Source organism: Anolis carolinensis, unplaced genomic scaffold (assembly GCF_035594765.1).
Source record: "Anolis carolinensis isolate JA03-04 unplaced genomic scaffold, rAnoCar3.1.pri scaffold_11, whole genome shotgun sequence".
NCBI lineage: Eukaryota > Metazoa > Chordata > Lepidosauria > Squamata > Dactyloidae > Anolis > Anolis carolinensis.
In genome coordinates, this window is record NW_026943822.1 from 23,753,307 (window position 1) to 24,041,664 (window position 288,358).

A 288,358-nucleotide genomic window follows, 5' to 3' on the forward strand; every position below is an offset into this window, starting at 1 on the left:
GAAGGGAAACAAGATAAAAACACAAACACACTTTTAGATATATAAAACTAAAAGAAATATGCAATTATATGGTATCTACTACTGCAAGGCTACAACTAAATTATTTTGAAATAACAAAACAAGGAGACAAAAAATGAAACAGACCTGTCCACACAGAAACAAAACATGTACGTATCAACTTCCCACTTGCTACCTGATGGGTTTTATCCCTTATTTCTCTATTGCCTTTAAATGCTAACACATATACAGTAGAGTCTCACTTATCCAAGCTGAACGGGCCGGCAGAAGCTTGGATAAGTGAATATCTTGGATAATAAGGAGGGATTAAGGAAAAGCCTATTAAACATCAAACTAGGTTATGATTTTACAAATTAAGCACCAAAACATGTTATACAACAAATTTGACAGAAAAAGTAGTTCAATATGCAGTATTGCTATGTAGTAATTACTGTATTTACGAATTTAGCACCAAAATATCATGATATATTGAAAACATTGACTACAAAAATGGTTTGGATAATCCAGAACATTGGATAAGCGGGTCTTGGATAAGTGAGACTCTACCGTATTCTTGCTTCTACTTTTAGAATCACTATACTAACTTATGATTTCCAGTTGCCAAAGCCTTTAAAATTAAATCAAACGTACCAAAAATAAAATTATACTGAGCCAGCTGAGCATTTCTTATCTTCTTATTCAAAGTGCAGCTCTGATCTAGATCAACGTCCGCCATGAATCCAGCCTCAAAGAAGTCACTGCACACCTAAAAGGGCAAAAAATGGCTGATATTATCACTTAAGACTATTATCTCTGGGCCAAAACTGTACATGATATTCAAACGGTAAGCGTGTTCTTGTGTAATAAGTGGAACAACTACAAGGTGCTGTATGGATCTCAAGGCCTTTACACCTACAGAGTTCAAGAAGTTGTAATAATAAACAAATATGCACGAATAGCACCAAACAATTCGGTTTAAACTACAAGTTAGGCTCTTTCTTCTAAACAAAAATTACGTTGAAATATTACAGTATAGTTACACAATGCTATTAGTACATAAAGGGAAAGGCCGAACGGAAACAATCCTGAGAGAGGAATACAAAGATAAAAACCTAATGTAAATCTGGTGTCAATTCTGTCAATTTTCTGCAAACGCTGAGGCCTTACCTGCTGAGCATATTCTTCGCAGGCTGGGCCAACAGGAACTACCATCACCTGCCGGGGAGAGAGCCAGAAAGGCCTGGCCAAAATAAGGATGGCAGTGAGCAAACCTTAACAACACTGAGCCAAAATCAATTTAAATTCAATGTATTTAACCTCATTGAGTTTAATGGTTCAGACTCCTGCAGTTTGCACTCCGGTCACAGGGAGCCTTCTGCTCTGTGCTGCTCTGAAAACTCTTCCTAATTACTATACATCATCTTACGTACCATTTTCCACCATAGTTTTCTGCCAGAATAGCGATCATTCGCTCCACCGACCCCAGAATAGCTCTATGGATTATAACAGGCCTTTTCTTGTCATCTCTGTCTTTCCTGTGAAAGAAATGTCAAAAAAGGGAATACATGAAATACTACAGTTTTTGTCTTCTCCCTGCTACACAAACACTGCAGTTTTCTCTTCCTCCAGCTTTCAATATTGCAACAGGAAATTTGCAATACATGACTACTCGTAGCTTCCCCTTTTGCAAACTTACCCTACATATGTGAGATTAAACCTGAGGGGCAGCTGGAAGTCAAGCTGGATCGTAGCACACTGATGGTAGCGCCCAATGGCATCCCTGATGTTAATATCAATCTGCAAAGGACCACATTGACCATCATTAGAGTATTTTTCACAACTGAAAGCTTCAGTAAGAACATAGTTTCAGGTCCAGTTTTACTAACCTTGGGACCATAAAATGCTCCATCTCCAGGATTTAGCTTCCAAGGCTCCCCAAAATCATCTAGGCTGTTTTGAAGTTGCTAAGAAGAAGAAAAACGTTGAAGTACCAGTAACATAAGTGCCAGTTATGAAGGATTTGCCCTCCAGAGTTATGCTTTTATAGCCAATTGGTCCTCTGCTATCAGCTGCGTAACATAGCGTGAATAAAACTTATATAATAGCAGTAACATGTGTGTTCAATACTGAATAAAGTATGAGGGAGGCCGAAAACTTCGTTCAGGAACAGAACAGAACAACATTTGAGTATTAAATGAGTATTAAATCTCTATCTGTCTCACCTTCTCTGCCTGATCCCAAACTTCCTTCTCCCCTAAGAAGTTATCTGGTCTTGTGGAAAGATATAGTTGAAAAGTAAAACCAAACACAGCATATACAGACTGTAAGAAGTCCAGGCAGCCTTTCATCTCCTCTTCGATCTAAAATTTAAAAAGTAAACATTTTACAATTATGCGAAATTCCAAAATTAAAGGCAGGTCTTACATAAAAGCTATCACATTTTAGCATGAGGGTGAGGTAACGCTCCCAACGTAGATTCTCACCTGCTCCATTGTGCAAAAAATATGGGCATCATCCTGCTGGAAGCGGCGAACCCGAGTCAAACCACTCAGAGTCCCTGAAAGTTCATTCCGGTGAAGAACCCCAAAGTCAGCAAGTCTTAAAGGCAGCTCCCTCCAGGAACGAGGGCGATGGGCAAACATCAGGCTAAAAGAGATGTTGTTAAAACAGTTTGTTAGGTCAAACAACCATATTTGGCTCCACTTTATGTACATGTCCCCGTTGGATCTTGCTTTTCTTCCTAAATATTTTTTTTTTGCATTTTTACAATTACTAAACATAACCAAGAGCAATAATGAGAAGAATCACAAACCAGTGTCCAGGACAGTTCATTGGTTTCAGGGCAAACGTTTCTTTCTCTGCCTCGAAAGAAAACATATTTTCATTGTAGTGCTGCCAATGACCAGATGTTTCCCAGAGCTTAATGTTATAGACATTTGGAGACACAACTTCTGTGAAGTTACGCCGGTTATATTCTTCCTGCGAGTAAAAAAGAAAAGCTGTGAATCTAATTCTTTCATAAGTGATGGATAAGCTCCTTCTAGTCAACAAAGTAACCATCCCTTGCATTAAAAAAGTTTTGTATAACAATATTAAACTATTGACTCACTTTGATAAATTTGATGAGTGTATTATAGATAAAAGCACCTCTGGGGAGAAAGAAACAGCTTCCAGGACTCAGTTCATGAAAGAAGAAGAGCTCTTGTTCCTATGGCATACAAACAATCGTAAGAGATGAAAAGGAAGTAAACAGGGATGCAAGCAATCTCTCATTTTTCTACAGATAAATCAAGCAGGAATGGAAATAGAATTGCTAAGCAGTGAGTGACAATATAACAGTTGCAGAGAGGAAAAAACCCACAAAATGCAACAAGGACAGTTGGATGTTGCTAGCCAGTGTCCAACCCTTCTATGGTTCAAGTCCTTCAGGAATTATGGGAGACTCATTTCTGTTTATTGCTAATGTAACTTAAAAGTCAAATTTCTACCTTTCCAATTTTTCTGTGATCCCGGTTTTTTGCCTCCTCCTGGAATTTTTCCCACTCCTTCATCATTTTGTTGTCTGGGAAAGATATGCCGTAAATTCTCTGCAGTGTTTCCATGTCGGCTTTGCCCTCCCAATAGGTGGATGAATTCTGTTGCATAAAACATGATCTCAAATTGGGGTTAAACGTAAACGGCGCTCAAGAAAAAAAAAACTTGATCTTGCCATCTGATCAGCTGAGCCCTTTGTAGTGACATTAAGTGCCTTTGATCACTTTGCAAACCAAAGCATGCAATCCTACATGCATTTAATGAGGGATAAGATCTGCATACAGTCTTTGTTCTGTGAGCTACATCATCTTCCATTATCTGAATGTATCCTGCTCTCTTAAATGCCCCTCGTCTTCCTCCCATCTGTTGTAATTAGCCATGAAACTAAGCTCAAAAGTCTAATTAAATATAACTGGAATGGTCACATTTGTTCCACATTTATCATCACTTTTATTTTATTTCACATCTATCTTCACTATCTCAGACCATTTCCCTAAGGTAGAGACTTCCCCATTTGTATTCCCATAATGAACACCAGCAATGCTATCCATATAACAATGGCTCAAAGATCCTAATTTCCCAGCAAACATTCACATGATAGAACTGAAAAAACTTACTTAATCAAGAGCTGCATTTCAGTGGAAATGCACCGCAATGTTTAGAGATAACCTACTCTGAATATTAGATGCTGCAGGGACAAACAAAGCAAGGATGGCTGTGCCCAGCTTCACCAGCTCCCAAAGGCACCTGGCTGACTGCTGTCAAAAGAAGAAATCTCGGTCTGACCCACCAAAGAATACATAAAGCCAGGCTGACGTTACATGAAATATCGTTCTGGGAAAACATCTGACCATCCCAATTTTCAGCACTGCCACCTCCTGCTCCCACTTCTTTTAAGACTTGCCTTTTTTGTCACCTTAAATTATGAACCAGGGCTGTAACACAGCAAGGGAAACATCTGGAAGCTGATCCGCTAAGACAGAAGGATTGCGCCCTATCTTCCCACAGCCAAACACTGCTATCGGCTTGGTAGTTCAGATTCCGGAACTCACAAATAAAATGTAAATCAAACAACAGTGCAATCTTCTTTGCAAAAAAGCACCAGGAGCTATAAAGAGGGCGGAAAGCCTGTCTGCCTGAACAGATTAGCGGTTCCCCTCTGAGTAGAGGACGGATGTTTCCCTTACAGACGTTAATTCTTTTGATATTTCCTGAGTCACTTTTTAAAATAAACATACATTAGAAGAAACTTTCAATAGCAGCCTTCCTAGGGTGTGGAGTGCACGTGACAATATGGGGGCTGTTTCCAGACCTAAGGAAGACCACTCAGAAAGATCACAGGCCTTTCTTTAGTTAATAAAAATTTTAAAAGTCCCCTCACCTTAAAAATCTTTAAGGCTTTGATTTTCCCTGTGTGTCTCACATGAGGGCCTCTGCATAAGTCGATCAACGGACCACATCTATTGAAAGATATAGTTCAAACAGAATTTGCTTCAGGTATATTAATACAAATATGACATCTATTATGCTCAGATTAATAAGATGATCAAAAGATAATATATGTGGTCGCACATGTAATTGCTTTATACTGAATGTCTTCAATTACTATTCTTGCAGTGAAAACAGACATTCAGGCATCATACAAAAGTAAAGTTTATCCTTTCACATAGGCAGTAAATAATCCATAGTTAAGAACTGTGCTTGTTTAAACCTCCCCTTCTTATAGCTCTCAACTTTGTTAATTAACATGCATTTCCATGAGTTCAGGAAATTGGAATACTATAATTTCTCAATTTAGACATCATCCTTGAATATATAATAAAAACTTAAATTGTATATATATCTTTACCTATACACTGTTGTTGTTGGCGTGTCAACTTTCTCATTCAGGATTCGACATTTGAATGTGTTGTACTATACAGACAGGGGAGGGTAGGAAAGAAGAGAGAAAACAAAGTGATTTTATTTTCACATATGCAAAAATTTAATGTTTTGTACCAAGTCAGGATCTTGTCCTCTTGCCCCTTTATCAAAAATTATTTATTTATTTATTCCCATCATTTCTATCCTGCCCTTCTCACTCAAAGGGACTCAGAGCGGCTTACAAAACTGGCAGAATTCGATGCCAATACACAACAATACAAAAGAATAAAACATAAGCAGTTAAAAACAGTTAAACAAATTAGCAATATGTAATATACAGATTTAAAACAATACAAAATACTTGAGCCATTTATCCACAAAACCTTGTACATAAACCTTAATCCAGACCGAATCGAAGACAACAAAACTTATTCTTTGAACGCTTCCTCGCATAGCCAGGTCTTCACTTTCTTTCTAAAACTCAAAAGGGATGGAGCCTGCCGGATGTCACTAGGGAGGGAATTGAAAAGGTTCTACAGCAGCTCCCTGGATTTGTATTGTTGTGTGTCTTTAAGTTATCTCCAATTTCTAGCAACCCTAAGGCAAGCTTGTCGTGAGATTTCTTGGCTTTCCCCTTTGGCTGAGAGAATTTAACTTGCCCAAGGCCACCCAGTAGGCTTCCAAGGCTAAATGGGGATTTGAACTGTGGTCCACAAAGCCATAATCCAACACTTAGACCACTAGACTAGCTATTAGGAATTGTGAGAGTTGAAATCCAAGTTTGCCCATGGCTGCACTACAGTTCTGGCTCTCCACAGATTCTCCAGCAAGAGCCTTTCCATGTCCATTACTTGAGATCCTTCTAACTGGAGATGCTGGGATTGTGCCTAGGACCTTCTATATGGAAATGTGGCCCCTCCCCTCCAATGCTATTTAAATAGAGCAGCAGTCTTCCAGTCTAGTCTCTGCAAAACCTTCAGATGAATCAACAAATATCTTCTTGGGTAATTCATTCAGACATAACCCTGGAGTCTGAAATTCCTACCAGCAAAATTATATGTTATGAAATATGCCAGGGAAGCTTGGCAGAGATGGGTCGGCAGTGTATTAAGTTATATTAAGCACAGTGTCTCTCAGAAAACAGCTTCATCATACATAAAGGCGGAGGTCACCGGGGCCAATGCTACTGTAGGCAAAACCAGTCTCCTGCTCTCAGCACAAGCAGGATGAATTGCACCCCAAGAAGAAACTAATTATAGGAGCAAGGAACACATGTTCATTTCTTGCTAACACAAGTTTTCACCAGGTTCCGGTCCCTCTGGAGATTCATTTTATGTAAAGGCAGTAAGCAGGTACCGACAAGTATATAAATAGAGGTTTGCAAATAGAGGGGTACCTGCCTTCCAATTATAACATTCAGAACAATGTTTCCATCAGGTAATTTCCAGCCTTAGAAAAAAAACAGACTCACTTTAAACATATCCAGCAGGACCTCCTTGCGGACTTCTAGCCTCTCAAAAACCTGCTTCTCCTTTATGATGTTTTTACATATATTCTCCAGAGTTGGAAATTCTGTGCTAGATACACATCTACACAAAAGAAGGGCCAAAAATCATAAATCAAACTGTGCACAGAGCAGGAAATAAAAGTACGTGAAAGAGAGGAGAATGTATTCTTCTTGCGATGTAGGAGCAGTACCTGTTTTCCATGTGCATATCATAATAAAAACCATTCTCAATGGGAGGTCCATAGCACAAGCATCCACCGTAATAGTTTTCCATGGCTTCTCCAAGGATGTGAGCACTAGAATGCCAATAAACCTACATTAAAGGAGGGAAAAGATGGCCTTACAGTACCATTTTCTCTGATTAGAGCCAAGTTAAGCAAATGTTTTTGTCCTTTATTACAAAACTACAGAACTCATAGCCATATTATAGCATTCATAAAGAGAGTTAGTGCTTCTTTTAGGTCCTCCTGGGGATGGAGTAAGCTCTTGTTTGTTGCCTCTCTATTCAGAGAAGGGGATGGTTCCTTTTTGGAGTTAAGGCACAGGACTTACACTGGCACACTGAATCAGTTTTTAACTAATTTTTTTTAGATTTATATATGCGTGTTTAGGATAAATTGTTTTACAAAGTGGTTGAGGGAGGGGAGAAAAGTGGTACATACTGCTTGAGCTTCTTCACTATCAAAGGGAAGCAGCTCCAGAATGGCATCTCCTTCCATTGGCCGGTCTAGATCCCATAATTCTCCATTCACTTTGGCAATGACAGTGTTATCAGCAAGTCCTCGGCTAAAGATAATAAAGACATGCAAAAAAAAAAAAAACTCTTGCCATCATGTGCAGAGACGCAAACAAAACCTTTGTAAAATGTGTTTTCCTTTGACACCCACAAAATTTGTAATTCTACATTTGCAGAGAGTTAGACTGTGGACACGACTGGTAGAAGAGTAAAAAACTTAATGCATGTAAAATTAATAGTTCTGCATACATTGGAGTCTTAGGGTACATCAAAGGCTATATTTCTCCAATTTCATTTCCCTTTTGCCCCAGTTCTTATATTTTGCTCTTCATCATTCACAGACACACACAATTGCCTTTGACATCTAAAGATGCCACTTGATGCATCTGCTTAATCTGATTCCAACTCACCATAGCTCATGTGGTCATTTGTTCTTGTAAACTTACCTGATTCCTAATGCTATTTGATATGGTGTTGTTTTCCAGGATTCCCCTTCGACTTGCTTCCCATCAGCCAGAGTGATTTTGATCAGTCTGCTTTGGGTGGATGCTCTGGAAGCAAGGAGTGCATCGTGCTCCTTCTTCAAAGTTTCATACAGCTTCAACCGATCTTTGATGAAACTTAGCTCCTTTTCTGGCTGCAACAAATGGCAAAGCAGTATGATCTCACTAGTCCATTCAAACTTACGGGCCTCATTTCATCTCATACGCCATTCCTATTATAATGAATTGAGGGTGTATAAGTTCATGGTGCACCCCCATTTTGCTACCCATCAACCTATTTCACAGTTTATTCTATGGCCCCTTCTACACTGCCATATAATCCAGTCAATCCACATTATCTGCTTGGAACTGGGTTATATGAATCTACACTGCCATGTAATTCAGTTCCAAGATGATATGGGTTTTATATGGCAGTGTAGAAGGGTCCTAGCTTTCATCCACTATAGCTGAATAGACATGGACCAAAACAGAAAACTACTGGACTTAACATTAATCAGAACAGCATTTAATGTCTTGATTCTGGTGTTTTTTTTTAAATACTGGTAGCCAGATTGTGTTCATTTTCATGGTTTCCTCCTTTCTGTTGAAACTGTCCACCAGCTTCTTGTGGATTTCAATGGCTTCTCTGCGTCGTCTAACATCGTGGTTGTGAGAGTGGTCCAGCATTTCTGTGTTCTCCAACAATATGCTGTGTCCAGGTTGGTTCATCAAGTGCTCTGCTATGGCTGATTTCTCTGGCTGATTTAGTCTGCAGTGCCTTTCATGTCCCTTGATTCATGTCTGGCCAATGCTGTGTTTGGTGGACCATATGTAGACTTGGCCACAGCTGTACAGTATACGGTAGGCTCCTGCAGAAGTGAGAGGATCCTTCCTGTTTTGTCCTTTGCTGAACGTAGCATTTATTGGATTTTCTTGGTGGGTCTGTAGATAGTTTGTAGGTTGTGTCTTTTCATCAGCTTCCCTAAGTGGTCAGTGGTTCCCTTTATTATTATTATTATTATTATTATTAGAAACACAACAAGATGAGTCCATAACAGACACTCTGCTGGCTGTTGTATTGGATCACACATCGGACACTTCCCAAGTGTCTAGGACTGTGTGATGTATCGGCGAATAACGCGTGCAGATCCCAGTAAGGTGGCCTTCTGCAGCTGGCAGATGGTAATTGTGTTTAAGTGCAGGCCCAGGCCTTTAGGCACTGCACCCAGTGTGCCGATCACCACTGGGACCAACTTGAATGGCTTGTGCCAGAGTCTTTGCAGTTCGATCTTTAAATCCTCATATTGTGTCAGCTTTTCCAGTTGTTTTTCTTCAATCTTGCCGTCATCTGAGATTGCGACATCGACAATCCATACTTTGTTTTTTAATACGATCATGAGGTCTAGAGTATTGTGCTCCAAAACTCTGTCTGTCTGAATTCGGAAGTCCCAGAGCAGCTTGACATGGTCATTCTCTGTAACCTTTTTCCGACTTGTGATCCCACCAGTTCTTATTATTATCATCATTATTATGATTATTATTATTTCTAGCATGTATTATTAAGATTATTATTTCTAGCATTTATTATTATTATTATTATTATGAGTTTCTTCCCCTTCCTGCACTAATAATAGTAGTAACGATGGATATAATACTCTCTCCCTCTGGAGTTAGGTGGTTCAGATTCATTGCATGGCGACCTACCTGGGGGCCTGCCTTTCCTTTGGCGCATGCGCGTTCGGCGCTGAGGCTCCTCCGGAGGTGGGCCAGGCGGTAGCGGAGCTTCTCGTTCTCGGCCCGCAGCGCTTCCAGCTCCGGGGAGGAGGAGAAGGAAGAAGCCAACGGAGCGCTGAAGGCCAGGCCCGGCTCCTTGAGGCGCTCAATCTCGGCCGCCAAGCAGCGGATCTCCCGCTCCTGGCGCTCTAACCGGGAGGCGATTAGGCCCTCAGCCGCCATTTCCCCAATGCCTGGAGGCCCCGCCCCCTCCTGCCTTCTCAGCCAATAGCGCGGCGCCATTTCGGCTTCCCTCGGAGACAGGCAGCTGAGGGAGAGGGAGGAGCCTATTTGTGCTCCGCCTATAAAAGCCTGTGTGGATTTGAACTCAGGCCCATTCTGCAGTGTCCTATGTAATGCAGTTCAAAGCAGGTTTTATGTCACAGTGTAAAGCAATGCATGGCTATCAGCCTCCTCCCAGTAGACTTAAATCAATGAGAACTAACACTCCTCTCAATGTTACCCCAGCAACAGCAAGAATATCCCAGCTTGTCAACATCTCCTTTCAACCCTTTCACATTACAGTAGAGTCTCGCTTATCCAATTTTCTGGATTATCCAACGTAGTCTGCCTTTTAGTAGTCAGTGTTTTTGTAGTCAATGTTTTCAATACTTTGCAATGTTTTGGTGCTGCATTTGTAAATACAGTAGAGTCTCACTTATCCAACACTCGCTTATCCAACGTTCTGGATTATCCAACGCATTTTTGTAGTCAATGTTTTCAATACATTTTGGTGCTAAATTCATAAATACAGTAATTACTACATAGCATTACTGCGTATTGAACTACTTTTTCTGTCAAATCTTTTCTATAACATGATGTTTTGGTGCTTAATTTGTAAAATCATAACCTAATTTGATGTTTAGTAGGCTTTTCCTTAATCCCTCCTTATTATCCAACATTTTCGCTTATCCAACATATACTATGTTGGATAAGTGAGACTCTACTGTACAGTAATTACTACATAACATTACCGTGTATTAAACTGCTTGTTTCTGTCAATTTGTTGTAAAAAAAACCATGGTTTTGGTGCTTAATTTGTAAAATCATAGTGCAATTTGACGTTTCATAGGCTTTTCCTTAATCCCTCCTTATTATCCAAAATTTTCGCTTATCCAACATTCTGCCGGCCCGTTTATGTTGGATAAGTGAGACTCTCCTGTATTTCAATTTATGTCAAATTCGCTTTATGAGGAGGCGCCATTTCTAACGCCTTCACTTCGAAATGCCTCCACGCTGAATTAACTCATTTTCCTCTTTATTTTATGCCTTTTTAATTAATATACAATAGAGTCTCACTTATCCAACACTCGCTTATCCAACATTCTGGATTATCCAATGCATTTTTGTAGTCAATGTTTTCAATATATCATGATATTTTGGTGCTAAATTCATAAATACAGTAATTACTATATAGCGTTACTGCCTATTGAACTACTTTTTCTGCCAAATTTGTTGTATAACATGATGTTTTGATGCTTCATTTGTAAAATCATAACCTAATTTGATGTTTAATAGGCTTTTCCTTAATGCCTCCTTATTATCCAACATATTCGCTTATCCAACATTCTGCCAGCCCGTTTATGTTGGATAAGTGAGACTCTATTGTATATTACTTTAGCGTTTTCCGTGTCATATTAATTCAGTCTTATTTTACTTTTAATGTCTCTTTTAGTTTAAATTACTCCGTGGTCAGGCCTTTCCCGGCTGAGGAAGAAAGAGGCGCCATTTTGTTACCTCAGAAGCTGAAATTCCAGCTTTTCCCTTATTCATTTGCTTTCATTTTCTTTTTAGTTCGTTACATTGTAATTAAGAATGAAACATTTCCTTGTGTTTTGTTTTATTTTGATTCCCACCTTTCCCCCAGAAGAGGCAAAAGCTGGCCTTTTCCTAGTGGTTTCATTTGATTTTCCTTTAACTTGTTACATTGTATTTTGAATAAACAAAAACGTTTCCTTTTTTGTTTCTTTTCCATTCCCGTCCCCTTGCTTCAGGATACTGACTTTGCCATTGATCTGAGTCCATTTCTGGTTCATTTTAAATCTTTAATTTTGGAAAAATGCTTCTGTATTTCACTTTCGAGGCTTCTTTCATGTTCATAATTTACCTCAGGAAAAAAAACGAGGAGGAGCCGCCATTGCTATTCCTGCCTCAAACTGCCAGCCTTTTCTAATTCCTGTGATTCCATTTCTCCTTCTTTTATGTCATTCTAATATACATATATATTATATATATATTTTTCTTCTTTTATATTATTTTATCCTTATTTCACTTTCAATGTCTTCCTGGTTTTAATTTATCTCATGCTCAACCTTCTCCCTGTTTAGGCGGGAAAGTGGAGGAGGATGAGGCGCCATGTTTATTTATTCTCTCCTCACATTTTCCTCATTGTTTTGTCCTTTATTTTCCTTTATTTTATCTGATTTTAATCCATTTTTAAACATATTTTTAATTTCAAATCATTTCATTCTTATCTCACTTTGAAAGACTCCCTTCATTTCAATTTATCTCATGGTCGTCGGCCATTTGCCTGATTGAAGCGGGAACGAAGAGAAGGAAGCCACATCTTTATTTAGTCTCTCCTCAAATTGCTACCATTTTCCTCATTGTTTTGTCCATTTTCCTTTATTTTTATATCATTTTAACCAATTTTTAAACATTTATTTCATTTTTATCTCACTTTCAATGCTACCTTCATTTCAATTTATCTCATGGTCGTCGGCCATTTGCCTGCTTGAGGCGGGAAGGAGAAGGAGATGCCATCTTTGTTCCCGCCTCAAAAATACTACCTTTTCCCAATTGTTTTGACTAATTCCTCCTTATTTTATGTAATTCCGACATTTATTTCTTTGGTTTATTTCACATTATCTCAATTTTATTTCACTTTCAATGTTTCTTTCATGTCAGTTTGCCTCATAGCTGAGCCAGGAAAGTGGAGGAGGAGGAGGAGGAGCCGCCATCTTTATTCTCGCCTCAAAAGGCTCCTTTCCTCCATTGTTTTGACTCATTTCCTCTTATTTTATATTATTTTAAAACACATTCTCCATTTCACATTATTCCATTTTTTATTTCATCTTTATTTCCCATAATTTCATCGTATTTTCCCCCTAAATGCTTCAAGTTCATTCACGGCCAGCCTTTTCCCTGTTTAGGCAGGAAAGTGGAGAAGAAGGAGACGCCATCTTGGTTCTCACCTCAAAAGGCTCCTTTCCTCCATTGTTTTGACTCATTTCCTCTTATTTTATATCATTTTAAAACACATTCTCCATTTCACATTATTCCATTTTTTATTTCATCTTTATTTCCCATAATTTCATCGTATTTTCCCCCTAAATGCTTCAAGTCAATTCACGGCCAGCCTTTTCCCTGTTTAGGCGGGAAAATGGAGAAGAAGGAGACGCCATCTTGGTTCTCGCCTTAAAGTGCTTCCTTTCTCCCATTGTTTTGATTCACTTTCCTCTTACTTTGTGTCACTGATACATTTTTAACATTTTTTTCATCCCAAGCTGTTTCATTCTTACATCAGTGTAGTCCTAACATGCTGTTATTTTTATTATTTCATTCTTATTTCTAATATTATTAGTAGTGTATTGTGTATTGTTAATATTACTAATCATATTTATATCAATATATTATTAATATTAATATGTTAATATCACTATTATTCATATTATTAATACTGTGATATTAATAGTATTAATATACTATTAATTAATAATGAATTAGTATTACTATATTATTACTATTAATACTGTAATATTACTAGTATTAATATATTATTTATTAATTAATAATGTATTACTAATAGTATATTATTAATATTAGTAATAGTGTAATATTACTAGTATTAATTAATATACTATTAATTAATAATGTATTAGTAATAATATATTATTAATATTAGTAATAGTGTAATATTAATAGTATTAATTAATATACTATTAATTAATGTATTAGTAATATTATTATTAATATTAGTTATAGTGTAATATTAATAGTATTAATGAATATACTATTAATTAATAATGTATTAGGAATAATATATTATTAATATCAGTAATAATGTAATATTAATAGTATTAATGAATATACTATTAATTAATTAATAATGTATTAGGAATAATATATTATTATTAATAGTGCAATATTAATAGTATTAATTAATATACTATTAATTAATAATGTATTAGGAATAATATATTATTAATAATAATAGTGTAATATTAATATTATTCATTAATATACTATTAATTAATAATGAATGTATTCGTATTAATATATTATTAATATTATTAGTGTAATATAATAGTATCAATTAATATACTATTAATTAATTAATAATATATTTATATTAATATTAACAGTGTAATATAATAATATCAATTAATATACTATTAATTAATTAATAATATATTAATATTAATATATTATTGGTATTATTAATAGTGTAATATTAATAGTAGGGGCCTCCGGTGGCTGTGTGGAAGGGCCCCCAAAAAGTGACACTAGTGGGCAATGCTAACAGAAGGACAGGACAATGAACACATAGCTTGGCTGTTTTACGCCTTCACACAAAACCTTCCAAAAGTGCCCTGAAGTGAAAATGTACTACAGACTTTTGCATTTGCCCAAACCTTTCAATTGAGGCAACCTACAAATGGACAAAGGTATTGTATGGCAGAAGGTCCGCATAATCACAAATTGTACCCTAACATATCAATATCATTTTAAGGTTCTCATGAAGTTCTTCCAAGTTAACAGACTTTGGTCCAGATAGAAGATTGCCATATCTGCAGACAAGCACAAGATGGCAGTATCTCAGAGAATTTGCTTCAGAAACAGACTTTAGGCACTGTTTATTTTTCTCCAAAAACACAAGGTATGTATACATGTATGCTTCACATGTGGTGATGCACCCTATAGTGTTTAAATGTTTAAATAATATGTCACAGTTTACCACTTCAAAAACAAATATTTGACTAGATGATGGCCACTTCAAGTGCCTCTGGTGTGGCTTAAGAAGATCCTCCATTGTGCATATATCAGGGTTGAGACTGCATTGTAGTAAGTGGTCTGTGGTTTGCTCTTCTCCACACTCGCATGTCATTGGCTTGCTGGCTGATATCCGAACAGAGGATGGGCCGGAGATGTCACTGCATTGGTCCTTTCATTACTGGATGCTACTTCCCAGCGGATGTGAGGTGGTGCAATAACAGCTAAATAGTATAATTTCTCCAATGGTGTAAGGCGTAGACATCCTGTGATAATGCAGCATGTCTCATTAAGAGCCACATCCACTGTTTTAACGTGGTGAGATGTATTTCATACTGGGCATGCATACTCAGCAGCAGAGTAGCAATGCGCAAAGGCAAGAGCTGGATAGTAACACATCCGTTCATCCCCTGGGGAACGTCTTTTTAGATGGCTGATTCTCTCACACCAGAAGCAACTTGCAGTATGCAACCAAACAAACAAGAAGATTAGAACAAAGAGTTGCACTGGAGTGTTCTGAAATGGTGCCCATTATTGAATGTATTTGTTTTTTTGAGATTTATTAAAGATTGAAAACATGTCAAGAAACACAGTAAACATTGGGGAAAATAAAGTATCAAATTGACTAAAACTACCAGTAAATCAATTATAATGAGTAAGACAGGGTACAAACAGAAGTCATTTTATGAGAGGTTGAGGTCCTCAGCCTGAGTACATAATTTCAGGGGGTCTAGGAGCCAATTTTTGTTTGTGTATACAGTAGAGTCTCACTTATCCAACACTCGCTTATCCAACATTCTGGATTATCCAACGCATTTTTGTAGTCAATGTTTTCAATATATCGTGATATTTTGGTGCTAAATTCATAAATACAGTAATTACTACATAGCATTACTGCGTATTGAACTACTTTTTCTGCCAAATTTGTTGTCTAACATGATGTTTTAGTGCTACATTTGTAAAATCATAACCTAATTTGATGTTTAATAGGCATTTCCTTAATGCCTCCTTATTATCCAACATATTCGCTTATCCAAAATTCTGCTGGCCCGTTTATGTTGGATAAGTGAGACTCTACTGTACTTCGGTATATCTGTTTGTATATCTGGAACCTTAAGTTTAGCTTCTGTGTAAATCCAGTTTTTGTGCAAATATGAAGTTGAAAGACAGTAGAAGAAAACACCAGTGGAAAAACCTCTCCAGTCAGTAAGCTGTAATATGTAACCAATAAACAAAACCCTCGTAAGTCAGAAAAGAGTTTGAAGGCACAATACATCAACAACATATGCATATATATCTACATTTTATTTTCTTTCTCTTTAGAAGACTTCATGTGAAATTATGAAAGTATCAACAGGATGTTTGTCACTTTTGTACAGCATTCTTTTTCTTTCATTGCACATGTATTGAAAACAAGTCATGCTTTAATTTATTAATATAAGCAACTCCCCTATTTACTCAAATCTCATGCACATCTTTTTTCCCCTAAACTACCTTGCGAAATTAGCGTGTGCATTAGATTTGGGTAATATGGTATTCTTACTGCTAAGCCAAATCGAGAAGGGGAAGCTTTTTCAGGAGCCTCTGGAGCTGCTCTTTGAGGGATGTTGCCTTTGATTTAATGACCATTGCTCAGTGCTATGCAATCCTGGAATTTGTACTTGGTGAGGCATCAGCATTCTTTGGCAGAGAAGGCTCAAGACCATGCAAAACTACAGCTCCCATGATTCCATAGCATTAAACCAAGGCAATTAGTGGATTCATTTCACAGCATAGATGCATCCAAGGTTTTTTTTTCCACCGTTGCTGGAAGCTTTTGTGTCTTAATACTTTTGCTTTTGAAGAAATAAACCTAAACAGGCAGCAATAGTAATGCACACCTTTTGGGCCATATTCCAAAGAGTGTACTTTTTGCTACTGTCCATTACATTTGGCAGCAAATACTGTTTTGGTTTCAGGGTTTTGAAAATGGAGGTGCACATTAGATTTGATGTGTATGAGATGTGAGTCCATGCGGTAGTTCACTATAACAAAAATTCAGACAGTAACCAATATGGAACAAAGTTACCCACTACCGCCATTCCCATTTCACCAAGGGCCCTTCTACACAGCCCTATATCCCAGAATATCAAGGCAGAAAATCCCACATTATCTGAGTGTGGACTCAGATAATCCAATTCAAAGCAAATATTGTGGGATGTTCTGCCTTGATATTCTGGGATATAGGGCTGTGTGGAAGGGCCCCCAAAAAGTGACATTAGTGGGCAATTCTAACAGAAGGACAGGACAATGTTTTAGCATTAGCAGATGGGGAAATCTGCATTAATTCTCCATATACAGGATTTCAGAAGACTCCTTCCCTCTGTCCCCAATTTGGACTGTCTTTCACATTTCCCTGTTCTGCTCTAAAGTTCACATGATCATTTTGTGGGCAAGGATAAGGAATCTTGGAAAGGTAATTGAAAGAGACAAAAATACAAACTGTTGAAATACTAATAACAACAGCAGAAGCAATAAAATTCTTTTTCATTCTAATGAAGAAACCAAATGCAGCAGCAGCTGCAACAACAACAATAATCACCCTGTTGTAGATTGCAGCATTTACCATATTTACTCGAACCGAACACACAATTTTTGGCTTAATGACCTCATTTCTAATTTAATGTCCATGGCTCAATGCTATGCGATTCTGGGATTTGTACTTTGGTGAGGCACCAGCATTCTTTGGCAGAGAAGGCTTAAAACCTTGTCAAACTACAACCCCCACGATTCCATAGCATTGAACGAGACTTGAAACTCTGGTGTTCTATCACTTTTGTTTATGACAAAGGAATCCTAACCAGGACGCAACAATAATGATTACCCTTTTTAGCTAAGTGACCTTGCCTAAATTGTGGCGCACATTAGATTCGCATCTTAGAATAATCTTAGTGCTGGGCCAAAGCAAAAGGAAAAAGTGCTTGAGAGTCTGTACCTGGAGCTCCTCTTTGAGAGATCTCATTTCTAGTTTAATGGCCATGGCTCAATGAATTGCAATTCTGGGATTTGTACTTTGGTGAGGCACCAGCATTCTTTGGCAGAGAAGGCTTACAACCTTGTCAAACTACAACCCTCATGATTCCATAGCATTGAAACAGAATTAGAAGCTTTGGTGTTCTATCACTTTTGTTTATGTCAAAGGAATCCTAACCAGGTAGCAACAATAATGATTACCCTTTTTAGCTAAGTGACCTTGCCTAAATTGGCATGCACATTAGATTCACATCTTAGAATAATCTTAGTGCTGGGCCAAAGCAAAAGGAAAAAGTGCTTGAGAGTCTGTACCTGGAGCTCCTCTTTGAGGGACCTCATTTCTAGTTTAATGGCCATGGCTCAATGCTATGCGATTCTGGGATTTGTACTTTGGTGAGGCACCAGCATTCTTTGGCAGAGAAGGCGTAAAACCTTGTCAAACTACAACCCCCACGATTCCATAGCATTGAACGAAGACTGGAAGCTTTGGTGTTCTATCACTTTTGTTTATAATGAAGGAATCGTAACCGGGCAGCAACAATCATGCACACAATCATGTAATTTTTTGGCCAAATTACAAAAAGCGCATCACATTTGGCAGAAAATCCTTTTTTTGGTTTCAGTATTTTGAAAATTAAGTCGATGGCACATTCAACTCGAGTAAATACTGGTATATGTGAAGCAGGGTTGTTATGCAAGTTTGATCCTCAGTGAATAATTACTACTGGCAGTACACCTACATCGAAGCTGTCAGAATCTCTCCCCTTAATCCTAATTCATTAAGTAGATGCTATTTATGAGAGTTTTTAAAAATCATCCAATACTTCCAGAATCACAAAAGATAAATCAGTGTTAAACATTATAAATACAAATTTCCAGAAAGAATTAGACTATTTTCCCACTCCTCACATATGCCTCTCCCCAACAGCACACACCAATGAATAACATGTCCTATGCCTTCTGCTTATGAACACGAGAACAAATATATCACCTATGCAATTCTGCTTAAAAGGAACCATCTCTATCCCATCATAGTATTATTTGGGAGGCCATCCCAACAAAACAAATCTATCCACCTAAAATTGTGTCCTTGTTTCTTGTTTTAATATTTGCCTGGAATGGATAACTGCTTTGATATCCCGTCTTCTTCACTGTAACTTTCTACAATAGACTTGTTTTGTTTTTGAGAAGCAGTTTATAGAATTAAAAAGTGAACAGTAGCCCAGCTATTCTCCTATCTGCCTTTTTGTGGTTGTACAGATGCCTATTAATGCTTGTAAAAGGCTAATTAGTGTGAAGTAATCCTCTTAGGGAGCTGGAAGCACTGTGCGTGGCAGTTTCTTTTGCTTTTTGTGCTTTTATAATTCGAACCTAGGCCTCTTTTCCAGTCAATTTGCCCTATCTATAGGCAGGTGATATACCCTTGCCTTCTCATTGAATTCCTATAGACTTCTGAAGGTTGCAAGCGTCTGACAGAGAGCTGGAATATCTTCTTTTTATTTATTTTTAGCTTTAAATGCAAACATGTTTAGATGGCCGGTCCGGTCTTGGTTTTATAACTGTGCAAAACCAACCAAAAAAGAAAGCACAGATAGGAACCAGTGGCTTGCTGATATCCTAAGCAACCACAGGGAGAGAATCGTGAGAGAGCTGGATGTGCAGAAAGTGCTGTCATATCTGGTTTATGAGAGAGTATTTTCCTTGGAGGAGTACAAAGACATTTTGTCCCGGGAGTGCTGCGAGAAGCAAGCTGCCTATTTTTTAGAGAAACTCGTTTGCAAAGGGCCCGGTGCCCTGTCTGCGTTCTGCTCGGTGCTGGAGGAGGTCTGTCCCCACTCGTTCATTTCCGTTCTTCTTGGCTACCAAGGTAAGGTCATAGGTCCTGCTGTCTGAAATGTTCCAAGTGTGTTATCGGCAGTGCCTTCGAATCCTTCCACACAAATGGTCTATAATTAGAAGATACTTTCTCTTGTGCTCCTCCGCTTGCTCTCATTATAGCTACTCTGTTGAAAGAAACAGAAGAAGGAAAAAAGAAGGGGACAGAAATAATTGTGGGGGGATAAAGAAAATGCTTTTAATCTCTCTGTAGAAGCCATGGTAATAAAACAGAAATGAGGTAATACCATCAATTTGGGATTATCAATGATGCAGAGGAACCATCTGATTTATAATAAATATTCTCGAGTAGGGGAAAATGTTAATTTAATTATGTAGTGGCCACTTTATTCTTAATACTTCAATGGACTATTCAATGTACACTTGCAGATATGTTGCCTTAGCAGTTTTAAAGAGAGATGATAGATAAGCATATAGCAATACACTTTGCATTGCAGAATGTATTGTTCTGTGAAATCATGCTAGGATTATTTGATAAAAATTGTGACTGAAGAAATATATGGTCAGCAGACGACTGAAAAACACATTGATAGAAGTGGGTTGTGACATGCAAGTGAATGTGGCATACTTCAGAGACTGCAATATTACATACCCTTCAGGGGAAATAATCATAGGTCAGATGACAATATATAAACCAACTGGATTTAAGGACAGATGTGAATAGGACTGCAGCCTTAATCCCAGTGATTTCGGAGATCAGTTTAATACAATTCTATGCATCTTTACTCAGAGACAAGCTTCCCTGATTCAATAGTTTATTTGCCCAGGTGTACCTTAGTTTGCAGCCTTAAGCCAACTGCCCTGACTCAAGCAGGATGAGGACTGATGTGCGTATGTTAGCTCTACAGATTCTCGTGTTGCTGTGGGAGAGAGGCTAATTAATCTAAAGGTAGTTTGCACCTTAATTATGCACATCAAGTTAAAACAAAAAATCTAAGGATCCAACAGGTTTTATAATAATCTATTTTAAATGTAACAGCTACTAAGGTTTGTTGGTTAAAAATAAGTGTCTGAAGGTAATTTGATCTCTGAAATACATGCCTCTTACACCTCCATTATTTTACACTTGTAAACTTAATTACCTTTAAAACTGAGTTACAAGTCCTATGATGCAATAATGTGATGGACCATTTGCCACAATTTACTGATCAACAGATGACCATGTATCTCTCTATTTCCTACCCTTATGATTTACTGGACAGGTTTATGATCCTGGGAAGGGTAAAAAAGAGTGACAAGGAAGGTATTTCAAAATATAAATGAGTTGTGCCATGTGCTGATACAGTGTATTCTCTTTGCAAGTGGGTATCAAATAGAAAATCACACTAAAGTCAAAAATATCAGGCAGGAGGTGAGAGGACTCTCCAAAAAGCACAGCTTCTTATAATGATTTTCAGTCTTCATCCAGTGTTTCACTCTTACATGTTTGAAAACAAAGGAACAAAGCATGAAATAATGTAATTTTTTCATGAATGTAAACATAAAATATTATGGACCATTACAGTAGCTTAGTTGGGAGCAACAGTCATTTGTTCCTTTTTCTCCAGACATATCTCCACCAGTAACCATTTCATTGTGTAATTACGATTATACAAATGCAATGCAAGAATTGGTGCCTGAGGTTTGTTGTTGTGAATCCATTCTCCACACTTCATTTCCCTTTGGTGCTGCATATTGTAAACATAGTGAATGGGGCTGATAAAAAAAGAGCGGACAGAAAATTGGTTACTTTATAAAGTTAGAATCAGAATAACTGCTAACAAGCCTTTCTGATGGTGGCACCACACTTTACAATAAAGTTCCAAGCAATCTGTGACAAACTCAAAATGTTGTTTCTTGTTAATCTGGTTTATTTTAATTATTTGTATCTTACTGGGTATTGGCACCTGGTCTCATTATGCTTTTGTGCTTGTAATTTTATTTATATTGTTAAAATCTTTTAATTATATTCTGCTAGGGAATATGACAGGGTTAAAAAAAACATGCTGAAAAGTAAAGCAAAAGCCCCCCAAAATGCCAGATTTTCAATTTAGCTAAAGTGACTTTGAACACTTAATACCAACTAATACAAGCCTGTTTTGATTCTTACTCAGGTGTATTAATCAGAAGCTTCACAGATGAAAATTCTGAGACTTCCAAGCTAAGAATAGAATCAGAGATGGACTTCCATGAGCACAGTGAAACCAGCGACATGGAAGGAAACTCTTTGGCTGATGACCAGATCAATCATTCATTCAACAAATACAGGTTAAATATTTGACAGTATTTAAGATAATTTCTGCTTATATTCATCAGAGATGCCTTTTTTGTGGTGTGTGTGCCCTAGATGTTCAATAGATAGGATGGATCCCTTATTCTTTATGTTTTTATCATGTCTACATAGAAAAAGAAGTACAGTAGAGTCTCACTTATCCAACGTTCTGGATTATCCAATGCATTTTTGTAGTCAATGTTTTCAATATATCGTGATATTTTGGTGCTAAATTCGTAAATACAGTAATTACTACATAGCATTACTGCGTATTGAACTACTTTTTCTGTCAAATTTGTTGTATAACATGATGTTTGGGTGCTTAATTTGTAAAATCATAACCTATTTTGATGTTTAATAGGCTTTTTCTTAATCTCTCCTTATTATCCAACATTTTCGCTTATCCAACGTTCTGCTGGCCCGTTTACGTTGGATAAGTGAGACTCTACTGTAGTGGGAAATGCCTTTGCACCCACAGCATAGCCATATTACCCAGAAGGGTATAGCAGTGGCAAGGTCATAGAGCTAAGGAGATGCAGTGCTATTTTTGGAGTGCTGAAGGGGTTAGGGGTGTTTTTGCAGTTTGGGCTGTTGTCAGTAATGAACTGATAACAAATACATACATATATTTTGCATATACCTATATTCTAAATGGTAGGCACATAGACAAATGGAGTTTTTAAAATAACCTGCGTTCAAAATGAAAGTATTTTGTTAGGAAGAGCGTTTTATATCATCTGTAACCAAGACCAATTCCCTAAATGAATGATTGATCTGAATAGTCTCTCCTGAAGCAAAACTCCAGAGACAAACGTCATTGCTCTGACCTCTTGCCCACTCTAAGTTTAGAATTCATGTTCCTCATATCATGACTCCTGGCAGTGGGGCTGCAAACTCATTTGCTACAGAGCTATGGTTATTAAACTACAGGGAAGGTTGCTTATAGAAATAAACTAATTAAAAATGTGCCTCAATCTTTTCTTAAGCATTGCATCAGAAAAGGAGTGGATAAATAGAGGGACAGCTCTCAAACCCACACTCATTGGAAATGCTACTTAATGACATTGAAATAAATAAATTAGATTAATCCCAGAAAAGATACATTAAGCTGTCATCTTGCTCTTTTCTTGGGCTACCCCTGCTGATTTTAACCAGACTTGCATGGGGATTTGATATAAATGGGTCCTAGAACAAATCAAACATGAGCTCTCCCTAGAAGCCAAGATGACTAAATTGAAAATGCTGTGCTTTGGCCATATCATGAGAGGAGATGACTCATTAGAAAAGACAATAATGCTTGGAAAGTCAGAAGACTGCAACCCAGATGGTAAGATTCAAGCAAGCAAGTCATGATTGAACCTGGAAGACCAGAACAGACTGCTGAGGATGTGAGGACCAGTGTAAGGTATGGCTTCTGACTCTACTTGGAGCTGTCCATGGTGCTGACTCTCCTGTCTTGTCACATAAAAAGGAGAAAGGAAGAGGAAGGAAAGAGAAAAGATATAAATTGTGGCTGCAACCTTAGGACCAACTGGCTTTTATATACAGTATTTTATATACTGGCACATTTATTTCTTTTATTCCTCTTTCTTCTTCCTTTCTTTTTTTATGCTGCAATAGACTAACACAGCTATTTCTTTAAAAACAATCTCCTGTCTTTATTAGTTCTCTGTAAATGTTAAACTAGGTTGCTGTGAGTTTTCCTGGCTATATGGCCATGTTCCAAAAGCATTCTCTCCTGATGTTTTACCCACATCTATGGCAGGCATCCTGTTAGAAACTAGAGAAGTTATATGTTGCATAAACAAATACATTCTTTTTTCTGGACCAGATCTACTTTCAGTTTAATTTCATGAAATCCAGGTTATGGAATATTGATAAGGGAGAGGAAAGATTAAAGTTGAACTTGGAGACTGCCTGCTGGCCAGGTTTTCTAAAGCAGAAATGGGTTGGTTCTTTCATTCAAAGCACAGAAATGCCATGCATATAATTCTGTGTTTATATATTTTATTTTGTAACAATGTTCTAAGGTATGTGACAGCAACAAGCATTCCTTCCTAAGTCAGTTACAGACATGCTGAAGGTGTGTTTAATAAGAATTCTGTTCCTTTTGTTATGGAAAAAAGTAGCCTGCTTATAATACAGAAACTTGAGTGAGATCTCCAGGAATGTCTATAAAAGTGTCAAAAGAATACAGCATAATTCAGAGCCAAGCAAATATGCCACCCACACAGCCCTGCATAAATTCCCACACAGCTGAAAACCAAGGTAACGGTTTCGCTTATCAACCAGGCACTCAACCGGAAGGGACTAGTTTTGTCTATAAATAAAAGTATATACTGTAGTGAATATGGAACCAAAAGGAATTGTGAAGAAATTCCCAAAGAAAAGGCATCTCTGACAAACCAGCTGTTACTATTTTCCCCTTTTTATGGGAATGCCTTGTAAAATGTCAGTGTATGTTGAGAGGAATGTCATTTTTCAGAGTTCCAATTTCTCCACATGCTCTCTAAAAATTAAATCCCTACATTGGACTATTGCATAAGGGGAGGGTGCACCTTACCTCCATAATGATAATCTGATCCCTACTAGATCTCCAACCTCCCTTGTCCCCATCCAACATGACCACTGGAATGAGCCAGGCAATACTCTGATTGAGTGATAATGCCCATGAAGAATCATTTGTCTAGGTCCTGGTTCAGTCACAGTTACCCTCTCTGTCCTTTTCCTCATAACTGAGAGTGCAGGATAGGTAACACATGAAGCCTCATGGTCTTGAGTACCCTTCAAAGATTTGCACCTTGATCATCCGCTCTTCCTGGTTTAGGGGGTGGTGGTGGCTGGCAGAATTACTTTGGGAGAACCCGTGGGCAGGATTGGGGGATCTTCTAGATTAGATGTTATCAACATTCTGGAGGTTGTCTTCTATGGTCTTAGATTACTGTCAGGTCATTACCATGATCCCTCTCAAGGCAGTATTGACAGACTTCAATACTGGCAAGCTAATCAGTTCCTGTACTTAATTGGGTTGTTGGGAACACAAAGGTGAAAATCCAAAACTTTAGTGGGAACTGAAGAGAAGAAACCTTGAAAGATCTTTCCCCCTATTTTGTTTTTTAACACTATGTATAAACACATCACTATGGAAACTTATGCAATTTACATAACTTCCATTTAGTTATGTTCTTCCTGACTGAGAACAACACGTTAGCTGTGGTACTGTTATTTCTGTTGCTTTTTATTAGAGACAGTTGGTGAATGACTCATACTTGAATGAAATGGGAGATGCCCCCTTGAAAACTCCAGCTCAACCTTCCTATGTGGGGGACACTATTGTTATTTAGAGTGTTTAAGGAGTGTGGCAAGTTATGAATAATCAGTCCAAATTCTTCTGCTTGATTTATGTAGGCAGATTTGAGAAGGATCATGTATTGTGGTAGTTCTAATGTCTTTGACAGGGAGGTCCTTGCTTCAAAGTAAACAGCCATTAAAGTGCATTTTTATGTTTATGGTTTTGATTGCTTAAACTGAAAGTTGCTTTCCAGTACCTCAATAAAAATGGGTTGTTTTGAAACATTCCCTCTAAGTGTCATACAGCTATTAAAAGCAGAGGCAGTCCCTTCCCAGCAAGCTTACTTTTAATATAACAAACACAGTACAAGCAATACTCTTTGGTTGCCAATGAAAGTGGGCTGCTTGGTCTCTTCCTTGCTCTCTTGTTTTGCAAGAGGAGTGAATTCAGAGTGACTTCAAGTTCACAATCATAGCATAATTGATCATTGGAACCCAATACTCTTTATACCAAAGAACAGGGAAGGAATTGGTGTCTTACAACTACAGTATTCTTTCTCCACCTTATAGACAGGTCCAGGTTGACCTTCCCTTTGCCATGACATTCTTTCTTAAGGTCATGTCTTTTTAATGCTGTTCAAGAAGAATGGCCACATGATTAACAGTTTCTCTTCTTAAGAAGCTTATTAGTTGACCTTGATCCAAAGACTTCTTGGTTTTGTTATATCTGGCCACTAGATGGTACTCTATTAAAGTAATTAAATTATGGGAGTAATAGTCACTTCAGGCATATCTCTGGTATTCCTTTTTTGAAGGCAGCAAATGTGATATTCATTACTAATGTAATCTTTCATTTTGCCTTATTAGTCAGAAGGCCAAGCAATCTTAATACAGTCTGAAGACTTTCATGTATGAGACTGGGGAAGAAAAAAAGCTGAAATAACCTCCGACAGGGCATATGAGACAAAGATAGTATTATTATGGTGGGAAATACCTGTGTAGCACTGATCCACATTTATAATCTAAACATCCATATTTCCTATGCCCACTTAAATGAAAGATGCTAAAGTGCTTCTTCAAACTGATCTTTGTTGTGTTGGGTGCCTTCAACTCATTTTTGCCTTATGGAAACTCTAAAGTTAATCTATCATCGGGTTTTCTTGATAGAACTAGTCCAAATGGGATGCCATTGTCCTCCTCTAAGTTTGAGAAATTAGGATTTGCCCAAGTTCACCCAGTAAGGTTCCATAATCAAACAAGGATATGAACCATGTTCTTCCTAACCTTTTGATCAGGTTCCATCATCTGCAAGGAACACTAAATTTGGCTCTATCATCTTGGCCTATTAAGACAAAAGGATGAGTTATCCTATATTCAGATGGCTCTGGAAGTCGCTAGACAAGATCTTGTCAAATCAAGTGCATGGAAATAATTTCCATTAAAAATCAGAATGTCTTTGTAATAGCAATCACTGGGCAACTAGACAACCCTCAATCCATAACATTGTATTCAGCCTCTTGCCACTTTCTGCATTATTTGAGTGGTATGATGTATGTGAATCAGGTTACAGGATAGATATTATTATTGTTGTTGTTGTTATTTATACCCCACTTTATCTTCCCTGAAGGGATATGTGGCACTGTCCAGCCAAAAAGTATGGAGGATTTGAACTAAGAGCTTTAGGTCATAGATTAGGGCAGTTCAGTTCACAAGTCTTTTTCAGGATCAGAAAGAAGTGTGTAATGTTGTATACAAACATCCCCTTTTAGAGACAATATAAGTCCTCAGTGGAAAAAAACAAATCAGGATTTTTCCAATTTGGAGAAATAAGCCAGTAATAACAGCCGAGCCTTCCACCCATCCTAAGGGTCATTCTGTATTCCAGGATTTAATAAACCATGGAATCTTAAAGTTGGAAGTGATCACAAGAGCCATTTAGTCCAACACTATGTAGATTTTTTTTTGCACTGGATTTTTTTGGCTTCTGCCAAATAATGTTCATTGACGATATTTGTCTAGTACTGTTACTCATATTCAAACTGTATGCCATCTTTCTGGATGGTACAGTCCTGAAAAGCCATCTTTGCTGTTCTTGTGTGATCATTAGAACAGGACACTCTCCAGGCAGAATGTACTGTTTTGATGACCAGGCTAAAGCAGCAGGGACAAGTCTGCACTATTTATACCAGGCCTGTTCCACGTCAAGCTTTAGTCTTCTGTAGCTGTGATCAGATGCCCAGCATGTGACACCACACACTCCACTTGGGATTTTGGGCATAATTCTGACAAGCTAGGCTTTGTTTGACAAAGTTTAAGTATCCCATGGTAGATTTGCTCAATTAGGGAATTCTGCAGGGATCCACTCAAGCCATGCTCTTCATGTATTACTTTGATCACAACTAGGCTTTTAGATGACATTGGGGAAACATGAAGCCCCTAATGCATGTTTGTGTAAAATACTAAGAAAGATGCCTCTCTCATGTTCTTGTTGTAAACCCATGGCTGGATTTCAGTGAGAAAATCACACAGCAAATTCCTCACCATGATTTCTTTTAATGAAATTCCTTTTCCTCTTCTGGCTATTGTCTAAGCTATTGTATTAAGATTCAAAGAAGGTAAGAAAGATTTCTTTTCTGCCAGAAGTTAAGAAAAAACTTATTTTCTTTTTACTGAAACAATATCAACTTGTCATCAGAGCATGTATTGTTCACTTGGCATTGTCCTTGATCTGTGCTGTTATTTTGTATGTAAACATTGTATACTTTCCAGTGAAAAACACCATGTACGTTGGGCAGCAAGTCTGTAAGTAGGCTTTAGGAAAACAAGCATGGCAGCATTAGTTCTGTCAGTGTGACTACTATACAATGAACTGCAAAGCCCAAAACATAGTACAGCAATATTGTCAAAGGCTTTCATGGCCAAAATCACTGGGTTGGTGTGAGCCTTTTGGGCTGTATGGCCATGTTCCAGAATCTTTCTCTCCTGATGTTTCACCCACATCTATGGCAGGCATATCTCACAACCTCTGAGGATGCCTGCCATAGATGTGGGTGAAACATCAGGAGAAAAAGTTTCTGGAACATGGCCAAACAGCCCAAAAGACTCACAGTAGCCCATAATACAGCTGTTTTGTTTTGTAGTCTCAGCTATACGATGAGGTAGCAGCAACCATGAAGGCTGGCCTTGCATTACCGAGTATAAATGTTGCCCTGGGGAAAGTTCTGGCTTCTGGTTTCACAATCATCAAGTCAAGGTGAAGTTTTGAAGAAAAAAAGGCATTTGTCTCAGTTTGCTACCTTAAAGGGCTATGCCAAGATTGTACTCAGCAGCACTCCAAAGCCAAAGAGGAAACAAGAGTCAGTGAAGGTCTTTGCACCAAACCTTTTTTCTTTCCTACTTTTAAGTATTTTCACATTTCTGGTCTGTCCACGCTGAGAATATATAGGAAATTTAACTAATTTTGTGTTGTCCTTATTAATATATTATATGGAATTATATGTATATTTTAGCGTAGCCCCTGGGGAATGCCACATTGGACTTTTCAAAGCAGATAAAACAAGTGACATTCTGTTAGCATGTGGAGCTTTGTCTCCTAATTTGCCTTGACTTTTAATACTCTGTAAGCCACCTTGAGTTCTAAGACTGGTATTGAATAAATAAATAAATTAGAATAATGAGAGCAATAATAATAATCATCACTACCAACTTCTTGGGAGCAAAGACATGTCTCTTATGCTCTCTAAAATGATGTGCACACTAAGGACACAACATAAATAAAGATATTCAATATTTACAAATCTACCAATAGGTTATACAAGGTACTGTATTTGAAATGCTAAAGAATTCTGTTAAACATAATGTTTTAATCTCACTAAACAGGATAAATTAACTGCCTCTTTCCCTTCTCCCCAGACTTTTTTCTAGACACTAAATTTAAGTAGAAGGTTAAGAGAGAAAGATGAGAGGCTTACGTTCCACATTATTTCATCCTTCCAGGGCTTTTCCAGGGCTGGGAGAAGGGGTGGAGAGAGAAGCAGATGAATGAATATATAACTAGTTCATTTCAGAAGTGAGATATTGGGAGAATGGTGGGTGGGCAGGGAAGTTAACATTCTTAAATTAATGGTAATGCCTGTCAGTTCCTAAGACAAATGTAAAATTCTTAAGCAAACCTGACATTGTTCCACATCAGAAATGCAATGCTATTCATGAGTGCCCTACATAAATTTCTATCAACGGAGCTCAGATACTACTGTCCCAGGCTCACATGTTTCCTTTATCTACCATTTTGTCACAGATGGTGAATGTCAAGGTTCAAGGAAAAATTTCTTTCAAAATACTCATGAGGGGAGGGCAGATGGGGGGGAGAGTTGCGGTTTACACCTCAATGCAGGTGCAGAATGTATCCTGGAGAAGAAGTTACACTCTAGGACTAACACTTCTTTTAAAAGGATTCCTTTTTAAAAGGAAGAACAACACTCAGAAAACAGGGAAATTCCAGACAATCAGGGCCAGCTAACACCTCCCACCAAAGAATTCCTTCAAGCAGGAAGCAGCCAGGCTTTGAAGTTGCAAGGCAATTCAATGCTAATCAAGCTGGCCAATTCCAACATTCACATTTGCCTTAAACAGACAAGAGTTCTTTCTCCCACCCTGGACTTTCCACAAATATATAAACCTCACTTGCCTCGTTTCCAACAGACCTCTAAACAAACCTCTGAGGATGCCTGCCATAGATGTGGGCAAAACGTCAGGAGAGAATGTTTCTGGAACATGGCCGTACAGCCCGGAAAACTCACAGCAGCCCAGGAACTGGGTTGATTCCACTGATTAAGTTTATCCATCCATAATATGGTCTTCCCTTTTTCCTACCACTTTCCACTTGGGTAAGCATTATAATCTTTTTCAATTGGACACATCATTGTTTAAAGTACAACAGGCCTCAGCTTTTAGTTATTTTGCCTTCTAGTGAGAGTTCAGGCATGACTTTTCTCTCAGACCCATTTACATGTCTTCTTTGTACCCTGTGATGTCTTTTTTGGTGATGCCTTTATTTGTAGTACTCTCCTTCAGTAACACATTTCAAACGAGATCCTGTCATCTTTCTTCATTGTCTAAATTTCACAGAAGTCAGAAAGTAGGTTCAGCATATTAGATAACTCCTTTTAAACTCTGTAATGAAACACAGACCTCATTCGCCACACTTCCAACATGGAATCAACTTACTTCCACTCAACTTGAATATAAGATTCCAACCATAGGTTTTTTTTTTCTACCCTCCTTCACAAAGAAGCCATTTCTCTATTTGGTACCTACTGTCCGTTTTGTTTTTTTCCCCCTGGTTTGTATTCTCTTTTTTTAAAAGATATCAACAGTCTTCAATTTACTTATGTTATAGGTATGAAAAACACAGAGCCTGCTGCTGTAAATGTTCGAGTCAAAACTTCAGTTTGTGTAAACTATATGATGGTTTCTCAATTCTCAAATCTTTACGATATAGTCATTCAGGGTTCAAATTGACCCTCCCCCTTACCTTAACATTACTGAATAATAGATTTCATGATGATTTAAATACCACAGAATATATTAAATATGTTTTCTGATAGATCTAGGGCAGTAAATCCCTTCTGGATATCTATCTCCAAAATTACATTGAGAGGAATAAACAGCTGTCGGGAATATAAACGCTAAATCATCAGAATGCTGACTCAGTGCCGTGGAAATCACAATATGTTCGTACAGTGCGGAGGTAACATGTCAGATAGCAGCTACTCAAATTTCCCTTCTTTGGACAGCTCTAAACCCCAAATAAAAAGCTAGAACCAGAGCAGGGAGTTCAAAACAGTGAGGAAGATAAGCTTTTAGAAACCTCTGGGTTTTCCAAATGCAAACATAAACGGCTGACACGAATCATCTACCCAGGACGGGCAGATTTCAGTTATGTGGGATATGCTTTTTTTAAAAAAGAGTTTATCTACTAATAAGAACTAGGGGCAAAATACCAGTTGTGGAAGAATAGGGTCAATTGCCTATTGTTTCCCAATGAAGCTAACTTCAGTTATAATACAACCTCCATATCCATGGTGGATATGTTCCTGAGCTTCCAGTGAAAACAGGAAACTGAATAATATTGATATGAACAACCTCCACCAAAGGTTACTATAGAGTCACCCTGGAGGACCGAGAAAATTCCAAGGGTTTCTGAACATCTTAAAAGCAATGTAAAGTACAATCCAGGAATATAGGGTACAAGACAGTTTCCTAAACTGGGTTGCAGCCAAGGCATTTGTTACCATGGCCAGATCTGATTTCACTGGGAATAGACAATCTCAATTGGCACACTAGTTTTAATTGTGCAAATGCTCACTACAGAAATCAGGGCTGAATCCAGGAGTACACTCAAATTTGCAAGATTTGACCAAGTTCATACTGCACACATACATAATGGAGTGGTGTATTCTCCCTTCTGCATTGCATATTGCTTAATACAGGGTGTTTGAAAAAGAACTCCCTAGTTTTAATGTATTTATACTTAAAACTAGGAAGTCCTTTTTCAAAAACCCTGTATAGATCAGTAGTTCTCAGCCTGGGGTCCCCAAATGTTTTTGACACGCAACACCCAGAAATCCCAACCAGTTTACCAGAAGTTGTAAGTTGAAGCAGAAGTTGAACTGGGGAATTGCAGCCAGGGATCTGGACTTGAGACCCAGGATGTTTCTGGACTGAAGATCCTAGCAAGCATTAGCATTCAAAATACTTTCTTCAAATATTCCATTAATGTCCAGCCTACACCCCAGTAACTGAAAGCAGAATGAGTGGTGAGGAAACCAAAAGATTATGAACCAAAAAAAGACCTATAGATCCCTGAGTCTTGTTGTTCTAGTGTAATTTTTTGTAGAGAAAGTTAAAGGTGAAGCGTTTGCAGATGGTTTGAAGGGTAGTCTGAAAGGTTGCTTGTGATGTGCCTATTCACCCCACTGTCTCCACTAGTAAAATTGGTCTGGTATACCTTTGATACGTTATATGGATTCAGCTCCCATTCCTGTGGCTTTAATAGAAGCATTGGACAATGTCCTGATGTGACTTTCAAGTTTAACCAGAGTTAGTGAAGGGGAAAAAAGCCACCCAGAAAGTAAAAGCAAAATTTGTGAACCAAATTTGCTTTCTTTTAAGTAAAACAAATATTCTAAAGTGTGCTTTTGCCTCCTCAGAATTGTTTTTGTAAATAAAAGTGCTGATCTCTCCCTTCTGCCCATCTCCTCTCTGGTCTCGGAGGCAATTCTTTATGTAATTTGACTCCCTTGGGGCAGCAGTCTAAGATTTATCAGGGGCATGCTCACTAGACCTTCAAGCCATGCAATGCTGCCTTGTACCCTTGGCTCTTCGGCTTAGCCAAAAGGAGAAAGTCTATTTTCAAAACATTTCGCTTTGGGCATGAATTGAGTAAAGATGGACATGCAAAAGAGAATGAAACATAGATTTGCAAGAGAACATTTGGGACTCTGCCCTTTTGAATTTGAAATGTGACATGGTGGGACATTTCTGCAAACTGGAATAAGTGAAGAAATAAAAATGGCAGAAGAAATTAAAAATGACAGAATATAGCAGGGCGAAGCAGCATGAAAAGAGGTATTTTAACTAATCAGAGAAGTCCATTGAAAAGAGCTTATTTTGAAACTGGTTTCTCCAAGTGCAAGCCTTTTTGTCACTGGAACTCTTATAGAGATCAGTCTTGTCCTCTGAAGGCCCACTGTATCTTTCCTGTTGTTTTTTGTTGATCTTGTAGTACCTTTGGCATGGGTAAGCTACCCTGGAGTTCCACAGAAATGTTGGGAGTTCTTCAAAATTTAATCTGGGGGCAATGTGTGACTTATTCCAAGCAGGGTCATCTCCTTTTGCTAACTGTCAGAAATTGTGTTTGCCGTGGTATACCAGAAACTCCCAACTAGTAGCCATAGAGCCATTATTAATGCATGATGTTGTTCTATTTCTGTGGCCAGTTAACCCCTATGTGATTCTCCCTGCCATTTTTTAAAAGAATAAAATGAAATGGATACTAAATAATGAATGATATATGAATACAACAAACTGGATTCCTTCCCAGCATGGAATCTTGGAACCTATAGTTTTGTGAACATAGATGATGAATTCTGTTTAGCATGCTTACCCAACCACATGTCTGATAATTGTTTTGGGAGAGATCCACGATGAATAAGCTAGCATAAAACCAATATATTTGTGGTGCAAGTTGTACGTTTTAAGAACAGCGGTATAGTTATGGTAGTTGACTTTATTTTACATCTTGAAATTATATAACCTGAACATTTTATTCATCATAAAATCAAGGTGATTTGTTCTGGCAGTGAGATTTCTTTGCATGGTTGATCTGTCAAAAAAGGGATAGGATCTGGGCATATTTCAGAATATAGTGATGAGTGAATATTTTCTAGGGTCTGTGTGATGTAGCAGTTACAATGTTGGGATGAGACTTCATTGAGCCAAGTTCTGATCTTCATGTATGTGTGTACCTTCTAGCTGGATTTAATATGCAGAGGTGGTTTTGTCAGTTCCTTTCTCTGAAATAGAGCTCCTGGCACCTTATTTGGTTGGCAGTCTTCCATCCAAGTATTAACCAGGGCTGACCCTGCTTAGCTTACATGATCAGACAGGATCTGGTGATAATATTAAGAAATGCATATGGATGCAAGATTCTGTGCAGTTTCTCATTGGAAAGCAACCTTGCTGCTGGCCTCCAGCATTCTAGACCAGTCAGCACAAAGGCACTGAAATTGACAAGAAATATGGTGGGGGGTTTTAATTAATGAAGTTAATGCATTAATGTTACTGCAGTTAAATAGCATGAACAGAAGGTTAAATCGTCTTTAGTCTCTTGCTGTTTTAACTAGTTTCTATCTGAACATGCTTAGAAGCTGGGATGTGAAATGAGTGTTAAAGACCATTTTAAATACTTGGGGAATATGTTTTATCAGAGGAAATAGTTGGGATTCCAAATTAACTAGTAAGCAAATCAAGCTCTACCAAAACAAAAATGTCTTCACCAGCCTATGAAAGGATAGAGACACATTTTGGGGGCAGCCACTAAGAAGGCCCTTTCCCGTGTTCCCATCCGATATACATATGAAGGTGATGAGACAGAGAGAAGGATCTCCTCAGACAATCTCAAAATTGGGGTAGGATCCGATGGGAGAATGCAGTCCTTCAGCAAACCTAGACTTATTACTCCATGTAGCTCTTCATACAGGCATAGTTGCATTCTACTTCTCTTTCCCTGGATATACTTGTACCCTTTTGCCCCAACACATTTACACACAGCTTTTGCTTACAGAGTTGCCTGCCTAGATTAATATCTTATTTTACCCTGTATGTGTTTGTGTGTTAGTATCTTTCCTTGCATGCTGGTCAGCAGGTGGAATTGTATTCAGGTAACCCTGCCAAGTAGGATGCCTTCTCTCTTGATTTATCCTTGCTCCTCTCCTGTGCCTTTGCCCTTGGCTGCTAATTCTGCAGGTCAGCCTTCTTGTGTGTCATTAACAATAAGCTCAGGATTTATTACACCTCTCAACAACTGTGTTCCAGTGTGCTCTCTCTTGTGGCCAATTGCCGGTTTCACATTTGGCTCCTGTGCTTCTGCATCATAATCTCTGCTTCATTTGCCTCATGGGAGGACATTTTGATCCTTTCCCAGAAGAAGACTATTTCCTTAGGGTTCCAGTTTACTACTGTCTCCTGGATGCCACAAACTCCTACTCTTTCTCTTGCAAGTTCAGGAGAAAAAAAATTAAAAAATGACCACAATATTAGCTATAATATGATTCCTGAATCCACAGGTGATACATCCTGAACTTATTGTAGAAACAGGGAGCCATGGATAATAACAAACCCTATTGAAATAAGGTAAAATGGTTAAAGTTATAGTGTTTTAAAAGCTGTCAAAATTATAGATGATAAAAGCTCCATAAAGATAGCATTAGAAATAGGAATTCTAAATTCCATTACAAATACTTCTTACTTAAAACATTTTTATTTTTATTTTTTTGCTTAACTACTCTCCTAATCTGCTTGTGTGTTTGAGAGAGGTCAGTTTGGCAATCTTCCTAAAGATAAGATTCTAGTAAAAGTTTGGTTGGGATAAGTTCACTTCCTTAAATTTAAAAAATTTGAAGGACAGCAAATCTAAAGCAGAGTCTTCAGTCAATTGCCACTGAGTTGGTTTCATGCAAGAGCACCAGTGTGGGTGGTAGATGGCAGGATGTTGGTGTGTAGTCAAAGGAAGCACACTGCCCTCTGCAGCATGGAAAGTGCATTTATATTAGACATGCAGTTCAGGTGGAAATTCAGAGAAGGAGTAGTTTAGAAACACCCCTAAGCATTTCAGAACTGTGTCCTATCAAAGGCTCTGTTCTCTACTAAGGTCATGATAGGAATAAAAGTAGTATTTAAGTACAAAGAGCTCAAGGTGCTCTTTTTAACTCATACAAGCATTAAAAAACTTTGGAATGCAAGTGCTGTATCATTTTAATAAACTGGAATAGAGGCATATGATATTGTAGAGGAATTGTAGCCCATCACTTTAACTGATGCAGAACTCCCAACATTTCACAGATGAAAAATGGGACATATGTGATCAAAATGTGTTCAATGTGGCAAAAGTTATTAATGAGAAAGAATATACAAGCCGGGTAAGGCTGCAAGAGTTTACTTCCTTCAGGCTTGGAACTTAGTCCTTATCAGAGAGCCTAAAAGTAACACTGTTCTTTCTGCCACTAACGAAAAGCCCCCAAAGAGCCATCACCATTGTTTTCAAACAGGCATTAGGAAGAACCCGGAAGTAGTGCTGCAGAGGACAGAAGTACAATATTGACTTCTGTATACGTTGATCCAAACATTTTGGTCCAGTTTTTGGACAAAACCTTTTCAATGTGTATATATATGCAGAGGTGGTCTGTACAACTTTGCTGGACAGTTTTAGAATTTTTCATTACAATCCCTATCCAGAAACCTCAGGTTCTGTTTGAAAAAAGTCTTCTCACTCCTGAAGATGTGCCATAATGTCTGTACTTACTCCTCTTACTGCAAATCATGGAAGGGATTGTGCACTTCATCTAGTAAAAGCAGCATGGCTCTTGTTTATCTGCTCTTTGTTCCCGGAGGTGTTTCCCAGGGATCCCACCCTCAGCTGTCTGTTGCTAATATTAAGGCAATTCTACTCTTGCTACTGATTATAGCAAATCCTATTACATTAACGTTCATTGTAATTTTAATCTGATTAACAGTGGGGCTCTTAACAGTGTACTGTTCTTAATGGAAGTGCTTTTCCATGCAATTTTTCAAAAGGGTTTTCATTATGTACTAAGTATAGAAATACAGAGTGGGACCTCTCTGGAGTCTAAAATAGGACATGGCTGCCATTCTGTCTGTATGTTCAAGTAATTTTGTGAAAAGTTTTGACAGAGAATCAGGGTGTAGATCTCCATTCTGTTAGAATTCCATCTGTAATGTTGATGGAACTAAGGATGCATCTATATTGTAGAACTAATGTAGACTGACCCCACTTGAACTGCCATGGCTCAATGCGGTGGAATTCTAGGAGTGGTAGTTTTATAAGTTTTCTCTACCAAAGTGTGTGGGTGCCCCACCAAACTACAAAGTGCAAATACAATGACAGGGACAGGGAGAAAAATCTTCTCTGCCTCCCACACCGCCCAGCTTTCAACAGAGGTGAATCTGTGGAATAGGATGAAATAGTTATGCTGCTATGTTGTCTCCACAGTCTGATTATAGCCTGTAACGCACAAGCAACGGTGGCAGGATTAAAACAATGCGGGGCTATTCTGGGCCCTAACGAGATTAGCATGTTGAGGACAGAGGGCACCTCGAGGCCTCAAAGGATGGCAGTGGCAAAAGCAGCCATTCCCTCCGGGTCCTGGCACTGCTGTGGAACGGTGCGCTGCCATGGATGGGACAGAGCTGCAGCATGGCTCTCCGCTGGCAGTGGGGTGAGGAAGAGGAGGGCCCCGTCCCCATGGGGCAGGGCCAACAGGAAAGGAGCTCAGCAGCCCCCCACTGAGACGGGGCAAAGCAGGACAGGCCCTAGGTAACCACAAGCAGGTGGCTGCTCAAAGGGGAGGGGAGCGGATATGGGCGAGTCATGGACCCGAATAGAGTGATGCTGGTTCTGTGTGGGAGGATTAGATCTCACCAAGAAAACCCTGTAATGCCTTAGGATTGGAAATAACTTGAAGGTAAACAGCAACAAAAGGGGGAGGAGGAAGCAGTTCCATGTAGCTAAAGGGGGAAGTAATAAGCTGAATTGTAGGCACGGGTCATGTGGAAGATCCGTCTTTGAGAAGCAGTTAGATGAATGTAGTTACCTATGAGTTAGTGGAAGAAAGAGAGAAGATGTGTAAGGCATAACAGAAACAGAGTTTAAGAGACTTGCATGAAATGACAAGCATGTTTGTATGTGGTTATAAGTGAGGCCTCACTCACATGTGGAGGAAAGATGTTTTGTGGGAAGCAACTTGTTTGTGGATAGCCAAATTAGATCCATCAGGAGGTAGGGGTAGAAAGGGGAGAGTTTTATTTTATGTTGCTGGTGTTTATGACTAAGTGGTTAGACACACCTGAATCAGACAGAAAAACCCTTTCCTTCTATGTACTGTTTCCAGTGTTGACTGTCTGTTTGTTATGTGAGAATTTATTTCATTCCTCTGTGTGTGAGAGTAGGAAAGTAGGTAGTACATCAGAATGTATAGTATTATTTTCCTGTGTAACCCCACTCAAAGCAGCGAAGGGAAAATGAACATCGGGTAGACATCATGTGATTTTTGTTATATCATATAAGTCTGTGTTTGGACCTGTGTAAAGAGAGAATGTAGAAAATGTTCATAATACAAAGTCTGAGCATTGCACCACCCACCTTAGCTCCAGTTCTCCAGATGTTTTTGTGTAATGGCTATCGCCTTCCCTAATAGTTGGCCATGCTGACTGCGCCTGGTGGGATTTGGAGGGCCACACCTCCCACCTCCTGCTTGACAGGGTCATCAGGTAGCATTTTTCCAAGGCTTTTAGGAGGAAGTCCACCTTGGAGGGGTCAAGACAAGTGTGTGTGACAGGAAGGACTTGGTAGCAGATATCCAAAAAAAGGACTCTTGAAGTATCCATACAAAAATTGGTCAATGTTATAATATTTCTGTCCTGCCATTTATAAAGGTATATGAAATGGCTTTCAGAACATCAAAATGCAGTTAGGCACCCTTTGTTCAAAATTCTGACATCTGAAATACTCCACAATCCAAGTTTGTCCTTTGGGTGGTTGAGATGGTAATGCCTTTGCTGCCTGATGGTTCAATGTACACAAATGTTGTTTAATATGCAAAATTATTAAAACATTGCATACAATTACCTAATAATTTTGTGCATGAAAGAATTCAACACTCTTCTGCCCATGGGGACCATTTTGGATTTTTGGAGCATTTTTGGATTTTCAGATAAGGGCTACTCAACTTCAGTTAAACAATCTAAGCTGGTGACATGGTTTGAATGTTGGGCTTCTACTGTGGAGAAGTAGAATTTCTCATCCCCATGATAGATTCTGTACCGGTGACCATCTTCTATTTGTTGCACTTTACCCCATGCTCTATCAGTTCGATATAGCCACCGGATCCACCCCATCCCAAGTTGCTCTCTCATTAACTTTGCACTTTAGCCAATTACTTTATCCCTTCTGTTTACAAAACTCATTCGATGCACTCTACCCAGTTTGTTACCCTGGTGTCTAAACCATGTTTTACTATGGTCACCATTTTAATTTTAATTTTATGATGTTAACTGTGTAAATTTTATATTGTGTTGTATTTCTTTTTTGATATGTTTTATCTTGCTTATTCTATTACCTGGGCCTGGCTCCATGTAAGCCGCCCTGTGTCCCTTCGGGGAGATGGAGGCAGGTTATAAAAATAAAGTTATGGTTATTATAATATTATTATTATATTATAAGAGCATGGACCACCTGCTTTCCATGTGGGAGCTCCAGTGCTGGGGTGGAGGCCGTGAGAGCTAGTCCGGCGGTGTACCTGCCTTCTCCTGGAACTAGGGATGGCTTGTTCCTTCCCAGGTGCGGCGTGGCTTGGCCAATAGGCCAACCCCTGTCCCGTTAACCCTTCCACGCGTGGCAGGCAGCTCCAAAATTGTGCTGGAGGCAACGGGAGGGGGAGGGGGAGGCTGGGGACGCGGGACAGCGCCGCTTTGGGGAGAGTCTGCGCCTGGGTGCGCGCCCGCACGTGCGGATGGGTCCTGAGCGAGAACAAAGAGGAAGAGGAGCAGGAGGAGGAGGAAAGCCGGGCAGGCACAGATAGCCAAGGTGGGCAGGAGGGAGGGAGGGAGGGAGGGAGTTTGTGTGACAGCAGGCGAGGAGGAGGAGGAGAAGCAGCAAAGAGGGAGTGCCTATCCTCTGCGAAGAGAGGGAGTGTGGGGAGGAGGAGAAAGAGAGGGGGAGTGCGGCAGGAGGAGAGGAGGAGGAGGCGAGCGTGTGCTGGAAGGGGGGGCCTACACAGCCAGAGAGAAAAAGAGGGAGAGAGAAAGAGGGAGAGAGAAAGAGGGAGCGCGGCAGGAGGAGGAGAAGGAGGAGGAGGAGGAGGAGGAAAGGAGGAGGAGGAGGAGGGGAAGAAGCGCGACGCAGGACGGCAGATGCCTGGAAATAAAAATTTGATGATTGCATGCAGCGGCTGGAGAGACTCTGTCGGTGGCGGCGGCGGGGACGCAGCAGGGACCGGGGGGGCGACGGCAAAATGAAGTATCAGAAATACCTGACTGTCTTGCAGATGGCCATCGGGGTGACCGCCTCCAACCGGGGCAGCCTCCTGCCCTTAAAGAGGAAGCTCTGGTGAGTAGACAGACCTGGCTTTGCGGTCCCCGCCGCCGCCGCCAATGCTGCTCCTGCTCCTGCTGCTCTTGCTCTTCCTCCTCTGGCTCTTGCCATGGCACGGCATTGCGCCTGGTGCGCGGCTCTGGGGGCTTTGTGGCGGGGGCACACACACACACACACTCACAGGCAAAGCCCAGCCACCCCGACTATGCACTGCTCTCGCCTGCCTGCCACGCATCCGGGGCCAGACGTGCTGCATTCATTTCAAAAAATCCCCCATCAGAATCATCCTTCATCAAAAACCATCATAATCCCATTTCTTTGCTATGGGATCTTTCTATTTCAAATCCTGGATGCTGTGGAAGAGCAGCCACGGGGAAAGGGTATTCCAGTCGTTTGCAATCAAAATGATTTAATGGCTCTCTCCCCCACCCCCCACTCCAGTGTTTCTTCTTTTTTGCACCCTCCCTCCAGTAAAGCCAGCCCTTGTTACCGTTTAGGAGGCCCTTTGTTGCAAAAAAAGAAGAAAAGGCATGTCAAGGCCCTTCCACACAGCTGTATATCCCAGTATATCAAAGCAGAAAATCCCACAATATCTGCCTTGAATTGGGTTATCTTAGTCTACACTGCCATAGATTCCGCTCCAAAGCAGATATTGTGGGATTTTACGCCTATTCTGGGCTATCGGGCTGTGTGGAAGGGCCTTCAGTTTCATCTCTGGTAGGTGGGGGGAAAGAGGCATAGAAAGGCCTTTTATTGTCTCAAGCTACCCATTGGACACTGCTCTGGAGTTTAGAGGTGTCATACTTGGCATCTATTTATTTACCAAGTCTTTTTTGAAATCTGGAATGTTGGTCAATTTGTGAACTGGGTTGATGGAGGCCTTTCCAGGCAAACCTCTCTAGAAGGCCCTATCTGGCTACTAGAATATGGCCCACATTTTTTTGAGTTGAAACAAAGCATGGCAGGAAATTGGCCTTTGTGATGCTGGTTGAGTAGCAATGTTTAAATATATTTGCTTTTAGATGCATTGTGAGAACATGACCTTTCAGGTTATAGAGATGCTGTCCTTCTTCATGGCCACTGCTGATAGTTGATTAGAGCTCAGTGCTCTGTTGTGAACTCAGGGCCCTTCCACACAGCCATATAATCCAGAATATCAAGGCAGAAAATCCCACAATATCTGCTTTGAACTGGGTTATCTGAGTCCACACTGCCATATATCCCAGTTCAAAGCAGATAACGTGGGATTTTATTCAGCAGTGTGGAAGAGGCCTCGGTTGTGAGTATGCATATGCATATGGGGTGTCATATTATCATGCTGTAATTGTATAGTAAGACTGAGTAGAGCCTAAGGATGCTTATGAATTTCATTTTGACTTGAAGAAATAGGACATTGTGGTTTTTAGAAAAATCCAAGCACATGTTCAATATGGTCTTGGCAAGGAGGGAGCAAGATAAAGGAACACAATTGAAGATAACAGTAGTACACACGTAAGTTTCCACTTTTTAAAATACACAAAAGCAGCAAATGCTAGATCTGGAGAGTGCAGCTTAGATGCGATTCTTCATCTTTAGTACGCTTGATTTGAGTTTTAATGTGCAAAGGCAGTTCAGGCACTTGCTATAACCCCCCACATTTTAAAAAGCTAATAAAGGAATAGCATCTATTCTGGGTGTTAAATTGCATCTTCACATTAAGAGTTTGAGTCAGATAGACATGAACGGAAGCACCACATCTGATTTGTTCTTGCTGTGACCTGAGATTGCAGTGAGAGAGTGTAAAATGTCAGAAGGCGAAAGGTGCTGATAATACAGAACATAGCTAAAACTGCTACTAAAAAGTCTGTTCCTATTTCCGGTGCTTGGTACGTTCCATTTTTTCCTTCCCTCACATCCTCCATCCATCAATACAGACTTGAAATGAAAAAGTGAATTAAAGTATTGTACCCCAGTTACCATTTTGCTCAGTGAAAGCTTTTTCAAGATATCCTGCTATACCTGTGTTTGGAAATGCACTTTATTCTTTTTCCATAGTTTGTTCTTCAGTACTCTCAGTGTTTTGAAAAGCTTTCTTTTATCTTGTTAAAATAAATGTTAACTGTTTTCTTAAGGCACTACAATAGGTGTGGATAGTATTCACAAGTAAACTATTTACAGTATCAATAAGCTCTGTATATTTTCTTTATAAAAGAAAGACTGTTGCACTTTGAAAAATAATTGCAACACGTCTTAATGTTGCAGTATAAGAATTTGGATCTTCTCAATTTTTACTTCATTTTTTCTTGCAAAGACTGCTATGGTTGAGGTTTCAGTTACAAGAGACACATGGTTAATGCTGGCTCACTCTCAGTAGTACCTCTCTCTAGCACATGTGGCACTCTGGGGACTGTCTGTGGGCTTTAATGAGAAAAGTTTAAGAAACAAGGACAAAACAGAGCATTAAGTGGCTTCTGTTTGATATCCTTTGATTTCTCTCATGAGCTCATGGCTCATTGGTTCATGAAACTTTTGTGCATTGGAACCTCTTGCTATACAGATTGAAAAATGCATTCAGAACAACACCCATCAGGTAGTCATGTATCAGTGTCATTGAATCATAAAGTTGGAAGGGGCTATAAGGGCCATCTAGTCCAGTGTCCAGCTGTGTAGGAAGACACAGCACTCCTGACTGATGTCCGTTCAACCTCTGTTAGAAGACATCAAAAGAAGGAAATACCACCTTTTCCCAACTCATTTTACTGTTGGCCACTTCTTATATTGAGGTGGAATCCCTTTTTTTGTACAGTGGGCCATTGGTTTCCACTGGAATTTTGTTCTAGAACTCCCCATGGATAACAAAATCAGTGGATGGTCAAGTCCCATTATATACAATAGCATAGTAAAATGGCATCCCTTATATTACCCTTAATATTGTTGTTTTGTGAGAAATCTTTTTTATAAGGATTTCAAGCCATGGATGAATCCATGGATGCATAATTCATAGCTGTGGAGGGCCAACTGTGATTTTGAGACCATTGGTCCCATGACCTGGTCTCTGGAGTAGCAGAACACATAAGCATTGAATTGTTGCCATCACTGTGAACCGCCTGGAGTCCCCTTTGGGGTTGAGAAGGGCTCTATATAAATACCGCAAATAAATAAACAAACAAACAAATAAATAAGTTTGCCCCATTTTCTACATAAATCCTTTGACTGATTTAACATGTTTATAGATGGCTATTATGTCACCTCTAAGTTTTCTCCTCTCCAGGCTAAACTTACTTAGCTCCATGGTCTGTATTCATGTACTTGGAAGGAAGACCCACTGAATTTAATGAGACTTGCTTATGGTTAGACTGTGTGTATAGGACTGCATGGTTAGGGGATCACTCTGTCCTCAAGACTGGCCTGGGGTTTTAGTGTCACTCTTTTTGCAATATAGAATGTTACTTTGTAAACACACCATTAACCCAAAAAGTAATAGCATCCCAGTTGCACAAGTAGCAAGACTGTTGTTTTAGTCATGGCAATATGGGAGGATATAGTAAGAGTTCATCAATGTCAAAGTCCAGTCCTTAGATTAAAATAATTATAGTACTGCTTTTTGTCTGCTCATTATACAATTAACAGGAAAACGGGTGCTTCTCTCCTTATGTCAGGAAAAGTAAATGTGCAAAATGTGTAAAATGTTTTTTAAAATGGTTACACATCAAAGTCAATAAATCAACATAATTATAAATATTTTATTTTATTAAATTCAGGGTAAAATTGTAACCAAAAATACATACATTAATGTATCAATGTTGTGGTTTTCCCTAAAGTCCATATGTTGTCTGGTACATTAGTACACATTATTAGTGAAGCAAAATAGACCATTTAATAAGAAAGGTTTCAAATACTTATCTTTTGTTGGGGAAGATAATCCACCTGAATCCCACTGAATGAAAAATGGAAAGGTAGTAGTCTTTGTTTGGTTCCTTTACAGAACATCTGCCACTTTAATTTCTCCTGTAATAAAAAGGTCTTGTGCTGTGGATCAGTAAAAGCACAACATCATTACGGTATGGTTTGTTTTTGCCTTGTGTTTCATCTTCACACAATATTAGGGAAATCTAATTTATATGTGACTAATTCAATTTTGAGGGCTGCAAGTGTCAAAAGAGCAACTGCACAGAAGCCATTTAGAGTCATTAAGAAAATGAATTGGGGGGGGGGGGTCTGTGAGACTGACTCTGGGGGACAGTAGTCCATATCATCAAATCACTCTCACACTTGGCACTAGTTTATCAGAGAGGCCACTGAGTGACTCAGTTCTGCCCTAATAAGCTCTTTCAGCCCATAGGAGTTACTATGCTTTGCCTACCTGCCAGGTTCTGAAAAATGGAAATGAAAAGTATAGGTTCCAACCCAGACCTACTCACAGGTTCAACTAACACAATCCTATAGAAATTTCCACCCCTTGAGTCATTCAAATTCCACAGATAATCCAGGAATTTTAGCCAACATAGTTTGATATTTATGTTCAGCAACATCAATCTCATAGTGAGGTGAGAATAGAAAGTGCCAGATTTGATTCCTTACGTTTTTTGAAGCAGGGCTATCTATGAAGTGTTGAAGAACCACTGAAAAATCAGAGTAGACTATAAGGAGCTAGATGGGCAAATGATCTGATTAAAAATGTATGTTATGAAAACTCCATCCAACAAAGCTCTGCTTGTTTAGTTCTTTGGAATTTGCATCGGAGCCAATTGAGAAAACTCTCATGTGTCACATAGGACTTTTGTGGTATTTTCATAGTCTGGAACTCCTTATACATACTCAGAAATTGACTTTTTTCTGTCATTGATGGTCTTAGGTCCACAGTTAAAATCTTTTTTTTTTTTTGTTCTTCAGGGGACATCAAGTCACACAAGAGGGCTTCAAACATGGTCTTAGTAGGCAGGGAAGCTTATCCACCAAAAGCATTCTTCAGAAATGTTTGTGTATAGCTTCAAGTTTCTCATCAACTTATGGCAACCTCACAAATTTCATATAGTAACCAGCTTTAAAGGCTAAGAACTAACTTACCTGAAAAATTATCTCATCCCATCTCTGTTGTTGTTGCCGTTCTTGTTGTTTGTTTTCAAGTCATTTCAAACTTTATGGCAACCCTATTGTAGGCTTTTCTTGGCAAGATTTGTTTAGAGGGGGTTGGCTTCCTACCCACCTACCTTTATTTTCAAATTCTTCTCAAAGTTCTTTTTCCAGGTGTCTTGCAACAAATAAGACCCAAGTAAGATTTTATGTGTTATTAAAGAGAGGAACACTTTCCTTTTTAGTGTCTGGCAAAGTCTCCTCTTTGGCCAGGATATTTTGGGGGATAGGGGACATGGGAATCCCTTGGACCATGTGCTGGATTATGTGGTTTAATCATGTTAATACTTGTTTTTGTTACATGTGTGTTTTCAGTTGTGATTGTCTTTTTAGTGTGTATGTGGTGTGGATTGCCCAGATGAGAATTGCCTTTAGAACTTGGGTTATGTGGTGGCATAGAAATCTCTTAAATTGCTAGTCATTGAATTACAGTCAGAAACGAATCAGAGGCTGGTTTAACCATATACAGACTCCACACATTGAGACTTTAACAGCCTGGCCATTGGATTATGGAGCTTTCATGTAGTCCTATGCAGAACACATTGGGATAATCTAGACCAGATGAAACTAAGAGGTTTGCCACTGTGGTCAAACCTGCTGTTCTGAAGGAATGGGACATTTCAGGTGCTTTTGAAGAGGGGTACAGAAAATCTGGAAACAAACAAGAATGCACCTTATATATCCTACTTTCAGGTTCCACATTTGCCCTCATTTGGAAAGAGAGAAGAGCACTATTTAGAAGTAATTATCTTATTTTTATCCACACACTGGAAAATAAATTCTGTCAGTTGATTTTGCCTAGAACAAAAAAAATCAAAGCCCAGGATAGGGAGGGAAGCAGAAACTGGTACATTAATTACTTGGAAAATAAATGATTAACCTTGGGAATCCTAAAACTCTATATATCACCTCTGGTATTTACTGAAAACCCAATACGAGAAAGCTAAATGTGCCATAAAGGGAAGGTGTGATCAGTTGGAAGTGTGTTTTCAGAATATATTGCCTCATTGAAGCAAGACATATGTTTTTATTTGCTGACAGATAATTGGCATTCTAAGCAAAAATATCCACATGGTATGTGTGTTTATTTATGGACATTCAACATGAGTATGTGTTTTGCCAAGCACAGAATAATACTGAATGCATAGGATTTTATGGCTGGTGTACAACATGTTAATGCTTCTCCTGAAAGGCAGAACTCTTGGGTTCGATTGATAGCAACTATTCCTTCATTTTGTGGTTGACTAAGTATGTACAGGTAGTCCCCAGTTTACAAACATCTTAAAAATGACGCATAGTTAAGAACGGGCGTGAGACAACAGGAAGTGAGAGAAATCTACCCCTAGGAAGGAAAATTCACTCCTGAAAGAGTTATCTTGAGGAAAAGATGTATCCACTGACGCTTTCTCACCAACCAATTTTTGAAAAACCCATTCTCACAGGTACAGAAAATGAGGTGAAATCTTCTGAACAAGGTCACAGACAGCAAAACAAACCCCACAGGGGTGCTATCCAAAGGCATGCATATATATCGTTACATTGAAATGTACCTGTTTCAACTTACATACATATTCAACTGAAGAACAAACCTACAGAACTTATTTTGTTCATAAATTGGGGACTGCCTGCAATCCTAAGGAACCATTACTCCCTGTTGCAGGTTTTGTTCGTGGAAATTGTATGATTTAGTGGTTTGAGCACTGGACTATGTTTGCGGTGACCAGAGTTTGAATCCCAACTCAATCAAGGAAACACACCGGGTGACCTTGAACAAGTCCCACTCTCTCAGCCTCAGAGGAAGAGAATGGAGGCAAATGCTTCTAAACAAATCTTGTCAGGAAAACCTCATGATAGATCCACCTAAGGGTTGCCATAAGTCAGAAATGACTGGAAGGGACACAACAACAAGCAATATTGTTTTGGTAAAGGTTGCTATGTTGGTCGGTTATAGGCAGTCAAATGTTGATGATGTGTATGTCTTTAAGTGTGATGAGATACACTATGAAACAAAGAAGGTTAATATAAAGCAATAGATGCCTTTGAAAACTTTATTTTTAAAAACAATTATTCTTTCTCTCGATATATACGAAGCCTTATCTGTGTATGTATGTTCAAGTTATCTGGTAGTTTAGCGTGAAGCCATGACTATAGTGTTTTCTGAGGCAAGGAATAGTCGGGTGTATTTTGCTATTGCCTTACCTAACATTCTAATAAAAATACAGCATAAAATGGTTTTAATTCGTTGTTTTTCAATAATAGTTCACTGATTTTAGGCATGAGCATAAAAATTGTGCTAAATGAACCTTCCTTTTTTCTTGTTCTACTAAAGTTGATGTGGCCTGACCTGATCAGACAATGGACTAAACCAATGAACTTGACATTGTTAAAGAAAGCAGTAGATATAGAACCTAGTTCCATGGTCTTGTTATGAGACTCTTCTGCTTAAGGAAGACCAGGCTTTGTCTTCTATCTAGCCTTGCCAAACTAGCTGTGACCTGCAGACCTAAAATGCTGCTATATAAAATTGCCATGTTGCTGCATTATGGCTGATTTCCAGGGTCTTCAAACTCTTCCAGGTTGGGCTTCTCCCACCTGCCAAAGAAAGGAATCTATGAAAATCAGAAGCTGTCCTGTTGTGACACCAACCCTAAAGCTTGCTGTTGAAGGGGTTTTAGGAAAATAAAATATCTTTCAAAGCCTCCCTTTAGCTTCTGATTTTGCTTCAGTTATTGTCCCTCTTTCTTTCCAGAAACAGGTCCAATAACTGCATGTCTTCCTCCACATTTCTGCACTCTAAACTAAACGTAAAGAAATAACCCACACACAAGTTTCTATGATTTGGATGACATGCTGCACTTCACCCTCATTAATACCGTTCTCCCTATCTTCAAACGCTTCTTGCCATAGGAAAAATGTGGAACAGGGATGGGTACGTGGGATGTATTTTGTCATTTTTGCTTAGAATCTTGCAAAGCAACAACCAGCGCCTGATGCAAAAGACATATATATTTCATTAAATACTTCTGTGTCCGTTATTTCATTCTGAGATAAGAATTCTTATCTTTTTGCACAAAAACCCATGGTTGCTCCGTTTCAGTATAATTTGGGATTGGGGTTATAGAGGGAGTTCCTTTGTTACCTTTAAACAAGTGAAAGACAGGGATCTTTGCTGATCTAATGCAAATGAGATCTGCTCATTCTACCCTTATTCTAGAAAAGCCATAAATCACCCATGCATCAATAGGAGGCATGTTATCCTTATGCATAGCTGAGCAATGGACCATCACAAGCCACAGTATTTCTTCATGCTGACTTTTTTCTCTCTGTCTCACAGCTCATTTCTGAGATGGTGTCCTTTTGTAATGACAGTCTGCACCTGATCACATTTTCAGTGCCACAGTTTGTCTTTGACCAGTTTTGCTTGCCATTATTTTAATGAGCATCACCGTGTTCTCATTATAGATATGAAAAAAAAGAATGAAAACAAATAGGGAAATTGTTCTTAGGTCAATCAGTCAGAGAGGATGTCATCTATTTCTCCATCTTGTGGGTGTATGGGAGGTGTACTGATCATGTTCAGCTGAGTCCTATTGACCTCATCACTTTTTGCCTCAGCAGCAGGAAAAAAAATTACCTGGCATTTGACGGGAAGTGATTTGGGCATAGGTGGGAACAAAGCAGGGAGACAGTTTAATAAAGCTCTGAGAGCTGATATTGTGGTCTGGTTTTTTTTATAACAATGTGCGTCTTTTTGAGAAACATTAATACCTAGCATGGTGCAAGTAGTAAGTCCAGAACATTAATTCTGACTTCACAGCAATTAACAATAGAAACATTTGTTGACACTGAAATCTAGTTTTTGCTGCTTCCTGAAACACTTTTTTTCCTCCTCAAGTGGGTTCAACGCAAATCTTACTCAGATTGCATGATTGTAGCTGAATAAGGAGGACGTATGATGACTACAACCTGGCTTGTATTATCCAATGATGTTATGTGTGTTTATAAGCCAGATATACCGTAAATGTAATTTCTTCATCATCAACATTACCACCACCATCATTGTCAATCTGGAGATTTTATCCAAAGCCCTTTTACTTTGGTGCTCAGGAACATGTACTTCCATCCTAGAGAACTTCAAAGCCTTTTAATCTGGCCTAGCTATAACCGTGTAAGGGATGTTAAGAAGGTAACATCCATACTTAGGTCAGGCCAGTGGGATACATATTAGAGCAGCCTTGTGCCCCCAATTATAGCTAATAATAGGTGCTGCAGAGGAAGTGTACAAGATGTCAAAGGGTGAATACAATGTGCGATTCCATCTGATTCAATTATGCACTCTCTCTTACAGTCTATAGGTAGCTTGGGCATGAGAATCTAGCAACCTAAGAGTGATTTCACCACACCCAAAGCATTTTTCTCTGAAGAATAATTTTTCTATAGCATTTTGGAGCGTTCAGATATCAAGAGAAAATTGTGCCAAAATGTCACTTTTCTGTTACACTGTGTAAAAAAATTATTTTCTGTTATTTCCTGTTTAATTGTGCAGTATTTACTATGAAAGTAGTTGTTATACTGCAGAAACTTCATTTTTCTGGTTGCCATTTTTAACCTTTTATATGTCATTTCTAATCTTTTGTGTTTAATAAACTTTTTTCACGTTTTTATGATAGAACCAATTAGAAAATGACATGTATAACCCAGGAACAAACCCAGGTACCCTAGACTTGGCTATTTTAAAAGAAAGGTGAAGTGGTGATGGGATGAAGAAATGGGAGCTCCATAACGGACTTTGTGCTTGGCCTTTATGAAAACTAAAACCCACAACCCTAAACTGCAGCAATTTTTCTCCAACAGGGTAACACCATCTTCTGAAAATCCCAATGGTTCTAATTGTAGTATAAGCCAAGGAAAGCCTTCTTTAAGAAGAATAAAAGGGAGAATACACAGAAGCAAAAGCCTCGATAGCCTTGATTTCTGCGAGTTCAATGTAAGTATGCATTTCTTTCTGCCATATTTTAAGTCCTTACTTTGCTTGTGCCTTGAATATCTGTTCTGATATATTGTAATTGATGTAAAGCTGAATGAGACACAAGTGTGGGTCTGTACTGTATATACATGGCAATGCAATTAACTAAAAATGGAAGGCGAAGAACTGATACTGTTTCTGCAACAATACTGATGGGGAATCATAAACCAAAACTTTCCCTTCATGGGAGAAAAAGAGATGTCTATCTGATTTCTAGTTGGCTGTTGGGGAAACACTGCTGGACTAAAGATTTCTAGAGAGAACACACCTCTATAAATACCTAGATCCTCCAGCACAACTCTATAGTCAACTTCCAGCAGCCCTAACCCCAGCAAATATAGAAGTCTGGCTGTATTGTTTATTTTTAAATTGTAAGCTCCTTTGAGTCCCAAATTGGGTGGGAAAGGCAGGGTATAAATAAATATAACAATAATGAAATATAATCCAGAAACTGTATGACAGCCTCCTCTTCTGTCCGAGTGGAAAGAAGTCTGTGCAAGTAGGTATATTTTTGCACTACATGAGCAAAGCACCTAAATTTGAGGATCATGAGGGCGGGGCTTCTATTAATCTGAAATTCTTCATCTGAAATTCTTCAAGTTGCTTATTATACTCCGAGACCTTTATTCTGACTACATAATCAAGTTGATTTTTATATGCAATATTTTGTTGCGGTGTGCAGTAACTTCTGCTTTGTGAAAACTTAAATTTATCCCTTTTCTCAATCTAGAGCACTTTACTGGTTATAATTTGGTATTTGGTTTGATTGAAGAAACTTGAAGAATCAAGGAATTAATACCATTTTTTGTTCAAGGAGACAATCAACACTACATATTCTTGACAATACTTGGAAGGCTTTTAGCAAGTAGTGCTCAGAAAATTCAATAATGCAGAAAGAAGTGAAGGTGAAACATGTCTTAACTTTTGTACAAGAAGGTTTAGAAAAATGTTTACATCCCAATGCACTCAAAAGACAGGTATCTTCAATAATATTAGCTTCTGGGTTAACTTTATCTTTGCACCCATGTGAAGAATTCTTCATTAATATTCTAGGGTCGCCAATGAATGTGTACTATGGTATTTATCTATGGTTTTATGTCTTGTAATTTAAACAGCTCTTTTACCAGCTGTCACAATAATGAGAATTGCTACAGGTGTGGCTCAGATGGTATACTTTGTTTTATAAAGTATAGACAAATTGACTCAACTCTCCCTCTCTGTAACATCATAAAACCACTGAGGGCTAAGCTAGTGATGGAAAACAGCAATGACTAAATTTCTGGTTTCTTTAATTTTGGGGGGAAAGCAATTTGTATGGGAAGGTTAGCTCCATCAGTCCTAGTGGTTGGCAAGCAGTATGAAGCTTCTCACTTGATTAGGCTTGGTATAAATACTCAGAAAGTGGCCTTCTGCTCTTGAAGAGAGCTTGCTACACTTCATGCTCTGGTGCCAGCTGCTGACTCAGGGACCTTGGAATTCTCCAGCATCCCTCTAGCTGTGGGTTTAAGTATTGTCCTTGAGAATAAGGGGTGGGGGAAGCACACATAGACATTTTCATGAAGGGGAGGAAGAGATTAAACAATCAGGTATGGCTGTGGGTGAGGGCGGGTTACTTTTTAAAAGAAAAAAATAAATTTCCTGCCATAGCTTGTTAATTGCCAAGTTTTAAGGAGGTGAAAAATCCAATCATTGCTAATATCCATAATTTTGTCTCCAACATCCTGGAGAGAAGCCTCGAAGAAAACAGCATAAATTAAGAGCCAACAAGAATTTAATTTGTAGTTAACAGTTCTTTCAGGACTTGTGTTTGGGTAAGAAAATAGGGTGAAAGCGTTAACCTCTCTGTGCTAATCTGGATCACACATCTCTGTGTCTGCTTTTTGTTAAGAAACAGTATATTGAGGCCTGTGCATGCTAATTAAGAAATGCAATTAATGTAATGTGTAATTTGATCCTTGTTCTCAATGTATTGAAAGTCCAATACAATGTTGTTCTGGGATCTAAGCAACAAACACCTCACAGAAAGAGGTACCATTTAACGATAGTATAGAATGAAACAGTTAAATATAAATGCAAAGGCATTGGATTTGAATTTCTGCAGAGGCAATTTTACTTCTTTCTATGGATGTAAAAATATCTTTTTAAAAAAAGGGCTCAAAGATAAAGCTTATGTCCCCCCTCAGCTCTCCTGAGATGAAGGAGGCCTTTCATTTGTGTGAATTGAAAAGAGAGTTGCAAATATGATTCAAACTCAAACTTTTGTCTCAAGTGAATTGCAGCTCTGCCATAAAAAAGGTCTCTCACAACACAAGGGAGGGGATATTGGCTTGCAGGTGCCTTGAAATGAAATGATGATCCAATGATTTGAGCATATGGAGGGAAAGGAGGACAAGAGCAGAATTTACATGCTCATGTACCAAGGAAACGGGCAACTTGCTAGAGGCAGGGGGCTGTGTGCACTTGACATCCTATATACCTGGAGGATGTCAACATGCTTAATGTGTGCACATTTAAACAGATGTGCATTCGCATATGGGCACTTACAGTCTGGTGCATTTTGCATAAGAGTCCTCACTTTACAGCTACATACAGCATCTTCACTTCATGTGTCTGTGGAAGTTGAATTATGCCTACCAAAGCTTATGCTTTCTACTTCTTTCTCAGAAACCATAGAGACAAACTTCTGGGGAAAATATATCAGCTATGTTGATGTAAGGCTCTAAGTGTGTGTTAATCCAGCACACCTGAAAAAAATGTCTCCTACACTCTTGGTGGTCTGTTTTCCCTGCAAACGCAGTCAACTAAGTTCTGCTTTTTGAGGGCCTCATCTATCTTTCAACACCAACCTGCCCAATTGTTCCCTCAGCAGCTCAGTGGGCAGTATGCAACCTGCCAGGCCCCATAGAGACCCAGCCAACCTGTCTCTGGTCAGAGGATGCAAAACTCTTGCGTCTTTCCCCCAAGTAGTACCATTATTTCGCAAACAATATTCTTTGACTTAACAGCTCTATCCAGCCACTCTCGTCCTCAGAGGAAGTAGGCACTATGCTATGTGGAGATCCTGGCTTGAAAAATACAATCCCTCATTCTGTTCTTTCAAGAGAAAGAGAACAGGTCATGGCATGGACAGTGTAGTCTATGTTGAACATGGATTGCAATATAATAAGAAAACTTTATTTGTACCTCGGCCCATCTCCCCGAGGAGACTCGGAGCAGCTTATAGCAGTGTTACAGTGCAAACAATATGAACAGTAATAAACATATAACTAATATTAAAATTCAGTAAAAGAAATAGAGAGTGGGTTGATTTGACAACCATTGTGGAACATATATTGACTGTCATTCCTCCATATCCTTCCAACTGCACTGCACTCTTTCTTAGCAAGTCGAAGTGATTTGGAAGAAATAACACCGTTGTGTACAGTTGCTCATTCTCCACTCCCTCAAACAGCGAGAAGTTCCACAGGCAGTGCTACTGGGTTTAGTTTGCTTTGGATGAGAGAACACTGGAGCTTTAGCAGTGCCTTTGCAATATCTGTTTCATTTATAAGTGAACAAGTAGAGCATCGGGGGAAGTGGAAAAAGTCCTACAGCCGGCAGAATGGTTATAGATGAATCATGAGTTTTCCAGAAAAGAACAGTTTGTACTGCAGACCCTCTCATACTTCTTTAAAACAGCTGAACTACAGCTAACTTTTCTTTCTTAGCAATTCCTTAACACTGCCACTGTTTATCTTATTGCTTGAGTTTGTATTTCCAAGTTTTTTTAATAGTCTGGTTGAGAAACTGTTCTTTATCTGATTATTTTAACTGATGAAGATTAGGATTAGATTGCTTTTGCCTTTGTTGTGAATTGTATATTGTTAGCTGCTTTCAGATGACCCTCTGGAGTGGAAATCAGGATATAAATCCACCCCTAACCCTTTCTAAAAACATACCAAGTGATTAATGAAGGGAATATTTTACCAAGACTTAATAGAGCATAGAGGAATAGAGTTGAAAATAGGTATTTGCTTAAAATACATTTCATGTCAGTGCAAAGTGATATCAAGTGAGCATGTGGTATTCTTTGGGCTGGAGATGTCACTGCCTTGGTCCTTTCATTGCTGGCTGCTACTGCCCGACGTATGTCAGGTGGTGCGATACCAGCTAAACAGTATAATTTCTTCAGTGGTGTAGGGCGTAGACATCCTGTGATAATGCGGCATGTCTCATTAAGAGCCACATCCACTGTTTTAATGTGGTGAGATGTATTCCACAATGGGCATGGTTCAATGAAAGGGGCCCTTTGCTTTACAGTTAGGTGTAGCAGGAGGGCATTTGTTTTAAACATTTAGCCGAACATTATTATTTCTATTTTGGGATTTCCTTATAGAAATAAAAGTTTCAAAGTAGAGCTGCAGCCTTTAACTGAATTGAGTGAACTTAAAATGTTTAAATCTGCTAAAGAGGCATCATGGATCAATTGTGGGACATATATATTTTAATGAAAGTTCTTATGAAAACTACAGTTGACAGCATACAAGAACCTCCCACTTTTAAAAATAGGAGGTTCCAAGAACACCTAAAACTAAAGAATTATCTTTTCCTGCACTATTATTAATATAATGGGGCTTAGTTCTTAGCAGCTGAAATGAAGTGCCTTGTTCAGTGGAGAGCTTAAAAAGTGAATGAACAACTGATCTGACCTCTTCTGCTTCGCAATGAAACTTGTTCTAACAGCCAGCCATGTGTAATTGTCGTTTTCAGCTCAGCAGGGATCAGGTGACTATTTGTATGTGTGTGTGTGTGTGCACAGTCAAGTTCCATGTACTCTTATGTAATGATTCTGGCATGGCTTTTCAGTCTGAGGACAGCTTGTCAGTCGATACTACTTGAAATTGCCTGGAAACCCTACTGAACCATTAGCTTGCTTCCCAGCTGTTGGTCACATCAGTGAACTGGATTCTGTAAGCATTTGATAGTTGATGGAGCAGGTATTGCTCAAAGCCTGAAAAAAAAAAGAAAAACATGTTGGACTGTAGTTCTCCAAATCCATCTAAGTCAGTATGGACATTATATGAGTTATTCTGAGAACTGTAATTTAAAAACCCCAACCCTTAATGTATCTAAGTTCTCTTTAATGGCTGCAAGTTTTCAGTCCACTTTAGAATCGGAGAATCTGGGTGTTCATCCTGATATAAACCAAGACACCATCGGCTTAGTTCAGTAACAGTTTAGTCCTCTTTAAAGCGGCTCTTGACAAAGTTCCACTGTCAACATGAGCATTATTCCTCCCTATATAGTGCTAATTTTTATAAGCTTTACCACTAATGCTTCTCAGTATAAACCTATTATGGGCAGTTAATTCTTAGCACTCCACCCTTCCATTAAACTTGTTCTTGTTGACTCTTGGCTAGTTCTCAATTATCAAAAAAACCTACAGTGAGCCCTCAGTATCCAGTGGGATCTGGTTCCTGAGTCCCTGTGGATACTAAAATCCATGGATGCTCAGGTCCCTTTATATCCAATGGCATAGGTTTGCTTTTTGAAGTTGTAATTTTTTTAAAAAAAAATTCAGGGTGTGTATGACAGATTCCCCATATCCATGGATATAGAATCCATGGGTATGGAGTTCAAGGCCATAGTTTGCCATTTTTATCTCATGCAACAAACTCTGGATTATGTTCTTGTAGAAACCATAACCATAAACCAGGGTGGAAGAAATTGCCATGTAGGAGGGGAAGTGTGAGGGCAGGCTTCCAGAAGAATGCGACCAGATCCCACGAGCCTTCACTATTACACATGTTACTTGGGAATGATGGGACCTCCACTCTCAAATATCTGAAGGACATCAACTTGGAATGGCTGAGTTAAGGCATAGGGAAGGGAGAATTTGCAACTAGGCAACTCTGCATGTGACATGTTCCATTGAATTAGAAGAACTAAAATAAGAGGAAGGAGATTATTTTCTCTCTCTCTCATAGCTACAAAAATGAGGTATGTGCATGAGTTGTCCAAGGCCTTAAGTAGTCTGTAAAAGCATTTTTGTTTTGATTTGTTTCTTGTTTTGTTAAAGCTGAACTGCTTCTATTCCCGCCACCATTTGTTTCGGTGACAGCATCGCTTTCTCCTGCTCCCTCTCTCAAGCTCATGTTAAAAGATCAATAAATCAAATTACAGTTTTCATGACCAGGCTGCTAAAAATACAACTTAATCTCTTTTATGTAGAGCTAGAATGCTGATTCATACATTACTTGGGATAATACAGCAAATGTTATTTAAGAGAATGGGTTGTTATCGGACTTGCCTGGCATTACAGAGAAAGTGCTTATCTTTAATTTATGTGTTGAAATCCCCTTTAATGTTTTCTAGGTTTCATCGTATTTAATCGATTCTTCCTAAAATTTGCCCACTTTGCATTAAATACTTTATTTCACAGATAAATTGCATGGCTTCAGTATAGCGTGTGATGCCCCTTCCTTCAGAAATGTGAAACCAAAGAGTGGAGAGAGAGGATGTAAAAATGTTGTTTTCTGAAGTGCTGTGTTGGCCACTTTGAGCCTTTTTTTTTCAAATTCCACATAAAAGAAACAGTTTCCTGAAATATTTCTGGTAGAGCTGCAACCTTTAGGCTGGAATTCTATACACAATTACCTGGCAGTAAAAATCGAAGAAAGAGACATGGTCTACTTTTTAGTAAAGATGGATCTATAGTCTTTTTACACATTATTCTGAATACATTTACTCACTTAGACATAAGCCTCACCCATTTTGGTGGGATTAACTCCCGGTTTAACCCTGCATGAGGTTGAGGCCTCAGGGCCTTCCATTTCCCCCTCAGCCACTTAGGAATTGTGGGAGTTGAAGTCCAAAACATCTGGATTGTGAAAGGAGACAAAGTTAATTGAGAAATACAATAAGTTCACTTACTATACGAGCTTGTTGAATGTGGTTTCCATTATACACAAAGAAGTTTGAATACCATAGAATGGCAGTAAGTCATTGCAGTAGAGGACTTTCAAGCAGATGTTGACCATAGAATCCTGCTAGATGCCTGGTGAGAGCACTTTTCATGTCATCTGTAGGTTCTAAACTGCAGATTTATAGTATTCAAAACCCTTTAGACAGAGAAAGTGTATTGAGATACTGTGAATATTCTGTCTGAGGCAATGTATCTGTGGTGACCCACACACCATGCTTATTATATTAAATCGTGTCACACTTGGATCTGTATAGCCTTGTCACCAACGATGCAGGCACAAAAAAGACACAAAGATGCAGGATAGTAAAGGTGAGGCTGGGGGGAAATTTGGGGAAGGAAGTCAGCTGAAATCTTTTTAATGGATAGTGTCAAGGATTGTGAATTGGCATTATACAAAAGTGAGGAGAAAACAGGTGACAGAGACAAAATGAGGAGAGAACATTTTTCAGCGGTTTGGTGGCTCTGGGATATTTTTATGTGTGTGCCTGTATAATCCAAGGAAGACATATTTTGTTAAACATGGATAAATGAAATTGAATTCTTGTCCTGCCGATATGTGGGTTGTACTCTGTGTGTGTGTGTGTGTGTGCATACATGATATATATGGGGAAAAAAACCAAAAAAATCCCCCTGTTTCTGGTCATGAAGAATTTCAAAGAGATCTATCTGGTTCCACAAGGGCAGCCCCAAAACTTGGGGATTGCCATCTTAAAAGTGTGAAAGCAAGTGAAACGATAAACCCCACCCACTGCACCCTCGACTTTGTGAGGATTCTGAATGGACAAAAGAGAACCCTGCAAATAATAATTATTTTTAAATGAAGATTATTGTGTCACAAGGATTGCCGCGCCATGTTCAGACATCATTATTAATGCTATCTTGATGCTTTTAAAATGGCTTTCACTTAAATCCTTTAATACTGCAAATGGGATTAGTTTAGTCTTTATTTATTTATTTAAGGTGCCCCAAGCATTTACAGGAAATCTGCTGAGGTTGGCCTTCTTGAGCAGCTGACAGGTTTTTTTTTCCACTTATTCAGCGCCTTATTGTGCCCTCCCTGAAGAGAGAAGCCTCAGCCGGCCCAGCCAATAGTGGTCCCAGGCGCTGCCAGCTGGCTTGGGCTGAGCTCAAATCCACCAGCATCCAGCTGAAATATGGTCACCCAACATCTCTCCAAATGACTCTGGTGCACCAGGATCCAATGCCAACTGCAAAAATGATGCATATAAAATAAGTCAAGGTTGAATTTCCAATTATGTTCTCTTCTGGTCAGTATTGTAAATAGAATAAGGGTGAAGACAGCCATGTGCTTTGATAGGGGTAGGTTTAATGGGCATGTATTAATATCTGATAACGTTACTAGAATCTTCCCCTCCCATCATCACTACATTTGTATGTTGTGTACAGATAGTCAGAAAATAGATTTCTTTAAAAATGATGGTGAGATGAAAGATGGACATATGAATGAAAATGTATGCATAAGCCTTGTGTAATTGTTAAAATTAAGTTCCAATGATTTGGGCAAATCCGAGATTTGTTCTAGTATTACATGGTGATGTTAGAAAATTAGGGTCACTCTGAAGAGAACATATAGTGGCTGCTGTTAAGCATATCATGTGTGATATTCTCAAACCACTTTGAAGATATTGCTGGTCTGGCAGACGTACCATTCCTCCTTTAGCCATATTGTTGAGCCCCAATCCCTGCCACTCTGTGTTATGTGAATTGTTGCATAATCAAAAACAGCGCCTCTGAGCACGTACACAATGTTTGCCATTCTACACTGATCAGCATCAGCTGGTCTCCAAACAGATTATTAAGATGGCATGGTTCTCCCATAAACTTCTTTTCTTGGCATCTCTTGTTTTAAAATGAAACATTCCCCAATAGCGGCACTTGCCATGAATCCAAATGCTTGGACCTTACTCTGTATAACAGAAGACTCTCCATGAGGACAAAGCACAGGCTACTTCCTCAGCAAATAAATTGCCCATGATGCATTTGATGCCCTCCTAGCAAGCTTCAGATCTCTTGGTGTTGCCTTCAACTCACTATCCTCACAGAAGTCAGATGGCAAAATCAGGTGACAACTCTTTGATAACCCACCTGTCTTCTCCAGGAAGGTATAGCTAACCGCATTACGGGTCCTATGAATATACATAAGACTCCAGCAGGCTCCTTCCTTGCTGATACAACATCTTTTGATAGGTTCCGCGATAGGAAAGATTCTTATCGGCTCACTGTTGTGTATGTCTGCTTGGAGGTTAAAGCTAGTGTGTTCATCTGGGTTTACTATGAGATAAGTATGGTTAGCCTTACAGCATTAGTGAGTCTCAGTTGCAGCTGTCCAAGGTTCTGAATGTTGGATTAAACCAAGTGTGAGGCGCCTGTTTCAAACTAAAGGCGCCTGTTTGATTTCAAATAAGGGAGGTGTTTTTGTGGGGATTCCAGTGGTGGGTGAGACCAAATGGAAAAAGACCAAACTTAACAGAACATTTTAGCATACAGATCTTACTTTCAATAATTAAACCTTTGAAGGTGGCATTTTAATTTTTAGAATTCAGGGCTGGGGGAGGGGGAGACTATACAAAACTGGAGAAGCTACCAAGTCATCATATAATGGAAAGAATATGTAGTCTTTTTGAAAAGTCCAGGCTGTTCTTCCAGGATGGTTGTATTTAGCCCCATAGCCTCAGGCTCGTTGCCTGTGGCTTAAAACCAGCACATATGAATACATATAGTGCTAAGGTTCTTCAGAGAGTCAAGAGTGTATCATCATTTGCAGTTCTGACTCTGCCAAAATCCTCATAATAGCCTTCATAAAGTCTTTGACATGGTCTAGTTCCTCTTCTTGTTTCCTCTATATGTTAAAGTTGGCAATTATCTCCTCCTCTTCCAAAGTCCAATGTGCAAAGCATTACACCATGTTTGCTCTAACTTTCCTATAAAAAAAAAGCTGGTTTTTTAAAAAGTCTTTGATTTATCCCTGGTTACTGCAACCTTTTTGACCAGAAAGTGTTCATCAGATGGAAGAACAAGTTAGACTATACTGTAATCTCTCAAATATATCTTGTCTTGATACTCTTAAAGAAGAAAACAAGAGAGAAACTACAGTATGCCTTCAGAAATGTTCAGTATATTTATTGAGTTTGTGCATTCAGAACAGGGTTATCTTTCCTGGGAGCTTCTCTTGCATTCTTAGCATTATTATGTGCTAATCTGCATAACTGGAAAGATGAATTTAGTGAATTATCAAGCCTTTCTTCCTGTCCTCCCTCCTATATCTCTCCAGCTTTTTGGAGAATGATCATGTCAGCAGTATTTTCAAACTTGCCTTGTGGTGGAGTTTACAGTGTACAGTGTAAAGTCTTGCAAAATTCAATTGTTTATTATTGCCCAGAGGTACCCCACTAAGGCATCACTCACTAGCTTGGACTAGGAATCTCTTTGGAAATATTTGGAAGCAGGGCTTTAGCTTCAAACCTGGATCTAGGATTCCTTATTTTGTCCTTTTAAATTGGTGCTAAAATATGGTGACTCAAATCCCAGGAGCAAGATTTATTCTGAAGAGATTTGTGTCCTCTTTGGCTGAAAAAGTGGGACTTGCCCAAGGGATTTTTCCATAATAAAACAGGGATTTTAATCCTGATCTTCTGGTGTTCTAGACCAATTGGAACATGCTGTGATATTTCTTTCAGTAGATCAGCATGGACTACTGACTTCCAGGATTTTATAATCAATAGCAACACAAAAAAGATCACCACTACCTGGAGAGGATGTTTATATGGAAAGACTAGATTGTGTTCAGCTCTGGGATTCAGAACAAATTGCTGACCTCAAAATGATTTAATTCCAAGCATGTGTCTCTTGCAACAGATTCAAGCATCTGAATTATGCAATTCTGAGCAGGAAGATGTAGATGTCTCTGTATATCAGCTGCTAGGGAACATGAGCAGCAAGTTGCTTTTATAGTCTCATACCACTCCAGGGCTTCCAAGTAAGCAGCTGGTAGCAACTGTTTGAACACAATGCATGTCTTTGGCCTGATCCTAAAGGGATCTTTTGATGTTCTTGAACCTGCTTTCAATGCGAGATTATATAGCTATTTTTGGCCAGATTGTTTGTGGATGATGGGAACTGTAGTCAAATGCACCTGGACAGTCTGGACTGAGGATAGCTGTTGTATAAGGATCTTCAAAATCTGAGGAGAAATAAGCCAGTGTGGCATAATAGTTTGAATGTTGGGCTGCAGCTTTGGAGATCAGATTTTAAATCCCCACTCGGCAATGGAAACCTACTGGGCGAGCCTGGCCAAGTCAGACACTCTCGGCCCCAGAAAACTCTATGATAGGTTCACCTTAGAATCACCTTAAGTTGGAAAGTGCTTAAAGGCACACAACAACAATAAAAGCATGATAAGCCAACAGAATAACAATTACAAATAAATTCAACAACGTCATTTCCCTTATGGCACTGAGTATTCTTGTGAGGGATAAGCAGCCAATGCTTTGCCTCTAGATAGAATGTGTTTTTCTCCATCCATCCATCCTGCTCCACCACCCCCGTGTCATGACTCTTGTGCTCTTTTTGTAGTTGATGTTGATTCTTCCTGATCTTTGTCCCTCCAAAGAGAAATGCCTGTCAAACTTTATGATACTGTCAACTGTCATGAAATCCACAGACTTGAGCTTGTCATTGATGGGGAAGTGATTAGGTCATTCACCTCCTCTTTTGTTCCTCCCCCAGCATATTTCCCATGGAGCTTGCTATGCCAGGACTAGCTGAGGGCACCCCCTCCCCATAAAAACCCAGTGGCTGTCATGCCGCCTACAGGGCTGCCATATTCTTTTTCAACTTTGACCCAGCAGCAATCAAAATCATGATGAATTGCTGATGTGGGCAATGAGGATGGCCGCAGTATCTCATCTCCAAAAGGCATGAATGAATGCTGGCAAAACAAGGAGAAATATCCACCAGCGATATCCAGAAGGGCAGGATGACTGAACAGACTTAGCTTGCTATTTCTGGACTGGCGGACACTTCTTGCCAAGAAGCTGGACATCAATGACTAAATCTCTTGGTTCAATGTAACCACAATTGTGTTTTCTAGTTAATAATACTTATGGGGTGATAGTGTGGTAGGGTGGAAATTGAGTTAACAGATTCCCTCCCTTCTGTCCTTTAGAAAGAGAGTTAAAACCTGGCTATGGAATCAATTTTGATGTATAATGCATTTTGTATTGTATGTTTATGTTTATTGTGGCATTGAATTATTGTCAATTTGGAAGCCGCTGAGTCCCCTTTGGGGTTGAGATAGAGCAGGTTAAAAATACAGTAAATAATTAAATAAATATTTTAAGGGAAGAACGAAGAGACAACTAAAATGTTAAAGTGGACTTAGTGTGGCCATAATTGGCTTTTCACAGTTCATTAACAAAACGATTGCATGAATGTCCACTGATTTTATTGGTCCTTCATTACCTAATTCTAGCTTCAGGAGAGATTTTAAACTCCTAACTCATTTCTTCATCTTCAGTTTATGAAAACTTATATCCTCAAACAGGCTGCTCTTTTTTATTTTACCAGGCAAGATGGAAAGCTGCCAGTCAATTATGCAAGACAAATAACTAATTTCTCAAAGGGTGATAAATTACATGAAACCCTATGAAATATAGATGGATTAAAATTTAAGTTTTAATTTTAATTTTAATTCAAGTGTACTTACCTTCCAGTGGCTACCACAAATCATGCAATAATTTTGTTCTAAGTACCCTTTTGCAATGAGGACATTAACAATACAGTGAACTTTGATTCCAGTTTTGCACTTCTTTGCTATGTTTTAAATTAAGCTATGCTGAGGTCATATTGTAGAGGCAGGGGACTTTGCTTTACTATGTGAAGGCAGAAAGTTCTCTGTGTGACTCTGTGGTCAACCTGAGCTGGCCTGGAGGATCTAGAGCAGTGTTTCTCAATCTGTGGGTCCCAGATGTTTGGCCTTCAACTCCCAGAAATCCTAACAGCTGGTAAACTGGCGAGATTTCTGGGAGTTGTAGACCAAAACACCTGGGAACCACTGATCTAGAAGTTTTTGATGCATTTAGAGGTTTTTCCTCTATAGCAGAAAAATTCAAAGGGGCAAAATGTATTGTGATATCCTGTTTTACGTGGATGTAGGTTTCCTTATGTATCCTGTTGGATATTCTTTTGGTCATACAGAGTTCTGCAAGTATTGTACTTCAGTTGTGTATTCTCTGATGATGTGTCTTCAGTACGTACCCCTTGCATCAGTGGGATTATGGGAACAGCTAGCACATTTGTAGATATGCAGTTGGTTACACAAGTTTTCAACAGAAAGGTGATGTAACATAACCATCAGTTAATTATGTGAGAGTGGATTTACATGGCTGAAGTACAGTATAGGATCTCTGTTGACATTTTGGATCTCTGTTGACGTGTTAATCCATTTATTTCTCGGACTCTTCGGGAATGGGACAGATCCGTTTATTTTTGGCCTCTGTCAGTTTCATAACCATGAATTTGTAATTCTTCTCTGTCCTGTTTCTTCATAAGTCTGGCTGTTAATTTTTGTATGAGTTTTACTTTAAACATTATCACACTTTGGAGTGTCTTAGGATGCCTAGAACTATGCCGCAGCATTATTCTGCTGGGTCTATGTTTTGACTGCTTCAAAATGTGTAGACTCAACAAAATCCCTTAGCAGTTGTACTGTGTGGTTCTTAAATGGAATGAATAACATCAGGGAAAATGGGATGTAATTACTTTTGTTTTCCTAGCATTGTTCATTCAGACCTGTAGTGACAGCATCTGTGAGAGAAGTCATGAGGCGGAACAAGTTTTCAGAAGGCATTGGACATGTGGTACTTAAGGGGGTGGACAAACCTGGGAGAATTACAGTGGCAGTATCTATTAGCAATCCATATAACACCCCACTATTCCTTCCTGTATTTAGCAAAGCTTAGAAGCTCTAACCCTAATATTAACTTAATAAGTACATCACAACAGTGAATCATTTAACTTGTTTGAGCATAATAGAGTTAATTCTTGAAAAGGGACCTCCAGAGGAGTATTTTAATAATAATCCATTGATGCTACTTGAAAAGAATCCTTCAAAGTCTTGCTCAGAGGAAGCGAGTTTATGGCTCTAAATGTAGACATTTTGGGTCTTCTGTGGCCTTGTTGGAAGATCCTTGAGGTGTCTTTGATACATCCAGTTTGAGCTGTTGCATGTTAATTAAAAGGTGGCATTGAATTCCAAACTGTAACATCCTTTCTTCAAACTGTGAAATAATCATCAAGATCTTAAATGTGTTAAATTTAATGACACAAACACACTGAACAGAGCAATACATTGTTAACATTGGTTAGATGACATCAAGAGAAGATACAAGGGTTACAGGAGAAAATGATATTTTGGCCATGCACGATGGGGGTTTCTGGTAGTTATGTACCATATGCTTACTTTCAAATCAACTGGCAACTTATGGTGACCCCATGAATTTCATAGAGTTTTCTTAGGCAAGTAGTAGTCTGGGAGCTGCAGTTTATAAAAGAAAACTTTTCATGCTCTGGACTAAATCCATAGCTGAGCAAACAAATTGTAGACTGGGAAGTGTTCCTGGGCTTCTTTTTGTTTTAGCCTGGCGTACGCTAATTGTGTCCAGTATTGTGGCATCCCTTGTTCAGCCTTGCTGGCATTTCATGGATTTTCCCACTCCTCTCTATTCTCCAAAGGTCTTGAGATTCCCTCTGCTCTAACTCCCCCACCCCCCATACACGCACACCTTTCCTCTCCTTCTGTTCTCTGCTCTCCTGCCGATCCTTTCCAGCTGGGGGGGCTGGGGGCACCCCCCTTCAGTACCTTGCCAGCTGTTCAGGCCTAGCAGGTAAGTTCCTGTGGCCCTTCCCACTCTCTGCTGCGACTGGCCAGAGGCTGCTTGGCTCCTTCCATGCGCTGGTCCCACTGGCCCTGTCACATCTAATTAAAGCTTTAATGAGAGAGGACGCCACGGAGAGAGCCTTTGTGCAATGTAGTGAGATGTTAGACAGAGAGACAAATCTGTTGCCTCTACCAGACCTTCTTGCCTTTCACTCTCTCGCGCTCTGCATTTTAGTCTTGCCTTACTTTATGGACATTGAGAAACCCCCTTTGTGCTTTCTTTCCTGCTTTGACATATCTCCTATGTAGTCTGCATAGAAAGAGAGTATGTAGATGCTTTTTTATTGCTCATCGTTGCCTACTTTCATCAGAACCATAGAGGAAAGAGATGGCTTTGCGGGAGGAAATGCCATAGGATAAATGGCATCGGCTTTATTGCATCAGCAACTTCTTGGCTCCTTGCATTCAAATGACCAAGAGAAAATTATGTCAGCCTACTATGATGACTAAAGAGACAATAATAGAAATCAGAGCTGACTACATAACTGAGGAATCCTTTAAAAAAAAAAAAACCTCTACTCAATATGTGCTGTTGTGTTGCTCATAAAAGCATCCAAAGCGTTCAGGCTACACACATGGCAGTAGCAATCTCTACTTGGAAGGGCAGTTCCCTTTTCCAAGGTTTCATTAGAATCCAAGAAACCTTTATTTGGATCCAACAAGGATGCCAGACCTTCAAGATTTCTTGGTAATATAAAATAGTAATACCTCCTGGTGTTTTGGACTTCAGATCCCAGAATCTCTCACTGGCTGCTGGAAGTGGTTGAGACTGTTTGGAGATGAAGTACAAAACTAATGGAAACTGATAGTTTGTGGATCACTGCAGTAGACTTTTTCAGGGTCTGAGTCACTGTAGACCCTTTGCTATCCTCCCTCAAATTTAGATAAGAAAATACTGAAAAAATCTAATTGGGACTACATGGCACTTGAAGGCTGCTGTTTCGTGCCCTTGTTTATAGAGCTGAGCACAGCCATAAAACAAGAGATCAACATTATGTGATTGTCTGTGATTGTGCGTGTCTCGCAACTCCACTGTCCTTTGGTTTCACACGAGTTTCACACAGCTTGGTGCGTGGCCAATAGCTAATTATTGAAGTTATTTGGAAGAGCGCTTTGATGACCAGAGGGCATATTGATTGAACAAGTGTGTTGACAGACACAGAGAGGCTGCTATTCAAAGAATGGAGGTTTTTTGGCATTCCCCGAAAAAAAAAGAGCACCACAAAAATGTAATGAAGATCACTTTGGGCCATTCCTTCCAAGAACTTGGAAAACGATGTTGGCCACATTCCAGCCAATGGAGCTTAATGTGTTTAGTAAAACTGGCAGGGCATAACAATGTTTCACTTTTATTGTTTGTCAAATACCATATTCTTTTGACCACCAAGTCTGGATTTGAAGGGTCAGAAATGAGAACCGTGCCTCTTGCCTTCCTCTCCTCCTGTCTGCTTTGACACATATATTATCTTCTGATTAGATTGAAGAACTCACTCAAATGGGAAAACCTTGGGTTGGGTCAATTTTTTAGACCAGGATTATAAATCCTCGTTTGCCAGAGTGTGGCAAATTAGAATGTGTTTAAACCACAAAATGACAGCAGTGAGTAATGACATTATTATAAAGGTGTTTCTTCCAAACTCTGGAAAAAATATATTAAGTTGCATGTGTGAAGGATGAATGAATTGTAGAATTCCTTCCCAATCTTACGGCCCACCATTTGAAGGAGCTGATGTGTGACATCTTAGTGCTTGGGCTCTGTTGTTAATCATTCCCATTTTGACTCATTTACAACCTTCATTAAGGAAGCAGGCTTAGCCTATGAAAGCTTATGCTACCAGCTTCATTGTCTCAGTTAGACTCAAATACGCTACTAGGTCCCTTTACATACTGATATTCCAGACTAACATCATCCATGGCTTTAAGTTCTTTTATTGCTTGGCAGAGAAATTCAGCATTCAGCCACTAGATGGACATACAGTACAGGAATCCTGTTTGCGCCTTAGGGGTTAAAGCTTTTCCTCTTTTTCTCACAGAGTTAACTTTAACATGTAACCTGAGTATATGCAGAGTCATTGGATTGTCATTGGAGGTGACCACCCATAGTTATTTTATCTTTTATTATAATGAGTTTTCTATAAGTTGGTGAACTTGTGGAGGGCTTTATCCCTTTTCTCTGTGTCTTAGTAGGAGTGATTTGACTCTGTACCTACACTCATTGCAAGTTTATATTGCCAGAGCTTGAGGAAATTCATCTTTTTTTGAATTACAACTCCCAGCATAGATCTTGGGAATTGTAATCCAAAAAGAAGCAAACCAAAACAGGAGTGTTCTCTTCCAAGTCTTTCCCTCTCTCTCCCTTCTCCCTCATTCTCTTTCTCTTTCTCTCTCTCATACACAAATACATTGTTTATTGCTTTTGGTATGAGGTTGTTACATTTTACAATAGATTTCTACCTTAAAATAAGCCTGTAGTTCTGAACAGACACAACATAATGCATTCCACACAACATAGTCGGACTTATTTCAGATTAAACATGCCCAGGTGTTCACTGTAAGGAGCTTACATTTTCTCTAGTACTTCAGCTAAGTCGTCTTTCCATCTTGTTATATTTCAGGGATGGAGGGAAAGTTAAATCCTCCCTTCTTTAAGTGATGCGGTAGGGACTTTTCACAGTACTGGGTCATAGCAAACAGAACCAAGGTTACCAGAAAAGTCATAATATCTTGTAAAAAAAAAAACCTCCCACAAAATGCTCTGTTCACCCATGTTTTAGCTTTTATCCTCATGGATTATATTAAAGGCCTCTCTCAGCAGCCAGCACAGCAATAAATTTTAAACTGCTCTTTGTGCTTGACTACTTTTTTTAGATGGCAAAAAGCCTATGTAAGTAGTTAAGCGCATTTGATCAATAGGGGAATATGGTCATCTTGATCTTGCTGGATGGGTTCATTGATTAACTCAGCTCAACATAAATGCCCAGATCTTGGCTGGGACTTTTGTGGTGGTAAGCAGGAAGCCGTGTGTCACTTAAACCTGCAAAACATGCAACCTGCCAAGCATAACTCAAGGCGGCCAGCAACGCATGGCTGGAGAAAAAACCCTTTCCACCAGCCTGAAACTACATCCCCAGGAGAGGGATTGATATGAGATGAACAAACCAAGACTCATGGGCTCTCTGGGATTTCCCAGATAACCCAAAGCTCTTTTTGCACAACACCAGCATTTGGGGGGGGGGGGGTGCAGCTTTTCTAAGGGTTTCCCCCTCTAACACAAGGTTGATAAGTCTCTCCTAGGACTTATCTATTAGTTGTAAAAGCTTGCCCAGGGTCACCCAATGGATTTCACATCTGAGTTGAGGTTCAAATTCTAGTCTACAGACTTGTTTTGGATTGTAAACTGCAAAAGTTACTCTTCCATGATGGTGTGCATTGGCTTCCCTATGACGTGGAAACAAAATGATGGAAATGTTTCCTTGTCTTTCTGGGGCTGTCGGTGGGTTTACATATCATGTCATCTTCTTCCAGCTGATGCCAGAAGGTGCTTCCATTTCGTTACCTACATCGATTGCCTGCAAAGGGAGAAATGACACAAAGGAGCTCTTTGGGCTATTGCCACACTTTGCTACTGGCTCTGGTTTTGCTGGGATAGGGATCTCTCCTACACATCCTTTCTTTATTTTAAAATGGCATTGTTGCATATATTATAAGTTTAAAAGCTATGATGGGAAGAGCTTTGTAACCATTTCTGTTCATATTTTAGAAGATGGTTTTGTTTGGCCAGCATTATTGAAGTTCTGAGGCTTTTTTCCTTTCCCTGCACTAGTTTGTTGGTTGTTTCATTTTAAAAAAATAGTTGATTTGTTAGATTTGTAGTCTACCTTTTTATCAAAGATGAGATATAAGGCTGTTCATGTTAATATTGAAAAACAAAGCTATTGAAATATAAAGCAAAGGCCTAAAAGCTCAGTTAAATCATAACCATTTTAAAATACCCCACAGTTCCCAACTGATAAGTCCTGCCCTCAATAGATAATCAGTTGTCAAAAAACTACTTTTCACACGATTTTTAAAGCAAGTTAATTTGTATCCCTCCTTTCCCTCCACAATTAAGAGAAATGTGGTATGACCTCTGCAGCCATGGAACTGGTATCTGCAGGGAAGGAACCAATTTCTCAGTAAAAATAAAAATGTTCTGTGATTCTGTTTTATGGGAGCCTGGGTGGACAAGCTGCTCAACTTCTACGCTTCTGCAATCCTCCAGCCAACAGAGATTCTTCAGTAAATAACACATTCTGTTTTGTCTGAGAAGGACAATCGGAGCTTCTGGGATGATCCTAAGGCATTTCCTTGTTTGCGTATCCCTCTTCTAAATTATTCAAAGGCTGGAATGCATGTAGAGGTGGTGGTGGTGTTGGTGTTGGGGAACTAACATGGCATAATAGTCTTTGGCATTCCGAATTTGTTCCTGTAAAATCTGGAGCTGCATCTGCAGATGTGTTGTGGCCGAGCACCTGCTTTGTATGCAGGAGGTCCCAGGTTAAGTTGTTTGCATCTCTACGCCAAGTTATGAGTGATGGGAATGATTTATCTCTGCCCAAGGCTGTGGGGAGAAGGAGCAGGGGAGCTTTTCCTCTTTTTTCTTTGAACTGGGGACCCCAGTTTTGTAGCTGGTGGTGGTATCCTGTCCTGGCCATTCTATGATCCCAAGGGCTGTCAATCCAAACATGGGCAAAATGTCATATTTGTTGTTGTTGTGTGCCTTCAATTTGTTTCTGATTTAAGGCAAACCTGTCATGGGGTTTTCTGAGGCTGCAGGAGTGTGATTTGCCTGAGGTCACTCAATAGGTTTCCATAGCTGAGTGAGGAATAAATTCTGGTCTCCTGAGTTGTAGTCCAACACTCAAAGCACTGCCACACTGACTCTCAAATATCTTGTAGGTCTCCAGAATAAAATTGGGTAATACAGGAGCAAATCTCAGGACTTTGGGATTTTTTCCTTGTTTGGAGATGCTTTCTGAATGCCTGGCTTTTAGGATCTCCTTTCTAGAAAATGGCACAGGAGAAAATGGCAGCCAGCGTCGTTCCTTCCCTCTGATGTTGACACCTGCATCTTTCTTCTTTGGTTCTCACTGCTCCATCTTGTGTTCCACCACATTTTCTTTATTTTTTATAGGGACTCAGCGCAGCTTGGACATATCCAGTCCAATAGTAGCCATCCACCTTGTAATTGGCAGTTAAAGGCAGCCTCCGTTCATCGATATGTTCCTTATTTATTATTTCTGCACCTCCTTTTTGCTACAGAGCTTCAAGGCATTTCACATTTTATTGAAACAATGTTTCCAAACTGTGGAAACACGAACACAATAACAAAACATTTCAAAACGAAAAAGAAAAACCACAGTACTGTTACCCGCAACATTGTTCCATGGAAATTGTTAATTTGTAAATGAGGATTTCCTAATATAGAGAATGTGAAAAATTGGCACAGTGGATGAAAGAAGTCTCCGCCTTGTCAAGAAGCTGTAAAGCATCATGGTATGGAAAGACAGAAAGCTCCCAATGTCGATGTGTGGAAGCTCTCTGTCCTAACAACCGATATGAACTCCGCTGTATGAAAAAAGCAACCATGGCTAGGAGAAGTTTAATGAGGTCTCTGCTAAAGTGTATAAATCCCCAAATGCTGCTGTCCTCCCAGCTCATAAAACCCAAGAGAGTTGAAGCCACTTGAGACTTCCAGCTGTTATGCTGTGTTGCAATTTTCAAAGGGTGATAAATTGGGATTTGCTAGGAAAGAGAGAGAGATTTCCTCATCCTCTTTACAAATGTGACAGGAAGATCAAGGTAGAGAAGAGTCCTGTCGGAAGACATTTCCTGGCTCCAGACCCTCAGTGGCCTTCACTTTTTGAATACAATGGCAAAGCAGACAGGCAGGTCTCAGAGTTTCAGGAAAGGACATTTAAAGGAATTTCCTCCAGATGGCAGAATGGCTGTTTAAATGCACAAGATGCAAAGGAGGGAAGAGTGTGTGTGAGAGAAGAGAGCGCAGTCCCCCCTCCCCATTCCCACACCATGGATTATCACTGCTGTACCACTTGGTGCTTTGAAGTCTTTCTTTCTAAACCGACTGTTGACACAGAGACTCCCGGGGAAGAGGGCCTTTTTTGCACAGTTAATGCCTATAATATTCAGGGATCATCAGGCAATCTCAGCAAAGTCTATTAGCTTCGCTTTTCTTTCTTTTTGAAATGTCCAATTCAAGAGAAGGAGTGGAGGCAATATTTTGCAACCCCAGGTTGCCACGATTGGAACACATTGCAAAACTTACAGAGTCTGCAAACATTCTTTTACTCACTTGACCAGATAAAATAATTTAGCTTTCAGGAAGGGGAATCTACTGAGGTGGAATGAGGTTGTTTTTGTTTTTAGGGAGAAAGATACATTCTCTAGCATGCATACTTCTCATGTAACATTCTTTTACAAAATGAACGTAAAAGAATACAAAGAGGACAAATCACTGCCCCAAGGGGCTTATAGCCTAATATCTGACCTGCTCCACACATTAGATAACATCACCGAGATTGTCTTCTGTAAACTCAGCACTGAAGCTAATTCACCAGTTTTGCTAATATAAGGATGACCACATTTTATTTAATATCTGCTACAGCAGTAGGCAGATTAACTGGGTGCTCTCCCTTTGGGTCAGGAGGACTGCCTAGGTTGCCAAATAATTTTAAAAAACGGACAAAAGTGAATTGAAATTCCACAAAGGATCATCTTGAAATATATCAGTTAAGTCCATAAAGGTAGTGCTAAATTCCATTCACCCATTTCCTTTTTATGGGTACGTTTTAATGCCGCACAGCACAGCCCAACTCACCCCCATAATCTATTGAAAATGACAATCTGTTCCTTAAGGTTTCTAGGGTAAGTTATTTTTCCATGAGGTGAGAAAAGATGGTCTGAGAATCTGGTGAATCTGGACTTTGTGGCAGTTTGCATCTCCAGGATCATGCTTTGCCCAACCTTGCTTTAAGATAGAACATTATTTCAGAATTCCTTTTCATAGACGAGAAGAATCCATGCTGCAGACCTTGTTAGGAGCCCTGAACCTTACTGTGTAGCTCCCAAGACCTGTGCAGAGCCTGCAAAATCAGCTTCAAATCTATAACATTTTGTCATTTGTGTTTTGTGTGATTTCAAATCATTTGTAACTTATGGCAACCCTATCACAAGGTTTTCTTGGCAAGGTTTGCTCATAGAAGGTTTGTCCTTGCTTTCCTCAGAGGCTGAGAGAGTATAGGTTTCATGGCCATGCTTCCCTCTTTAAAAAGACATTTTAGATAAATAAGATCCAGGGAGATGGACATGATGGCTCAAAGTCCCGTCCTGTCAGAATGCCTTGCTTGCTTAGAGAAGAAGAAGCTATTCACACACATCCCAACAATGAGGGGAACTGACTAAGCCACCCCTGGAGCTGTAGGCAAACAAAGACTGCAGCAATGAGGCACTTGAGGGCTGTGCTGCCTCAGCATCCCAGAGGCTGGCACTAAGACTGCTGACACTGCATTGCAAGCGCCACTCCCAGGTGATTGCTGCATCAACTGTGTGGCATGACAAGTCAGGTGAATGGCGAGATGGGAAGTCAGGCATGCCAATTGAGGAAAGGGCATGGAGGCAACTCTGGCTCCTTCACAGTGGACTGGTCCTCCATATCCATCCTGTGTCCTTTTCTTTGATTCCTGATGGACAGGAAGGGCCAAAGGATGCTCAGAAAAGAACAAGCTGGTAAGCCTAGCCAGGGTTCATGTTTTAACATCTACCTGGCCCACAAGTACTGTATCTCCTAAACATCTGTTTCTCTGCTCATAGTGTGAGACAGAACAGAAAGATTGGGCCACTGTTGTCAATATCTAATTGGGCAGTGTAATTTGTTCCTCACCTAGGAAAAAATTACCCGGGACAAGAGCTCTCTGTGTCCACTGATTCTGCATTAATGAATTTCACTATCCACAGCTTGACAATATTCAAAACAATTCCAGAAAGCAAGCCTTGATTTTGCCATTTTATATAAGGGACACCATTTTACTATGGCACTGTATGTAATAAATTTAGCTCCGATGCTAAACCAGACATGGCAGACATCTGGATGTACCTCCAAGAATGGGAAAACTTCTCTTTTCTCTAGAGCAGTCATAGTTAAACTCAGCAAGAAGCACCTAACTACAGGCTTGAGAATGCCATCTTTCAAGAGAGAAATATGCTGCTTTAGGTTTGGTTTCTCTTTTCTGCCATGGGGTTCCCCCCTTTACTTCCTACTTATTTCTGCTGATTCAAGAAGAAATTCCCCGCTCTTCACCTATATTAATTGTCTGGGAAGGCAGAGGTGGCTGGGCCTGCCATCTGGCTGGGAGCCACTGTTCATCAGTTTCCATCATCAGACCACCCAAACCGTCAGGCTTCTTCTCTGCAGTGTGAGACAGAATCACTGAGCAGCTTAAGCCTCACTATCAACAGAATTGGGATTTTGCACCAGGGCATGCAAGCCCTATGAAAGCTGTGATTAGTTTTAATAGGCAATCAGATCTCTTTTTCATTTTGCAGCTGTCCTGAGTATTTTATACACCGTCTCTTTGGTCAGAGGCAAAGTAGATAGGCCTCCACTTGAGCCCCAGGGATTTTCTCCAGGAACTTTTTTTGGTTTGATGGGAAACAGATCCTATTTATGTGTATATCTAGGGCTTAAAAGTGGAAGCACCCAAAAAGGAGGCAATTCATCCACTTGAGAGCATTGTAATATGTTCACCTTAGGGTTGGCATAAGTTAGAAACAACTTGGAAAAGAACACAACAACAACAACAACATAGTCAGCTGGGCAATGGCACAAAGGAGGCTGAATTTGGCGAAACTGCACTTAGGGGCCACCAGGCAGCTCTCATTCAAACTGACAGAACCATTGCCTAAGGAGGTACCATATGCCTCTCTATCCAATGTCAGGGGGACAGGGGAGGACACTTGCATTGGTGCAAGCCCCAGGTACATCAGGGTATCAACAAGAAGAGTCTAGCCCACATTGTTATCTTAGAGGAATAGGAATGAATAAATTAAGATGTCCAACATCAACAAAGTGAGCATACTTTAATCCCCACGGAATACTTTCTTGCTATGTTTTCTTTTAAAACGGCCAAAGGGAACATAAATTTGAGTAGAGAATGGGAGGTTCTGGACCTCCAAGTTTCGATTAACTTATTACTCTCATCATTTATCAGTATTGACCAAGCTAGAATAGATGACGACGACGACGACGATGACAACAACTTTATTCTTATAACCTGCCTCCATCTCCCCGAAGGGACTCAGGGTGGCTTACATGGGGACCAGGCCCAGCATAAACAGAGAGTTCAAAGTACAAAATTAAATACTGTTTTTCTATTATTCTTCCTGTATATTTGTCAGCCTGCCTTCTGCATTTATGACTAAATGTTCATGCAGAGCTATTTAGAGAATTTTCACTTCATGCTTCATTGAACCAATAATAAATCCATTGTGGTTTACTTGGGTCAACACAGGGAAGTTCTGGCTGCTCCCTCCTCCCATCTCTATAGAATCATTGGTGCCTTCTCCTATAACAATCATAATTTTCCATGTTTTTAACCAGCCATTTCCAGTTTTCTTTTCCACACCAGGCCCATGAAGCCCAGATAGAAAGCAATGTTGAGCTGAGAATACATTAATACACAGAAATTGTTTGCAATGGTTTAATGCCCTGGATAGCTGCTATCCTTGTAAACATGTGAGAGAAAGCATATTTTGGCCCAGGGTGACATGTGACCCTATGTTAGAAATGTTGGATGGCAGCTCGTTTTAACGGATGACATATACATGACTCCTGAAATTAGCATTTTTATGGAAATATTGTCAGAGTATTATCAGTAGTGAATTTTGTACCCCAAGTATAAAAGCAATCCACTTTATTGGCATCCCTGAGCAGTTAAATATTTTGCATACACATGCAAAAGTATGGTGCTGATTAGCATTACATTAGCTTAAATGTGCATTTGGTTATGGTTCTGTGGCAAATAAACTGAAACACTTTCTGTAGTGCCTCTCCATGCTCTTTGGACTATTATTGCTATTCTTGTGTTTCTTCGTTCTCAATTGACGATGGCGCTAAAGCTGTTGTCTTGACAAGATTTGTTTTTGGGTTTTTTTGGGGGGGGGGGTCGTCCCTTTGCCTCCCTCTAAGGCTGAAAGAATGTGACCTGCCCAAGATTAACCAGTGGGTTTCTATAGCTGAGCAGGGATTCAAACTCTGGACTCCCAGAATCCTAGCCTAACACTCCACAACCATCTGCCATGCTGTGGATGTTGGAAGCTCTAGTCTATATACATATTGACAGCACCACCTTACCTATAGATGCAGTAATTTATTAGAGAAAAGTGCTTTGTTGGTGAGATCTGGGTGGTATAAATGGTTAGAATATTGCACACATGGTACATTCCATATAGGATGGCAACTCCAGACCAAGGAGACTTGAATTCACAAGCTGACCTTTCACTTGTCACATTTTTCAGTCTAACCTCTACAGGGCATAGCTATGAGGATGAGGGCCCCTCCACAGGGCTACACTTTTAGGCCAAAATTCTCAATCTCTCTGCTGCATGTCTGGTGTCTGTGCTAGCTGGGGGATTCTGGGAGATATAGTCTCAAAAGTAACATTCCAAGACTCTGGACTCCCCCAGGCATATTTGGAGACCATAGGTAGGGAGAGAGATCTGCATTGGGAAAAAGCATGGACAAAGATGAAATGCTAAAAGAAGCATTTGAAGAAGCATTTTAGGAGTGTTAGGGGAGAACGGGGGGCTGACAGTTCAAAGCTAAGCCCAGCAGCACCTGCAACAGCTTTTAAAGGCATTGAGTTGATTTTGTTATTTCCGAGCTGTGCTGTGAACATATCGAAAGGGTCATTTGTTTGTATGGGCCCTCTTTCAGAAAAAAGGTGGAGAAGAATCCAGCAAAAAATGTAAAACAAACAAACAAAAGTGAACAAATATTTGGAAAGCTGAGAAGTATCGAGGAGTGGCAGATCAGTGCAGGAAGGTTCGGCCGTATGTGTTTTAGCATCATGCCAAGCCCTTTTGGAAAGTGTTCAAGAACTGCGGTTTGGGCTTGGGTGGGGGAGATAGGCAAGAATGCAGCTCTGTTTCACTTGCTATGGAAAGCAGAGTGCCTGGCGTTTGCTGGGGCCTAATGGAAGAAGCGAGGCTGGTCAAGTCGCTGTTTCTGTTTTGTTTTTAACTTTCTGTGCAATTGATATCTCTCTGGGAATTTGCCATGTCCTCCAAAGTGACTTTATGGTATGCTTCCACTTGAAATTGTTCATTCAAAAGAATTCACAATTATCCACAGTTTCCCGTTTCCATCCTCATCCCCCTAAATGTGGTTATTTATTTATTTATTTATTTCTCATGTCGGAAGCAAACTAAAGGTACAAGTTGTAATGGATTTGCAAACACAGAGATTTTTTAAAGGAAAAAACTTGGCATTATACTAAATGTCTTTTGCCCAGTAGCTGCCCACTTGGAGTGTCTCCACTGTGCATGTAGCAGGGCTCAGAACCGGAACGTGGTAATAATGATAAAAACAACAACTGATACTACTGTGAAAACTACAAGTACTTTGGATCTTATTGATTCCGTCACGTTGGCATTGTGTAGAGCAGGGGTCCCCAAACTACGGCCCATGGGCCACATGCAGCCCATAGAAGCCATTTATCCGGCCCCCATGGCACAAAGGCAGAAGGGGGTTGGGCTAAATGGCCCAACAGGTCTCTTCCAACCCTATTATTATTATTATTATTATTATTATTATTATTATTATTATTATTATTAACATTGAGGCTGGGAGGCCATCTGTCATGGGTGCTTTGCTTGCTTGTGCTTTTGGTGCACAAATGTAGAAGGGGGTTGGGCTAAATTTATTATTGTTGTTGTTGTTGTTGTTGTTGTTGTTGTTGTTATTGCTCGGTGGCCAACTATAGTCCAGCCCTCCAATGGTCTGAGGAATCTAAACTGGCCCCCAGTTTTAAAAGTTTGGGGACCCCTGGTGTAGAGCGTAAAAAGTTCACAGTTGCTTCCTGGAGGTCTTGTAAGCCATTTTAAAAGGAAGACAAAATCACTGTAGACAACTGACCTGGCCAAGTCCTAAAGAGCATGACAGGAGAAAAATTGTGATTCAGGAAAGGTTTGGCTGGTGTGTAAAGTTTTTACAAGATCTTCAATCTCAGTTTCATGGTGGTTTGTTTTTTGAGCAGGTTTTTGAACCTTGACTACCCCCATATATAACTCCTCTTAAAGGGCACCCCAGGCACCCCCATGCTGAACCCTCTTTAACATGGTCATCCCTTTCTGTGGGAATGCTGAACAGCAATCGATAAAGAAATACAGCCAAAACTTCTGCAGCATTGGGAGCTGTCATCTCCTGTTTACATGGAGAAAACTCTGGATTTGACAGGTTTTGCCGTTCAGCAAATTTAGGAGAAATTTACAAATCATGGGTTGCTCTGGTACCTTTCTCCCCCATATACGCAGGATGTTTAAAATGTGTCTTTTTACATAGGGTTGTCTGCCTACCTGTGTGTTGTTCTGTTTGTCTATATGTTGAAAGAAAAACATCTCGAGAACCAAATGTTGACTACTTCTACCCTACATTTTATTTATTGGCAGTAATAGCTTTAAGCTAAAATGCTTGGTTTTTCTCATCATACCTTTTTGTCCCACCTGTCATTTCAGTGTAGCCCTGAGAATCTCTTTGATATTCAGCTGTAATTATACTTAAAGGGGCATCAAATGGCTTCAGCTGTGTGGTGTGGGCACACCTTGGGTGCAAAGTGCCTGGTGCCAATCCTAATAGCATTAAGACTCATGTTCCTGCAGAGCATCTCTTTGCCTGGGCTGCCGTTTTGCTTCCACTCGGTGGCGTGGTGGTGATATCAACCTGAGAGGAAAATCAAATTCTGCTCACTTGTTGCTGCCCCCGCTAATAGGATAAGTGTTTTTAGAATATGAGTCCAGGGAGAACTGTAAATAATGGCAGGAACAGCTTTGGAGGATGGCTCATTTGAGGGCAATCAGCCTGAGTAAAAGTGTCAGCTGGTTGTACGGAAAAAGGAGCCACACAAAAGATTGCAGGGAGAGTTCTGAAAGACAACGGCTAATACCAAACCGCCAGGAAAGCAGGGCAACTCAAGTAGCCAGAAAGCCAGGCAAATTAGCCAGCAATTATCAGGGGGTGGGGAGGGGGAGAGGTAACCTTGGCTAGTACATTTGATGAGCTACTACATATTTTCTGGGTCGCTGGAGACTTACGAGTTGGAGTGAAAGTGGCTGGAGGTGGAATCTCACTGTCAGGTGTAATTGTAGCTGAAAGTATCTCTGTACATGATAAGCTTTTAATTGCTTTGAAAAAAATAGCTGGCCCAGTGACAAGGGAAGAAGGTGAAGGCATGGCTGGCTTCTTTGCAAATAAACAATGCAGGTGCATGACTTAGTTCCCTTAAAGTAGGAAGGAGAAGAGAAGGCCAAGAGATGGAGGAGGCAAAGCATTGGGAAGGCAGTGGGCCAAAGAAAGCAGGGCTGGGGCTGGAGATTTGGATGGAACCTGAGCAGTCTGGGGATGGGAAGAAAGCAAGGAGGAGGAGAGGAGAGAGAGTCAGAAAGGGGAATCTACAACAGGAATCATGATTGGATGGCTATCTGTCGAGAGTGCCTGAATTGTGTATCCCTGCATGGCATAAGGGGTTGGACTAGATGACTCCGAGAACCCATTCCAACTCTGTGATTCTACAACAGACTCTTGCTCCACCTTTAGATTGAAGTGACGGGCTGCTGACACTTCATTCTGTGTCAACCAGAAGGAAAGAGGATGGACAGAGAGACGAGTTCAGTCCCAATTACCTTTGGAGAACAGTTTTACTGACTGGACAAATGTTGGCTCAGTTAGGTGGGCATAAAATGCAGTAAAATGTCTGACAGGAACTTACAATTCTTGGCTACTTTAACTTCCCATTCTCACTCTCCCTGAGCCCCCTTCCCCAACCCGCTGGCATCCCTCACCATCAGCCAAGGCTATGATTCTCCTCCTAGCCCGGCTGCTGAAAACTACCCTTGTTCCATCAGTCTTGCAGGGAGAAAATGCAGTGTCGGCCCCTCTCTAATTCATCTCAGTGGGTTGCCATTTCCAAATCAGCTCTGCCCAGTGTTTTATGGTACCGCACTGCTGTGCTTCCATTAAAGCTGTTATTACGCTGAAATAACTGCAATAATAATGTCAGAGGACTTTTCCTGTTGCCTCCCACACCAACCCATGAACAAAGGAAGCGCAGCCATACAGAAGGATGCACCTGCATGATCTAGCATAGGGAAGACCAGCTGCCAGATGTTTCTGGATTGGCTCCACCAGTTGTTTTAAACAGCATGGCTTATGATAAGTTACAGAACAACAACATCTGAAGGGCCACACAATTCCCATCCTGATGGAGGACATGGTATCCTCTGGCCACTAAATCCATGCCAACGATCCTGGGATTACATTAGATATTTTTTGTCTGGGTTGCCCTCTGAAAGCCACTATTTTAGCTTCCTACGGTGCTGTATTGTTTGGAAAATCACAAGTCTAGCTCCTTGATGCCTACATCAGTTGGAACAGTATTGCCTTTTCCTGTTTTCTGCTCTTTTCTGGTAGCTAGTTGAAGCTTCCCTATGCATATCTCAGCAACCCAACCCAGCATAGCCAATGTGGAGGAAAAAATTAAGCCAGAAATACAGTATCTGGAGAGCTGCTTGGTTTTCATCCCTGCAGTCAAGTGTGAGGGTGCTGAAAGATAAATGAATGTAACAAAGGCCTAAAAGTTCTGGAAAAGATAATAGTCCTCAACCAGACTTATCTTTTTCTCTAAATCTCAGGCAGCAAAGCTTTCAGCCTTTCTCCTGTAGAAACTCAGCACACGTATGGAGGCAAAGCCAAGTGGCAGTGCCATGGGCAAGAGTTGCTTTTTCCCTTAATGGCTTAGGAGGTGCTGGATGAAGCACATCATTGAATAGGCTTTCATTTCATCCCACACCCAACCCGTGGAGGCTATTGCCTTTTCCTGCTGCACCCTTTTCCGCCCACTTGGCCTATAAAATGCTTATCGGATGGAGAGGGGCTGCAGTTGGCCACAGCTGGAGATTTGTGTTTGTAGAGATCCCTTTTCTTTCTCCTCAGGCTTCCTTCCGTTTTGCTTCTGTCAACATCAGCAAAAACAATAGCAATAGAAAGCAGCTATTCCAGGACTGGCTGTGCTTTGGAACACGGCTGCCTCACTGAGATGTCTTCTTTAGAAATGGGGTTAGGTTAAAAGGGGGAATGGTGAAGTTATTGGGAACTGGTGTGGATTGTGTTACTCCTTGAAACTTTTCTACATCTAGGCACACTTTTTCTTCTCCATTTTTCATCTCCTTTTTTCTATGTCTTCTCCTTTACCCTTTTTAATCTCTCTGTCTCTTTCCCTTATTGGTAGTGGCACTTCTCTTTCCTTCTCTTTTAGGTTGGGCAGGAGGACAAGTTGTGATTCAATGGTCATGCGTATGCTTTATTTACAAAGAAAAGTCCAAGGGTTCTTCTTGATTTATGGTTCTGGCTTGTTTTGACTGATACAGGCTAGGAATACCAGTTTAGGTGTGACTTTAAAAAATCATAATCAGAGAGGCCACAAATTTTCTTCCCATTGAATTTTAATTACTGAAACAAAATGAAGATTGCTTTTAAAAAGTTTAGTTACTTACATGAAGACAAATCCACACACTATATTCCTCTCTTGTTGTTTTTGTTATTATCTGAAGGACAGAAATAAATTAAGTCTGTGATTCTAAAGACAAATGAAGGATGCAATTAGAGATGTCTCAAGCACAGCTCCCGGTCAAGAAGCCTTTTCTTTTTGACTGATTCAGTCTTCTCTGGTTTTTCAGCTGCTCTGCTCATTGGATATTAAGACTTGAAATCAGCCTGTTTTGATTGCTTGATGGGAATATTTACCCATCGGCAAAGACAAAAACAATCTCAGACTTGAATGATTCTCTCTGGGGTTTAAAAATATTATTTGTTTGTTTATTTATTAGGAAAATCCATATGAACACCAAAATTGAAATGCAGTGAAAACCCACAAACTTCCATGAAACATTCTGGCCTGCAGACCATAGATGCAATAAATCATGGATTTGCTGAAACTGCACAGCGGTTTACTAATAGGTTGCAGCACCCTCTTTGGTGTTGACACCCCATTAATCTTAGTCTGGTTCCTTGAGATAAAAGGCTTCTTTTCCAACATCAAGCCAACCGGTATCCAAGTCCAGCAGCCAGTGTGGCTTTTGGATTGATTGTCTTTCCAATGGTTAGATTGTCCATGGCTTCTGGACCAGCTGATGCCCACTTCTGTCATCCCTCTGGATACCTTGTGACTGACCTGTACTGAATTTACTCCTGTACAGTTCTGACTCTTCAACAACCTGGTTCATGGAACACCAGACATTGACTGGGATGGGGCCATGCTTGACCGAGGTTGTCTATTGCCTCTCTTCCAAAAACAAAGGGCTTCCTGCTGAGCTCAGTAACTCATGCTGGACAGCTGTCCCACAGCAATTTGGATGACTCTGAGTGACCAGACTCAAGCGTCCTCTGATTGAGACTCTCTGCCCAAGGCAAACTAGGTTAGCCGATTGATTCCTTAATTGTCTAACTGTCACTTGCCATAGTATTGTAGACATTTCGGATTAAGGCCAAGCCGTAAATGGCCTTGGTACTGATAAGTCCTATTACTCTCAATGGAATTATCCTTCAGTCTGGAAGGTCCCATTGTATCCCTGCTATAAACAGCCGCGAGGTGTCACCCAATCCCTCAGGGATGGAGTAATTAATGATGGCAGGCCCATTGACTTTCTAGAGGAGAAGGGGTGGTGGTGGCTGCCTTCCAGGTGGAAAACAGTGCTATTGGCAAAGTACCTGCAAAGAAGAGATGCCGCCAGAAGGCTACTAGGAAAACCTTTTAAGTGGCCATCCACTACTGAAGAATGCAACATCTACAAAAAAGTCCATAAATCTCTTGGGAACAATGTTTGCCTCTATGGGTTGCTGACAGATAAGTTATACCGTTAGCCTAGCCTTCAGTTGTTTTAAGAATGATCAATCTTCCTGGTAAGATTTTGTTCCATCCTTCCTACCTTTCTCTCTCTCACTCTTTCCGAACAAGTCATCAGATTCTCTGATACTCTGCTTAAGGCTAACCTTTTCATGGTATATTTTATATTCTTTTTTTCATGGTGTGCCCCCCTCCTTTTAGTCAAAACCCAAGTGTTACTTTTATTTCTGTATCTTTCAAAGCCTGCCTGTTGTGTTTGAAATCCAAGCTGCTATTTTTAGCCAATTCCACATAGCTGTTAGCGGAGCTACGAGCATTCGGTGAGAAACGTGGTTCTTGTGCATTCTTTTTCTTTGTGGGTGACTCGGAGTATTAACGCAAGACATTGCAAAGTATCTCCAGAGCCTAGGAGAAAGCGAAAAATAGAAAATGCCTGAGAGTGGTCTCTGCGGGTGTTCTGGTTTGCATGGCCCCTCCTCCCCTACACAAAACAATCTGAAGCATTGCTGTTTGCTCTTTTTCAAACTTTGACTGCCTTTTGCACCAGGCACCATTGTGGGATTCGCTGTGGGTTTAACCACAGGAAATGCCATTCCGCTGGGTGCTTGCAAATGCATCTCCCAGCCCTATCCTTCGCAGGGGGTATTCTGTTTTTTGTAGAAACTTCTTGAAGTTATTGTTTGGGTTCTCTGGAGCACTTTATTCTCCAAACCTTGTTGTAAAGCAAAGTAACAGTGCTTTTTGGGGGTGGGCTTTAAACGGGGCACAGCTGTCTCTGCTTCGTTTGCCGCCATGCCTACCGCCACAGCTTTGTCAGGCTTCAGCCAAAGTTTGGGCCGGGGGCTGTCTTATTCTAGGAGCCAGAAAAGGCGTCTGTCAGTCTAAGAGGGGCAAAAGCAGCAGGAGGTCAGATTCTAGGGAAGCAGATGCAAATTGAGAGGGTCTGGAGGCATGCACTGTCAAAACCAGGCAGGGGTCAAGTTTGAAAACAGTGGTCAAGGAGAGAGATGAGGCCTTTGAGTCATTGCCATGACAGAGTGAGGAGCAATATTGAGGCTGTGGGTTTTTAAAGATGTAGTGAGCTTGTAAGGCAAATTATCTCAAAAAGGAGTTCTGGCATAGGAGGCAATCAGACAGAAAATCTAGTCTCGTGAGAATACAAAAGCAACGTTCATTTTCACCATAGCTATGAGAAATGCAAAACAGCCCTACACACCAAAGGCCTGTACTTGCAAATGGCTGCTGTGAAGCGTGGCGCAGTAAACAAAGAATATATATCTTGGCTTATCTAAACTTGACCAATTACTGAGGGTCTTCTTCACCTCCACACCTCTTTGGCACAAGTGGTGTCTGTTACCTCACTTGTTGATCTCAAGCTAGCATTTGGCCTTGGAACTTTCTAGAGAAAGGTACCAGCTCTCAAAGCAAGGGAGGGGCACAGGTCCTTTGTTACTTTGGCTCATACAAAGAGCTTATTGTCTATATAAAAGCTAATATGATATATGCAGAGGCAAAGCTATATATGCAAAAGTCTACTATTTTCTGGTTTCTGGTCCCTTCAAGCTATGATTAGTTCTTAAGGGGTCAGCTGACAGTATGCCCAGACTAGGAGGCACTGCAGTCCACAGGATACTCTCCACAGCTGCAAAAGTTCCATTAATGGTGAAAACTTGGGACGGCCACACTTGTTTGTTTGAAAATTCAAGGCCATTTTGTTTCTCCAGTTCATTTTACAGTTGTCACAAAGTTTTCCTCTTGCTGTCCCAGTGATCTCTTCTCTATTCTCCTCACGTTGAAATAGCTGTGTAAGCTTTTTTTACTAGAGGGTACGTCTTTAATATTTGTGTTATCCGTGCATAATCTGAGTTGACAGGATCTATATTCAAGGAGGGCCAGTCACATGGAGCCCAAATCCAAGGGTGGTTGCTTTTTGTCAGGCAGAGGACAGGTTGGCAGGGTGGTGGAAGGAAGCGTCGGAAGTTTCCACTGATTCAGAAGCAGCCAGTCACTGGGGGGGGGGGGGGGGGGCAGTGTTTCATATCCAATATTTTAGGAAACACTTCCCATTAGCTTTAGCCAGCATGATCAGTGTTAGAGATGTTGGAAGCTATAGTTCAAAAATCTGGGTTTCCTAGCTGGGGGAAGGCTAATGTGAGGCCTTTGTTGTTTTCCCTTGGTCTTCTGTCTTTTCATGGTTACAGGGATCAAATGATCCTCTTTTTCTAAAGCTTAACAATGTCTTCATTTTCCTTCTGGATGCTATTCACCACCTTGACCTTAATGACATCTTTCCTGATGCCTGCAGAATGGTTAAGCTGGCTAGACAGAGATCTTAAGGACTGTTGTTTCTGCTCTTCCTTTTTGTGGGCCAAGCTTTCATCTTCCTCACAGATCTGGGTTCAAAGCTACTTTCAGGTATGAAATGAATATGCAGTATCCCAAACTTCTTCATGTAATTGTGTGGCTTCAGATCTGCCAGAACACATCATCTTTTCTCTTTTCTCTCAGCCTCCCTCACACATTTTCTTGGATAATTGTAGTCTTTTAAAGGCTCTCTTTCTAGCCACTGTGGATGCAGAAAAATTGCAGGTTTAGCAGGATTTGACCAGCCTCACCTACCCCCAAATCAGGCCCGGTTGAGGTCAGAACACACCACTGTGTGTTTAGCATATGGCTCTTTGCCCTTTTGTTTGTGTCTTTCCATCAAGTCCATCTGCTCTGTCAAAGAGCATCTAAAAGAAACATAGAAGAGGAGGCAATTATATTTTTTCGATATTTAGTGTCTTCTTAGTATTTCTATCAGTTTCTTTCTTGATTTTATCACTGGATTGTTATGCCTTAGGAAAACTTTCTTGAAGAACATGAAAAGCTCCAGCACTTCAGAAGCAGTGTCGGTTTGTCACGTGGGGCAAGTTTTTCATCTTGCCTTGAGTACGTTTCCATTCCCTGCAGGGGTAGGATAGCAGCCTGGATTGGAAAGTCACTGGACTGTTAGATTATTGCTTAGATAAAGCTGGCTAGAGGGGAAGGACTAAACTTTGTTCTCGGTACCTGGTTAGCCAAACACCTGAAGGTATTTAGCCAACAAACTTGGATGAAGGAAACGTATGAACAAAGTGGAATGTAAAGGATATTAGAAATGAGATACCAAGACAATCATTGCTAGACATCCATCTTCCTTTATCTCTTTTTGGAAATTTAGCTGCATCTAGAACCTATGTTTACAATTTCTTTGCAACATAGGTTGGAAATTGCAGGGATGATGGTTGTGTTGTGAAGGTGAAGGAAGAAAGGAAGCATCCTCCCTGCCTTGTTCTCCAACAAGGCAGGGAGTTTTAGCAGCTTGAAAGCGCCAAACACTTTCAAAGAATGGCAGCATATTAAATTCTGCTCTGACATTTGACTTCCAGCCTGTTTACTTCTTATCTCCCCTCCCCTTTCTCTTATATTCATTCCCATATTGTGCCAGGGTGGCAGTTTAGTAAATAGGTTTCCCACACAAATTCCTCATAATGGGCCATGTGGGAGGTTCACATAATCAAAGAGGAATGTTGCTGTTTCGGCTCTGTGAAGAAGATGCGTACATAAAGAAAAAGGTCTTATCTCTAAAAAAGCTGAGAAATGTTCAGGACATCTTTGGCTTTTGTAATCCAAACTAACTCCTTGGGAAGAAATAATAAATCCTATTAACACAAATCCTAAAATGTGGAATCACCTCAAAAGTCAGGCCATGGTTTTATAGCATGGCTGCTATGTTGCTTACATTTTAACTAGAGGATATTGGTGACTCTGATGCCATTAAAGTGACAAATCCATCCTTTGTTTTAGTTTAGATTTTAAAAGAGTTGTCCACAGTGCTGAACCTATGTTGGAGTTGGGCTTCAGCAATGTATGATGTATTGAGGGATAGTTTGTGCTTGAGTAGGCAGTTAAGAGACATCTTTAGAAAAGGCACAATTTCAATTGAGGCGAATGGTGTTGAAAGTGGTTTTTCACACAAATCAGCCCAACTGATTGCTTTGTGGGGCTGCCCTGGGGTATGTGTGATGGGAGCCCATCAGAATGTACAACACTGTTGCTCGTGAACGGGAGGGAAGAGCTTGAAAACTTGCCCTGCTTGAACTCAAATGGCTGGACCGCTGGAGCACTTTCCGGAGCATCTCCACTGTACCTTGGAGGTTTCATTTTACGTTTTTGAATCAATCAGCCTGACTTAAAATCGTTTTGAGGTTGTTGTGAATTATATATGATGGTTATCCTACTTCTGGGAGCCTCCTGGTTCCAAGGGAGCAGAGGACTTCTCTAAACCAGCTGTAGGCATGGCCCCAATCCCTGCTCACACATCAGGGAGGGGGAAGCTTTTTAGTGAAGTGTTGTTTTAGCACAATCCCGATATATTGGACTAGAACTCTTATCATCCCTTGCCAGCAGACCACTAGCTGTACTGTTAAGATACTTAAGATGGAGACAAGAAATCATGGATAATAGTGAACCCTATTGAAACTATTGCCTTCTAATAGAGGTCACCATAGAGTTGCCCTGGAGTATCTAGAAAGTTCCTAGAGGGGTATCCTCTCTATGAATTTGCTATATCTTCCAACACGTGTCTGTGATAACATCTGGTGGAAGCATTCCATACACTGTCGCATATGTTTTATCAGCAAAACCAAGGGACTCTCAAGATGGCACCATACATGACTCATGGGCCACTTTCAATTCAGTTATGGAGCCCTAGCTTATTTTTTAAAATCCAGAAAGGTTTTGTTTTCTGTCTTTCAAGACTTGAATTGAAAAATCTGGTAGGAATGTGTTTTGGGAAGGAGACTCCAGGTGGGCTTCTCTTTCCTGCCAAAAACATTAACTCCACCTGTAACCTTGGTGCCCAAATTCCACAGCTAAACACTGAATAAAAACACCAGGCTCTGTATTTCTTTTCCTTCCTTTCTTTTGAGCAAAAGAAAAACATCAGGCCATTGGTGCAATTGCAAGTACACAGTGTTCCCTCCCCTCAAAGGAACGCTTTTGAAACTTGAATGTGTCTACATACGCACACATGCACCCTGCTGCTTCCAGTCTTTCCACAGGCTAAAATAAAAGGACTGCTAATGCCCTCATTCTCCAAGATTAGCCCCTTAAACTCTTTGTTTATTCATTTTGTTGTCAAAAACTCTCTTCCACCTGCTGAGTGCAATGTAATCAATTCTGTAATAGCTTGTCCTGCCCTTTTCAAAAATCAAAATAAATATTTCTTCTTTGGTTTTAAGAAAAGTGTGGGTGGCAAAAGGTAGACTGGGATCTGCTGATAGATCTCTGAGTGTGGATTCAAACACACTGACCATCAGGGACATGCTTCCAGAGCAAGGCAACCAAAGCCTTCTCTGCACCATATTCAATCCAATGTCATTGTGGAATCCATGTCCCTGATATTGTCTCTGTAAACCAAAATGGTAGAGGTTTATTTTTCTTTTGTTTTCTGAGGATTTATGCAATTTCCCTGGAGTGAGCATGGACCCACAACCGTGAGGCTATAGTCCCCCACAAGAGACTAAGAAATGGTGGGACCAGAAAAGATGGTGATGGACATTTCCTTCATCGATGTAGGCTCCGCATTGTGTACTCTGCATTATATAAGGCGTGGGCCTGCATAAACATTTGCGTGCGCCGGGAAGCTGATGTTAATTGTTGAGACAACTTGTAATCTCTCCTTACATTTTGTCTGTGTATGACAGCACATTGCAAGTGGCATGTCAATAGAAAACAGATCCTATCTTGTCATTGGTAGGGGGGGGGGGACAAGAGCCATGGAGGGGCATGCGCTTCCAGCAAGTTCCTTTTCCCAGCAGAACTTGGAACTGGTGCAGCTGCAGGGCCATTGGGCTAAATCAGTGTTTTCCCCAGGCCTTCTGAATGGTAAATTCTGTTCATGTGAGGACACAGCTAAATATGTGCGTCTGTGTGTGTGTTGCTGTCTCACTCTAATATATATTACAGTGACTAAGAAAACAGAAGTACAAGTTGAGACTCCCTCATCTGCAGTGCTTGGGACTGGAAGTGTTTTGGATTTTATTTGGATTTTGCACTATGAGGTATCTTTTTTCAGACACGAGCCAAGAAGCCTCAAAGCTGTGGAATACTCCAGAGTTTCCAACAAGTTCCTGAATATCTCTTGACTTTGCCTAAGTGAAGCCTAGCTGGTTCCAAGCTAAAACTTCCTTAGCAGATGTCACTGTGGATCGTGAAGACATCCAGCCTTCCATTCGGGTTTTTGGCCCTTAAGCCTTGATTCAGGGTGGGGGCCCCTCAGAGCCCACACTGCCCCAACTTTATCCTTATCCTTTTCCAACACCAGCATCTGCTTCCTGTAGAACAGCATTCCTGTCTGTAGTTTTGCCATTGGTGAGAGATGGGGCAGTGTGCCTGACACTTTCTGTCCCTTTTTCTTTCTTTCTGCAGCCATCAAAACAATTGCATTCTCAGATTGCCTGATCTTGTGGGTGGCAGCACTTTTTACTCTTCTTTGGCTCAGAGCTGTAAACAACCTTCAATAATATGGATAGTCAGAAAACATGTCAAATTTGTGCAGCTGCCCTGAAGGAGAAATTACTCAGTAAAGCTCCCTGTAGCCGCTTGGTTGTACATGAGGAAGAGAGCAGAGTCACTTGCTACCATTACAGGGTTCCTCATATGTCCTACACATATGTGTAGTAGTACTGTGTGTGTATGCATGCAGTGTAATATAGTGGTTAGAGCAGAGTTGCTTCACATCTAGCCCTTAGGAGTCAATAAAGCAGGCGCAAAACTCTGATTTTCTTCTTAACTTACTTTCCTTTTGCAAGCTGGTCTGGAGAGGCAGTGGGGCCTGTTTGCATGTCCTGTTTTCTTCAGTGTTTATCTGATCTGCTGCCACCTCCACCTTTGCTTTTGTTTGAGTCCTTCTGGTCTAAAGTGCTCAGCACGTTTGCTTTTCCTTTAACAATGGGGGACGACAATTATGATAGGACAAGATATGATGCCTAGATGGCAAGATAAGAGGCCCGGTTAGTTTGTCTGTTGGAGGAAACCACAACATATTATGTGGATTCAAGGCTTTTATGTTAAGAAGCGTCTGCCACAAAACACAATCTGTTTGATCAGATCAGACTTCCTTGTAAAGGCAAACACTGTAAGACATTAGCGGTAATAAGTACAGATAAAAAGAAAGATTTAGAAGAATTCTAGCATTTACATATTGCTTGTCTATATATATAAAAGAGTGATGGCATCACGGCAATTCACAAAACAACAAAACTACAGGCCCCCCAACCTCAAAATTTGACAACACAACCCATCATCCACGCCTCAAGGTTGATACAACAAAAAGAAAAGAAAAAGAAAGTCCTAATTAGAGGGAGAGCAATAATTTTTTTATCCAATTGCTGCCAGTTTAGAGGGCTAATCTCTGCCCACTTGGTTGCCTAGCAACCAAGGGACAGCCAGGTTTCAGTTAGGGGACAGGCAGATTTAGGCCTCACTTAAACTTCTTCCACAGATTATCTAATTTGCACTGGATTATATGGCAGTGTAGACTCAAGGCCCTTCCACACAGCTATATAACCCATTTATAATCTTATATTATCTGCTTTGCACTGGATTATCTTGACTCCACACTACCATATAATCCGCTTCAGTGTGCATTTTATACAGCTGTGAAGAAGGAGCCTCATATAATCCAGTTCTGAGCAGATAATATAAGATTAGAAATATACAGTAGAGTCTCACTTATCCAACGTAAACAGGCCGGCAGGATAAGTGAATATGTTGGATAATAAGAAGGGATTCAGGAAAAGCCAATTAAACATCAAATTAGGTAATCGTTATACAAATTAAGCACCAAAATATCATATTATACAACAAATTTGACAGAAAAAGTAGTTCCATGCGCAGTAATGCTATGTAGTATTTACAGTAGAGTCTCACTTATCCAACGTTCTGGATTATCCAACGCATTTTTGTAGTCAATGCTTTCAATATATCGTGATATTTTGGTGCTAAATTCATAAATACAGTAATTACTATATAGCATTACTGTGTACTGAACTACTTTTTCTGACAAATTTGTTGTCTAACATGATGTTTTGGTGCTTAATTTGTAAAATCATAACTTAATTTGATGTTTAATAGGGTTATCCTTAATTCCTCATTATCCAACATATTCGCTTATCCAACGTTCTGCCGGCCTGTTTATGTTGGATAAGTGAGACTCTACTGTACTGTATTTACAAATTTACCACTAAAATATCACAATGAATTTAAAACACTGACTACAAAAACATTGATTATGAAAAGGCAGACTGCGTTGGATAATCCAGAACATTGTATAAGCGAATGTTGGATAAGTGAGATTCTTCTTTAATATGAAATAATTACTGGGATAGAATAATGCAGAACAATATAATCTCTAAAACCAGGACAGTAAATAAACAGGGGAATTCCACACAGGAAACAATCAGGGCCAGCTAACACCTCCCAACAAAGTATTCCTATCATCAAAGTCTGGAAAATCCTCTGTTTTCTCAGGGCCACAGACAGTAGAAGCACATAAAATATCGCAAACAACACCATTCTGAAAACAAGGGAATTCCAGACAGGAAACAATCAGGGCCAGCTAACACCTCCCAACAAAAAATTCAGTCAGGGAGGAAACAGCCAGGCTTTAAAGCTGCAAGGCCATTACATCCTAATCGTTTTTCCTAATTGCAGCATTCATACTTGCCTCCAACAAACAAAAAAAAAACAATCAGAAATATTGTATATTCACAACCTTTAGGAAATAATATCCCCTGATGGCGCAGCGTGTTAAAGCGCTGAGCTGCTGAACTTCTGGACCGAAAGGTCACAGGTTTGAACTGGGGGAGCGGAGAGAGCCCCCACTGTTAGCCCCAGCTTCTGCCAACCCAGAAGTTCAAAAACATGCAAATGTGAGTGCATCAATAGGTACTGCTCCGGCGGGAAGGTAACGCCACTCCATGCAGTCATCCCACATGACTTTGGAGGAGTCTACGGACAACGCCGGCTCTTCGGCTTAGAAATGGAGATGAGCACCAACCTCCAGAGTCAGACACGACTGGACTTAATGTCTGGGGAAAACCTTTACCCTTGACCTTAACTACCACCAATTCCTCAATACTTTATTTCCCATACCACCAGACTTCGCCACAGCAACGCGTGGCCGGGCACAGCTAGTCTTTTTATACAATTAGGATAATTGGAGGACTGAAAATATTCAAACACATGTAGAAGTCAGCTTGATATGGTTAGAATATAAGGCAAGGTCTAGATTGGTTGGCGAAGACCCCAGTCTTCTCTTCCCCAGGTTGAACATGTCTGACTCCTTTAACCTTTCCTCATGTTTGGCTCTCTGTACATCTTCTCTGTTATCCTTCTCTGAACCTGCTCCAGCTTGTCTATGCTCTTCTGAAAGTAAGATATCCAGATCTAAATTACAGGTGACATATTGCTCACTTGATTGGGCATATGCTTGATTGTTGGTGCGTGTGCCCCGTTTCCTATCAAATAATATCTGCCAAGGTGAGTTATTGGAAAGGTTAATGAGCTGCCATTTTGCCTTGATGTGCTGGAGATAAATATTCCTTCGGTGTTGGAAAAGTCTCAGGGCATCTTCTCTAATAAGCAGGAGGAGGGATGCCAACCGAAACCTCAGTAACATTTGAGTTCTCTTGTCCACGAAGCTCAAACACAATATTTGCCTTTCTCCTTTCATGTTCTCCTCCCTGCTCAGGGGCAGATCGCTCACTCTTGCTCAAGCATAATGAATAGTTCAGTGAATTGAAATCTCAGTCCATGCTTTAGCAATTTGTTTTCATTATGCAACTGGATGCTGAATATTAGATATCAAGGGCTGGCTGGAGTGGCGGGCGGGCGGGCGGGCGGGCAGGCGGGGGGGGGGGGGGAATGAACTTACACCAAAAGGCAGGAACCAATTTGAGAAAATGGATGGGACCTCCAGTGGGGCCTTGTTTAGGGGGCCAGTGCATCTGCCACAGGTTTTAAAGTTGTTCAAGGGGCTGAATCTTATCCTCAAAGTCAGTTGTGCATTTGCACCATCCATACATTTTTGAAGAAAGAAAAGGAAACAGAAAGCAAAAGTCTCCTGGATATCAGAGAACATCTCAGTGTCTCGCATAGCACTTGCTCTTCATCAACAATTTCACACATGAAGTAACAGTTTAGCTGACTCTGGGAGAGAGAACAAAAAGCATGCTGACTGACAACACTGGTTCTTCTCAGTGTGCTGAATTCCAGAGCAGGGAGATATTTAACAAGTAGAGAAGTGAGAGTCGCTGCGGGAGGGCAGTGGAGTGGGCAGGCAAATTTTTTTTGAATGGGGACAGGCATGGAAGACTTCTGCACTGTAGAATTAATGCAGCTTGACACCACTCTTGGGAGTTGTAGTCTGGTGAGGCACTACCACTCTTTCGTTCATGGATCAGAAGTTAGAAAAATTAAACCTCGTATACCTTGTTGTTAATTGCTATAAATCAGCTTCAATTTATAGTGACTCTATGAATGAGAGGCCTCCTGGTATGAATAGCTCTTTTCGGATCTTGCAAACACAGGGTATTCATGGCCTTCGTGATTGAGCCTTTCCCTCTGTAATGCAACCTTAAACTAACTTTCCAGAGTGCTCCTCATATTAAATAAAACACAAGCCAATCACCATCATTTGACAAAATGTTGTTTTGCAAAAACATAAAGCTGGGTGTTCTCATTTTGCTGTCTATTCCTTCTCTGAAAACTGCTGGGCCGAATGAGAAAAGGTTAGAATAACGATCAGGTTCTAGTGTTCTAGTTTCCAGTTCTCTCTTTAATAATTCAGGTGAAACCTGGGGACTAGAAACTCTGTTAATGTTGTGCAAGTAGAACAGTTGGTTCATTTTGTTCCAGCGAGGCAGCCAGTGACTGGATTGGCCATCAGATTCTGGTTTCATGTCAGAAGTGCAGTTTTGTTTTGAGTTTCAATCCAAACTTTAAGGGAGCTAACCAAAGTTCTGGAACTGTTTTGGAAGTGGGGTAATTTCAAGTTCAGGCTAAAACCGGGAACTGAGGTCATCTTCTTTCCTAAAGTCACACTGTATGTCCTTTCACCATGTCCACATTGGATTTGAGGTGAGGGTGCGTTGGCACTGTGGCACATTGTACAGCGTGCAAAGTATGTTCCAAACAGTCTGGCGTCAGGGAAACCACGCCCTGGGAAAATAGTTTTATCTGCCTGGATTTAAAGAGAAAACAAAGCAGGGTTTTTGCTAGTTCTCAACACAGTCGTTTGCGTAGTATGTAGCCAGTGTGTTTAATCTGCATTGTCAGGGGTTGATTGGGTTGCAAGCATACTCTGGATGGTTTTTCTCATTTCAGATTTTTTTGAAAAGTTGTCTCTATTTCTCTGTAACGCTGCATGTGATAAATAAATGAGACTGGCAGAATGATTCATATCCTGCAGTCTCAAGCCTGTTGGTAGTGATCCAGAAGCATCTTGCTGCACCTGGGATGTTAATACTATCTCTTAGTCAATCCCCCTTTCTCTGTTTTTCATCCTCTGGAGTTGTCTATGGAATTCAAGAAAATGGCTTGCTTTTCAGGGGAGTGGGTGGTCTTTTGAGTCGGGACGCCCATAGGCAAAACTTGGGAAGTGTTAAAAGGACTTTGCTAAACTGTTATCTTAACTTGTGAGAGAGACACCTTGCACTCTCATTGCCTCCATATTCCAGAATGCGGGAGTTATAGTCTGACACAAGTGGAAAGCATGGGTATTTGTATATATGTGTGCCTTTTAAGTGGCCTGTCACTCATGGCGCCTCCATGAATCAGTAGGGTTTTCTTACGCAAGGAATACTCAGAAGTGGTTTTGCCATTCCTTCCTATGAAACAGAGTCTACAGCACCAAATATTTGTTAGGCAGTCTGCACTAACACCCAGCCCTAAATCATCATCTACATGCTTCTGTTAGCCACAGAATGGGAAAAAATTGGGCTCCTGTTTTGTGGGACCAGCTTGGATCACTCGTTTTGACATTTCCTCCATCTGCGTTGCAATCCGGTACCATTTCCCCTTTTGGAAATGCTTTTGCGAGGACAATGGTTTTGGGAATTTCTCTTGTGAAATTCAATATACCGTAAGTTGCACCTTTGGGGGAGACCCTCTTCTGCAGGTCTGTATTATTTAGGAATGTTGCCAGGAACCTGTAGAAATTCCTGCTAATATGTTGGTTGTTTCAGGGTTCAAGAGAGAACACATAGTACTTCCTAAACAGTCCTGATCCGAGACGATTCAGGACTGAAATCTTTTAAGGAACATGTTTTTTAGAATCAACCTTTACTTGGTCCAAGAGGTGATATATATTGACAGGGAAGATATGCAGTATAGAGATAAGGACTACTCTGTGTGTGAGCCAAAACTAAACACAAATGCAAGACGGATGCTTGGATTCCTTCATGTGCACCATTTTCTCTTAAACCTTTTAAGCTTCTGACTTACCATAATGCATTCTTGACATATTTTGGGCTAAAAAATGACCACAGGATTCCAGCATGTATCCAGACCCGTTTGAGTGTGGGAGCCATAGCAGTTAAAGCTGTTTCAAATTGCAATGTAGATGCATCCATAATTTGACAAACCGCTACATTATGCTGTGTCTCTGCATCTGTGTGTGTATATATATTTGTGAGTGTGTATCTGTGGATTATAATAGGATGAGTGTAGGCACCTGAAGCACACACACAACCTCCCAAAAGCAGCACACACTCTTGCTTCCTCAGCCTTCTCAGAACCACACTTGGACAAAACAGGATAGTGTGTAAATATGAGATAAAAATATCCAAGACCTGCTCTGCAGCAGGAGAGGGGCCATGCAGCTGAGCCAATTTTCTTTTTCCATCCATCACTCTCTTCAATATATTCCATCATCCTCTGGTGTGTGTGTGCATGTACGTAGATAGATAGATAGACATATTGGCTCTGATGCAGATGGATGCTTGAGGTATTAAGAGAGCAAAATCAAGCTTTTGGCTGATAATTCAACCTCAGCCGTTCTTTCCAATGAACAAGAGAGGGGGGAGGGGAGGGAGACTGAGAAGCTTCTTGGAAGAGTACACACGTTTTGCCCACTCATCATATTTTCCTCCTTTCTGCAGTGCCTATGGAGAGAGGGAAGAAGGTGGGGTGAAGGAAGAGGCAATATGCACATGGTCTTTATCAGAAAGATGGGATCTGGAAGGAGATGCATAGATCTTGAGAGCTACCTACCAACTTACTTTCTTTCTTTTTTCCTCACTGGGTACAACTGAATGAGCAATCTGACAGTGGATCAGTTTAAAATCTCTTCAACTGCCATGACTCAGTGCTATGGAATCCTGGGCGTTGTAGTTTGATAAGGTCTGTAGCCTTCTCTGCCAAAGAGGGTTGGTGCCTCACTGAACTGCCTGCAAGAAAAGAGAATCTGGAAAACCCATGGGGAAATAACGGAGAAAGATATGAACTAAGAAAAGTGGTGGAGTTATTCTACCTTTCTGCTGCCTAACTTCCCATTCAGTCCCCCTTCATCCTTAGGCGGTTGTGGGTCTTAAAAACACAAAGTGTGGGGTGTAAAAATAACTATGAAAAGTTAGTGGCTTTCTAGTTCACAGAGATAGAGCAACCACAGGAAATTGTCTATTTGGTCATTGTGGTTGTTTAGTTTCCTCCCCTCCCCGCCCTTCAACGATCAAAAAGAAGTTAAATCCTTGAACACTGCAAATGGGGCTTCCTGTTTTTTTCAGCCTTGGGTGCAGGCGTACTTTCAAGCTGAACACCAAAGGATTTGAATGTTGTGGTGCAGTAGTTGGCTACTCGTAATTGTCTCATACAACAGGAAACCACAAGTTCTAGAAAATCTTCTCTGTCAGTGGTCGTTGGCAGCTTCCGTGGCAGTGTTGGGCTTTGGTTTGAACTTTATGGGAGTTCTCCAAGGTACTGAACCCTATTCCCTCCCTCCCCAAATAGGTCTAGTAGCACCCTGGCTGTCCCACTTTAACATTCGCACTAAAGCCTGGAGCAGACTGCCCACTGCATGGCCATGCCGATCAACATTGCTTTTCATGAATTGCACACTTGTGCATGAAGCCTATTGGCTCCTTTGATCAACAGAAAAAGCTGGTCAAGCCAGAAACAGAGAACATAGCCTTAACTGGGACTCCTGACTTGTTGAGTAGTTTTGTAAGCTGGGTTCACAAACCAGGATTTCTTCTTGGTTTACGATTCTTGGATCATTTGGCAGTGGTTAAGCCAGCAGCCTTGGTTTAGATTAGGTGCCAAGTTGGTTTAGCTGATCAGATTGGTGGAAAGTAGAGGCAAAGAATCTGTGGACGTAAGCACAGGACTGGTGGAACAGTAAACAAAGACTCTCTCCAACTGTGGTGCACTGAAGCTAACAATAGCAGAACCTGGAACAATTACTTCGGGGGATTACAACCCACAGAGCGCTCCCAGTGGCCCCATGGAATGGAAAATGCCCCTCTCCTCACAACATACCTTTCCCAAATTTTGTCTGTTTAAAATGGTGGCATTTTAAATTATCATTTGGTTGTTTGGACTGTTTCTTTTTTAACAGTGAGCCCACCTTGCAACACATTTCATTATTTAAAAGAGGAACTTAATACAGGTTGGATATTAATTGTCTGAAATGCCTGAGACTGGAAGTGTTTTGGATTTTAGACTATCTGTATTAGTTTATATGTACATCATGAGACGTCTTGAAGATGGGACCCAAGTCTAAACACCACATTCATTGATGTTTCATAGATACCTCCTATGTATACCCCAATTTTATATGATATTTTAATAACTTTGTGTATGAGTACAATTGTCCTAGCACTAAGAGTGTGGAATGCCTTCCATGCAGGAATTTTTCTGACTTTATTACTCCTAGCCTTGCAGCAAAGGCATGTTTCCCTTCTTACTCCCAGCCACCCGCATAGACTATCTAGGCTGGGGATGGCTTGCCTGGGACAGAATCCATGCAAGGCTTGTTATCTTGGCTGGCTTAGGAGGGCTTTTCTGCTGAGCTGTATTCCGTGCTGATTTTTTGCTTGAGCTGTGCTTTAATAGCCTTGCTCTTTTAAAGGAGAATAGTCATTTTAGAGAGGCATGTAAGGAGTCTGCATGGTAGAAAAATGGTTTATAAATGTTTAAACAAGGAGAGCAAGAGAGAGAGAATGAGATGGATTCGGTGGGACTGGGAAGCAAAGTGGGTGACAAGTCATCGCCTCTTCCTGATTCCTGCAACATGAAGAACAAACCAGGCCTGCAAGAGAATTTTGCAGCATTGACATGCTCCTGCCAAATTTCCAGGCCGCCTTCTCCATAGAGACTCCATCCTATTCTGCCACCTCTTCCTCAGCTTTTTGCTCCACTGAATTAGATAGTCCTTGAACAGCAATCTCTCATCCAAGGAAAAACCAGGACTACTTGGCTTTAATTTCCAAGATCAGACGGGATTTGTGCCTTTAGGGTATTATTGTGATGCATTCTGTATAAGGAAGCATCTATTGTTCATATGTGATACCATTTATGAGTTTATAAGGCTTGGGTATTGTGAAAAGAAGAGATGTGTATCATTCTGCCTAGTCTTGCCAATTGTATGGAACCCTGAAGAACTCAGTTTCGGAGATTACATGTTGGCTGGGGGCATTCCAGAAGCTGTAATTTTAAAAAGTAACATTTCAAAGCTCCATAGAAGTATCAGTGTGAGGTGTTGTATTAACACGGAATATTTAGACCTGAATTCTATTGAAAGAAACTAGAATAGAATCACCGAATCCATTGTGCAGTGGTGAACTTGACCACAATTTTGGCAGCAATGCTCTTTGTTCAGATATACACACTCCACCCTCACAATTGGTTGCAACAATTACAGGCACTATTAATATTTGCAGTGGTTTGCATATTCAATTGTATTGTGCTGTGTCTGCAATCTATCTATCTGTCTATCTATAGATTGAGAGCGAGAGGAAAGTAAAGCAAGCACGCCAACAATGAAGCTATAATGGGATTTCCTCCTTCCCAGAGCAGCTGAAACAATCAGTAAAAGATGCCAGCGCTCTTCCAAATGACTGGGTTCCTTTCTGTGCAGTGGCCCAGTAGTCTCCTGATGCATCCTCTTCGGCAAGGAGCAGACCTTTTGGGCAGAGTTTTGCAAACTATTTCAAAAAAAGAGTGTGTGCAGGCAAAGGAAGGCTTTCGGTGGCTCCCCTCTTCCTGGCCTTGTTCAGATGTAACAGCAAACCATGGTTATATGGATGACTTGTGAGGAGGAAATATTTAACTTTTCTGTAAGGTTAAAGCATGTCTAAACCACAGATTTTTAAAAGTCAAATAATTGAAACCCGGTTTTTAATATCTTCTTTAGTTAGCAAACTGGTTTGGACAAGGGATCAATTTGCTTTTGCTTATGCTGGTTATTGTGATATTATGTGATTTTGTTTTGCCCTAAATAGTGGTATAAAGCCAGAAGATTAATACATTAATAAACATGTAGAACACGTAGAAAGTGGATTTTTGCACTACAGCTCCCAGAATCCCCCTAAACTGAACGGCTACTGATTACATCAGTTGAGGGTTCTAGGTGTTGTAGTCTTAAAAAACCTTTTTTCTGGGCTCTGATACATAGGAAAATGTATTGTTTTTATTGAATTTGTATCACATTGTTCTCCCAGTTTGAGACTCAAAGCAGCTTACAATGTAAGTTAAACAGAATGGGTTTTCCTTTCCATCTCAGCTTGGCTTTATCAAAGTCTCTGTTTCCTATGTCTTCAGTTAAAGCCCCAGGAGGGAAAGAGACCCAGCTTCTTTTGTGGCTGCAAAAGTTCTACACATGAGCTGTGTGTGCTTCCATGCTGAGCAAGGATATTTGCAAACTCAAAGCAGCAGAAATGTTTGGTTGAGCTTTCTTTTCTTTCTTTCTTTCTGGATTCTTCCACGCTCACTTATCTCCGTTGTGAATTCTCTGTGGAATGCCATCCACTGTTCTTTTTGTGAAGCTACCATATCGAAGCTCAAAAAATGGGAACATAACCCTGGCAATTCAATATGATCCGATTGCGCTCTGGTGAGCGATGGGAGCTGTTTATTAATACAAGAGCTTAGTGTGGTACCGGCCATAAAGTCATTGTGGTGGTTAAAAAAAGGAGGAGTTGGGTAAAGAGAGGCCTCTAATGTATTGAGTGGCTCATGAAATATGCACTAAAGTTCAAATTTGTGAAGAAAGGTCAATAGAAGATAATTACAGAACAAGAACAGCGGCAGAAGGCAGCCTTGGGATCTATAAGCCTCCCTGAAAAACTGCACTCTGCATTTTCATTTATATTTTTAAACAGCCAATAATGTTTAAAGCGTCATTCATTTCACACTGATAGAACAGCTTTGCTCAGACAAATTCAGTGTAATTGGCGGAAGGAAATAAAAGGAAAATACCTTTGGTATCTGTTGAGGTTTGGTTCTACCGTAGGACCTCTGTGGATATCAAGTCCATGAATGCTTAAGTCCCATTATACAGAATGGTGTAGAAAAATTGGAATTTCTTTTCTTTTCTTTTTTTTGAGTGAATACAGTATTTCCGAGCCATGCATAGTTGCATGCATCAATCTGGCAGGCTGACTATATATAAGTCCACACCATATTTTTTTTCTTTTTACATGGTGGCAAATTGTGATTTTCCAGAAAATACAAACTGTTCCAAAATAATTGAGTGTTGCTACCTGGCATTTATATGAATATAAGAATTGTGCTGTTTTTTTTTTTAAGAGAAGGGGGAAATGCTCTTTTTAGGCAGAAAAAAGTCTTGGAAAACAAGTAATTTCTGGAAACCCTTTTTAGCACATGACCTCATGCATTTTCTCTGCTCAGAAGCAGATTTCCTGTTGTGGTCCCAGCCTTTTCCTTCCTTTCCTGCACGGCTGGAGAATGAAAACGATAGAAACAGAGAAAGGTTGCTGTGATTTTGGAATACTGTGGTATTCTCGGGGAAACGGCTTTAGTGTTAACTATTTGTAGGTTTTCAAAGAGATGGCCATGTAAAAAGGAGGAAGGAGGGAAAGAAATGTGGCGGCACTTTTCAGGCAATTTGTGGAGGGAAGGTAAATTGGGCTTTATTTTTACCATGGTTGGCTCCAAAAGTGGTTGGGCCAGATCTAAGCCAGCTACCTCAACACAAGGCACACAAAGCAACACCCTCCCCCCAACTGCCTGGACTTAAGAAGGCTTCTTCCCCCTCCCTGTATCTCTTGGTACTATCCTATGCTTTCTCAGAGCTAAGATTCCTAAGGGCTGTTTCTAAGGTCTTGTTGCTGCCCAGGTAGGCCAATTTACCCCAAACCCCCTTTCTCAGGAAAAACAGCCAAAGAGCTGAAGAAATACTTTGAACTGAACCTTTTTGCAAGGCTGAGCCAAGATTCTGTTTCAAATATAAACAGGGGGGCTTAGAATCGGTGCCAAAATAAACCCATTCTTGGTGGGATTAGGAAGCCTCACGCTGAACTGCTGGATTCCTCCACTCCAAATTAAATTCAGGCCTCATAGTCAAACTGCTGGAAGTGTTCTTTTAAAGCTGAATAAATGATGAAAGTGGTTAGAGCCCCAATGCAGAAAACCAAGACCAAGGGCCAATTCACTCCCCATTTCTATTGGTTCATCAGTAACGGGGAGTGCTAAATTTGGCCCCTTTTCTACCAAATGCTACGAGGGGCGGAGCTTTCCAGGATACCAAACCATGGCGGGGTTATGTGCCCCAATGTTTCCCAGCTGGAGTGTGCAGTTCCCTTCTAAAATAGAAGTTAAGCTTCAATTCCTGGGACCTAAATCATGGGATTTAAATGCCTGCATTGAGTCCCCCCCCCCCCCCATAAATGTATTTGACTGCAATCTGCACACAGTGATGAACACAGGAAGTGGGGTGCAGTGTTTTTCCTGCTTTTCTGAAATCGACAATTCCAGGAATCCAGAGAAAAGCCTCTTCTGGCTTGCCTCCAGGACAGAAAAGGGTCGGGTTCCAACTCTTGCCATCTTTGGCCTTGCCCCGAAATCCCAGAGACCAGGAGGGCCCGTTTCTCTGTATCTACTCTGGGTTTGCAGCAGGGCACGAGCGATGCTCGTGGCTCACTTAGAATGCAGCAGTGCAGCCGTGGGCTGCTCCAGGCCGCGGGAAGTGATCAAATTCTGCCGGCCTTGCATTCTTGGTTCTGGCTCGGAAAGACTCAAGCAGCTTATTTGGACTTAAGGGAACGCTGCTGCTTTGGCAGACCCCAAGCTTCCCATATTAGAAGGGAAAAAAACATGAAATGCTTGGGGACAAATGTATTTGGGCCTTTCAGATTTTGGAATATTTCTATATAACATGGTACAAAATGATGTATTTTGGCGATAGGATACAAAAATTAGTATTTCATATATACCACTATACTTTTGTGCATTAAATGAAGTATGTGTAACTCTGATCCACCGAAAGTCAAGGTGTCACTATCTGAGTCACCCAAGTGACAATTCTGGAGGATTTAGGGCATCGGGAATGCCATTCATTCATTTCTTTAAATGAGGTTGGTTGCAGACATCCATTAGCATTCTACTTTATGTGAATGAGCTGGGATTTGCACAGGGCTGGGTTGCTACTCTGTGTAAGGTTTGGCTGGCAGCCTGTGAACATTTCCTCAGAAGTTAATCCTACTGAATTTACTGGCCCTGACGCCCAGGCAAACATTGCGCTTAATGACTATTGTGCCACTGGGCCCGATACAGATGTATTATTTATAAATCTTACTGATTTTCGTTGAGCAGGGAAGAGGGGCTTGACTCCAGTAAGGCTTGCATTGTGTTGGCGAAGGCTCTCATGGCCGGAATCACTGGATTACTGTGAGTTTTCTGGGCTGTCTGGTTATGCTCCAGAAGCATTCTGGCCTGACATTTTGCCCACATCGTGGCAGGCACCACCAGAGGCTGTGAGGCCTATTGGAAACTACTAGGCAAGAGAGGTTTATGTATCTGTGGAAAGTCCAGGGTGGGAGAAAGAACTCTTGTGTGTGAATGTTGCAACTGATCAGCAGTGAATAGCCTTGTACCTTCAAAGCTTGGCTGCTTCCTGCCTGGGGGAATCCTTTGTTGGGAGGTGATTAGCTGGCCCTGATTGTTTCTTGTCCGGAATTCCCGTTTTTAGAGTTCCTGATTTTAGTTTTTAAATACTGTACTGGCAACCAGATTTTGTTCATGTGCATGTGCTTCCTCTTGTGGCTTCCTCTTGATCAGGGGTCCCCAAACTAAGGCCTGGGGGCCAGATGCGGCCCTCCAAGGTCATTTACCTGGCCCCCGCCCTCAGTTTTATAATATAATATTTTAATATCATTTTAATAATATAATATATTGTATATACATATAATATTGATAATAATATTATAATATTATATAATATAATAGTAATAATACCATATAATAATATGAATTATGTGTTATATATTACATATAATATTACAGTATAGTGGTATAGTTCAATATAGTAATATATAATGCTAATATTGTGCTATGCTAATAATATAATATATTGTATGTACATACAGCTGCTCTGAGTCCCCTTCAGGGTGAGAAGGGTGGGATATAAATGTAATAAATAAATGTAGTAAATGAATAAGTAAATAATTTTAGACTTAGGTTCACCCAAAGTCTGAAATGACTTGAAGGCACACAACAACAACAACAATCCTAATTAACCTGACTATCTCATTGGCCAGAAGCAGGCCCAAATTTCCCATTGAAATCCTGATAGGTTTATGTTGGTTACAATTGTTTTCATTTTTAAATATTGTATTGTTCTTTCATTGTTGTTGTTGTTTTGCACTACAAATAAGAGATGTGCAGTGTGCATAGGAAATTGTTTATTTGTTGTTGTTTTTTTCAAAACGATAATTCGGCCCCTCCACAGTCTGAAGGATTGTGGACCGGCCCTCAGCTTTAAAAGTTTGAGGAGCCCTGCTCTTGATCTTGCATGCCTGGTGATGATTGTGCATGGCTTGGTTTTGTGGCTCTTTTGCGTGTTATCCCTCTAATGTGCTGTGGTCTTTCCTATCTGGTCCTAAGCTGCCTTTGGGAGAAAGAGAGCGGCGTTAAGTGCTGGGAAACAACCCAGTAACTCCAGGAGACTTTCATCCAAGGCTCCTGTTTTGTGCTGCAGCAGCTGTCAGTCAAGCAAGTTCCCGTTAGGTGTGGCCCCTCCCTGCCCTGCCCCCGTCCTCCTCCTGCCTCTGCATCTGCCTCCATCCTTGTGCGTGTCTCTCTTTCCTCCTTTCCTTCCTTCCTTCCTTCCTTCCTCCCTCCTCTCCCCCGGCGGCGCTCTGCCTGGCAGCAGGACCAACGCCGCGCGCGCTCCGTCCCGCCTCCCGGGCTCCCCCTCGGCCGCTGATAGGCTCGCCTCATCCCGGAAGCTGGGCGGCCCGTCACCGCCAGGCCCCGCCGGCCGAACCATCGCGCGCCTGGAAAAAGGGGGAGCCCGGCCGGGCAGCAGAGGCCACGCCACATGGCCATCCCTATATCCCGGTGGGGGAGAGAGAAGGCAACCCATGCAAAAGAAGGAAGGGGAAGCAAGCCTCATCTCTGGAGGCTTTTTAAAAAACCTATAGTCCTGTTTTGTTCTCATACATTGATCAGTTGGGTTGCTGCTATCATGCCATGGAGGCTTCCTCTGGGACAGGAATGGGGTTGGACTAGATGGCCCTTGGGGCCTCCCCCAACCCTAGGATTGCTCTGCTCAACTATTGGAAAGGATGCTAGAAGGCAGATGGAGGCAGCTTCCTTTCTGCTGCTCCAGAGACTGGGACGCCACAGGGCCAAACCTCAGGGAAAGAGATGCCATCCAAACCTCTGCCAACTCTAATAATAATAATTTATTCTTACAGCAGAGTCTCACTTATCCAACATTCGATTATCCAACACAGTCTGTCTCCCACCCCAATCCACAGCTGCTTCGCTAGGCAGCAAGGATTGAACTTTTTATAGATTTAATTTCCAACAATGTTGCTACTGCAAGTTCATTTTATGCAATTCTATCTTGATTTGTACTCAATTTGTTAGTAGCCAATGTTTTTCAATATATTGCAATGCTTTGGTGCTAAATTCATGAATACAGTAATTACTACATAATGTTACCGCGTATTGAACTGCTTTTTCTGTCAATTTGTTATAAAACATGATGTTTTGGTGCTTTATTTGTAAAATCATAATGTAATTTGATGTTTAATAGGCCTTTCCTTAATCCTTCCCTATTATCCAACATTTTTGCTTATCCAACGTTCTGCCGGCCCGTTTATGTTGAATAAGTGAGACTCTACTGTATTTATTTATTACAGCATTTGTATCCTGCCCTTCTCACCCAAGGGGGGACTCAGGGTGGCTTACAATAAAAGCACATATATAATTATAATGGAATACATTGCAATTCAATTAAAATTACAGTACAGTCTCACTTATCCAAGCTAAACGGGCCGGCAGAAGCTTGGATAAGTGAATATCTTGGATAATAAGGAGGGATTAAGAAAAAGCCTATTAAATATCAAATTAGGTTATGATTTTACAAATTAAGCACCAAAACATGTTATACAACAAATTTGACAGAAGAAGTAGTTCAATACACAGTAATGTTATATTGTAATTACTGTATTTATGAATTTAGCACCAAAATATCACAATATATTGAAAACATTGACTACAAAAATGGCTTGGATTATCCAGAAGCTTGGATAAGTGAGGCTTGGATAAGTGAGACTCTACTGTAATTCATTAGACATTCATAAAATAATAATGATCCACTTCTATATCTTGATTGAGACACATGCATTTTACATGGTACACCTTGGGCAGTTTTGAGGCGTTTCGACTTCCATTCCTGAAATGGAATACAACCCGCCCCACCAGGCAGGAATCAGCCAGGCCTTGAAGCTGCAAGGCCACTCAGTGCTAATCAAGGCGGCCAGTGGCAAACATGCACACTTGCCTCAGGCAGACCAGAGCTGGACATGATTCCACAGATATACAAACCCCACTTGCCTAGTTTCCAACAGAGTTCACAAGCTCAGAGGATACCTGCCGTAGATGTGGGGAAAATGTCAGGGGGGGGGAGTGCTTCTGGAACAGGGCCAGGCAGCCCGGAGAACTCACAGCAACCCAGTGATTCTGGCCATGAAAGCCTTCGAAAATGATGATGAGAGTAAAAGCAGGATAGGGCAAGAGTGCAAGAGAAAGGCAGGCGCAAGGCCGAGCTGGAGGGAGAGGAGAGGGTCTGGGCTCCCTTGTCCGGGCTTCTCCCCCGCGGGAAGGCTGCGATGGGCGCTCCCACCGCCTCCCGCCTCTGAGGGGCGGCCTGGGCTCGGTCTGCTGGTGCTGTTGGGCGGCTCCGAGGAGAGCGAGGCCGGGCTCCTGTGGGGCTTCCCGGCGGAGGATGGGAAGGGGAAGAGGAGGAGGAGGAGGAGGAAGGGGAGGAGGGAGCCGAGGAGGCGGCGCCCGAGGAGCCCGAGCCGGAGCCAGCGGGCCAAGCTGGCCTCCTCCTCTTCCGAGGGAGAGCCACTGAGAGAGAGAGAGAGAGAGAGAGAATCAGAGAGAGAGAGAGAGAGAGAGAGAGAGGGAGGGAGCGGCGCCTCCTCCTCCTCCCTCTCTCCCTTCCTCCCTCCCTCCCTCCCTCATCCCCCTTTCCCTCTCTTTTTTCCTCCTCTTCCTCCCGTTGGAGGAAGGAAACAAAATGTCTGCCCGAGCCGCCTCGGCCAAGGTAAGCGGGGCCAAGAAGGGGACAGAGGGGAGGCCTCGCGGGGAGGAGGAGAAGGAGGAGGCGGCGGCGGACCCGCTTCCCAACTTGGCCGGAGCCTCGCCTGCCTGCTTGCCTGCCTGCCTGCCTGCCTTCCTGGGGCCCGGTTGGCGTTGTTCTGGAGCAGGGAGGGAGCCCTGGGCTCGCCTAGAGCAGCCCCTTGCATCGCTCGGGAGGGAAGAGAGGGAGACGGAGTTTTCCCGGCTGTCTGGCCATGTCCCAGAAGCAGCATTCTCTCCTGCCCTTTCTCCCACATCTATAGCAGGCATCCTCTCAGAGGCTGTGAGGTCTCTTGGAAACTAGGCAAGTAGGGCTTAGATATCTGTGGAAGTTCCTGGGTGGGAGAAAGAAAGAACTCTTGACTGTTGGAGCAAAGTGGGAATGTTGCCATTGGCTACCTTATCATTGAATGGCCCTGCTGCTTCCTGCCCTGGGGAAATCCTTTGTTGGGAGGCGTTAGCTGGCCCTGATGGTTTCCTGGCCGGAATCCCCCTGTTTTCGGAGTGTTGTTCTTTATTTACTGTCCTGATTTTGGAGTTTTTAAATACTGGCAGCCAGATTGTGTTCATTTTCATGGTTTCCTCCCTTCTGTTGAAATTATCCACATGCTTGTGGATTTCATGGCTTTTCTGTGTAGTCTGACATGGTAGTTCTGAGAGTGGTCTAGCATTTCCGTGTTCTCCAATAATATTCTCCAATAATATCCAGATGATTGTGTGTTTCATATGGGCCTCTGCCTCACGAGAGCTCTAAAGTCGGCTGGGGACCGGAAGGGGTTGGGATTTCAGCCTCTCATCACCCCTGTTGTTGTTGCGATGGAGGACTTGTGTGCCTAGTGAGATATCTCGGAGGTGGGATCCAAGTCCAAACTCAAAGTTCATTTATGTTTAATAGCACCTTATCACCTGAAGGTAACTTGGTTGCTGTTTTTTAAAACAATTCCGTGCATGAAACAAAGTTTCGGTATGTTGAGTCCCCAGAAAGCAAAGGTATCCTTGACTTGGCCCACCATGTGGCCTGTTTCTGATTGGGGAGCGAATTCCGGATAAGGGATGCTCAGCTGATACCTGTCTCTGTGGTTGTGATAGGCATCTTTAGATATAATATACATGCTGGTCAACACAATTGCCATTGGGGTAGTTGTTCAGGTTTTACATCATTGTGTGTCTCCTCAAACCCCCTCCAATTTTTTAAAGAAATCTCCATGTTAATAGTGGAGTCTTGGATCTTTTCCTTACATATTGGTTTCATGTTTATGTCTTTTTTTGGCCCTTTTCTTATTTTTAAAAGAGGCCTGGTTCTTATGGATTCTGACAAACTTTGTACAACACCCACAGAATATATTTTAAATGATAAAAGGCAGAAACTTTATACCTAACAAGCTTAGGGGGTGGTTTGCAGGGACGACATTTGTTGGTTGAAACTAAATGAATTATTCAGTTCAGGCCTGATATATAATAGGCACCAACTGATCCATTCAACAGGTGTGTGTTTGTAAAGCAGATCTTTTGGAATGATGTGGAAGATGGACAAAACCGAGAATGTGGGTTGGTTTTAGCTTTGGGGGTTTTTTTTCTTTGTGGGGGTGCTCCAGGCTTTGTTTTGGCACACGGTTAAGGGTGAATTCAGACAACATGATTTCAAGCCGGTTCACGATAGCTGGATTCAGCAGGGTGTATTTCCTGAAAATAAATATGCCCAGAGTGCTATCCTCCTGGCTGAACCCTGGGCCTAATTGTTCAAGAAGTAAGCCCTTGCAGGTTTATTCCCTGGAAGTTGACAGCCGGCTGTGCAGTGATCCTGTTTACCTGGAAGCAAGCTGCATTGCTTTCAGTGAGGCTTGCTTCCCTATGTAGACTTTTGCAGTTTTGGCTTTCCAGCTTGTAAAATTGAAAAATTAAACGGGGTGGTAGCCGTGGCATGGAATCTGCCCTGTAATTTACCAGCCGCCCAGCTTTAAAATTGGATTTCTCTAGTGCTTTTAAAATAGACACTCTCTCCTCCTGCCGCTGGAAGAGTTTCAGTATCTGGAGGTTGCAGTTCAGTCTCCTAAAAGTTGCAACAGAGCATGTTTGCATTGAGAATGAACTCCCAGGTAATGTGTGTGTTGTTGTTTTGGTGTTTCACCCAGTGTGTGAATGGAAATAGTTTCCAGGCATGTGGAATGTGTGTGTGTGTGTATGTTTGGAACGAGGGGAGTACTTTTGGTACTCCCAAGGGACATGCCCTTTCTCAGGAATTTGACGTTTGGAATTCCTGAAACTGAAAGAACTGGTTTGGGAATTCCGGATGGACTGGCTTTCCCAGCAACTCCCTCTGAATCAGCTGCTGTTGGCTTTGTATTTTGGGTGGTGCTCTGAGCCGAAGAGAGGCTCCACCTGCTCCGTAGGCGTCGGATATAGGGGACAGGTGCATGCAGCGGGGTGCGTACTTCAACCTTCCTCCGCTTTGTCCTCTGTGTGTGCTTTCGCCCAGGGGCGGGCGCTCTCGTGTTCAACAAGTTCCTCCTTATGCATGAAACTTTCATAGGTACTTCATAGGAAACGGTTTTTCTGAAGAAACGGCGAAGGGGAGGATTCTTTTTCCTGGAATTATAATCCTGCCTTGGAGTGTTTGCTGTCCGGATTGTTTTGCCCCTGCTGCTGTGTAACATTGCTAGAAAGTCTGCGCGAAGTGGCCCCTCTCCGGTGAAACTGTGTAGTTTCGGTCTGATGTCATCTTTGGGTACGTACATACTGCCACCTGAGCTGGGTGCCTCTTGCTACTGCACTGATGCAGTGCTGTTGCTGCTTGGCACAGATCCTGGGCGCTAGAGAAGGTGCTGCTGCCTTTCCTGAAAAATACTTCTTCCCCAATAAATAGAGATTCTGATGCCTCTTCTTTTTCTTCTTCTTTATATACTTTATTGGGCTTGCAGTGAATGTGACACAAATGCTTACAAAAAAGAGAGCAGCAAAGTGTTCATGTGGTTTTTCTTGTTTCTTTCCTTTGGAATTATTTTACAATGTTCTCTCCTCCAGGAAGCATTGAAGTCACTTCTTACTCATTCTCTTAAATGTGTTCCTTTCACATTACCTTTCTATCTGAGATCAATAACCAAGATTTCTATTGGAAATCAGTGTGTTTGTTACCTTGGTGCACTAAGAGCAGGCTTGTGTGGGTTGAGGAGGGAATACGATAATAAGCATTTGAAAAAGTGATGTCTAGAAACTTGGAATACATCTTGGCAATCTCTAAGGATATTGGATTGCATGTTTTGGAATATATATTACATGTAAAATAACAATGGATGTTCTTCTTATTTGTTTTTTCCCCTTCTAGCCTTGCAACAGCAGGGAACGTAAGAGATTTTGTAACTGCCACATTTCCCTGTAAGAAGACTATGGAGACAGTAGTCTCTCTGGGACTTAGGGTTAGCCATTGTTCTCAAGGAAAGAATGTTCCAAGTGCTTCCTGTTTTTCATCCACAGATGAGAGAATTTGTTGTTGTTGCTAATGCTGTTGTGTTCCTTTGAGTAATTTCAAATGTACCACATCCCTAAGGCAAACCTGTTACGGCATTTCCTTGGCAAGAATTTCTTCATAGTGGGTTTGTCTTTGCTTTCCTTTGAGGCTGAGAGAATGTGACTCACCCGGTGGGTTTCCACAGGACTTTAAAAAACTCATACATAAAATAGAATTATGGATTTGAATTTCTGATTTGAATGTATTATCAGCTCTCCTCAGAATAACACATTTCCATTACTTTATATGCTGATGACTATACGTGAGGGCATAATGGAGAATATAACTTCAGAGCATTTATGATTTCAGAAGGTGTTCCTGACAGATTTTGATAGTATTGCCCGGTGTCCTTTATTATAAGGGAGGTGCCCTATTTGAGGATTGGAAAGCCTTTCCTTTTATATAGTCTGGACAGGATGCCATAAAATCATGTATTTTTAGGTATGAACCCTTCATGAAGGAAGAAGTGTGTGCATCATGTAATTACGAATGGGGATAATTGGTGCATTTTATAGAGAATCCTATGGCAAGGTTAATTGAAAACTTTCAGTTGAGATTTGGGTACAGCAGAAGCTTGTTAATACCGTCTTCCTGACTTTCAGCCTTGTAGGCCCTGACTTTTGGCTGTCCCTTGTTGCTGTTTTGAAAACCTGGCAGAACTCGTTGTTGGGGAGACTGAGTTTCGGTATATTCAGGCTAGCTGTGGTCAGACTGGCTTTGTTCAAGTGGAATGGTGTATTTTTACAACAGTTCTGTTGTGGTACCACACATCTAAAAACATTTTTTAAGTGTAAAAGTTTTCATGGTTAAGTCATGTTTTAGGGAAGGGGGTAAGCTAGTTCATCCGCTTCCTGCCCTCTCATATTTGAGTAATTTGGTGGAGAAACACTGTATAGGCTCAAGAAACCTTAAAAATTGATCACCCTGTTGCCTTTCCTCAGTAAGCAGCACCTTTGCAGATGTGTTAGTGCATAATGCACTGTCCCTAGGTCAGGTTCCTTACCATTGCAGGGAAAACTACTGACTTGGGTTAATTTTCTGATTACAATTTCCTTCTATGAGTGGTGTTTACCATGTGTTATTGCATGAAGAACTCTATTGGTTATGTTATAAAAAAAGACCTGGAGATGATACCACTTTGCAGAGGGAGTCAAGGCCCAGTTATTTTTATGCTTACATGGGAGGAGTTGAAGAATATCATTTGTTTGCTTTTTCTTATCTTCAGTTAGAAGTCTAAGCAATTGATTTTAGGGGTTTTTTTTGTGTCACTCAAGGAATATATCTGGCTCTTGCTGTCAGATACAGAAGTTTTATGTCTTTAATACAATGGACCCCTTGGTATCATTGGCGTTCCAAGTGTGTGTCCCCCCCAAAGGATAACAACATTTGTGGATGCTCAAGTCCCACTATATACAGTGGCATAGTAAAATCATAGCTAAATCAAGATTTGCTCTTTGGGTTTTTTGTGAACATCACCAATCTGTGAATGGTTGAATCTGTGGATATGGGGGACCATATTGTGCAAAGTGATCGTAACAGTGTATTTCAGCTGAATAGTCCTTTTGCTTGATAACGATTTCATTCTGCAGGTCATGTAATTGTGCAGTTCTTGAAATGTAGGTAACTAGAACAGGGAATAGGGGAGTGTAAAACCTGTAAACTCTGTGTGCCCCAATGAAGAGGATATTGTCTGGCCTACCTTCACTCGAAGAGCTACACATAAAACATTTTAACTTTTCCTACAGGGAATCCTTTCCCCACTCCCGTAGCCAGGCTTCATTTGCCTGACAGGTATCTGCCTCTAGGTTACAAGATTTTTTTCCTATGCCATCAGAATTAACATAGAGTGAAGACAGGCTCCTTATAATGTTTTGGAAATGTTGTGTGCCTTCATAATCTTTCAGAAATGTTCTCAAAAACCATCTAACTAAACCTCTGCATCTTGGTCTCTCTAGTGACTGAGGTGACTTCCTCTCTTTGCCTTGATGTAATTCGTATTGTCTAAAATCTTGCTAAGCCCATATGTGCAGTCAAAACTCCTGGTTTTCATATGTTTTTATTTCTGGTGACAGAAGCAAAGAGGAATAGCTGCTTTGTGTTCTCCATTATGGGATGTGGCACCTTTTAGGTCACAATTTCATATCCCATCTACTAGTATATCTGCAAAGTGGAGATATAGCCCTAGATTGTTGTTCAGGGTTTTGGCTGTAAAAGAAGGTGTAGGCGACAAACAGACCTGTATACCATTTTTTTCTGCAGTGGCCAGGAAGTGGTATGCGTGCATTGCAATCCCTTAGAAAGAAAATTGCTCAGCATGAGCCATTGTGGATGCTGCTGTCACAATGGGGAAACCTGCCCTGCTCTTTCTTGCCATTCCTGCTTTAGGTACATTCAGCCCCTGTATTTCTGTGTAAATACCTTTGAGTGATACGTTGAAATATGTCCAAAAACAAACAGAATGATCTCAAAAAGAGCATTGTTTTTGATGACTCGTGTGTGTGGTATTAGTTGATGAATTAATTGCACAACTCTGCATAGATTTATGCTCAACCAGTTTGTCTTTCTTGGGCAGAGTAGGAAAAGACAATACAGGTTTATTAACTGTGGGTTGACATGTCCTCCCAAAAGTTTATTTGAAAACTCCTACACACTTCCTCCTCTCATTTGGCAGAAATTTCTATAAGTGGAGAAAATGACATGTTTCTAATATATCAAATGAAGGGCAAGACTGAAATACCTGTTCTCTAGGGTGATGCTATGATAACTTCCAGTGGATCTAGAAAATTCCTAGAGAAGACAGATTTTGTTGGAAATCTAGTCCCACAAGTACAGGGTCTGTACTATATATCATTTTAAACTTATGTTTTATACTTATTATTCAAATACATGTTATGCCTTATATTTCATTTGAGAACCATTTTCCCCCTTTAAAAAGCAGAGAATCCTAGGGCGCCTTTCGGAGTGACACATTTTGTTTGGCATAGGCCTCTGTGGGCCATAGCCCACTTTCTCAGCCACAAATCCAATCAGCTTTGTCCATGAAAGCTTCCACTTCATAAAGAAGTGTGATTATTTCTATTTCATTAAAATATTTATATTCCACTCTACATCACCAGGTCTCAGGGCAGAATACCACAAAAACAAATTAATCGATTTTCAACAGCAAGGGCAGCATTTAAATGGACTAAAAGCATGCTAAATGATTTGACAAGTTAAAATAAAGAGAGCCAAAAACCAGTGGAAACAGTTTAATGCAAATCCGCACGTAGGCAAACTTGGATGAAATCAATTAGCCCCCAAAGCCTTCAATAAAAAGCCATGTTTTTTTATATACAATAATTGGTGACCTCAGGCTATAATATATAGGGAGAGTGTTCCAAAATCTTTTATTTTTAGCCTTCCAAGTGACAGGTTGAGCATCCTTGATTTGGACTTTTGAAATCTAAAACCTTCCAAAATCCAAAATCATCAACCTGAGTGGCTGAGATGGTGATACTTTTGATTCCTGATGGTTTGATGAAGCTTGGTTTCATGCACCAAAATATTAAAAATATTGTGTATAAAATTATCTTCAGGAGTCTAGAACGTTGCCTGGAACAAGAGTTATCATTATGGATCTGTAAACATTTCAAAATCTGAAGTCCCAATTATTTCTAGTCCCAAGTATTTCAAAAATAGGATGCTCAACCTGTACCTCAAGATTCTTCCTTGTCTTTGCTGCAACAAGTTAACTACACAACCACACCCTGGAAATGTCTTCCTTCCTTTCCTTTGCCACTTTTCTTCCCCACCTCAGAAACACCTCATTTCCTGTTAGAAAAATATCCTGAAAAATTGTCAGTGTCCTGAATCAGGGATGAACATAAGGACTTTTTTCAGTTGGTGTTTTCAGAAGGAATGTGTTGCTCTTTCCGTGTGAGAGTGATCTGCAACTAATCTACATCCAACAATTAAATTCTCTTTCTGCTAAGATCATAAACGTATCTCCAATACTGATATCCATTCACTGCTGATAATAAATAGTGGGGTGGAATAGTGTGGAAATACTGCATATTGAAAAAACATGCATCCTGCATTTCTACATAAAAGAAATGATCAATTCCCTGGAATAAAAATAACACCATGTCACATTCAACCAAAACAAGACTAAGCCATTTACCAAGAACAATATAGGTCTATTCAGCAATATTAACAACAGTATTGGGAAACCAGCCTGGAGAAATAACCTTTTGAAGGCAGGATATACATTTTACAATTTTAAAACTGTCAACTTCAAAAGTAAGCAGTTAAGTGTTTCAAAATATATAGGTTTTGATTGTCTTCTTCTTATTATTATTATCTACAACTAGACAGGTATGGAATATTAACTGTACACTCTGCTAATTAAAATGCTTTTTGTCATAAGCAGCATCTACTTCTGTGCACATAAAAATATGAAGCTGAAATCATGGAAATCAGGGTCTGGCCTTGGACCTCGTAAATTTGCTAAATTCTTCCTTAATAGCAAATCTCTGCTATTGTAATCCACTGTAAACACAATAATGATTACAGCTATAAGTTGCTGCACTAAAAGAAATATTAAACTGGTCAGATTCTTTTAAAATGTAGTGTAAAATGTAAAGTTTAGTAGGCCTTCCATTTTCCTGGGGGTTAGGGGCTCAGGAGCCCCACAAAAATGGAAAATCTGTGCATTGGCAAAATGCTACTTTAAAAAAGTAGGAAACCTCTCTGGGAATTGCTCTGGAAGATCTAGAGATTCCAAGGGAGTGTGTATTAATCAATTCTGTAAGTGATCAACTTCAGAAAGTTAGAATTGCAAATGTGGAGAGCCCAGTACTCAAATCTATAACCCAGTGAAATGGGACGATGCAATGCCCACTAGTTTAAAAAGAGTCACAAGGAGTCAGATTGTAATTATGTTGATTTTTCTGACTACTCCAACTCAATTTAAGCCTTTGGCTAACAATACAGCATTGTTGTGGTTGGGAGTCGAACTGTCCCTGTCTTTAAAGACATCTTAGCCACAGTGTTACTCCAGTGGAACCCAATTCTCAATGGACCATATTTATGGTTTTGTTGTCAATCATGTGACTGAGACCACACCATATTTAGTGTCTTCCAGATGGTTCACTATAACCTGAAACATGCAGAGAGCACCAGGGAGAATATGGGTGGCCTGCTTCCAAAAGTGCAAGCTTTCTTAGAAGGCCATCTTAAGAATGCTTATTCAGAAGAAAGCCTTCAGACTTTACATTTTGGGAAGGGAAAGAAGAAAGGAAACCTAGCAAATCTCTAGAAATATATACTTCTCCAGGAATTTTCTAGGTCCTCCAACAGGACTGTATGGTAACTTCCATTGGAAGTTCCACAAGGTTTGCTATTTTAGTCAATTGTTATGGGTTTTGTTGTATTTTTATAGTGTTATACAGTGTTTTCAGTGTTTTATTGTATAATGTTTTATGCTGATTTTATATTGGCAACCACCCTGAGTCCCTTTTGGGAGAGAGGGCGGTAAACAAATAAACTTTTACTTACTTACTTATCCATGGTTCCCTGTTTCTACAGTAAGTTCAGAAACATATCCCCTCTTGATATGGAGGTCATACTATATTTACCACCTGAAATTGCTTTCAACCCCACAACATGGTGGCAAGTGTGAATATTTCAATTAATCACCTTGATTAGCATTGAAAAGCCTTGTAGTTTCAACGCCTAGCTGATTCCTGCCTGGGTGAATCCTTTGTTGGGTGGTGTTAGCTGGCCCTGATTGTTTCCTGTCTGTAATGCCCCCATTTTCAGAGTGTTGTTCTTTATTTACTGTCCTGATTTTTGAGTTTTTAAAATACTGGTAGCCAGATTTTGTTCATTTTCATGATTTCCTCCTTTTTGTTGAAATTGACCACATACTTGTGGATTTCAATGGCTTCTCTGTGTTGTCTGACACGGTGGCTGTGAGAGTGGTCCGTTCTATCATAATTTCTCTGAAAGTTAACTTTGGGCTGACACTAAAATACATTATTAACTCCTCTTCCAAACTTGTAACACAACCAGCATTTGGAAAGGTGGAGAGAAAAAATCAACAGAGCTCTAGCAACAATACTCCTGAAGTGCAGCACAATGTGCTTTCTGCAAACTCCACTGACTCACACATTTATTTTACCCATCATATGACTGGCTGTGCCGACATTCCAGCGGGTCACATGGGCAGCCCAAGCCAGCCGGAGACAATGGGTGGCAGTCCCAGGCCAGCCCCCTCCCCCTCCCTCCCTCCGCAATAGAAACGCTGGGTGTGCTCACATTCCTTGTAGGTTATCATCTGTGCAGGATAGGAGAAGCTGAAACAGTTCCCCAAAGCTGCAACACTGCAGAGCCTCACCTGGGAGAAAGCCTCGCAGAGCTGAATGGGGCTTGTTATAGCAAATTTCTACATGGAACACCTTGAAAAACAAACCCTGGAAACAGCACTAAAAAATCCCACTATATGGTTCAGATTTGAGTATGGCACCTTCACCGTTTGGAGCCATGGAGAACAAGAACTAAACAAATTCCTGGACCACCTCAACAGCATCCACTCAAACATCCACTTCACCATGGAAAAAGAAAATGAAGGAAAACTGCCATTTCTAGATGTCCTAGTCATCCGCAAACCCAATCAACTATTGGGCCACACAGTTTACAGAAAATCTGCACACACTGATAGATACTTACATAAAAACTCCAACCATCACCCAACTCAAAAAAGAGGCACAATTAAATCCCTGGCAGACTGTGCAAAAATAATCTGTGAACCCCACCTCCTCCAAGGTGAACTGAACCACCTAAACGGGGCTCTACAGGCCAATGGAGACTCCACCACAGACATCAGAAGAGCTGCAAGGCCAAGAACAAGCCAGGAGAGTAAGGATCAACCCAGAGGAAAAGTGTTCTTCCTCCCTATCCAAACTCAGTTTTCTGGGATAATATGGAGTAGGTCAGAGTGCTGTATGTCCAGGAGCCCTTGGAAGGAGATTGGGGGGGGGGGGGGTGAGGAGAGGTCTTTTAATCACCAATTTGGGCAAAGTTACGCAGAACCTTGTGTTCCTTTCCCTAGGTGGTGTTCATTTTTTCACCATACTCTTGGAAATATCATAAATGTGCATGTTTCTTCCAGCTTAAAGAAAACTTGATAACGGAAAGTCCTCCAAGGCTTGTGAGTTCAGGTGTGTGTATGACTCCCTTTGCCCCCATTGTCCCTTCCTCCAGGTCTTCCCATCTGTTCTGCTTCATCAGAGTTAATTCTTTGGATGGTCTTCCCTCTTTGGCCACCCTTTCCCCTCCTGTGACCTTTTCCACAGCCTGCAGTGCTGTAACGACAGATCTAAACAGATCTTGCTTCCACCTTAGCAGCACTGCGGGATTGCAGCTCTTTCCCTCTCCTCAGCATCCCGGGGAGGAATTGCCCTTCCCCAAATTTGGCATCCTTCTTGCAGAAGAGGCCAGTGCTGCTTTAGAGCAGGCTTTCTACAAGGCAGTGTTAAGAATACTTTAGTTTTCTCCCTGGTCTGGCTCTTCTTATCAGGGAACCAAAACAGTGTAAAGTTTCCTCGAACAAAACCTTGAACAGGGCTAACTTGTCTCCAGTGCCTATTTTTCCATGGTCAAAAGGACAATGGGAAACAGTTGCAAACACCACAACTGAAGGTTATATCCTCTTCTGCTGGGGCCAGGGAAAGATATATGCAGGATGTTGTTCTTCCTGAGAACAGCCCAGCTATGTCTTGCCTCTGAAATATTTGGATACAATATTCTGAGAAACGTACACAGAATAGAGCAAACACCATTTTGCTTAGCAAACAGCAGGCTGCCTGTATATAGCCAAAGGCTTCATCTAGTTGGCTAAGACCCTTTTTGCCTTCTTATTCTTCTGGATAGTTAAGTGCTTGCAGGTAAATTGTTGCAAAGTTAATAAAGATAAGTAGAGCTTTTGGGAAGCTTTGATCACTTGGACATAATTTGCTACCCTCTTCCCAATGCCTTTAGACTAAAACTCCCATTACCCATGGAGTGGTAGGATTTGTAGTCAAACACCATCTGGTACTGGGGTTTTGTGTGCGAGATCCTGCTGAGGCCTTGTCTAAAATGAAGTGCATTCAAAGGCTTGTTTGTTGTCTTAGTCTTTTCCTTGAGCACTTGTCTAGTCAGGTAGCCCTTATGATTTACTTGACACGTGCATTACAGTGTGACCTCCTTATCCACAGATTTGAAATCTATGGTTTCATTTACTTACGCTCCAGGAAACATTGCTCCCACAACTGTTTGGGTGTTGCCAGTATGGTTGTATAGGATGTTTCCAGCTCCAATATAACCAAAATATTGTATAGGGTTTGCTAGTATCCATGGTTTCAGGGGTCTTAGAACATGTCCCCTGGGAGACAAGGATTTTACTATTTATGATTTTATTGCTTGATGTGTGTTGTGTTCTGAGGGTTTTTACTATGAACATTGTGGACTGCTTTTTGATTTTGGGAGCAAGTGTGACAGAAATGTTTAATAATCACAGTGTGGGATCCATTGATTCTGCTGTGAAAAAATAACATTAAAATAGTTCTTTTCAAAGCTTCTCATATAATTGAAAAGTCCATCTTGAACAATAGGAAGACTGCCTGAATTGGTTTTCTTAAAGAGACTTTGGGAAACAATTGCTAAAGAAGTCTGTTTTTAGTGGTGATGCAAAATTCTCTTAAACAGCCTGGTTTGCAACCTATTTTCAAACAAGTATGAATTGAGCCTTGTCACTAGCCCAGCTAAGAAGAGTAACCTACACTCCTGAGAGTGGGAGGCCAGTTCATTCACTTTGTTCTTTTAGGGCACAAAGGAAATGCCAATCGGCTGATCTGATTGCTTGCTGATACTTTGCATGGAGTTGTGTGTTTTATTTCGCTACAGACATGATGTGTGTGTGTGTTGAGGGAAAATGTTGACCTAGGATTTTTTTTTTTAGAGGCTTGGTTTCGTAACACAATGCCTTGTGTTAGTTTTGTTCCGGTAGAGTTACAGGGACTCTATTTTCAGACATTTTCTTCTGTGAGCAGTGTCTGAGCTTTTGACATTTCATTAAAAATACTTTGAAGAACCCAAAATGGTGTCGATAGTTTTGGTAAGTTATTGAGGAATTTCTGACATCAAGGAAGGTTGTTTTGCCATAGTGGGGCCTGTATTTCCCTGTTGTGGTGTGTCTTCAAGATATTTCTAACTTATAGTGAAATTTTCTGGGAATGGAAGTGGGACACGGACTTGATATGTTTGCTCTTTGGATGGTTCCAAGTAGCTTGGGTTTTCCAGCCAGAGCATCATTTTGGAGCACTCAGCTAATGAGCCCGGCTTCTAAGACTGTGCACAGCTGGCCCTCCCTTCAGTGAAACAGACAGCCAGCATCACATGGACTGAATGGCGAGGACTTGCTAGCTTTGGGGCCAGTTGCCAAGGGTTGGCTTCCTGGGTCCGGAAGGCCCCTTTGTGCTTCACCAAGTGAGGCTGGTGGCAAGGGAAATATGCAGCACCGAAGGCTGTTTTGTTGGCCACGTAAATTCAGTGGCTAAATATGGGGACTTGAAGTCTGTCCTTGAGCAACTGCAATGGGCTATTGGGAACTAGAGCTTAATTAACCAAATGTGATTAATTGTTAAGGGTAGCGAGATTCCCTTTGTTAGAAAGTTCTGATGTAATTGCTGATGGAGGTTGTGGGATTTGAGAGGTTTAAGGCATTAACTCTCTTGACGATGATTTCATGGAATACCGGATTATAAATCACGACGAAAAAATGCAACCAAGCTACAAACATGAAATAAATTATGGAGCGGAGGGGGGGCAATTGGGTGGCACAGTTGCACCTAGGTCGTTTTTTAGTGCAAAGTATCCATTTTGACTTAAGAGGCCCAAGTGAGAATTGAACAAATCTTGGTCCATATGGTGGAAAAGCTTCTGGCCCTTTCCTGATTTTCCTATCAGGCAGTTTTCAAATGTTCTTGGAGGCTGGGCATTCTCCTATGTTGCATCTGCATATTAACGAGCTCATTTTAACTGGAAAACAATGGCCTCTTGTTTGCTTCCACTCACAGGAGATTGAATGTTGCTATTAGATCAAAGAGCTGTTTCTCTTAATAAGTCGTGGTTTTCACTGGCTGGGGACTATTTTGGTTGTGTTTTTTCTTGAACTGCCATTTTCAGTTTCCTTAGAGGGTGCAGGAATGATGTCAAAGTGAACAAAAATTTCACCAGAGTGGCATTGTGACCATTGAGCATCTGTGGGGGGCAAAAACGATACCCCACTTGCAGCTAGAACCTGTTCAGGCTCATTTTTACTCTGTTCTTGTGTCCAACAAGCCAAAGACTTTAACCCAGGATGTTGGGAAGGGAAGCGGGCATGGTTTGATGTTCTTTCTCTGTAAGTCAGGAAGGCTTCCGGCTTGTATCGCTTGCAGGAGCCTGGGGACAGAGATAAGATAGAGCACCCGATGCCCCTGAGAGTGCTGTTTTCTTACTGGCTCGGCTTCTGTTTTCCTTCTGACAGCTGTCTGTTGCATCTTGAGTTTCAGAACTAATGCATGCCCCTGGCCATTTAGAGGGCTTGTTAACTTTTGATGTATTTTTTGAAAAGAAAACTAAACTATACACTATGAAAATTGCCTGAGTAAGAGAAGAGGTGCTCATAGAAGTATGCTAGCCCTTAACCATGACTTTGCTGATGGATCCTCATCACTCTCCCCAATTCTTCTCTGGCTATAAATAAAGGATTTGGTAGTGGTAATTGCATAGCGTTTGTCACGAACGTGAAACCTGACTAATTGTATGTATTTATTAATTAAAATACTTGTACGCTGTGCTAGAGGAACCTCTAGGTCCTCCAGCACAACTATGGTCAACGTCTGTTGATCTAAAACTTTTGTTACAGTCCTAGAGATTTTTTAGAAAGGACAGTGTTATTAAAAATGTGTAAAAAAATGTGTAACTCCAGCCATATATATATACTGTACATGCTTTGGATAGCATAGAGAAGGGTTAATACCCTTGTAAAGTTTCCTTTGCTGTTTGTGCCCCTTTTCAGAAGTCTTCACCTTACTTTCTGTCCCTGTGATAATTGGATGTTGAAAAATGTGGCTTGTTGTGGAAAGAAAGATTGATGGGAAAGCTTCAGCAGAGACCCCTTTCCCTTGATAATAACTTTTTCAGGAGTGAATTTTCCTTCCTAGCAGTCAACTTCTCTCATTTCCTGTTGTCTCACCTGCGTTCTTAACTATGAGGTGTTTGTTAATTGGATGTTTGTAACATGGGGACTGCGTATAACTGATAATGAACCCTGTAGAGTTTTGGGCATCATTCCGTCTTGTTGAGAACTTGCTGCTGGGGTTTGTAGTGATGCATTTTTTAATGACAGAGCCTGAAAATGTATAGTGAAATCCTTTGTGTCTCCCTCTACTCATCCCATTCAGTTCAAGGTGGCTTTCTCCCAGGTAAAGTGAATATAGAATTACTGCCTTTGGTTTTGGTTAAAAAGGCTTTGTTTGCCTCAAAGTGCAAGGCATGTCTGAATAGTCAAAATGCCCTTTTTTGTGGCTGTCCTAGTAAAAGGGCTGTTTTGAGATATTGGAAGAGCTGAGTTATTAGGCATTTGCATGTGTATGTAATAGAGGTTCATGCTGGGGCTGAAATTGAACACTTCAGCTATAAATTATAATAATCAAATCTTCTCAATTGAATTTGGGAGGGTGGAGAGAAATCCTTTCTTGCGTTTGTTGTGATCTTTTCCAACATAATCCAACTCCATCTGTTGATATTTACAGAATGCAGACAGATTTTGTTTTCAAGCAGTAATAGATATTTGGGGCAGCAGTAATAGACTTTATTTATCTCAGGGACCAACTGATTTTAGTAGGATTTGCCAGTGACTGGCTGGTAAATCAGTCCTGATTAAAGCATATGGGACTCTGGGGCTAGAAGGGGAAAAGCCAGTCTAAAGTATAAATTTTCCTACACTGGGAATGTTTAAGATTGTTTAGGTTTGGTTCCTTGATTTAAAGCTTAAATGTCGGGGAGTTCCTCTTATCCCACTTCCTAAGGAAATGATCTAATGAGCTCTTTGACTTCTTGCAGTGTATGTTTTCGGCCTGGATGGTGGTTTCTTTTGCTGGTGGATAGGGCATCATCTCAGATTGTTTGTAGAAATGATAATGTTCTTGCAAACTAGTTGGAAACGTGATGCGGCAGGCCACCACTTTCTACCTGTTGGTTCCAGGCATTGCAGGAGAAATAATGTTGTCTGTCTCCCAAAATATGATATTCAGTCACTCGTGGAATAGGTTTCCCTATAGTCTGCCTTCTCTGAAAGAGCTTTGATGCATAATCTGGAGCCAAGATCAACTTTGACTGTAAGCCGCACCCCATTGCATAGCCAATAACAGCATTGTGGTTTTTGTCCACAGAAAACACAGGAAAATTTCAATTGAGATAGTAACTGCTTAATCTGTTAAATTGGCATATCTTGTATACAAGTAATATAATACTTTGGGGGTGAAAATCATACTTTAAATCTACAAGGTATGAACATATTGCACGGTCACTGATTTATAGCATAAGCAATAACTTTTTCAGGCTCTGAAATGTTGTAAGTGCTTTTGTAAAAGGCATGTAACTAGGATGTGGTGTATGCAGAGAAAAATGCTGCTGGATATTGTTAATCCGTGCCAGTGCTGTAGTCCCGTGTTTCAGGTATGGCTTGCTCTGCTCCCGCAGGACCTGAGAATATATGTCTTGGGGAATTTGGTGTAATTAAACCCTCTGGAAATTGACTATTTCAGAATTGCAGCAATTGCTGAATTTGCCTCCCTTGGGCTGTGGATGCTGTGTGCTATAAAACTAAGAATTATAGGAACAAATAAATGTCGTGTAGTGGCTGTGCTCTTGGTTGCCAGCATGGTTGTATTTGTATATTATTTCTGTGTAGCTTAGCAGTTATGTTTGGTGCTGAAAATGTAGGCTGTGTTTGCAATTTTTGTGGGGGTTGGGGAATTTTGTAAAATCCCTTTCAAATATTATGGGCATGCTGAAAAATTGAATTCCACTGTCAAGCCCCCAAAGACCAACCCTTTCTCACCAACAGCAAATATTGTTTCAATGCACGTGTTCATAGATAGAATTGACTTCTGCAAAATGTAGTCAGGGGCACCAGTCTGGACACTCTCAAAAGAGAATTCGACAAATTCATGGAGCACTTGACTCTTGGTGACTACCAGTCAAGATAGCCATGTATAATGTCCACTGTGAGAGAAAGTTTGACTCTCCATATCGGCTAGTAGGCGAGTACAAGCAAGACTATGCCATTACTCTCATGTTTTGCATTGGCAGCTGTTGACAGATTCCTGGGTTTGATCTGGTTAGGGCTTCTCTTATCTTCTCATAAGCCTGACCAATCACCATTTTATTGGCAAAGACATGGTGGAGAGGGCTGTGCCGTTTGTACGTTTTATAGTCCTTTTTATTGATTCCCTTCAGGGATGATGTTGTTTGGTTAGTGTTCTGTGTCTTATGATCATTCAGTGCTGTTTCATATAAATACTGTTGCTTCCGGCTAGATCAGTGTTGACTGTACAAACCCTCAGTGTCATTCCAGAGGTTTGGATATGGAGTTTTCTAGGAGTCCTTGGATATTATTGGAGTATTTGCAACTACACCATAAGATACCATGGGAGATGTGACCCAAATCTAAACATGAAATGTATTTATCTTTCATAGAAAACTAATGCGCCTAGCCTGAACCAATATTTTAGTAGCTTTATGCATGAAACAAAATGTGCATACATTGAACCATCAGAAATCAAAGGTGTCACTCTCTCATCCATCCATGTGTACCTTTTTGGATTTTCGAATGTTTTGGAATTCTGGATAGGAAAGATCAGCCTCTATTTAGCGGTCGTTAGGCCGGAAGATATATACATTTTTAAAAATTAAATTGAGGTTAAAGCTGAAGCATATTGACATGGCTATAGTTCTGAAATGCTGGGGGAAAGTGAGGGCTGGATTTAGCAGAATTCTCTTGCCTACCGAGACCTTATTGTGTTTGGTACCAACTTACTTTGGAGGTAAAATGTGGTTCTTTAATTACACTCTGCAGAAGTGATAAACCAAGGTAAACTTGGGCAATTATTGAAATGCCGGCAGCACTGGGCCCTGGAGAGCAGTGCGAGAGAGAGCTCCCAACGTGCAGCGAAAGCTATTACTTTATGGCAGAGCATTGGCCCATCACCGGCTGATTAACTCTCTGAAAGCTTTTATGTTAGCTGCCTTTTAAAAAAAGCTAGTGGTAGTGGATGATGTGGACGTTCATCCGGAGACTGTAAACATACTTGGCTGGGGTTTTATTATTCACTCCTCCCCCACCCCCACACTTTAATTTTCCATCCAAAGCCACATTACTCCTTCTTGTTTACAATTATCACTGTTCTTTTGGAAACCTGTTTGTGCAGAGGGAGCTTTCAAAACATGTTTGTGACTTTAAAAAAAAACCTCTGTCTTTCCCAAATTTTAATCCAGAATTCTCCAAAAGCGTCCACATGGATTGCGATTGTTTTGTGATTTTACGCAAATGTATATTCACAGTTATGGCAAATATTGTGCATGAAATTAACACTTTCAGGCCATGTGTATAAGGTGTCTATGAAATACATTCCTATAAATATAATCAAAATGCAAATGAATTTCTAAGTAAAATGATTAGCATAGGATCCTGGGTGACCTGTTTCTTTTCTCAAGAACCCAGTATGATGAAATGATAAGAGCTGACATGGTTTAAAGATTTGACTCGAGTTTTTCATGGAATTTTAAACTAACCTGTTTGCTTTGGAATAACAAGTTGACTCTAATTAGACACTGCAGCTCTTAACCAGAGGTATTTCTGTGATTTTTGATCCCTACAGGCAAAATTAATTGCCTTCGTTGGCAAGTTCTCAAAATTTCCCTGAGTAAAGAAGTGGAACCCAGCGAAATCAGCTGCTAGTAGATGGATCTGCTGGAAGCATTTTCTGTATTCATTCCACATCTGGAGGCAGGGCCATGACAGCAGGATCATACTGAGTAAACCCAGGGCCTAAATACCCTATTGGAACCATTTGATCTTGGAAGCTAAGCGGGTCAGCTCTGGTTAGGACTTGGATGAGAGACTGCCAGGGAATGCAAGCTCTGTTAAAAGTGATGAAATTGCCACATATGTTATGGGATTATGAGATCGGACTGATAACCATTTAGAAGAAACTTGGGCTTCCTCTAGGAAGTTATCTATTTCAAGGTGGCAGGAATAATCCATACGCAATACAAGCCCAATTTCCTTTATTTGGAGCTCTGAAATACTGCAGAATCAGGAATTGTACACATGGGTGGCAGTGATAGTAATCTGTTTGCTTTCTGGTGGCTTAATATACACATTGGAGGCTGTGATCCTGCATCCAGTTACCTAGCAGGAAGTCTTTTGAATTCTCTTCCAAGTTAGACATGAAGTAAACCGTGTTGAACGCAAGCAAACCATGTGGGGAGGGGTTTGGGTTGTTGATGTGCGAGAAAGGAGAGGAGCGTGGGGCTGGAGTCGGCTCTGGCTTTGTAAACAGCGCTTTCTTTGTGTGGAGCCACAGTTTTGTCTGGACCAGGCCACACTTCATGTTCATACAGCTTTCAACTTCGGACAAGTCTCGTGAAGCACGTGACTAGCAGAAGCTTTGGCATTTCTTCAGTTTATTTGAAATGGTAGATATTTCTATATACAGTTGTCCTTCTGTATCACAGATTCTGTACCCAAGGATTCCATCATCCATTGAACGCTTGAAAATATTTTTAAATTATCGAAAAGCAAACCTTGATTTTACCTTTTTATTCAGGGGACACTATTATACTGTAACGAGACCATTGCATATAATAGAACTTGAGCATCTATGGATTTTAGTACCCACTGAGGTTCCTAGAACCAAATCCTATCAGAGACCAATGACCCACTGTATATTCATTTTAAAATGATTTTTGCACTGCAGATCTAGTTTGTATTTACAGCTCAAAGCCAGTAATAGGAGAAATGCTGGTAATTGTCCCTTCCACCTTCTTACAAGTGATGTGGCATTGTGTGTGTGTCTGGTGTTTTTCTTTTTTTCTTTTTTTTGGGGGGGGGGTGGTGGTTCTGAAGCTAGTAATGAGCTTCCTGGAGTAAGAAGCTGATGTATTTAAAATGGGTTTTGCTGCTTGGCTCAGCCCCATGCAGTGACAGGGTGCTGGCATGCAGATTTAATCTTGCGAGGAAAGGAATGTGGGGCCAAAGTCGTTTTGCTGCAGCAGGTGCAGGAAAAGGCTAAGGGAATGCAGTCAAAGCGCACATCCAGATTGTCCACTGTGGCATTTGCTTCTCAAATTAGAAGAGGGGGGATCTTGGGAGTTAATTTTGGAAGAAGGGATTAATGGCTGATGCGGCCTCCATGGCAACAAAGGCGGGCAAACTGTTTGTGTACAGCAACATGTTGGAAATACAGCCAGGTTCTTCCTGGGTGCAAGAGTGTGGATGTGTCTTCCAGCCTCAGCCTCTTAGACAGACCTTCAGGATCCCTTTAATAGTGAAATATAATCTGCCGCACCGAGATGTCTTGGGGCTATTTTTAAAATTCTGTACTGTACTGTACTGTATGCTGAAGTTTAAAAAACTGGCACTGTAGCATTGAACACAAATTGCTTTTCTGAGTCCAGGGTTTAGAGGATTAAAATTTAGAGCAAGGGAAAAAAAACTTGCAAGGCAAGATGAGCGGCTGTTCCTGCCGGTTGCAGAGGTGGAGGCACTGTAATACTTACATCACTAAATTTTATGGGATCCCCATTAATGCTGTTAGATAACCCTCTTGCCTGCCAAAGCAGGGGGTGAGAAAAAAATATGTAGATTCCTTTAAACTCCCAAGAGTTTAAAATGATACTCAGTGCAGAATAGCTCCCATATCCACAGAGGGATATTGCATGGATACTTGGAACCATGGATGATAGATAATCCTCTTGAAATGAAGGACTTCTGGACCAGGAATATTATAGAGTTGCACTGAAGGACATAGAAAATACCTAGAGTGGCCATATTTTGTCAGATGTGGGTTGGTGATACTGCAAATACAAGTTTCTTGGATACTGGGTTGTACTGAATTCACAACCCCATTGAATCTCCCAGTACTTTATTTAGTTGTCTCAGATCTCTTTATTTATAGACATTGAATATGACTCTCACCTCATCATTCTTCTGAAAAGTATGTAGACCATTCTATGAACATAGGAACAAGTTTTTGACTGAACAGGTTATTGGTCTCTCAGACTAAGAGGAAAGCTACAGTTCCCACCAACCCTAGCCACTGTACTGTTTGTGGTGTACTGTTTGAGTCGCAATACATCAAAATTAGAGGGTCCCGCCAATCTGGATACTGTCTGCATTGCATGACAGTGGTTTTCGTTTGGCTTTGACATCAAAAATGTTTCCATCCCACATAAGGATGGCTACGGATTGAGCCTAGAACCTAAATCGCTCTGTTTATCCCGTTTCTCATTTGAAATGAGTTCCCAGAAGTGACCGGGATTCAACGCCCCTCTCAGCATAGAAGCCTACTGGGAGACCTTGGGCAATTCACACACACTCCGTTCCAGAAATACCTGTGACAGGTAGCCTTGGGATCACGGAAAACACCTTACACCCAAAGGTACCTCAACCCATTCTTAGTACAAGACATTACAGAATGATGCAGCGACTGTGGATGTATATTGAGCTAATGTTTGTTTGATGGCAAAGCAAGATATAATGCCCTATTTCTTGGAGGATATTACTGGGAAAGTTTGTATTTAGTGCAGCTTTTGTGAAGATGGCCACCCCGCCTGCCCCCAATCTCTGCCAGTCCATCCAAATAAAGGTAAAAAGACTGATTATTCAGAATCTCTTGTAACTTGGCTGCTCCTGCCATGGTATTTAGTTCTGTAATGCTAACAGAATGAATTACGCTCTTTACGTACTTAACTTGATTAAGGTGGCTTCAGAAAGTTAAAATGAACTCATTCCAACCTCCTAGCTAATTAATTACGCAGGGTTTTTTTTTTTTTAAAAAAAGAAAGAAACACAGATCCCAGAGTATTTTCCAAAAAGAGAATCTCATATTATTGCAAAATTACAGTAAAAGATAAAGACTGTGAATTCAATTTTCAATACTAAAAAAGTACATGGATGTAGGTATTGGCCTGGAAATAAAAGATCCTATGTGGAAGGGAGATTTTTTTCCCAATCATATTTATATATTTTAGGCAAAACATCCCATGTTTATAGGAAACACATTTGACTTTAATTCAGAGAATTCAGGTTCACTTACCAAATAACTATGTTCATTTAGGGTTGCCTGAGGGACTACAATAATAATATGGCACAAATATGGTACCAGTCCCTAGAACATTTGGTAAAATAATTGCCAGTCCCTCACATCAGACAGCTTAAGAAACACTATTCTAGTTTATAAAGATTCATATGAGGATATGCAATTGGAAATCCTGAATCTTAAAACCCCCACAAAAATTGGAATTTTGGAATTAGTGATTTGTAAAAGAAGAGCAGCTTTAAATTATTTAAATCACTGTGAATGTTAGACATAGGCTTTCATTTATAAAACAGCCTTTGATAGACTAGATGTAGTAGTGATGTGTGCGTTTGAGAGAGAGACAGATTGATTATTTATGCCAAACCTGTGCCCTAGCTCTTATGCCCTCTTCTACAAAGCATACTTTACTGCTGACTCTGTTTGTGGAAGCTTATACTTCTCTCTGGAAACTTGAGATTTAATGACAGCAGAAAAGCTGTAATCCAGTGGAAGGGAAGAGTTGCAAAATGAAGCCGATTTGGGGTCAAATTTAAATAACTGCACCACCCTGATTGCTTCCCTTCTTGGAACTCCTTTTTAGTGGTTGCATTAATTGTTTTGGTGCCTTGTGCACTTAACACAGATATATACAAACATACTGTATATACAATGTCTTTAAATGTTAAGTATCTTGATTGCATCCTTGGAGAGAATATTGTTTGCCAGAAATACCATACACACTTAACTGTAAGAAGTTTAAAAATAAATGTACAGTGGCCTCTTAGTATTTGGATCCAGGACCACCGTTATATGCAGTGATGTGGTAAAATGGCATCTCATATAAAATTATGAGTAAGTAAAAAAAAAAAAAAGTACCAGAGAGAGCTTGAGGATCTGTGAAATGGCAGGAGGCTACAGCAGGATATGCCTATGATTCAATATAATGATTGGCATGCAACAAAATTGAGACTTGCTCTTTTTGGATTTTTTTCCTGAATATTTTTGAGCCATGGTAACTAGCATTTCTCCGCACTCAGTAGTAGAGAATGCATCCATTTGTCTTGCCCATTGTACAAGAATGTGCTCGATAAGTTCTTGATTCTACGCCTATCTTAAGAGATTGAGTACCTTAACAAATAGAACTTTGGTTAAAATGTGTCAGGATAAAAGTGGATTTCACTGCAGATGATGGGAATGGGCCTATAAAAACGGGATCGGATTTTATGATGCCGTTATTTTCCTCTAATGGATTGGATGCTAATGCTGGTAGTGGTAGATTTCTTCAAATTCTGAAGTCCTTTTAAATCTGATAAATGTTTATGGAGCTGCTAGTGCCTGCCAGTCCCAATAAAACTAAGGATCTAATTTTAGGCTGTTGGTTGCAAGAGCAAAAACACCGATATTGATGTTTCTAGATGATGACTTACATAAAACATGAGTTTATTATTCTTGCAAATACTGGGGAGAACGTTCACTTTTCTGTATTTTGTTTGTTTAAAATTTGTGCCTCTTTGAAATGCTTGACTGTTTCTTAATAGTTTTCAGTGAGTTGTAGGGAAGCATTCATGGCACATCGAGGAGAAATAAATTCCAAAGAACCGGTCTAGTATACAAACCGGTAAAAATGGATAGGTAGGAGGAGGCTGGGAAGTGTTAGCAGTCGCCTGCATGTGAACCTTTCCCCCCATGTTTGCAAATGAAATACTCCAGGCTGTAATTTAGTCTCTTGTGGTTTGAGGAGTCTGAGCAGCCAGGGGTATCATTAAGCTGCAAATGGTGGGTGTTGGTATACATTTCCTTCTGCGCATTAAAAACTTCACAAAGTCCTCAACCCACGCTGTTTTTGGAACGTTTCAAACCCTCCATTAGGGAACTGCACTTGAAACATGCTGCCTAACTCCTTAAAAATGCACACTATCGGAAAGTGATGCCTACGTGATAAGACAGAGGAGTATTATAGCCTATATTATTTATGGTCTGATAAGCTTCCAGCTTAGTGGGCTACGCATTCCAAAGTGGTGACGATGAGTAATAGACAGAGGTCTTAATTGAGAATGTGCCCCCTGGATTCCTAACATAATACGCATCCATTTTTTTAACGTGGATAAGCACCTTTCCTCCCCAACTGGTATGAGTACAGAACCCTTGTGGTTAATGTGACCATGTGACAACCTTAATGATGGGGTGGTGGTAGTATAAATATAATTGTTAGTCATGTATTACCATTATGCTAGTTTCAGCACAGATAATAAGAAAGCAACCAGCTTCCAACTGTCTCCTTTCTGGCCTTCATGATTCTAAAGAAACTCTGTGCCTTCCATTTTATTTGCCAGTTTGCATTATCCTCTAATACAGCCATGGCACCGACAGCCTTCAAAAATTATCTGTGCAAGGACCGCTTAATAGGTTGAGATTGTTGGAATATTTCTTGATTTTTCTGTGAAGATAATCCAGGGGTCAGAACACAATGGAAGACGAAGACAAAGCCTCCTTTGAGTAAGTCTGGCCAAGAAAACCCTATAACAGGGTCTTCAGAAGTCAAAATTGACTTGAAGCATATCCCAATGATAAGATGCAGGTTCTTACAAAATGATGGCTTATGTGATGCAGTAGTCAGCTGGCTTCTAATTGAATGTCTCTGCTGCTACTGCCCCTAAGCTATTGTTTTGGGGCTGAACTTTGAGTTTCTTGTCAAAAACAAAGAAGACGAGAAGCCTGAAATTCAGGAGAAAACTTGCAAAGTTCCTGTAGCACACTCTTCCAAATAACCTACAATTCATGTCAACATCACTTAGGGGAGTGGTGTTTCCTTTGCTATCATGTTTTGTTCAAATTCCAGGGCTGGAAACACAGTACTTTTTTTGTCTGGTTGCCAGCTAAGGTGGAGGAAAGGTGAAGGACAACATGAAGTCAGTTTTGCAAGCGGTCCTTTCTGCTGCCACGCATTGAGGTGTAGCTAGCTACAGCTGACAAACACAAATCCATGGCATGGGAATTTCTGATTGGATAGCTTTGAGTCACAAAAACTTGTGTAGCAAATTGAGTAGCCTAGTGTGATATAGAATAGTGATGGGGGTGCGTGTTTCTTTGGGATAGATACTTGAGTAGCCCCTGAAGCTACTCAATAAGTTAACCAAAGCCCCGAACCTCAATTTTTAGAAATTGATATGATTTTCAGGAGAAGCCCTCCACATTGGTGGAGATTTGATTATTCACGTTTGATTCATTTTCTCCCTGGGAATCTCTAGGACCGCAATAGTTGACCACAGAATTGCACCAGGAGACCTAGACTTTTTAGAATCCTTTTCTAGGCATCTGTAGGTCCTTCAGCACAATTCTATATTCAACTTCTGGCAGAAATTGACCATAGATTTGCACTTGAGGACCTAGAGATTCCTAAGGAAGTATTCTCTCAGGTTAAAGCACTTTCTGAGAAGAGGCCAAGAAATGGTTGAGATCCACCTTCCTCAACCAGAGGTCATCCACATGTTTTGAACCACAATGTTCGACATCCTTGACCATGAGCTGAGGTTGATGATTATTGAAGGAAAAGCTGGTGTCAATCGTAAACATGTTTGGATATATTTTAGACATGTCAGTGCTTTAGTATCCATCCCCCTCTTTCAGGAAAAAAAATTGTGTATGAGGCAGGACGGATAAGGCTCATCTGCTTAGTTTCTCATGTCAAAACAATTTTGTTTGTGGAGCTGAAAGTTAAATGCACTCCCTGTCTGTATATATTTTGCTTTTTCATCCTGTGTGATGTCACGCAAATTGCCTGCTGCTTTAATGCTTGGCTTCCTACCCTAATTACATAAGTCATCTGGCAACGAGTGCTGTACCCCTTTTGGATGACTGCTTCAGTATATCCCAAGGGAGACCCATCCTTCTCTCCCACATTCTGGGTTTCTTTTTTCCCCTAAAAGATTTGCTGGTTAACATGCAGGAAACATCTTGAAACTGTTGAGGATAGTTGGTGGATATGAGAATCATATGCTAACCTAAAGCAAGCTGTTAAAAACACAGAAAATGGATGAAAGGTTAGGGGTAAAGAATGGCTTTCCCCAAACTGATGCACCCCAAGGCTGGCCGCCTGTAAGCAACCCCCACATGAATACACATTCTTTATGCAAGTAGGTATATTTTTTCAGGTGCATAAATGAATTTTATGTTTAAACTTGGGTCTCATTTCCACAATAATTCATTATTCCACAAAATCTGAAATTCTAAACACTCCTGCCCAAGCCTTTTGGATAATGGAATCTCAAATTGTGCAGTAAGATAAGAGGTATGCAATCTTGTGCTATAAAGTGATGCTGTTAAGAAAAAGTGGAAGATTGTGCTACACCAGCCTTCTCCCGGACTTCATCTCTAAAGAAGTTATGGGATTTGTTGGAAGGTGGCATTTTACAATTGGTGCCTTCAGGTTTTTTCTTTGTCCAGGGGGGTTTGCCTTTGCCTCTGAGGCTGAGAGAGTGTGGCTTGCCCAATGTCATCCAATGCATTATCAAAGCCAAGTGAAGATTCAAATCCCTGTCTCCAAAGCCCAGCGCTCAAACCACTACACCAATGATGGCTCCTAGGGCTTCAAAAATCCAGACACAGGTTAATAAGTAATCAGATATGTTGATAGCATTTTTCTTGAATAAACACTCATTTTTCAAACAAAGAAGCAGCATAGTCTAGGGGAATGTTTGGTGTGAGTAGAATGAAATTATTGCAAAATCCAGGCGGTGGAGGGTTGCCCTTTTGCTCTCAGTGGATGTTTGGACATCGTTCTTTGGGGCTTGAGTTTGGAAGAAAAGAGGGGCAAGGTTTGATGGGGAGGCACTTTGAGACCCCCTTTGATGTAATATGGATAATTTAAGTGCCTAAAAATGATATCCTTAGCCATCAGGGATGGTTGGCCATGGACCAGAGCTGTGTTAGTGTGTGATTGACAGGGTCTTTCTTTCTTCCTTTTTAAAATTTGGCTGGTGTGTATTTCCCTTAAAAGCTCTTCTCTGAATCTTGGCCTGGACTTTTTGGCAGGTGGCTGGACTACGTGCTGTGCTAAGAAACTACTAATATTGTCTTCCTTGGACCATACAAAGAAGCTTTTAGAAAAATGCAGTGACATATTAGCTTGCTGACAACACAGCTATTCATGACGATGTGTGCTGCTGATAAAGCTTTGGGCAGATGAGATATATTTCTCCATTCAGAAGAATATTAATAAGGAATTACTGGATTATCCAGTATTTAGATTCCTGTTGATATAAGCATTAGTTTAAAAACCTTAAAAGCCAGGTACTGTGTAGAAATTTAAATCCAGACCCTGTCATGAATATTCATTTTTAGAAACATAAGCTGCATATTGTCAATTTTGAATCTGATACCGTCTGACCTCTGTGTCTACAGGACCAGCACATGTGGTTTTACTGAACCACATCTAATAATGTCTGTCCTTTCTGGGCATTTTCTAGATCATCCAGCACAACTCTACACTAGTTTTGGACCAAACGTCTATACGATAGTATGGGAGGATGTAAAAATACCTGGAAATGACATATTTTGTCAGATGTGGATAAATGAAACCATGGATAGTACTCCCACAGATATCTGTCATACTCTAGCTCAGGGATCCTCAAACCTTTTAAATTGAAGCCAGTTGATGATCCCTGAGACTGTCGGGGAGCTGGACTATGGTTTTTAAAAAATGAATAAATACCTATGAACACTGCACATATCCCATTTGTATTGCAAAAAAAAAAAACAACAAAAAAACAAAGAAAGAACAATACAATATTAAAAATGAAGAACAATTTTAACTAACATAAACTTACCAGTATTTCAATGGGAAGTGTGGGCCTGCTTTTGGTTGATGAGACAGTCAAGTTAATTAGGATTATTGTTGTTGTGTGCCTTCAGGCCATTTCAGGCTTAGGGCAACCCAAAGTTTAGGATGTGGGACGGGTAAAGTGCCTTGGAGGGCTGCATCCGGCCCAAGTGCCTTAGTTTGGAGACCCCTGCTCTTGCTGTCTGTCAGGAATGCTTGAAACAGTGGCATGGAGTAGAACTAGAAAGCATCCAAAAACGTTCTTTAGGAATTTTCTAGGTGCTTCTATTCTCCTGTTGATTCCGTGTTATGCTTCTGCTGGAAGTTACCATTAAGTTGCTTTGGAGAAATTAGCAAATTTCTCAAAAGGATATATTTTGTCAGACACCATGCAAGAATTCATTGTTTTAGTAGATCCTCCATGGCAACTCTGTGGTACGTCATTCATTTCAATAAGGTTCACTATTATCCTGTTTCCACTGTAAGTTCAGGAACATGTTCCCAGTGGATATAGAGATCAAGTTGAGAACTTTGAAAAGGAGGCTGTTGTTTCCTCTTTTCCAAAAGCAAGGGTTGGAAAATCACATAGCCTTTCGGATGATATTGGACTGCGTTTCCTTGCTTTCCACGCCATTGGCTCTGCTGATGAAGGCTGCCAGGATTTGCATTCTCCTTTTCTAAAGCATGGCAGAGTTGTTAAAGTTCCTTGGCTTTGGCAAGAAGCCAGTGTAGTCTTCAGAGCTGGAAATACGCTCAATAAGGTCAAAGGAAGAAGTGTGTGGAGGCCATGCATGTTAATCGGGATGTAAATTGGGCATAGCGTAACTTGCAGTAACTAAAGTTGTTGTGTTATGTCTTCTCAAACATGGGTCACATAATTACTGTGCGGGTATTAATACCCAGCCCTTTATTGGTCTGCCCTACTGCTTGCTGCCTTAAAAAGATAGCCTATTCTAATGTGAAGCCAGTAAGCCCTTTGGTCTGAATTTGTTTTCTACGTTCTCTGAGTTCACACATATTTTGTAAACTCAATAAGACAGAGGCAAACGGAGGAAAATGTATTTTTGTGGAAAGAAATGCACTGGTATAGATGCCACTGTTTGAATTGGTTCCAAATGAAAACTAGAACATCTTAATAGATCCCAAAACACCATTGGTGTGTATGTCATTTGCAACAGTTATATGACCGAACTAAAAGTGTACCATGGAGTATAGACAGTAAATAAATTCTGATTCTTTTGATTCGGTATACAGGCAATCCCCAAGTTATGAACAAGATAGGTTCTGCAGGTTTCTTCTTAAGCTGAATTTGTTTATAAGTTGGAACAGGTACATTTTTAAGTGTAACTCCAGCCATATATCTATATCTATCTTTTAGCTTTGGGTAGCATAGGAAAGGGTTAACATCCCTATGGTGTCTGTTTTGTTATCTGTGTCCCTGTTCTGAAGATTTCATTTCACTTTCTGTCCCTGTGTGAATTGTTTGAAAAATTTGGCTTCTTGTGGAAACAAGGATTGGTGAGAAAGCTTCAGTGGAGACACCTTTTCCCCATCATAACTCTTTCAGGAGTGAAGTTCATTTCCGAGGGGTAGATTTCTCTCACTTCCTCTTGTCTCACTCCTGTTCTTAACTATGAATCATTTGTAAATCGAATATTTGTTGACTGTCTGTATTCATCTTTTCATCTGCAGATAAACTTGAAATTTTGCTAGCTTCTCTATCCAACTCTTCCCAGTAAATATTTAAACAAGAGTTCCAAAAAAACCCTATACTTCATTTAAAAATCATTATGTAAGTTATTGGGCTGTGTTCCCACACTCTGATAAGATCAGAATGTGGTTTGTTTGCAGAGTTTTTGAGTATTTAAAACTGTTTCTTCCATTCTCGGTCTTCCAAGGCTGTATCTTGCATAGGCAGCCCCAGTAAAACAGAAACCTGAAAGTATAAGAGAAACTTGCTGGCAAAAGAGGCATCCATCAACTGGGGGTTGTGTGCAAGCAGACAGAATTGGGATAAGTTGGACTAGTGGCTTCACTGTCTTTCTTAAATACTAAGCTGGTTTGTATTTAGGTTACAACTTGTTTTTGCCAAGGCAAAAGTTTTGAAACTGGCAGAATGAGGACACTCAAAGGTGGAGATAAAGCCAGGCTTTCTAAAGGACAGTCCATAAACAAACCCACATTTAACCCTAATTAAAATGTTTTTCATCATATGAATGTATTGCTATGAACTCAACTTTAATGGATTTTGGCTAGGAGGTGAAAAATCTGCTTGTGAGGCGAGTTTCCTTCAGTCAGATTTATAAATTTTAGGTGAAATATACTGTAGTTCAGATGCAATTCAGAAAATTCAGGTCCGTTAACCAAGAAAATGCATTCATAATGTGGGTTATTTGGCTAAGTGGAAAGCTGCTTCCTGTTTTAGCTGAAGACTTTTTTTTTACTTTTTTTCAAAGCAGCTGATGCCATGGAGGAAAATCATTTCGAGGAATGGTTTCTATCTTGTGATATTGAATGGAATTCCAGTGTTCATTTGGTACTAAAAATGGTTCTAATCATTTAGTTTTAAGTATTTTCTTCCATACTTTGGCTTGAACAAGGTTCTGTGGTTGACCTTTCCAACAATTTCTTTATTTCTATTCATGGCATAGCCTTTAGTCCCTCCCCTCCTGCCTTATGCAATGTTGTTATTGTTATGTGCAAGTCATTTCTGACTTACGTTGACTCTAATATCACAAATTTTTCTTGGCAAAATTTGTTCTGTGGAGGTTTGCCTTCCTCTGAGACTGAGGGCCCTTCCACACAGCCATATAACCCAGAATGTCAAGGCAGAAAAACCCACAATATCTGCTTTGAACTGGGTTATCGGAGTCCATACTGCCATATATCCCAGTTCAAAGCAGATAATGTGGGATTTTATTCAGCTGTGTGGAAGGGGCCTGAGAGAGAATGTGAGCTGCCTAGAATCACCCAGTGTGTTTCCAGGGCTTGAATAGTCATAGTCCACCACAAAAATAGTGGCTTTCTAATGCAAAGTTGTTGGTTCCAACTTACTAAGGTGAACCTATCATAGGATTTTCTGAAACTAGAAGTATGGCACTCACCCAAGGTTATCCAGTTGGTTTCCATGGACAAGCAAGGATTCAAACCCTGGGCACCAGAGTCATTAAGTGCATCTATGCTGTATAATTAATATAGTTTGACACCACCTTAATTGCCGTGGTTTAATCCTGGGAACTGTAGTTTTGCAAGGCCCTTAGCCTTCTTTGCCAAAGGGTGATGCTATCTCACCAAACCCACAATGCCCACAATTGCATAGCATTGAGCTATGGCTGTTACAGTAGTGTCAAAATGCATTCCTTCTGCAGTGTGGATGCACCTATAATCTTAACACCCAAACCATACAAGGACATAGATCTCCATATAGTATAGCTGGCAAGTTTTCTTTTCCCCCAGCTGCCATCTTTTCTGCCTTATTTAAAATTTCAGACTGTTTTTTAAAGCATCCCCACCAATAGATTTTAATCTTGCTGTCTGACATGGGAACCCGGTTGGGTCTGCAGTGTTGGCATTCACGTGAGAGGAGATTAGCGTACGTCGAAGTGCAGAGTCAGGGAAAATGTAACCTTCCTGTACAGCGCAGTGGCTCGCCTGCCATAATCCATAGCGAGCGTGAAATGGGCGGCAAATCACATTCCACCGACAAAGCAGCACCAAGGTGTTTGTGTGTTTAATGTGTGTGTGTGTGTGAGAGAGAGATCAGTGGGAGGAGGGAAAATCCAGCCGCTTGAATTACACCCTATCTTGGTGTCCGGTGTCAAGCCAGGTTGCGCCTTTATGATGCTCACTGACATGGAGAGTGTTGATCCTCTTACAATATCTTTTATGCGCTCCAAAGTTCAATGCAACTTATGCTGGAATCGTTTGAACTCCCTTTTGTTGTCTTGGGGTGCACCTACATTTGTAGAATTGATGCAGTTTTGAACTGCTATAGCTCAGTGCTATGAAATCCTCAGATTTGTAGTTTGGTAAGATATCAGCCCCCAGTGGTGTAGCAGATTAAACTGCTGAACTTGCTGACCGAAAAGTCAGCGGTTCAAATCCGGGAAGCAGTGTGAGCTCCCGCTGTTAGGCCCAGCTTCTGCCAACCTAGCAGTTCAAAAACATGCAAATGTGAGTAGATCCAGCTCCGGCGGGAAGGTACCGGCACTCCATTCAGTCATGCTGGTCACATGACCTTGGAGGTGTCTATGGACAATACCGGCTCTTTGTCTTAGAAATGGAGATGAGCACCAACCCCCAGAGTCAGACACAACTAGACTTAATATCAGGGGGAAACCCTTACCTAAGATATCAGCACTTTTTGGCAGATGTTGTAAACGACAACTACATCTTCTAAGATACCATAGCATTGAACTATGGCAATTAAAGAGGTGCTAAACTGCATTAATTCTACAGTATGAATGCATCCTTGTTAGGTTTTTGCCCTGTGACTAGATTGCCAAAAAAAAAATACATGCTTTTATTCAATGTAGTTCCCTTTCTTCCCTCTGCCTTTTGTCTTGCAAATGACGTTTGGAGACAGGAAGAGACTTTCTTAACACCACCAATGCTTGAATTCTTGCTGAAATAATCCAGGAGAATTTGGATGTTGTGTGTATATCTGTGGTCAGTTGAGGGATGCCAAGATTTCTCTACAAACAGTGGCTTGACACCACTGTGTCATTTAGCTTTGTTTGCTTGTTTTCCATTTGGCATGAGTTGCAACAATCACATTTCAGTTGGTTTTCCAAAAGTGTGAGTTTACACAATTGCAGCATTGGCAGCATAACTTTCTGTAATACAGAAAACACATTTATTTTTACATGAGCATAATTTGGATCACAGTTAAGAAGCGACTAAAGATCAGAAGTTAGGCTAGAAGAGATGTGTCTGTTTTTGCTTTTGGATTTTGGCTGCTATCAGTTCACATGATTATTCACTTCTTTCCTAAGCAAGCATAGCTGAAATATTTCAGTTTTATCCATCTCTTTTTAAAGATTTTAATATCTAGGCTTTTTTGTTGGTGCCAATTAAAAGTGTCTAAGCAAGGAGAAAGACCCGCCCAATAATTATGTAGCAGTTGTTTTGATCCATGCTGAAAACTGGCGTAGATACAAAGAGGTACATATAGTTGGCACCGTTCCCTCTGGTCCAGTAAAACATGGGAAGTTACAGTGAGCAACTTTTATGACCTTAATTGAAAAATGAAACAACATATCCAATCTGTTTGACTTGGCTTTGTTGGTTTTGAGCAAGGACTGGGACATATTATTTTGAAAAAATAACCGTATGCTTTTGCTTATTATACTTTGATAAAAGTTCATTACCGGCCACAAGAAAGTAATTCTGACGTCTTTTTTCCTTTCCCTTTCATCAGAGCACAACAATGGAAGAAACGGCGATATGGGAACAACACACAGTGACGCTTCACAGAGTAAGTTTCTGTGATTATACTTCTGTGTCTGTAACTCAGGATACTAGCCGCTCTTGGAAACAATAGCAAATATCCAGATGTCCAGATGGAGAAAAGAAAGGAAACCTTCCTATTTTTTTTTTATATACGGGTGTGTTTGTAAACTGCTTATCATAGTTTGGGTATGCATTCTGACCACCTTTCTGCACCAATTCTCAGTGCAGGATGCCTCTTAGCTGGGATTATATTTAAACTTGGGATCACATAGAAGCAGGCTTGTTTTGTTTCCCCCTCGTTTCAGTGAAGGTGTGGGCAGCACAACAAAGGATATGCTAATGGTCAAAAGCAAAGCTTTGTGCATGCTTCACAATTGTAAAGCTCTCCCTGCATCTATCTCCAGCCCTGTTTCCACTGGGGAAGTGCTGTGGCGCACTGATAAGAGCAGATGGTTTGCATGCAAAAGGTCACAAGTTCAGTCCTTGGTGCTTGGAGGCAGGGCTGGGCAATGGCTGGAGTCTCAAACCCTGGAGAAGGCTCTCGGTTTTCAACAGACAGGGTTGGTCTACGTGGAGCAATGGTCTTGGCTCTCTGTGCCTGTACTGGAAATTAGCAGGATGCTTCAATGGCCACACTGCAGACCTTCATGGAAATTTAAGCTCCTCCTCTTGTTCATTAAATTTGTATTGTGTCTTTGCATGTGTAATGCTCCAAATGGCTAACAATAAGATGCAATAATGTGTTTTGTAGAGGTGAGTGCTTATGTAGGTGTGAAGTGGCCAAATTTAATCGTCAGATATTGGAGAGGTGATGCTCTGTCGATGTGTTGCCCGACAACCTTTATATAGTATGATCCCCTTAGCCCTCGGGGATATGTTCCTGAATTTACCATGGAAACATGAAACTGTTGCAATAGTGAACCCTATTGAACTGAATGACTTCTGGCAGAATCATACCACAGAAACGTGCTGAAGGACTTAGAAAATGCTTGCAGATAACAGCTTTTTAGCATTTGAGGTCTGTGGTTGTTAGCTACATTGAGTTTCTACAGGGAGGAAGGTGGGGTATAAATAAAGTTAATAATAATAATAACAACAACAACAACAATAACAAAAGCAACAATAAAAACTTCTGAAAGAAGCATACAATAGAAATGCCTAGAGAGACCATATCTTTTCAGACATGAGTAAGTGAAATTATGGATGCAGTATGAAATGCAATGTCACTTCTTTCATCATGTATGAACGGATGGAGAAACGGTTAGGGACTGCAACTCCCAGCATGCCTCACTGTTGTTTGTGCTGTCTAGGGCAGATGGAGGGCTGCAGCCTGCCCTCCATTGCTGTCGTACAAGAGCCTGTTTCAAGTGGGCAAGCCTAAGCTTGGGTGGGAAGCCTGGGCATCTCAAGGTGAATTTGTTGGATGAAGGATAATGGATGTCAGGACCATCTGCCTTGCTTTTGTCCATTGGTTCAAAAATGCGAGGTTGTGTGAACCAGCCGTGTCCCTTGTTTAATCAGCCCTTGTCTTTTGAGTGCCTGACAGAACCAGGTAGATTTGTGCTCCTTGTGCCCTGGTGCAATGAGATGTATACTGCAGTCTGGGGAGCGAAGCCTGAACGGGAGGCTTTCCAAAGTCGGGCAGAGAGCTCTACTGCACCATATGCTCTAAATTCCTGCCTGGAAAAGTGCCTCCTGAGGCTTGAAAGCCGGGCTTCTTCCAGCCACTGAAACTGGACCAGTTAACCAGGATTTCTCCATCTCCCCTGTTCTGCAAGTTGACCGAACTTCCTTAAAGATTGGATTTTGCAGGAGTGAGATTACCTCTCCGATTCTGTGTGAACGAGCATCTGTTTTGCTAATTGGATTAACGAAATGAAGAGAGCGGCTGCAGCAACATCCTTTGGAAAGCTTTGACCAGAAATGTGGCGGGGGGAGAGGGGGAGGGGCAGGCCCCCCAGTTGTGCGTTGAATTGGAACAGTGACAGCTTTTCACAAAATCTGCTTTTAAATTGGAAATAACTTGGCAATAGGCAGCACTGCGCGGCATACTGAAAGTCAGAAGTCCCCCATGGGGGTTCATTTAGCTTGGCATTCGGTCTCTAGCAGCGGGCAGCCAGATGCTTCAAGGGCAGCAGCCCCTCAATTGGTAGCAATACTTTTCCCTAACATTGAACTCTGGCTTGCATTCACAATACAGAAGCAAAGGGGTTGCCCTCATGGCAGGTCAGAGGCAGCTGTCTCAAATGCGAGATTCAGGGCCGCAACAAGGCAGAAATGAGCAAACTCTTGACCTGTCAGGGCAATTTTGCCAGATTTCCCCACCACCTATCTTTTCCTTAAACTGGGGGTGACTGTCTCGGGAGTCCCTTTAATATGGCAAAATTCCCCCACGCCCTTATCTTTGGCCTGCCTGAAACTGCCTGGTTTTCTTCCTTTTTATAGCCATGGGCATTCATAGGGATTCCCCCCCCCCCCCCCACCCCATGCATTAATATAATGCCCCATTTTTAAAAAACCCTCAATTCCTTCCAGTCATGCCTTGATCCAAGTGGCCCTTTTTTAGGTCATGATAAAGTTTACATCCTCACGTTCCTGGCAGAGCTGCCGCAGGACAGCCAACCTTTTTGTTCCTAGTATTGTTTTCCTAGAGTTCAGCTCTTGGTTGTGAAACATGAAAGCAAGTACGATGCAACATACAGAAAGGCAATCATGCAAGATGGAATGCAGTGTCTTCATGCTCCTCTGGGTTTAGACTTCGCTCTGAATTATAGTGGAATAAAGCACATCAGTCGCTTCCAAGGGCTTCCAGGACGGAAACACCTAGAGAATCTGCTAAAAGCAGCTAAACCAACCCCTCATAGTTGCCCAACATGATGGAATTGTAATAGCCATTCCTCTGATCCTTTGGGTCTGTCTCCTAAGTAAAGAACTCTTAGGAGTTTCATATGATTTATCAGTTTGATGCACCATTTACATTTGACTGTAGGCTGTTTTGAACAGGAATAATGTTGAAGCAAAAATATGTTAAGTATTCATTTAATGACCCACGTTTTCCCAATGCAAGCTGTATTTAGGGAAACATATTGTCTTGCAGTCTTAAAGAAGTCACAAGCCCCTGGTTCTCACATTCCCTTTCTTGTGTGTCATTTTTCCTTAGTTTGTTGAAATATTGATATCCCTTATCCAGAATGCTCCGAAATCCTAACACTTCTCTAGGCATTTTCTAGGTCCTCCAGTGTGCTTCTATGGTATGCTTTGTCTAAAAGCCCAATTCATTGTTAATTTCAGGTTAAAAAATAGGATCCAAACTACACAAAGATTGTGATTTGAACTTCTTTCTGGTCTTTTCTAGGCTCCTGGATTCGGGTTTGGCATTGCCATATCTGGCGGAAGAGATAATCCCCATTTCCAAAGCGGCGAAACATCGATAGTTATATCAGATGTGCTCAAAGGAGGTCCAGCAGAAGGACTGCTGCAGTAAGTGTGGAATCAAACTTCAGTTCAGCCAGAGGGGCAAATCTACACAGAAAACTCAACTGCCTTCTTCAGTTTCTCTTCCATTGTTCCTTTTTGAGGTCTCTGTGGTTCAGACAATGACAAATTCATTGGGTCCAGGGACCAGTTTCCATCCCCTGCTCTTATCAAAACAATCGGAAATAGACTTCTACCACATTTGGTTGAGTAAAAATGCTATTTTCTGGAACAAAACAAAGTGTTGAAATTGTTCTCAGGTTTCCTTCTTTTCTTCCTTATCCAACCCCCCCCCCCCCCAATTCTAGGGAGAATGATCGTGTTGCAATGGTTAACGGTGTATCGATGGATAATGTGGAGCATGCTTTTGCTGTTCAGCAGCTGAGGAAAAGTGGGAAAAATGCCAAAATTGTAAGTGAACCTCTTTCCCTACCCCTAGCTTTGTGCACAAGGGTCAACTCCTTCCAAAAAAACTGTTTCTGGGCCGGGTTTGCTCAGATGAATTGAAAACAAGCCTCAAGGGTGGATTCGATGACATTTATCATCTGACAGCTCAGAATTCTTTACATAACTACTTGCTGAAAGATGGTTGCTGTGTGTATACTGGAATCATTCTTAGCTTTTTGGGGGGAGAACAGCTGAGATCCCAAAGCAGGGCTTAATATCGGATTAGTGACATGGATGCTGGAACGGCAAGGGCTCCAAAATAACCAGGCAAAACTGGACCACCATATTTGCTGTGTTTAGGGGCACAGAACCTTGGAGGGCCACGTGCGCCCCAAGGACCTTAGTTTGGGGGCCCCTGCTTTAGCACATAAATTCTTGGAGCTGCCCTTCAATGTCCTGCTCCATTTCTGCCTCCTTTCCCACCATGGACGGATGACTAAAGGGTCACCAGGCAGCAGCCATCTCTGATCTGGAGCCTCGGATTCACAGCCTCTTCCTTGCTCTCCTTTGACTCTCTCATCATGTTCAAGGCAGAGTTAAACAGAGTGTGTCAAGCACCCTGAGTATTGAATGCTGTTCCTTCTCCCCTCATGCATCAACAAACAGCGGTTGCTTCATGTTCAGCATATGCCATTTGCCACCGCACTGTGCAATTATATTGATTCCTGCTATTCTTTGAGGCACACACTGTTTTATAAATAACCTTTTTTTCTTAAATCTGCAAAACAATGTTTCATCAGCAGTGCATATTCTACTTTGTCATAAACAATAGCAGTTTATTTCATGCAAAAAAAATAAGATACTTCTGTTTTCAGGATGTATTCTCTCTTCTTTAAATTGTTTCCTTCTTCTTGTTAGTGCTTGATTCCATGTCCTGGTATGTTTTCCTCTTGGACATGCAGATTTTGTCCACTATCATTCCCCAAAATCCTTAAAATTGATCCAGGGGATCATCCAGCCATCTCAGAGTGTGTCAGTATCAAAGATAGCAAGCTTGATTTATGTCAGTGCTAAGATATATTTTCTCAAAGTATTAATGGATGTGATATAAGGTCCTCATCATGTCTTACCTGCTGGCTTGCCTAGCAAGTTCCTGTCATGTACTGTTGTTATAGAGGGTGTTAAAATGGCTTGTGTGGGGCGTTTCAGTGTCTCAAACCCAAAAGAATCTCCAAAATATTGATACTTTGTCAGAGTAGAAACAAGAACCATGTTACTTAAGATTAATTCAATTCGATCTTCCAAATTATAGTTTGGAGAATCAGGTGTGCTCTGTGGATCCACAGGCTCCCTCCATCTGTGTCCCACAATCATCTTTTTTTTTTCTTTCCATCTTCCAGTTCAAATATAGCAAAACGTGGTGAGGATTTCTAAAATCTTAGCATAGTGGTTGTAAATTTCATTTAACAGCTTCTTTGCAAACCAGTTGGTTCACATACCCAGTTAGATTGTGAATGAAATTAAGCCAAATTAAGCCGGTAGCTGTGAAGTTCTAGTTGGTTTTGTGCTGCTTGGCCTGGCTTTCTCTACTCTAGTTTCAACAAGATATAATATCACCCCAAAAGATTCCCCAGGCTACCAATTCAAAAACTGAAATCCCCAGAAAATGCTGTTCAGAGGTAGACTACAGGTGATACGTTTGTAGGCAGTAAAGATGTTATCTGAGGTTACACATATTTAGGTGTTTGCCGGTGAACCTCATTGAAGGAGAGCTTTCGTTCCAAACACCATCTTCTCCATGAATCATTTCCCCCTTTCCAGTTTAGCTTTCAAGCCAGGGCCTTTCTTTTTGTTGTCTAGTTAATATATTGAGCTCTAAACTATAAATAGAGGAAGATGAAGTTATCCCAGTCCTGCCTGTCTTTGAAAGGGATGCAGAGAAACTGTTAGGCGCATTGGCTAGTACCCCTTCCTGTACCATTATTTGGAGTATGTTCCTCAGAATCATTGGACACAAAAGCGGTCTTCAGTCATTCTGAAAGAAAGTTGAGTTGCACAGTTTTGTGACAGATTTGTAACTCAACCATGGATTTTTTCTTTGTTTGTTTTCATTGTTTTGATGGCCTGCCAAGTGTACCACAAGAGCCTCTATTTCATGCCTATTGACAGATCTTTCTGGGCGAGGTGAAGTGACTTTCCACACCAGTGGTCTTGTCAAGTACTAAAATATTGAGTAGCAACAAGGTCCACATACACGAGCCTCCTTTATACATTTTGCACTTTCTCATTTTTCCTTTCTAGTGGGGAGACTGCTTCATTAATTACCATGTTTCAGATGATAGTATTGGGTAATTTTGTACTTTTGAAGCAAATTAATCCCCCCCCCCCCAAATATAAAGAAATCATACACATGAGAGAGATGTTCTTGTTTGGAAGAACTATTACCCAAATAAAGAGAGCTTGCATTCCTGGAAGCTTGTATGGGATTTCAGGCTTTATCATGAATATCCTAGTTCTAGACCAGGCATAGGCATGTGGGAGTGTTGCGTGTATTCTTCCTTGTTTCCTCCATCTCTCTGTCTGTTGTTTTCCTGGGTTGGATTTTGAGTTGTAAGTCTCTTGGGGCAAAGACCTACTCGTTTGTCCTCAGTAAGGAGTCAGATGTACTGATTGCATCATGCATATGTGTATGTGCCTTCAGGTTACTTGGCGACGTATGGCAACTCTATGAATTTTTCATTGGGTTTTCTTAGACAAGGAATACAATAAGCCCACCACTATCGCAGTGTATAGGAGCACAGGGCCCTTGCAAAAATAGGAAAGCCATGGATTAGAAAAAAAACATCATTGATTTACCCAAGACAACATCTCACTGGGAACCTCTATGTCCTCCAGGCTGACTCTGGTCAGTGTCCATCAGAGTTGTGCTGGGGACCTAGAGGTTCCTAGAGACAACATATTAATCAAATCCACAAAAGCAAATCCTGCAGTTGTGAAGGGCCAACTGTACTCAGAAGTGGTTTTGCCAGTTCCTTCCTCTGGAATATCGCCTACAGCACCTCGTCTTCATTAGTAGCCCTCATCCAAGTATAAAGTTTCCAGGATCAGATAAGATTTGGTACCTTTGGGGTATTTATGCACCAGTATCTTCCTTGGTTGTCAGAATTGTGTTTTGGTGATGGGTTTCTACAGTTCAGCTACAATTAACTTTTACACTCTTCTCCATACCGTTCTGAGATATTATCTGTAGTCATTAGTGGTTGTCTTTCTTGAATTAATTAGTTCCTCTTGACCACAGAATTGATTTATAGATTGTGTTCATTGTAATCAGGCATGCTTAAAGCTCTTACTGTTTGTAAAGCGCTGGTCACTTCATTCCTGCCAAAGAAATGAAAAATATGGCGTTGGGTGGGAAGTCATGTTAGACTCTTTCAACTATGGACGGCGCACATTTGCGGATCAAATTACAGATCCCATGATTCCACAGCATTGAGCCATGGTAGTTCAACTGGTCTCAAATTAATGGATCATAGATAGTTCTACCTTTTATCAGAAATTCAACAGATTGATATTACATCTTCCAGACCATCCGAAGGATGAAAAAAGTCCACATCCCAGTCACTCGGACAGATCCAGACCCAGTGTCTGAAAACGATGAGGACAGCTACGAAGAGGACATGCATGACCCAAGGAGTTCCCGCGGTGCTGCGAGCGCAACCCGGAGGCACGAGAAAAGCTGGGTGAGAGACCGAAGTGCCAGCAGAGAGAGGAGTTTGTCGCCAAGATCCGACCGGAGATCGGTCAGCTCCAATCAACCTGCAAAGCCCACGAAGGTCACGTTGGTGAAATCAAGGAAGAATGAAGGTATGGTGCCATTTCAAAAAGAACCTGACTAAAGGACTTTTTCCCATCCGTTTCATAAACTTAACTAATATGTTAGTTAAATTTCATTTTTATGCCCACCAAGAGCTCCCAATGTACACAGGGCCCTTGGTTTTTGCTTGGGTTAATTCTAGGGCCCCTCATAGATATCAAATCCACAGATGCTCAAGTCCCATTATATACAATGGTGTAGTAAAATGTAGTCCTGTATATAAAATAGCAAAATTAACGCTTGCTTTTGATTTTTTTAAATTGGGTAATATTTTCAAACTGTGGGTGGTTGAATCTGTAGATGCTAAAGCCATGGATACAGAGGACCGACTATATAATAAAATGGATATAAAGCATTTTAAAGACAGATGAAATAGTATTTCAGAGGCCATTTTTAAACCAATTTCAACAACCAAACTTCATGCAGATTAATTCAGATGTGTTTGCAGAATAGAAAGTCAACAGGGATTGAGTTGAGCTAGCCTTCCGTGGGACTCATTTCTACAAATCTGGAAGGTTTTGTCTACTTTAGTTTATATTTGCTGCTTTGTGGTACTTGCTGGAAAAGATTTTTCTGCCCAGTAGTATCTGAAGATTAAGGGTGAACATCAGTGTCCCATTAATGCAAAATTAAGCTACTTGCATTCTTGGTGTTTCTTTAAAAACAATCTTGCCTTGATTAAAATTAAATCAGGAGCCTTTTCTACTGACCCTTTAAGCAGGAAGAACTACCAAAAGTTTGATGAAGCTGACTCAGGAAAAAGTACCCACCAAACCTTGAGCATTGATGCAGCAACTGCTTGCTGTTGTAAAATGTATTGCGGCCAACAGAGCAGAAATGCAGTCAGTTACGACGTATTTACAAACACAACAACTCCTGTATAAGTTCTGAGTAGAAGTTTATAGGAAAGAGCAAGATGGCTTTGTCCTCTATTTCACATTTTCCCTCCCACCAACTTAATGTTTCGATGCAAGTTGTGAAATTTTTGTTTACCTGAATGGAAGGGTGATGGCAATTTAGCCCACGGATATGGCTGGCAGACACTTGGGTTATTCTGATTGCTGTTCCTCCGAGAATGAATTTGCAAAACAATCTTGCCATATAACCATTCCTCAATTATACAGATGACTGCAGACTCTCAGTTAATGACCTGGGAGTCAATCTCGCAGCAGTGTTTTGCATACCAGTTTCAGAGCGTACTAAACTAATTATGCAAATTGGGGATCCAGAGCCATTCAGAATGGAGCGTTTCATTGTTAGGTAACAGTGCGATACCCCTGCCTTCTGGCTGGATGTTCCCAGATCCGTAAAATCTTCATAGCACAATCGTTTTTTCCCCCCCTTGAAACTTCTTTGTCATTTGAAAAATGTAAATCTAAAACTAGTCATTTGTATGCATGGGATATCGTTCTGTATGAAGCACAGAAAGCAATAGATACAAACCTTTGCCAAAGGGATGTGTGAGTCAGTGCCTTCAGGTTAACAGTCAACTTATGGTGACCCCATCCATTTCTTAGGTAAAGAATACTCTTGAAATAGTTTGCCTTTCCTTTCCGCTGGTATTCAATGGCATTCTCCCATCGAAGAACCAATACCGTAATTACTGGCCTGCTTTGCTTCCAAGATCAGATGGGATCTAATGCCTTCAGCATATTTAGGTGGCCCAAAGTGCCATGCTTCTAAATAGAATAATAAGGTTATCTCTTTACCCATCCACAGATTCCACTATCCACAGCCTGAAAATATCCCCCCAAAAGAAAAAATTCTCAAAAGCAAACCTTGTTTTCATACGAGGAACACCATTTGCCTGTGTCACTCTAATAATGGGACTTGAGTATCTATAGATTTTAATATCCACAGAGGGTCCTGGAATTAAATCCCAGCAGATACCAAGCGCCCACTGTATGTTTATTGTGGTCATAGATCTTGAAATGGAAGCGACAGTATCTAAAACTATAAACAGAATCAGTCAGGCCATACAATATGAAACAATACCAGTGATACGAAAGGCTAAAGCAAGGTAGAACTGGATCAAATGGCAATCTTCCAGGTCGTTGTCCTTTGCAGAGCTCGGTTTTGTAGTTATCACAGCAGTGCAAAGAGCCACACTCCGCTTTCAGTAGTACTGGAATCACGCACTCCATAAAAAATGCATGTCTCAAAACACTTGAAAGTATTTCAGTTTGCCCTCAGAACCGCAGGGGCAAAACATTTCATGATACGGAGCCACCCACGAACCTGTTTTCCATCACTGCAGAGGGATGTATAAATTTAAGATGAAGTTAGAACGAGAGAGGACAAGACTAGCATCTTGATAGAGCCCTAGCAGCAGCAGGTACAGGAATGTTCTCCAAATTCCCAGTTTTTTTAAAAAAAAAATTGATCCTAAATGAGAGAGAATACTGGTTATCTACCACAAAACCTTTTCTAATTCAGGTTTCCTTTTGGGAGGAAATTAAGTTTGCAAAAATAAAAGCCGCTTTGCACAGAGTGTATTTTTCTTGAAGGATGGGAAACCTGCACGAAATCCCGGAGAGCTGCTGTCAATCACAATAGACAGCCCTTTGCTCCAGATAATAGTTTGAGAGCTGGGGAAAGTGCATTTTTCAGGAATTGTGGCAGTGGGGAAGGGGAAGGAGGAAGGCTACCCCAAAGCTTGGGTCTTGATTCACCATTTCTTTGTTTGTTTTTCTTTTTGCCACAGAATACGGGTTGCGCCTTGCCAGCCACATATTTGTGAAGGAAATATCCCAAGATAGTCTGGCAGCGAGAGACGGCAACATTCAGGAAGGTGACGTTGTACTAAAGGTACAGTAAATGCCTCCCTCCCTTCCTCACTTCCTCCCTCCTTCTGTTTTTCGCTTAGCGAAAGAGAGAATCATCTAGAATTTTAAGTAACTTCTCTCCTAGAAAGTTGATTAGTTGGAAGGGCTTCTCTCCTCCCGCTCTGATCACTGGAATAGAATTTGTTAAAAGGCTAAATATGTAACTAAATATGGGAAAGCAGCAGAGTTTGCTAAGTCATGCTGGTAAGGTGGGCTACGTGGAAGACACCTCTGTGAGCTAAATCATCCCGCCTGACAGATATTCCTCCCTTGCTGGCAGTTTGGAGTAGCATCTCCCTGGCAGAACTCTTAATCCTGTTGATACAGTTAAGGCATTGGGGTGGTTTCCCCCACTCCTTCATGATGATGAACGCAAATTGCAGCTGTCCCATTTGAGGGGTTGGAAGGTACTCAGACACAGCAGTGGTGCAACTTATCGGAAGCCATTCCATCACTGTGGCCATAAACCAGCTGTATAATTTTCAGCACTTAGCTTCACTCAGACTATAGTAGCTGTGGCTATTCAGCTAGTGCAAACACCTCTTCAAGTCACTCGTGGACATATTTCATAGGCTTTCTTAGGCAAGGAATACTCAGAGGTAGTTTTGCCAGTTCCTTCAGCTGAAATATATTCTATAGTATCTGCCATAAATAGCTCCAGTTTCCATAATTTAGGGGAATAATAAATCACAAGCTTAAATTCCCCACATGCAAAAGACACCTTTTGTTTCTAATTTGTTAATCCATTAGTCAAGTCAGCTTGATTCCCACCAAGTGGGTTGAATATTGGCTCTGGAAAAGGAATAAACAAAACAAGTCAGTTGTCCAAAGGAGGCCATTGATTCTGGAAAATAAATGCCTAGATTCCTCTTTCTTTGGTTTTTCTTTTGTAAGACTGTTTTGCAAGGATCTCCTTCGGTTTAATTTGTGCTGTAGGATTTATCATCTTGTGTTGTTGTTTCTTATTGTTAAATAGCAGTAACTTCTGAAAGCCAGAGCAGGGCTAGAGACTTTCCCCCTTCCCCCAGCTTTAAAGATGCCATTTAACTTCCCATTCGGTGCCTATCAGTAGTCCTTTTGCTCTGTTGCAGATAAACGGAACAGTCACGGAAAATATGTCATTGACAGATGCCAAGACCCTAATAGAAAGGTCAAAGGGCAAGTTGAAGATGGTGGTTCAAAGGGATGAACGAGCAACCCTGCTGAATGTCCCAGATCTTTCTGATAGCATTCATTCGGCTAATGCTTCAGAAAGAGATGGTGAGTATCGATGCTTTCCCTTTGAGGGGATGGAATGGGGGAAGGAATGGGCCAGAACAGAAAGCGAGGGGTGGGGATGTTATCTGAATTGGTATAAACATTTGCTCCTCATAACCTCACACTTTTAATATTGCCATGGTTTCCCCAAAAGTGCCGAGCTATGTGTTAGAATACTGAAAATTATTTGGGAAAGGAGGGGTGGAGACAGCCCCAGTTACACTTCATATAGTAACGCCCATAGAAGCTTATTTCCATTTGGGGGCAGGTTCATGCCATCCTTTTGATTATAATTTGAATTCTGAGTCATCTCATTGAAAAACAATCCAACTTTTATTTAACAGACATTTCAGAAATTCAGTCGTTGGCATCCGATCATTCCAACCGATCCCATGACAGGCCCCGCCGCAGTCGTTCACGATCTCCTGACCAGAGGTCAGAGCCTTCAGACCATTCCAGACATTCTCCACAGCAGCCCAGCAATGGCAGGTGATGGTAGCCTTGTACTCTTTTTTATTTTTTTATTGGGATTTGTTTTTAAAAAGGTAGTGTTGGCCGCTTGGGTTGGTACGTTATGGTGCATGGCACCATAACTCTGTAGGTGCATGATGCAGCCGTTCGACACGTCAAGAAGCATGGCAAGCACAGACAAGCGCCAACCTGAGAAATGCAGAATAATTGCCTTGTATTTTGTGTCTATGTGTATGGTGTCACTCGGTGGACAGAGACCATGGTGAAAATGGCATTTCTGTAGCATGATGGGTACAAGGTTCAAGTTTGGATGTTCACTGTCCTTGTGTTGTGTATGCACACTGAAGTATTGACAAGGGGTGTCAATTTCAGCCTCTTTTTTATTCTTGTCTGCAGGAGCATTTCAGAAATTGCTTACAAGAATGAATAATTTCAAAATAAATTCCCTGGTGGAAACCAAGAACAACAAGATAAACTTTATTAGGGTGAGGGAGGCCTGGATTCGAATTGGTGGGCTGCCCATTGAATTAAAGTATTTTGAGACTGTGGTTAGGATGCCATTGTGGAGGAAGCTGACCATAAGCCGAGCCTTTTTAGAAATAGCACAGACACTGTTGAATGCCGACAGTGGGCTATCTTTGCTAGGCACTTGGCTCAAGCCTTAATATAGTAATCTGAGATTCACTTGCAAAGATAGTCTATTTTAGCAATTGGTTGCTAATTGCTGTAATTATGGCATTGTATTTTTATGCTCCTGCTGGACTTTTTTTCCTCTCTCTTACAATTTTGTTCAGGTTGTAGGATGGTTTTTATTGATTGTAAATGGCTAGCTACCTTTGGAAGAAAAGCAAGAGATAAAATTAAAATATTGATCATTCTTTTTAAAAAAAAACAAAACAAAAAAAATCTTGACCTGTCTAATTACCCGCAGTGCTTCTTTATGGGCTCCACTTGTGAGCTTCCAAGTTGGGTGCTTTATCAGGAATAATGAAGCAGTCCACTATTGCGATAGTTAGTCTGGGTCTTGCTGAGCCAAGCTGTTCTGATGGCATTGTTATTTTAGAGCGCTTATCTTTCTTGGAGTTGAACTTTTTTGTTTCTTTATTTCTTGGATTGTCTAAAGCCACGATCCTCACAAGGCAGCTCCCAAATATTGATTTTAAAATTCAGTTTTAAACCTCTCTTCAAAACGATATGGATAAGCTAGTCTTTTAGGAAGAAATTCCAGAGGGCGAGGGGCAATTCCTGCCAATCTTTTGATAAGGTTGGAAGGTAAACAGTGGTCTTCTCAAACAGGTTGGTTCATGAGCTTGTTGCTGCCCTTCAGATAAAGTGAACTCAATGCATTGAGGTTTTTGAAGGTCAGGAGGAACATTTCCAGTAAGATTACTGTCACAGAACGGGTGTCCAAAAGGATCGATCCAGGTGTCCGTATTCTTCCCCCTCAGAAGTTTGCAAAGGCAGCCCTACCTTCAGGAGAGAGCTTTGCTTCCTTGTAAAACTGCTGACTGCTAGTCTCGGAAGGTGACAAGTAAAGCTTCCCACAAGATTTTAATGCTTTATGAAAGGAGCAGAAAGTGGACGGGGCCCGGATGTCACTCACATTTCTTTTTAAAGGCTCTGAAAGCGCAGGGAGATAAAACTGATGCCTTGTGTGTCGGAAGGGTGTGTGTTTTGAACAGCAGGCGTCTGCGAAGAGACGAGCCTCCCCTAATGAAACAAACATGAAGCTGACTTCACCCTTTTTCTGTGTGTGTGACTGAAGGTTATTTTAAAATGTTGCGGTGTTAAGCATCCTTTAAAAAAAAAAAAGGTCCCTTCCTGACACAGCACAGATGTTGAGAAATAAAAGCAGAACACATGCGCAGCGAAATAACACCTTTGATGACTCAAGGGGAATGTGGCTGTAATTTTTCACAACATTCTGTTACCTAGGAACAGTGACAGTGTCAAGACACTTCCTGAATCCTCTTTTGGAGAGAAAAAAACAACATGAATTGAATTACTAGAAAGTTCAAAACTTGGGATGGGTGCATCGAGTTTTTACAGTTTTGTGTAAACTTCGATAACATGCTTTTCTTCATTCTAGGGATAAGAAAGTTTTAATACTATTTTTGAGATTTGAGAGTATTGTATTTTTGTACCATTTGTAAAATCATGTGTTATTGCACCTTTGTTGGCTCTGCCTGCTCAATACATTAATGGGCATCCTGTCCTTCCAGCCCTGATGGGTATCAGCCATTACTGGTGGGTAGTAATAGCATGCCCATACTTTAATACCTGGCATCTCAAATTCAATTGTCAGGTGGAGAGAAAAAACACAAAAACTTGCAAAACCTGAAAAGCCACATCCCTTTTAATAAGTCCAGTACTGGGCTAAGTAGACATACAGTCTGCCCTGGTCTAAGTTAGATTCATTCCTACGCATTCCTATGCCAGCGATATATGTCAGCAGTCAGCCTCTTTGCAGTCATCCATTTGTGGGGAGTTATTGCTGTTGCTGTCCAGGTGTTTACTTGGTGGAGTCTGGTCATGCGGTTGCTTGCCAGGAGACTTCTCTCACATTGATAGATTGAAGGTATGAAAGCAAGTGGACTGTGAAGTGATGGTGTCCAAATGTCATCCTCTCTACATAAATAACATCAAATAATTATGAGGCTGTGGCTGGGCAGAGGGGGAGAGGGAGGGAGGAGGCTGGCGGATGACAACGTAGCATTTCGAAAAGCAATTCTTGTGCTTCAATATTTTAAGAAATCTCTTAAAACCGTTGAGTAATTTAAGGACAACGGCCAGTGCGCTTGCGCATGAGACGCAAGAAACCTATTCGAGCACAAAAACCTTCCTTGGCCTGAATCGAATTGCTCATCCCAACTTAGTGAGAACCATTGACTTATTGGGAAGATAACAAGTCAATGTTGGTGTAAATTCAGTAAGTCTATTCTATTTAGAACTAGCAGTTGGATTTGGAGCAATTGATATCAACCCAACATAGCTTAATTGTTTAAGGATTGGTCTACAAGTCGGGGAGATTATATTATTATTATTATTATTATTATTATCATCCCCTTTTCTGTCTTAAAGAGACCCAAAGAGGTCTCTTCTCAGCAGTAGAAACCTACTTTTTGGGGGGGGGGGGGGGTCTTTGACAAGTCACTCCCAGAGGAAGGCAATGTTAGGCCTCCCCAAAATAAATCTTACCAAGAGAATGTTGTGATATCTGTTCATTCTAAGTTCATTGTTAAGGACAGTCTTCTGGATCTCAAACACAGATACTATCATTTTTATATTTAAAAAGAATGGCAGCTCAGTGGTAGAGTGAGATGTTGGAGAAAGGTCACAGACTTGAATTCCCATTTTCCACACCAGAAGACAGAAATGTTGACATAGGAAGACCTGTTCCCCCAGTCCTTGGAGAGCTTCATCAGAATAGGCAACACAGAGCTTGGATAGGCCAGCGGTGTGACTGAGAAGGAGATGTTTGTGTTATTGACCTCAGATAGCTCCACCGAGGGAATTGAAGGCAGGAGATGATTTCTGCATGTCAGGCCGCATGAGGTTTTAGGTACAGCAGTACTTGTGAATGTTCGTTTCTCCAGCAGAACCATGTCCAAATCTGGAGGACTTGGAAAGTGCCTGCAGAGAACATCTCTATGGGTTTGGCACTAGGCTCTCCAGCATCGCTCTTTGATCACCTTGCAGTAGAAGCACACCATAAAAGCATTGGTACTTACTGGTTGAAGTTGAAGTCGTCTCTTGGACTCAATTGCTTTTAGTATAGGTCTGTCCCTTTCTCTGTTTAAAAAGGCCATTGTGTTTAATCGGCAAGTCCTGATTCAAGTAGATGTGTTGGGCACTCTGCCTTCACCATTATTGAAGCAATGGTGCCATCTAGCCGTGGGAAATGGAGGTAGCACGTGTAAATAAAACATGCCTTGTGGGGTTTTAAAAAGTCATTTGCCAGACCTTTGTGTCATTTCTGGGGGTGGGCAAGAGGCAGGACACAAGTAGATGTCTCCTTAATAGAATTGTTCCTGCAGCTTTTAAAATTAGATGTTTGCTTCTCTTGGTTTAGTCTCCGGAGCAGAGATGACGAAAGAATAGCAAAGCCAGGAGCAGCCTCTACTCCTGTGAAGAATGCAGAAGAGACCTCCCTCTCCAAAGCCGTGGAAGAATCTGTTACGGAGAGAAATGATAAGCAGACCCCACCTCTTCCAGGTAAATGTTCAGGTAGCATCTGGTTTTAAGAAACCCCAAATGGACCAATCTCAAGCATTTTAACCAGCAGGTTAAGCAACAACATCCTTGTCTTGGTTTTCAGCTACTTCTATATCACTTTGGTGTGTCATTTAGGCATTTTCTAGACCTTGGTGAATGTCTTGCAAGAGTTAGCCAGGCCACACTGTGTTTATGTCCCGCTCCAATGTATTATTCCACATAATCCTCTTCTGTGTTTTCCAAACAGAACCAAAGCCAGTATATGCTCAGGCCGGGCAGCCAGATGTGGATTTGCCTGTCAGTCCATCCGACGGCCCTTTGCCAAATTCAACACATGAAGACGGAATGCTTCGGTAATGGATCTTTTGCTTATGCCAGTCCAAGGCCTCATCTTTTTCACAGGAAGATTTGAACAGAATAAATATTCAGAAATGTCCATTATTGAGAGATTAAACTGTTGCTGGGGTAGAGAAACTTGGAGCATCCAATGTTTTCCCCCAGGATTTCCTACAGGCCACACACACAGGCTCTCAGTAAAATTGGAAATAGATATAAACCTTCTTTGAAAACTCGTTTGGGGGGATTTTTTGAGCAAAACAAGGATGTCTTTTGTTTTATAAAGCAGAATCACTTTTCTTCTCAGGTTCTGTAAGAACAGAAGGCTTTGAACAGGCAATAATAGGGCTGAGGTTTACACATGGGAGAACTGAAATGTCCATTTATCAACAGAACTCATAAACTGGGTTTTTTAAAACCACGTAATTCCTCATCTTTGCAGGCCAAGCATGAAGCTTGTCAAATTCAAAAAAGGGGACAGCGTGGGCTTGCGGCTGGCTGGGGGCAACGACGTGGGGATCTTTGTGGCCGGCGTCTTGGAGGACAGCCCTGCTGCCAAAGAAGGCTTGGAAGAAGGGGACCAGATTCTCAGGGTAAAGCTACATCTGTTATTTAAAAATGGATTGTGATACTCCTATTTTGATAATTTGTGACAAATGCCATAAAGAGATATTCACATAGCAGTGCTAACCAAAGGGGGTTCTTAAAATTGCTTTGTGACTTGGTAACCTTTTTGTTGTTGTTGTTCATCAGGTAAATAATGTTGACTTCACAAATATCATCCGGGAGGAAGCAGTCCTGTTTCTGCTTGACCTCCCCAAAGGGGAAGAGGTAACCATTTTGGCACAGAAGAAGAAAGACGGTAAGCAAAATTCCTTTCATGCAAGGACAAGAATGATTTTTATAAAACAATCTGGGTGGTAGTCAGAAATAAGGCCGTTGGCTTTACAGTCCTGTGTTGGTTGAAAGAGGAGTGGTCCTTTTTATACAAGTTGGAGTTCAGTGCAATGATTTAGATGGCATTAAAAGTCACTGTAAGTGTGCTTAATGCTCATTTATATCTGTGTGTGGATGTGTTTAATGCTTATAAGTGGGTGGATTTTAATGTTTTAATATTTAATGAGGACTTAATTTTTCATTAGATGCAGCTAGTTTTTAACATAGGTCATTTCTATGTATTTTTTAACGTTAACCCCGGCCTCTTAATACCGTGACCCTCAATTGGGCTTCATCATCTGATTCTACCTGCCTTCTTCTGAAGCATCTAAGAAATTAGGCCCTTGAAATATCCAGTGAGTTATCCTTCAGACTAAAGTGTTTCAGTGATTCAGTTGTTCCACAGGAGTGTATTTGGAATCGTAGGACTATAGGGAAATGTTCTGGATTAAATGCAAGCCAGTCTGTCAGTCTAGCTTTGTTTTGGCAGCATCAAAATATTATGAATTGCATCTTATGGCATTGTCAGGTATAAAATAATCTAGGGATTGAAAAATTACTTCTTACTCTCAAAGCATCTTTTCCTTATTCTATAATTGCTTCTGGACGCCATCAGTCATTGTTTGTTCTGTTTCTTTGCAGTTTATCGGCGCATTGTTGAGTCAGACGTGGGAGACTCTTTCTATATTCGGACCCATTTTGAATATGAAAAGGAATCTCCCTATGGCCTGAGCTTCAACAAAGGAGAGGTGTTCCGGGTGGTAGACACATTATACAATGGCAAGCTGGGATCCTGGCTGGCAATTCGGATTGGCAAGAACCATAAAGAAGTGGAAAGAGGCATTATTCCCAACAAAAACAGGTATTTCAGAGTGGCATTTCAAGCAGAATTTATTTGGCTCAACTACCAAGCTTTTTGAAACCCACTTCATGTTATAATATCTGGAAGAGATCACTGAAACATTGCTATTTTATGGCATTGAATTGTACAATCATCCAAAATATGTTGAACTTCAGCTTCCAGCTGGAGAGGAAAAACTAATGCTGAGGATTACTGAGATTTGCAGTCCATTAACATCTAGAACCGTGGTTCTCAACCTATGGTGTCCCCAGGTGTTTTGGCCTACAACTCCCAGAAATCCCAGCCAGTTTACCAGGTGTTAGGATTTCTGGCAGATGCGCAATTGCCCCATGCTTTGGAGCATGTCTGTCAAGAAATCTTGAATTCCCAGAACGGTGTTTCAGAGGAACTTTTTTGTAAGGATTTGTTTTTGCTGTGATCATAAAAACAGAGCACTGGAAACTTTATTTTTATTTTCCAAAGCTTTTGGGGGTTTAGTTTAAACTATTATGCAGTCATGTATATTTTGATTACCTGCATTGTCAGCTTGCTTTGTATTATATTGTGTGGTGTTTTGCTGTTCTTTCTTTCTGTGTTTGATCTGGATGTTTTGCTCTGCAGTTCTAGACAGTTCTGTGATTTGTTGTTCCGCCTTCCCTTGTGTGTGTGTACGTACACAGATGTATATTTCAGATGGTACGCTTTTGGAAGAACCTATTTTTACTTGTTCTATTGTAGTGTGCCATGTATATTTGATGATGCTGTGTTACTGAACAATAATCATAATAATCGTAGCTGAATAGCAAGTGAAGAATAAGAAATAAGAAATGGAAACTGAGCTGGAGAAATGGATCTCAGGGAGGGCCTGCGGGTGAGACCAAATATCCAAACTAGCCTGCAGTCTTCCTTAATGTCAAGGTTCATTTCCAATATTATTTTTTTGTCTTACTGTGTGTTTCATGCAGAGCCGAGCAGCTGGCGAGCGTGCAGTACACCCTCCCAAAAACTGCAGGTGGGGACCGTGCAGACTTCTGGCGTTTCCGTGGCCTGCGCAGCTCAAAAAGGAACTTGCGGAAGAGCCGGGAAGACCTTTCGGCCCAGCCAGTTCAGACCAAGTTCCCCGCATACGAAAGAGTTGTCCTTCGAGAAGGTGGGCCACAGTTGAAAACAGGGGAAATGAGCCCCACTTAGTTTAACAGTTCTGCTTACTGAAATCAGCCTACGCCCATACCATACACATTACTATTGACACATAAGACAGTGGCATCAGGGATTGATTTGATAGCTGTTGTTTTAGGAAGATTTATCTTTAAATTCCAGCTGGATTTCTCAGGCCTGTGACGATCTTCGGACCAATTGCGGACGTTGCGCGAGAAAAGCTGGCCCGAGAAGAACCAGATATTTACCAAATTGCAAGTAAGCGTGCACATTGACTACTTTCTCATCTTATTGCCTTCTAAAGGAAGGTCTGTAATAATCTAGCTGTCATCTAGATTTTCAAAGATTTCCTAATGCCCTGCTGAGAGCCAGTGCCTATGTTTGCCCTTTGGCCTCATTTGACTTCACACTGTGTGGCTGTAACCGCATAGGCTTGAAGTCTGTTTACACAACCGGAACGGAAGCCAAAGGGTATCCCAGGGGTGGGTTATTGAATGCTTTGCACACACATGTACCTCTGGATGACACTTACCTGCTTCCTCTTTTAACAGAAAGTGAACCAAGGGATGCTGGGACAGATCAGCGTAGTTCGGGCATTATTCGGCTTCACACAATAAAACAGATCATTGACAGAGTAAGTTTTGGACACCTACGTTGTGGATCTTTTTTAGTCTGACAAGCATGATAAACAATACCTTATGTACTGGACCAAACAGGATTATAAGCAGAGTAGCCACAAATGTTAAAAATGTGTGATAAATGCAAAATAGGTTGTTGCCCTCTTGATAGGAGCCATTGTTGACATGCCTTTTTAGATGGTTAGCTGTGTTAGCAAATAGTGAACTCAGAGGGGGTTTTAATGTAGAATGAATGGTCATTCGTGCAATAGCTGTTACTGATATAGAAACATCTAGCAGATGAAAACATAAAATGCAGTATTCAATGTCTGCCCCTCTATATACCACTAGGCGTGGAACTTTAAGATAAGTGTGTAAGTGATATTAAAGGGGTTTTAATTTTAATTTATTCTCTTCCAACTCTGTGATTCTATGATTCTGTGAATTCAGTACTTAAAAAAATACTAGAGTAGAAAAACAACAACTTCGATTGGCCCCTTTTATGGAATGGCCAATACATGCACACACACACACACACACACACACACAGTCTCTCTCTCTCACACACACACAGAATAACTATAACAATCTGATGAAGTGGGCTCTTTTCTACAAAAATGGACTCCATTAAAAATATGTTCATCTTGAAGCTGTCACATCTCTTTGCTAATGAAAAGGAAATCCATCTTGCCCTCTTCGGGCCACTTGCTAAGCCTGCAAAATAAGTGTGGTTTGGCATGTAAAGACCTGCAAGTGAAAGCCCTCTGTCTCAGCAAAAAATGCTCACCACTTTGCAAATTGCACTTCAAGAGAGAACTGAATTTCACCTAGCAATTCTTTTTTTTTTAAGCCATGTACACCTTGGCTCCTTGTATTGTCTTTGGGAGCTCAAAAATGTCTAGTTACAGTAAATGTTAAAAGTCTGACAGATTGCAAGTATGAAATATGTCCTTTATCTTTTTATTGTAATGTTTAACCCTCTATCAGTCTCTTCATTATTAGGCTTTCTTTATCTCTGATTTTATTCACAAAGTCCCAATGAATGAATCTTTCCAAGTGAACGCCATGGATCTTAAACAAAGCATGCTATGAAAATAAATTGTGTACGTAGTGCCTCAACATTCCAGAGTCTTCATTCATTCATCTCTATATCGTTCCTCTTTCTCAGGACAAACATGCGCTCCTGGATGTCACTCCGAACGCAGTGGACCGCCTCAATTACGCACAGTGGTATCCCATCGTGGTATTCTTGAACCCCGACTCAAAGCAGGGTGTAAAGACCATGAGGATGAGGCTATGTCCGGAGTCACGGAAAAGCGCAAGGAAACTGTATGAGAGAGCCCACAAACTACGGAAAAACAACCACCACCTCTTCACAGGTGAGTAGACCAGGAAATGTTTGGGATGAAATGGCAGGTATTGGTCCCGCAAATACTGTTACGATGAAAATAACAGGCTGGAAAAATGAGTGTTTTGCCTGGTGATTTTATTTCATAAAGCTATCTGGATCCGCCTTGTTTGTTTTTGTTCTTAGCCACGATTAACTTGAATTCAATGAACGATGGCTGGTATGGAGCTCTTAAGGAAGCAATTCAGCAACAGCAGAACCAGTTAGTGTGGGTTTCGGAAGGAAAGGTATGGAACCTTAATTTTTCACTTTGTGTTATGCATTTGACAAAGATCTTCCTTTGCATTGCTGCTGGGTTACATATAAAATCATGGGGAAGGTTTATGTGAGAATAATTTGAGCATGGAGGAAAAGGTTAGGAATTTGAAGAGGTTATTTTTTGAGTTAGGACTTTCAGTTAGCATAGCAGTGGATCCCGAGCGTTACAATTTTTTCAAAAAGCTCAAAATAATAGTGATGCAATCTTGGCAGAGTCTGCTTTTGAAAGCGAACGGTGATTGGATTGTGCCTCTGACTGTGGCAACATTGGACAGCTGCCTGTCTTTTGGTTTTGTTTCCTTGTGTTAAAAGCTCTTTGGGGCTTTGACTAGTGAGTGTTCAAATAGTGTTGATCCTTCAGGGTAAGAGACAGAAAGCCAATAAACCTGACCAACCTCCAGATTCTTAACTTTTTACATTCTTGAAATTGTGAGCTTTACATGCGGAGGAGGGTACTCTCCGCAAAACAACAAGCTCCGGGTTTTGTGCTGTGTCCAAGGTGATGGATGATGGTTGCATCTTCTACTGCTGAGCAAAGGAGGCAAAGAATGGTGAAGAATGTATTTTAATTAGATTACAAATGCTTAAGCCGGGCCCAGAACAATGGCTCATTAATTACTGTCTGAGGTTCCCATTCTTGCAACAGAGTTCCTTGAGTGGGGAAAGCAGAGGTGGGGACTATGGCAGAGGTAGGCCATCTTCTAGCCAACAAAAAGCAGGGAGAGAAAATGGGGAGAGCAGCTGGCTCTGATCAGTAATCTGGTAACAGGAAGTAAGAATCTGTCCATAGAGATTTGGTTGGTCAGAATGTCAACAAGGCCTTGGCTGGTGCCTCTCAACACCTTGAATGGTCTTTCATTAAACGGAGCTTCTGGGTGGAAGGATGTCCTTTTTGAGAGGTTATTGCAGGGCTTTCCCTTTATAAACACCTGAATCGGATGTGTTTGACACAGGCAGATGGTGCTACCAGCGACGACCTTGACCTACACGATGACCGCCTGTCCTACCTGTCGGCTCCGGGGAGCGAGTACTCCATGTACAGCACGGACAGCAGGCACACTTCGGACTACGAGGACACGGACACAGAAGGCGGGGCCTACACGGACCAAGAGTTGGATGAGACCCTCAACGATGAGGTTGGGACTCCTCCCGAGTCGGCCATTACGCGGTCTTCTGAGCCCGTGAGAGAAGATTCGTCCGGAGTGCATCACGAGAACCAAACCTATCCTCCGTACGCCGCTCAGGCTCAGAGTCAGCCCAACCACAGGATAGAGTCCCCTGGGTTCAAGACGAGCACCGCTCAGCCGGTAAGGGTTTGAAAAAGAAGATGGAAACCTCTTTTGCCCCATCCCACCTCCCTTTTATAAGATGTGGTTAGCTTAATTACTATTTTGTATTCAAAATGAAGGCAATGAAACAAAAATGATTGAATTTTTCTGTTTCCTAAAAGAAGTTATCACTTTTATAGTAGCAGGAGATGGTTGTTTTTCCCATCCAGAAATCAAGTTGAAAAAGAGCAGTACTTCTTTTGTAAGGGTTGAGCTGCAGCCATCAGCTTTCCCAAAATGAATGAAAATTAATCTTTTTCTGTTTTCCTAGGTCAGGCTCCAAACAGATACCTCTCTTTGAATGCTTGATACTGTGGTGGCTCTTGGCTTCCATGTCAGCCGGGCAGTGAATGCCTCCAGGTTCTGGACTAGTGTCAAAGAAGCTATACAAAGTGCTGAATCCCTTTGGGAGAATTGAGTTCTGCACCTTGGATATCTTCTTGGAAGTCTGAAATAAATGATATCACAACCATAATAGGAAAAGGGAGCGGGTACAAAATCGCTTAACCTTCATTTTATTCTGAATAAAGTTTTTTTTCCTTTTGCTGAAAACAGTTCCAGTCTCCAGGTCACAACAGGATCCACTGCACTTAGCTGATAGCAAAGTTTCAAAATATTACTTTAGGGGGGATAATTATAGTCCTCATCCTCCAAAAGGAATTCCTCCGAGCTCTAATTTAGGCACGATTCCACACTCTGATAACTGGGGTAGTTGTGGTTTGATGTGTTTTATGATGCAGGACCCTGCCAGTTTTATCAAAGAACAGACAAACAAACAACGAAGTCCATCCAATGGCTCTGTTTTAAACATTTGCAGAAAACAGAGACTTCGCCTGGGGTCCCCTACCTCTCCCCATCGCCGGAAACAAACCCTCCTCCGGCTTTATCTACTTCGTCTGTCAACCTCAGGCTGGAGGAGCCTGGCATGCACGCCTACAACCACTACCCGCCACAACCCGGGCCCCTCAGGACACCCAGCCTTGAGGCACCCCACTTAATGCTCAGAGACCCTGAGCAGCCATCCTTATCGCCGCACTTAGACCCAACCAAGGTACCTCCGCCGGGGCCCAGACCTTTGCCGCATGGGGAGTCACTGCTATGCGCCCGGCACGCTCTCGCCTGATCATATTTGCTTTGCCCCGTACTAAAGGCTCCCGTATGATTTCTCTCTTCCCACAATCATTTCTCCAACTATCTAAAGTGCTTCAGCATTTCTTCTTCTTTTTTAAAAAAACGCTAACATTTTTGGAGGGAGGGGCAAGGGAGTTTGGCTTTCGTTTCGTACATGTGCATGAGTTCAAATTGCATTTCTCATCGCTGCTGGAAAACAACTTTCATAAATCCAGAGATGTCGCAGGCTCATTTTATTTCAAAGCTTTTCCTGTATATAATGTATATATGTGTTATTTCAACTATCTCTTGTTATTTGAATGCTTCTTTCAGGGGGTGGGGTGCAACCCATCTTCCAAATCATTCTTGTGTTCTTAGACTTCATTAGAAATGGTTCCTTTTACTGGTAGAATGTGAATGCAGTCCCAAATAAATCCTCAGCCAGCGTCCAAATTTTGTGATGAGAATAAAAGCAAATAGCAGAGAAGTTCACAAAAGCCCTGAATGTTGGCTGAGGCAGCGGAGGCTTGGAGTTTGGATATCACAGATAAAATCCATACACAATTGTAATTACAACATTTAGGTGCTTAAGTGCTACAGAATTCTTTTCAGTCCCAGCTGCTTTTTTTCTCCATTTCAAACAAAATGCTCTCTGCGGTTTTGTGTGGTTTCCAGACTGTATGGACATGTTCTGGCAGCATTTTCTTCTTACGATTTGCTTGCATCTGTGGCTGGCATCTTTAGAGGATGCAGGCAAAACATCAGGAGAAAATGCTGCTAGAACACGGCCATACAGCCTGGAAACCACACAACACCCCTGTGATTCCAGCTGTGAAATCCTTCTAAAATAAAATGCTGTCTTGTTACAGATGTACAGGAATGAGCCTTACATCAACGAGGAGCCCCCTCGGGCAAACTATGTCTTAAAGCAGCCGGTCCAGAGGCAGGAGAAAGATCCAAACCTGGCCTATGAACCGCAAGCCCCATATGTGGAGAAGCAGCCGAACCGCGAGTATGAGCCTCCGCTGGCCTACAGGTATGACTCCACCAACTATGTGGACCAGTACTCGCGCAGCTACGACCCCCGCCTCCACTACGAGGACCGTGTGCCTCCCTACGAGGACCACTGGTCCTATTACGACGAGAAGCCTCCCTACCAGCCCAGGCCTCCGTACGACAACCAGGCTCCCAGAGACTTTGACCCCCGGCAAAACGCGGACGAGGGCACAGAACGGGGCTACTTTGCCTCCCAGCCGCGCTTTGAGGAGCCCCCTCCAATGGCTTATGACAGCCGGCCCCGCTACGAGCCCAAAAGCTTCAACATGACGCAGCTACGGTATGAAGAACAGACTCCGGCAGGATACGAAGTGCATGGAGGGCGGTACAAGCCGGAGAGCCAGCAGGCCTACCCCTCTGGAGTGCCCAGGTCGCCCGAACCCAAGCATTATTTTGAACCTCAACCCCCGGGCTACGAAGCAGCCCCCCTGCAAGGCTTTGGTGCAAAGGCGGGGCAGTACGAACTCTCTCCCAACCCTCCCCTCCCTTTGCAAAGCAAACCCGAAGTTCTGCCTTCCAACAGTAAACCACTGCCTATCCAACCAGCCGAGGAGGAGGACGACCCAGCCATGAAGCCTCAGTCCGTGCTCACCAGGGTCAAAATGTTTGAAAACAAAAGGTCGTCGTCACTGGAAAAAATCAAGGACTCAAATGAAGTTCCCACAGCCAAGGTAAGCGCACATAGGCCTCCATGCGGCACTTCATTTCTCTCTGAAGTCCTTATTCACAGACTTATAAGGCACACAGAGTTGTCAGGGCCCATGACCTGGAGAGAAAAGGTGTGGCTGCTTCTGTGGGATGGCATAGCTTCTCAATCAGAGGATACTTTGGGGGTTTTTTTGTATGATACAGCTTATGATGGTTTAATTTAATTATATAAATGATATAAAACAATTCAAATATCCAACAAAAGAGCAGTATGTAAAACAAGTAAGGACTGCAGGCTGTTATGTTCACAACTAAAACTTTCTGACATAGCTTCTAGGAGTTCAAGTTGTATTTCCCATCTCTTCAGGAAAACAAGGCTTTCATTTCAAAGCTTTTCTTTTTTTCAAAAAAAAGTGTGTGATTAAAATGTTTGCTTTTTAAGTTTTAATCTTGTTTTGTGTCTTTTTAGCAGCCTCCAGAGCTGGCGCCTAAGCCTAACATCACTCCAGCGGGCGGTCCGAAACCAGTCTCTCAAAATCAATATGAACACGATAAACCAGCGTACAGGTAAATGCCATCTTCATGCGTGAAGGGAGGGCAGCACTGATCAGATGCCTATCACTGAGCGCCAAAATGGGGAATAACAGCAGGGAAGGGCAGCCTGCAGAAAAATGGGGGAAGTTAAAGGCCATTCATTTGTCCTCCTGACATTCTTAGCATTTGGGGGAAATGATGTAAAGTGTGTTGCATCTGTAGGGAACAGCGAATGGAGGCTGATAGCATGTTGATTGTTGTGTTTCACAACAGTAGTCTAGTTATACAAATAAGACCCCCAAATCTGCGGCAATCTCTCCCTCTCCCCATTGTCCTTTTCCTTCTTATGTTGAAACAGATTAACATGGCAATATTCTTTTTTAAAAGTGTCATAAACATGGGTTTGAACCGTTGTTTGTTTTAGAGCCCCAGAACCACAGAGACCTCAAACGAAGCCCCCCGAGGACATTGTTCGGGCAAACCACTATGACCCCGAGGAGGATGAGGAGTATTACCGGAAGCAGCTCTCCTATTTCGACCGCCGAAGTTTTGAAAACAAGCCGGCTGCTCAGGTCCCTGCCAGCCTCCACACGGAGCCTGCAAAGCCAGTCCACCTCCACAATCAGCTTAACTACACAAACTACGCTTCAAAGTAAGCCCGCTGCTCTGTCTTCACGTCTCTGGTTTGTTTGTTTCCTTTTTCCCCAGTGCGTGTTTTCAGCCTCTCATACAGCAAGAGGTGAATCAGGAAATCCCAGGATATCCTTTGGGCACTGTAAAACCTGGCCTTGTTTTTTCCCCTTGCATAACTAACAAAAAAGGCATTTCCTGCCCTACTTTGGGTCTCTTTTAAGGGAGAAGAAATGGAATGATGATGATAATAATAATAATGCAAAACGTTAAACAGCAATAAAAGGTGCCTGGTTGCATGTACTTTTAAAAAAAAAGTGCCATCAAGTTGTGTTGCTTGTGTTTTTTGGCACAACCGGCCTTCTGTGTTGTGCTTGTGTTCTCATATGTGCTTCTCTGCATGAAGGGAAAAGATGCTCATTCAGCACAGAGACAACATTGTGCAAATTGCAGGAAAAAGCACTTTAAAAAAAAAAAAGCTTGATGTCTCAATTATGTGCTTGTGAGGCTCAAAAAATTCTGTCTCAACCAAAATCTCATCCCCAAACCTCTTCCTATTCAGATGATGCCACTGACAGAGAAAATTAAGCATTCCAACTCCAAAGGGTACCATAGAAAGGAAGCTGGGACTTGCTAGACTTTAAAGCATCTTTTATGAGACATATTTGGGTTTAGATTGTGAGTTTGGGGTTTGTGCCTTTTTTGATTTTTTTGTTTGGACAGTTTGCCTAAAAAGTGAAGAAACGTGTTTAAGCCAGAATGACTAGTTTTTCCCCATTTTATTCTATTGCTGCTTGCTTTGCCGCCACCTAGATTTCTTGGCTCTTATTCTAGCTTTGGCTACTTGAACAGGAGCACCAAGTGGTAAGAACACTGTTGACGTGAGGATGGTTTCATGTCCTCTCTTCTCTTACGTTCAATCACAGGCATTATGTGCAGACAAAACCCCAAAGGCAGCTTCAAGATGAATTGGGCCCAAATTCGATAGGAATTGGGCACTGCATTGAATACAGTTGAGAACATTTTTTTAAAAAGAAATCTGAAAAATTAACTACTTTCTTCCCTTTTTAACCAGCTAAACATGTTGCACATAAAGCTAGTGAAACTTAAGCTTTCTGCATTTCTGGAAAAGATGGCATTGTAAATATCTATCATGGGGTGTGTTTCGGCATATTTATGTCAAATTGTGGTGCGTCCCAAGTTTGGAGCATCACCGTAGCTCTTGGGTACATGTCTACTTGTAATTCCTTAGTTTAAATTACTTTACCTGGCTCATAAGACAAATTGGAAAATACAAATGTACACAGAGGCAAAGAAATGTACCCTAAATGCCATCTATCTCTTGTTTGCTATCTCCTTTGGTTTGTGTTACTAATCTTTCTAACACATCGGTGTTGTTGTAAGCTCTCCTTCGCTCATAATATTCTTGCTTTTATTTCTGGGCATTACAAGAGAGTTACGCTAACATTTCTAGAATCAGTTCAGACCTTTGCAGAAAGCTGCAATGCTATAAAAGAATGCACATCACTTCCAGAGGTCATTTTTGGAGGACCAAACAAAAGTGTTGCTGACATACCTGGAGTCAATTTTTTCCAGCAGTTTTGCTTCTGTCTGTCCTGGCAATGTTAGCTATAGTATACCTTATGGCCTTGCTTTAAGGTTGGGTGAAAGCAGCTCAGACCCCACTGTATATTTTGTAGTTCACCTCCCATCAGCTTCACCCAACATGGCTAACATTCAGGGATAATGAGATGTATAGTTTGAGATCTGAATAGCACCAGGTTTTTTGAGCTCACTCTTAGAGATCATTAGCCAGTCAAAAAGAAATTAGAAATCCTAAATATGTATTTTCAGAAAGAGCTATAAGGAAACAAGTAGGAAACGCCCCAAGAAGGTAAAGGAGACAGAAAAATCTGGAACCGAACTGTGGTTTTTCTTCTGATTTCCTCCTCCTCCTTTCCTTTCTCTTTCATCCAAACAGGGCCAAGTCGATAGATGTGGAGCCGCTGGATCGGGTTGTTGGTGAGAAGCGTTATGAGCCAGTTCCTCAAGTGACCCCCTCTCCGCCTGTGCCTCCGGTGCAATATACCCAGCCTCAGTCCATGAACAACCCTGTTGTGTCTCTTCAGCCCAAGTCTGCACTTGCTGCAGGTATAGGAGGATTCTGTAAATCCCTGATGCTTAACATTTCTGATTTGTTCTGTTCATGATGCATACCACAGGAATTCCCCTTTTTTTTGAGGACTTGTCTTTCGATGTTCTGCTGTTTTGACAGATCTGTATTATTGCCATGTACCGCACTTTCAATCCCCAGTCCACTCTCTGCAGTTCCAGCCTAGTTTCTTCTACCAGGTCCATTTTCTACTGCTCCCTCAGAATTGCTGCATGTATCTTTCCTTGCCAAAATACTTTCCATGGTGCAAAATCATGCCTTGGCATTCTATTTCACTCATTTTTGTTTTCTGCCTGTTTTATTGCAGTGAACTCTGTGTCAGATTTCCAGAACTCCACCCTCACGAAGCCTGAGCCGCCACCACCTCAGAATAAGCCGGCTGCTTTCCGATCGTCCAGCCGAGAAGACACCGTGCAGTCCACCTACTATCCCCAGAAAAGCTTCCCTGACAAGGGGCCGGTGAACGGAACCGATCCAGTCCCAAAGACGGTCACTCCCGCTTACAACCGCTTCACAACCAAACCTTACACGAGCGCCGCCCGGCCCTTTGAGCGCAAGTTTGAAAGCCCCAAATTCAACCACAACCTCCTGCCAGATGAGAATCAGCATAATAAACCAGAGTTGCCATCCAAGCCTCAGAATTCTCCCCAGCCTCTCTTAAAAGCACACAGCGCATCCCAGCCGGAGTTCGACAGCACGGTGGATACCTTCTCCGACAAGCTCAAATACCAACCAAATAATATCAATGCTGTGCCTAAAGCCATTCCTGTCAGGTGAGACTCTCCCTGGGCCTGAGAATTAATTCGTTTTGTGGGACAGTTCACCTCTGCCTTTGCACTAGATGAAATAGAACAACACTTGCTGCTAGTTATCCTTGGCAATGACGGTAACGATTATGTCTCTTTGGTTTCAGTCCATCTGCTTTGGAGGATGATGATGAAGAGGATGGGCACACTGTCGTAGCCACGGCGAGAGGCGTTTTTAACAGCAATGGTGGTGTCCTGAGCTCCATAGAGACTGGCGTGAGCATAATTATACCCCAAGGAGCCATCCCCGAGGGCATCGAGCAGGAGATCTATTTCAAGGTCTGCCGGGACAATAGTATCCTCCCTCCTTTGGACAAGGAGAAAGGTAAGAGGAAACTCCCTTGCAACGATAACCATGTTCTCTTCATGCTAGTATGGCCTGTGCAAAGGGAAAACATTATTAAAATAAACCTTTATTTACAAACAGCTAATAAAATTATCACATTATCAAAATAGCTAATTAAACTATCACACAATCAAAGTAATTTTTCCCCAGGAATGGGAAGACAACTCTCTTGAGTACTGAAATCACTGGAGTGACAGTTATTAGTATTTGTTGTAGGGGAGTCTATATTATTTCCTTTCCTGCCCAGTAGAGCACATCAAACTGTCTACAGGTTGAACAGGTTCCTTATCTAGAAACCTGAAATGCTTGAAAATCTGAAATAACGACAGCTTTATTTTTTAAGGGTTCGGTGTTTCATGCACAACATTATTAAAAATATTGTGCATAAAATTACCTGAAAGCCATGTCTTGAAGGGGTATATGAAGCATGAATGAGTTTTGTGTTTAGACTTGAGTCCCCTTCCCGAGTTATTGTGTGTATGCAAATATTCCAAAAGACTTCTGGTCAAAAGCATTTTAGGTAAGGGGCTACTCAATTTGTATTGAGAGCCAGGACTACTTCATGAAAACATACCAAGTGCTGCTCCAGTATTGCTATTCTTTGCTTGTGGATTTTAACTTGTCGAGATCTGTGTTTGTACAGAAGCAGCTTAGAGCTTTGACCAGGGAGTTGGTGTGTTACTATTTTCCAGAATAACAAAGATGAATTTGAGTTTATGCCTCTTCTGTCAAGTAGGGCAAGGTGAGGGAGAAGATTCTTCTCTTAGCTGTCCTGCGCTATTTTTAAGAAGTGAGCAAGTGGAAGCCTACCCTAGATAGAATTTCCCTTAAATTAATTGTTTCCTTACTTTAATATATGCTGTATATTATTTGTGGCACAAGATCTCTGAACTTATTAGTGAGCAAACAATTTAAAAAGTCAAAACAGTTTATATACAGATTTGGATGTGATCATTTGGCCTCAAAGTGTTTAATAAGGAGCTCAGATTTAACTTGGCGGCTGAATGAAACCAGTGCTGGCGCCAGGCGAGCCTCGGAGGGCAAGGCATTCCACAGTCAGAGCCACGGCAGAAGAAGGCCCTCTGGTTCTCTCCTGAAGTGGAAAAATGCAGTCCCTCCAGTTCTCAGGTAGCCTGGCTGAGGTGTGATGCTGCATTGTGAGTTCCTCTTTCTTAACCTCTGCCCCTTTTTGTCCCTTCACCGTAGGTGAAACGCTGCTCAGCCCTTTGGTAATGTGCGGGCCCCATGGACTAAAATTCCTGAAGCCAGTGGAGCTGCGCTTGCCACATTGTGCGTCTATGACCCCCGATGGTTGGTCTTTTGCTCTAAAATCCTCCGACTCCTCGTCGGGTATGCTGTCCTCCCTCTGTCCTTTTGGGGCTTTTGGGTGCTATCGTATAATTTAAACTCACCTGACTGAAGGTGGCACTGTGTAATACCGAGATATTTACTAAATCACTGTATTTGTGTCAGCTCTCCATTTCATTTTCATTACAAGTGTCTTTCTCACACTTTTAACTCATGATGCAAAAAATCGTTGCAGAAAAATCATGATGGAGAAACCGAAACGACAAGGTAGATAACGTTGTGCCACACTTTTGTCATTGGTCCATTCAATGGTGCAATTATCTACCTTGTTTCTTATCAATCACATGCTTCCTGTCTCTTTCTCTCTCTGTCTTTGTCTTTCTCTCTCTCTCAAGGACTAATACTGCTGCAAAACACTTTATGATGAGAAAGTCACACTTCTTTTTTTCTTTGTCAACTATCTTGAAGGAATTCTAATTGGGTTTTCCAAATACTGATTCTTAATATCGACCATAGAAGGCTATAACAGTCCCAGTAAACTGAGCCCAAAAGCATTTGTATTTTTGGTCAAGCTTACCAATGCAACTGGCATTATGTATGCATTAAATTTGGCAGTTCTGCAAAATGGAAACCTGTCTTGCAGAAGACACTTCTGCAACTTGTTTGGGTTCCACCTGCAAATTTGTGCTTCCTGCTAAATTTTAAAATGTTATGGAGAGATGGTCGTCTTCTTCTCTTTCTTGCTGTTACTTTTCCCCCTTTTGTGGGGAGAACTGTCTACAGATCCGTATGCCTGTGCTATTCCTCCCCATTAGGTCACTGCATCCCCTTATTCCAGTAAAGGAAGGGAAGCAACGGTTGGCATAGAAACCATTGTTTAGATTTCTTGTGTAAATTTCAAGCAGTTTCATGAAGCGGCTGCAAAGTTACAGCCTTGAGGGGAAGCCACAACCAAAACAAAAAAAAAAGCAGCCTGCATCCTGGACACAAAAGGTCCAAAGGGTTTGTTTCCAGCCACTTAACGAAAGCGTCTTTGACACCCTTAAATGTATACATATCTGTATATGGTATATAAAGGCAATGTACTTAACGTGTACAGTATTTAAAAAAATGTATTCAATATTTGTCACTGATGTATCTATCCTTTTCCGATGCCACTATGTTGACGTAAACATAACCGTAGCGCATCAGATACTTCTCTGATGGGGGAAATCCAAATACTGAAAGAGAAACCTTGACCGGTTTATTTTTACTGGTATTCTATGCATGTGTTGCATGCAGCTATTTAACTGTGTGTTAAGAAGCAAAAACAAAACAGGAAACAGAAAATCTGAAAGTGCTAGAAAACGGACCCTCCGAAGTAATAAGGATCCAAAGTTTTGCCACTTATAATCCGTATAACTCCTCCCCAAGTGTGCTTTTCAGTCCTTTGATTTTGTAACGGATGAACCTGTCCATGAATGTCCTTGAAATGCAAGGCGAGGGGGGAACCCAGTGCCGGTCCCTTGGAGGGCCCCAGGCGCCCGAGAGCAAACGGTGCCCCCCGTTTCCCCGCTAGCCTCGTTCTGTGTGTGCTCCTGCCGTGTTCATGCGCGTGGGTGTGTGTGCGTGGTTGCGTTAAGGGCCGCTTCGTTCTTGTCTGTATCGGAGCTATACATCCTTTGCAGCGGACGTAACTCAATGTGGTGTTATATCAGTAATCTTGCTCCTTGAGACGAAACTTCACAATTGGCCAACTCTGTCTTCTGATGTGTAAGCCATACTGTGTCTTAAATAAATATTTGTTTTCTCTCTTTTCTTAAAAAAAAATACAACACGTTGGTGATGGGATCTCTTTCTCTCTCACTCTTTTCTCTTAAGCTTTTCCTAACATGTTTTCCATGTTTCTCTGTCCTTCTGAAACAAACATTTGGTTCTACATACTAACCTCTTCTGCAACACATTTTTTAAAAAGTCAGATTAAGCTGGCACATTATCCCTAAATATATATGTATATATTTCCTTGTTTCATCTCATCTCATGGAATTAGAGTGGGGGGGGGGGGGGGGAACAACAAATTCCCAACTTTCCAGTGGGACCAAGCACCAGAGGTTAACCTCCTAAGTGCGCTGAATTGAATTCTTTGGTATTGGAAGAGCACCAGCGACAACTCACCTTTTCAAGCTCTGGAATCAAAGTTTTAGCTTACATTTCTTTTTCCAAACTATTTCGCCAAACATAAGGAAGGTGTACTGCAAATACACGTTCTCACCTGTCAGACTACACCTTCATATCTTTACAAACTATTGATTGCCAAAAGTTTGTAAAATAGAGCTAAAACTAATGGAAAATCCTTTTTCCTTTTCCTTTCTGGGGATGGGGTAAAACGAACTGCCATGAGATAACATTTCACTGGCTGCTATAACTTAATATTGAGGTTAATGAGTACACAAACCAACTCCAAACCGTCATTCTACTTTGTAATCTCCACTCCAGCTGTTGTCATCACTTCAGCATATCTATCGGTCATTGTGTACATCATGTTTGTTTCCATGAGTGTCCCTCAAGCACTGTGGGGCCTCTTGTCTTCTGTAGCACATATAACATCTCTGTCTAAATTTTCTATAACATATAACATGTCTATATAATCTGGGGCATTAATTCGAGACTGCTTCATCTAACCTGGGTTAACAATACTGCTTTAATAACAATGGGACCCCAAGAGCTTCAGTGTGCAAGTGTGGATGGGCATGCGTGTGTGCCTCTGTTTGTGTGTGTGTTACAAACTGAAACAGCATGGAAGTGGTGATTATTACACCTGTACAATGTCAACATGGTGTTAAAATGTCAAAGGATCGATTTCTCCAAGTGAATTGGAACGTTTGTACTGAAGGCAGGCTAACTTTCATAGGAGTGTAGTTAGTGCAGCTGAAATTGTGTTCCACTTAGTCCTAGGCATCTTTCCCTGTGAGGCTCAGTAGAAGCTCTTTTCTCGTAATCCCACATCGGATTGTGCATGGATTGAAATGAGCCAGGTGCCACTGTGCTGCAGATTTCTAATTGAATCCTCAAATGTTCCCTTGAGCATCTATATTCCAAATATTATCTGCAGCATTGAGACAGGTTAGTGGCTGAGCAAGCGGGCCTTGATGGTCTTAAAGATATAAACGAGCTGTTCAGCCGGATTTCTTGCTAGTTCAGTCCTCAATTCATTTACCTCTCCAGATGGAACAGAGCTTCTCGGAGGCTGTACACTTCCACTGGCTCTTTTGTCTAAGTCCCTCTGGCATGCAAGCAATATTATTGCTCCCTTGGCAAAGAACCAAACCACACCAGTGGGTCAGCAGTTGGTATTTCTGCTCTGCTTGTCCAGAGGAGGGTGGCCATTACAACTCAAGCCCATGTTGCCAATGGGAGCAAACGTTTGCTTGGAGCTGAGAGGCAGTAGACAGTGCAGCCTCTGGGGATGTCTTTCCATGTGGTGATGTAAATTCCTGAACTCATTCTTCCCTTCCCTCTTTACCTGCTGAGCAACTTCTGGCTGGTTTTGAACAGTCTCTAGCTGTTTGGGCTTCAGCTTAGGCCAGCCTTCCCAACATAACTCCCCTTGATGTGTGTTGAGCCTGTAATTCCTATCATCCCTAGCCAACATCATGGCCATTGACTGTATCGGCCAAGGTGATGGGAAATGGAGGCAAACTTATCTGGAGGAGAGTGCGTTGAAAGGAGTCCAGATCTTATCTTCCTCCCAGTGAGATATGGTTTTGCTTTTTATGAGATCCCAGCATTGTTATCTGGAGGGTTTCTTCCCAAATGATGGAGCTTAGAGCTAACATTGTGGGTCAACTCTGAGAAGAGTTGTATGGTGGCACCTCCTATTGTGAGGCCTAACTCCACTTGAACCTGAGATGCAGCTAGGGAATTTCACCCCTCAGCAGTCCATCCAAACCCTCCTCAAATGTTTCACATTTGTAAGTGGACTACCCTTGGATTCTTATCCAGTAAAGTTTAATAAAATGCTGCCAGACAGAGGTGACATTTACTATATTTGAACCTGTGAGGTGGGACTCACATTGGGCTTCCATGAAGCACCGTCAGATAGATTATTGCCCACCTGTCATTACCAAAAGTCCTTGGAATTTATTCCCCAGCATTTATCAGTTTAGCGTGAGTAAAGTCAACGCCCAAACTTGCCCTTAAAGGTGTGTGTTCTACACTAAGAGCAGAAGGTGATTTATTGTAATTTCTTTTTACAGCAAACAAACTGTAACGGCATTGTTATCCAAGATGTTCCCCCTTGTCTTGATGGCTACTAAACTACTACGTTGTTTTCCTCCCACAGGTGACCCCAAAACCTGGCAGAACAAGTCTCTTCCCGGGGATCCAAACTATCTTGTTGGAGCGAACTGTGTGTCAGTTCTAATAGATCACTTCTAACCCTTACGTTAGCAGACTGACTTATAAGTCCGAGACCGAGATTTAAAAGCAAACAGACAAAACAAAACTGACCTTACCTAGACACTGATCCACTCGTTTCCAAGTATTAACGTTTCTCCTAGTATTAAGCAGTCTTTGCTTTGACTAACAACAGATAGCAAATTCCTTCTCGAACCATGGTCAGGGTACATGTCCATGAGCAGCCGGGTCCTTTCTTTTGCGTTCCTTAACCATACACTTTGAATGCATCATAACTTAAAACCACCATTGAAGCAATGCAGTCTTAATTTTTTTTATTAATTACTTTTCTTCCAGTAAAAGCATTGAAATTTGATGCACAGTCCACTGCAGAATTAGGTCTTTTTCTAAAGTCTTTTCGTTTTTACGTAATACACAAAACAAAACACCGTTGTGTGTTTGGAATATGCAAAGACTCTTGCGGTCACTTATTTTTTTAAAAAAAATAATACAACTGGCAATCTTTTGATGCAGTTGCCCACAAAGTGGAAATACATTTTTTTGGTTGCTAACACAAGGTAGAAACCTTTTTTCTTGGGCGCCTTGCACCTCCATTCAACACGCTCCCCACATTTGGTCAGAGAGAAGGCGCATGTGAGATAGGACTATATGGTTCATTTGCCTCTTGTCAGTCTGTAAATTAACCACATTTACGACAAAACACATTAACCAGCAGGGATGCCTTACCCTCTTGTTTTTACTAGTCCTTTCTGTCATTGTAGTTCTCTGTACTACTCAGTTTGTATGGCTTTCCGGCTTATCTAGACTAATACATCCTGAGAGAGTTTGAGAAACCCGATCCATTTTGTTCAGAAAAGAGCGAGAATATACATATATATATGTGTGCGTGTCTGTATGTATGTATGTATGTATATTACACTCGGGAGTGTTTTTTGCCCTGATCCGCCAGAGGAGAACCCTGAAGAACATGATGGTATGTTTTCTGCTATGCATTTTGAAAATTTCTAGATGTTATAGAATTGCTTGTATATAACTCGCGCATACCACTTTTGTTCTTGGTTTGTAAATTTAACTTTTATAAGCTTTACCTTTTTTATATATATAAATATATATAAAAATACGAGACAGACGTTTCTTAATATCTTTGTATTCTCATACCTTTTGAGCCTTCAACTTTGACATCTTGCAGCAATAAAGCAGCATTTCTACAGTATGTGAAAAAAGGACTTCTTTTTTTAAAAAAGAAAAGAAAATGCACAAAATTGTTACCTTTTTAAGTGCTGCATTTAAAGACTAACTCGGAATTCTCTAGTTTGATTACATTCTTGAAAAAAAAAGAAAGAGAAAAAAACCAACAAAAGTATCCCTACTGTAATTTTGTGATAAGGATGCTGTCCTATGTGCCCTGAAATGTATTTTTTTACTAATAGACAATTTATTATGGCACATCAGCACTATTTCTGTTTAGATAATATACCACTGCATTCTGTTAATCAGTTCTTTAGCTATTCAGGTGTGGCTGATTTTTTTTTTCTTTGCCGTTATTAAAAATTACACATTTCTTAATATACAGAATAAAAACTGTTTTTAAAATAATAGATTCCTACATTCTTCTCGTTTCTGTCTGACGTGTGTATGTGCACATTTGAACTTCTTGAGGTCCTGATTCGCTCAAGGTTTGCCTTATGCCAGGAGTAGAGCTTTCCTTGGCTTGCAATGCATTAATGCCCAGGGTTAGTGCACGGTTAGGGCGCAATTGAATTTAAGGCTACCAGATCTTAAATCTCAGGATTAAACCTCCTCAGTTTGGCCTTAACTCAGATCACATTTTCCAAGCAAGAAGTGGAGAATGCCTCTTTTTTTTTTCAAAAAAGAAGGATCAAGAATAATTAGGTAAGTGAAAAATGTTTTCTAAGGAAGATTGCCACACTTTGCAGTTTCTTTCCTGACCACTTCCAGATTTGCTCCTTTCATCTAAAACAAGCACTGGGGAGGTTTTATTATTTTTGTATGCAGGGCATGGGCAAGCAAATGGCTTTGAAATGATACCTTCCTTCCTTCTTTTGTGGCCGCACAGTTTTGTCCCTAAGCAGGACTGTTGAACATGGTGTTGCAGTACAGGTTGGTGTTTGGGGGCCCTTTCTGGGGGAAGTTGGGCCACCTGAGCCAAAGTGTTGCTTGTGCAATAGAATATTTGCTGTTGTTCTGTGTGTACAGGTACACTCTGACCTCAGGCAACCCTGTCCTAGGGTTTCTTGGGCCAGACTCTTCAGCCTTCACCCTGCCATTGCCATCCTCTGAGACTGAGAATGTGATTTACTTAGGGCCTCTCAGTGTGTTTCCAGGCTAATTCCTTGTCTTAACTCTCCAATTCCTACGGCACGCTGGCTCTTTCTGATTATTTGTACGATAAGTTGCCACATTTCAGTTCTGAAGAGAGAAGTGTTTGGATGAATCTATGTATATATGTATTGAATATACCTATATGTATACACACGGGTTTTAATTTTGCAGATTTGATTTCTCTAGAAAACTCAAGGTTCACCTGCAACAATCCTGCGTGAGCTTGATTGAACTTGAAAATGTTGTTACATGTGGCATAGATAACCTGCAGTCATGAAGCTGAACAAAACTTGTACGCAGCATGTAAAGTTGCAAAGGGCTTGCACAAAGTGTTGTCTCCCCTTGTTCATGCCGCCATTTTATTTGTAGGCCCAAGAGTAGAATACTTAAGAAAGAAGGCTCTTTAGTTTTCACACAGTTGTGGAACGCATCTCGAGTTTGGACAGTGCCATCGACAGACCGTCTTGCAAGGCAGAAGATACAAAATAATCCCTTTGAAGATGATGTGCCAAAAAACAACCACAACCCAAGCACCTACTGTGATTATGCTTTGTAAGATCCTGCTTATCTATTGTTGTTTTTTTACAATGCAGAAAATTATGTTCTGTTGCAAAAATTGGTGAAAGCAAGGGCAAAGTGTCTTGCTAAATGTGGAGATTTGATTTGTTAGCTGTAACAGAACAGCCACTGAGGTTTTTTTGTTGCAGCACAAGCTGAAGAAAGAAAGGCGGCAGCAGCCAATAAAGAACAGGTAGCAACAGGCACCCACTTATCCAAGAGGAAAGGATCACAAGGACACCCTTCTCAAGGTAAACAATATGGGGAAGATTGCGGGGAAACCTGGACAGAAGTTGTACATTGGGATTACATAGCACAAACCTCTAGTGTGCTCAAAACCCTTCCACAGCTGTTACTACTGCTTCTTACTAGAGGAATGGAGAGGGAGAGGAAGGTGATTTCGGAGTATCAAGATACAACCGTTCTGAGCTTGTTGGGGAAAGAAGGTGGGTGATTCTGTGTAAGAGCACATTATCATTGCAACACACACGATCAGCTGCTTCTCTATGGTCTAAATTGGCCCCTCCCCATTGGTAAGTAAGAGCAGGGCTTGACAGCAGCCAGGTGGTAGATTTTCACCTGTGGAGCTACACACACAGGTAGGATCTTGGCCTCATTGTGCTACCCATCCCATGAGTTGAACATCAACACTGTGCAGGTGAACCAAGACGTCAAATGTGTCCCTAAATACTCAATGGAACAGTCATGTCCCAACGAACATTGCAATAAGTAATGGGGTTTTTAAGCAATACAACAAGCAGAACAACCTAATTTATTCATTTGAGGATCTAATTGGGGATGTGGGGAGAGGTGCTGTAGGCTTTATTTCAGAGACAGGCAGGGGCTCTTGGCAAAACCACCTCTGAGTCTTCTTGGACAATAAAATCTTACTCTTGGGGTCTCCGTACATAGACGGGTGACGTGAAAGCACATATTCTTCACAAATGGTCTTTCCAAAGCATGCTATGCCCTAGGCCTTGGAAGCCAAGCAGTCCAGCTGCCTGCAAAATGCAGCCACAGCAACCAAGACAGATGGCCTGAGAGTTGCTACTGAGCTGAGGCAGAAGGTGTTGCATGCTAGAGCCAAAGGTATCTTAAGAAAGTGAGACTGGCTGTAGAAATGAGCTGGCTTGCTCATCTCCTCTGCACCCCTATTGTTTGATGTTAATTACCCGCTAATCTGTCAAATTTGCAGGCATATGTTCAGGCATGCATCAGTGATTGGGAAAACACTTGGGCACCACTTTTAGTGGACAGAACTGAGGGACGCAGAAAATGCAAGGTCGACACCATTGTCTGAAAAGCGTATGAGCAGTGTTATGCATGAGTGAATCTGCTTGAACACTGGAGGATTAATTATGCCACAAAATGTTCAACGTTTGTAGGAGGCAGGATCACTCCTTGAGAACAAGCAAATCCCTGTCTTGCCCAACTTGGATTTTTTGAACTGGATTTTTTAGTATTCATGGGAATGAAGATCTATTCTTGGAGTGGTTGCTACCATGTGGCTTCAAGTCATTTCTACAACAAACCTCTCATAGGCTTTCCTTGGCAAGATTTGTTCAAAGGGATTTGCCATTGCTTTCCTATGAAACTGAGGGGTTGATTTGTCCACGGTCACCCAGTGAGGAACCAAGAACGGTATTTAACCCTAGTTTCGCAGGGTTCTGGATTGGCACTTAAACCCTACACCACGCTGACCCATTATGATTGAATTGTGTGAATCTTTATGTACAGAGTTGCCCACTTAATGGTATCTCTGTGCAGTTGAATCCGAGTCCTCTCCCAGCTCCACTGCCAGTGGAAGGTCAACCTCCACACCGTCTGAAGGGCCAGAGGAGCCTGGGATCCTTTTGGCATCCTTTCTTTTCCCTGCCTTTCATCCTGGGGAGCAAAACTTTGCCTCCTTGCTGGATTTCCCTGATCTGTGTTGATTCATGTCAAAAGGTCACTGCAGCCTTTTGTATGTATTTGTTTTCTTCTTTTCTCCTATGCGCTGTTGGGGTTGACCTTTTCTGAAATATCCGTTCTTGTAGTCTCTAGGCAACCACCAAGTAGACATTCCCCCACCAACATTTCTGATAAAAGAGATGGGAGAACAATGCTGGTGTGGCGCTATTGCTGTGGAGAAGATGGTTTTTGTCTCAAGGAGCTTGCTGCAGGACTTTTTGGCCTTTAGGATAACTCAGGCTTTGGTAGAAGTTGACCATAGAGGACCCAAATCATCTCAGAGAAATGTTCTTTTGGGCAGCAAAAAATGGTTTCCAATTTTGTGAGAGTCCTGCAAAAGTGCAAGGTCTACTGAAGATTTTTTGCTTACTTGAATAGGCTGCTCTTTAAACATAGCATATTCAGTTTGAAAGAAAAGCTAGACATTAATAAGACACAGAGCACCATACCTCTTTCTTCACCCTCCTGAAATGCAGCGAATGAAGGTGTCCAAATTCTGCAGACTTCTCTGAATCTTTAACCTGCGAGATCCAGCAGAGGACAGTGTGTCGCTGTGTGCTGCTTCTCCACACTGCGCAATATTGCTCCTTCTCTCCCTCTTTCTTGTCCCACACAGCAAAAGACTTCTGGACATATTAACAGTGATTAATCTATTGAAAAGGACTCAGTGCAGCTCTAGCTGGAGAAAGCAACATCTCTCCTCCCTCCACCCTGTCTCAGCTTCTTCCCATTTTGGGAGTAGGGCGAGGACTGGCTCATATCCTGCTTGTGTTACCACCTGTCCCTATCCCCCTGTGAAGGGTTGGGCTTTGGTGTGCTTCAGCTCATCTGAAATCACTTGGAAGAAAGCAGTGGGTTTCCTAAGAGGGGTGAGTGCTCTCTTAAACATGGAGGACACAAAAATGTTGGAGAACATTCATTACATTGCCTGCCATCAAGTCCGCTTTGACTTAGATCTATGAGATCCTTCCAGGGGTGCAGATAGCGGGCATTGTTCCTAAATAAGAGTTCTATTCCCCCAAATGAAATGTGCCTCCACAATCTCAGAATTCAGTCATTGCAATAGTTTGAAACACCAGCCAACATCAGCCACTCGGGAATATACAACCAAGCAGAGGAGTCTTATTGCCACAATGCCACATCTAGCATACTACCTATACTTGTGTGTCATGTTGATGGGACCCAAGTAGCCTCTGAAGAACTTTGCTCTCCATTTGACCTGTTTCCTTTTGATTTTATTTTGAGGGGAAGTGTCCCTCTCACCCGGCCCTGTGGGCCAATTTCCACACGTCTTCTCCAAAGAGCTCTGCTTCACTGCTTGTGGAGAAAGAAGCCAGTCTGGCGGATTCATGCTTCCCTCAGATAAAAACAGATGACACATCATGAATCAGGTGGAGAGATCCAGTGGCTTTTCTCCAGAAATGCCGACTCAAGGTCATCAGGACATTCGCCCATTCTTTCTTTTCGTTCATGTTTCTTGGAAAATTAGAACTGTAGGAGGACATCACAGAATAGGTGAAAACTGTGCCAGTTTTACACACAGATATGCAATACAGTGGGTCCTGCAGGAATTTGGTTCCTAGACCCCCACCCCATGGATACCAACACCCATGGATGCTCAAGTCCCATTATATACAATGCCTTAGGGTACTGGACAAATTGGTAAAATCAATGTGTATTTTTTAAATTTTAAAACAAATTTTCAAGCAATGGATAGTTGGTTCTATGTCACTCTCATTCTCTCTAAGCCTGAACTGCCTCACAGAGATGCTGCAAGGAGGAGAATAACCATGTCTGTAGCCATGTTGGCTGGGTGATTCTGGGGGTTGTAGTCCCCCAAAAGTAACTTTCCTCAACTGGTCTGAACAGAGTGAATCCTCGTACACACACAGCTATTTTTCTCCCTTGATAGTTCCCTCTTCTTACAACCTCTTGAGTAAGCTCTAGGCCACAATAAAAGCTTCCATGCATGTGGAAGTCACAATCCACCCAAAGTCTTGGCTGCCACCGCATCATTTCACCAAGCAACAAAACATCAATATTTCAATGCGTGGTATTTCACTTGTTGGCACCTAAGATACCTAAATGGCAATTTTGTATTATTAATTCCAATGGGATAAATGATAGAAGTATCAAGAAAGGATTATCATTTGTACAGGAGGCTCTAAGTGAATCAGTCAAACCATGGATAAGGGATGCTGCAAATATGAGTTGCGTGGATATGGAAAACATCTTGTAGAGACCCAAACACCAGCTCATTGGTTTATCGCAGGAAATGTGGCCGCCTCTGGCAATATTTACACAAAAGTAGGGTCACGGAGGTCGTCTTTGCCTGACGGGATAATGAAATGTTAAGAGTCGCAAGAAATCAAAATGTTCTCCTGTTGTACAGGAAAGCACTGGATAGCAAATTAAAATAATTGCTTTTTGATAGAGAAGAGGGGGGAATTGTAATCACGGGCGGCTTTGGATAGAATGCTAAAACCGCTTTGATGGCGTTCTTGTTTGTCTTGTTCTCACTGCACTACATTATGGATGGAAGCACTGAGATGGCAAAAACATGGTCCCAATCGTGGGGTGGGGGGCACAGCTGGGACGGCTTCTCTTCCCTTTTATTACATTATCACGGTGCGACTTTGGAGATCCAAGGGGAAGCTCCTGCCCGGCTGGACATTTACATGGCATTTCCATAAATCACAGAGGCCCTTGGTTTAATTAAAGCTTTTGCTAATGGTATCGCTGGAGACAGAGAAAGGAATGATATTAACAAAGGGCGGGCGAAAGATGCAGCAGCCCTCATCCATTCCAATTTTCCCGTTAAAAAAAATAAGAAAAGCACCATTTAGTCCAGTAATACCTATCAGTTTGCCTCCTTGTATGGCAATGTGGAAAATGTGCGCTCACCATTGGAGCCATGCTCTGTTTTGCTGTCTGGGGATTTACTCATAAGGAGATTTGGAGAACTGAAATTAATGGTTAGTACAGCTCGAGTATCCCTTACCTGAAATGCTTGGGACCAGAAGTGTTTTGGATTTCAGATTGTGGAATACCTGTACAGGCTTTTGATTCCTCTTCATATTTTCCTGCTTCCGTCGTGTGGTGATGCACACTCCAGATAAGCAAGGATTACTTAGGATGCGAGGGATACAGCATAATTGCTTGCAAGTTATTAATTGGATGTGCATTTATTTTCTTCGTATTTTTGCTACGCAGCCTTTTCGAGACAGAATGTTCTTGGCTCCTCCCCAACTTTCCCATCCAATTATCAGCAGAAAAATAAAAAAGGGCCCTGGATTGGGTGTGACTCATTTATTATCACAGGCCCAAATTGGTTCAGGAGCAACCTTCTTCATTAAAATCAAGCGGACAGGACCTCCTAAGTGAGGGTATGTGATGGTGTGTTTTACTGCTCAGCACCAGAAGTTGAATTTCCATTAAGATTTATAAGCCTTAGCCCTCCTGTCCTAACAGTTGGAGAGAGGTTGTGTTTCATTCTTGCTCACCCTTGTGACAACCACGTCGCATAGGTTCTCCGTCGTGGTCTCTGTGAAATTGCATAGGTTATTAATGGCCCTATTTCTCAGTCAAGGCATCGAAGCTCAATTACAGGCCCAGATTCTGTTCTAGCCGGAAGTCACTGGCCATATGTGATGACTAGTTGCCCCCCTAAAAATAGGCATATCTTCCTACAGGGAATGAATTTACATTGGCAAAAAAAACCACATTGTTTTGAGTATGAAGAGGCCTCCTTTTTTAAATACAATATCCCAAATCCCAAAGCAGTGTGGCCACTGGTCTAATTGGATAGAGGATTCTGGGATTTGTAATCCCAGAAAGATCAGAAGAAGACGAGGACTTGGAAGGGTAGCTATGAAGGAACTTGGGAAGATTCTGAAATGCCACGATACACCATTAAATAGTAAGATTGGGATTGTCCATGTCGTCCCGTTCCCCATTTCTGTGTAGGTTTGTGAGAGCCGAAAGGGAGAAAACTCATGTGAAATGTGATGCTGGAAAAAAGTTCTTTGGAAAGGTTTGTCTTCTATAAAGACAAATTGTCACTATCCATAGAACTTTCCTCTAGTAACACGTTTTTATAGAAAAGAGGAATTAAAACTCTCCCTCAACGCCAAGATGCCTAAATGGTGACTCCCATACTATGGATATATCATGAGACTAACTAGAAAAGTGGTTGTGGGGCTCACAAGGCTCCGTCCAATGGCTTCCTTCTCTCTCTCTCTTTCCTGGCCGGCAATTAGCTCGGTCTTGTCTCCCTCCCTTCACCCACAGCAAAGTGTTGGGCATTTAACAAGTGGATTGATGCATTTGTTCGGGTGCCATGGTATTGGGAGGGGATATTCGTTATGCAAAATGCACGTTCTCACTATTATCTTAGGCAGTAATTTTAGCTGAATTGGATCGAGAGAGGAACGCTTTGACACATTGTTAAGGTTAATGACCCACTCATTAACGATGCGCATTTGTCGTCAAATGGATTAGAGTAATTATTTCATGGGAGAAATGAGAACAATTTATCCATCGTCTCATAATAACCATGATTATTGTTGGATTCCAAGTGCTGCTTGATTTTTATGATGCCTGCCCTTCACAGTTGTGCAATTTGGGAGAATTCCGTTTTACTCTTCTTTTATCCTTTTTGTGGTATTTACCTTGTTAGAAATAGTTCAAGCCAGGATTGTGACCAAAAGTGATCCCAAAAAATGCAAAGTGCATCAGAGCAGTAGCAGATAAGTTACTGGTGACTAGCTTGTACTTATAATACCTATTATGACCCCATATCTATAGAGGATATATTTCCGGAATTTGTATGGGTATGTGAAACCATGGATAATAGTAAACCCTATTGAAATTAAAGACCTCTGGGCAAAAATACCATAGAGTTGTGTGAAGGACCTAGAAAATGCCTAGAGGGGACATATTTTGATGGATGTGGATAAATGAAACCACAAGTACCAATTCAATGGATCTGGGGATGATGTTGTATGTTGTTACTCCACAGGCGTAGACTGGTCCCGTGTACCAGGAAGACCCGCTTTTCATGGTATCCATCTGTATTAAATTATCCATCCAACTTTGCCACTCCAGTTTCTATGCTTTGCTGGAACTGAATTTACTTTGGAGCCTCTCCAAGACTTCTGCTGAAGCAGCTCAAAAACTATTTCAACTTAGAATTTTTCTGCAAATATTCTGCATGATTTTGGAGGAGTTGTTTGTTGCCATCCTGCCCTGAGGTCCCTTGTTACAACAGCTCTGCCCACTGCCAGTCTCCTTGCAAGCACAATGGTTAGTGCAGCCTTCCCTCTTCTTCTGCTTCCAGGACGTCTCCCTGCTCTTCCTGCTGACTAATTGTCCATAGGATCATTCTGTGGCATGGCATTGACTGTAGCACCATAGCACATGTCCTTGCCAAGGAGGTACTGAAGACTTCCTTGCGCAATGAGTGTGAAAACACAACTGTCTGAGGCTGCACATGAGGATGCCAGAGACAACTCCTCCAATCTGGAGGGCACTTTTCTGAGATTCTCATTCCAGGACAGGATGACGCTCTTGGCTGACGTCGGATTGGCTGTCTCATTACAGACATCTTTGTGGACGGTTATCGCTCATTCGGGACCAGCGTTTCCTTCTCATCTATTATGGTTAAGAAGCCGATAGGACTGTGCGGATTCAGGCTAATGGCGTCCGGGGGGACTCTTACGGTGAAGATAGCTCTCAAATATCTAATTTCACTATCATCATAAGTCAAAGAGCCCTTTTATCCTTTGGATGTAAAAGGAGGAATGAAAAGCCCAGTGACTCTTTGGACTTGGCATTATTCCACTCTCTTTTAAAGCTGACGGCAAGCTACAACTCCTTCCCTGCCGCCTGCGTTGATTAAGTTGCCAAATGAATGCTGTGCATGTATTGATTTCTTTAAAAAAAAATTAGCCTAGCCTGATAACTCTTGTTGAATGCATCTCAGGCTCGCTTTTAATTTTCAGCTTCTGCTTGGAAAGAGTCACAAGAATCCAGCACCAGTGAAGAGGGAAATAATGGGCACAGCTTCCTTGGACAGAATGAATTAAAATACTCTGGAGGAGGAGAAACTAGGAAAGGGATGTGTCCAGCCACAGTAAAGAACGTTGTCCACCAAATCTTGTTGAAATAACCATGCTCATCAACCCCAGCCAGAAGAACCAATGGATGATGGGAGATGGAGTCCAACCACCTCTGAGAAACAGCTTATTCCTTGTTTCTGGTTTAGATGAAAATATAAACATCAAACAATGATTCACAATGATTGAAACACTTCTAATTTTGAAGATGACATTTTTAAAAATCAGAGTTGCGCTTATAAATGCGATTTTCCTTAAATGTTGAAAATGAGAATCTTAACTCCCACCCACCCACCCTGGTTCTCTCTCTGGTTCTCTGTCTGTGTACTTAATTGACAGGCTTCCTATCTTCTATCATCTGAAATATGCCGTCTGTCAAATACCATTAGTGCATATCCGCTTTCCAATGCTCAGTCCTCTTCTGTGTCACCTATTAGCAATCATCAAATATTATCAGATGGTAAATGAAGACACCAAGGGAACGTTTAGCAACCAGTTGAATATCCAGAGCATCCCTGAAAAACAATGCAGCTTGCTTAGAGTTTATCTGTTTTGTCTTTCTTTTGACTAAACCACAAAACAAAGAAACCAGAGTCTAACAAAGCAGTTCAAAACCTGGAAATTGAACAACCTGCAGGAAAGGTGTCCTATGACATTTATTTTGAAATCTAGCAGTCAGCACTTGGTTATTGGTGAAAAGATAGAGAAGAACTTTAACAAAGGAGCAACCGTTGTCTTTGTCACGTTTTCTGCCTTTCTTGGATGCTTTTGGACATTTTTCAGTGGAGAGCCTTCAACTTGGAGGAGATCATTGAAAGGTTGACCACAAGTTCTACTCTGCCTCTTCAATGCAACGTGAAGGGCTTGATGCCAGTCAGTAGTCCCAGCTGCCGTAGTCAGAGCCAGTCTGGGCTAGTTGGAGCATTTACAGTCCGATCGGGGTTTGAATCCTTGCTTTCCATAGGCCTCTCCTCCAGCAATATGTCTCAAATGAGTTGTCTCCCTCTCAGCTTCCTTCACTATCAAGCTTTCAGAGCCATACATAGAAATTGGAAATACTAAGGCACAGATGCTTCTAACTTTGATATTTAATTAGAGACCCTTCCACTTGAGGATGTAATTTAGCTCTTCTATCGCTCTGTTTCCAAGTCTTAGACGTCTCCTGGTCCCCATTTTCATTAAAAGCTGAGGCAAAGTTAGAACATCTAGCTTGGCAGTTAACCTCCTCCCACATTTCTTCTGGAGAAGGAGTTGAGAGGATAATTTAGGCAGCATTGATTTGGCAGGAATGGAATTCAGCACCTTGGCTAGCTCTTTGCAAATTGCAGTCTGACTTCAGGTTTTTTTGTTGGTGCTGTGTACTTTCAAGTTGTCTAATTTATGGTGACCCTAAAGCAAACCTAGCACAGAGTAGTTCCAGTCTGTTTTAGGTAGGACTAGAATATAATTCAGCCCCTTGGCTAGCTCCTTTGAGATTTTATTCTAAACCGCACTAATATGAAAGCTGCCCATCTGCCATTGGATGAATTCTGCAGTGTGCTCCTGCATCCTAATTTCTTCCTCATCTTTATTGATGTTATTGTGGACCTTCATTTTATCTCTTAAGGTGACGTTCTCATGGGATTTGATAGGTAAGGTTTACTCCAAGTCTGGGAGAGTGTAATTTGCCCATGTGACTTTCCAAGGCTGAGCAAGGATTCGAAAAACCTGATTTCCTAGAACAAATACTCCAAGCATTATTCCATGCTGGCTTCATTATGGTGTGACCCTCTCCTAGAATTTTCTTGGCCAGGTTTATTCAGAGGAGGTTTGCCATTGCCTTGCCCAGAGGCTCTCACCCCAAATCACCAAATGTTTTTCTGTGCTGGACAGGGATTCGAACCCTGGTCTCCTGGAGCCCTAGTCCAGGACTCAAATACCGCACTGCCTCCCCCGCCCTTTCCCCAGACCCTCTGAAGTGAGGGATGACACTCAGCCGAGAGATGGAACATCGCCTTCTTGGCTTGTGACATACTCACTCCCTTTGTTGCTCAAGTTGAAAGATGACTGCAGACTTTGATGCCGCACTCCCCCATCTCAACAAACGGGTGCTTCTATTTTTAGGAAACCTGTCTGCAGCTCCATTGAGCAGGCAGATGCCGAGTCCTTAGGTCATTTTGTCAGTGGGGGTGGCGGTGAGGGAGGTGATCCGCTACCAAACAAGAATGACATGCTGTGCCTCTAACAAAAAAAAATGGAATGTGTAAGTGCAATTGTTTCTCAGCGACAGTTGCAATTCCATTTTGTTAAATCCAAGGAAAGCTTCAAAATACCTGGGCCTTGGAGAAGACAATAGCTATGGCCCTCCGTTGACCCTCTCCTTAAAAATGCTGGTCTTCATCTAGCTGGCATGACAGCTTCCATTGCAAAGACAAAGACAAGGAGAAGGAAGCTGTTTACAAGACTGGGTCCAAAAAAAAATTGACAAAAAAATGCCCTGAAGAATGAAAGGGAGCTCTGCTTCATGGTTACATGTATGTGTCTTCAGGGTGTCTGTTGATTTACACTGATCTCAATAGGTTTTCTTAGGCGAGGAATCCTCAGAGGTGGTTTGGAGAGTCCCTTCCTCTGAAATGTCTCCACAGCAACTGGGATTCATTGGTAGCCCCCTTCCCGGTACTAACCGTTATAGACGTTGAGTGCAGAGATCAATTGTAACCTAATGCTTTCCAAGCTTCTGGGGTTACCTTTGTCACCAGCCTTGCTCTGTGGATTCACCTAAACACAGAAAGAGCTACAGTGGGCCTTTGGTATCTGCTGTGGTTTGGTTCCAGAACTCTTCTTGAATGCCCAAATCCATGGATGCTCATGTCCCATAATATACAATGGCATAGAAAAATGGCAGCCCTTATATAAAATGGCTTGATTTTGAATTTCCACCCTTTGGTTGGTTGAATCTACGAGTGCAGAATCCATGGATATGGAGGGCCAACTCGTTTCACTAAGAGACTCAGAATGCCATGTCGATGGCCAAGATAACCTTGTTTTTGCTCCAAGACCTTCCTGGTGACCCCACTTGAGCTACCGAATTATCAGCAATGAAGCCAAATGCAGTATAAAAGCAATATCGAAGGAACATTGTCCTGCAGTCACCTTTGAATGGCAACCTTCCTGTTATTAGCTTCAGGTGATTTGACTTCCTTTAAAAATCACACAACAACCCATTCAGAAGTCATATCTGGGCAGAGGTGAGGCTTGAATAGAATTCGACACAATGGGGAATTATACCGAGTGATTTGGGATCAATGATGACGCCTGGTGTTCGGCAGGTGCTCCAATGAAGCTTGATGACCGATAAGAGAGAGATGCCATGATCCCATCTTCTGATTTCTCTGCTACAAAGAGAAGCAAAGGGAGGCAAAGAGGAGGCAGAATTTATTTTTTAAATGGCAGTGATACAGAGGAGGGTATTTCTTCACATTTTGTTTCCCAAAGATCCTATCGAGCTGTTAAAATGGCATGATGGTTCTATCATTTCCTCTTATTGCATCACATTTCCATCCTGAATCTGAATTCTGGTAAGGGCTCAAGGCCGTCTACAATTAAGGAAGCCGTGCAGCCGGATAGGTTGCATTGAGGACCATTGATATACGATACCATTACTCACCTCTGTCTCGTCCTATTAATTTTCACTCTATATGTTGGGCTGCTGGAGCTCCCCCTCTTTGCGAGAGCGCAGAATGGATGGCAGGATGAAAGAGAAATAATAAAAATAACTCTGGAGGTATTCAGCCTCTGATGACACAATGCAAAGGGAGTTGGTGCAACACCATTACGAATTTCCATGAGCTGGTTGGAGGCAATTGGGTTTTGTTATAACTCATCTTTTTCAAAGGCAGATATTGTTCCAACTGATGATCAGGCAAACGGTGGGATTGCAGTGCCCGGCATCCCTTGCTATTGACCATGGGGCCCAAGCCAACTGGGAGCTGTACTTGGAGGCTCCATCCATCCATCTCTATTCATCCATCAGCCCATATATCAATTTATATTTCTACCTATCCATTGTATTGACTGAGCGATCTGCTCTTTATCCATCCATCTATCTACCTATCTATCTAGATATCTATTCATCTAGATATCTATCCATCTGCCCCTGTATTCACCTACTACTGTAGGGTGCATCCAGGTCATTTTCAACTCATGGCAAATTAATGTGATCCCTTTACAGGGTTGACTGAGGCTGAGAGTGTGTGACTTACCCAAGGTCAAGAAAGAAATGAGACCCTGATTTCCAAAGCCATAGTCCAATGTTCCAACCACTATGAATTGCTACTCCAGCTACCCACCATCAATGTGCCTACCTAGCTCTGCATTCATGTCCACTTCTCTTTCCATCTGCTCAGCCAGAGACGTAGGTAATCTTGGGCACGAATACCTCTTGCCAAGAAAATCCAATGCCAAGTTCCTCTGCAAAGGGAAAGCTGCAAGCAAGGCCTAAAGGTAGAAGAGTGTATTTTACAAAACAGCAGGAAAGTTTTCCATTCTGTCTCTTTATGGAGAGCCTTCTGGTGCATAACCTATATAAATATTATTTATTTTTTTCCAAAAACTGTTCCTGAGTCATCAGAAAACTCAAACACAAGGGTGAGCAATGCCACCTTGTCCTGCAGACAGACAGAGGGCTCAAAAGGACAGCATTGGACTTTGGCAGCCGTGACTCAGAGACTGCTCTCCTCTCTCTCTCTCTCTCTCTCTTGCTTTCAGACCCAGGAAAACTGCAGGCAAAAATATTGCTATGGAGGGCAGTCCATCATAACTACTTTCCTGGTGGGGTAAGAGATGAGGAGGGATTTCACATTTGTGTGTCTGAGAGAAAGCGTTGAATTTCCCTAACATTCAAGGAACACTTGGGTGCATTCGGAAGGGAACCCAGAGGTCACGTAGCCTGTCCCCTGCCAAGGCAAAGCAGAAGGATGGTGTTCTTGAACGATCACGTGTAGGTTCTACCAGACTCTTTCTCGGACCGAATGTTTGGCAAAATGTGAGCCAATGAGTGGTGAAAATGACTTGAAGAAGAGAAGGAGAAGAAATTCCACCTGAATTTTAGGAAGACTGTAAGGAGAGTGGTTTAGCAGTGGTCCTCTCTGCCTTGGAGGCTTTGAACAGAGGATGGATGACCATGGGGGGGGGGGGGGGTGGATTGTGCTTTTTCTGCAGGACAGAAAGGAACTGGCCCATGGGGTCTCTTGGGTAGGAGGAAAAGAGGAAGGAGAGAAGGAGAAGAGGGGAAAAGAAGAGGAAATGAAGGAGGAAGAAAAGAGAAGGAGGGGAAAAGGAGAAGAGGAGGAAACCCCGCCCCTTTATGACAGATAACCAGAACTCTACTGTACTAGCAACCAAGTTAAGTTATTTCTTTTGTGTGCCATGGTTCACCAAGGGTATGAGATGTTTTTGTCGAAATACATTATGTTAGCTGGAAAGAAAAGTACCAGTGGCAAAATTAGTGTAGTATATTTGTTAGGATGGGGTTTTTTTTTAATCCAGCCTTGTTTTCTGGGCTCGGGCTGTGGCGCAGGCTGGAGAGCAGCTGCAATCAATCACTGCAATGAATCACTCTGACCAGGAGGTCATGAGTTCGAGGCCCGCTCGGAGCCTATGTTTGTCTTGTCTTTGTTCTATGTTAAAAGGCATTGAATGTTTGACTTATATGTGTAATGTGATTCGCCCTGAGCAGGGCCGTAGCCAGAAAAAAAATTTGGGGGGCTTTTGAAAATTTCAGGGGGGGTTTAACCCCTTGCACGCACCCCTCCCTGCTACAAACCTGTCAATATCTGCTTGAGATAGTGCCTGGAGGGACTCTTAATGTTTTGTGTCTCATAGACTTAGCATGAGGATTTGGTTAACCAGTTAAAATTCATGAGTAAACCAGGTTTTTTTTATAACCTGAAAAATTTCGGGGGGGGGGGGGTTGAACCCCTAAAACCGCCCCCTCGCTACAGGCCTGGCCCTGAGTCCCCTTCGGGGTGAGAAGGGTGAGAATATAAATGCTGTAAATAAATAAATAAACAAAAAGAAGAGGAAGGGTAGGAGTGAAAAAGGAAGGCGAGAAGGAGGAAGAAAAGGAGGGAAAAGGAGAAAAGGAGGAAGGGGGTAAGGAGCAGGAAGAAAGAGAAGGAGGAAACAAAGAAAAGGATGAAGAAGAGAAGGAGAGGAAGGAGAGAAGAAAAAGAAAAGCAGGAGGAGGAGAAAGGAGAAAAGGAAAATCGGAGAAGAGGCATGAAGAAGAGAAGGAGGAGGGATGAAAGAAGTGGGGAAGGGGCAGGAGAAGAGGAGGAGCAGGGGGGAGGAGGAGGAAGGGGGCAAGGGGGGAGCGGGGGCGGCGCCCGCCAGAGCCGGCTCTTGGCTGCTGCTCTTCCTCGGCCTCCCTCCTCCATGGCGGGGCCCGGGGGCCTCCTGCTCCTGCCGCTGCTCCCCGGGCCGGACCCCCCCTGGCTTCCTCGGAGGCGGCGTTGCCGGCGGAGGCGGAGGAGGACCTGCTCCTGCGCTTGATGCTGCTGCTGCTGCTGGTTCTGCTGTTGATGTCCCCGGCGGCGGGAGGAGGAGGAGGAGGATGCCGCTCGGCGGGGGGAGCCGCTCCCGCTCCCGCGCCCTGGCCGCCGCCGCGGGGCTGATGCCCGGCGCCGGAGTGGGGCTGGGGCTGGGGCTGGGGGCGGGCGGGGCGCGGAGCCCCTCGGCCCTCTCGCGCCGCCTGGCCCGCCTCCGGGGCTCCCGCGCCCGCCTCATGCTGGCCCTGGGCGGCGCCCAGATGGCCCTGGGCTGCCTCATCGTGGCCCTCAGCTTCGCCGCCCTCGCCCTCACCACCTCCGCCCGCGTCCGCCACTCCTGCCCCTTCTGGGCCGGGTTCTCCGTAAGTACACCCCCCCACACACACACACACACACACACACGCCCCCCGTGACCTTCCCTGTGCGGACAAACCGGGCACGGGACAACCCACGCCCTCCCTCCCGGGGTTTTGGGCCTCCGGGAGGCTGTTAGGAATGGGGGGAGTGGAGGTCCAAAACACCCAGAGGGAGGGCCCAAGTTGGCCCATTTCCACCTCTATCTATCTATCTATCTATCTATCTACCTATCTATCTATCTATCTATCTATTTGCCTATCTCTCTCTCAACCTATCAGTTTATCTATCTACTTTTCTATCTACCTGTCTATTTATCTACCTTTGTATCTACCTATCACCTAGCTACCTATATCTCTCTCCATATATCTCATCTATATCTCTCTCTACCTGTCTACTTATCTGGCTATCATCTAGTACTTATCTATCTATCTATCTATCTATCTGCCTATCTATCTATCTATCCACCTATCATCTAGCTACTTATCTATCTATCTGCCTATCTATCTATCTATCCACCTATCATCTAGCTACTTATCTATCTATCTGCATATCTATCTACCTATCTATCTGTCTATCTGTCTATCTATCCACCTATCATCTAGCTACCTATATCTCTCTATATATATCTCATCTATATCTCTCTCTACCTGTCTACTTATCTGGCTATCATCTAGTACGTATCTATCTATCTATCTATCTACCTATCATCTAGCTACCTATCTATCTCTCTATATATCTCATCTATATCTCTCTCTACCTGTCTACTTATTTGGCTATCATCTAGTACGTATCTATTTATCTATCTATCTATCTGCCTATCTATCTATCTATCTATCTATCCATCCATCCATCTACCTATCACCTAGCTACCTATATCTCTCTCTATATATATCATCTATATATCTCTCTACCTGTCTACTTATCTGGCTATCATCTAGCTACTTACCTATCTACCTATCATCTATCTATCTACTTATCTATCTCTCTACCTACCTATCTACTTATCTACTGCTCTACCTGTCATCTACCTATTTATCTACCTATCTATCGACTTACCTGCCTACAATCTGTCTACTTATTATCTCTCTGTTTCTACCTGTCTGCTTCTCTACCTGTTGCAGTGGTTCTCAATCTGGGAAGTTGAAGGCCAAAAACGTCTGGGGAGCCCACTGAGCTGATAGCTGATATCTCTCTACCTTCCTATCTACCGATCTACTGCTCTACTTGTCATCTATCTATCTATCATCTACCTACCTTTCTCTTGATTTATCCATCTTCCTATCTATCCATCCATCATCTCCCATAGGTCATCCCAGGGAGGGTTAGTTGGTCTAAACCCTGGGGTCTCCAGGAAGAGAAATCTCAGGGATGGAGAGGGCTGTGAACACTGTACACACAAAGCAGCAAAGTCAGCCACGCCATAGCCAATGGAAGAGGAGCTCTCCCAAGTGCCACCTGGCTTCAGCACCTTGGACAGCTTCTTCCAAGAACCCCAAAACCTGCCCTGCGTTGGCCTGGGAGTGTGGCATCTCTCTCTCTCTCTGTTTCTGAGACCTTTCTCCAGCTTTGGCTTGTCTCTGGCTCCAAATATTCACAATTCTCACCATTCTAACCCTTTGATCTCACGTGGACTGTGGTGGTTTCCTCTTACTGGATCCTGAGATGTGTAAACTGGGGAGACATGAGAGCTCCCTCTTTTCCCCAGTTCTGTCAGGAAACTACAAATCCAAGGTGGGGAAAAGGTGCTAGAGCTGGAAAGGAGAAAACTGGGAGCCCTAGGTATTTCTGCATAGCTAGTTGTGAGATTTCTTCCGTCCCCTAAACAATGGGCTTAAAGAGCCCCAGCTGGGCTGCTGAGCTCAGGTGGAGCCACTCTGCCTTGGGAGCCCTTGAGTGGCCCTGAGCCCAGGTGTTCCTACTTGACTCCAAGGAGCCTGGAGATGGAGAAACAGCCCCTCTCTGGAAATGTCCCTCCCAGCCAGAGTTAATTCCTGCCGCTTTCTTCCAAGTCAACCCCTTTATGCTGGCATTGACCCTGCGAAGGAAGGATTGAGTCTCGATGGAGTCAGGTAATGGGACCTTCTTGTTTTCCTACAGCCTCCCACTTTGCCCAGTATTATTCCTTTCTGAGAGAGTCATTTTGTCTTGTGATGTGTACCCAAAGCATGGCTGAATTAGTCATGTTCATTTCCAGTGGAAGCTAAGGTTGTATTTGTTCTGAGACCCATTTCTTTGTCTTTTTAGCCGTTTTGGGTGGCTGTAGAGTTCTCCCCTATTTTGAATGAGAAAGCCTGGTATAATAGACCCACCAATTTAACAAAGTACAGTAGAATCTCACTAATCCAAGCCTCGCTTATCCAAGCTTCTGGATAATCCAAGCCATTTTTGTAGTCAATGTTTTCAATATATCATGATATTTTAGTGCTAAATTCGTAAATACGGTAATTACAACATAACATTACTACATATTGAACTATTTTTTCTTTCAAATTGGTATTATAACGTGATGTTTTGGTGCTTAATTTGTAAAATCATAACCTAATTTGAAGTTTAATAGGCTTTTCCTTAATCCCTCCTTATTATCCAAGATATTCGCTTATCCAAGCTTCTGCCGGCCCGTTTAGCTTGGATAAGTGAGACTCTACTGTATTGATTTACCATTGAATAATTGAAGACCCTAAAAAGCAGGCATGGACAAACTTTGGCTGTCCAGGTGTTTTGGACTTCAACTCCCAGCTGGTAGGCTGTTAGGAATTGTGGGAGTTGAAGTCCAAAACACCAGGCGGGCCAAAGTTTCCCCATGCCTGCCCTAAAGACATCTGATTTGGGAAGCTCGGCCCTGTTTAGGGCTTGGATGGGAGGAAATATTTCAGAGAAAGGAACTGGCAACAACCCCTTTTAAGATTTCTTTGCCTAAGAAATTCATGAGTGGACACCCAACTTGAAGGCATGCTCATAAAATAGGTTGAGGGGAGGTCTTCTTTGTGTTGTCGAAGGCTTTCATGGCCAGAATCACAGGGTTGTTGTGTGTTTCCTGGGTTGTATGGCCATGTTCCAGAGGTCTTCTTGGTTTGAGAGCAATCAATAGAATTCTGGTTATGGACCACAACTCCCATCGTGACTGTTAAGGGCTCGGGGTTTTGTCATCCAAAAGCAAACCTTTCACTCAACTTGGTAAACTCTGGACTTGAGAGCTTGCTTCCCCAAAGAGTCTCTGAATCTTGTTGTTGTTTGAGTCATCATTTCTGATTTCTGGTAACTTTCAGAAGAACCTCTTCCAGGGTTTTTTGAGGCTGAGAGTGTGTGACTTGGCCACTGAGTTTTCATGCCAGAGTCAAAGCCCTTGAGCATGGCAAGATGTGTACTCTCTTTTGGAAATGGCTGTTGTGGACTTTGCATGTGCCAAAAGCCGTGAATGAATTTGACACAATTGTAGGGCCTTGGTGCTATTTTCAGAGCCATGCTTGTACCGTAAGGATTTGTAGTTTGGTGAGTTACAGCCAGCCTTCTGTATACTTGATGATTCAAGCCCCTTCCCCATTTCTTCTCCATGGAAAATAACAGTTCCTCTTTCTGAGTAAAATAGTCCACCGAAGTTCATGATAACATATCGCCATCCATTTGGTGCTAGAAATCTCTTGGCCAGTCTCCTTCATTTATCCATTTTACTTTGGTTGCAAAGGCCCTTTGTTTTCTCCTTCTTTGGTTTTTTAATAGCCCACTTTTCTAATTTCAAGTGGCAAATATCTGCAGGATTTGAAAGGCTCTTTGCAGTACTGCTTCCCAGTTGGAGAGCATCAGATGAGTCAGTTTGTACCAGGGAATCGAGTGGAGCGTTCCTTCAATTCCAGATGGAGCAGGTTGAAGAGGTTTGGAGAAGAGTACGTCTTGGTTGTCTTATTTGTCTGTGAAAGCGTTGCCATAATTGAGCCATGATCTCTCCTCTTAAGGACCGGGAGAAAGAAAACCCCAAATCTGAGGTTGTCCCTGAGTGTCAAGCATCTCTGGCAGGAAACAACCTTGGTGGAGCTGGGGAATGTTTGGTTTCAAAGGGAGCCCAACTTTCAAAATGGTTTGCCAGTCATATGCCAACCCGGCTGTGTTTTTTGTGTTTGCAAAATAGTTTTGTACAACCATGGCTTGGCTTGTTTCATTCCACAAACCTTTTCGCACAATGCAGTTGTGGCAGTTAAACTACTAAGGCCTGTAGTTTGTAGTTTGGGAAGAAAACAAGGGTTCTACATGCAGAGAGCTCTGGTTCAGAGGTGTCTAAGGGTGCATCTGCACTGTAGAAATCATGCAGTTTGCTACACTTTGACTGCCGTGGCTCATTGCTACGGAATCTGGGGAGTAATTGGTGAGTGAAGGCTAAACCCTTGGAAAACTACAATGCTCTGGATTCCATAGCAATGAGCCACCCGTAGAAAGTGAAGTCAGTGTGTTTATATCCAAGCCCTCCCGCTCTTTGTCTCCCCGGCATGTCTTAGGTCCATGAGAGAGAATGCCACCTTCCAGGTCAGCTTGTCAGCCGATTGTTATTGTCTGCCATCAAACCTGTGTTCGGAAGCTTCAGGCTTGGTTTCTGTCCCCGAAAGCTGTTCCTGCTCTGCTCCATTTGAGAGCCTTGCTCAGCCAAAGCGTGGCATGACGGATTGGAGACGTCTGTGTGCCTTTTGTCACTGCTCCGTCTCTCTCGTGTTGCCACTGCCATTGCCACGCTTGCTTGGGCAGCTGCAGCATCAGCAGTTTCCCTGCCTGCCACTGCAGCATTTCGGTCGCTTTATCTCATCCTTTGCTGTTTGGGGGATGTCCGCATGGGTCTGTATTTCCCGGGGCCTGCACAGAAAGGGCATTTGCTTCTTCTCCCTCCTTTCTTCAGATATAACCACATTCCAGTCTTTCACGCTTTCCTTCTCCTCTTTTCATCCATCAGTTCATGTCTGTCCGTTCCATTGTCTCCTTGACTTTGGCCTCTGACAATAGCTGGTGCAGTCTAAGCTACATCGTCACTGTGGAATTAATGCAGCGTGGCATCACTTTAACCGTCTAGGTTCAATGCTATGGAATCTTAGGAGTTGTAGTTTTACAAGGTCTTTAGCCTTCTCTGCCAAAGAGTGTTGGTGCCTCACTAAAATATAATTCCCCGAAGTTGGATGACATTAGTGCTGGTAAGGGGTTGGACTCATTGGCCCTTGTGGGCCCCTTCCAGCTCTGGGATTCTTAACCTGAAACTGAAGGGGTGCAGCTTGATTTGCCAAGCCAACAGAAGTGTCTTGGGGTTGTTGTATGTTTTCCGGGCTGTATGGCCATGTTCCAGAAGTATTCTCTCCTGACGTTTCTCCCAGGCATCCTCAGAGGTTGTGAGCTATGGAGAAACTAAGCAAGGAAGGTTTATATATATTTATGGAAAGTCCAGGGTGAGAGAAGAACTCTTTGTCAGTTGGAAGCCAGTGTGAATGTTGTAGTTAATCACCTTAATCAGCACTGAATAGCTTAATCTCCTGGCTTCTTCCTGCTTGGGGGCATTCTTTGTTCAGAGTCATTAGCTGCCCCTGGTTGATTCATGTCTGGAACTCTTCTGTTTTCAGAGTGTTGCTCCTTATTTACTGTTCTGATTTTTGTGTCTTGACCAACCTGTTGCCTCAAAAGCTGTTCCAACCCAAAGCCAGCGCATGCAACGACATGTTGCAGATGCATGCCCATAGTCGTGGATACATCACCTTCACCTTTCTCCTTGCCCATCCACAGCTTTAATGGCTTCCCTCTGCTCCATTAGGGAGGCCTCTAATGGGCCGGCTTCCGTTCAGCCTCTCACTCATTACGACCAATGAATAATGCATTAAACACAGCCGTTTGCTTCGACATAGTCCCATCCATGGCTGGGAGTGAGTGGTTTGAAGGCTGCAGCCAAACCCTCCTGGGGCTGGACCAATGCCTTTCAAGCCGCTTTCAGTCAGAGACCTGTTGTTTCCCCTTCTGTAAAAGCCTTCTAATCCAAAATCCAACTGTCCCAATTTGGAAGGAGAAATCACAATTAATCCTCTGCCATCCTAACTGGTAAAATGTCCCAGTTTCTCTCTCCTCCTCCCACTCTGTGTCCTCAGCTTACTCCAATTGCTGCAAAATGAGGCCAAATGGAGTTTGCACTCCATTAATTGAAAAGTGCTAAGTTAATGGAAACGAGAGAGAAGGGGAGATTAAAATATTGCTCTTTCCAGTAGTTTCAATTAAAAGCAAACTGCTGCAGCCCCCTTAGTTTTCAATGCCATTTGAAATGTATATACAAACATTACAGCAGTGTTATATATCATTGATTTTTAGTGCAGTTAATCCATGATTTTATTAAGTTTTTGTCATTTACTTTATTGGTTAATATTTAAATTTTTAATTGTGCATGTCTCTTGTCTATTGTCATGTTTGATATTGTTATTGTTTTTATTTGGGCTTGGCCCCATGTAAGCTGCCCTGAGTCCCCTTTGGGGAGATAGAGATGGGGTATAAAAATAAAGTTATTATTGGGTTGTTGTGTGTCTTTCGGGCTGTGTGGCCCGAAAGACACACAACAACCCTGTGATCCTGGCCATGAAAGCCTTCGACAACACAAAGTTATTATTATTATTACAGTAGGGTCTCACTAATCCAAGCCTCGCTTATCCAAGCCTCTGGATAATCCAAGCCATTTTTGTAGTCAATGTTTTCAATATATTGTGATATTTTGGTGCTAAATTCATAAATAGAGTAATTACAACATAACATTACTGCGCATTGAACTACTTTTTCTGTCAAATTAGTTGTATAACATGATGTTTTGGTGCTTCATTTGTAAAATCATAACCTAATTTGATGTTTAATAGGCTTTTCCTTAATCCCTCCTTATTATCCAAGATATTTGCTTATCCAAGCTTCTGCCGGCCCGTTTAGCTTGGATAAGTGAGACTCTACTGTATTAGTTTTCCTCCTTTTGCTGTCCTGACCACACTTTGCTTCGGTTTCATCTCTGAAATGTCAGAGGGAACACAACCACTGTCTTTGAAATGCACTCCTGAAATCCTCCTAGATGTTCTTGTTGACTGGTGATTGTGGATTCTGGGAACTGTAGTCCCAAACAGGAACTTCCTGGAGCTCTGAATGTTTGCCCTTTTCAATATTTTGGTTGATCAGAGAAGCTTAACTCGGAGGAAGATCGATTGATTTCTGCAGCGCAAAAGCGGCGTGGTGTCGTCCTCTGCCCGGGACTTGATGCTCCTGGATGTGTAACCTCCGCTGTGAATAGAGCTGCTGGCGGCAGACGATATTGGCAGAGCCATTGGGAGGCTGGATCCCCGGAGAGGCTACCTGGCAGTGGCAGATTAGGAGGGCTTTTAGCATTTACTTATCTCCATCTCTCCCAGGGGATGAATCGAAGCCGGCAAAGTAATTGGGAAGCAGAAAGAAAGGAAACGCCAATGGTAGATGGAGGAGAGCCCTGGCTTGCTTCTTTTCCCACCTTTGCTTGTTTTGGCCGGGCATTGCGGCAGAGTTTGCAACCAGAAGGTCGATGTGAGCAGGGGTTTCTAGTGGAGGTTGGCCATAGCTTCATGCTGGAGGTTGGCCATAGCTTCATGCTGGAGGTTGGCCATAGCTTCATGCTGGAGGTTGGCCATAGCTTCATGCTGGAGGTTGGCCATAGCTTCATGCTGGAGGTTGGCCATAGCTTCATGCTGGAGGTTGGCCATAGCCTCTCGGGCTCAAATGTTGGACATCCCGTATTGTTCCTCCTGTGATGACGCCCTTCTCAGGCCACTTTGGCCTCTTCCCAAACACATTGCCTTTCTCCGCCCTCGGTTCCTTTGCCTCCTCCCGAAAAAGAGTGGAAATTGCAGGTGACAGGTGGCTTTGAAGCCATGGAAAGCACCCCGTACAATTTAGCTGTCACCACGGGAGAAAAGGTCAGCTCTTATTAGAAACCACTGAATACCCAGGGCTGCCAGGAATCATTTTGATGCTCTAGGCTTGCAAGATCTTTCTATTTTTCTTGAAAAGAGGTTGAAATAGGCTTGGGATTTGTTTTTGGTTTTTTGAACGATGAAAGCCATGTAGGTTATGGCTCGAATCCTAGAAGGGTCCACAAAGGTCATCTAGTCTAACTCATCATGACATGGTGGAATATAATGTGCACACAAGCTTTTAATGAATGAGAACATGGACTTTACATGGCTTGTAGTAAAAAGGTAAAGGTTTCCCCTGACGTTAAGTCAAGTCGTGTCCAACTCGGGATTGGTGCTCATCTCCATTTCTAAGCTGAAGAGCTGGTGTTGTCCGTAGACACCTCCAAGGTCATGTGGCCGGTATGACTGCATGAAGTGCCATTACCTTCCCACCAGAGCGGTACCTATTGATCTACTCACATTGGCACGTTTTTGAACTGCTAGGTTGGCTGTACATGGCCTGTACCAAGACTTATGTTGAGAATTCTGGAAGAATGGATTTTAATCTTGGATATGTTTAAAATTTTATATAATGTGATTTTATTTTGTCATGGTATCTGCTTTTATATGAATTGTTGTTTTGTACACAGTTTTTAGGCATTGCCTATTTATTGTAAGCCACCTTGAGTCCCCCCGGGGAGAAAGGCGGGGTAAAAATAAATAAAATAAAATAAAATATACAACCTAAGCAACTCCAGTGTGTGTGTGAGAGAGATTAAGTTTCTTGTGAAAAAGATCTTGAAGTCCTTGTGGACAACAGTGCTCTAAAGCTACTGTCTGTCCCATTGCAGCAAGAGCTAGGCCGTAAAGTAAATCCATTTTTCAATGTGTTGCTTGGCAGGTAATGCTGAATGCATTGGAAAAACTGTTCTCCCTTTCCCATAGGAAGTCAATCTAATTTCTGTCCCTCTTGTTTTCCCGCTTTCTTCTATTCTTCCTGCCTTTCCTTTGGGAGATGTGTTTCCTATTTGTGGGCTGACAAGGCTTCTATTTCTGATCCCATAGAAGGAATGATCTGAATGGGCATGCATCCCTGCCCCGGTCCAATCCTCCTTTATTGATTAGCCAAGCATGACTGGATTAGACCAAAATGCCTTCTTTTCTAATTATATAAAACTCGTGACAAAAGCAACTGGGAGAAGCCCCCATTGTCTCAGAAGCACTTGTATGTAATAATAATATAAAAATGGTAATTATTCCAAGAAGGCGAGAGAATGTAAAGAAAGAGACACTCGAGGAAGACAAATGAGCTGCATTTACAACTACAGTAGAGTCTCACTTATCCAAGCTAAACGGGCCGGCAGAACATTGGATAAGCAAATATGTTGGATAATAAGGAGGGATTAAGGAAAAGCCTATTAAACATCAAATTAGGTTATGATTTTACAAATTAAGCACCAAAACATCATGTTATACAACAAATTTGGCAGAAAAAGTAGTTCAATACGCAGTAATGCTATGTTGTAATTACAGTAGAGTCTCACTTATCCAACATTCTGGATTATCCAACGCATTTTTGTAGTCAATGTTTTCAATGCATTGTGATATTTTGATGCTAAATTCATAAATACAGTAATTACAACATAGCATTAATGCGTAATGAACTACTTTTTCTGTCAAATTCGTTGTATAACATGATGTTTTGGTGCTTAATTTGTAAAATCATAACCTATTTCGAGGCTTTTTCTTAATCTCTCCTTATTATCCAACATATTCGCTTATCCAACGTTCTGCCGTCCCGTTTATGTTGGATAAGTGAGACTCTACTGTACTGTATTTACGAATTTGGCACCAAAATATCATGATGTATTGAAAACATTGACTACAAAAATGCATTGGATAATCCAGAATATTGGATAAGTGAATCTTGGATAAGTGAGATTCTACTGTAGCAGGTTGGCCAAAGGAATGGAGAAGGCGTCCAGTGGCATTAGCATCACATGGGGAGATTTGGGTGAGCCTGGCACCCTTCTTCACACATGTGACTGCAGCCGCCATCATTTCTGTTGCAAGAGCCCCATTGGTCTCCTTCTGTGCATTTTATTTGTGGTTCAAGTCCAAGCTATCTGGCTGTATCTCCCCATAAGATCTTGCCTAGACCTTGAGGTTCATAAGAGAGGCCCTTATCTCAGTCCCATCACCGTCAGAGATACACTGGTAGGAAGGACACAAAGCAGGACCTTCTCAGCAACTGCTCCTCACTGTTGGGATTCCTTCCTTAGGAAAGTAACAATGTTCTCCTCTCATTGGTGTCCTTCCATCAGCAGGCAAAGGTCTTTTTATTATTCAGACACAATGTGGGCTTTTCACCACATTGTTTGTGCCGCCTAGACTTGGAATGTATTGTCACCGTTCATCCTAGGTGTTACATTGTGATTAAACATTGTAGTGGTCCATCCTATACTTTGCATTATGGTTGTCCATTCCATACTTTGCATAGTGACCATGAATTGTGGTTGTCCATTCTAGACTTTGCATTATTATACAGTGTAATGCTTCATCCTACACGTTATATTATGATTGTACATTCTGCACTTTGAAAAGTGATTGTGAATTGTGGTTGCTCATCCTAGACTTCACATTGTGATGGTCCATCCTGAGCTGTCCATTGTGAACATGCATTGCTGTTGTCCGTACTAGACTTTGCATTGTGATCATGTATTATAGTTGGACATCCTAGACTCCACATTGTAATAATGTGTTTGGTTGTCTGCCCTAGACTCTGCATTGTAAATACACATTGTGGTTGCTCATCCTAGACTTCATATTGTGATGGTCCATCCTGGGTTGTCCATTGTGAAGATGCGTTGCGGTTTTCCATACTAGACTTTGTATTGCGATTATGTATTATAGTTGGGCCTCCTAGACTCCACATTGTAATGATGTGTTTTGGTTGTCTGCCCTAGACTTTGCATTGTGAATATGCATTGTGGTTGCTCATCCTAGACTTCACATTGTGATGGTCCATCCTGGGTTGTCCATTGTGAACATGCATTGCGGTTGTCCATACTGGACTTTGCATTGAGATCATTTATTATAGTTGGGCATCCTAGTCTCCACATTGTAATGATGTGTTTTGGTTTACATTGTGAATATGCATTGTGGTCGTGCACTCTAGAATTTATAGTGTGATGATACATTGCAGCTGTCCATCCTATGTGTTACATTATGAGTTGAGGTTGCACACCCTAGTCCAGGGGTCCTCAAACTTTTAAAGTGGAGGGCCGGTTCATGGTCCCTCAGATTGCTGAGGGGCCGAATTATCATTTGGGGGGGGGGGGGGGAACGAACAAATTCCTATGCACATTGCACATGTCTTATTAGTAGTGCAAAAAACCCCCAACATTTAATTATTTGTTTATTTGCTACATTTATACTCCACCCTCTCTCACCCCGAAGGGGACTCAGAGTGGCTTACAAGTTGTATGTATATACAATATATTATATTATTAGCATAGCACAATATTAGCATTATATATTACTATATTGTACTATACCACTATACCATATCATTAGTAGTAATGTCACATTTAATATATAATTAATATTATTATATTATACAACATTATTACATTGTATTATTATTATTATTATTATTATTATTATTATTATTATTAGCCGCCCTGAGTCCCCTACTGGGTGAGAAGGGTGGGGTAGAAATACTGTAATAAATAAATAAATAAATACTATATTGTATTACATTATTATATTATCAATATTATATATATACACAATATATTATATTATTACCATAGCACAATATTAGTAAATGAATGAACAATACAATATTTAAAAATAAAAACAATTTTAACCAACATAAACCTATCAGGATTTCAATGGGAAGTGTGGTCCTGCTTCTGCCCAATGAGATAGTCAAGTAAAGTAGGATTGTTGTTGTTGTGTGCCTTCAAGTCATTTCAGACTTTGGGCGAGCCTAAGTCTAAAACTGAGGGCGGGCGCCAGGTAAATAACCTTGGAGGGCTGCATCCGGCCCCCGGGCCTTAGTTTGGGGACCCCTGCCCTAGTCATTACATTGTGATCAAGTATTATGCCCATCTTTAGATCTGTGAGCCAGTTTTGAAGTTTAGCAGTATGGAGAGCTCTTTTTATGTTAAGCCGCTTTGAGTCTCCTTCGAGAGATTAATAATAATAATAACAATATTAATGCAGATTCAAAGCCTGGGCAAACTCCAGCATGGGAAGCCACGGGCCCCAACGGAGTTGCGACTCCACTTTGGACTAACTTCCTTTACGTCTTCACCCAGATTACTTGCTTTCCAGTTCTGCAGAATGTATATTTACTGACAGGTCCATTATTTTTCTCCTCCCCTAATAGAAAGGCATTCTCCACTTCTCTCCTCCCTTTGAAGCCCAGTGAGCTGCAGCAATGAATGCCCTATAAATCTCTCCAGATGTTGGGCGGCTGCTGTTCCTTGCAGCCATGAATTGTGTGTTTCCAAGGCACGGCTTGGAGTCAATGATCCCCGTCTCTCGGGACGGGCATCTTGATGAGAAATAAACATCCCCATCATAACTACCGTCATGCCTTACGGTGCAGGTAACTCCAGGGAGGCCGCCTTGCAGATCAATACTCCTTATTACTTGTATTTTCTGTTGATTTGGTTTTTGTTTTGACTGCATTGGAATTGGGGGCAAAGGGGGCACGGAATCTATACATATATATATATATATTTCTGCATGTGAATTTATAGCGGGAAGAAAGATTGAAGTCATAGACTGTTAATGTAATATTCAAGCTCACTGCCAAGGCTCCTGGAAAGCCAGGCGTCCATTTGTTATCGTTGCCTCTCACTTTGGCCAAAAAGTAGGGTGTTTCCAAAATCTACAGTATAGAACTAATGCAATTTGGCACCATGTTTATTTATTTATTTATTTTTCAAACTTAGATGCCGCCACTCCCCTAGGGCTCGGGGCGGCTTACAAGAACCGGCTAAAATCAACAATTTAAAAACATCTTTAAAACATCTTTAAAAAAACATCTTTAAAACATCCTAAAAGTTGACCACTGTGGCATCTTGGGAATGTTTTCGGCATAATTTTTAGGCCGCGGATGGTTGAATCTGTGGGTACGGAGGGCTGTTTGCATAAAGAGACTGACAACTGGCCTACCTACATTCAGCTAACCAAAAATAATATGATTTGTTGTAGAAACGCAACCCATATAATTTGCAACCAGCGCATAAATGTTTTGACATGGAAAGCATTCAGCCATATACAAGCGAAGGTCAACCAGGCATAAATCTCAAGAGTAACAGAAGGGTGAGCGGGAACGCTGTAAAGAAAGACAAAGTAATGCCTCTGCTAGATGTTTGGAGGGATTTCTTGGTGTCCCTGTCGGTGTGGATTCTGGATTTCGTTGTGTTTGGAAGGTGCAGCCCAACACATCTGGAGCACTACAGCATTCTCACCCACAATTTAGATCAATGTTTCCCAAATTCCCACCTTTCCAGGTATTTTGGACTACAGCTCCCAATATCCCTAATCATTGACCAACTTAGCCTTCTGGGAACTGAAGTCCAAAACAACTGGAGAGCTAGAGTTTGGGAATCCCTGGTTTTGATCATTGTCTAATTCAAGGGTGGACAACCCTATGGCTAAGTCCAACCATCTGATCTTCAGTAGACATACTATTACAGTAGTCTCGCTTATCCAACGTTCTGGATTATCCAACGCATTTTGTAGTCAATGTTTTCAATACATCGTGATATTTTGGTGCTAAATTCGTAAATACAGTAATTACTACGTAGCATTACTGCATATTGAACTACTTTTTCTGTCAAATTTGTTGTATAACAGGATGTTTTGGTGCTTAATTTGTAAAAATCATAACCTAATTTGGTGTTTAATAGGCTTCTCCTTAATCTCTCCTTATTATCCAACATATTTGCTAATCCAACGTTCTGCTGGCCCGTTTATGTAGGATAAGTGAGACTCTACTGTACTTAGGGATTTTCCAGCTTTTACACTGGGTTTCTTCCCAGTCTGTGAAGATGGAAAAAGATCTGGAAATCTTCAAGCTGTATGAGAAAGAGCTCGGGAATCTGCTCTGGGTTTGAGTCTGGATTTGAAGGGTTCTATCCAAAGTGCTGGGCCTATTTTGAGACCAGAGTCTAGCTTTTTGGATATATTTTTTTAAATCTGGAGTCAAACCTGGAAGGTAGCTACTGCCCCGCAGACTTGGAAGTCAACAACCAGGCCGTGGGATGGTTGTCTGTGCCGCCTCTGTTGCCTTCCCCGCCTTTGGCAGCCGGACTGCCTGAGAAATGTGCTAATTGGAAAGTTGAGGAGACGGATGAGCGTCCTTTGTATTAACTGGCAGTCTCTGGGGGAAATCGTTGAGATGAGAAGAGAACAGGACAGATGGATCCATGATGTTGGCTAATAGGCGTATTTGATGGTTTCTCTTTTGGCACGGGGAGGGGGTGCGCTTAAAAATAACAGCTCCCTTGTTCAAAAATAAAAAAAAACCCAACAACTATCCAGAATGATTCACGGTTTTCAAAAGCAAAGCAAGCCAGGACTCTTCTCTGTGTTTGCCCCTTTTCTTACGAGCATCCCTTTTTCCACATTCTCAGTGTGAGAGGCACAAAGCCGTTTTTGATTTCTTCCCCTTTGCTTTGTGGTCCTTTCCTCTTGCTGTGTGAATTGGTCACGTTCGCACCTTCCTCGAGGCCTTTGCTTTGTCTGGAAAGAATCCGCGATCAATCTCTCTTTTCCACTTTGGCTGGGATTTGGCCTCCCAATTTCCAAGAGAATGGCTTAGCAGGAGGCACGGAATAAACTTATGGGCAAGTCGCAGTCTCTCAGCCACAGAAGACGGCAAAGGCAAACTCTCCTTGGAATCAACCTGGCCAAGAAAACCCTGTGATAGGATTGCCTTTCTTTTCAGAACAAAATCTCAGCCTGAAATAATTCACTCACTACTCTGTTGGTTTTAGCAAAGGGCTGGGGAAAAAAAACACCTTTTTCCTTGGGGACGGTCAGTAAAAGGAATCAAAGTGACCCAGAAACCAAAAATGTGGCCAATAATAATAATAATAATAATAATAATAATAATAATAATAATAATAAATTTATTGTTATATCCTGCCCCATCTCCCCGAGGGGACTCGGGGCGGCTCACAACAATAATAAAAACAGTGACAAATTACACATTGTAAAATCAAATATGAAAAGCAGTCATACAATCAATACATACATCACATGTTAAAAACAAGGAGATAAAACAGTTCTAGGCCGAAATAGAGGGCTTCTGTAGCTTCTTAACCTACTTAACCCTTTGATAGCCCCATTGGTATTACTACATTCTATTTAGTCCCAGTTGAGAGCATTGGTTCTCAATTTCTGATTTTCTGCGTATTTGAGACTTCAACTCCCAGAAGCCCCAGTTGGCCAAGGGTCAAGGATTCAGGGGGTCAGAATCTAAAACATCTGAAGGACCGAAGATTGAGAAGCACTGAGACAGAGCAGAGCCTTTGCACCAATGGACTCTCTTGATGTCTTGACTCAATGTTCAATCATTGATTCAATGGGTTTGCTCCAATTAGGACAAACCAACAAGTTCAGATTGTCTGTTGACTTTGATGGCTGGGTTTATGTGCATTGCCATAAATGACACATTTTCTCCCTCGCTGGTAAGACCCATCGCTCTGCGCAGCCGACATGATGTTTTTGCCACGAGGCTTGTGTTCCGATCAATAAAACAATCCGAGGGGATTAGATGCGGCGTGAGCATCTGATAATAAAACTCTGTGTTGTGTCCCCTTGCTGGATGACATCTGTATCTTTGACTAAAGGACGGGATTATCTTGCTTATGAAATAAGATACCCAGTGCTAGCAAGCTTTGGCCATTTTCTCCTCTTATTGATTTGAGCACCAACCGCTATCTCTCTCTATCTATATTTTACAGTTAACTGGAGCCAATTTACTCTCTTGCTCTTTCTGGTTTTGGAGATTGTTGTCACCTTTTTGGGGAAAGAGAGCTCACTGCCTTTTATAGCCTGATTATTTGGAGAGTTTACACCAAGATCTCTCCTCCTCTCCTTTTCAGAGAACAAACCACTGGAGACTTGAAATATTCTTTTGCAACCCGGTGGGTCCACCATATCTCTGGGTTCACAACCCATGGAGATTTAAATGGGAATGGATATTTGGACCTGAATAGTGAGAAGCCAGTCACCTACCTCTGCCTTCAGGAGGCTTGTAGGAAGACTGTAAATGCAAGGCGAGGCTTTTACTGTAAGTCCCTATTAAAAATGGCGGCAACAACAAAGGCAGTATCAGGCTCTGAATGCTAGATGTGATGCAACCTTTGGGAAACCCACCAGCTACCTACTTCTGCCATCAAGATTATGGAATACATGATGCTCACAAAATCGGAAATTTCCATCATGGTCTCACCTGGCTCAATTTGGGCCCAAAAGAATACAGGGTGGCTTTGAGCCAAGAAGATCCAGCCTTGCACCACTGTTTATTCCTTCTCTGATTCCTCTTTGTTGCTTTCTTCTCGGTGTGTGTTTTATCGTTGTGGAGGAACTGGCTTTGTCAGTCGGATGCAAATGTGCCGAGCCACGCGACAAAATTCTAAACACTCCCAAGAACATTTTCATGCAAAACAGGGAGCGGACTACGAGGTGCCCAGGGCTGTGTTTACTTGCAAACTATGCAAATCAGTTCCTTGGGGGAAAAAATTACTATTTTTTATCCCAGAAAATTTTGCATTGAACGTGGAAGCAAGGAAAACCTGAAGAGTGCAAAATGCATTTTCCTTTCCTAGAATGCTTTGAAAGGGCATCGCCACATCTTGCTTGAAGATGGAGAGTGTGTCGGAAGAGCAGTTTTACACAATTGGTTTCCATTGGGGTTTGCTTCCAGGACCCCCTTGGATACCAAAATCCATGGATGCTCAAGTTGCATTAGATACACAGTAGCTTATTGAAAGGTGTCCTTTAAATAAAATGCAACATATTTAGGAATATTTCCAAGCTGTGGATGGTTCAGTCTATGGATGCAGACTCCCTGAATATGGAGGACTTACTGAATTACAATGGAAACATACCTCTTTTTTGTGCCGAATCCTATTTTTGCCAAGCCTGAATGCCATATTTTTATTTCCTCCAAATGTCCATGTATGTATCCTTGAAATTCAGGGCTGCAACTAGCCATTGCAGCTTGATAGGGTTCATGGAGACCTTGGAAGACATGCAAAAAATGGTCCAAGGACTCTGTGAAATCCATAGGACCATTTTCCTTTGTTTCCAAGTGGCTTTGCTCCATGGGATTTATCGTCCTCCCTTCCTGCTGCCCCTGATATTCACACAGCAAGTTTATTGGACTGGGACTCTGACAGGAGTTGATGGCTTGTAACATGCCAAGGGACAATCGGTTATCTTCCATGCGTTTGTGTACAAATGGATCCAAACTGCAGACGCCAGCAGTTTCTAATGAGATCCGTTCTGTCACCATCAGCATTCTCTTGGAAGCAGACGTGGTTCTGGGTCATCTCTGACCACATGGCTGCTTCTTGGAGAAGCAAAGGAAGGACTCTCCATTTCGGCTGCCAAAGGAGACGGAGTGGGCCAAACGGCTGACGTTGCGGGGAATGCATAATGCGGCCAATGTTCTTCCATAGGCATCGCCTTTGTTCATTCCACAGTCTTCTCAAATGGAAATGCTAGGACTTTCATAGATGCCACCCTTGTCCTCCATGAATTTTTCTTTTCAGAGTAGATCATGTAACCTGGCATTTGGGCTCAACGCTGGAGATGTGGGCCAAGATCCTATAGGTCAGGTGTGGGCAAACTTCGGCCCTCCCTCCAGATCTTTGGGACTCCAACTCCCACAATTTCTAACACCCAAATATAAACTGGAGATGACTCTGCTTAACTGCACATCTAGATTAATCCAATTGATTTGATAGCTCTAAAGGTAAAGGTTTCCCCTGACATTAAGTCCAGTGGGGTTGGTGCTCATCTCCATTTCTAAGCCGAAGAGCCAGCGTTGTCCGTAGACACCTCCAAGGCCATGTGGCCACCGGCATGACTGCATGGAACACCGTTACCTTCCCGCCGGAGTGGTACCTATTGATCTACTCACATTGTTCGTAGACACTTCCAAGGTTATGTGGCCACTGGCATGACTGCATGGAACACCGTTACCTTCCCGACAGAACAATAATAATAATAATAATAATAATAATAATAATAATAATAATACTTTATTTATACCCCGCCACCATCTCCCCGCGGGGACTTGGGGCGGCTCACATGGGGCAGAGGCTCAAACAACATAGGACAAAATATAGGCAACATAATACAAATCACACTATAAAAAGATAAAACAGTATAAAAAGATAACACAGCCGGGCTGTGGCGCAGCTGTTGAGCAGCTGCCTTAAATCACTCTGACCATGAGGTCATGAGTTCGAGGCCAGCCCGTGGCGGGGTGAGCACCCGTCAATTAAAAATAAAAAATAGCCCCTGCTCGTTGCTGACCTAGCAACCCGAAAGATAGTTGCATCTATCAAGTAGGAGATAAGGTACCACTTATAAAGTGGGGAGGCAAGATTAACTAATTTACGACCTGGAATGAGGAAGTGCCGTCAGTGTGGATGATGAAGCAGCTGCTCCCCCCTGTGGCCAGAATCGAACATCCCCTCAGAAGAAGGTTAACTTGCCTCTGCGTGTGTGTCTCTCAGTCTCTGTTTCATGTGTTTATGGGCATTGAATGTTTGCCCTATGTGTGTTATAATGTGATCCGCCCTGAGTCCCCTTCGGGGTGAGAAAGAAGGGCGGAATATAAATACTGTAAATAAATAAATAAATAAATAAATACAATGTATCAATTAAAAGAAAGATACAGGATAAAAAATTGCATTTAAAACACATAAATGGTAAAATCGTAATAAATACAGGATAGATTATTTAAAACCCTCTGGGGCTGATTAATTAATGACTGTATCTCCAAAGGCCTGCCGAAACATTGATCTATTGATCTACTCACATTGGAAACATTGATCTATTGATCTACTCACATTGGAAACATTGATCTATTGATCTACTCACATTGGAAACATTGATCTATTGATCTACTCACATTTGCATGTTTTCTAACTGCTAGGTTGGCAGAAGCTGGAGCTAACAGCGGGTGCTCATTCTGCTCCCCGGATTTGAACCTGGGACGTTTCTGTCTGCAAGTTCATCAGCTCAGCGCTTTAACACACTGAGCCACCGGAGGCTCCTTGATAGCTCTAGGTGGGACTAAAGATAGGATTTAGGCTGATGTTTGCAGCCAATGCATTCTGTGTTTGCAGCCAAGCATCAGCATTGCAAACAAGATCTATATGTGTGTATGTGTGCATCTCTCTCTCTCTCTTTTTTTACCTTGAGGACTCTGTGTATCAGAAGTACAAGAAACAGACACATTCAAAGCCTGGAGCGATGGGAAAAGCGATCTCTCTTCCCACGCTTTCTCCTCGCTCACTCGTTGGCGCGTTCAAAAAGAAGAAGAAATCAAAATAGGAAGCCCAGATGCAACATGGCAGCATCTTAACGGCAGACTTCCACCCGGCAGGAGAGATTTATGGCGTGTCTCTTTCCCTGTGCGTGTTTTCAGGCATTTAACCATTCCCTTTGCTGTGGAGTGCAGATGGAACGGATATTTGAAAAATCCAGGAAAGGGACCCAAAATATTGGAAGGTTGGAGGAACCTCTGAACTGAACTGATGAAGATATTTACATTCTAGATAGGCATGGGCAAACTTGGGCCTTCCCTTTCTTGGAGACTAGCCCGGAGGGGAAGTAAAGGAGAGAATTCCATGAGAGCAATAAAACAAGCCTTTTATTGTTATCACAGTTGATGATAAGGCAAAACAGCCATAGGCACCCACTTTAATGGGTCCGTACTATGCAAACGGCCGTCGCAACATGTGCGTAGCAAACAAAGATTATATACCTCTGACTTATCTAAAATTGACCAATGGCTGTGGGTCCTCCTCACCTTCCACACCCACTTGGCACAAGTGATACCAGTGACCTAACTTGTTTACTCTGATGTTTCTTCTTCTTTTGGAACTTCCTGGAGAAAGGCACCAGCTCACAGGAAGGGAGAGGCATATGCACAGGCAAAGCTACATAGGTAATAGTTTATTCAGACTCCAAACCAAGCCTTGGTGTTTTGGAATTTGATACTATTTCAAAGAGGGCTCTTTAAAAAAATACACAACCGCAACAAAGAGCAACAGCATCTAAATCATAACGCTTGTTAATTACATGCAAATAAATATGGCAATTAGCAGCTGCGCCTGGCAATTTTCTGAGCCGATTGGCAATACTAGAAGGAATCTCTCGGCTGTGCCTCTGGTTATAGAAAAAGGTATGGTCAGAGTTGAATCTCCTTGGAAATTTCTCCATGTGTCTAGGGGTAGGGGATACATTTCCATTTGAAGGTGATCGATTTCGTTTGGGTCAGGGAAAGAATGAAGATCACCCTTCTTGTTTACAGTTAAGGAGCTTAAAGCATTCCCAAGCCGGTGCAACAGCAACACATCATTGTTGTTTTCCGATACTTTTCTAGCTCTAGATCGCTTATCTTGAAAATTGTATGTGGTTCCCAACGGCTTCCGACAGATAGCAGTTATTCATATTTTGCTTGGATGAGATAACTTATTTTTAGCATGAGATATAAAGGCAGGGAAATGGCTCCATGTGCTTGTCTGGGATTCTCAAGAGACTTCTGAAACTGTTGTTGTTGTTGTTTGCCTTCAAATCATGTCCAAGTTGTGGTGACCCTAAAGTGAATCTATCATGTTTTGCCTTCAAGTTGTGTCCAAGTTGTGGTGACCCTAAGGTGAATCTTTTATGTTTGGCCTTCACGTCGTGTCCAAGTTGTGGTGACCCTAAGTTGAATCTATCATGTTTTGCCTTCAAGTCATGTCCAAGTTGTGGTGACCCTAAGGTGAATCTATCATGTTTTGCCTTCAAGTTGTGTCCAAGTTGTGGTGACCCTAAGGTGAATCTTTTATGTTTGGCCTTCACGTCGTGTCCAAGTTGTGGTGACCCTAAGGTGAATCTATCATGTTTTGCCTTCAAGTCATGTCCAAGTTGTGGTGACCCTAAGGTGAATCTTTTATGTTTGGCCTTCACGTCATGTCCAAGTTGTGGTGACCCTAAGTTGAATCTATCATGTTTTGCCTTCAAGTCATGTCCAAGTTGTGGTGACCCTAAGGTGAATCTATCATGTTTTGCCTTCAAGTCATGTCCAAGTTGTGGTGACCCTAAGGTGAATCTATCATGTTTTGCCTTCAAGTCATGTCCAAGTTGTGGTGACCCTAAGGTGAATCTATCATGTTTTGCCTTCAAGTCATGTCCAAGTTGTGGTGACCCTAAGGTGAATCTATCATGTTTTGCCTTCAAGTCATGTCCAAGTTGTGGTGACCCTAAGGTGAATCTATCATGTTTTGCCTTCAAGTCATGTCCAAGTTGTGGTGACCCTAAGGTGAATCTATCATGTTTTGCCTTCAAGTCATGTCCAAGTTGTGGTGACCCTAAGGTGAATCTATCATGTTTTGTCTTCAAGTCATGTCCAAGTTGTGGTGACCCTAAGGTGAATCTATCTTGGGTTTTCTGGATTTGTGAGTATGTGACTCCCCTAAGTTCACCCGGTGCGTTTCCAGGGCCAAGACGGGAATCGAATCTTGCTCTCTGGAGAGGTAGTCCAACACTGAAATGACTACATCCCCACCAAGTGAGGTTGTGTGGAAGAAAAATCTTGGGAATTTGGAGTATGGTCATCGCACAGTTGCGTCAAGGTGGAAATGAGATCATTCCAACAATGGCATGTTTCTCTTTGTTTAAACAACTTGTGACGAAATAACAGGCTGGTGTGATGAAGTCCTCAGAAAGCTCTATGGGTTGCCATAAGTCAACAAGAGGCAACTTGTTATTTGAGTGATTATATTCCTTCTATTTATGTGATTGTTTTAGTCAGTTGTTATGTTATGTTTTTGTTTTTAACTCTTACAGCGTTTTATATTGTTTTCAGTGTTTTATTGTACAATGTTTTATGCTGATTTTATATTGGAAACCGCCCTGAGTTCTTTCGGGAGAGAGGGCGGTATACAAATAAACTTTTACTTACTTACTTACTTACTTGCACACATGTATACACATGTGTGTGTTTCTGGAGGGCCTTTGAGTTGGAAATTGGCAGGACCAGCCTCAGCTTCTGCACAGACCATCTGGGGAAGTTACAGGAGACTTTCAAAATGCTGGCAGCAACATTTAACCAGCCTTTGGAGGGTTAAGATTGGCCAGCTGGGTTTTTTGAGCTCTTTGATTGGATTGGCAAATAGTTCTGGCCCATTTTCATCCAGATTTCCTTTGGGACTCCTTTGTGTAAATCTTTGGGCTCCTGTTCTCAAAGTGTGTGCATGGGAGCCTGGAAGGGGCCCAAGCTCTGAAGGCCAGACCTCTCTTTTGGAAAGCTCAGATCCCCATCCAAACTTTGCTACTCGGGCCCATCAATAACACATTTGAAGATCTTAAATACCATCTTTGAACCGAGGAGCCTGTCAGCAGGTGGCAGGACCCGAAAATCAGTTTCAAAGTCCATTTCATGGAGACGTAAAAGAGGCTTCTGGGAAGGACTGTGCCTATTCTTCCCAGATACATAAACACAACACAGCAGTAACAGATCCGCAAAGTGTCTTGCTTTGGCAGAGATAGTCCCAATGGCTCCTTTGTCACTCAACTTTGTCATTGTCATTTCCCATCTTGGCCACATTCTTGTAGGGAAGCCAGGCAAGAGAGAGCCCTTTGGAGAGGGGAATTTCATTTCTTCTTCTTCAGAAGTGTCATTTTGGTCACTTAGCTGCGTTGCCGCTTCCCTTGCTTTAATGGAACTGAAAGTGTCCGGTAATAACACGTTTCCATGAAAACAGCCATCCGTCTCTGCAAGGAAGTCCCATTGTTAGCAGGAGGAAAAGGCTCCCTGTGCAAAGTTGCCGCTTCGAGACTCAGAAGTTGTATTTTTAACTCTGCGAGAGGAAAGGACGGCGTGACCAGTGCCTGACCTCAAGTCTAGCCTCTCCCCTTCTTTCTTAAGGTTGCAAAAGATTCTCTTCTTAAACTGCTGTTGCCTGGAACGGGTTGTGCGAGCAGAAAAGCCCATCATGAGCCGGCTGAGCGTTTGCTGTCAAACCCAGCAGGGAACTGAACCAGGCTGGTCTTAAGTTAACCTGTCTCCAGAAAGACATTGATTTTCAGCAGGTAGAACTCTCTGCGTGGAGGAAAGTGCTTGCGGGGACCGCTGAGCCCGCCAAGGCCCCCCTTTCCCAGTGTCCATAGGAACACAAGCAAGGCTCCTCCTGCCCCTGTTCCGCCTTCATTGCAAACTCCTCTCCTCGCCTGCCAAGGATGCGCCCGTCTAGACTGCATCAGGGCTGTGTATTGCCCGTTCCAGCAAGGCACGGACGGGATATCTCAGGCTCTGGGGCTGAATCCAGATGAGGTTTTGACCTTGTCAGCTGCCATCAGGTCAACCTAGGGTCACCCCATGAATAAGAGATCTCCATGTCGCCCCATCCGCAACCGTCTTCTCGGTTCTGGCAGTCCTTGTTTCTCCTTAGGTTGGAAAAAACTTCGAGAACAAGGTCTAGAAATGTGTGTTTGAGCATCCAGTTGTATGTACTGAGTGGCTTGAAAACATGCCAATGTGAGTAGATCAATAGGTACCGCTCTGGTGGGAAGGTAACAGTGCTCCATGCAGTCATGTCTATGGCCACATGACCTGGGAGGTGTCTACGGACAACGCTGGCTCTTTGGCTTAGAAATGGAGATGAGCACCAACCCGCAGAGTCGGACACGACTGGACTAAACGTCAAGGGAAACCTTTACCTTTACCTTATACAGCAACAACAAGGTCTAGAAATGTGTGTTTGTGCATCCAGTTGTATGTACTGAGTGGCTTGAAAACATGCCAATGTGAGTAGATCAATAGGTACCGCTCCGGTGGGAAGGTAACGGCACTCCATGCAGTCATGTCTATGGCCACATGACCTGGGAGGTGTCTACGGACAACGCTGGCTCTTTGGCTTAAAAATGGAGATGAGCACCAACCCGCAGAGTCGGACACGACTGGACTAAACGTCAAGGGAAACCTTTACCTTTACCTTATACAGCAACAACAAGGTCTAGAAATGTGTGTTTGTGCATCCAGTTGTATGTACTGAGTGGCTTGAAAACATGCCAATGTGAGTAGATCAATAGGTACCGCTCCGGTGGGAAGGTAACGGCACTCCATGCAGTCATGCTGGCCGCATGACCTGGAGATGTCTACGGACAATGCTGGCTCTTTTGCTTAGAAATGGAGATGAGCACCAACCCCCAGAGTCAGACACAATTGGGCTAAACGTCAAGGGGAACCTTTACCTTTACCTTGTACAGCAACAACAAGGTCTAGAAATGTGTGTTTGTGCATCCAGTTGTATGTACTGAGTGGCTTGAAAACATGCCAATGTGAGTAGATCAATAGGTACTGCTCTGGTGGGAAGGTAACGGCGCTCCATGCAGTCATGCCGGCCACATGACCTGAAGTATATGGACAACGCCGGCTCTTTGACTTGGAAATAGAGATGAGCACCAACCCCCAGAGTCATACACTACTGGACTAAATGTCAAGGGGAACCTTTACCTTTAATTTATATGGAACAACAAGGTCTAGAAATGTGTGTTTGTGCATCCAGTTGTATGTACTGAGTGGCTTGAAAACATGCCAATGTGAGTAGATCAATAGGTACTGCTCTGGTGGGAAGGTAACGGCGCTCCATGCAGTCATGCCGGCCACATGACCTGAAGTATATGGACAACGCCGGCTCTTTGACTTGGAAATAGAGATGAGCACCAACCCCCAGAGTCATACACTACTGGACTAAATGTCAAGGGGAACCTTTACCTTTAATTTATATGGAACAACAAGGTCTAGAAATGTGTGTTTGTGCATCCAGTTGTATGTACTGAGTGGCTTGAAAACATGCCAATGTGAGTAGATCACCAAATCCACATCACCAAAATACTTACCGTCTTCGCTCTTGGACTGTGAACTCTCCTCCTGTCTCCATTTTCCTGAGGCTTCCCCACCCTTCCAATAGGAAATCTATTACATCTCCTTTTATCTATTTACTAAACCAGTCTCTGGATATAAGATCCGATATGCTTTTTGGCTCAGGGAGGAGTATACTTTTTCCTCTTCCTGATGAGCCCATTGTAGCGATTGTGGCTTCCCCGTTATTAAGACGAGGAGCTCTTCTAATGAGCTTCTCCGGCATAAATCGGATGCAACGGATGACACGCATCACGCTGTTTCCAGCCCGGCTGCCTGCTGGGGCCTGGTGTGGTTTGTGTTCGAGCAGTCAGTGTTTCAGATTCCCAATTACCTTTTGATGCTTACCTGCCATTTGCCAAACTGAATGGCGTTTGATGCACAGCTCGGCTCCTGTGCCGTAATGAAGAAACATTTCCGGCGCGAGATGGCTGTTTCCCGAGAAAGAGAATGGCAATCTCTCTGCACCCACGGCCGGGTTCAGTGGCTGACTTGGCCTCCCTGTGCACACTCAAATCATGTGGATATTCCTTTGGGGAAACCAATAGAAGACAGACCCATGGGCCTCCTTTTCGATTCATTGATTCGGAGACGGAATAACCGGGCTGTGGTGCAGCTGGCTAGTAACCAGCTGCTATAAATCACTACTGACCGAGAGGTCATGAGTTCGAAGCCCGGGTCAGGTTAAGCCTCCGACCATTAAAAAAAAATAGCCCCAGCTTGCTGTTGACCTATGCAGCCCCGAAAGACAGTTGCATCTGTCAAGTAGGGAAAATTTAGGTAAGCTTTATGCAGGAGGCTAATTTAACTAATTTACAACACCATAAAACTGCCAGCAAAACACAAGGAAAAGAATGAGGAAGAACAGCCACCAGTGGACGGTGAAGCAACAGCTCCCCCTGTGGCCGGAATCGTGAAGCTGGAAAGATGTTGAAAATGCCTCTGTGTCTGTCTAAACTGAATGTTGTTTGTCTGTTGGCATTGAATGTTTGCCATATATGTGTTCATTGTAATCTGCCCTGAGTCCCCTTCGGGGTGAGAAGGGCGGAATATAAATACTGTAAATAATAATAAATAATACTTTTGCTTGCATTGCGGCCAGCGTTATCCAAACACTGTCGCCTTCATTTGCACGGCACAAGTTAAGGCTCTGGATCTGATTTCAACGAGACCCGGTCTCTGCAGAAGGAGCAACAGCGGATGTTGCTGATCCGTCTTGGCGACTCTTCCGCAAGCTCCTTGGCAGAGGATGCAAGAAACGAACTGGCAGAAAGAGGCCTGACTACTGGCGCGGTGTCTTCTTTTCCCCAAACAGAACCAAGGCAAGAGGTTGTATTCATGAGAGCAGGCAAGTGGGCATCTCTCTTGTAGTCACACCATTGAGACTGCCAATGCTTGCCACAAGTCTTCTTGGCCAAAGACATACCAAACATGCAGGAAACTGGGTTGATGCAAGCCTGCCCATCCGTCTCTTGGTTGTTGTGAGTTTTCCAGGCTGTCTGGCCATGTTCCAGAAACATTCCCTCTTGACGTTTCACCCGCATCTATGGCAGGCATCCTCAGAGGTTGTGAGGTGTATGTATCTCTCTTTCTCTCTCCTGTGTGACTCAGTATGAGTATCAGTTCTGCGGGTGTTTTGGACTCCAACTCCCACCATTCCTAACAGCCTCTGGCCCCTTCCTTTTCTCCCTCAGCCGCTCCACCGAGGTCTGATTCAAACTGCTAATAAAATGGAGTCTTGTGTCTGAACATGCTCAGTACAATGACATGACTAGCCTGAGGCTGTTAGGAATGGTGGGAGTTGGAGTCCAAAACCTCTGGAGGGCCTGTACCTCTTTAGTGTAGTCATGTGATTGTACTGAGCATGTTCAGACACAGGACTCCATTTTGTTAGCAGTTTGCATCAGACCTCTGCGGAGAGGCTGAGGGGCAAAAGGAAGGGGCCTGAGGCTGTTAGGAATGGTGGGAGTTGGAGTCCAAAACCTCTGGAGGGCCTGTACCTCTTTAGTGTGGGAGGAGTTGTAGTCATGTCATTGTACTGAGCATGTTCAGACACAGGACTCCGTTTTGTTAGCAGTTTGCATCAGACCTCTGCAGAGAGGCTGAGGGGCAAAAGGAAGGGGCCTGAGGCTCTTAGGAATGGTGGGAGTTGGAGTCCAAAACACCTGGAAGGAGGCCCAAGTTTGCCCATGCCCGATCTAGACTCTCCAATGAATAGTTTGACACCCTTACTGCTCAGCACTATGGGATAGTGCAAGTTGCAGTTTTCCACGGTCATTCGCCTTCCCTGTCAAATCTACAGATCTCCGGATTCCCTGGCCTTGAGCCAAGGCAGTTAAAGTGGAGTCAAACTGCCTTAATGTCTCCACGGTCCGTCCGTCGGCCCTTGACTGGAAGGGCCGTGTCTCCCATCAGGGCCCTTTGGCTTCATTGCCTTGGAAGGGAGACGACAAAGGTAATGATGAATCCAAATGAGATTCCTCCCGGCCTTGGCCGGTTAATAAACCTTGGCAGCTGCGCACGGGAGGCGAACGTGCAGGTGATGCCACCGTCCTGCTTGCGAGTCTTTGCGTCTGTTTCCATGGCAATTAGGATGAGATTAGATTTCGGGTCCGTGGTCGGTAAATGAGAGATGCTGCTGGGCTTGTTCAGCTGGGATGCATCCAGCCAAAAAAAAACACAAAAACCAGAAAAGAAACGTGCTATGTTTTTGCATCCCGCTGTTCCGTTCTCTCTCCGGAAATGTGTTTATCTCTCCTTTGGCTGAAAAGTCTGTTATGAGCTGTTATGAGTGATTTACTTCATGTTAAAATAATACTTAATAGAGTATGCTCTCAGTTAACCAGCACCCAATGCTGGATAAATGTGTTTTCTGGTTGCTTTGAGAGTTCCTATGAAAAATAGGCCTCATACTATACCCATACTATGATGATGATGATGATGATGATGATGATGATGATAATAATAATAATTCATCTCACGAGACCCAAAGTGGCTTACAACATATTAAAATCACATAAACAATCAGAGTACAACATAATAGAATACATAGATTATACACCATAAACCCTGTTTTATATTTATTTTGAAATAAGATAGTCAAGAAAAGCCAACTAAGACCAATAACGACAATAATGATTTAATGTAACACCATGGCTTGCTCTTAAAAACCCACTTATTGGATTGTGGAAGAAAGTCAAGAAATAACAACAGAATCAGATTGTGAAATAAAGCAAGGACGCTATTATTATTATTATTATTATTATTAATTATTTCCCGTTGGGGTAGAGAAAAACGAGACGTAAATATGGTAAATAAAATAAATTATTATAATTATTATTATTTCCCCCTGGGGTAGAGAAAGGTGAGATATAAATATGGTAAATAAAATTTATTATTATTATTATTATTATTATTATTATTATTATTATTATTATTTCCCCTTGGGGTAGAGAAAGGTGAGATATAAATATGGTAAATAAAATTTATTATTATTATTATTATTATTATTATTATTATTATTATTATTATTTCCCCTTGGGGTAGAGAAAGGTGAGATATAAATATGGTAAATAAATTATTATTATTATTATTATTATTATTATTATTATTATTATTATTATTACAGTAGAATCTCACTTATCCAACACTCACTTATCCAACGTTCTGGATTATCCAACGCATTTTTGGAGTCAATGTTTTCAATATATCGTGATATTTTGGTGCTAAATTCATAAATACAGTAATTACTACATAGCATTACTGCGTATTGAACTACTTTTTCCCCAAATTTGTTGTCTAACGTGATGTTTTGGTGCTTCATTTGTAAAATCATAACCTAATTTGATGTTTAATAGGCTTTTCCTTAATGCCTCCTTATTATCCAACATATTCGCTTATCCAACATTCTGCCGGCCCGTTTATGTTGGATAAGTGAGACTCTACTGTATTATTATTTCCCCTTGGGGTAGAGAAAGGCGAGATCTAAATATGGTAAATAAAATAAATGATGATGATGATGATTATTATTATTATTATTATCTTCCTTCTACAATCTGATTCCTCCCTGATTTCATTTCTTAAAAGTGATATAATATGTCTTTGATTATTATTTTTTCTACCATCCCCAAAAGACAAAGGGAATATTTATCCAGCCAGGCTTCCTATTGATTACTTTGCCCGAGTCTGGCTTTGCAATATTAATATGCTCATTTCCTCGCCTCATTTATCACATAGCTCAGGGATAGGAAGGTAATGGCGAGAATGGGTCGGAAGGGAGGTTTGGAAGGCCCAGAGGATCCGGAGGAATGTTATTCTAACGTTTGGTCACAATAAACAATACAGTCCCATAAAAGACATGCTCCTGTTGCACAACACCCTTGTATCCATGTGCTACCGTTTCAGCTGCCATAGAGAACGATGGGTTTTGTAGTTGGGAACATTATGAAAACCAAAATAATGACCGCAGAGGATTTACATAACTTTAAAGCAAATGAGGAAGACGCTGGGAATATTGCTTGATCAAAATGAATACATCTGAAGATATAGGGTGGATCTACATTGCGGAGTTAATGCAGTTTGAGAGTACGTTGACTGCCATGGCTCAATACTTCATGCTTCCATAGTATTGAGCCATGGCAGTCAACGTACTCTCAAACTGCATTAACTCCGCAATGTAGATCCACCCTATATCTTCAGATGTATTCATTTTGATCAAGCAATATTCCCAGCTGTAGTTGTAGTTTGGGGAGGCACCAGATTTATTTGGCTAAAGACCTTGTAAAACTGCACTTCCCGTAATTCCATAATGGGATTTATAGTTAGCAATTGGCTCTTCTGCAAAGATTGGCATTTCTTGTTTGTGTGAGTGAAGATCATGTTGGCTGACGCACACGTTTTCCTCCGAGTGTCCTTAAGAGACAATTTCGCCCCAAGATAACAAGGATTAATCTGCAGCCTCGGGACTTGTTTCTGTAGGGAAGGCTTGCTGATCTCTATCTGGTCCAAAGAGATTGTCCTTCAGGTTCTCCTCCTGGCTTTTGTCCTCCAGAGATGTTGAGATTAAAGCTTGGTCATTCGGCATCCCGAGACTTTCCTTTCCTTTTGCGGATCTCACCTCTGTAAACCTAGAAATTGACTTTTCAATTGGAAATTGTTCCCAGCTGCTGAAAACTAAGTTCAGGTGCAGCTTGGTGCTTATCTCCATTTCTAAGCTGAAGAGCTGGCATTGTCCATAGACACCTCCAAGGTCATGTCTGCATGGAGCGCCAATGTTACCTTCCCACCGGAGCGGTACCTATTGATCTACTCACATTGGCATGTTTTTGAACTGCTAGGTTGGCCGAAGCTGGAGCTGACAGCAGGAGCTTACTCCGCTTCCTGGACTTGAACCGCCAACCTTTCAGTCAGCAAATTCGGCAGCTCAGCAGTTTAACCCACTGCGCCACTGGGAGCTCAATCCTAAAATTTATATGCTAAGCATAAACCAAATGTAATCCATTAGATAATGAATATGATGATGATGATGATGATGATGATGATGATGATGATGATGATACAGTCCTAATCACTTGGGAAGTGTCTGATGTGTGATCCAGTACAACAGCCAGCAGAGTGTCTGCTGTGGACTCATCTTGTTGTGTTTCAAATAATAATAATAATAATAATAATAATAATAATAATAATAATAATAATAATAATAATAATAATAATAATACATCACACAGTCCTACACACTCGGGAAGTGTTCGACTTGTGATTTTGTGATACGAAATCCAGCATGTCTATCTTGTTTGCTGTGTCATACAATACAACAACAACAACAATAATAATAATAATAATAATACATCACACAGTCCTAAACGCTTGGGAAGTGTTCGACTTGTGATTTTGCGATATGAAATCCAGCATATCTATCTTGTTTGCTGTGTCATACAATACAATAATAATAATAATAATAATAATAATAATAATACATCACACAGTCCTAGACACTTGGGAAGTGTTCGACTTGTGATTTTGTGATACGAAATCCAGCATATCTATCTTGTTTGCTGTGTCATAATAAAATAATAATAATAATAATAGTCCTAGACACTTGGGAAGTGTCCAGCATGTGATCCAATATAACAGCCAGCAGAGTGTCTGCTGTGGACTCATCTTGTTGTGTTTCTAATAATAATAATAATCATAATAATAATAATAATAATAATAATAATAATAATAATACATCACACAGTCCTAGACACTTGGGAAGTGTTCGACTTGTGATTTTGTGATACGAAATCCAGCATGTCTATCTTGTTTGCTGTGTCATACAATACAATAATAATAATAATAATAATAATAATAATAATAATAATAATAATAATAATAATAAATGTCTTATTGTAGTATTATTACATTGTGGTTTTCCTGCTTAGCCAAAACCAGAAATTTGAAAAAGTCCTTTAAATCCATCGGACGGCCTTATGATAATACTGCTGTTTTGTCTGAGAGTTCATCTGTGCGTATGCATATTTATATCTCGCTCTAGACGACACCTACGAGCTTTGTTTTTGTGCCGTTTTGGAGAGGAATTTGCCTAATTATTCCCCAACCGCTTTTCCATCACAGAATTAATGTTCCCTAAAAACAAATGCTGTTGGAGATGGAGGCGGAAGGCAAACAAAAGGAGGGAGGAAAGGAAAGGAAGGGAGGAAGGAAGGAAGGCAAGGCTTCCACGTTGATGTTTACCATGGATCAGGCGAAATGGCTTTCTGGAGGAAAACAAGAATGTTTTCGAGGCTGACAAAAGACTCCGTCGGCCCCTCGCTGTCTTTGCGGCACTAAAATGTACGCAGAGCAGCTGCAGAGGTTGGCAGGGCTTCCAAGTTCATTGTCAATTAGTTCAAGAGGAAGGTGCAAAGGGATTCGAAGAACAAATGCTTAACACAGAAGGCGGTGGAGGTTGAGGCAAAATGGCTAGCAAGGTGCCCATCATTCTGGAAGGATGTTGGCCCACCCTATCCATGGGCTTTGCATCTTAGGATGCTGGTATGTGAAATGATAGATTGTTTCCAAATCACAACCTCCCTGCATAGCAAGTGACCCAGATCAAGCAAAAATACAGCATAAACGTGCTTCAACCCGTCTATCAGCAGAGTCCAACTGACAGCATCTGACCTTGTCTACACACTGTTTAGTAAACTCTCAGATTCAGGTTTTCATCCAAAATATCTGGAGGCTTTAATCTTCATTGCTGCAATGTATACAAACCGGATACACAGATCCACTTTCCTTGTATTTTAGAGTAATCTGAGAGTCACATACAACATAGGTAGATACTCACACAGAGTCACACAGGAGAGAGAAAGATGGATTATTTTATTCTCCTTATATAGTTACCTGCTGATCAATAAGGGAGTTTGGCTGACCAAACTAACCCTCACGTGGTTATGATTCATCCATGACCACACCCCCTTAGCTATTGCATCATGACATTCACGAATGCTATCAATATACCACATGCTCATCAAACAGTATTTTTTTTCTATGATTAGAAATGTATTACAGTAGAGTCTCACTTATCCAAGACTCGCTTATCCAAGGTTCTGGGTTATCCAATGCATTTTTGTAGTCAATGTTTTCAATATATCCTGATATTTTGGTGCTAAATTCGTAAATACAGTAATTACAACATAACATTACTGCGTATTGAACTGCTTTTTCTGCCAAATTTGTTGTCTAACATGATGTTTTGGTGCTTAATTTGTAAAATCATAACCTCATTTGATGTTTAATAGGCTTTTCTTTAATCCCTCCTTATTATCCAATATATTCGCTTATCCAATGTTCTGTTTAGCTTGGATAAGTGAGACTCTACAGTATTGCCACTTGCACATGTGAGGTCAGGTCTGGTTCCATGGAAGTCAAATGTCTGGCCTTTGGGTTGCCTTCTTGGGCCACCTGATGTCTTCTAGATACATTAGCCCAAGGCTGTGGCGCAGACGGGAGAGCAATGAGTCACTGACCAGGAGGTCATAAGTTCGAGGCCCGCTCGGAGCTATGTTGTTCGTCTTTGTCCTGTGTTAAAAAGGCATTGAATGTTTGCCTAATATGTGTAATGTGATCCGCCCTGAGTCCCCTTCGGGGTGAGAAGGGCGGAATATAAATGATGTAAATAAATAAATAAACTCCAAAGGCCATCATCCCTCATGAGCAGAGCTAGAGAGTGATGGGAACGGATGTCTGGAACGTATTGAGTTAGGAACAGCACTATGCAATATTTACACTGAAACCTTTTGCCACTTTTCCTTCATAGTGCAAAATGGGACCCAAATCTGAAATGAAATGGAACAGAAATGGGCTTTGAACGAATGGTATCCTATTCCCAAAATGACTTCAACAGCTTCTCAAATAAGGAATGGATTCACCATTGTGCGGGGAGGCTCAAACATATGTGCCAGCGTTCTCTGCAAGCCCTAATCCCTGCTATCTTGCTGTGGTTTCTTTCTCTTTTCTTTTTTTACCAAACATGCCCTTACACTCTCAGGCGGAAGGCTCCTTTAATTGAGAGTATGTCTCCGCCGTGGCTTCTCTCGAACCCTCTAACCCTGTCATTTCACCTTCCGGAGAGCGACGCTACATTACAGGATTATCAACCCCGGGACGGTTATCGTAACAGTAATAATAGGCTCTCCTAGCTATGTGAGCAGATTTAATTAACTGCAAAGAGGAAATTCGCTCCTCTTCTCTGACTTGGCTGTCACCCAGAAATCTGCATTAATGCAGCGCATGAGATGCGGCAAGCAATGCAGAGCCCAAGCGGTGGGCAAGCAGGCGGTGATGGTGTCCTTTCTCTACTATTTTTTGGAAGTGAATATTAATATTACCATCTTAGTTAATGCTATTTTGCCCATTCTTCGATTCTCTTCTTCCAGTTGTGCTGTGGGTAAGTCTTCCACCAGAAGAAAGCACCAAGACACACGCTGGGCAGTTTCCACAGGTTTTTATTGTACAAAATACCAGAACCTTCTCTTTAGCCCATTTATATAGGGGCTCTCACATACCAGAGGGTAACTAAGGTTTTATGGCTGGCCCGTTTTATGGCTGGCCTCTGTTCTTTGTCAGCTGACTGGAGATGTCAATGATTGGAAATCATGACACCCATGATCTAGGACATTATCACACGAGGCTCCTAAAACACAGGATGCAAAAACACGCCTTTCTTTGGGGGTCATCGCACAAAGTTGTTTCTTTTCCATAGTAGTTTCAGCTGTGTTCATTTCTGGGGAAAACCTATCAATAAATCCAATCCTTCTGTTGATTTGCAACTCTTCTTGTGTGGTCCTGGTATTGCGCAGGTCTCATGGCATTGGATTGTACAATTGTGGCAAAATAAGGAGTAAATAGAGTAATAGAAGAAACAAAAACAGTTTGTTTGGTAGGACAAATATGGATAGGACGTGAGACTGTGTGGATACCAATCAGAAGAAGTGCTGGGATTGCGCATTTGCAACAAGATATGAGATTGTTCCAATAATGTGATATGATAGTCTCTGTGGGATCTTTGAGGTCGAAGGTTTCGATGGGGCAAAAAGAGGATATCCCACCCCATATAAGAACTTCTCAGTCAGATTTTCCTTCATTTCCTCAAATGCCTTTAGAAACACTGTCTAAGCATCCAAAGAAAAGGCCAAGGTGGCTCAGGGCGCATCATAAAGTGGGAAGCAATGGTCAACCAAAAGAGAGAAGTTAATAAAATATAATTAGATACCGAGAGCAAAAAAAGGTAACCTGCTCTGATCTGCACTGTGGGTTTTTTTGCTGATTTGGATCTCTTGAGGTTCATCTAATGCTTTTGACTTGGTTTCAGGTGCTGCTGTCGGGTCTGATTGGCGTTGTGTCGTGGAAAAGGCCACTCTCCCTGGTGGTAAGTCAGAGCTCCATTATATTGAAATACTATAGAGTTTGGCTGTTGAAGAAGAACTGGAGGACTGGACACAAATCTGTAGACTTCACTATCTGCCATGAAACAGTATTAAAGGAACATGAGGCTGAAGGGGAGAAGAAAGGGGTCTGAAGCTGTTAGGAACTGTGGGAGTTGAAGTCCAAAACACTTAGAGGGCCAGGTTGGTCCATGCCTGTTTTAGGGTCTTCTGGCCTTATTTGTGTGTTTATGTACCTTTAAATCATCTGCTGATTTATGGAAACCCCATGCATTTCATAGGCTTGAACTTGAAAGGCCCTCTCCAAGGTCCTGAAGGCAAAATAGGTTTGCTACCTTGGATAGCTCCTTTAAAATTCAGATTAAAACACTATTTGAAGGGTTTCAAATCACTCCCACTTGGGACTCGGAAGAAGGAGACTGAATGTGCGCATGGTGTATTTTGTGCATGGCCCAACAAAGGATGTTATAGTTTGCTATGTGCCAACATGGAAATGAAACGGGTTGGAAATGGTGCCTGCCTTTACCAATCAGAGCCACATTGTCAAGGTTTCGCCATTAGAAATGTATATTTTTCAGAAAGGTGTGGATGCATTCCCCAACATGGAACCACACGCCAATCTGAGCCTTTTTATAATTGAACTCCCAGGAGGAGAAAAAGTGGAAGCGCAATAGTATCCTTTCTGCGATGCTCTTATTTAATTATCTGCAGGCTTTCAAATGTGGTTTTCCATTAATGAGCAGTCGGGAGGGAGCCGGCTGCCGAGAAGTCGGCTCTCACTGTCGCTTTGGCTCACGAGGACAGGAGCAGCTCGGGTTTAATTTCCTTTCTCTTTTGGCTCCGAAATGATCTCCCTGTTTATAACGCCGCTCTGCTCTTAATTGAGTCTATTGGTGCTTTTGGGGTGGACACACACTGGGTTCCAGCCAACCTGGATGTGACAGTAACATGTGTCTACCATATTGGTGTGTCATTGGATCCGCCCTGGTTTTTAGTCCAGACAATAAAATAATCTTGAATGGCTCCTTTAAAATGTGGATTTAAACCCAAATGTTATAAAAATGTAATATGAAAGTGGGCTGCTAATCAATTAGTTATTAAATAATTAGGGAGGGGAGACTTAACATAAGACACCCCAAGCAGTCATGCCGGTCACATGAACAGGAGGTGACAACAAAGGCTTGGGATGGAGAAGAGAACCTCCCCCAAAGCCAGAGATGAGCACCGCCTCCAAAGCCGGGAATGAAAGGAGAAGCCCTTGCCTTTATTTGTGTTTGTGTGTCTCATTGTATTGTAATAAAGCCAGAAATGAAAGGAGAAGCCTTTGCCTTTGTTTGTGTTTGTGTGTCTCATTGTATTGTAACAAAGCCAGAAATGAAAGGAGAAGCCTTTGCCTTTGTTTGTGTTTGTGTGTCTCATTGTATTGGAACAAAGCCAGAAATGAAAGGAGAAGCCCTTGCCTTTATTTGTGTTTGTGTGTCTCATTGTATTGGAACAAAGCCGGAAAGGAAAGGAGAAGCCTTTGCCTTTGTTTGTGTTTGTGTGTCTCATTGTATTGTAACAAAGCCAGAAATGAAAGGAGAAGCCTTTGCCTTTGTTTGTGTTTATGTGTCTCATTGTATTGTAACAAAGCCAGGAATGAAAGGAGAAGCCTTTGCCTCTGTTTGTGTTTGTCTCATTGTATTGGGACAAGGTATTGAATGTTTGCCTGTATCTGTTTATACTGTAATCCACTCTGAGTCCCATCAGGGAGAAGGGCGGAATATAAATAAAGTGTTGTTGTTGTTGTTGTTGTTTTAAACAACAACAACAACAGCAATAATTTATTACCTGCCTCTCTTTTCAGCTCAAAGCAGAGCACAACATAGTCACATACATCTATAAAAGCACATATTACAACATAGTGAAAATGCAACCATAAAAGCATGCATTAATATTATTATTAATAATAATAATACTTATTATTTTTATTTATTTATTTATTTATTTATTTATTTACACACCTCTCCTTTTGGCTCAAGGTGGGACACAACACAGTCAAATACAACTATAAAACACATATAATAATAATAATAATAATAATAATAATAATAATAATTTTATTTTTGTACCCTGTCTCCATCTCCCCGGGGGGACTCGGGGCGGCTTACAAATACAAAACGAACATACAATAACATCAAGTACCGAAAAATGCGCAAATGAAAATTAAAAAGACATAAAATAAAGTCAACAACAATTAATAGAACACAAGTGAAAACACAGCCATAAAATTATAAAATGAACTGAGCAAAAGTGTGCTGAGTGAGACTCGTAAACTTGGAGGAAGTTAAAAGTGCTACATATTAAAACATATTTAAATACAATCACAAAAGCATATAATAATATTAATATTTATTATTATTATTATTATTATTATTATTATTATTATTACTCACCTCTCCTTTTGGCTCAAAATGGGGCACAGCACAATCAAATCTGCCTACAGAAGCACATATTAAAGCATCGTTAAGATACAACCAGGAAAGCATATATTTAAACATACACATATTAACATACATAAAACAAAAGTTAAAGCACAATAAAAGAGAAGGGTTTCCTTAATGGTTCCCATTAAGGTCCAAACACTTGGGAGGAAAAAAACATGAATGGAGCATTTGCGTGATATTCCCTCCAGCCTGTGTCTGGATTTCTTATTTTTCATGACGGGTATAAACGGTGACGTTTTACAATGTCTCCTCTTTCAATATTTAAATGCTCTTCCTGTCAGAACATCAAGGAGCAGGAGGGAGAAGGGGAAATCCTTAAACAAAGCGATCCTGCCCCCTCTTCCCCCGTTATAAACATTGAGATTCATTTGTAAAAACCCCCCGCCAGGTTCTTTATTTTAATAATTCCTGCCTCCCACGCATCCCTTGCTTTCCGCATCGGATTGAATTAGTGCATTTGTGTGATATTTACGGTGTGGGATGTTGGAAATGAACGGCGAGCAGGGCTTCTGCGTATTGACATGATTTCAGGGTCAACGGGATGCCAACATTATGGTTGGATCTGGAAGGTCTGGAGCAGGAATGGTCAGACTTGGGTCCTCCAGGTGTTTTGGACTCCAACTCCCACCATTCCTAACAGCCTCAGGCCCCTTCCTTTTGCCCCTCAGCCGCTTAAGTCTATTCTTCACTCCCTCCGTTCTCAAACCTAATCTGGCTTCTCAGGAAAACTCCCATTTCATAAGGGAACTGAGAAGGCTGAGTGATTATTATTATTATTATTTACAGTATTTATATTCCGCCCTTCTTTCTCACCCCGAAGGGGACTCAGGGCGGATTACAATGAACACATATGTGGCAAACATTCAATGCCAACAGACAAACAACATACATTAGACAAACTCAGAGGCATTTTTTAACATTTTTCCAGCTTCACGATTCCGGCCACAGGGGGAGCTGTTGCTTCACCGTCCAGTAGTGGCTGTACTTCCTCATTCCTTTCCTCGTGTTTTGCTGGCAGTTTTATGGTGTTGTAAATTAGCCTCCCGCATAAAACGTGCCTAAATTTCCCTAATTGACAGGTGCAACTGTCTTTTGGGGCTGCATAGGTCAACAGCAAGCCGGGGCTATTAATGGTCGGAGGCTTAACCCGACCTGGGCTTCGAACTCATGACCTCTTGGTCAGTAGTGATTTATAGCAGCTGGTTACTAGCCAACTGCGCCACAGCCCGGCCCCTATGACCATTGGTCGGAGCATTAATAAATTGATTGATTGATTGAGAAGGCTGAGTGGGAAAAGGAAGGGGCCTGAGGCTGTTAGGAATGCTGGGAGTTGGAGTCCAAAAGACGCGCAGGACTGATCCCTCCTCTCACACAGGAGAGAAAGAGGGATTCTTTCATCCTCCGCTTAAGCGGCTGAGGGGCAAAAGGAAGGGGCCTGAGGCTGTTAGGAATGGTGGGAGTTGGAGTCCAAAACACCTGCAGGACCCAAGTTTGCCCATTCCTGCTCTGGAGGATATCAAAGCTTTAAAGGCAAAACAAAAGACCACATTCTTGCAATTGCAGCAGACTTTGAGGGGTGTCAATGATGAACTAGAGAGCCATTGTTCCTTGACAATAAATAAGTGATTGCATCTATTAGCGGCGTTATTGCTTTTAAATAGGCCCTGCAAAGTCGTTAGGAAGACAGATGTGTTTGGCTCCCGGGTTCTGTTTTCATTGGAAGTACAATAAGTTATGCAAAGTTAACGAACTAATCATAAACGCCTTTGTTGGGGGCCAAGCAGTTAGATTGGGACAAACCACTGCAAAGAAGGCTTAACCATGGTTTACAATACTATCCGAACAACTGATTGTGTTGTAATCGTCTCACATGCACAAATTTCTGCGAAGAGAGCTTAGCTGTGGTTTGTCACAGTGTCAAGACACTTGGTTGTGTTTTGGAGCAGTCTCATGAACCCAAACCATAGCAAAGACATCTAAAACTATGTTTTGCTGTGCATTGGGAAATTCAATAGGTTAACTATATTTCATTGCATAATAGTCGCACCTCCATTTTTTGGGTGGCAAGATGGATACAGTGTTCCTTCACTACTTCGCAGTTCACTTTTCGCGGATTCACTGTTTTGCGGTTTTTCAATAAACTCTAAAAAAAAACTATTATAAATAATAAAAAATTACAATTTGCAGCCTAAGGAAGGGAGGAAGGAGAAGCCAAAGGGAAAGAAAAGGAGCCCAAGCGGCAACGGGAGGAGAAGGAGGTGATTTATCAACACACGATTGGTTGATAAAGACTTAAAATAGTGTGTAACTACTAAAATATTGTATAAATATTAAAATAAACATGGTGTCCCTACTTTGCGGATTTTCACTTATTGTGGGTGGTCCTGGAACCTAACCCCAGCAATAAATGAGTGAACACTGTATTTTTGTGTTCCTCGCATAAGAGTTGCAGAGTCGTTTGAGGCTGGTTCCCTCCTTCCTTCCAACTTGAAGTTAGATTTGAAGGTGCAATTCAGGCATGAGCAAACTTTAGCTCTCCAGGAATTTTGGACTTCAACTCCCACAATTCCTAACAGATTAGACTGAATCAGATTGAATCTGGGATTCTACTAAATGGATTTCTGGCTCTATAGGAGATATGTAGTTAGTGGTCTTCTATGATACCTGTGTCTCCACGAACCTCCCTAAATCTTGCAAGAAATCTTGAAGACCTATTCCCATCATAATTACAACTATACTCCTCGACCTTTTGTACTGGTCGCTCTTTTCCTGATTACTTGTTATTAATTCAGGGCTCCTCCCTACCCAATGTGACCTTGAATGAATCTATTGCACTTTATTTAAAAAATCTGTAACTTATAATGTGCACCTTGCTTATCCACTATTGCAACCTCATTGTTTTTAATTCGATGTTTTAATACCGTGTTGTGTTTTTTCTTTTTTTCTTTTTTCGGTTGCTGTGTATATATTATTATTGGGTTTTTTTCCTGATGTTTCATATTTTATTTTGTATTGTTTTGTATCCGATTGTGCTGTAAGCCGCCCTGAGTCCCCTTCGGGGGAGATGGAGGCGGGATATAAATAAACTTATTATTATTATTATTATTATTATTATTATTATTATTATTAAGAAACCCACGGATCCCCTTCCCCACCCTTTGCCCTTGGTGTGTGACACGGTTATGAATCAACCCTTCATTAAAATTTAACGGCATTGTTTCTCTGTCATTAGACATGCAAATGACTCCGACTTCTGCTTTGTGAGCCACATCAATCACGTTCACAGTTGCAGACAGATAAAGGGGGGGGGGGGGGAAATAATATCCCAGGAAGGATCACTTTGGGGAGAAGTAAGTGGAGGACAAACAATTCAGGGCAGACAAAGCAATTGTGGATTTTCCAGACATGTTCAAGGTGGAAAAAAATGAATTTCTTCTCGATCCATCATGTAAGAAGCTCTTGTGCCAAGTGATCCTATGTCGTCATCTTCCCATGTTTTCTTTAAACATAGTTACTTCCTCAACTTGGTGGTGGAATTAAAAGCCATAGTCGTGTTAATCTGAAATTTCAGAATGGAAAATGATCTTGTATGTAGCACATTTGAGATTACAACTGTATTTAGACTTGGACCAAAGATATGGAGAGTCCATGCCTGGCGAGCACGACACTAACAGCCCAATGTTCCAGATTAAAGAACACACTCTCCAGGTGAAAACATCCACATAGGGTTTTAATTATGATCACACCAGAAAGGATGCAAGTAGGGCTGATGCCGTAAATGTACAAGCATAACCATGAATACAGAGACATCAGGTTTTATGCATTTGACAGCTATGCAAACTTCCCACTTCACCCGCTCCCTTTCCTGATTGAAATCTAACCTGATCGAAGCAATCAACTGGGGTGGGGGTGCTGTGTTCGACAACATAATTGTGCCGTGACAGTTAAAGTGGTGTCAAACTGCATCAGTTCTACAGTGCAGATGCACCCAAGGGCTCCCAAATCCATCAGAAGCCCAGGTTTGTATCACAATCCCCCAAAATAGCATTACAAGGAGGTGCCAACTTATCATCCTGACGCAGAGGGATGTATTTAAAGACACAATGATCCCAGAGTTCTCCTAATGCATTTATGTAACTTCCCAATGACCAAATTATGCAATTTTCTTGCTGTCGGATCTTGAGCCGGGAAGAGGAGCCCTCCAACACAAACGTGGCAAAGTGGTTTTGGGCTGCCGGAGCGTAATTAAATTGAATTGCTTCTGGAATGGGAGAAACACAAACACTTAGCGCCTGGAGAAGACCTGACAAGCAATTAATAAAATTAGGGACTATTTCTCACAAGATAGCACTTTGGTTTGCTTTTGTTCAAACAGGCAATCCACCAAAATGTGTGTGCATTCCTATCACGCAAAGGGTAGACTGAGTGTGCATCTACTTGGGAGGATGAATGCAGTTTGATGCCACTTGAGCAGCCACGGCTCAATGCTATGGGATCGCGGGAGCTCTAGTTTTACAAGGCCTTTCTCCCTCTCCGCCAAAGAGTAGAAACTACACCTTCCAGGACATGGCAGTTAAAGTGGAGTCAAAATGCATTGATTCTCCAGTGTAGATGCATCCAGGTGTAGTGAATTCACGCTCTTGCTGTTGTGAGTGATTTCCCCCTCCACTGATTTATTTATAGGGCCCAGTTATTTTAACTCCATAAAGATTTGCATATAAAAAGCATCATCTCAAAACATTCTGCTTACAGGTGGCAGGGCTCCTCTTCTTTATCGTGCGCCATTTAGACTAATTACGAGGGCTATCCAGAAAGTAGATTACGTTTTGGAATTAAAAATGAACAAAGTATAGGAGAAAGCATTTACCATATGCAGTTGAAAACCAGACCCAAATACCACTTCTCAACATAGTCCCCATTGAAATCTAGGCACTTCTCATAGTGATAAAAGAGTTTGAAAAGTCCTTCCCCACCAAACGTTGCCGCTTGGCTTGCGTCCTCAACTCGTCCTGGATTGCTCTTCTAAGGTTTCGCAAGAAGCACACCTTTCCTGTCCCAAAAAACTGTTGCCATAACCTTCCTTGCAAGCATTTGCAAAACAGAAGAGCAATCCAAGACGAGCGTGGGAGAAAGTTGAGCGCATGCACATGCGCAGCTGTGAGAAGAGGACGCTGCTGGTTGAGGACACAAGCCAAGCGGCAAAGTTTGGTGGGGAAGGACTTTCCAAACTCTTTTGTCGCTATGAGAAGTGCCTAGATTTCAATGGCGACTATGTTGAGAAGTGGTATTTGGGTGTGGCTTTCAACTGCATATGGTAAATGTTTTCTCCTATACTTTGTTCATTTTTAATCCCAAAAGGTAATCTACTTTCTGGATTGCCCTCGTAGATTTTCTGGGAAATGCAACTTGTAGGAGCCTTTTTTGGGGGGGGGAAACAAGAAAGCCGATGCGACGCCGATCCTTTTTCCTGCAATGGCATGCACATCATGCAGGCCTCCCTGGATAGGATGCTTTGCCTTTGCCTTTGCCTTCTCTGGAGGGAGAGCCAGTGTACCTAGGCAGCCCCGGGACGCTTGTCCTTGTCATCCGCAACATCCTCGCAGGGAGCGAAGACTCGCACGCTTTCCATTTTTCCCGTCTCCTCGAGGCATGCGGCTACATCTGTTTTGCAGGGAGGGCTATTACCTCGAGGGCCTGCGCTTGTCGGAGAGAAGAAGCATCACAGCAGGAAGGTGTTCGCACCTGAAAAGAGCATGAAGGAGGCGGTATTGTCTGGTGTGAGCCTCCGGGAAGGAATCTAGGCAGTTACAAGTTGCAAAGGCATCTCCAGGATATTAATCTGGACGCTTCGTATAATCAGGTTGCAGGTTTTGCTCTCCAGATGCAGATGAAAGGGTATCTACACCGTAGAACAGGTATGGGCCAACTCGGGACCTCCATGTGTTTTGGACTTCAATACTCTGTAGAACGAATGCTAAAGACCTTGTAAACCCTCTGCAATGCCAGGAATACAGCTTAATGGTGTAACATTATAAAATGTTGACCATTTCCGCTCCCTTGGCAGCCACCTCTCCACAAAAGTCAACATCGACACTGAAATACAACACCGCCTGAGCTCTGCGAGTGCAGCATTTCTCTGAATGAAGCAGAGAGTGTTTTGACACTGAAATACAACACCGTCTGAGCTCTGTGAGTGCAGCATTTTTCCGAACGAAGCAGAGAGTGTTTTGACACTGAAATACACCATCTGAGCTCTGCGAGTGCAGCATTTTTCCGAACGAAGCAGAGAGTGTTTTGACACTGAAATACACTGTCTGAGCTCTGCGAGTGCAGCATTTTTCCGAACGAAGCAGAGATTGTTTGAGGATCGGGACATCTGTAGAGATACCAAGGTGCTTGTTTACAAAGCCATTCCCCTCCCAACCCTGCTCTATGCCTGTGAAACGTGGACGGTCTACAGACGTCACATTCAACTCCTGGAGCATTTCCATCAGCATTGTCTCAGAAATTAGAATGGAATAGAAAGGCAAGAAGTCCAATTGCAGACGATAGCGGTGCTAGGAACCTCTCTTTCTCCCTTGCAGGATGAGAAATAGGTCTGGGTCTCGCTGCAGCCCAGATCTTGCAGATGTTGCTCTCAGGAGCGGATAATAATCCTCAGCCCCAGGAAAAGGGGAGAAGTCATAAAAGGGGCGTCCAAAGGCAGCCCAGGGAATGCTAAGCAGTTACAGGGCTGACATTGCTTTTGTCTGGGTCACTTAGCAACTGGCGGAGCATGAGATGAAAGTGAAAGATCAGGTGCTGAGGAAGGAAGGCGACGACGCGGCAGGAATCCAATAGGAAGGATCCTCTTTGATCCCTTCCTCCTTTCCTGCCTTTCTGCTTCCCCTTTTTGCATTTATCTCTGCTGCTGGTTTCACAGATGCTTCTGTGCCGTAGAATGAATGCAGTCTGGTGCCACATTAACTGCCGTGGCTCAATGTTGTGGAATCCTGGGATTTCTAGTTTGATAAGATGAGGCCAAAGCCCTCGTAGAACTACAGCTCCTGGGAATCCACAGCATTGAACCGTGGCAGTTAAAGCTCCATGTTAATCAGGAATATCAGGGGTCTTGCGGCACTTTTGAGACCAATGGAGAGAAAGAAAGTGATAGAACAAGACTTAAGTCTGTGAAAGCTTATGCAATCATCTTCTTTCTCCCATTAAGATACTCCAAGATCTCTTTGTATAATTCAACTTGTCAATCATTATCATAGCTTTCAAAACAATAACAAAAATAATAGCAACCGCAACAACAACAACCCACCTCTATTACCTCTCTAGCTCTGGGTCTTGAAAGCATCTGTCTCCTTCCAAAACAACAACAACAACAACAACAACAACAACAACAACAACAACAACAACAACAACCAGCCTCTATTACCTCTCTAGCTCTGAGCCTTGAAAGCATTTGTCTCCTTCCAAAACAACAACAACAAACAACCTCTATTACCTCTCTAGCTCTGGGCCTTGAAGGCATCTGTCTCCTTCCAAAACAATAACAAGATCAACAGCAGCAGCAGCAGCAGCAGCAGCAACAACAACAACAACAACAACAACAACAACAACAACAACAACCCACCTCTATTACCTCTCTAGCTCTGGGCCTTGAAGGCATCTGTCTCCTTCCAAAACAATAACAAGAGCAACAACAACAACAACAACCCACCTCTATTACCTCTCTAGCTCTGGGCCTTGAGAGCATCTGTCTCCTTCCAAAACCACAACAACAACAACAGCAACAACAACAGCCCGCCTCTATTACCTCTCTAGCTCTGGGCCTTATGAATGTTGCTGTAATTAATTAGTTAACTATTTTAATTGATCTGTATTGTATTTTATATTTTTATATATGTGTGTTTTATTGTAAGCTGCCCTGAGTCCCCTTTTGGGTGAGAAGGGCGGATACAAATCTATATATATAAAAGAGTGATGGCATCATGGCGACACACAAAACAACAAAACTACAGGCCCCCCAACCTCGAAATTTGACAACACAACCCATCATCCACGCCTCTAGGTTGATACAACAAAAAGAAAAGAAAAATAAAGTCCTAATTTGAGAGAGAGGAATAATTGCTTTTATCCAATTGCTGCCAGTTAGAAGGCTAAGCTCCTCCAACTTGGTCTCCTAGCAACCCAATAAAAAATAATAAAAAACACTAAAAATTAATACAATAAAATACTATAATAACAGAAAATAACTAAAAATAATACAAGAAAATAGTAAAATATAATAAATAAAAATATAACTTACAATAAAATTAATAAAAAAATGCAAATAACATCAAATGAAAGTTACACAACAATTTTTAACCCATACCACCACCACTTTGCCACAGCAACACGTGGCCGGGCACAGCTAGTGTTGTTATAAATAAATAAGGCACCTGTCTCCTTCCAAAACAATAACAAGAGCAATAAAAAGAACAACAACCCGCCTCTATTACCTGTCTAGCTCTGGGCCAAGGATTCTTTCAGTACGAAACACTGACATATATTAATGTCAAAGCAGAGGCTTTGTTGGCAAATCTATCAGTTGGTGGACATCATTGAAGCAGCCCAAGCGTTTCATTGATAGGACCCATCATCCACACAAAGACGGTGAGAGAACGGAGCCCTCAAGTTGGGGTTGCAATGAAGGGATAGTTGCGTTGAAGACGGATTTGCGTGTGTGGCCACCAGCTCCGGCTCAAATCCCCTTCCCTTGCACACTATTAATTCGTGTCCTCAAAGGCATCTCTCATGTTTCCCTTTAATCTTCACTCTGAAGTTGCCCAACTCTTTCCCTCGTCGGACCTGATTTCCATGTGTGTGAACTGTTTGCAAACACACCTCCAGCGAATGGAAGGAAAGCGAGCGCTTTTGCCTGAAGGGAATTGAGAGTTGGTGTCTACTCGCCTTGTTCAAATTAAGGAAGGAAAGAAGGAAGGAACGCATGCAGCGGAAACACCGCACAGCTGGAGAAACCAGGCGCCCTGTTCTTTGGGGATTTACTTTGAATGACAGGTGCTTTGATGTGGATTCATTTTGGATCCTAACATCAAGTCATGATGCCACTTCTGGGAACAACTGGAGACTCGACCGGAGTTTCTTCCTCTTGGTCTGTTTCTCAAGAAGGAGCCTTTGAAACACATCCGCAAACGGAGATGTTGTCTCTAACAGCACGTGAAGAGTGTCCGTTATTTTTGTGATGGGATACATTGGCTTCTGTCAATGGGAGTTGGAGGGTGTTGTGTCGTTGGTCTCCAAAGGCTTATTGGGATCCTGTCATCAGTACAGTCCCAAACTTTGTTAGGGTTAGAGTATATAGCGGAACCAGCAGTGTCCAGTTAACACCACGTGCAAAGAGAACCACACCAGGCAGAGGAATTGAAAGAACAAAGGAACTTTACTTGTTGAGTTGAAATATAAGTAAACAGTTCAGCAATCGTACAATGTCCTTGTAGTTGCATAAGATCAATAACAAATCAATCAGCATTCAATATATCCAGCATAGCATATTCAAACTGCTACTTGACCGTAGCTAGAGAGCCTGTCTTTTCTGTGCTCTCCCTGGAAGCCCAGATCCCCCAACTGACAATCTCAGCCATCTGCCAGCAAACCGATACATTGTTTGAGCGGTGGCCTGCCTCTGCAAAAGCTGAGCTCCTTTTTTTGCAGAGATCTTTTGCAAGCAACTTTGCAAGGATTTCTTTACACACACACACATATAGCAATTTGGCGCAATAAACTTTCCATTTAGCTCAGACCCATGAAAGGATCTTCTCCAGTTGGATGCCTTCCAAATCTCTTGGACTAGAAAACCCAGCATCCACTGCAGGCACCATCATGCATAGCAGTGTTCGTTGTACTGGCTGATGGGCTTAGTAGTCTAGCATTATCTAGTTGGACATGGTTGGTGCAAAGAAGACCATCCGTGGTGCATTCAGAGACCAAGCTGACGACCATGAGAGACAATGATGTTCTGATGGTTTGGACGGAATAGAGATTGAACTGGGAGTCAATGGGAGCTAGGTTGAAGAAATCATCTTTACCTTTGGAAGTTATCTGAGAATGAAGAGACAAATATTGTTATAATAAGATAGCTTTGTTAAATCATAACATCATTATCATCATCATCATTTCTTATCAGCCTCTTCCTGTGGATAAAAGCACTCCTGCTATTTAAAAAAATCCCCCCAAATAGTTAAGATTGGAAAATGGTTGTTGTTTCTGGTTTTCTTGGAGTCCAGTCTTTGACTCAGTTTTGGAGATGTGACCCAACCATAATGTTGAGAGTTTCCTTCCATAAGGAAAACTAGGATTCCTAAAAAATGTGTTGTCGAAGGCTTTCATGGCCGGGATCACAGGGTTGTTGTATGTTTTCCGGGCCATGTTCTAGAACGTATTCCTGACGTTTCGCCCACATCTATGGCAGGCATCCTGCGAGATATGGAGAAACCTTAAAAAAATGGTGCTCAGATGCCAAGGTTTGCCCAGTTGCCATACTCAGATCAACTGGGAGTAGTTCAGTGGGTCCGCCTGCATTGAGGAATATTCCTTTTTAGATTTCCTTCTTGGCAAACCCGCGGTGCAGATGGAGAGCTGTCCTCCTTGATCTGGGGGCCTTTGGACAAAGAAGCGGCATCTGCCGCCTTCTCCTTGGCAGCGTGGAAGGGATCCTCCACCCGTGGAAACAGCTGCGCTTGGACAAGCAGATGCCGGCTTCCTCCCACAAACGCATGCAGGTGGACACATGGGAGGCGGCCAGTGCGGCCTCAATAAATAAACACACAAAATTGGACCAACGCCTGAGCCGAGCCTTGGGTGGGGGCCAGTTTTCTCTTGGCTTCTCATTACCCTTCGCGGTCCTTATGGACGGTCCTTAGTTGCCAAAGCACAAAGAGCCGCATTCCTCTCATTCATCACTTGCGTGGCGTGAAGGCTGGTTGTCTCCAGGAAGAGGGATTTAGAGAAGAGACTAATAAATAATAATAATAATAATAATAATAATAATAATAATAATAATAATAATAATAATAATAAGCACGCAAAGGTACTGTGGGACTTCCGAATCCAGACTGACAAAGTTCCGGAACACAACACACCAGACATCACAGTTGTGGAAAAGAACAAGGTTTGGATCATTGATGTTGCCATCCCAGGTGACCGTCGCATTGATGAAAAACAACAGGAAAAACTCAGCCGCTATCAGGACCTCAAGATTGAACTTCAAAGACTCTGGCAGAAACCAGTGCAGGTGGTCCCGGTGGTGATGGGCACACTGGGTGCCGTGCCGAAAGATCTCAGCCGGCATTTGGAAACAATAGACATTGACAAAATCACAATCTGCCAACTGCAAAAGGCCACCCTACTGGGATCTGCGCGCATCATCCGAAAATACATCACACAGTCCTAGACACTTGGGAAGTGTTCGACTTGTGATTTTGTGATACGAAATCCAGCATATCTATCTTGTTTGCTGTTTCATAATAAAATAATAATAATAATAATAATAAGAAGAAGAAGAAGAAGAAGAAGAAGAAGATTATTTTTATATCCCTCCCCATCTCCCTGAAGGGACTCGGGGCGGCTCACATGGGGCCAAGCCCAACAACATACAATAAAATACAACAATATAAAATACATAACAATCACAGTAGATCAATAACACAGCTTCAACAGAGTAAAAACATGGCCATTAAAAGAGTCGATAACATGGCGCTTCAGTCCATAGTCTTGGTGGAGAGGTAATTTCAATCATGCAACCAATTAGGAGAGCTAAGGATGCATCTACACTGTGAACTAATGCAGTTTGATACTATCGTAGCTCAATAGTATGGAATCATAGGAGGTGTCGTTTTGAAAGCTTTCTCCCCCAAACGACAATTTCCAGAATTCCATTGTATTGAGCCATGGTGGTTCAAACTGCATCAGATCCACATTGTAGACACGCCCTTGGAGGCACTTATGGAAACATTCACAGGGATGCCGACGTTGAGATGTCATTTTATCTCAGGTTACTTTTTGGACTGCTTCCTGGCTGAGATATTGGAGGAATTGTAGTCGGAAAGAACTTTGCTCAAAGATACCTTGTGCTGCCTAGTTTATTAAGATTCGCTGCTTTATAATGGGCTCGCTTTAGGACACCAGCCCTGCCTAAGTGCTTCTGAAAGGAAACCGAGGCAGGCAGGCTCCCCAAAAGGCTGTTATCAAAGGTTTGCAAAATCCAGATGAACATTTGCCCCGGTGAGATGATGGAGATGAAACAGATACAGGAACAGGAGTTTAGTACAATATTATCAGATGAGCCGGGGAAAGGCATACATTCAAAGCCATCGCCGGGAGAATATCAGGCGCGGAACGGTGAGATGTTAGGAAGATCTTCTATGTGCGATAGGAAGCTGCCTTCTCCGTGGTGGGCCATTGTTCTCTTGATCCTCTCCTCCCTCCGTCTGTTCTTCTCCAAGCTAAATTGAATATGTACATGGGACCAAATGCACATCAAATATGGGCCCCTGTCCTTCTGAATCTTGGAAGCTTCTAAAACTTTGAACTCAAAGCATTGCTCAAAAAGGTCCATGGGGGGATTGGAGCATGCATAAGAAACCAGTGGGATTTGTGGTCCTCAAGGTCTAGACCAGGGGTCCCCAAAGTTTTTAAGCCGAGGGCCGGTCCACAATCCTTCAGATTGTGGAGGGGCCGAATTATCATTTGGAAAAAAAACCCGAACAAATTCCTATGCACACTGCACATGTCTTATTTAAAGTGCAAAACAATAACAACAACAATGAAAGAACAATACAATATTTAAAAATGAAAACAATTGTAACCAGCATAAACCTATCAGGATTTCAATGGGAAGTGTGGGCCTGCTTCTGGCCAATGAGATAGTCAGGTTAATTAGGATTGTTGTTGTTGTTGTGTGCCTTCAAGTCATTTCAGACTTCGGGCGAGCCTAAGTCTAAAATTATTTATTTATTCACTACATTTATTTATTACATTTATATCACGCCTTTCTCACCCTGAAGGGGACTCAGAGCAGCTGTATGTACATACAATATATTATATTATTAGCATAGCACAATATTAGCATTATATATTACTATATTGAACTATACCACTATACTGTAATATAGGTAATATATAACATATAATTAATATTATTATATTGTATTTGTATTAGTATTATATTATATAACATTTTAATATTATTATCAATGTTATATGTAAATACAATATATTATTTAAAATGATATAAAAATATTATATTATAAAACTGAGGGCAGGGGCCAGGTAAATGACCTTGGAGGGCCGCATTCGGCCCGCGGGCCTTAGTTTGGGGACCCCTGGTCTAGACAATCCAACTACTGGCTTTGTAACGTTTCAGGGTCTGCATCGGATATTGACTGCAGATCCCTATGGGGCAATGGGGGCTTGTCCTCAACCTTTGCTGTCTTTTGCAGGGAGTGACTCTGTCCGTCTTTTTCCTCCTCTCTTCCTCCCCAGATCACCTTTTTCATGCTCTTGTCGGCCGTCTGCGTGATGCTCAACTTGGCCGGCTCCATCCTTTCCTGCCAGAACGCGCAGCTGGTGAACTCGTTGGAGGGGTGCCAACTGGTGAGTAGCAACCGCAGAATAATAATGGCAATAGTAATGATGACAGAATAATATCATAGTCATAACAATGGAAGTAGGTGTTGTGGGTCACCAGGCTACAACTCCCATCATTCCATAGCATTGAGCCGCGGCAGATCAAATGACGTCAAACAGCATCCGTACTGCAGTCACATTGTACCTATCTGTTGGTGCTTCTCAAATCTGTTATTTTGAGGTGGGGTATAAAAATAAAATTATTATTATTATTATTATTATTATTATTATTATTATTATTATTATTATTATTATTACAAGGTCGTTTGCATTGGCCTTTGACTTGCCTTCATCTCCCTCTGGAGCAAATAAGCAGAAATAGGATCCAACACAAAATGTAGGCCAGTGGCTCTACCGCAGTCACTTTTATTCTCTTGTATGAATTTTAAAGACTTTAAAAACACAAACATTTGACCGATGAAGGAGACAGTGAAGCTGCAAAAGCTTTGGGAGTTGGTCAGGATTTTGGAAGGGTTGCATTTTACAACAAAAGGCAGTTTGCATCAGTTGAGGCTGCAGAGTATATGTGCCTTCAGGTTGCTATGGTTTGTTAGATAGAAATGGCAAAGCCTTTCTAATCATAGAATAAAATACTGTCTAATGAACATGTGGTATATTGATAGCACCTGAGTAATGACTGTGAATGTGGTAATGGCTGAGTCATAACCATGTGAGGGTGATCGCAAAGGCGTTGCATCAGCCAGAGTCCCTTATTGATAACCTATCAGCTATATAAGGAGGATGGAAGAATCCATCTTTCTCTCTCCTGTGTGACTCTGTGTGAGTATCTTCCTGTGTTGCATGTGACTATCTGATGACTCTGATTGTTTGCAAGGATAAGGAAAGTGGATCTGTGTATCCTGTTTGTACATTTGTATATATTGCAACTGTGAAGATTAAAGCCTCTGGATATTTTGGGTGAAAACCTGAATCCATGCGTTTCCTAAACAGTGTGTAGATAAGGTCAAATGCTGGAAGTTGAACTCTGCTGATGGACAGTCTGAAGCATGTCTTTGCTGTGTGTTTTGCTGGCTTCTGGGACACTTGCTATCCAGCTTGCAGTGGTTCAAGGAGGTCATGATTTGGAAACTATAAATTACTTCACAAACCAGCACGCCCTACAACACGGTTCTAATGTTAATTTGATGTTTGCGGATGGGTTTTCCTGCTTGCAGAGTTACTCCCATGAAAAACCGAAGCTCATATTTTCCATTCATTTCTGAAAAACTGCACATAGAAAGAGTTGCAAGCCGACGGTCTCATTGAAATGCAAAATACATAGAGGTGATTCTTACACCCAAACTTCTGTCTCCATATTATGAGATCTTAACCGGAGACACGGAGTCTGTTAGGAGGCCTCGAACAGATGCACACCTGACTGCCGTCCATGAATGCCATGCATCCCAATGAGAGGCGGGGAGTTCGTTTTCAAGAATATGCCATAAAAAGGGAAAAACAGAGAAATGGAATGGAAGGAAATTCTGGAAGAGCATCAACTTCTAATTACAATTATAAACGGAAGGAATACAGAAGAAAAAAAAAGGCTTAACTTGATTTGGTAGGCGCAGGAGGAGCGACCATTTCCTAGGGCTTAATAGTCTTAATTCCTCATTGGTGACTGTAAGGAGGTATTAATTATATTTAGAGTTGGCATTCTTCAGCCTGAATCAATAAAACAACCCTCCGAAGCCCATTTTTACCACTTTGGGTCCAGAACGGGAGCCCTTAACGCAATCAGCTTGATTTATTTTGCAATTTGCTTGCTGTTTCTTCCCCGTCTTGGGTTTGCGTTTCCAAACCCGCCGCCCTCCCAATTTATGCATCTCATTAAATTGAAAGACCGAGCCAAGTCCTGATTAGACTGGAATCGTGTGGGTTGCGTCTCTTGGAGCTTCTTCTTTGGCCCGTTTCCACCCATGACGGCAGGTCTCACGTGCCGTTGGAATAATAAATAGGTCACTTTTTTCACTAATTAGAAAATGTTACTTTGAAACAGAAAAGAGATTTGAGCAACAAAAAGGAAAAGTTAGGCTTCGATTCTCCTAGATTCGATTCTCTTAGATTCTCCCATGTGGTTCTGTGGTCAACCTCAGGTGAAGGTGCTGCACAACCTGCGGCCCTCCAGGTGTTTCGTCCTCCAACTCCCAGAAATCCTAGCAAACTTGCTCGATTCTTAGGAACTTTGGGAGTTGAAGTCCAAAACACCTGGAGGGCTACAGGTTGTGCAGGCCTGCCATAGAGTCATATTGAGAAGCTAGAGATTCCCCTTCTCTAGGCATTTGTAGGTCCTCCAGTGCAGCTCTGTGGTCAACCTCTGGAGGATTTCAGATGGAAGCCGTCCATAAAGTCCAACTGGAGGACCTCGAAGTTCCTAAAGAGAAGGAGGGTTCTGTAAACATTTGTAGATAATTCAGTGGGCAACCTCTGATGGAAATCAACCTATGGCAGAAGTTGACCAGAAGGAGGACGAGAAAGAAGAAGGAAGAAGAGGAGGAGGAGGAGGAAGAAGAGAAGGAAGAGAAGGAGATGGAGGGAGGAGGAGGAGGAGGAGGAGGAGGAGAGCATTTGTAGGCTCTCCAGCATATTTCAGTGGCCAACCTCTGATGGAACTCAACCTATGGCAGAAGTTAACCAGAAGGAGGATGAGAAAGAGAAAGAGAAGGAAGAAGAAGAGAAGAGAAAGAAGAGAAGAAAGAGAAGGAGATGGAGGAAGGAGGAGGAAGAGGAGAGCATTTGTAGGTTCTCCAGCATAATTCAGTGGGCAACCTCTGGTGGAAATCAAGCTATGGCAGAAGTTGACCAGAAGGAGGATGAGAAAAAGAAAGAGAAGAAGAAGAGGGGGGGGAGGAGGAGGAGGAAGAAGAAGAAAAGAAGGAAGAGAAGGAGATGGAGGAAGGAGGAGGAGAAGATCATTTGTAGGTTCTCGAGCATAATTGAGTGGACAACCTCTGGTGGAAGTCAACTCTTGCCAGAAGTTGACCAGAGAGGGGAGGAGAAGGAGAAAGAGGAAGAGAAAAAAGAAGAGAAGGAAGAAGAGGAGAAGAACGAAGAGGAGGAGGAGGAGGAGGAGGAGGAGGAGGAGGAGGAGGAGGAGGAGGAAGAAGAAGAAGAAGAAGAGGGACAAGATAAGGAAATGGAAGAAGAAGAGGAGAAGGAAGAAGAAGAAGAAGAAGAAGAAGAAGAAGAAGAAGAAGAAGAAGAAGAGGGACAAGATAAGGAAATGGAAGAAGAAGAGGAGAAGGAAGAAGAAGAAGAAGAAGAGGAGGAGGAGGAGGAGGAGGAGGAGGAGGAGGAGGAGGAGGAGGAGGAGGAAAGTCACACTTGAGGGCTTAGAAATTCCTAGACGAATGACATTTCAGGGAAAGCAATATTTCTTAATGTGCATTTCCCCCACACTTAATGGTATCCTGTGCCCAAAAATCCCACCAAAGTGGAAGTCCTTCTGGGCCGGGCTGTGGCGCAGCTGGCTAGTAACCAGCTGCAATAAATCACTACTGACCGAGAGGTCATGAGTTCGAAGCCCGGGTCGGGTTAAGCCCCGACCATTAAATAGCCTGGCTTGCTGTTGACCTAGGCAGCCCCGAAAGACAGTTGCATCTGTCAATTAGGGAAATGTAGGTACGCTTTATGCGGGAGGCTAATTTAACTAATTTACAACATCATAAAACTGCCAGCAAAACACGAGGAATGGAATGAGGAAGTACAGCCACTACTGGACAGTGAAGCAACAGCTCCCCCTGTGGCCGGAATCGTGAAGCTGGAAAAAATGTTAAATGCCTCTGTGTCTGTCTATATATGTTGTTTGTTTGTCGGCATTGAATGTTTGCCATATATGTGTTCATTGTAATCCGCCCTGAGTCCCCTTCGGGGTGAGAAAGAAGGGCGGGATATAAATACTGTAAATAAATAAACAAACCCCGCAAGGCTCTGTCCTTCTCCTGCCCCACGGCCAACATCTCTGGCTTTCCCTCTGTTTTCTGAAGGCTCCGCATCCTAGTGAGTTCTGCAGCTCTTCCGCACTTAAATATCTCATCCGAACTGAAGAGTCCCACTTATATTCGGAGACAGGCCTTCCTTCTGCTCCTGGTGACAGAAATAACTTCAATGTTCAGCTTCTCCTCTTCGCTGCTGTCACCACCCGCTCCTTGCTCGTCACCCAGGCAGATGGCCAGATACGTTGAAAGCTATATTCTTTGAGCCCGTTTCCTCCTCCTAACAACCAAAGTGGAATTTCACTTAAAATTTCATGCAAAAAAAAATAGAGGGAAGAAAAATACAGGTTCCTCTCCAAGGTGAGATGAGTCTGGATTTGATGTAACGGGAGATTCTCCTACAAATCGGAGGCTGTAGACTGATGGAGCCAATGAAAGTGCTATCAAAATAGTACAGTTATATAGTATATGTATACAGGTATTTGGAGAAAAAAAGGTGGTGGAAAGGAAGCATCTCTCCCAATCCATCAACAGGTCTATCCTATTTTAAGCATCTCTGATGAAGACGTATGCCCAATTTTGGCTTTGTTTAGTTTGAACGCATACCCGGAGTGGACCCAGTGTCCCACTGACATGGATTCAGCCAACCAACACTGATGTTTTTGTTAATGTGGGATTTATGTATTGATAGTGTTTCAATGCAATTTGTGCCATGCTTGTATTGCAACTGATTGCATCATCCAGAATGTACCATAGTGTGGAAAGAGTTAATTGCCAAGAAGCTATGATGATCTTGAGGTGTGGCTGGAACTAGGGAGTATCCAGACACAAGTATTTGTGCATAACGATTGTGTCAGTTCAGTTGAGTTCTGTCTGCCTAGAGTTCCAGTCAAGTTCTGTTGGAGAACAGAACAGTCCTGTGTTCGTTTGTCGTCTGCAAGTCTGTTTGTGTTGATTACGGCTGCATACAGTAAAACTTTGTAAATAGTTTTACCAACGTTTCTGAGTGTCTCTTCGTTCTGCGCTCCACTGCTTCCATCCAACTACTGCTGCACTGCAAATACTCTGACAGTTTTACCATCTCTAAATAATAATAATAATAATAATAATAATAATAATAATAATAATAATAATGGCAATAATAATAATAAGTGGCAAAGTGAGAGCTATTTTGGTGACATTCTCCGTCCAACAAGAAGACAGCCGGAACGGATTCATAGATGAGTCAACCTCGTCATCCTCTGAACCATTGTCACATTTTGGAGAGAGAGAAAATAGACCAAGGCATTAGCATAGATAAAGGTCGTTTTCATTAAAATTGATAAGGTGGGGATTGAGATAGCTTCTTACGGGTTGGCTATTTATACAAACGCCGTCTCTGTGTAAACAGATCACAAAGGGAGAAGGTGGGGAGGGGTGCGTGGCGGCGGGAGATAAACCCAAAGCCATATCGCGGGCACCATCACCACGATCACGGAGGCCTAAGCTCATTAAAGCCATCAAGAGCAGGTGAAGTAATAATATCTTAGTGTTGTCAGAGAATATTACAAATCTATTTCTCCATCCTCTTGGTTGAGAGTGAATTTGGGAGCAGAGACCAGGTATTTAGGAGTCTTCTGAGGGGAAGATAAAGTAGGGTATAAAGAAATATAATAATAATCCCTACACAACAGAACAAGGTTTTTATTTTATTTTTATTTTTTATTTATTTACAGTATTTATATTCCGCCCTTCTCACCCCGAATCAGGAAAATAAGATTTTGTCGGCAAACAGATGGTCAGCTGCCTGTCCTCCCATCCCTTTTGCCTTATTTTTATTTATGTTGCACTTTGAAATGGTCATATGACTGGTCAAACAAATAAATAATAATAATTATTATTATTATTATTATTATTATTATTATTATTACTATTACATTACACATATAAGGCAAACATTCAATGCCTTTAACATAGAACAAAGACAAGACAAACATAGGCTCCGAGCTGGCCTCGAACTCATGACCTCTTGGTCAGAGTAATTTGTTACAGCTGGCTGCAGCTGGCTGGCTGCTCACCAGCCTGCGCCACAGCCCAGGTTGGTCTAGATAACCTTTAGGGTCCCCTTCCAATTCTAATGCATCATGGGCTCCTTGATAAGAGTCTCCTTTGGAGGCCATTAAATGAAGGTTGGATGGTCATCTATCAAGAGAGCTTTATTAGTGTCTCCTTACACAACAGAATAGGGTTGGTCTAGATAATCTTTGGGTCCCCTTCCAATTTTAATGGATTATGGACTTTTTTTAGCAGGTAATGGATTTTTCTATTTTGGAAGCCTTTAAAAAGGAGGTTGGATGGCCATCTGTCAGGTGTGCTTTGACTGTGTCTTGTATGAGAAAAGTGGATTGAACTAGATGACCCTTCAGATTCTCATACTAGATTATGGACTTCTTTAGCGGGTAGTGCACTCTCCTTCTTTGGAGGCCTTTAAAGAGGGTTAGAGGGTCGTCTGTCAGGAGGGTTTTAGTTGTGTCCTTTGGGAGCTTTTGCAAAAAATGGAGATGGAAACCTGAAGTGCCTTCCCTGTGCCAATGGCTCTCCAAGAAGAGACTCAATAAGGCCACGCGTGGGCTCTTTCTTTTTCTTTCTGCTCTGGGATCGAGCTTTTTGACAACCGCCAAATGCCAAAATCTGAAGAAGTGGTTGCGGATCCTCCTCCTTCCTTCCTTCCTTCCTTCCTTCTTCCTCCTTAAAATAGAAGCTGCGGAAACCAAACAAACCGCGGCAATAAGCCCAATCTCATTTTGCTGTTCATAAAGGCTGGCAAGAGCCGGGGTCTCAATGCACAAATCGAATCAGCGCTCCTCTCAACTTGACGGGTTTCTGTCGCGCTTATTCATTTGTACAGATGCCCGGATCTCTCTTTTATTTTATAACGGCTAAACAATAACAACGCTTTCCGAGAGCCTTCACATTTTGGGTAAAAGAGACTCAAGCTGCATTGAGAACATAAAGTAAAAGATAATGTATAATATAGTATATTTATAGTATTCATTATATATAAAACTAGCTGTGCCCAGCCACGCATTGCTGTGGCAAAGTGGTGGTGGTATTGGTTAAAAGTTGTTGTGGAATTTTTATTTGTCGTTATTTGTATTTTTTTAATTAATTTTATTGTAACTTATCTTTTTTTATTTATTATATTTTATTATTTTGTTGTATTATTTTTAGTTATTTTGTTATAGTATTTTATTGTATTAATTTTTTTAGTGTTTTTAATTATTTTTATTGTATTATTTGTATTTATTTTATTTTTTATTCTTTTATTAACACTGGGCTGTGTGGGTTGCTAGGAGACCAAGTGGGCGGAGCTTAGCCTTCTAAGTGGCAGCAATTGGATAAAAACAATTATTGCTCTCCCTCTAAGTAGGACTTTATTTTTCTTTTCTTTTTGTTGTATCAACCTAGAGGCATGGATGATGGGTTGTGTTGTCAAATTTCGAGGTTGGGGGCCTGCAGTTTTGTTGTTTTGTGGGTCGCTGTGATGCCATCACTCATTTATATATATAGATGTGTAATTAATATATGTGTGTATGTATATATATATGTCTGTGTGTGTGTGTGTGTGTGTGTGTGTGTGTATATATATATATATATATATATATATATGGAGCCCGCAGCGGGTTAAACTGCTGAGCTGCTAAACTTGCTGACCAAAAGGTCAGCAGTTTGAATACAGGGAATGGGGTGAGCTTCTGCTGTTAGCCCCAGCTTCTGACAACCTAGCAGTTCAAAAACATGCAAATATGAGTAGATCAATAGGTACTGCTTTGACGGGAAGGTAATAGTGCTGCATGCTGTCATGCCAGCCACATGACCTTGGAGGTGTCTGCGGACAACGCCGGCTCTTCAGCTTCGAAATGGAGATGAGCACCAACCCCCAGAGACGGACACAACTAGACTTAATGTCAGGGGAAAACGTTTACCTAACCATATAGACAAATAGATAGATATAGATATAGATAAACACAACCGGCCCTCTGTATCCACCAATTCTGCATCTACCGATTCCAGCGTCCATAGTTTAAAGCTATTTTTTAAAAAGAATTTGTAAAAGCAAACCTTGATTTTATATAAGGGACACCATTGTATATTGTGGGGCTTATTGTATACTATTGAACATAATATACAACGGCACCTCAGTCCGGGTCGGGGTGAGCACCTGCCATCAACCCCGGCTCACTCGCCCGCCTAGCATGTCGGAAGCAGAAATGCGAGTAGATACTACTTTTAGCGGGACGGTAATAAAGGACATTGATCAGGAGACAAGCTCCTCGGCATGGAAGATGGATTGACAGCGCCCACTGCTCATGACTCCAAGAGGCCAGAAATAAGATGGGAAAACAGCCTTTCCCTCTGCTTGTGTTGCCTGCCTTTGGAGTCCCCTCTGACTGTGGAATGATATGCTTTCCTTCCCTTTTCTTTCCCTGCAGATTAAATTCGACAGCGACAGCGTCTGCGTCTGCTGCGAGTTGCAGCACCAGAACTCGGGTTGCAGCCTGGGTGAGATGCTGAAGCTGAACCCCCTCCAGGAATGCAACCGGGTCCGGCTGACCCTCAAGGTAAGGCCAAAAGGACTCTATTCATTTATTCAACCGTCCTCGGCCTTGCTCCTGTAGAAATGGGAGTGGGATGCGCACCTTTGCATTTGTGTGGGTTGCGCCTTTTGTCGTTGCATTTGTGTGGGTTGCGCATGACATCTTGCGTATCCCACCAGCCTTGTGCTTCCATTCTCCGCTGAGGAGGCTTGGGAAGAAATTGCCGCTCATTGGGTAAACACTGACAACCATAAGAGTCACCTTCTGTAATTATGATTAGTAATTGCAGCCGGCAGCAACGAAGAAAAACAGCTGTTCTGCGCACTGGCTTTGATGTGGCCATTGGCTTGGCAAAAGGAAGTGGCACAAAGCAAACAAGGCCTCTGTAGAAAGAGAGATAGATAGACTCTCCGAGGGCATAGCCATTAGCATAGAAGGAGGATTTGTCAAAGGCAGGGGTCCCCAAACTAAGGCCCGGGGGCCGGATGCGGCCCTCCGAGGTCATTTACCTGGCCCCCGCCCTCAGTTTTATAATATAATATATTGCATATACATATAATATAATATAATAATTCCTGTGGCCGGAATTGTGAAGCTGGAAAAGATGTTAAAAAATGCCTCTGTGTCTGTCTAAAAACTGAATGTTGTTTGTCTGTTGGCATTGAATGTTTGCCATATATGTGTTCATTGTAATCCGCCCTGAGTCCCCTTCGGGGTGAGAAGGGCAGAATATAAATACTGCAAATAAATAAATAAATAAATAAATAATATTATAATGTAATACAATATAACACTAATAATAATACCATATAATAATATTAATTATATATTCTATATTACATATAATATTACTAATAATATTACAGTATAGTGGTATAGTTCAATATAGTAATATATAATGCTAATATTGTTCTATGCTAAACTATAATATATTGTATATACATATAAATTGTAACCCACTCTGAGTCCCCTTCGGGGTGAGAAGGACAGTATATAAATGTAGTAAATAAATAAATAATAATAAATAAAATTTTGACTTAGGCTCGCCCAAAATTTGAAATGACTTGAAGGCACACAACAACAATAATCCTAATTAACTTGACTATCTCATTGGCCAGAAGCAGGACCACACTTCCCATTGAAATCCTGATCAGTTTGAGTTAGTTAAAATTGTTTTTATTTTTAAATATTGTATTTTTCTTTCGTTGTTGTTGTTGTTGTCTTTGCACTACAAATAAGACATATGCAGTGTGCATCGGAATTTGTTTGTATTTGTTTCAAATGATAATCCGGCCCCTCAACAGTCTGAAGGATTGTGGACCGGCCCTCGGCTTAAAAAGTTTGAGGACCCCTGGTCTAAGGCATGAAGACCTCCAGGTCATTTTTAATTAGATTCTCTTTCTTTTATTCAGTGAATTTATCCCGTTTACGTTATTTGAAGAACTATCTCAAACTTACCCATCAAGAGGCAAAAGATAGCACGTTATGCTTTTATTGTCCTTTTGTTTGTAAGCCAGTCCATTTTCCAGAGTCTGTTGGGATCAAAAAGTCTTGACGTAGCAACGGAAGCCCACCAAGAAAGACGTAGATCTCGTTTCCGCAAGAAGGAGGCTCCAGATCTTGGGAGAAACCATGAAAATAAAGATGTGCCCTTTATGTTTTCCCTTTTTTGAGCCAAGCTTGAACATCCCGCCCCATAAGATATGATAAATGTGTTCCCATCAGTGCTGCCATTTATTTTAGAATTGCAATTGACATCTGCTCATTGCCTTCAAGCCTTGAAGAAAGCCAACACACGTGTTGATGTTGTCCGTTCCTAAGAGAGTCTTCTGGCATCATTACGGCTGGAACGAAATGTGTGTGTGTTTTAAAAAGTCCTTCTTCCCGGTCAGACCGTTTTATTGAAAGCAAAGCATTCCCTCGAGGAACGGCAAAAGCATTGCACAAAAAGATTAGACGATGAGAGGACTCTGCAACTTCCTACGGATGAAACAAAACAAGTGGCTTAATTCAGAAAGGCAAATCCCCTCAGTCTGTAAATAGAGCCAATGAGTAGCATTACCGTATCCTGTATTGTTTTTGAGAGAGCCCACACAATATTTACAAAACTAGAAATGGCAACTGCGGGATTGCATTTCAATGGGACAGCGGATCCACAACAGATTTCAGCCTCGATTTTAATGTCCTGAACCTATAATAGTAGTTCAACACCTCAGCTAAGTCCTTGAAGTTCTGAGCAAAACCTGGAGTGGCTTCATTGACCCGTTGACAAGCTACTGTTGACCAGAAATGGATTTTCTGAGTCAGTTATAAGATACCTCTTGCCACTTCCAAGTTCCCAGGTTGGCCAGCTTTCTACTGAGTTGGGGTCCTTCAGGGCAGCTCGTGGTCATCTGTCATCTAAAGCAATAGCCCTAAAGCTATCCTGTCCTTGGTTTTCCAACGTAAAAGGAGTAGTGCAGAGAGAGCAATTTCATGGGTGAAAGACCTTTACTGCTCATTATCCCTTTCCAGGTGATTGTGGGTCTATAGGCAATGAAGCCTTGTAATTGGAGGCAACCAAGGGGAAAAGACATTGTCTTTACTGCACGGCCAAGCAGGGCTTGTTTGCAGAGCTCGACCAGGAACAGCACGAAGCCATTGCCCTTAAGGAATCCCTCCTCCGTCCCAACTGCATTGCCCTGGATGCAGAGGGAGAGAAACAGGAGGAGGAGGCATGGTTCCATCATGACAAGACCCAGAAGCCATGCCAAGACCCATCACAACTGTCACTGCCCTGGCCTCAGAGAGAGAGACTGATATGGAAAGGCAGTATCTGCTGGACGTAACCCTTTCCCAGACTGCCTCCCCAACCGCCACTGCCTTCACCTCAGAAAGAGAGAAGAAGAGGCAGACCCAGCTCCTCAACCCAGTATAATATGAAATGTTCTTTTGTCATCTCAACTGGCACTGCCCTCCTCTCATCCCAACTGCCACTGTCCTTGTCTCAGAGGGAAAGAAGAAGAAGATGCAGGCAGAGCTCTGTCACGTCTAGGCCTAGAAGGAGATGAAAGGTCTTCCGTCCATCCCAACTGCCACTGCCCTCATCTCATCCCAACTGCCACTGCCCTGACCTTTTAAGGGGAGAAGAAGAGACAGGCACCGAGAGAGAGACCGAGAGGGAGACAGAGGTAGTATCTGCTGGACGTAGTCCCACCCCAACTACCACTGCCTTCACCTCAGAAGGAGAGAAGAAGAACCAGGTCCATCATGCCCATCCTAACTGCCAGTGCCCTGACCTTTTAGGAAGAGAAGAAGAAACAGGCACCGCTCCACCATGCTTAGGCCCAGGAGGAGTTGAAAGGCTCTTCCTCCACCCCAACTGCCACTGCCCTAGCTTCAGAAGAAGGCAAGAAGGTGGATCCCGTCCACACTAAGCAAATCAAGTACTACGGTGCCACATTAATCCCCATGACTGCATTCTCGGCTAGATATTTGGTGGGGTAAGAGAGCTCTCCAGCTGAGTATTTTACGTACCCCTTCCTAAACTAAGTGTCCCAGTATTCCGTGGGATGGAACTGTGGTAGCTAAAGTGGAATAAAGTGCTGTGGAGACAGGAAACTCACATGCCCACCTTCAACCCTTCTAGTGTGCCAAGCACTCTCCGAATGACACACGCCCTCACATGCCACTTGCCTTGTTGTTTTGCAAGTGAGATCTCAAAATACAAACACGCAAACTACCACTGTCAGTTGAAACATTTGCTGAGACATTTCTGAATCTCAGCATTGATTTACTGAAAAATCACAACGTTTATTTACAGCCGCGAAACAGAACGAAAAACAACAACGTCTGAATGGTGACATGTTTGCCTATTTCACATTCACTGCCTGAAATTCTTAATCTATCGCCCGGCCTTCGGCTCTAAATAGGTTTCCTGAGGAATCTTGTGGCATTTTTATTCCGATTCCCGCTCCTTATCAAGCCAACGTTCTCAGATGAAGAAGGAAGTTTGCAAATGACTATAATTTCCCAAGATTATAGGGGCTCTTCTCCCACGGAGTCTTAAAAGGCATCGCTTTGAAGAGAAGTAAACATGTTGTGAGCGGAGCGCGATGCCTCGGGAAGCTGGCACGACGGGCATGTCCGCCTCTGTGTTACAAACCGGTCTGGGTTTAAGAACCGTGAAAGAACGGCGCACTCGGCATTAAGCTGTCGATTGTTTGGAGTTTCTTTCATTTTTCTGCAGAGAAGTTGTTATTGTGCAATTGAATTTGGATTAACTGCGTGCGGCACTCGACGGAACAAAGCCAGGTGGGAAAACTCAAGGCCTCGCTGGGCTGAAGTGTCCAGGACTCCAAAATACATTGACGGGATTATTATTATTATTATTATTATTCACATCACTGCACAGCAAAGCCTTTTTCGTAGACATTTAACCTCCCAGAGTCTCAGGCTAAGTTTAGCTTCCTTTTTGGTGCGCTTCCAGAGACCCTTGCACATGAACATATAGTAACATAGGAATGCGCATTGATGATAGCAATTTCACCATACAACCATCAAAACAGAGTTGTATATAAGTGTTGTATAATGTAATTCAGCCATTGGATACTTAAGTTACACTGAAGCATTAGCGGATATTATTATTATTATTATTATTATTATTATTATTGACACAACGACATAGTCTGATACAGCAAACAAGATAGACATGCTGGATTTCGTATCACAAAATCACAAGTCGAACACTTCCCAAGCGTTTAGGACTGTGTGATATATTATTATTATTATTATTATTATTATTATTATTATTATTATTATTATTGACACAACGACATAGTCTGATACAGCAAACAAGATAGACATGCTGGATTGCGTATCACTAAATCACAAGTTGAACACTTCCCAAGCGTTTAGGACTGTGTGATATATTATTATTATTATTATTATTATTATTATTATTATTATTATTATTATTGACACAACGACATAGTCTGATACAGCAAACCAGATAGATATGCTGGATTGCGTATCACAAAATCACAAGTCGAACACTTCCCAAGCGTTTAGGACTGTGTGATATATTATTATTCTTATTATTCTTATTATTCTTATTATTCTTATTATTCTTATTATTCTTATTATTCTTATTATTATTGACACAACGACATAGTCTGACACAGCAAACAAGATAGATATGCTGGATTGCGTATCACAAAATCACAAGTCGAACACTTCCCAAGCGTTTAGGACTGTGTGATATATTATTATTCTTATTATTCTTATTATTCTTATTATTCTTATTATTCTTATTATTCTTATTATTCTTATTATTATTGACACAACGACATAGTCTGACACAGCAAACAAGATAGATATGCTGGATTGCGTATCACAAAATCACAAGTCGAACACTTCCCAAGCGTTTAGGACTGTGTGATATATTATTATTCTTATTATTCTTATTATTCTTATTATTCTTATTATTCTTATTATTCTTATTATTCTTATTATTCTTATTATTATTGACACAACGACATAGTCTGACACAGCAAACAAGATAGATATGCTGGATTGCGTATCACAAAATCACAAGTCGAACACTTCCCAAGCGTTTAGGACTGTGTGATATATTATTATTCTTATTATTCTTATTATTCTTATTATTCTTATTATTCTTATTATTCTTATTATTCTTATTATTATTGACACAACGACATAGTCTGACACAGCAAACAAGATAGATATGCTGGATTGCGTATCACAAAATCACAAGTCGAACACTTCCCAAGCGTTTAGGACTGTGTGATATATTATTATTCTTATTATTCTTATTATTCTTATTATTCTTATTATTCTTATTATTCTTATTATTCTTATTATTATTGACACAACGACATAGTCTGACACAGCAAACAAGATAGATATGCTGGATTGCGTATCACAAAATCACAAGTCGAACACTTCCCAAGCGTTTAGGACTGTGTGATATATTATTATTCTTATTATTCTTATTATTCTTATTATTCTTATTATTCTTATTATTCTTATTATTCTTATTATTATTGACACAACGACATAGTCTGACACAGCAAACAAGATAGATATGCTGGATTGCGTATCACAAAATCACAAGTCGAACACTTCCCAAGCGTTTAGGACTGTGTGATATATTATTATTCTTATTATTCTTATTATTCTTATTATTCTTATTATTCTTATTATTCTTATTATTCTTATTATTATTGACACAACGACATAGTCTGACACAGCAAACAAGATAGATATGCTGGATTGCGTATCACAAAATCACAAGTCGAACACTTCCCAAGCGTTTAGGACTGTGTTGTTGTTGTTGTTGTTACAGTAAAGTCTCACTTATGCAAGCTAAACAGGCCAGCAGAACCTTGGATAAGCGAATATCTTGGATAATAAGGAGGGATTATACTCACTTTGCCTCCCTTGTGCGATAATGTCCTTAGACTTCGAATTGATGCAAAAGGATATGGGGTTTTTTTTTTTGTCCTCAAAATATCTCTTGGTTCTAAAACCCCCAATGGGCCCCTTTTTGCTCTTAGTGTCGATTAGAAAAGAAGCCGTGTTTGTGGATGTGAAGGCAGGAAGAGGAGAGAGTGATGGCCGGGTTGCGGCTGAGTGTCACGGCTTGGCTGCCTTCGCTTTGTGGAAAGCACTTCTCGGCAGGCTTTCTCCTCATCAGCCCGCCTTGATTTCTTTTTTAAAAGCGAGACTTATGAGGAGTCACGGTCTGATCGATGTCTTTGCCCTGGGATTTCCTCCTCTCGGGAAGAATTACGCTTGTTCTCGGCTCTTCCAAAGCCCCTCGGATTTTGGGGTCAATCTGCCACAACCGAGGCTGACCTCTTTTTGGGAAGCAGCCATTGACCCCGGATTAAGAGCCGCACCTGAGCACGGCCGTCTGGGACGTCTGATGTAGATCCAGCAACAAGGAGGAGGCTGGTGGAGAGGTGGGAGGAGAAAGAAATGGCAGTAGCCTGCCTTCTTTGTTTCCGGGGCACAAAAAGTGCCTGGGTTGGGTTTCAGGCAAGGCGAAATGCCCCAATGGCACCAGTTCTTGTCTTGATATTGAAAGCTAAGAAGGGTTGGTCATGGTTGGTACTTGGATGGGAGACCGCTAGTGAGGCTAGGAGAGGAAACACGACTACCGTATATACTCGAGTATAAGCTGACCCAAATATAGGCTGAGGCACCTGATTTGACCACAAAAAACCTGGGAAAACATTGACTCCAGTATAAGCTGAGAGCAGTAAATATCAGAAATAAAAACAGATGCCAATCAAATTACAGTAGAGTCTCACTTATCCAACATAAACGGGCCGGCAGAACGTTGGATAAGTGAATATGTTGGATAATAAAGAGAGATTAAGGGAAAGCCTATTAAACATCAAATTAGGTTATGATTTTACAAATTAAGCACCAAAACATCATGTTATACAATAAATTTGACAGAAAAAGTAGTTCAACACACAGTAATGTTATGTTGTAATTACTGTATCTACGACTTTAGTGCCAAAATATCACAATATATTGAAAACATTGACTACAAAAATGCCTTGGATAATCCAGAAGCTTAGATAAGTGAGGCTTGGATAAGTGAGACTCTACTGTACCAATAAAATTACATTAATTGAGGCATCAGTAGGTTAAATGTTTTTGAATATTTGCATAAAGCTCAAATTTAAGATAAGACTGTCCAACTCTGATCAAATCATTATTCTCATCTTTTTCAATGTAAATGTGCTTATGTATCCTTTTAATAACAATAGAGTAAAATACCTTTTTTGGTTGAGTGTTCCACCCCAAAGCCAAGAAAAGGCTAGAGCCGTTCAGGTAAATATGGGACAAACCTAATGAAGAGATAGCCACTGACTGTGCTTCTTATTCAATCTGCTCCAAATGTTTCCAGTTGCTTGTCTTGGTGTGACAAGGAGTGACGTTCTGCCCCGCTTTCCCTCCCGGTTCCCCTTCTCTCTCTTCCGCAGGACCTGCTGTTCAGCGTCTGCGCTCTCAACATCATCTCGACCATTGTCTGCGCTTTGGCAACCGCCATGTGCTGCATGCAGATGGTCTCCTCCGACGTCCTGCAAATGGTGAGCAAATCCCAATGGAAGGGTCTTTAATTACATACCATCGTCTTGATCAGGGGTCCCCAAACTAAGGCCCGGGGGCCGGATGCAGCCCTCCAAGGTCATTGACCTGGCCCCCGCCCTCAGTTTTATAATATAATATTTTTATATCAGTTTTAATAATATAATATATTGTATATACATATAATATTGATAATTATCTTATGTTATACAATATAATACTAATAGTAATACCATATAATAATATTAATTATATGTTACTAGCTGTGCCCGGCCACGCGTTGCTGTGGCAAAGTGGTGTTGGTATTGGTTAAAAATTGTTGTGTAATTTTTATTTGACGTTATTTGTATTTTTTAATTAATTTTATTTTAAGTTATCTTTTTATTTATTACATTTTATTATTTTCTTGTATTATTTTTAGTTATTTTCTGTTATAGTATTTTATTGTATTAATTTTTAGTGTTTTTAATTATTTTTAGTGTTTTTTTATTATTTTTTTATTGGGTTGCTAGGAGACCAAGTTGGAGGAGCTTAGCCTTCTAACTGGCAGCAATTGGATAAAAGCAATTATTCCCCTCTCTCAAATTAGGACTTTATTTTTCTTTTCTTTTTGTTATATCAACCTAGAGGCGTGGATGATGGGTTGTGTCGTCAAATTTCGAGGTTGGGGGGCCTGTAGTTTTGTTGTTTCGTGGGTCGCCGCGATGCCATCACTCTTTTATATAGATAGATAGATAGATAGATAGATAGATAGATAGATAGATAGATATGGGATGATAATGTAATGGAGCAGGGCATAAAGTGGGTGGACAAGTCCATGGAGGGATACTTAAGGTAATTTTCCCGAATGCAACCCCTTGGTAGGCCACAGAGTGTTGGAAATGATGTCACGTCACTTCTTTTTTGTTATTTAGTTCCCCTTGTAGCCTGTTTTGGGTTGCTACAGCCTCAAAGGTCTCACTTCTAGGCCGTTTGAGATTGCAAATATTGGTCCGAAAGAAAGATTCCAATGGATGGGTTGAATATTGGCAAAACATCACAACAAGGGGTTGAAGGGACACGTATGTGCAGAAGGGACTTTCCCCTTTCTCTCGTTCTGTCTCTCCTTTGGCTCACCGGCCTCTTAATCCCTCCTCCGTTGCCTCCGATTCCAGCCCTTCCTTCTCTGAGAGATTGCAGAAGACTGATGGCTTTGTTAACCATGAGACGTGTCTCGATGACAGCTGCACAAAAAGCACCGCTCCGTACAAGAGGAGCCCCAAATTCCGAGGGGATTCCCTTGTCGGGAGTGTTTTCCCTTCTTCATTTGCCTTGTCTATCAAGTTTAATAAGGACACGTTTGCCGCTTCAGAGCTAATTATCGTCACGGCTGTGTTTCCGAGCCCTGAGCTTGAAGCTCCATCTCTTTGGGGGCAGCCCCAGAAATGCAATCCCGGCAGGCGCTTCCTTCCTTGTCGGGAGCCTGTCTGTCTCTGCGCAGAGGAAAGAGACAAAGGCTTTGGCGTGTAAAGACCTTGCTCTGCGCGAAAGCAGGTTCTCAACATCCATGTTCAACTGGGGATGCTGTGATGTTGCAATATATAACGATAATATATTTTATTTATATTCTGCTCTATCTCCCCGAGGGCACTTATACAGTGCCGTTATACAATTAACAAGGACAGACAATACACAAACAGAGGTAAAGACTGTGCTTGACTCCGGCCAGGGAGAGCAGGGTGCTGTTGCTCCATCTTCCATGCCAAGGAGCTTTGTTGTCCTTAGACATCCTCCCGATTGATGTCCTTAATGGCACCTTTATAATCTCCCCGCTAAAAGCAGTACCTATTTATCTACTCACATTTCTGCTTTCAATCTGCTAGGTGGACAGTGAGCTAGGGGTGACGGCGGGTGCTCATCCAGACCTGAGCTCAAACTGTCGACCTTTTAATTGGCAGGATTTTCTTCAGCTAGCAGTTTATTTATTTATTTATTATTAGCAACATTTATATCCCGCCCTGTAAGGGCGGCTTACAAGTTATATATACATACAATATATTATATTATTAGTATAGCACAATATAAGCATTATATTATTATTATTATTATTATTATTATTATTATTATTATTATTATTATTATTATTAGTGACATTTATATCTCGCCCTTCTCACCCCAAAGGGGACTCAGGGCGGCTTACAAGTTATATATACATACAATATATTATTAGTATAGCACAATATAAGCATTATTATTATTATTATTATTATTATTAGTGACATTTATATCCTGCCCTGCTCACCCCAAAGGGAACTCAGGGCGGCTTACAAGTTATATATACATACAATATATTATTAGTATAGCACAATATAAGCATTATATTATTATTATTATTATTATTATTATTATTATTATTATTATTATTATTATTAGTGACATTTATATCTCGCCCTTCTCACCCCAAAGGGGACTCAGGGCAGCTTACAAGTTATATATACATACAATATATTATATCATTAGTATAGCACAATATAAGCATTATATTATTATTATTATTATTATTATTATTATTATTATTATTATTATTATTAGTGACATTTATATCTCGCCCTTCTCACCCCAAAGGGGACTCAGGGCAGCTTACAAGTTATATATACATACAATATATTATATCATTAGTATAGCACAATATAAGCATTATATTATTATTATTATTATTATTATTATTATTATTATTATTATTATTATTAGTGACATTTATATCTCGCCCTTCTCACCCCAAAGGGGACTCAGGGCGGCTTACAAGTTATATATACATACATACAATATATTATAATATTAGTATAGCACAATATAAGCACTATATAAGCATTATATATTATACTAGCTGTGCCCGGCCACGCATTGCTGTGGTGAAGTCTGGTGGTATGGGAAATAAAGTATTGAGGAATTGGTGGTAGTTAAGGTAAAGCGTAATGGTTTTCCTCGACATTAAGTCCAGTCATGTCTGACTCTGGGGGTTGGTGCTCATCTCCATCTCTCGATACCATACATGGGCCTCCGTTGTGCCAAAGTCCCTTGGGTTGCTTTTCTTTGCACATCTAAAGACCATCTAGGAAGTCCTGGAGCACAATGGACGCACCTGATGCCTCTCGGAAGTGTTCAGTGCACATCTTAAGGCTCATAGAATTGGAAGACACTACAAGGGACATCTGGTCCAAATCCCCGTCATGGATTTCTTCCCGAATCACAATAGGCCATTGTTTGCATTTCTCCAGCGTAGCTTCATATCTGTAAACTTACCAAATGTAACCTGTGATGTGGGAAGGGGCCTGAGGCTGTTAGGAATGGTGGGAATTGGAGTCCAAAACACCTGGAGGGCCTGTACCTCTTTAGTGTGGGAGGAGTTGTAGTCATGTCATTGTACTGAGCATGTCCAGACACAAGAGTCCATTTTGTTAGCAGTTTGAATCAGACCAATGGATTCAAACTCCAGGAATGAGATCCCACCTAAACTTCAGGAAGAGCTTCCCGGTGGCCAAAGATGCTCAACAGTGGGATGTGCCTGATTGGGGTCCATTAAGGTCTTAAGCAGAGGCTGGATGGCCATCTATCAGGAGGGTTTGGATTGTGTCTTCCTGGCTGGACCTCGGGGTCTTTTCCAACTTATAGGGCTGAGGCTAGCACAGCGGATTCAACCACCAACTGCAGAAGATCTTGCCGACTGGAAGGTTGGCAGTTGAAGCCACCGGTGAGGTGAGCTTCCATCATCAGCCTAGCTTCTGCCTACCTAACAGCTCAAAAACTGCAATGCAAGTAGATAAATAGGTACCACTTTGGCGGGGAGATTATAAAGGTGCCATTAAGGACATCAATTGGAAGGACGTCTAAGGACAACAAAGCTCCTCGGCATGGAGGGGATTGTAGTTGGAGAAAATAGGATGCTCTTGCAGAAAAGAGAAAAATTGCATTTATTGTTTCATGTTTGAGGCACCAACATCTGAACATGGTGCTCAACCATGTGCCTCTCGATCAAGAGATAAGAGCAGGATATAACAACAGCAGAAACACCACAACTATTCTTATTGCCCATGTTGCAGTACAGTGTTGCTATTTCTGATAAGGTGTTGTGGTGCAATCGCCAATGATTCCTCTTGCCTGGCGCCGGCATCCCTCGTGTCTCCAAGTTCCGTTCACTTTGAATCCCCAAATTATTCCGAGGCGAAAAGCGCCGTATGATTAAAGCAAAGGAAAAACGGGTTGCACGAGGTCGCTCTCACCTTCCTTGAGGAAGAAAAAATATGTCTGGCTATTAAAAAGGGAAAAGTATTTCATGAGATTAAGGAGGAAGGAGCAGGAGCAACCGCCCTCCGCACCCTCCGATTTCATTCCCGCTTTGAGGACTGTGAAATTAAATCCCCGTCAAGGCATTAGGAGAATTATAAATTCTGTGCAGCGGGAGGCTCTGGATCTCTGCTGAAAATATATGTCCTGAATGTAAAATATCATCTTGGGATGAATCCATGCTGTAATTTTAATGGCTCGACACCGTTTCTTAACTTACTGAATCCTGGGAGTTGTAGTTTGGGGAGAAGTCAAAAACCGTGCAAAACTACAAATCCTGGGATTCCATACTGTGTTTCCCTGAAAATAAGACAGTGTCTTATATTAATTTTTGCCGCCAAAGATGCACTAGGTCTTATTTTCAGGGGATGTCTTATTTTTCCATGAAGAAGAATTCATATTTATTGTAAAACAAAAAATGAACATTTATTACAGTAGAGTCTCACTTATCCAACATTCTGGATTATCCAACGCATTTTTGTAGTCAATGTTTTCAATGCATTGTGATATTTTGGTGCTAAATTCGTAAATACAGTAATTACTACATAGCATTAATGTCTAATGAACTACTTTTTCTGTCAAATTTGTTGTATAACATGATGTTTTGGTGCTTAATTTGTAAAATCATAATCTATTTTGATGTTTAATAGGTTTTTTCTTAATCTCTCCTTATTATCCAACATATTCGCTTATCCAACATTCTGCCGGCCCGTTTATGTTGGATAAGTGAGACTCTACTGTATATACTAGCTGTGCCCGACCACGCATTGCTGTGGCATAGTCAGGTGGTTAGGGATCCCTCTGGTTAGGAAGCAGCCTGGCTTTGAAGCTGCAAGGCTGTTCAGTGGTATTCCAGGTGGCCAACGGAGGATCTCGGGGGGCCTCTGCGCATGCGTAGTAAGCAATGGAGGATTTTCTATTATTTGAACTTTATTTTTCTAGTTTTTTTAATTGAAAGACATAGATTGGATGACTATCTCTTTTGTGGTCAAATTTGGTGTGATTTGGTCTAGTGGTTTTGTTGTTTACTCCATGGGAAAAACACACATTACATTTGTGTGTGTGTGTGTGTGTGTGTGTGTGTGTGTGTGTATATATATATATATATATATATATATATATATATATATATATATTGTTCAGTAATTGTCATCACAAACCAGCATAACCAGACAAACTGTGAATCTTATCGAGAATTTCTTGTTACTACCATTATTTCCATTTCTATGGTACGTAAATTTACCGATCCTGCATGCTCAGGTATTCTGTTCGTTGGGCATGCTTCTAAACAAAAACTTTTATAGGTCTTACTTTCAGGGTAGGCCTTATATTTAGCAACTCAGCAAAACTTCTACTAGGTCTTATTTTCAGGGGATGTCTTATTTTCGGTGAAACAGGGTAGCAGTTAAAGTGGTGCCAAGTTGCAGTATAGCTCCTCCCAGAGGTTCGAGGCCTTGCTAAACTACAACCCCCAGAAGTTCATAGCATGGCGTCATGATAAACTGGGATTGAATGGAATTCATTCCACAATGCGGATGGGCCCTTCCTTTCCTGAGGCCCCTCTTTGCCTCTCTTGTCCCTACGGCACAGTTTCTGCCCCAGAGATCTCACTCGGCCAATCCGGACTGCATGACCCCGCACGGGACGATCCTGCACCAGACCCTGGATTTTGACGAATTCATTCCGCCAATTCCGCCTCCGCCGTACTACCCGCCCGAGTACACCTGCACCCCTGTGATCGAAGCACAAAGGTGAGCCTCTTTCTAGGGCTAGTTCCTCTTCACAGGTGCAGAAAACATGGAAAGGAAGGTTGTTGTTTGATAAGGACTGAAGTTAGTCCCAACTAATTGGTATTAATGGGTTTAACTGGACTATGAATCTGAATGAGACTTGGTACTTATGAAGTCCTTTGTCATAAAGCTTGATGTTGCCATTGTCCATAGCGGGCTCTATAATCTCTTGCTATCTTTTTTTAGAGGGCTCCACTTGGACTTTTCTCACTCGCCCTTCAATACTTTGTACGAAGTGTCCATCAACAGCCCTGGAATCCTTTATCCGGCCGAATTGCCTCCTCCTTACGAAGCGGTTATTGGGCAGGCGACGGGAAACCAGGTGAGGAACGCAATGGGACAAAACATCATAAGATCCAGAACGATCCCAGCCGTGACCCTGACCTTCCATCCTCAAAGAGCAGCATCAGAAGTCTGCCCAGGAGTATAGGCATGGGCCAACTTTGGCCCTCCTTCCAGGTGTTTTGGACTGCAACTCCCACCATTCCTAACAGCCTCAGGCCCCTTCCTTTTCCCCCTCAGCCGCTCCACTGAGGTCTGATTCAAACTGCTAACAAAATGGAGTCTTGTGTCTGAACATGCTCAGTACAATGACATGACTACAACTCCCACACTAAAGAGGTACATGCCCTCCAGGTGTTTTGGACTGCAACTCCCACCATTCCTAACAGCCTCAGGCCCTTTCCTTTTGCCCCCCAGCCGCTTAAGCATTAGGAATGGTGGGAGTTGCAGTCCAAAACACCTGGAAGGAGGTCCAAAGTTGGCCCACGTCTCTGCATGCAGAAACACACACACATTCACCTTGAATATTTCCTCAAATACCCTTAAGATATACTTTTTTATGCAAAGTAACCTTCAAGTCTTGGTTGGTCTCGCCATTAAGCTTTTTGACCAATTAAACCGATTAAGCTTTTTTCCAGCCATGAAAATCGGCACTTTTAAAAATAGCCGGTAATCCCCATGAAGGGAACTTATAGTGGTGACTTCTAAGAATCGTGCATTAAATGCCAACTTTAAACAGGATGTAATTGCCGCAGCATAGACTGGCTAAGTCTTGGGCTGGAATGACCCCTGTCTGCAGATGCTATGGGTCAACCAGTCCAAACTCATAGTAGGTGGACTCGATCTCTGATTAATTCATCTATTGGGAAGGCTGAGGTCGTGAAGCTGCACCCCAGAATATGCCCCGATTCCCGTTTTAAGGCAGAGATGTTGCAAAAGGAGGCATTATAACTCCTTCGACAACGATCTCCAAAAGTATAAGATCCTAACCATAAGAAAGGAGGAAAGTAGAGTCATCCAAGAGCATCGGAAATCCAGTTGTTTCCCTCCTCCGATTCCCTCGTCAAACCAAATGGATATATTTATTCTAAATGTTATAAATATTAGAAAGGAAAAACAGTTGTGGCTCTCTAGGTTGTCTGCACTGCCCTGCCCATCCTCTTTGCTGTGGTCATCAAGCCAAATGTCCAACCATCTAGATGTCCAACCATCTAGATGTCCAACCATCTAGATGTCCAACCATCTAGATGTCCAACCATCTAGATGTCCAACCATCTAGATGTCCATAGTTCGCTCTTTGTAACGTTTAGAAGCTGCTCTGTGTCAAAAAGGTTTCAGTCTGGTCTACAGTTTGCAGAAAACAAGCTCACTTCCATTTCTGCACAACATACCTTTAGATGTCATGGTTCTTATGTTTCCTCAAGCAAAATATACCCAACTCTCAATGCTGTTCCATCGGACGTGGCTTCCAGATCCTTCCTTATCTAGGTTTCTCCTTCTCTGGATATGTTCTAGGATGTCAATATCCTTGATCCAGATCAGAACATGGAAGAGTGCAAAGTTTTGTGTCTGATACTGATGTCCCCGTGGGCTTGGTTGTGTGGTACCAGAAGATCTCAATGCTCAGCCGCCACATAATAATAATAATAATAATAATAATAATAATAATAATAATAATAAACAAAACTTTATTTATATACCGCCCTATCTCCCGGATGGGACTCAGGGCGGTTTCCAATCATAAAAACAACACAAACATTACATAGCAAACATAATAACACATTATTAAGCAAAGTAAAAATACAATTATAGAAATAAATAACACTTACATGACCTGATCAAGGGGACGGGAATAAGGCCATAAATGTGAAGGTCTGCTCTGGTTCTTTATTGAGCTTTCACAGATGTCTCCAACATGCTGGACCTGTTTTGGTGGCATCTCCCAAGGGATCTTGGGTTGGAAGAACTTGGGTTGAAATATCCACTGCCACGGGACCATATCAGTTGTGGCCACGTGAACCTGCATGCTTAAATATATCTATTTACGCCTTCTTTGTAGGTCACCGTTATGGAGCAGCAAGTGATAGAATCCAGCATCTTAGAGAGGAACCCAACAACCGACTTCAGCAGCCAAGGTTTGTCCATTTGTTGCCATTTTCATATCAGATCCAATTCAGACCAAACGCCCACTTCAGCTGCATGAAAGCCATCAGCTGCCATCGACTCTGCTGACAAGAGTCTTTCGGAGACGGCCAGGAAGCCTGATCCGTCACATTACATCTGCAACAACCCGTTTGCACATGCGAGGCATCAGTCGCGCTTTCATGCATCAAAGGGTGAGCATAATGTACACGAACCGGCTCCGAGTTCGTCTGGTTTCTTGGAGCTGAGGTCCAGCATTTACTTCTTTCCCTGGCAAAGAGAAACTGCAATGTTTCCTTTAAAGAAATCTATTTATGCTTCTAATAGAGTGATATTAACAGTTGACTCTCCACATTTATGGGTTGAACTTTTGCAAATTTGATGTGATGCGTTCTCCCTAGGAATTCATCCAGAATGATTCAACATCTTTCAGTTTTAAAAGAGGAGCAATTATTTATCCACGGGTTACCAACCTTCATAGAGATGCCTCCTTGAAAACGGAAGGCTACTATATAGTTTTTTCTTGGTGTGCTTTTACATTGCTGTTTGGTTGCGAAAGGGTCCGAATTCTGTTTTATTTTTGTCAGTGTTTATTGCTATAGTTTATTTAGTGTTTCAGTATTGTGATTTTGTTGTCTTAGTTTGGTTAGATCAGGCATGGGATAACTTGGGCCCTCCAGGTGTTTTAGACTTCAACTTCCACAATTCCTAACAGCCGGTAGCAATTGTGGGACTTGAAGTCCAAAACACCTGGAGGGCCCAAGTTTGCCCATGCCTGATCTAACCAAACTAAGACAACAAAACCACAATACTGAAGCACGAGTCTGTTTTATCGTGTCAGAAGCAACTTGAGAACATACTGCAAGTTGCTTCTGGTGTGAGAGAATTGGCTGTCTACAGAGACGTTGCCCAGGGGACCCCCCGGATGTGATAGTTGGGAGGCTTCTCTCATGTCCCCGCAAGCTAGAGCTGACAGAAAGGAGCTCACCCCATCTTGCAGGAGCCTCCGGTGGCCTAGGGGATAAAAGCCTTGTGACTTGAAGGTTGGGTTGCTGACCTGAAGGCTGCCAGGTTTGAATCCCACCTGAGGAGAGCGCGGATGAGCTCCCTCTATCAGCTCCAGCTCCATGCGGGGACATGAGAGAAGCCTCCCACAAGAATGGCAAAAACATCAAAACATCCGGGTGTCCCCTGGGCAACGTCCTTGCAGACGGCCAATTCTCTTACTCCAGAAGCAACTCCGGTTACTCCTGACAAAGTGAGGCCTAACTCTGCCTGTCCCCTGGGCTGAGTGGGTTGCTAGGAGACCAAGTGGGTGGAGCTTGGTCTTCTAACTGGCAGCAATTGGATAAAAATAATTATTCCTCTCCCTCTATTTAGGACTTTTTCTTTTCTTTTTTGTTGTATGAACGTAGAGGCATGAATGAGGCGTTGTGCTGTCAGTTTTCGAGGTTGTGGGGTGTTTAGTTTTGTTGTTTTGTCCTAGGCCGAAATTTCATTACCCTTTTATATAGATAGATGTATGGCATTGCCGAAATCTATTCCCCGTTCCGCTCTGTCTTGCAGCCTTGTTGGACAGCCCTTCCCAGGCGGCCTCCGAAGCGGCCACTCTCCCCAACAGCCGCACTTACTCCTCGGGCGACCTGCGCGGACTGGAGCTCCCGGAGCCGTCCTTCTTCTCCGCAGACCTCTCGGCCTACACGACTCCCCGCAAAGGAGCCACAAACAGGAGCTGCTCCAGCCTGGACTGTGGCATCTCTTGTGGGCTGCGCAGGACTCGCTCCCCGGACAACGAGGCCGGCAGTGGCCGGAGCCCGACGTGCGCAGACGGAGCCAACGACAAGGGTCGCGGGCGCCGCTCTCGCAGCCGGTCCTCGGACTGCTCCTCGGAGAACTTTGGTGCCGCCGAGAGGGACTGTCCGCGCTCGGTCCGCAAGGGCAAGGCCGCCACTCCGCCCAAGCTGCGCAAGATCTGCTGCGGGGTCTTTGGGCCCACGACCCTGCCACCGCCTCCCCGTCGCTCCGTGCCCGTCAACACGCTGCCTCGCAGCTGCCCCGAGCGCATGGCCCAGCAGCGCAGCCGGAGGGCCCGCCTGTCCAACATCGTCCGGTCCACTAGTGACCCTTTGTCGTGTGCGTCTGCCGCAGAAAGTGAGCACCCTCCAGGCATTCGGGCCTTTCGATTTAACCCATTTCTAGCCTCCCTGTAGCTGAGACCAGGCATTGTCACACTGCGGCCTTCCGGGTGTTTGGACCACCGATTCCCAGAATCCTTGACCCTTGAACAAGCTGGATAGCGCGCAGAAGGATCGCAGTTTGGGAACGCCTGGCTTAGACCGTACAAGGAAAAGAAATTAAGGCTAAATGGCGCAGTGAAGAGAAGCTAAGGTCGAATAGTAGACGGAAAAGGAACTCAGGCTAAATGGTGCAACGGAAAGCAAACTCAGGATAAATGGCTCAAGGAAAAGAAACCCAGGCTAGATGGTCCATGGGAAAGGAACAGCACATACATGACACTTTGTTGTTGTCACAATCATGTTGTGCAACGTTTGCCTAACTCTAGGAGTGATGCCGGGTTTTGGCCTCCCAATCCAGCCAGATTCAGTCTTTACTAAACTAACTCCTTAAGGGGTGAAGATATAGGTTGATGTGATTGTCATGAAACAGACTCTGGTGTTGGTGGTGGGCCTTGCCTCTATCCAGATGAGTCTCTGACACTCCCTCTCTCCCTCCCCCTCCCTCTGCCCCCTTTTCAGTTCCCGTCTCTAGTCCTCACGTGGGTGCCTCTACTTGCCAGGACGCCGGACACCATCTCTTCCCGACCGGAAAGCCGAGGGACCCCCCGAAATCGGGACATTCCCGGAAGCCCAAGGCCTTACAGACCCTCTGCAAGGACCGGCCCCACTCTTTGGTGGACCTCCAGACCTACAAGGACACCAAGGTCCTGGTGGCCAAGTTCCTGGAGCACTCCAACTGTAACCTTCCCCCGGAGGTGCGTCACGTGGTGAACAGCATCCGCTCCGTCATCAAGTCCGACGAGAGACACATGGAAGAAGCCATCTTCAGTGCCAACGTCATCGATCAGGTGAGCGGGCGTTGGAGGCTTCAGGGTTGTTGTATGTATTCCGGGCTGTATGGCCATGTTCCAGAAGTATTCTCTCCTGACGTTTCGCCCACATCTATGGCAGGCATCCTCAGAGGTTGAGAGGCATGGAGAAACTAGGCAAGGAAGAGTCCAGGGTGTGAGAAGAGTTGTCAGTTGGAAGTCAGCATGAATGTTGCAGTTAATCACCTTAATTAGCATTGGAAAGGTCTGTCTCTTGCCTGGAGGGCATCCTTTGTTCAGTCAATAGCCGTCCCTGAAGCTCCTCTGCCCTCGGAGTGTTGCTTCCCATCTACTGTTTTGAGTTTTTTAATACTGTAGCCAGATTTTGTTCATTTTCATGGTTTCTTCCTTTCTGTTGAAGTTGTCCACATGCTTGTGGATTTCAATGGCTTCTCTGTGTAGTCTGACATGACAGTTGTCAGAAATGCTTGACCACTCCAACAACTATCATGTCAGATTACGCTGACTTCCAACTGACAAAGAACTCTTCTCACACCCTGGACTCTCCACAGATATATATAAAACTTCTTTGCTTAGTTTCTCCATGCCTCACAACCTCTGAGGATGCCTGCCATAGATGTGGGCGAAAGGTCAGGAGAGAATACTTCTGGAACATGGCCATACAGCCCGGAATACATACAACAACCCTGTGATCCTGGCCATGAAAGCCTTCGACAACACTTTGGAGGCTTCGTTGGGTGGCGGGGAGATGCCTGGAGAAGAACGAGCCCATGGTTCTCCTCTTGTCAGGACCAATAATATCTTGGCCTTTGGTGGTCATCAAGGATCATCTAAGACAGGCATAGAGCCCTCCAGGTGTTTTGGACTTCAACTTCCACAATTCCAATGGGAGTTGAGGTCCTCCTCCTTGGATTGAAGCCCAAGAGGAGACTGGCTAGATACCTATCTTTTCCTTGTGCCTTTCCTCTTCTTCCAGGTGATCACAAGCTCCCAGCAGAGTGTGGATACCTCCCGAAAGCGGCTCCAGGAAGACCTCCACCTCCAGAGCTGTGGGGCGCTGAGCTCCCCGGTGGCCTTCCTCCGCAGGGCCCACGTCACCCGCACCTTGGAGCGCGGAAGGCCCCACAGCTTCATCGGCGTCTGTCGAGAGACCGTCCTTTGACCCAAGTCTCGCTTCTGAGGACCACAGGCCCATGGAGGAGACCTTGAAGGCCCAGAGCCACACGTGAAGAAGGTTCAGCCACCAAGGGATGGAGGGACTGGGGCAGGAGAAAGAGGGAGAAGGGGCAGAAAAGGATCCAACTGCTCACCATCCGTCCCAACAAGTCTTCCTTTGAAGTCTCGGTCTGGATCTTCAGTCCCAGAAGCCCCCTTGTCGTGAATGCATCTTCATGCGACAACATTTGTGGAAGGAATTGGGAGTGGAACTAAAGTGGTTCCAGTTTGAAACGAGAAAACTTTGTCAAGTCTCTGTTTTCCTCCCATGGTGAAGAATGGAGATTCTGAAAGACCCCATAACCACTTGGGGTGGACGTCATTTGCTGAGCTCCAACAGCAAACGCTACGGTGCAACTTAGAAGTTGTATGTTCTTCGCCGTACCTCAAAAGTATTTTAACGAAAGCTGAACAGTGTTTTAATAACAATGATGGTCATGATAATAAAACAAAAATTCAGAAGGTCTCCCTGAACTTTGCATCTTCCAGGACTGATTCATCCATGGATGGATCTTCTGTTGCGGCAGAAGAAGTTTGGTTATTATTCTATGTCATATCTGTTATCATTTTTTTTTACATTGTCCCAACTCGAGTAAAAACATTTCAAGTTGCTCAGAATATGTTTGTTTTATAGCCCAATACATTTTGGCCTGTGTATCGTCTTAGGGGCTGGCTTGAATCTTAACTTCCAAAATTTCTGGACAAAGGATGTGACTTGTCCAGTTATTAGTTTGAGATTTTCTGGGGCAGAAATGTTTGGATTCAGACCAGTCCCTGGACCATAAGGGTCCATGCAAGCTGAAATCTGTTGGAAGCCTTCAAGAAATGAAACTGTGGCGACCTCCAGTGGAAGGTAAGGATCTCAGCTGGGAAATTCTGTATATTGATTTCTAGATCAGAGAATAAAGGGAGAACAGATCTGGATGAATGGGCTTTACGAGCCTGGAAGAGGGACCCATCCTGTTCAGCAAGTTACAAAATGCAAATTCACACAAACGTTGTTCTATCACTGGGGTCCTCAAACTTTTAAAGCAGAGGGCCGGTCCACAATCCTTCAGACTGTTGAGGGGCCAAATTATCATTTGGATGGAAAAAACGAACAAATTCCTATGCACACTGCACATATCTTATTTGTAGTTCAAAACAACAATAACAATGAAAGAACAATACAATATTTAAAAATGAAAATAATTTTAACCAACATAAACCTATCAGGATTTCAATAAGAAGTGTGGGCCTGCTTCTGGCCAATGAGATAGTCAGGTTAATTAGGATTGTTGTTGTTGTTGTTGTGTGTCTTCAAGTGATTTCAGACTTTGGGCGCGCCTAAGTCGAAAATTATTTATTTATTCATTTACTACATTTATTTACTACATTTATATCCCACCCTTCTCAACCCAAAGGGAACTCAGAGCAGCTGTATGTACATACAATATATTATATTATTAGCATAGCACAATATTAGCATTATACTATATTGAACTATACCACTATACTGTAATATTATATGCAAGATATAACATATAATTAATATTATTATATGGTATTATTGTTAGTATTATATTGTATAAAATGATAATATTCTTATCAATATTATATGTATATACAATATATTATATTATTAGCATAGCACAATATTAGCATTATACTATATTGAACTATACCACTATACTGTAATATTATATGCAATATATAACATATAATTAATATTATTATATGGTATTATTGTTAGTATTATATTGTATAAAATGATAATATTCTTATCAATATTATATGTATATACAATATAGTATATTATTAGCATAGCACAATAATAGCATTATACTATATTAAACTATACCACTATACTGTAATATTATATGCAATATATAACATATAATTAATATTATTATATGGTATTATTGTTAGTATTATATTGTATAAAATGATAATATTCTTATCAATATTATATGTATATACAATATAGTATATTATTAGCATAGCACAATAATAGCATTATACTATATTAAACTATACCACTATAGTGTAATATTATATGCAATATATAACATATAATTAATATTATTATATGGTATTATTGTTAGTATTATATTGTATAAAATGATAATATTCTTATCAATATTATATGTATATACAATATAGTATATTATTAGCATAGCACAATAATAGCATTATACTATATTAAACTATACCACTATAGTGTAATATTATATGCAATATATAACATATAATTAATATTATTATATGGTATTATTGTTAGTATTATATTGTATAAAATGATAATATTCTTATCAATATTATATGTATATACAATATATTATATTATTAAAACTGATATAAAAATATTGTATTATAAATGAGGATGGGGGCCAGGTAAATTACCTTGGAGGGCCGCATCTGGCCCCCGGGCCTTAGTTTGGGGACCCTTGTTCTATCAGACGATACGATGGTGGAATCTTTCACTCAGCTGTTACAATCTCATATGGGTCAACGTAAGTCTAGCTTCATTTGCAGATGTCCACGGAATTGAGCCATGGGACAACCCTAGGAACCTTGGACACCACACCAAGACCACACTTTGCTTTGCGGAGACCAGCCATTCCCAAACTCCAGTCCTCCAGGAGAGTTGGACTTCAATTCCCAGAAATCTCAGTTACCTCAACCAATCAGGGATTCTGGGAACTGAGGGTCAAAATACCTCCTCAACAGAGGATGCCTACCTGCCTCACTTCCAAGAGACCTCTGAAGATGTCGGCCACAGATACACACAGAACGTCAAGAGAGAATGCTACTGGAACATGCCCATACAGCCCTAAAAACTCACAGCAACCCAATGATCAGGGATTTTGGGAGCCAAGGACCAAAATAACTAAAACATTAGAGTTTGGGAAGCACTGCTGTTGCCAAGATGGGGCATTATTACAATGGCTGAGACCTCCAGAGGACATCACTGGCTTGGAGGCCACAGCCAACAGATATGGTCCTGGTGAGGACCATGTTGGGGGGCTTCAGGTGCCATTTAATATGGGTATTTTAGCGGGGGGACAGGGGACAGGACCTTGAGTGTTATGGAGGGAAGACCATAATGGAAGTCCCACCACACTCCAAAAAGGACACTCTCATGTGGAAGGGAAACGTAGGCCTACAAATGACCCTAAGCAGACATTTCATGCGACTATCTCATGCTTGCCTGTTGGATAATGCTTACTGTGGTGACATGATAACAATATATAAATATGTAAATATATTTATTAGTATTTATGTACAGTAGAGTCTCACTTATCCAAGCTAAACGGAACGGCAGAACCTTGGATAAGCAAATATCTTGGATAATGAGGAATTAAGGAAAAGCCTATTAAACATCAAATTAGGTTATGATTTTACAAATTAAGCACCAAAACATCATGTTATACAACAAATTTGACAGAAAAAGTAGTTCAATACGCAGTGATGTTATGTTGTAATGACTGTATTTACGAATTTAGCACCAAAATATCATGATATATTGAAAACATTGACTACAAAAATGGCTTGGATAATCCAGAAGCTTGGATAAGTGAGTGCTGGATAAGTGAGACTCTACTGTATATGTAAGAGCCCCAGTGGCGAAGTGTGTTAAAGCACTGACCTGCTGAACTTGCAGACCGAAAGGTCCCAGGTTCAAATCCCGGGAGCGGAGTGAGCGCCCGCTGTTAGCTCCAGCTTCTGCTAACTTAGAAGTTTGAAAACATGCCAATGTGAGTAGATCAATAGGTACCGCTCCGGCAGGAAGGTAACAGCACTCCATGCAGTCATGCTGGCCACATGACCTTGGAGGTGTCTATGGACACATTCAGCTTAGAAATGAAGATGAGCACCCCAGAGTCAGACATGACTGGACTTAACATCAGGAGAAACCTTTACCTTTACCTATATATATGTAAACAAGCTGTGCCCGGCCACGCGTTGCTGTGGCGAAGTATGGTGGTATGGGAAATAAAGTATCTTATATTATCTGCTTAGAACTGGATTATATGAGGCCCCTTCTACCCACCTGGATAAAATGCACACTGAAGTGGATTATATGGCAGTGTGGAGTCAAGATAATCCAGTGCAAAGCAGATAATATAAGATTATAAATGGGTTATATAGCTGTGTGGAAGAGCCTTGAGTCTACACTGCCATATAATCCAGTGCAAATTAGATAATCTGTGGAATAAGCCTAAGTGAGGCCTAAATCTGCCTGTCCCCTAACTGAACCCTGGCTGTCCCCTGGGTCAGTGGGTTGCTAGGAGACGAAGTGGGCAGAGATTAGCCCTCTAAACTGGCAGCAATTGGATAAAAACAATTATTGCTCTCCCTCTAATTAGGACTTTATTTTTCTTTTCTTTTTGTTGTATCAACCTAGAGGCGTGGATGATGGATTGTCTTGTCAAATTTCGAGGTTGGGGGGCCTGTACTTTTGTTGTTTTGTGGGTCGCCGTGATGCCATCACTCATTTATATATAGAGATATTATTTTTATATATATAAAGGATGTCTTAAGGAAGAGGGAGGAGGCTTCCTTTCTGCTGCCCTGGAAACTAGATCTCAATGGAGCCATGGATTCGAATTGCAGGAGAGGAGATTCCACCTGAACATTAGGAAGAACTTCCTGATCGTAAGAAGAGCTGTTCAGCAGTGGAACTCTCTGCCTCAGAGTCTTGTGGAAGCTGCTTCCTTTAAACAAAGGCTGGTTGGCCATCTCTCAGGGGTGCTTTGATTGTGCTTTCCCTGCATGGCATTGAGATGGCCCAACTCAACGAGTCTATGATTCTACCTGTCTTAGACACCCGTGATCAGATCACCACCTTTGCACAGAGTGTAAGAAAGGCCCGGACTCCAAGGTGTAAGTCCCACCACCAGGCATTTCAGATAGGATGTACTCAACCTGATGCAGAGGATGGTCTACTCCGACTCCACGAAGCACTCTCTGCAAAAGAAACAAGAGCAGTCGGGGTGCTTTATTACTCCAAATTTATTAGTGAGTCTAGAGTAAGTCTCTCTCCTAGGGTCACCTGCATGCAACAGAGCTCTACGGCTTTACTCCTTGAAGTACAGTCATCCTGGCGCCTTTGTGACTGCAAGGTAAGGCGCCTGTATTGTCACAGTGTATTGTTTGTTGGTTGGCTTGTTGGTTTGTTTGTTTCCTTCAAGGCCTTGGCCCAAAGTTGAGGAGGAAAAAGGAAAATCAAGACAGAAAAGTTACATCAGTTGACATTTATCTCATCATGAAACACGATTATTACTAGTACTTGGTTGTATTGTCTCCACAAAGTCTAATACTGTCGACGGCGGGTGACGTCCCCTCCCCGTTTGCAGCCGGTTTTACATTCGGTCCACACACACACACAGAGAAAAAAATGGCTCAGGAAAAAGTAAAGTTATTATTAATCATTGTCATAATAAAACAGAGAGAACGACCCCAACCGGACGAGATTTCGACACGTTTGTAAAAAAAATTGTATCTGTAAAGCATGGCTTTCCTGTGGTAGTAAACTCAGGTTCAACCCAAGGGTGGTCGATGGAAGGCTGTCGCTACAAACCTCCGCTCGCCCCCAAAAGCACCTCGTCTAAATAAATAGTCGGAAATTATTTTATTACATGTCCCCAAAATCCCGCCCCCGAAATCCACGCCCGCCCCACCCGCTGATCCTGTTTCACACTTAAGTCACGGTCCATTAAAACTCACATTAATTACACTTGTCAATAAGAATACTAATGACGACTCTTTCCCTCGTTTAGCATCAAACACGTCCCTCCATTTGTTTGTTTTGTTTGTGTGTTTGTTTGTCCCTCCCACCCGCTTGGCCCTTAACATTGCATACATTCTTGGTCATTTTTCAGGAAATCTGGAAGCCAAAGGTGCGGATCGAGGGCAGCCGCGGTGTTATTCAAAAGCCCCGGTTTCTTGGCAGCTTCCTCACTCACACGCTTCCCCCGTTTGCAGCGGCATTTCGCGTCCCCAAGGAAAGAGATTTGCCGAGGATCTTGCAAAAAAGGTGACGCCGCCAGTGGTCCATAGGAACAGCCTCCTCTTTTGGCAATAATTGGGGAAAAATAATAACCCAAAAGATGGAGAGAAATGGAAAGGAAAAGGAGGAGGAAAAGAAAAGGCAAAGAAGCGGAGATCCACTGAGACGCCAGAATATCCCGGACTCGGTTCAAACCTTTTTCCGTTCTGACGGAGCACAAAATCCCACTTGAAGGGTTCGGATCTTCGGCAGAATGGTCCCGTTCTTTTGATATGAGAGAGACAAGGAGGTTGAGCCTCGCGTTAGATGTACAGCGGCGTCTCCTGCCCAGTGAGCAACCGGAACATGGCGGCCGGCATGGTCTTCATGTGGATCTGTTTGGGAAGGAAGGAGACGGAGCTGAACCTCACGGCAAGAAAGGACTTCAAATGGGTGGTAGGCCTAGCATGCAACCCAACAGAAAACCCAATAGAGACCGCCGGGGCCTATGTCAACCATCTGGCCATGTTCCAGAAGCATTCTCTCCTGACATTTCGCCCACATCTATGGCAGGCATCCTCAGAGGCTGTGAGGTCTGTTGGAAACTAGACAAGTGGGGTTTATACATCTGTGGAATGATGTCCAAGGTGGGAGAAAGAAAGAACTCTTGTCTGTTTGAGGCAAGTGTGAATGTTGCAACTGGCCAGCTTGATTAGCATTAAACAGCCTTGCAGCTTCAAAGCCTAGCTGCTTCCTGGTGTTAGCTGGCCCTGATTGTGAGCTGGTCCTGGGGAATTCCGTACAAGAAACAATCAGGGCCAGCTAGCACTCCCCAACAAAGGATGCCAAAACACCTGGAGGCCCAAAGGTTCGGAACCACTGCCTGATCGTGACGCGAAAGCACATATCTATATATATATATAGGGTAATGAAATTTCAGCCTACGACAAAACAACAAAACTACATATCCCAGAAACACTAAACTTGGCAGCATAACCCCTCATCCATGCCTCTATGTTCATACAAAAAAGAAAAGAAAAGAAAAGAAAAATAAAGTCCTAATTAGAGGGAGAGGAATAATTGTTTTTATCCAATTGCTGCCAGTTAGAAGGCTAAGCTCCGCCCACTTGGTCTCCTAGAACCCACTCAGCCCAGGGGACAGGCAGAGTTAGGCCTCACTTAGGCCTCTTCCACACTGCCTATAAAATACAGATTATCTGATTTGAACTGGATTATATGGCAGTGTAGACTCAAGGCCCTTCCACACAGCTATATAACCCATTTATAATGGACTTAATATCAGGGGAAAACCTTTACCCTTTACCTTAACTACCACCAATTCCTCAAGACTTTATTTCCCAGACCACCAGACTTTGCCACAGCAACGCGTGGCTGGGCACAGCTAGTATACACATATAGAGCCTGGACACCCTAAAACAGTGGTTCCTAACCTTTGGGCCTCCAGGTATTTTGGACTTCAGCTCCCACCGTTCCTAAGAGTTGAACTCCAAAACACCTGGAAGCCTAAAGGTTGGGAACCACTGCCTGATCTTGGGAACTAAGCAGGGCCATCCCTTGTTATATTCAGGATATATTTCAGAGGAAGGAACGGGCAAAAGCACTTCTGAGGGTTCCTAAGAAAACCCTCGCGGCATTGCTAGGGTCACCATAACCCGACAGGTGACTTGAAGGTAAACACACGTATAGGATTTCGGTGGCCAAGTGCTGAAGGCTTACCTCTCCGACAGAGTTGGACAAAGCTTGCACGATCTTTTCATGCGCGGTGGCCACAACGCTTTGCCCGTTGATCTCGATGATGCGGTGACCCACGCGGACCCCTCCTCGCTCGGCAATCCCACCTCTCATCAGGCTGCAGATCTGCCCCGAAAGAACGAGAGAGCAAAACAACTCAATCAAAGAGAGGTGACTTGCATTAGTGACACAGACCCATTGCAACTAAATACATCCGTCTCTCCAAATGTAGGTGTCCATGGGCCCCAGAGACACAGTCCAATGCTTAAACCATCATCTGGAATTGAAATAAAATAAAACCTTCTTTCTCCAAATTAATTTCCAGGTTATCACATGTTTCTTATCTTGGTGGGAGAATGCATGGCCCGTGGTGGACTGAAACGCCAATCATCCCCCATCAGAAAAGCCAATGGTGTGGTGTAAAGGCTCCCAAAAACCTCTGCAGGTCCATTGACATTCAGGAAGGTCATATGTTGCTCAGTCTGGGTGTTATGTTCAAATACATCATTATTTTCTTTCTGCAACTGTGCTTATATCTAGCAGTCGCTAGATGGAAGCAGAGTACAATGAAAGGCGGCACCGCGTTATGGCGGAAAATCCATCCAGAGTCGTAGACATATTATGAGAAAAATGTAAACATAGATGGAGATGTGGTTGGCGACATGAGTCAGTACGACTTACAGGTTAAAGTCTTGGACTATGACCCTGGAGACATGGGTTCGGTTTCCAATTTGGTCACAAAAACTCAGAAAACCCTGGGATTAGAAATCAGCAAAAACTGCATCACATCCAATCCTTGCCGGGATGCACACTTACGATTCCATTCTGGACGCTGAAGCCCAGCTGGTATTTCAAATCGGGCCGCTTGATGAGGACGGTGGTGACCGGAGGGCAGCTGACGATGTTGAGCTTCACCTGCGTCTGGTTCTTCAAGCCCTGAAGGAGGAGTTGGGCAGACGTTGAAACCACGTCAAAGAAGGCAGAAGTGCTTCCCTTGACAGCATGTGTCTGCCTTCAGAGGGATCTCTTAGGCAAAGGATTGTTAGAGGTAGTTCAGACAGTCTAGAACTGGAAGGGACCCCCAAAGGCCATCCAGTCCAACCCCTCTTCTGACAGGAAGGAGGACACAATCCAAGCCCTCCCGATGGAGGACCATCCAGACTGCCGCCTTTGTGTCAGGGAGGGGATACCTTGATGATGCCTTGACACGTGGCCAACGGGAGCCCCACCAGGCTGGTGCCGTTGATGGACATGATCTGGTCCCCGATGCTCAGCTTCCCCGACCGAGCGGCAGGCCCCCCGTTCATCATGTTGGCCAGAATCACGGTGGGCAGGATGGAGCCCCAGCCGGACTCCACGATCACCACGCCCAGGATCTCCCCCTTGTGCTTCGCCACCTGCAGCTGGAAAGCAAGGAGGGCAGGGATCAGCACCGGGGATAATACTATGCAACACAGCTTTTGTTCCTGGGTAATAATAATAATAATAATAATCATCATCATCATCATCAGCTGATGACCCAAAATGCAGACTGTGCAAGGAAGACAATGAAACCTTTGATCACATCCTCAGCTGCTGTAAGAAAATCACACAGACCGACTACAAACAGAGGCACAACTATGTTGCTCAAATGATCCATTGGAACTTATGCCTCAAGTGCCACCTCCCAGCAGCAAAGAACTGGTGGGATCACAAACCTGCAAAAGTATTGGAAAATGAGCACGCAAAGATACTGTGGGACTTCCGAATCCAGACTGACAAGGTTCTGGAACACAACACACCAGACATCACAGTTGTGGAAAAGAAAAAGGTTTGGATCATTGATGTCGTCATCCCAGGTGACAGTCGCATTGACGAAAAACAACAGGAAAAACTCAGCCGCTATCAGGACCTCAAGATTGAACTTAAAAGACTCTGGCAGAAACAAGTGCAGGTGGTCCCGGTGGTGATGGGCACACTGGGTGCCGTGCCAAAAGATCTCAGCCGGCATTTGGAAACAGTAGACATTGACAAAATTAGGATCTGCCAGCTGCAAAAGGCCACCCTACTGGGATCTGTGCGCATCATCCGAAAATACATCACAGTCCTAGACACTTAGGAAGTGTTCGACTTGTGATTCTGTGATATGAAATCCAGCATATCTATCTCGTTTGCTGTGTCATACAATATAATAACAATAATAACAACAACAATAATAATAATACATCACACAGTCCTAGACACTTGGGAGGTGTCTAATGTGTGATCCAATACAACAGCTAGCCAGGTGTCTGCTGTGGACTCATCTTGTTGTGTTTCTAATAATAATAATAATAATAATAATAATAATAATAATAATAATAATAATAATACATCACACAGTCCTAGACACTTGGGAGGTGTCTAATGTGTGATCCAATACAACAGCTAGCCAGGTGTCTGCTGTGGACTCATCTTGTTGTGTTTCTAATAATAATAATAATAATAATAATAATAATAATAATAATAATAATAATAATACATCACACAGTCCTAGACACTTGGGAGGTGTCTAATGTGTGATCCAATACAACAGCTAGCCAGGTGTCTGCTGTGGACTCATCTTGTTGTGTTTCTAATAATAATAATAATAATAATAATAATAATAATAATAATAATAATAATAATAATAATACATCACAGCGCCCTAGACACTTGGGAGGTGTCTAATGTGTGATCCAATACAACAGCTAGCAAAGTGTCTGCTGTGGACTCATCTTGTTGTGTTTCTAATAATAATAATAATAATAATAATAATAATAATAATAATAATAATAATAATAATATATTTGGGACTCCCTCCCAAAATGCAGTGCTCCTTGCAGGGTCACCTTCCCTCCTCCTCGACTCCTCTTTCCCTCGCATTGGCTCCTGCTTCCATTTTCCGTTGCACCAATTTGAAAACAAGCCTCATTAGATCCTTTTCCCGACTGCTCTGGCACCTTGGAATAACAACATTTGCAGCATCGTTGTCGGCGCCTGAACTTGTGCCGCATTGATGCATGCCCGTGTGCTTTGCCTCCCCTCTCCCTGCCTCTGAGTAGATTACCATTTATTTACACTCTCCCTCCGTGTTGATTTAAAATCCAATTTCCACCCGACTTGTTGGTTTTCGGCTTCCCTTCCCGTCACCTTGGCTGCGTTTCACCTCCAAAACGCCTGGGCTCAGACTCTATCCAGATAAACATCGCTCTTCTCCTGATAACGCCAATGACATCCCTTCTCGTTTAGCGTTTTTCCCCTCCAGGATGACTTTGCAGAATATTTTTAAATGTAGAGAACACAACATGATCCGTACATTTTATACCCCACTTTTTCCCTACCTAAGCCCCTTCCAGTATAGATCAGGCACGGGCAAACTTTGGCCTCCCCTCCAGGTGTTTTGGACATCAACTCCCCGCTCAAAAATCCACCAAAAATAATCCACCCCATATTCCTTCTTCCTCCGAAATTGCCTTTGTCGAAGCAGCAGGCTCTCTTCTTTTAAATGCAAGAGACGGAGGATGGGAGATGCATTTTCCCAGCAGGAAAAAGACCCCGCTCCGTTCGGTGCTGATTAACCCACAGCGTGGGCCTTGTCTCCGCATTAAATCAATCACATTTATGAAAGAAGAGATAGACAGAGAATACGGAGCAAAACGGGAACAACAAAGACATCGCCGGGTTGAAAACAACAGAGGAAATTGGGTTTGTTTACATTTGAGAGAAAGGGACTGTTAGTGGATAAGGAAGTGAGGCTCGTCCTACTTAAACAAGCATGTGCAAACTTGGGCCCTCCAGGTGTTTTGGACTGCAACTCCCACAATTCCTAACAGCCGGTAGGCTGTTAGGAATTGTGGGAGTTGCAGTCCAAAACACCTGGAGGGCCCAAGTTTGCCCATGCCTGTATTAAAACTACTAAACCTTTGCAAGGTAGGGTGTTAAATAGAGAAGATGCAACAGCTATGGATCCTTCCGATTTTGCTTGAACTCAGGGGAGCTCTCCGTGGTGCTGAAGCTCTTTTCTGGATAGCTTTCAGCACCTTGGAGAGCTCCCTTAAAGTTGCAATTAAATTCCAGGAATTGTGGAAAATGGAGAAGTAAAACGAGTCTTTGTGAATCTGGTGCATCCAGAGGTCTCCAGTTTGGGCTATTTGAAACCTGGGGACCACTAAGGAACTGATAATTTGGTGATCGACAAGACCAGAATAGCAACTCTGCGGGGAGAAAGAACCATTGCTTGTCCCATACCTTCCAACGGATCTTACTATGAACTTTTTTGGAGGGTATATGTGCATTGGGAGGCCTTTGGGTGTCTCAAGAGCCATATTTAGCCCACCGTCCACACCTATGTTTACTCACTATAAGGCATTCCCTATTTCCATGTTTTTGGGACTATAGTACAATATAGTCCACGTCTATGTTTACTCACTATAAGGCATTCCCTATGTTCATGCTTTTGGGACTATAACTATAATATGCTATACTAATTTTATTTTTTTATTTATATTGTATATATATATAATTTTGATAATAATATTATAATGGAATACAATATTATACTAATAACACAATATAATAGTAAAAATATATTATATACTAGCTGTGCCCAGCCACGCGTTGCTGTGGCAAAGTGGTGGTGGTATTGGTTAAAAATTGTGTAATTTTTATTTGACGTTATTTGTATTTTTTAATAAATTTTATTGTAAGTTATCTTTTTATTATATTTTATTATTTTCTTGTATTATTTTTAGTTATTTTCTGTTATAGTATTTTATTGTATTAATTTTTTAGTGTTTTAATTATTTTGAGTGTTTTTTTATTATTGTCTATTGGGTTGCTAGGAGACCAAGTTGGAGGCGCTTAGCCTTCTAACTGGCAGCAATTGGATAAAAGCAATTATTCCTCTCTCTCTAATTAGGACTTTATTTTTCTTTTCTTTTTGTTGTATCAACCTAGAGCCGGGGATGATGGGTTGTGTTGTCAAATTTAGAGGTTGGGGGGCCTGTAGTTTTGTTGTTTTGTGGGTCGCCGTGATGCCATCACTCTTTTATATATATAGATTAAATGTAATATTACTAATAATATTACCATATAATGGTATAGTACAATATAGTAATTTAATGTTCACATTGTGATATACTAATAATATATTGTATGTTCATTTGATTTGTAAGCCGCTCTGAGTCCCCTTCGGGGTGAGAAGAGCGGGATATAAATGTAGTAAATAAATAAATAACTTCTGTCATTCCTTTTCGTCTGCACATTTGTTCACACTGCTGGGATTTGTAGGACAACAGCATTTAGGAGGCACCAAGCTGAGGGCAGACAGGGACGCAGGCCTTCATGACAAAGGAAGCAAAATCCAGTAATTGCCGTACAGCAGCAGCAACAAAACACCCTGAAAAGCACAGTGAGTTTAATTTGGAAATACGCTTGCAAAGGAACTCTGGAAACTCGGCATGGCTTCTCAGCATGCGCTTCACTAACAAGCAGATGAAGGGAGAGCAGACTGCGCATGGCGAGGAGGAAAGGAAAGGAAAGACGGGCACCTCTTTGCAGTTCTCCGAGTTGGAGAAGTGGATGAGGTCGTCGTTGTACATCTCCTGGGTGTTGATGATGTCGCTGTACTCCTTCTGGCTCAGGTCCTCCGGGTTGATGCCGTTGGCGCGGAGGAACTCCTGGTAGGCCACGCTGAAGGCCTGCCCAATGGACTGCGCAATCAGCTGCGCCTGAGACAGGAAGGGAGGACAGAGAGAAATCAAGACGGACCTCCACTTCTGGACCAGGACTCCCAGAATCGCCCATCCTGCCTCAGCTGAGAGAAGTCCCACTGAGCCTCCTTGTAAGGCAATTATCTCAAAGGGTTCTTCTGGCTCAGGAGGCAATCAGGCAGGAAATCCAGTCTCGTGAGAGAGTACAAAAGCAAAGTACTGTATATACTCGAGTATAAGCCTAGTTTCTCAGCCCTTTTTTAGGGCTGAAAAAGCCCCCCTCGGCTTCTACTCAGGTGAGGGTCCTGGTTGGCTTATATTTGGATCACCATATACTCGAGAATATATGGTACATTTATTATTTTTCTCTATTATTATTGGTATTATTACATTTATTATTTTTCTTTATTATTATTGGTATTATTACATTTATTATTTTTCTCTATTATTATTGGTATTATTACATTTATTATTTTTCTTTATTATTATTGGTATTATTACATTTATTATTTTTCTCTATTATTATTGGTATTATTACATTATTTTTCTCTATTATTATTGGTATTATTACATTTATTATTTTTCTCTATTATTATTGGTATTATTACATTTATT

General features: G+C 41.7%; 4 protein-coding genes and 2 long non-coding RNA genes across 23 annotated transcripts in view; 2 read left to right on the top strand and 4 right to left on the bottom strand.

Moving 5' to 3' along the window:
• tars3 (threonyl-tRNA synthetase 3) overlaps window positions 1–10,110 on the bottom strand; it is a 10,741-nt gene extending 631 nt beyond the window's left edge. The window contains exons 1-17 of the mRNA XM_062963318.1: window positions 9,824–10,110; window positions 8,084–8,274; window positions 7,564–7,687; window positions 7,093–7,214; window positions 6,866–6,983; window positions 5,381–5,445; window positions 4,913–4,991; window positions 3,486–3,632; window positions 3,107–3,205; window positions 2,810–2,976; window positions 2,481–2,643; window positions 2,220–2,357; window positions 1,884–1,961; window positions 1,694–1,794; window positions 1,428–1,532; window positions 1,165–1,237; window positions 649–763 (exon numbers count right to left, since the gene is read on the bottom strand). Coding sequence (XP_062819388.1) covers window positions 649–763; window positions 1,165–1,237; window positions 1,428–1,532; window positions 1,694–1,794; window positions 1,884–1,961; window positions 2,220–2,357; window positions 2,481–2,643; window positions 2,810–2,976; window positions 3,107–3,205; window positions 3,486–3,632; window positions 4,913–4,991; window positions 5,381–5,445; window positions 6,866–6,983; window positions 7,093–7,214; window positions 7,564–7,687; window positions 8,084–8,274; window positions 9,824–10,075 — 2,137 coding nt within the window. The 5' untranslated portion in view covers window positions 10,076–10,110. The remainder of the gene's footprint in view (window positions 1–648; window positions 764–1,164; window positions 1,238–1,427; window positions 1,533–1,693; window positions 1,795–1,883; window positions 1,962–2,219; window positions 2,358–2,480; window positions 2,644–2,809; window positions 2,977–3,106; window positions 3,206–3,485; window positions 3,633–4,912; window positions 4,992–5,380; window positions 5,446–6,865; window positions 6,984–7,092; window positions 7,215–7,563; window positions 7,688–8,083; window positions 8,275–9,823) is intronic.
• An 8,442-nt stretch (window positions 10,111–18,552) lies between these two features.
• On the bottom strand, window positions 18,553–40,302 carry LOC134293968 (uncharacterized). The gene is made up of 2 exons (XR_010000934.1): window positions 40,163–40,302; window positions 18,553–19,899 (listed from the first exon to the last, which is right to left on the bottom strand). It is a non-coding gene; the product is annotated as an uncharacterized LOC134293968 (long non-coding RNA).
• Window positions 40,004–177,445, top strand: tjp1 (tight junction protein 1). Of its 13 annotated transcripts, none has more exons than XM_062963342.1 (30): window positions 40,004–40,239; window positions 50,191–50,323; window positions 139,427–139,483; window positions 142,814–142,938; window positions 143,241–143,343; window positions 146,904–147,183; window positions 149,898–150,001; window positions 151,110–151,278; window positions 151,620–151,764; window positions 155,819–155,961; window positions 156,209–156,314; window positions 156,740–156,890; window positions 157,051–157,159; window positions 157,876–158,095; window positions 159,040–159,224; window positions 159,395–159,490; window positions 159,784–159,866; window positions 161,018–161,228; window positions 161,384–161,484; window positions 162,469–162,822; window positions 163,661–163,894; window positions 164,823–165,680; window positions 166,130–166,224; window positions 166,616–166,843; window positions 167,635–167,685; window positions 168,803–168,972; window positions 169,302–169,767; window positions 169,908–170,125; window positions 171,353–171,457; window positions 175,776–177,445. In XM_062963342.1, exons 1-30 carry the CDS (start codon window positions 40,073–40,075, stop codon window positions 175,868–175,870), a joined length of 5,562 nt encoding a protein of 1,853 aa, XP_062819412.1. In that variant the 5' UTR covers window positions 40,004–40,072; the 3' UTR covers window positions 175,871–177,445. The 13 variants fall into 13 exon arrangements, with proteins under 13 accessions (XP_062819412.1, XP_062819402.1, XP_062819414.1 ...); XM_062963332.1 differs by having other exon boundaries at window positions 40,005–40,239; window positions 171,353–171,496; XM_062963333.1 differs by having other exon boundaries at window positions 40,006–40,239; window positions 166,127–166,224.
• Window positions 177,446–193,166: 15,721 nt separating this feature from the next.
• entrep2 (endosomal transmembrane epsin interactor 2) lies at window positions 193,167–274,927 on the top strand. Of its 2 annotated transcripts, none has more exons than XR_010000932.1 (11): window positions 193,167–193,705; window positions 228,643–228,699; window positions 244,732–244,842; window positions 253,280–253,408; window positions 261,385–261,492; window positions 267,404–267,564; window positions 267,790–267,925; window positions 269,945–270,020; window positions 271,594–272,178; window positions 272,825–273,112; window positions 274,071–274,210. XR_010000932.1 is itself a non-coding variant. In XM_062963345.1 (11 exons), exons 1-11 carry the CDS (start codon window positions 193,409–193,411, stop codon window positions 274,254–274,256), a joined length of 2,175 nt encoding a protein of 724 aa, XP_062819415.1. In that variant the 5' UTR covers window positions 193,174–193,408; the 3' UTR covers window positions 274,257–274,927. The 2 variants fall into 2 exon arrangements, 1 of the variants encoding a protein (XP_062819415.1); XM_062963345.1 differs by having other exon boundaries at window positions 193,174–193,705; window positions 272,784–273,112; window positions 274,071–274,927.
• LOC134293967 (uncharacterized) lies at window positions 243,312–244,873 on the bottom strand. Its single transcript, XR_010000933.1, has 2 exons — window positions 244,737–244,873; window positions 243,312–243,692 (listed from the first exon to the last, which is right to left on the bottom strand). It is a non-coding gene; the product is annotated as an uncharacterized LOC134293967 (long non-coding RNA).
• Window positions 274,928–279,286: 4,359 nt separating the features above from the next.
• Window positions 279,287–288,358, bottom strand: part of apba2 (amyloid beta precursor protein binding family A member 2) — a 51,594-nt gene continuing 42,522 nt past the window's right edge. For all 5 annotated transcript variants that reach the window (XM_062963007.1, XM_062963010.1, XM_062963006.1 and 2 more), the window contains 5 exons: window positions 287,582–287,761; window positions 283,223–283,435; window positions 282,849–282,968; window positions 282,018–282,158; window positions 279,287–280,675 (listed from right to left, as the gene is read on the bottom strand). In XM_062963007.1, the coding sequence (XP_062819077.1) occupies window positions 280,604–280,675; window positions 282,018–282,158; window positions 282,849–282,968; window positions 283,223–283,435; window positions 287,582–287,761 (726 nt within the window). In that variant the 3' untranslated portion in view covers window positions 279,287–280,603. The remainder of the gene's footprint in view (window positions 280,676–282,017; window positions 282,159–282,848; window positions 282,969–283,222; window positions 283,436–287,581; window positions 287,762–288,358) is intronic.

What these genes read in the sequence shown, in the direction of transcription:
- tjp1 (XM_062963331.1), top strand. Translation starts at nt 40,073, where the DNA reads ATGCAGCGGCTGGAGAGACTCTGTCGGTGGCGGCGGCGGGGACGCAGC. An exon ending in CAACCACCACCTCTTCACAG is followed by an intron (nt 161,229 to 161,383) that starts GTGAGTAGACCA and finishes TTTTGTTCTTAG; the next exon opens with CCACGATTAACTTGAATTCA. An exon ending in TTGAACAGGAGCACCAAGTG is followed by an intron (nt 167,686 to 168,802) that starts GTAAGAACACTG and finishes TCATCCAAACAG; the next exon opens with GGCCAAGTCGATAGATGTGG.
- entrep2 (XM_062963345.1), top strand. Translation starts at nt 193,409, where the DNA reads ATGCCGCTCGGCGGGGGGAGCCGCTCCCGCTCCCGCGCCCTGGCCGCC. An exon ending in CCTCCGACGTCCTGCAAATG is followed by an intron (nt 261,493 to 267,403) that starts GTGAGCAAATCC and finishes CCTACGGCACAG; the next exon opens with TTTCTGCCCCAGAGATCTCA. An exon ending in AACCGACTTCAGCAGCCAAG is followed by an intron (nt 270,021 to 271,593) that starts GTTTGTCCATTT and finishes TCTGTCTTGCAG; the next exon opens with CCTTGTTGGACAGCCCTTCC.